We start from the raw sequence: 272,299 nt of genomic DNA, 5'->3' as shown, positions 1-272,299 counted from the left end.
ACTAATATTCAAGTCATGCCGAGTAAAAATTGAGTATTCTCAACACATAAATGTCAAATTTGTACTCTTACTTACGGTAATGTTTTAATGTAGGTATAATTAGCAGTAAATTAGTGGCTCACATACGATATTTGGGTGCCGAATTCTGCACCACTAAAAGTCAGTCTACTCTGAAGTACAAAGTACCGACGCCGACGCACACATTGTGCCGACTTTAAAGGCACGCATACCTGCAGCAAAGACGCAGCACTGCGCACTGTTAACGCTTAGCTGTATACATGTGCGTTGTCACTTTGTACTTCAGAGTAGACAAACTGTGACAATGATTGACTGTACATGTACACAACATAGTCAAATCGTGTGATCGTAATTTTCAGAACTGAGCAGTTTTAAGGGTTTGAATTATTTTAGTTTTAAAGTCAGGGTTAGAGTTTGGTTAACATGATTGTAGGGGTTTAGGAGGAGAAAGCTGGAGTTGGGTTTAGGTCAGGACTAGGTTTTTGGTAAGGGGTGTTCTCACTGTTCTGGCAATAAAAGTTCCTAAAACATGATTGCAAATAAAAAGCCCCTGGTTTTGGTTTGCGCCCCCATGTTTTGGATTTTCTGGGGGAGTTCAGGGTTTTCAGAACCCTGGTTTTAAAACCTAGTGCTACCCCTGGACTTACCTCAAGAATGCAAGTGCCTGTTTCAAGTTGGTAGCAGACAAGAACTGTAGTGAGATTGTGGCAACAACTTGGTAGCAAGTATTGGTTCTTACCATTAAGAAGTAAGTTGGTACTGGGATCTTTTCTTGGTAGTGTCTAAAACAGCCAAATTCTGACCAAATCTAGTCAAATACATAACACATTCAAATATTAGCAAGGAAGCATTGTGTATGTGTGCATAAATTCTGGCAAGTTTTACACAAGTGAGAGTGATATTGTGATTAAAATAAAGACATATATATTCAATGTTTGATTTTGGATTGTATTACTGTATTAGCAATGATAATATACCCCAAGCAGAGCCCTATATCATGCATGGAATGGGATGGGACCAAACTACAAAGGTTGGGAGTGACACTTTAACTGAAGTCCCCCAGATAAAGATCCATGTTAAACTGCCAAAATAGCCTGTGGGGTTACTTTGTCTTGTTATTTTGGCTTAAATGGACAGAAACCTTTCCTGACAGTTATAGCTAATATTAATTATTTCAACCTTTTCAGGACAGAATAACACAATTAAAATTTAAACCTGGGGAAAAGCATAATGTACTCTTGGCATACTTGAGCTTAACCAAACTTTTTGGATGGGCAGTTAATAGATTCATATTCTGTAAGTTGAAAAATAATGGGTGGGCACTTAAGGTGGTATTGGAGGCATTATGGAAGTGCTCTAAGCATGTTTTAAACAGATTAATTGAGTAGCGCAAATCACAACTATCAATATGCCTTTTGTTTGAAGCAAATTAGACATACGGTTTTCAAAATATGTCAATTTATATTTTCTTTGTATCTTATTGTTTTTATCAATAATCAATAAAGGTAATGAGCTAAAATGGCTGGAGAAGCTCATTAACATATATAATTTTTGCCAATATTTTGCTAAAAATCCATGCATAAATGTTCAGGGTACTTTTATTTTTTGCATACTTTTGCCTTGAAACTTGGTCAAAGTGTTCCTTATATTTCTAATGTATTATATAGTAGTAAACACGCCCTAATTTGCATATTTGCATAATTAATTACCATTTATGCAAATTAGCTCATTAATTATGCAAATATGCTAATTAGTGGCTTCACTATATAATACATTAGAGAACATATTAGAAACACTTTGACCAAGTTTCAGGGCAAAAGTATGCAAAATAAAAAGTACTATGAACATTTATGCATGGATTTTAGCAAAATATTGGCAAAATTACATATTAATGAGCCTTTACAGTCATATTAGCTCATTAACTACATTGATTATTGATAAAAACAATAAGATACAAAGAAAATATAAATTGATGTTTTATGAAAACTGTATGTCCGATTTGCTTCAAACAAAAGGCATACTGATCAGTGTAGGCCCTACTCAATTAGTCTATTGAAAACATGCTCAGAGCATTTCTTGATTTCAAATTCCAGAAATATCATCCAAAACCACCTTAATTTGGGCATTGGTGCTTAATGGAACAAATATAGTACACATACATTTACTGCCAATAACACTGATGGTAAGTAATTTATTCTCATATTAAGCAGGAAGTTTGTGAACAGAGTTTACCTTGAAAGTAATCTTTGCTGAGTGTCACTCTGATAGCAGAACATGAAACTCTGCAGTTTTGCTGGTTCCACCATATCTTTGGCATAATGATGCTCTGTTTCCTACAACACACAAACATGTTGCATACTATATTACTGTATTTATGGAATAATATTCCAGACTTGCGCATTCACAGGACCAATTTATACCTCTCCTGAAAAGCTCACCCAAATTCCTTAGGAATGATTGTACTCCCTAAAGTTGCTAAATATAATCAGGAGAGTAATTTATAGCTCATCTGCAATTTGTAAAACTTGAACACTGAATGCTAGTCCTTGCTTCACAACAACTGAACAACATATCAATGTTTTAGTGATTTTTTCTGATCAATGTTTTCTTGATCATTTTCTTGATCAATATCAAGTGGCACAGACCAGAATAAGATTTTTCATTGACATTTTTGATTACTTGAAATTGGCAGTTTGCTACATGAATTTTCACAAAAATAAAGGAAAATGGTAGATTATTGATCAGCAAGGAAAGGGAAGAGAATATAGACAATAGAGGCCGCCAGCCTTTCGCCATCTTGTGGGTACAAATGATCTGTGTGTTCATGCGTCGGACACTACGCGCAGGGCGCAGCTTGCCACGCAGCTGTTATCGCACATCAACGCGGTGATTTTGCTGTTCACGCATGGAGATCGAACGACCATCACAGCGAGTACCCACAAGATGGCGGCATATGACGTCACGCTCACGGCTCTATACAGGAAGAAACAAAGAAGCAAAATATCCCAATTCAGAAGGAGAATATTATATGTGATGTGATCAAGCAAAATGAGTTGGATGTCGGGTATATTGATTTTGAGAAATAGCCAATAATAGCTTTCAACTTCTTTTTGTATTTCATTGTTCTGAACAACAACTAAAATGATCGTAATTCTAGAACAGTAAGTCTAATTATGATGGGGTTTTCAGCAAAATAAAGCTCTGAGAATGGCCCATGTAATAAAATTAAAAACTGAATTTTGATTTTGATCAATATCAGACTAATTTTGCCTGATCAATCACATATGTAAAAAGTTGTAACAATATCTGATATGACCTGTTTTTCAACAAGCATCACACAATCGTAAGTGAGCTATCTTCTGAAGATAGCAACATTGGCATAACATGCAGAACTATCTTTAATGACCCAGCAACATCAGCAGTTTAATTTTAAATGAATTATCTTCAGTAATTTTACCCTTTAGCTTAATTGTTGCTTCTATCTAACACATGTGTTTACTATAACTAAGATAAAACATACTTGTTGTTCAATTTTGCTCTTCTCCTTGATATATGCTTGGTAGTAAAAGCTGTGGGTAGGATACAGATCTCTCCATTCTTCTACCACCTTGTTGAACAACTTTGTATCTATGTGAATCAGTTGTTCTGTACATCTGGCATTGTTGATGTGGTATTGGATTGCTACTTTACCTGGGTAGAGTCCAGGATATATACCCTTTGGTGGAGCATCACCTGAAATAAAGATACAGTAAAAGTTATAAATTGTGCACAATCAAAACGTACTTAATTTCTTGGTCATGCAATTATATTCAGCCTGTTTTAGAAATTAGAAGTTAAGGCAATGGCCATTTGATTTGATCCTATTGAACCCGGAGTAACAAATCAACCCAACATTACAGATATGGGATTTTTTAAACTATTCCTTTTTTTTAATCCATTATAAGGGGTTAAGCTAGATAAACAATTTACTTTAAATTTAACAAAACATTGAGCAATTTCAACTCTCCTGTCCCCAAGAACAACTTGTAAACAGACCCCTGAACTTGTTTTTGTCTCCTTTATATTCTTACAATCCCTTGGGCTTTGGACCACATAATTTGATCAACCTATGCAACAATTGCAGAGGGGAATTTTGAGGTCATAAACTCAAAATACAACTTCTGAAATAGTAAATTTAAATTCACCACACCAATTTAGTAAAACTATGTTGATTCCTGACTCCTACTTAAAAATGCTTCAACTATCTTATAGAAGCATATATCCGATATTTTCCTTCAGTCTACAGATTATTTGCACCCACGTAAGCTCTTTTTGCATTATAATTCAAGCCCATGGTTTTATCATTATCTACAGAAGATGGATATTGTTTTGCCTTCATTATTTTTTATTCTATTTTGTCAAGAGTGTCCACAGTAAACCTTTTCCATGTTAACCTGCAATTTTATCAAACTATTTTAATAGTGAATATTCTTCCCAATTTAATTGTACCATTCCTATATCCCAAAGCCAGTAACTCATCATCATATTATTAGAGATAAAAGATAGGATTTTGTCTTTTGCCTATCAATATCGTGTCGCAATGGATGGGCTGGCCAATATTTTGAGTAGTGGATGCCAGCGCAGCCGGTACCCACTACGATAAAAATATTGGCCAGCCCATCCATTATGACACGATATTGGATAGGCAAAAGACAAAATCCTATCTTTTATTCTCATTCTTATTCAGTTTTAATGTAATTTTTACGAGAAAAACTGCCTTTTTCAGAAAAAATAAAGTTACTTTTGTGAGGACATCCCGTTGTTTTAAATGAACGAAACCATCACGAACATCTAAGCCGCCCGGTCGCGTTCTTAGTTCTCGCCGACGTATTACGAGAACGCATTATCGCCTAGCGATCGTTGAGGAGCAACAAGCGTGCCATCGTTATATGTGGCGGCGCGCTACCCTGACTAATATCACTATCAACTATTGTGAGATATTATACACCAGAAAACCAATCAAATTACGCGAATTCTTTACAAGACGACTCATTGAATAAGAATGATAAATAATACCTACCACTAGGATATAAAGTCTCCTCAACATACTCTGAAAGTGCAGTCTCCATTTCACTAAGTCTGTTAATACCTTGATGATGAAGATAACAAAGATGACGAACAAGACGGTAATCCATGCTGTCACGATGGGTCTCCTCAATCTATAAGAAGAAGTAGTGGTATCAATGAAACAACTACATTCCTGTCAAATAAATCATGGCCACTGTGGAACACTTGGTACACATGTAGCTCAACAACAACAGCAACACACAGGCGCACAGCTGTGTCATTACAGTGTACAAAAATAATGTATGCTTAGTTCACTACATGTACACGACAGTTATATTATGCGATGGCCACGATTTATTGCAATTACTGCAAGTCAAGTTTATTATAGTACCCCAATGATTTTGATGCTGTAATTTTTGTCATTGTAATGGTCATAATCATCAAAACAAGTCAATAGTATCTGGTGATGATGTTGATGAATGATGATGGTTGCTGTCATCACTGTTTCCCTTTAATTGTCATCATTTTAGTGTATACAAATGGTAAGAGCACAAAATACAAATTATTGTATTGGGGTTTTGTTTTGATGCACTTTTGTAAACTAATACAGGCTGCAATATCAACTCTACCAAATGATTGGTATCCAGCCCATCAGTTTTCATTGATTATCAACTAGACTATCCATCTCATCAAAATGCAAAATAAGATCCACAATTTGTAGTAGGCCTGGCATTTTCGGGTAATTTTGTACCATCATGTACCTAGTGTTTAGTATCTTCAAAAGGGTGTAGATAAATAACTAAGTCGTCACCTCAAAATATCACCTGATCTGACTCTATTAACCCTAACGCTCCTGAATACTACAAAATACTACTTGATATCGTGCATGCATCCCACGTGGTGTGATGACGCAATCGCCCCAAGTGATATATAGGCACGGTTTCGCTGGCCAGCGAAGCCCAAGACCCGTGGCAAAGTGTCGCCGACCGAGTGCTGGCATGCGAGGGGTCTCAGGTTCAATCCCACCCAGAGCAAACAACTTCTTTCCTTCTTTTCTCTCTTTATTCTTTCCTTCTTTCCCTTCCGTCGCTAAAGCCCCTAGGCGGTTAGGGTTAGGTTACCACTATCGAAACTCAGTATAGGCTTCCTTAACCCTAACGCTCCTGAATACTACAAAATACTACTTGATATATACGCTGTTCGTGCATGCATCCCACGTGGTGTGATGACACAATACGCTCTAAGTGATATATAGGCACGGGTTTCGCTGGTGCGGGTTAAGACCCGTGGCAAAGTGTCGCCGACCGAGTGCTTGGCATGCGAGGGGTCTCGGTTCGAATCCCACCCAGAGCAAACAACTTTTTTCCTTCTTTTCTCTTTATTCTTTCCTTCTTTCCCTTCCCGTCAGCCAAAAAGCCCCTAGGCGGTTAGGGTTAATATAATGTTTAAAATTTGAGTTATTTATATTTGTCCAAAAGTAAACTTTCAAATAATAGAAACATTGATGCACATATATGTGACGTAACTCACGTAGCATACCTGGTTGCAAAATTATGAACAGTTGGGTGAACAATAAAGGAAATGCAATACTATGTCACTCATGACAGGGTCATCCTTATTTATATAAAATTGTGTCTTCCATAAGGTACCACAAGAGAATTCATGATAATACAATAAAACAGGTGATAGGTATGAATGGCTGTGGAATCGATCTAGAGACCTGTCCCTCCGTTACCTTAAGCTATCTTAGAAATGACCTCCAACATGGCTGCCATTTCAATTGTTATAGCCTTCTGGTGTGTTTATTGCATAGGGTCTATTATTTAATGTTTTCTATAATTTTGTCCATCTTTTGTCAGCATGTACCTCCATTTCATTCTTGGTGGCATTAGACTGATTGGATCAATTTCAAACAAATTTGTAGATGACTCCTCTGCTATTATAAGCAATAAATCACATACAATTGCCACACTCTGTCTGTACTCATTTACTGATACTTGTCTGTAGTCATTATCACTTGCCTGAAAATGAACCATAGTATGTGAATGATCTTCTGGTCTGCTGAATTTGATGTAATATCTCACTTCAAATTTCAGGGCTGTTGGATCTTTGTTTACATCCTGGTGAAGTTTTTTGAAGATTTGCCTGCGCTGCACTTCACTCTCTACTTGCTCTACCTGCTGGAGCAAAAGGGAAAGTACTCAAGATGAAATTTCACAAAATCTATTTTGTTCTCATTACAACAAATTTTATTTTCTGTTTTACATGCAAAGTTGACTGTAACTTGACTATAAGCCTGTAGGACCTCAAAATAAAACTTGTATTAGTGAGGAAACAATAAAATAACTCTGCACTTTTTATAACATAAAGATGGGCAGTATTTCCTAAACTTTTGGTACTGAACAAAGTACGGAAAATATTGGTTATCAGTTACACAAGTTTATAGCAGCATAAATCAATGAATTCCCAAGAAAGATACTTTTTCTACAAAATTGAATGTTTTATTCTCAATTCACAATTGTTTGAATTAAAATTTTACAGAGCCATAACTTCTGACCTTTTTGTTCATATCTGTTTAATTTTTTAATTCTAAGCTTCTTTGGATATTTGCTCCACATCCATTTATCCCCAAAACACTCCTTAAAAAGATGAATCAGCCATGAAGTAGCGTGTTTCTACTGAGCAGACGGTTGCGGGTTAATTCGAGTGAATTCAGGGTGATGCGAGGAATACGCGGTAACGGCCCCAGCAGAAACAGATCGGGTGAAGGTTAATGCGCGTAATGCGAGTGAATCCGCCAACCACCTATTGAGGTGGTTAATAGTGGTTTTTTTGAATGATCCGGCGCCCTACGAAAACTACAGTCTTCCCCTACGCGGCGCTCTTCCGGAAGTTAGCCTATCACAATACAGTGTGAGCATTCAAAATTTGACCTTGAAAGGTCACAAAACTATTTGCTGGACTTCCGCCTTCCCCACTAAATATGTGGGTAGTGAATTGTTACCCTGCATTAACAGCGCAGTAGAAACGACCCAGTGAATGCGAGAGGATTGAAATGCGGTGAAGGTGAATTCATGTAATGCGAGGTGCTCAGTATAAACACGCTGAAGGTCATCTTAGGAAGACTGAAAGTTGAGTTACACTTTCTCTATGCCCAAAACTGATAGAATTGAGCAGAGAATTTAAAATTACAATGCAATTAAGATGTTTCTCTCTCTCTCTCCCTTTGTTTTTCCCAACTATATACTTTGATTTAACACTCTTGCGCACATCTCATAAATAGGAATATTCCCTTCCTGCACATCCAAGATGGCCGCCATGGCAAGCGGCCATCTTGGAACTCTCGACACTAGTCCAAAGGTTCCCAAGTCCGAAGGCTCCTTAGTCTGAAGGCTCCTTAGTCTGAAGGTTCGCTAGCCCGAACACATGATTTACCATTTGCTAGTCCGAAAATACTGAAAAAGGTTTGCTAGTCCAAATATCGGGTTCTCTAGTCCGAGGGTTCGCTAGTCCAAATAATAAATAAGGTTCTCTGGTCCGAATATAGAATAAGACTCGCTAACCATAACCCTAATGCTTATTCTATATTTGGACTAAAATTCGGACTAAAATTTGGATTTAAAGTAGAGATATTGTTTGACTTTGGTAGTGCAGGCACCCATATGCATATCACACCATTTTACAGTGGTATACCGCTAAATTTCTGTGCCTCTTTACGTTCTATGCATGTAACCATTATCACTGATTATGATCGCATTCCTCCGTGCTGGGGAGCACCTCCAGCTGGTCGTTTAAACAGCAGAAAATAGACAGGATTGAATTTATAAACATGGAAAATACTGAAACACCAAAAAAGCAAAACTCCATTGAAATGCTGACATTTTCATGCCATGGATTATGAAGTAATTACATGTTTTTTCCTCACTGCATATCAGAGATGGCCACCAAGGAGTACAATTTTGTTGTTGGCAAATTTATGCAGCCATGAGCACATTCTATGGGGCCAAAATCATTTAGTTAATTTGCCCTGGTAAATCTATTAATCTGACCTTGTACTCTGGAAATTTAATAATCTGCACCATGCTGATCTTTGCAGGACATCCAAGTTTCTTAGTTGCACGTAAGGGTGCCTTAGGTGGTTCTTGGCTCTGTAAATAGTAATAATAATAATAATAATATGACAAAACAAGAATTTCAAGAACAATAACATGATAAATGTATGCAACATATTGCAAAATCCACAATTTCAGAAAACAATATCAACAAAATAATGCCCTAAGGGAGAACTACTTTCAGTGACTTGCAAATTATTAGTACCATATTTGATATCTGGATAGAGTTACTCACCTCTGTAACTTCCTTAATCCTTAAGGAAAACAAAAGCTTAATTTATTCTATTTGAAATATTAATATGCTGTAAAAGGCTGAAGTAATTATGCATTATATTGTTAGTTTTACCAAAATCTTGGTTATTGTCCTGCAATTTACCATCGTTTTATCTCTGCTTTCCCTCAGTTTTAGCTTGGCTCCATAATCCTTATCTTTGCCCAAGTGGCAACCATATATCTTCCTTCCCAGTATAATAAATGGAATGCCATCAAATTCTGGCCACACAGACATTGGATTAGCTTGTCGGTCCTCTGTTGCCCTGAAGAAGATTCTGCTCTTATTCAAGTTAAACCCTAAACACAAAATAGAGATATATATGCAAGATTTCAGTTTGACGTACACATATTTAGAAATAAACACTCAAGAAAACATGTTTGGCATATTGTAAGTCTTGCTTGGTAGATGAACATCATGATATGGGAGATTATGAGATGGAGAGCAAATTTAAGCATGGTGGTCAGATTACTAATTAATGTTACTTCATCACATGGGTATCATGGAGTCTCTATTTGACTGGAAGCAAATCTACATTGCATTTTTCTTTACTTGTCATTATAACTTCCAAAAAATACTTCCAAAGGCTTTTAATTCAATGGACGGTTTGGAAGTTAATTCTGAACTTAAAAAGCATTAAAAAAAAAAAATTGATGAAATATTCAGTCTGCTATTACTTCATAGAGAAAGTACAATGTGCAGCTGTTCACTATTTAAATCCACTGACTTGCTGATCTTTGATAAACTCAAATTGGCCTGCATACATTTAGAAACAAGCTACAAAACAATTAATCCTCACCTGTTGCACCAAATGTTTTCTCCTTCTGGTAAACAACAAATCTTGATTTTGTTGCATCTTCAAAGTTTTTGAGAACTGTCTCAGTTTCCTCCAGAGAATGAACATACCCAAAATGGGAATTTGACCACTGTCCAACAGTTGTCCATCTTTTACTTCCTCTGTGTCAATATTGCCCTTCGATGATGATGCCATGTCAGCCTGTTGGTTCAAAGCACTTCAGAACTTTGGCCCTAATTGAAAACATGTGAAAATGGGTATTCGTAATATTAAGGTACCGTATACATATCTTTATTTTAAAATACAATTTTTTGTATGCTACGCATGCACATTATGATCATTATCCTAACAAATCCCTCTTTGGCAGCTCAAAGATTTTACATGTAGTCTCTCTAAAAAAATGGTATATGTATCCCACCGATAATACCTATGGTTAACTCCACAGAAATGGTACATCTGTATGAATTTTAAAAGTTCATTCAATGCTTCCAAGTTATTGTTTCATGCAAAGTAGCCTAACAAAGCTTTCAGAAACCATTCTTGTTTTTTTGCCTGACATAATTTTATACATTTTTATGACAATATTTGAAGTTTGGGGAATTGGAACAGGTTTGTGTTTCCTAATCCTAATTTTGCAGGAAATTGATCTTATGAGTACAGAGTATTGCTGATCCTAGTGTACATGCCCAAAAGATGTATTAGTGGTTTAATATCAGCTTCGATATCTTTACTGCAATTCCAGAACAAAATTAAAACTCATCAGAAACATTATAAATACATGTATACTATGACTTTCAAATATGGGTACCCGTATTTAAACATTTGAAAAGTCCCAGTAAGTCACACAAAAACATGAAAAAGTTGCATATTTTCTGTCATAACATAAATTGTTGGTTTCATGTTTTAAATCTATCCTCTATCTGACTGGCCTCATACAATTAATGTATGAAAGGAGGGCAGGGCTTTGAATAATGAGGGAAATAATATGGGGTAAAAAACAAGGTTAAAATAAATTTTTGAAAACAGGTGAAAACAGCTATTCTGCTAGGAAGTTTTTGTCTCAAAAATTGATTAAAAAATACCAGTAATTGAAAAAGCAAACAACATACCTTCATAAAATCAGCATCACTTACGTAACATAAAAAGATGATCAGATGAGTGAAAAGTGGCAAAGAATTCATGAAATGGAAGAATTTCTTAGAAAAATACATTGTACGTTTTTCGAGAAATTTGCCATCTTGAATAAATGCAGAATTGCGTCAGGCAGTTAAAAACTGTCAACACGCTTTAAAATGCACGATATGCTAGCGTAAATTGCTGTCAAAACGAGCGTACATCAAGCGCTTGTGTTACACGAACGCCCGGAGATGGCATCACCGATTTTGCAACTAGCTCTTTTTTGTCCCAAATAGCGATAAAAACATGGATTTTGGAACAAAATAAAGCTTGTTCTATGAAATAAAAGGTACGTTTGTGTAGATAAAATCATGTTTAACCTTGATGCAAAAGTTTAATTTGATAAATTAGTAATTTTGACCTATTATAGCCGGGGTGGTCTAAAAGAATTTAAGATCCCCCTTCTGTGGTCCGAGCTGTGTGCAAGCCAGCCCTCGAATTAACCCACGGCATAATGCCGTGGGTGCCCAAATGCCCTCAAAATATGTCCTTTACCGACGGCAGTCACTTGTCGTGCCCTCAAATGAAGTTGCAGTCGGTGCCCCAGCCCTGCCCCTTCATTATAAAATCATCTATCAGACTGTTTGTGTGTGTTTTCTTCACTTTTAAGAAATTGCCTTGGTGCCCTTCTCAAATTTTCAACAGTTCCCATGATGCCCTCTTGAAATATTTCAAACTGACGTGCTGCCTTGAAATTATCAAGTTGCCCTAAAAAAGTTGCCGTGCCTTCAGATCCTTAATTCGAGGGCTGGTGCAAGCGTATACACAAGCTGCAGTCACAGAAAAGATAAACAATCACACTGATTGGCTGATCAATGCACTTGACAACAAGAACAAGTCGTTTGACCCATTGGTTGTCGGCGCCATGCATAGACTAGTTCAATTTCATGATTGTAGTAGGCGACCTTGTCAGTCAAGGCTTAATAGCGATCGCAATTCACCAGCGCATACCAGGACCACCGTCCATGACCACACAATCATGAATTAAGGACTCCCAAGATTTTCTGTCTCGATGGCCCAGCGCAGTGCAGTGCCAGTGGACCAGTTGCATGGACATGACCATGGACATGATCGAGATTTGGCCAAAATCATGACATGATGATTGATGAAGTGGCATTGCTGGCATGCATAATTTATGAATTAATGTCAATGACTAGCCCAACACATCATGGCCCTATTCAGTTCGGGGCACTCGTAATTCACGGACGCCTCTGATTTCAAAGACGGTCAGTGATGTCACATACGGGGGGCTGTGATATCACATACGTCGAGCTGTGTTGACAGCTGGGCACTCGATGCAGCACATCGAACGAAGCTGAGTATATTAGAATAAGCTTTCCTATGTTTAGCAAATATCTACCTGTGCAAAAAATCTATAGTGCAAATTCTGACAAATGGTCCCAGAACATTAGATTGCAATGGTAGGGACAGGCATAAAGATTTCAAATTGATTCTATTAATTGTTGTTTATTGGAAGAGAGAACTTTTCAGAAACAATTTGACACCAAAACCAATCTTCTACTTTATTGCTAAGTGAAGTTATGATGAAATTACTGTCGGAACATTAGGCCATATTTTCTGATAAGACTTACGGTACCATAGGAGTGCATGGGGACTTGATAATTTTTGTGCCCCACTGTCAATTTTTTTGTTTTCATTGTAATTTAACCTAATTTTTGTTGAATATTATGTATATCATCATTTTCAACAAATCTGTGAAATTTTGTATTCACATTTTAAAGTGGTAAAAATGTTTTTTGGCCATTTTGAGCCCATTTTAGCCCCCGGGGATTTTTACCAAAGTGCATTATCCCAGGAAATAAGTAAACTGGAATTGTTATGTGAAAACTGAAAAGGGTGAAAGTTTTTGTCAAACAATGTTTCCCTTTTGTCAGAAGATGAATTTTGGTTCAAAATTGACTTTTTTCCCAAAAATGCCCCTTTTTGACCCATTTTTTGACCAATTTTTTGACCAAAACGATGATTTTTCCGAGGGCATCTAATATCTTATCATGGAAAAAAATACTAAAAAGTGAAGCCAATGTTGCATTCTGGTTCCTAAAGCACTGAATCTGTTGTCAATGCAAACTAGAGCATCTGAAGAAGATTAATTTTGGTTTTACTTTTATTCATCATTTTCTCCAAAATGGTGTTTTCAGAGGCACAGATTTAGGACCTTTTTATTATCAAGTAAATAAATAACACCCTCGCTCAGATGTGCCTGTTTCTAGCAATGGCCAAAATCAAATGTTTTTGAAAAAAAACAAGAGTACCGGTACCTGAGCTTGCGCTGTAAATCATGAATTGGATAGTAAAATAAGCAGGCACTCAACTTGGCCTTGGGCTAGCTACAACCCAAGGCTTACTCACAAAATTATTCCCACTGCGCTGGCACGTTCAGCAAAATTACTAGTAGTAGTACTATCGTTTGCGACTGGGTTTTGAAACATGGAAACTAGGGAGTATGTGATTTATGAGACGTCTCTGAAATATGATACTGTTAGTGTTATGTGACATCACATGACGCTTCAAGAGTATTTGATATCAGAGACGTCCGTGAATTATGAGTGCCCCCGAACTGTATTGGTTCCTTTTTCTACGGAGAAGGCCAGTGCAGTGGAAATCGTCCTCGTAGTGACACTCACTGACAGAGCGGTACTGTGAGTACCTCTAGCTCTCGGACTGGTCTAGTGACATGTTATAGCCAAAATATTAAATTCTCGATCATGAGAGCCAACTTGGGTACGCACAGTTATTTGCGTCAAGCGTACTACGCAAAGACCGGCGCTTACGGCGCAAACACAGCTTTTGTTCATGTGTTTGAGAATTGACCAATCACACGGTCGTTGCTAGGCAAGGTCAAGGTTCGGTCATGCAGGTCGCGCGGTCGTGTTATTCTATGAAAAGTACGCTGACGCAGAAGGTACATATGCTCTCATGATCGAGAATTTCAATTTGTTATTTTGGCTATAGAATAATCAATACAAGTTACAATACAACAAATCTGGGCCAGTGGATTTGCCCTTGGGAAGGTCCTGGGGCCAGCTGATTATTGCTCCTTATGTCTACTCCTGAGTAATAAAAATTAACATATTAAATTAATTATAACACAATATCAATCATGTCAATATTATAATATACATATTTTTAAGCTTACTGAACAAACGTGCCTGTCGAATTCGGCAGCCTTGCCCTTGCCTTGGTCTTTCTGAGTTGATTTTTAACACGAATATTTATCTAGATCTTACATAATCATGACATTATCATCCTTATTATATTTCAATCAACTTACTTCATATAACAACGAAATTTAAAACATACATTCCGCTATTTCAGCCAGGTTTTTCGCGTATATATCCCGTCACACGAAAAAAGCAGACGGCAAAAATAGATCTGGGCGATATGCTCGTAGTGATGGGCAGCATTTGCAGGTATTTTAGAATACCCCCCCCGCTTTTTTTTTTTTTTTTTTTTTTAATACCATTTTGGAAATATGACAACCGTAGGCCTACCATACATCACTCACTATCTACTGAAGATAGCGAAATTTATGAATAGAGTTTTGATGACATTTTTGATCGCTTTTCTTTTTTATTCACCTCTCTTCACTTTTACATGTCTGAGACTGTTTTATTCATTTTATTGACCTTTTCTGATCCCTACTTTTGATTTGTTAACTTTTTGAAACCTATTTCTGTTTTAGTGACCCTTTTAACCATATTTGCACCAAAATACACGTGTTCATACCATTTTTGGAAATCTGACAATTACATTAATCGCTATAGGCCCTACTGAAGATGGCAAAATTTGTGAAAAAGAGTTTCGTTGAATTTTTTTTTATCCATTTTCTTGTCTTATTCACTTTTCACCCATACGTTTGTTTTATTGACCTTTTTTACCCGTCCCCACTTTAGTTTCATTAGTTTTGATCCCTATTTTTTTATTTAGTGACCTTTTGTTCTCTATTCTTGTTATTGGTATCATTTTCTCAGAAAATTACAACAAATATTTGCTGAAATAAGAGAGGTTGAAAGTTTCCATGCACATTATTTTTATGGCATGTAGAAACATCGATTTATTTCGTTATAGGAAATAACAAAATGCATTACATTTGAGTTATATTTAGTCTAGTAGGCCTAGATAGCAAAAGAGCAAAATATTGATTGAAATAAACGAAATGCTGTCGTACACAATTTATATTTAATAATATTCTGACTTAGGATTGTGAACAAAAGTTTTTCAGTAGGCCTATTGTCATTTTAGAAATTGAGAAAGGGTGAATAGGGCCTATATTTTGTTAGGCCTATCTACTGATGATAGCATTTTTAAACCTAATGAAATAATACAAAAAAGAAGGAAATCATAAGACTTAGCATGAGACGAGTCAGATAGCCTAGATCATTTGGTATATTTTTTATATTTCATGTTTGTTTGTCTGTCTGTTTGTTTGTTTGATTTTATCTACCCAATATACCATTTACAGTGCGATTTGCAAATCAGCCGTTGCGACATGCCTCATCTTCTGTGAACGCGCGAGCAAACTTACGGCCTGCATCATTTACGATCTGCATCATTTTCTCGGAACGCGCGCGCAAACATATATAAAATATTCCAAAAAAAAAGAGGAAAAAACATTGCCTAACACGCATTGTAGATGATGACTCCGTTCCCATTATTTACTAAATCTGTTCTTTCTTACATTTCCCTTTTAGCTTTTTTTTATTTGCTGCTTGTGATTTCCCGTTTCCATGTTTTTTATTTAATTCTGTTCTCATTATTTGAGCTTCTTTTTTTCCTTACATTTCCTGATTAGTTTCTTTCCTTCTTTATTTCGTTCCCGTTTCATTTAGTTACCATATTTTTACTGTTTTTGCAGCCAATTCTTGACCGATTTCAACCAAATAAAGTCCAGGCAATTTCCCGTATATTCCTCGATCTCCCGTATGAATTTGGTGACATTTGGATCGAAACTGACGGAGCCTTTTACATAAACCACATACATACACACACACAACATTAGCCTATTTGTAGTAAGACTAGCGGGATACCCGCGCTTCGCGCGGGTCCCCGCCAGGTGAGTAAATGCCAGCGTTCACTATAACAGGAAGAATTACTGAACAGGTAGAATTGAATCATTGAAAAGGTACGGTACATTTTATTTATATAAATCTGTCTCTTACTCTATCTCTTACATTTCCTTTCTTTTCAGTTTCTTCTGCATGGGGCTATTTTGTGTATGCGGACGTGTTCATCCGTTATCATAATCCCGTGACCCGTCCATGTACCTTTTTGTCCTTTATTTTCTATTTATTTGTCCTTCTTTCTATATTATCATGTCCACTGGTCTCTGGCACGCAAGTCGCGTGGCTCTGCGCCGTTTTCGCGCGCTTTGGCGTTGTGCTCATTACGCACGCGGCGCTGACGCGCTGCCTGTCAGCTGCAGTTTTTCATAACAAAAACCCTGTTTTTACCCATATTTTCACTGTTTTTGCAGCCAATTCTTGACCGATTTTAACCAAATAAAGTCCAGGCAATTTCCCGTATATTCCTCGATCTCCCGTATGAATTTGGCGACATTTGGATCGAAACTGACGGAGCCTTTTACATAAACCACATACATACACACAACATTAGCCTATTTATAGTAAGACTAGCGGGATACCCGCAGGGGCGTAGCCAGCTTTCTTGGTCAGGGGGGGCAAAATAAAATTTCGGGGCACAGACGAAAAAATTGCAGTTGCATCATACAATACATAGAGACTGTATGTCTTCGAGCTTCCCGAAAAGGGCCTTATTGGGATGATGTGCGCGCGTAGCACCAAAAAGATGGTATTTTACACTATTTTCGGCCATTATCCGGCTAAAAAGGGGCTTTATTGTTACCATGTGCGAAAATTTTTGTATTTTATACTATTTTGGCCCTGAATTTTGCTAGAAAAGGGGCTCCTTGCCCTTTTTCTTTTCCTTTGCCCTTCTGATTTTCTCTTTCATTTTTTTGTCAGAGGGGCACTTTTTCTTTCATTTTTTTGTCAGGGGGGGCACTCTGCCCCCCCTGCCCCCCCCTGCTGGCTACGCTACTGGATACCCGCGCTTCGCGCGGGTCCCCGCTAGATGAGTAAATGGGAGCGTACATTTTATTTATATAAATCTGTCTCTTCTTACATTTCCTTTTTTCCTTTCTTTTCAGTTTCTTCTACATATTTTGTTCCCATTAAAAAAAAATGCTGCTTAGCTTGTGATTTTCCGTTTCCATGTTATTTATTTATTTATTCCCGTTCCCATTTTTTTTTCTAAATCTGTTATTTGTTACATTTCCCTTTTAGCTTCATTTTTTATTTGCTGCTTGTGATGTATTTGCTGCCCGTTTCCATGTTTTTTATTTAATTCTGTTATCATTATTATACCCAGTGGGCACAACTGACGTTGAAATCACGTTGAAATCACGTTGAAATTTCGACGTCAAAATCAATTTCGACGTTGAAATCAGGTTGAAATCACGTTGTATTTGCAAATGGACCTCAACCTGATGGACTTCAACCTGATTTCAACCCGATTTCAACCTAGAGGTTAGTTGAAATCAGGTGGAAATTTCAACGTTGTATCAACGTTGAAATTTCAACCCGATTTCAACTAACGTCTAGGTTGAAATCAGGTTGAAATCAGGTTAGGTTGAAACTTCGACGTTGTATCAACGTTGATTCAACGTCGAAATCCTAATCTGTGCCCACTGGGATAGCTTCTTTTTTTCTTACATTTCCTGATTAGTTTCTTTCCTTCTTTGTTTCGTTCCCGTTTCATTTAGTTAATTTAACCCGTTGGCCTAATTACTCGTACCTCTTTTGTCATTTTAATTTCATTTTTCTTTATAGTATAGGTCAACCGCTTCATTTTGTTTATACAACACACATATTTTTCCCGTATACGTCCTCTCATAGCGTATATGCGGACGTGTTCATCTTTATCATAATCCCGTGACCCGTCCATGTACCTTTTTGTCCTTTAATTTTTATTTATTTTCCCTTCTTTCTGTATTATCATGTCCACTGGTCTCTGGCTCGCAAGTCGCGTGGCTCTGCGCCGTTTACGCGAGCATTGGCGTAGTGCGCATTACGCTCGCGCGCCGACGCGCTGCCTGCCAGCTGCAGTGACGCGCAGGCTGGTAACTGATTTTCATAACAAAAACCCCGTTTTTACCCATATTTTCACTGTTTTTGCAGCCAATTCTTGACCGATTTCAACCAAATAAAGTCGAGGCAATTTCCCGTATATTCCTCGATCTCCCGTATGAATTTGGCGACATGTGGATCGAAACTGACGGAGCCTTTTACATAACCACATACATACACACATACATACATACAACATTAGCCTATTTATAGTAAGACTAGCGGGATACACGCGCTTCGCGCGGGTCCCCGCTAGATGAGTAAATGTGAGCGTTCACTATAACAGGAAGAATTTACTGAACAGGTAGAATCATTGAAAAGGTACATTTTATTTATATAAATCTGTCTCTTCTTACATTTCCCTTTTTCTTTTCAGTTTCTTCTACATGGGTCTATTTTGTTCCCAATTAAAAAAAAATTGCTGCTTAGCTTGTGATTTTCTGTTTCCATCTACCGTTGGCCTATTACTCGTACCTCTTTTGTCATTTTAATTTCATTTTTCTTTATACCGCTTCATGTTGTTTATACAATACACATTTTCCCCCGTATTCATTACGTCCTCTCATAGCGTGTCATGCGGACGTGTTCATCCGTTATCATAATCCCGTGACCCGTCCATGTACCTTTTTGTCCTTTATTTTCTATTTATTTTTCCTTCTTTCTATAATATTATCATGTCCACTGGTCAGTGGCTCGCAAGTCGGTAGGCTCTGCGCCGTTTACTCGCGCATTGGCGTAGTGCGCATTACGCACGCGACGCTGACGCGCTGTATGCCAGCTGCAGTTTTCATAACAAAACCCCGTTTTTACCCATATTTTCACTGTTTTTGCAGCCAATTCTTGACCGATTTCAACCAAAAAAAATCCAGGCAATTTCCCGTATATTCCTCGATCTCCCGTATGACTTTGGCGACATTTGGATCGAAACTGACGGAGCCTTTTACATAAACCACATACACACATACAACATTAGCCTATTTATAGTAAGACTAGCGGGATACCCGCGCTTCGCGCTGGTCCCCGCTAGATGAGTAAATGTGAGCGTTCACTATAACAGGAAGAATTACTGAACAGGTAGAATCATTTGAAAAGGTACATTTTATTTATCTCAATCTGTCTCTTCTTACATTTTCTTTTTTAGTTTCTTCTGCTTAGCTTGTGATTTTCCGTTTCCATGTTATTTATTTATTTATTTAACATCTTTTCCCCGTATTTATTACGTCCTCTCATAGCGTGCCTGTGGACGTGTTCACCCGTTATCATAATCCCGTGACCCGTCGATGTACCTTTATTTTTCCTTCTTTCCGTATAATCATGTCCAGTCAGTCGTGAGCACGCTCAAACGCTGCTCTGTGTGAAAGTAAAATATGCATAACAACCAGTGCGCGTAATGCTCCGTGGCCAATTATGCATACTAATTAGCTCATGACATTTCCCTGTTTGAAGAGCTCTCATTTCTTTGTTTTAACACGAAAAATTACGAAACTTTCAAATTATCATCCCAACCCAATGAACTTGCACGTTGCAAAAAAAGAAGTAGATCCAAGTTTATTTGGATGAATAAATAGCGTGTGTTTTGAACTAGCACATTTCATTACAAAAGTCGGAAAAAACATAGTATTAAATTCCATTTTTCTGCGGTAATTGAAATAACACATTCGAATAATTCAAAAATATGACCGATACAAAGGTTTTGAATACAAATACCTCGAAAAATCCGTACGAATTGGCGTAAATCGACCAGGAGGTAGACACTTCTTTGGGAAGGTAAAATGAGGTTCGAGAACAATCAGCCCAAGACATTTCCCTGTTTGAAGAGCTCTAATATCTTTATTTTAACACGAAAAATTATCACTCTCTCAAATTGCCATTCCAAACTAGTGAACTTGCATCTCACAAAAAAAGAAGGAAATCAAAGATTATTTAGATGAAAAATAAACGTGTGTTTTGAACTAAACAACTTCAGTAGAAAGTTGGGGAAAAAAGCATCATACTTAAACTTAATTTTGTATTTGTAATTAAAATAACACAATCGTAAAAATCACAAATATGAAAGATAAAACGGTTTTGTACACAAATGCCACGAAAATGTTGTACAAATTGACGTAAATCACCCGGGAGGTAGACAGTTATCGGCGAAGATGAAATGAGCTTTGAAAATATTCAGGTTTTTAAAACTTTTGTTTACTTATTTATGCTGTGGCGAACTTAAACGCGTATCACACTGTACACCACTTGCATAGCGCGAGCGTCACGCAAAGTTAACCGCGCGCCGGCGCGGTATTTGTGTTAGGGCGCGTACAACCCGAATGTTGATTAATAGGTGACGCAAAAAGTACCACGAGAAAGGCCTGCAATTCGGTAAAATTTGCATTTTTCCATCATTTTTGAAGAACATTTTAGACACTTAATCTAAATAACACATACCTATAAATATACCAAAGGAAGCGTAGTTATGTGAACTACGTGAAAATGAAGTCAAAAAAGTTCATGATTTGGTAAATCGGAGGGGAGGTAGACGAATGTCGCCTAAGGTTTTCAATTTGGAGAAATTGAACAAAAAGTTAGTGTCATTTAAATGATCAAAAACAACAAAAATAAAGCAAACTTGGTCTCGTTTTTTCTCACAGAATTAAATGTACATGCCTCCTTAGCAATTTGCAAGCAATTTTGAAATGTTTTTCAGAAAACAGATGACAGTATATACCTTATCTTTCAGGTCAGCCAGTGCTGAGCGTGTTTTTGTCTAAATTATTGTACACGGATTGCGAGCGAGAAACCAAGAGATTCTTCGAGATCCTCATTTCACAACTAGCCGATTCATAGACTGCTGCCCTCAGTCGTCAACCGTCTGGATTGACGACTGAGAAAACTACGTGGAAAAAAAGTAGACTTGATCCACCAGTCCTTCAACTGCTTACGCACGGTCATCGGGTTGTGCTTGCGAACGAGAAACGGCCATTTTATTCCGCCATTTTGAATTGTTTCGAGGTCGGGGCCAAGGGACTCAGGCTAGAAAAAAAGTGACGGATTTTGCAACAGGATTCCTGTGGCATAGAGCATGCGCAGTTGTGTCCAAATTGACCTTTTGACCGAGTTTGTTGTTTTTAGAAGTTCAGAGCGCGATCTTGTCACAGCGGCGCGGTACAACGACGCGGTACACGGGCGCCGCTAGTCAGTCACGCTATAGACCTTTTTCCCTCTATCCCACAATGCACTATTCCAGGGGGGTATGACGTTGCCAGGCCGTTGCAATTATTTTGTCTTAATATGGGCATACTGATTCCATATATGCGGATTATCGTAAAGACCATCGATGTTACTAATTATGCAATTATTGAATACACGAGTGCTGCAGTTACGGAGCGATGCAGAACATCTGTGTAAGAGATTTTGTGTTCGTTTTATTTTCAACTCCGAAAAAAAGTGAAACGGACGCCGGTAAAATACCACTGCGTGTCCCGTCATCAGTTTTTCACCATTAGGTCTATAAAATGTATACAAAGTTAGGTTTCAATAACGGGAAACTTTTTTGGGTGAATACACCATGTCCATAAGGCATAGAAATGTTGTTTTTTGCCCCCGAAAGGTATCAGCAATGACGTAGAAAAACATAGATCGCTGAGCTCGAACTGGTACGTTGCCGTTTCATTAACAATCACACACTGAATACGGCATTATGAAATGAAGGGACCTAACAAAATCAGCATCAAATGCAACTAAAATGGGAACTAAATTTACTCTAGCATGTATGGATTAATAAAATTAAATAAATTACTTGTTTTAGCATATTCAACTTGACTGTGTACCATTTTTTTATCAAAAAATTGCTGAATAATAAAGGCAGGCACGCTCCTAAATCTAGTTCATTCGCCCGTTGCCATGCGGACCCTAAACAACTCTACTACCATGACCACTGAAGGCGAAATTTCGTAAAGTAGTAGAGTTGTTTAGCGTGGCAACACTGGTGATATACCAGATTCAGGCGTGCTTGCCTTTATAATTCAGCAATTTTTGATAAAAACAATGGTATACTGGGAAATTTAATGCGTTTTAATACATGATTTGTTCAACTTTGTGTATTTATACAGCACCCAAACCGGGACCCAAACCTGCTTCACAGATTCGGCGAGCAGGGCACTCTATCCTTTCTACCTCATTGGGTATCAGTGATCGTGGCGCCATTATCATCATTATCGGGGATTCCTTTTTTGTGATGAAGGCACCAGTCGAAATGTCCGTATTCCAGACTGTAATGAACATAACTCTGTACTCCCCCGGGGAGATGATGTATTTTGCGACACTCATACCCCCCTGGAATAGTGCATGATGGGAAAGAGGGAAAAAGGTCTATGGCGCACAAGCAAAGTCGCATTGAATAGTTTTCAGAAGTCCGTCATGATATTGGCTGTAAGATAATCAGTCGTCACTACGAAGCATACACAGTACATGCTAGACTAAATCCGTCAGTCTCCTAACCTATGCGCACGGCCGCTTCTCTGTGCCGGTTCGGAGACTGACAAAAATATAGCGCATAGAGTGTAGCAGTAAAATTTGACCCTACGTCATGAAACGTCACCTCATGAATATGGATTTTTCAAGCATATAAGATCGAAATTCACTTCGGCGATGCGCTGGCTCAGTTTATTTTGTCTGTCGCTTAGATGTAAATTTCGAATGTATTTCACCTAAAAAAATAACTTTGTCTAATGTTTCTTGACTTTAAATGAAGCATGTAGAAACTTTGAGTAAGTGTGTACACCTGGACACCACACGGGCATATGCAGTGCTCAATTTTACGTATATTTGATAAGGACAAATATCGTAACCGGGGATGGCACCATGCAATGCATGCATGCTATACACACATGCACATAAATGTGTATTGAAAACTGCAGGTGCTCCTGAAAATGTGAAATGACATGAGCCTGATCGTAATACTTCTCCACCGCCCTGCACATTAATGGCATCTGCAACCTGACATACCAGAGATGAATGGGTGAATACTGAGTCTGAGATTTGTGCCGTTTGTGGTAAGTTTACTCGGACAGAAGTCTGAACTGTCACAACTTCAACTGTTGTCTGTTGAGCGTTGTATGGTTGTACTGCTGGTTTGTTTAATACTGGCATCATAATACTAATCATGGCGTGTCCATCCGTCCGTCCCTCTGTCCGCACGCTATCGCATGCGCGTGGCTCGCTAACGCGTGCTCGCGGCGCGTATCGCGTGCGAGCTATCGCGTAGTGCGCGGAGTATACCCACGAGCGTCATGGGCGTAGTGCGAGCATCGGAAAGCATTTTAATACAGTGTGGTTAATCGTGCAGGTGCATCTCATCGGATTCCAAAACGGCACACGTGCAGAGGCCTATTAGTAGTTTAAAAGGTCAGGGCAAGTAGGCCTATATGGGTAACGGGTGTTGGGTAATGAAAGATAGTCACAAGAACCACCCAACTCGAGAACCGCGAAATCTAGTTATATATAAGGCGGAAATTATTCGGGTTTTGTTACTACGTGCTTCAATAAAGTCCCAACTCACGCTTGCGTAAATTTTTATTTAATATTAAGCGTGCGCCAGTCACGCATTGCATTTACGCAACAACTAGCGTAAGCACGGCACCCAACAGGATGCTAGCTAGATGATTATTTTTTCCGCCGCTCAGCGGCATGACGCTTCACCGTGCCATTTGTACTTGTCTGCAAGCCGAGTGGCACACCACTGAGCGGCAGTGGCATGACTCTGAATGGCACTCTTTCCGCGCAGCACCACTCCAACAATTGTATTTTAATTGTTCTCATGTACGCCAGAGCGACACCGCTCTGAATTGATTTGGAACTCTTTGAAACCAGGTCACCAAACTCAAGGTGTAGGGTCTTAATAGTGTGCGCATTTTGGTGATTGCAACAAATTATCAAATCACAGGTACCGTATTCGTTCCCTTGCCCAGGGCGCTTAACAAAATCATTTAAAATCATTTTGGGTGGGCGCTGATTTTTTACATTTCTTAGGCCAAGAAGATGTAAATAAAGGCCCAAAATATTCATCTATCATCGTGGTGTGTCATATGTTTCAGATTTGCATGGGCAGAACTAATAATGTAATATTATCAGTTTGCTTGATGTAAAGTCACTACAAATTATGTAGGTGGGCGGTTAATGGAACAAATACGTGCGATGCAGTGCACGCCAACCTAATCCTTCAGCCGCAGAGCGTACACATACAATGGTGGTCTGTTGGAGGTGGCACACTGAAAGTAGGCCCAACTGATGTTAACTATCAAACTTGAAGCAAGTAAAAAAAATACTATGGTCAATGTTTATGAATTCTAAAAATAGGCCTAAATGTAAATAAACCAAGACTACTAAATGTTTTGTATTGTTTGTTTTTTCAGTACGGTACACAACATGACTGTATAGTGTTCAGCAACTGGAAGTTTCACAACTCAGATGACAATCGATTATCAGGTATGTACAAATTAAACAACAAAAAACATTGTGAGAGAAAGATATGATCACTTCCATATTGAATTTTGAACTGGAAGTCATGCATACAGGTCATAAGTTTTGTGTTATTTAGACCAAAATGTTTTGTGTTTATTAAGACAAAAATGTAAACCAAATAACCAATGTAGGCCGAGTATGCCCAAGAGGGGGCAGAGTGCCCGGGCTTTTCCCCTGACAAAAATGGAAGAAAAACTACCTTTCTGACAAAAAATGAAAGAAAAAACTGCCCCTCTGACAAAAAATGAAAGAGAAAATCTGGAGGGCAAAGGAAAGGAAAAAGAAAAGGGGCAAGGAGCTCCTTTCCACCAATATCCACCCTGATCATGGGCAAAAATAGTGTAAAATGCATGAATGGTGTTGTTACATGTGCAAAAACAACAACATTTTAACTGTTCAAATGAGGGGCCTTCATGAGGCCTCATCGTACCACTTCCGCATGAGGCCTAAAAAAAATGTTTGATCGGCATAGCCCAACCGACCCCCAAAAGAGTCCCGACCCTGACTTTTTTTTTTTTTTTTGCAAAATGAAAAATAAATGAATTAAATGTTTTTAAAGAAGAAAAGTTCAGCTAAATGGGTCATCTGGTTACGCCAATCAAGCAATTTTTTATTCCTATTTCAACAACTTTTGAAATTGGAATGTGTTACGATTTTGAAAGCCAACATGCTGTAATACCGTACATGATTGCATATCAATATTCTTTACTTTTATTGATTTAGCGTTATTTTTTTGTTGTTATTTTGCAGATCAAGAAGATGGATTTCAACTATAACAAGTTTTGCCTACAGCAACAATAGATGAATGATCAGCAAGCAATGGGTGCTGGCATTTTGCTGAACTGAAAATATGAAAAAAGACCAATTGTAACATTCACAATCATTGTTTAAGAAAGCGATTTTGTAACTCTTAATTCACATTCCTCCAGGAGTGAAATTCATACCGTAGTTTTCCTTACTGATGTTAACAGTAACAGTATGCTGCAGGGTTCATCAAAAATAAATGAAATAAAAGATTGGGTCAGATTTTTATCCAAGTCCACCTCATCTCAGTCATCTGAGTCAGAGCGATTCCATTTGTATCCAGGTCAGTCAGCCACTTCCGAATTCATTTGTGTCTGAGTCTAGACTCAATCCAAGTCCAACAAGACTATGGCAGATTTCATGCTCATAATTGGAAGTTACAGATTTTATATTAAAGATTCCAAAAAATTGCCACCAATCCCATTGTAGATGTTCAGTCACAAAAACAGGTGTTATATTTCTTGTAACTCTACATCCATACATTGTGAATCGCAAATTAAAACACCTTGGGCGGGTGTTGTTGTCTTATGAATAATGATTACTCTTCATGATTTTGTTGTTTATTATGTAGGGTGTCATTTTTGGGTAATTTACTGCCCGGAACCGGGTACCCAAAATTGCAAAAAAAAGTTATTTATTTTTTCGGTTTTGTAGTGTCCCTGGACCTAGACCTAAATGCTAGGATCATTCATGGTTGACCTAAAAAAAAAATTTTTTTGCACGATGTTTTGTGTTTTTAATATGAAAATTGATACTTTGTTTTCATGTCATACTCTATTAATGATATCAAAATGCATTGAATTTGAAAAATGCACAAAACATTGTGCATTTTTTTTTTTTTGGTCAACCTTGAATGATCCTAGCATTTAGGTCTAGGTCCAGGGACACTACAAAACCAAAAAAAAAAATAATAAATAAATAAATTTCGGGTACCCGGGCAGCGAAATCTCAAGCAGGTACCCGTGAGCCTGCCCAAAAATGCCAGCCTTATTATTATGTCAATGCAACTATTGGGTTGATCTGTGTTTGTCATTTCCCAGCTTTTTGGCTGTCCGTGCTTCTTGCCATGTGCATTCACTTTCTTCTGGACACAGATCATCTCCATGTACCGGTATTTAATTTAAAAATAACTTTCATAATGTGTGATTTGATTGTATGAGCAGTAGTTGATTAAGAGCAGGGGGCTGGTGGTTATTCACTTTGTACCAGAGATGTAAGTTTTCGGAAATTTCCTGGGTTTGTTTTGGTTTGGTTCTTCGGGGCATTTTCATGCCTTTCACAGGAGTTTTTTTGTGGCTTACATCTCTGTCATGTGTCTTTCCCTCCCACTAGTCCCAAGTACAGGGAATAAAAAAAGAAAAAAGAATTAAAACACCTGTTGTTATCTTTTTCTAAGTTTTTATGATTATTAAGAAATAAACAATAAAAAAGTGTACACTTCACAACCGGATCAAACTTCACCACTAATGATAACAAAGAAAAAGTAGCATTTATTATTAAAAACATGCAAGAAATCATTAATGTTGTGACCAGATTGACTCTTCTCTTACAATATATATCACCACTTCCCTGATCATACAAAGTGACAAAAACAACAACACTCCAACCCCTTCAGATGCTCCTCTTTCAGGGCAACGCTTTAGTAACTTCGGGGCCCGCCTTAGTCACTCGGGCACAACTTAGTAACTCGGGGCCTTGACTCTGTAACTTCGGGGTCCGAGATAGTAAGTCAGGGCCCTGAGTTACTATCTCGACCCCGGTTACTAAGTCGGGCGGCGGCCCCAAGTAAGTAACTCGGGGCCCCGACGTAGTAACTCGGGTCCGCGATAGTAACTCAGGGCTCCGACCCAGTAACTTGGGGCCCGACTTACTAACTTCGGGGCCCGTTTAGTAACCCAGGGTCCAGAGATAGTAATTGGGGCCCCGACTTACTAACTTCGGGGTCTGAGATTTTCTTTCATGTCACTTCGGGGGCTCCGTAGACATATGAGTATGACCATCCATCAGGCACGTAAAAAGGATAGAAGACGGAACCTAAGCCACTATGGGTGGAATTGCACCACCACCAACTTATGCAAGTTGACCACTAGTGCATAGTGAAGTGCTAGAAGTTCCATTTTAAACCCTTAAAACACATACCGTATCTTGTGCAATTGACATATTAAAGGTCTGTGACCCGATTGACAGCCTCATCCCCAAGTTGAGATTTGTATACCATCAGAAACCTAAATTACCTGATACTACATCACATGATTGCGTGCTCTTCAGCTTTCTTGCAGATTTGTTTGACAAAGCTCACGATATTGTCCAATTTTGCATTTTCGCAGTACGTAGCTTATTGGTAACTGTAATTTACTACGTAAACTCACATATCAATTTCAGCTGAAATTTTGGAAATAAGCTTTATTCGTGGATATTTATTGAACTATGTACGCCCGTTACTCTAGAATTAAGGTTCGTTCATACTACCACTGCATTTGCGATATCGATATATCGATTACTTTTTGCCGCAACTCGTCGCATTTCCAAGTTAAAATGTATTTAACTTCATTGCGATATCGCAATGCAGTAGTTTGCAGTACGATGTGCAGTGCGGCACCGCACTGCATCGTGCAAACTACTGCATCGTACTGCAACTACTGCATTGCGATCGCAATGAAGTTAAATACATTTTAACTTGGAAATGCGACGAGTTGCGGCAAAAAGTAATCGATATATATCGGCATCGCAAAGCAACGCATCGCAAATGCGGTGGTAGTATGAACGGACCTTAAGATCATGATGTACCGTACCATAAAAAGGTGTGACATAGGCCTAGCCCTAGCTGAGGCTAGCTCTAGTATTAGACTTTAGAGCGCTTGCTTTTTGGGTATTAGTTCCAAGGGCAACGAGGAAGTTCTTGTGACCAGATCCACAGTACCCACACCTTAAGGTTCGTTCATACTACCACCGCATTTGCGATGCGCTGCTTTGCGATGCGGTGCGTTGCCGCACTGCAAACTACTGGATTGCGATATCGCAATGAAGTTAAATACATTTTAACTTGGAAATGCGACGAGTTGCGTTGAGTTGCAGCAAAAAGTAATCGATATATCGGCATCGCAAAACAACCGCAAATGCGGTGGTAGTTCATCGTAGTACCACCGCATTTGCGATGCCGATATATCGATTACTTTTTGCCGCAACTCGTCACACTTTATTGCAATATCGCAATGCAGTAGTTTGCAGTACGATGCAGTGCGGCACCACACCGCATCGCAAAGCAACGCATCGCAAATGCGGTGGAAGTATGAACGGACCTTTTAAAGTATGTTATGAACACTGGCTTCGCTAGCCTGCTGCCTAGGGGCTACAAATTTAATTGTTTGTGCATTGATGATCGATGATCATGACACAAGTTTCACTTTCATTTTAGGGCATACATGTGAACTACAAGAACTCCAAAAATCATTTGAATTTCAGTAGCCTTCGACGCAGGCCTACATGTCGGGCCTAGCTGTGCAGTCGTACATCACATATCATAGACAGTTTTAACAATATCAATAAATCATGTATATAGGCCTACTAGGCCTAGGCCATTAGTAGTCACAGACACTATAGTATAAAGAGTCCTGTCCTAGGCTATATTTTTCACCCATGTGTCAGTGATGTCAACGCATTGAGCAGGCTATTTTAACTTACATCAGCAATCTATGTGGTGTCCTTACTCGTGTGCAGGTGTACACCAGCAATTTCATGGTACGCTAGCTATTTGAACTTGAAGCTGCGCCCAAATGCAATGAAATGCGCAGTCATGTCACTGACATCTACTCACTGCCACATCACAGGTTGCAAAATGGTAGAACTATGGACACCAATAATATTTTTTGTTGAAAACAAGTCGGTCTAGACAAACACATAACATCCGGGATGACATCATATTCATAGGCCCTAACCCTTCCCCTTTTAAAGTAATTTATTATAAGCTGAAGCTTATACTCAGTTTTGTGAATTAAAGATTTTTTTTTACACCGTGCGGCCTCGGCATGATCAGTCTAAACATTCATGACAGTCAGCATGCTCAGGGCCAGGCATCGGAAACCGGCGATAATATTGCAATATTGCATGCTTGTGCATAAGCTTTCTTGCAGATCAGGCATGCATAACTATGGAAGTCGTTTTCATCCATAATTAATACCTGACTATAAAGTTGACGGTAGATGAAAACTTGCATTCGGCCTACAATCTGACAATAGTATGCCCATGATGCCCGGGCCTACATGTACATGCATGACATGATCATGTCCGAGTCTGAAAACACAAGCCCTTACCCGGCCGGTTCTGCATGCCTTTTACTGATGATGAAGCTATTCGGAACAAATAAATGTCACGATTCCTCCAAGATAATGCATGAAATACATCGATTAAATTGTTAAATTACGATGACCAACGACACAGTTTATGTAAACAACTTCACGTGTGTCAGTGTGTGATGACCCGATCCCGGCACAATAAACCTGTACCGCTGATATTTATGACAAAACAGGACACTACTGCGCACGCTCAAATGGCAGGAATCCTGCCAGAAAGTGCTACACTTTTTAACATACAAGTTTTGTCAGGCCCTATTTAGCCTGAATCCTTCCAGACCCAGAATTGCGGCGCCTTTTATTACCCACAATCCTTCACGTTGCCTTATTCAGCACAACCCGATGACCGTGCGTAGATGTTGAAGGACTTGGAGGATTTAGTCTAGGCCCTATTCGCGGCCGAACAGGATTATGGGTAAAAACGAACAGGATTGTGGGTAAAGTAGGACGCCGCCGCGATAGGGCCTGACGGAGATAGGCTAAGTACATGCGAAGTGTAGACGGCTGATTGGAATTAGTCTAGCCGATTCAGCTCATTAGCGACCGTGCTCACGACCCCAGACAAACAAGAACCTAGACCTATGACTTTGGTTCGCGTAGTGAAGCCGACACTGCTTAGCAACGAATTTGACAAGGACGCAAACCCGGACGCAAACAAGCAGACATGTTCGCGTCTATGGAACATGTTGCATTTGACGCGGCGATAACGGCGCAGTAATCACGCAAATGAGCGCGTCAAACATGTATGCGATATTTCTCCGCGCCTAGTAACCCCGTCAATCCGTCAATATCACCTTGGATACGGGGCTTCACCTCCCGCTGTGGTAAAGGATGGGCAGTAATAGGTCTAGGTGGTATGTCTATGCTCACGACTGACTGTGTCCACTGGTCTCTGACTCCCAGACAAACAAGAACCTAGACCTATGACTTTGGTTCGCGTAGTGAAGTCAACACTGCATAGCAACAATTTTGACAAGGACGCAACTCGGACGCAAACAAGCTGACACAATCGCGTCTACGGAACATGTTGCATTTGACGCGGGCGATAACGGCGCAGTAAACACGCAAACGAGCGCGTCAGAATGTAAGCGATATTTCTCCTCGCCTAGTAACCCCGTCAATCCGTCAATATCACCTTGGATACGGGGCTTCACCTCCCGCTGTGTTAAGGGATGGGCAGTTATAGGTCTAGGTGGTATGTCTATGCTCTGACTCGCAAGTCGCGTGGCTCTGCGCCGTTTACGCGCGCATTGGCGTAGTGCGCACTACGCACGCGGCGCCGACGCGATGCCGGCCAGCTGCAGTGACGCGTAGGCTGTCAACCGATTTTCATAACAAAAACCCCGTTTTTACCCATATTTTCACTGTTTTTGCAGCCAATTCTTAACCGTTTTCAACCAAATAAAGACCAGTCCATTTCTCATATATTCCTCGATCTCCCGTATGAATTTGGCGTCATTTGGATCCAAACTGACGTAGCCTTTCGATCTTCATACATAGATACAACATTAGCCTATTTATAGTAAGATGATGATCGGCGCGCAACGGCAAAACTGCATTGACCGGTGCTGTGCGCTTAGAGAAAAATCGGCATTAGGCCGAATTCAAAGCTATAAAGAAATGTTAAAATGGCGAAGCAGACCAAAATTGCTATATTCAGAAGATAGCAAGCAAAATACATAAAAAATAATAATATTAAAAAAACCCATTGCCTAACACGCGTTATAGATGATGATTCAGTACGGCGCGAAACAGCAAAATTGCATTGACCGGGGCTGTGCGCATAGAGAAAAATCGGCATTAGGCCGAATTCAAAGCTATAAAGAAATGTTAAAATGACGAAGCAGACAAAATTGCTATATTTATAAGAGCTTATAAGATAGCAAGCAAAAAACATAAAAAATAATAATATTCCAAAAAAAAAAGGAAAAAACATTGCCTAACACGCGTTGTAGATGATGATTCAGGGAGAGCGGGAGTGTTCACCCTATTTTTTTCTGACCAGCCTAGCGATGTCAATTTTAAGGTTAGGGATGACCTGATTAGCCCATGTGAAAGCCCTATGTCTTAGCTATATAAACTTATATACGGCCACAATCCCAGAACTATAGGGCTTACAATAGCAACAGGATAGAGCAAACAAAAAGTTTTGCAAAGTGGCGAACTTGCCCCATATTGGGGCAGGTTCGCCCATATGGTGGGGTAAGTTCACCCTAATCCCAAAAAAGGTTTAAACATTGCATAACAATAACATATTCAATGCAAACAATTTCAATATATTCAATGCAAGGGTATACAGTGCATTCATTCTCTTCTGGGGAGTCACTAAATTTGTTGCAGGGGTCGGATCAGGGTAAAATGTAAGGGTCCAAAGTGAGTTTAAACGTATCATGTTTACAACTTCGGGGATTTTATGGATTAGGAAATAAACGGTGGTATGAGCAATACTGATACCACATAACTTTAAAAAACATGCTTTTCAGTTGTTTTACCTTGTTTAATGGTATAATTATAAATATTTTGCATAATACGCGGATGGGGCAGGTCCGCCCTCTAGTTTGGGGTAAGTCCGCCCGGGGAAGATATAGGGCGAACATGCCCCATCCTCAAAAGGGCGAACGTGCCCCTTGTGCACATTTTTGTATTTTCTTAAGGGTATGCAAAATACAAATCGAATAAGGAGTTTATAACTGCATTTAATCTTTGACAAATCCCAAATGTTCCCAATACAGATTTCCATTAAAACCATCGGTATTTATGTATCAATGATAATACAACATTATTAATGCAAGAAAAAGTTACGTTTTGGTGTAAATTTTTTGTTTTGGCTGCAGTTCGATGGGTTACGGTTCGCTATCTCTAAGGTTCGCTATCTCTAAGGTTCGCTATCTCTAAGGTTCGCTATCTCTAAGGTTCGTTATCACTAATTACGAAAAAGGTTCGCTATACCTAAGGTTCGATATCACTAATTTTGAAAAAGGTTCGGTATTTCTAAGGTTCGATATCACTAATTTTAAATAAGGTTCGCTATCTCTAATTTTAAATAAGGTCCGCTATCACTAATTTATTGAAGGTTCGCTATCTCTAAGGTTCGCTATCACTAATTTAAAATAAGGTCCGCTATCTCTAATTTTAACAATCCCGGTATCCCTAAGGTTCGCTATCTCTAATTTTAAATAAGGTCCGCTATCTATAAGGTTCGCTATCTCTAAGGTTCGCTATCTCTAAGGTTCGCTATCACTAATTTCAAATAAGGTTCGCTATCTCTAATTTTAAATAAGGTTCGCTATCTCTAATTGTAAATAAGGTTCGCTATCTCTAATTTCAAATAAGGTTCGCTACAGCGGTCCTTATTTAAAATTAGAGATAGCGGACCTTATTTGAAATTAGAGATAGCGGAACTTATTTAAAATTAGAGATAGTGGACCTTATTTAAGATTAGTGATAACGAACCTTAGGTATAGCGAACCTTAATCGAAATTAGTGATAACGAACCTTAGAGATAGCGAACCTTAATTAATTAGGGATATCGAACCTGAAACAAAATTAGTGATAGCGAACCTTAGGTATAGCGGACCTTTATTGGAATTAGTGATAACGAACCTTAGAGATAGCGAACCTTCAATAAATTAGTGATAGCGGACCTTATTCAAAATTAGTGATAGCGAACCTTATTTATAATTAGTGATAGCGAACCTTATCTATAATTAGTGATATCGAACCTTAGAACTAGCGAACCTTATTCTAAATTAGTGATATCGAACCTTAGAAGTAGCGGACCCTTTTTTAGGTATAGGGAACCCTAGTCTCTATTAGAGATAGCGGGATTCTGATCTCCATAGACTTTACACGTTAGTGATAGCGAACCTTAGAGATAGCGGACCTTAGAGATAGCGGGATGTCACCGTTCGATGAACACGTCCCTATATGTCACGTAGCTAATATGAGAAGTTTATAATGACCTTTGTCACCTAATTTTGCCATCACCAAATTCCCCGATAGCCGTAGTGCTGAGAAACAAGGGGTGGGCGAACCTACCCCTAGGGCGAACACTCCCCGCTCTCCCCTACGACACAAAACGGCATTATAAGATGTTGCAATCAAAAAGTGCAACCCGTAAAATAGTCCCCGTAATACGTAGAAATTGAGCTTATTTGTTTCATTTTTCAGCCAATGTGTGTCTGAGATACGTTTCTTTGATGCTATATTAAACCTGAAATGGTTTTTATGAAATTATGTGCAGAAAAAAAATCTGTTCTGGCGGACTAATCGCGCAAATCATGTATCGATGTAAAATTTCAAATTAAGTTTTCAACAGCTTAGAAATCACGGGATGCGGTAAAAATGTCACAAGATTACATCAAATAAAATGATGTTTTCATTTTGTCTGCTCAGCACAGAATTCCATAGAACAGTAGGAACATCGATTTATTTCGTTATAGGAAATAACAAAATGCATTAAATTTGAGTTATATTTAGTAGATAGCAAAAGAGCAAAATATTGATTGAAATAAACGAAATGCTGTCGTACACAATTTATATTTAATAATATTCTGACTTAAGATTGTGAACAAAAGTTTTTCAGTATTGTCATTTTAGAAATTGAGAAAGGGTGAATATATTTTGTTAGGCCTATCTACTGATGATAGCATTTTTAAACCTAATGAAATAATACAAAAAAGAAGGAAATCATAAGACTTAGCATGAGACGAGTCAGATAGATCATTTGGTATATTTTTTATATTTCATGTTTGTTTGTCTGTCTGTTTGTTTGTTTGATTTTATCTACCCAATATACCATTTACGGTGCGATTTGCAAATCAGCCGTTGCGACATGCATCATCTTCTGTGAACACGCGCGAGCAAACTTACGGCCTGCATCATTTACGATCTGCATCATTTTCTCGGAACGCGCGCGCAAACGGTTATCTTCTGAAGATAGCATTGTGGGCATAATAAAACAACAGAAATATTTCACAAATTTAGAAAACATCTGTTAGGAAAGTTTGATTTTGATGTGTTTTGTTTGTTTTTTCCGCTATCTACTCCAGATAGTGTTTTTTTTATAAAATACAAAAAAGAGTAAGAAAGTTTGATAATAGAGGATAGTAAAAACAAAAATTCCTATCGTTTTACTCTAATTGACCGGGGCTGCGCGCTTAGAGAAAAATCGGCAGTAGGCCTAATGCAAAGCTATAAAGAAATGTTAAAATGACGAAGCTGACCAAAATTGCTATCTTCAGAAGATAGCAAGCAAAAAACATAAAAATAATAATATTAAAAAAAACATTGCCTAACACGCGTTATATATGATTCAGTACGGCGCGAAACGGCAAAATTGCATTGACCGGGGATGTGCGCTTAGAGAAAAATCGGCATTAGGCCGAATGCAAAGCTACAAAGAAATGTTAAAATGACGAAGCTGACAAAATTGCTATATTTAGAAGATAGCAAGCAAAAAACATAAAAAATAATAATATTCCAAAAAAAAAGGAAAAAACATTGCCTAACACGCGTTGTAGATGATGATTCAGTACGACACAAAACGGCATTATAAGATGTTGCAATCAAAAAGTGCAACCCGTAAAATAGTCCCCGTAATACGTAGAAATTGAGCTTATTTGTTTCATTTTTTCAGCCAATGTGTGTCTGAGATACGTTTCTTTGATGCTATATTAAACCTGGGATGTTTTTTATGAAATTATGTGCAGAAAAAAATCTGTTCTGGCGCAAATCATGTATCGATTTAAATTTCAGATTAAGTTTTCAACAGCTTAGAAATCACGGGATGCGGTAAAATGTCACAAGATTACATCAAATAAAATGATGTTTTCATTTTTGTCTGCTCAGCACAGAATTCCATAGAACAGTAGGAACATCGATTTATTTCGTTTTAGGAAATAACAAAATGCATTAAATTTGAGTTATATTTAGTAGATAGCAAAAGAGCAAAATATTGATTGAAATAAACGAAATGCTGTCGTACACAATTTATATTTAATAATATTCTGACTTAGGATTGTGAACAAAAAATTTTCAGTATTGTCATTTTAGAAATTGAGAAAGGGTGAATTTATTTTGTTAGGCCTATCTACTGATGATAGCATTTTTAAACCTAATGAAATAATACAAAAAAGAAGGAAATCGTAAGACTTACCATGAGACGAGTCAGATAGATCATTTGGTATATTTTTTATATTTCATGTTTGTTTGTCGGTCTGTTTGTTTGTTTGATTTTATCTACCCAAGATACCATTTACGGTGCGATTTGCAAATCACCCGTTGCGACATGCATCATCTTCTGTAAACACGCGCGAGCAAACTTATGGCCTGTATCATTTACGATCTGCATCATTTTCTCGGAACGCGCGCGCAAACGGCTATCTTCTGAAGATAGCATTGCGGGCCTAATAAAACAACAGAAAATATTTCACAAATTTAGAAAACATCTGTTAGGAAAGTTTGTTTTTGATGTGTTTTGTTTTTTTTCCGCTATCTACTCAAGATAGTATTTTTTTTTATAAAATACAAAAAGAGTAAGAAAGTTTGATAATAGAGGATAGTTGAAACAAAAATTCCTATCGTTTTACTCTAATTGACCGGGGCTGCGCGCTTAGAGAAAAATTGGCACTAGGCCGAATGCAAAGCTATAAAGAAATGTTAAAATGACGAAGCTGACCAAAATTGCTATCTTCAGAAGATAGCAAGCAAAAAACATAAAAAATAATAATATTAAAAAAAAAAACATTGCCTAACACGCGTTATAGATGATGATTCAGTACGGCGCAAAACGGCAAAATTGCATTGACCGGGGCGCGGTATTAGAGAAAAATCGGCATTAGGCCGAATTCAAAGCTATCAAGAAATGTTAAAATGACGAAGCAGACCAAAATTGCTATATTCAGAAGATAGCAAGCAAAATACATAAAAAAATAATAATATTTAAAAAAAACATTGCCTAACACGCGTTATAGATGATGATTCAGTACGGCGCGAAACGGCAAAATTGCATTGACCGGGGCTGTGCGCTTAGAGAAAAATTGGCACTAGGCCGAATGCAAAGCTATAAAGAAATGTTAAAATGACGAAGCTGACCAAAATTGCTATCTTCAGAAGATAGCAAGCAAAAAACATAAAAAATAATAATATTTAAAAAAAAACATTGCCTAACACGCGTTATAGATGATGATTCAGTACGGCGCGAAACGGCAAAATTGCATTGACCGGGGCGCGCGCTTAGAGAAAAATCGGCATTAGGCCGAATTCAAAGCTATAAAGAAATGTTAAAATGACGAAGCAGACCAAAATTGCTATATTCAGAAGATAGCAAGCAAAATACATAAAAAATAATAATATTAAAAAAAAACCATTGCCTAACACGCGTTATAGATGATGATTCAGTACGGCGCGAAACGGCAAAATTGCATTGACCGGGGCTGTGCGCTTAGAGAAAAATCGGCATTAGGCCGAATTCAAAACTAGGCCCTATAAAGAAATGTTAAAATGACGAAGGAGACCAAAATTGCTATATTCAGAAGATAGCAAGCAAAATACATAAAACAATAATAACATCTAAAAAAAACCATTGCCTAACACGCGTTATAGATGATGATTCAGTACGGCGCGAAACGGCAAAATTGCATTGACCGGGGCTGTGCGCTTAGAGAAAAATCGGCCTTAGGCCGAAGCAGAGCGAAGCAGACCAAAATTGCTATATTCAGAAGATAGCAAGCAAAATACATAAAAAATAATAATATTCAAAAAAAAAAAAAAGAGGAAAAACATTGCCTAACACGCGTTGTAGATGATGATTCAGTATGGCACGAAACAGCAAAACTGCCTTGACCGGGGATGTGCGCTTAGAGAAAAATCGGCATTAGGCTGAATGCAAAGCTATAAAGAAATGTTAAAATGACGAAGCAGACCAATAGGCCTATTGCTATCTTCAGAAGATAGCAAATCAAATCCCCCGTCGGATCTGATGGCAATAGCCCTATAGACGAATCCAATTTCACGCATTCCTGCTCCTCAATGGCAGCCATTAGCCGCGACGGGTACCCAACTATCCCACCTGAAATGTGGGATGATGCGGCCTTGAAGGGTAAATCCACCCAATTGGGTACTCACAACACCTGTTTGGTGCATGCGGGTACCCAAATATGGCCGACCAAATCCTGACCATGACTTGGCTCGTTGGATTCGTCTATACTATAATAAATATACTGCGCCAATTAAGTTTCCTTATACTTGGAAAAACAATCACAATTTCAAAACTGAGCAATATTGGGGTAAATGTCTTTTTGATGCACTAGCTAATCCTGCACATTATGACACCACATTAAATCCAATGTGACCTCAAAAAGTAAAGTTACAAGCAATTGAATAGACGAAGGTCCAGTTTTAAAAAGTGACAAACTGCCCTATATACAAGGCGCAAACAGATTCCAACAGGCGCAACAAAGAGACAACACAGTTTCTACAATGAAGCATTATTTCAAGCAGTTTTATTTCAGTTTTTACTTCTCTGTACTTTTCATAACTTTCATTTTATTTGTCAGTTCTTTTCTTTCAGTTGATTCCGTATATAGGGTATAGTATAACTTTAAAGCCATTAGGTACGGTATGTCACACAACCCAGTCGACAGATCTCACATGCATTCGACCTGAATTCAAGTGTGGAAAAAATGATGCCTCTCATACTATTATTAGATAGGCCTATAGGCCTACATAAATTAAAATGCAGCTTATAAAAGCTTAAAGTACAATTTATTTACAAAGCGTGTAATAACTCTTGCATTTAAATTAACCTTTATGTATAGCAATTGTGGCCTTTGTAAACCGCCGGACATTTCGGACTATTTAAATATTTACAACTGAACATTATCTGATTACGGTAAATATTTGAGTTATAGTATTATTATACAAGTACAAAGGTCAATAACTTTGGCACTTTCAAACTTCAGTATTAATATGCAAGTTGTATTTATTAACAAAACACCACATAACAGAGGATTATACATTATACAAGTTAGATAATAGTATACTTTTTAAACTTTTTCCCGTTTTATTTTAACAGCAGCATACACTAATATATGTCTACAGTTGACTTGAAAGCAATAATCATTCAAAATTATAATAATACATCAGCTTGCAAATCTGATGAACGCTTTTGATTAATTGAGTCAATTTGATTGGATCTCTAGTACGTCGAGACGGACCACGCAATCGTTAATACGATGATCCACGTATTCTGACGGACTAGAGATTAACGGGTATATATCATTCAGATCTAATTTCTGTTCTGTCTCGTCTCTCATGCACTGTAAAAGTGTTATCACTCGAGTTTCAACTGCCACTTTACTTTTCAAATCCCATTGAATTCTGTGAAAAGATGTTGTTTTAGAATTGTGGGTGTGTCATTATTACTTGGTCGATTTCAGAATAAAAGTGATGTATGCATAAAGGCTAATTCACACCTTCTGTAGATAACATAAAATGTGAAATCGACCAGCATTTTGAATGTGTTTTTATTGTAAATTATATGTCTATCCAAATTCAAATTTAACCATGCGCGTCTATGCAGTGGGCGAGAAGTGGTGTCATGTTCACTCACACAGCTATGCTAACCGCAAGTGGAATGTTGGCTAGTACTTTTAAAAATCATCCTCTGCTCGTCTCTCGTGCATTGAATTTTGTATATATATATGGGCTTATATGGAACATTATCAATGTAAGGACGGATATGAACAAAGATCATGAATGGTATGTATAAAACAAAAATACAAAAGCAGACATAATAATACCAACTAAGCAATAAGTTGTGTGAAGTCGACGTTCTGGACATTTCAAGAGGATCAAATGTTGCATTTGAAAGAGGGAGACTTTTAAATAAACATCAAAATTGATGGGTAGGCTACCAATCATTTTGATACAACCTGTACGCCAGGGGGTGGGAGTTTTGACAAAAAATCGACAAAAGAATCCGAGTTCCCCCTCGCGTCCGCTCAAAATTGTTGGTTTCCCCATTTGTTTCCCCTTTTTCTTCATTTAAAACTTAACATTCCCCATTATGGTTTAAGTAAAACAACTCAGAGTCCCCTCATTACCCTTAAGAGTCACACTCCCACCTTGCGTATAAACATCCCAAGTCAAACCTTTATACCATTATAGTTTATACAAAGTCAAACCTTTGTAAACAAAGTCAAACCTTTGAATCTTGAAACACACTTTTTATTCGACGATGCAACAAGTATACTCTTTATGCAATACCGGTATGAGTTTCAAGTCATTGTTGACGAAAAAAAGTATTTGTATTCGAAATTGAATTTTCGAATAAGACTCGAATACTATCGACACCAAATATTCCACGTCGAATACTTTTTTTCGTCAAAAATATTCGTTAGAAGAAAAAAGTGACTTGAAGTTGAAAAAAAATGGAAGCACGAATACTTGTTCCATTGAATTTTCGACGTCCACAAACCGTCCTTACAGTAAACCTCAGGCTATGACATATCAGCCACCTTAATGGTTGAAAGCTGTATACCGGTATCTAATTTTAAACATGTTAAATAGGGCAGACACTCAATTTAAGGGTCCATTCAGTGATCCCATGAAAGTGTAAAAAAAAATTGTTCTTAAATTGCCTAAAAGTTAATGCTAAATCATTCGAATTGTCGTGAAGTATTTTTGAAATGAGCAATTTGGCAAACAACGAAGAAAACAGCATTATTGACAAATTTTTCTTATGAAAACTTTTTAGAAGTACAAAAGAAACAAAGTCGGGTTGCATTCGGTGAGAGAATATAATTATCGTAATCATGGTAATTATCTTGTTCATTGGGAAAGTGAGTCCGATGACAGCAAAATGAAAAACGGAATAGTGGCGTCATCCCATGAGTGACCAATTATTGCATTTCGAATATCATCCCATTATTTCTCTGGATTAAAGTGTTTCATATTAAAGGCTAGCAATTAACTATTTTAAACTGTTGTGATTTGGTATACAGCATCTTGCGAATGGCATGGTAGTGAGCTTTCATATAGCGAGTGTGATTTCAAATATCACGGACATTGTTTTGTAGGTTCTGTGGTTCTTGAGTTATGTTATATAAAGAGGGCTGAAACAACAACCCCTAGTGTGAAACGTATACATAACTCATTAACAACAATAAATCAAGCAAGTTTACATCAAGCAAGTTTACAATCATACCCTTAAGCAGGCCAGTATGTTCGTGTATATAAGGGCATTACCGGCCTACTAAAAAAGTAGTGCTCATACAGGGTGTCCCAGAAAAAATTACCGAGCAAATAAAATTGAACGTAAGTCGAGAAATAGACATCAGAATCAAAAAAATTTAAAATGTACCGCATAACCTATTTTATTGCGCATCACATACGAACATTTTATGTGATTCGGTTGACTAGTGCGCATCAATGCAGTTCATTCCAAGTTTGACCAACAGGCGCTTTTTTTTTTACTCGCTCATCGCTTCCTAAAGTTTGTGTATCTCATTAAATTTAGTCCACATTATCATAATCCGACGGTGTTATATTATTCATGCTTTCACTGAAGATGAATAACAGTTTGTCCGAAAAAAACTTTGATATCTGCAATTGGAAGTTTTCCAACTTTAATTCTTTAGGTTGTGCAAATACGTTCTTTAGGTTGTGCAAAAAAATTTAACTTTCCAAAGAACATGAGCCAAGAATGACAATGATGAAGTGCTTACAGCTTTACGTGTGATTTTGATACCATGCAACATTGATGTTGAAGTTTTAAAAGATTTAAACTTTGCATTACAATTTCTTGGAAATATTCCAAAACATTAATGTGTGTGAGAAATTTTTTAAGACAGCTGGAATTCTTTATGCAATAATTCTTTATGCAACGTTTTTGAACGTTTATATCAACATTAACGAAAAAAGATATTTACCAGTACCTATAGCATCATCTTACATGCAAGCTTTCATTTGCAATATCGTGCAGGTTGTCAAATGTGAACAAAACCTAATTAAATGTTTTGCCAGAAACAGATTGTTTAAAAAGAACGAAAGGGATTTCAACGAACAAAATATGAAGCTCTTTGACCACTGGTGCGCATTGTGTTGAACGATCTTTCTTTCAAACTTGGAATGAAGTGAATTGACGCATACGTTATGTAATCGCTCATTTCTTCGCAATCAGTCAACCGATTCCAACACAATTAGCATATAAGATGCAGAATAAGATGGGCTACACGCCGATTATTAGATTTTGTGATTCTAATGTCTATTTCTCGACTTACGTCCAAATTCATTCGCTCGGTAATTTTTTCTGGGACACCCTGTATAATAAAAATGGCCTAAAAGTAATGTCGATACGAGTAAATGTATATACCAATGCCGATTAATTTCAATTGAATTTTGGTTCCAACTTCATTTTGAAATCGTAATGCAGGCATGGTAACAGCTCCAAATTGCTGTTTCCATGATGTTCAAGGTTATATATCTGTATAAGACTTCAAATTATAATAGCCCTACACGTGTTTCCCCATATCCATATAAGTTTAAGTTCGATAAATTCATTCGGAGGTGGTTTCAGAGGTATTTACAATAACCACCGAATTTGTATCAACGATATAAAGTGAGCCACTGTGACACACGTAAGACCTCGCGGATGCAGCAGACCTGTCTTGATGCATCGTTCAAGCTTTCCATCGCAAGTATATTGGTGAACATGTCCAGTTTCATAGTAGACATTCCTTTTTCCGTATCGTCCGTTCGGGACATGGCTATGTAAATATTGTTATCCTCATCACACGCCACTCCCTTAGGAAGCCCTGGCTTACCATCTATTGAGAAGCTATCTAACTTGAAGATTACATTCTCTGAACTATCTTCAAGCGATAAATCAATGGCATTGACTTCGCCTAATTTCCAGTCGCTGATAATGGCTTGGCGGCGGCCATCAGATTTATTGGTCGCAAGGAAGTGCGGCTCAATATTCAGGTTGATCCTCTTCTCAAATTCCGATTTCGCGTCTAATTCTTTGAAGGCAATGATGCATTTTCTGCGTATATCTCCTACTAAGATTTCCTCATCGAAAGCCACATCCAGTGAATAGCCTTTCGGCTTCACGTCAGGATCTTCATCACCACCCTTTATATTGAACCTATGGAGAAAATCGCCATCTAGGTTGAAAATCTTGACATATCTGGTTTGATCAGTGACGGCGACATGCCCGAGTGGGGTAAACACAATATCGGTTGGATATCTCAATTTGCCTTCGCGATGTTCATCTTTCGAAGACGCGATAGTCTGTTTGTAAATGCCATTCTTGCCAAACAGATACACTCTTTCGTTAACATGCTCAATAACCACAATGTCACCATATAAGAAAACGGCGACAGCTTTGGCCATTTTGAATTCGCCTTGAGATTCACCTTCTACTCCAAATTCAGTGAGTGGGCCATCATGTTCACCTTCGTCGTCACCGCTCTTCTGCTCCTGCTGGGGCTCCGTCTCTTCTTTAATATCGTTCAGATCTCCTACACCGATACTGATATCATTGTGATCGGCGTGGTCTTGCTGAATGTTGGCGTTAGCATCGCCCTATATATTTCAAAAGAGAAAAAATAAACATGTAAAAATAAATTGTATGCTATACATAATTCACCCATATGCATTGATAAACCCCATAAACATATAAAGATCCTGTCCACATCATGCGCGTACGCAGGAATTTCTAAAGGGGGGTGTGATGATAAAAAATAAAGCGACGCAGGGGGGTGTCTGAGGGGGGATGTGCCCCCCTCAGAATTTTGAAACTTTTGCAAAATGAAGACCTAATTGAAGCGATTTGGTGGACAATTTTGGCACTATTAGTGTGTAAAATTTTAATTTGAAAAAAGCCAACAATTTGTGAAATGACGGTCCATGAAGCCTTTTATGAACAAGTTTTCCCTACAGTTGTAGGCCTCTTTAGTGTTAAACACAAATTGGTAAATGTCAAAAGCAGAAGCCAAAATGGCTACTTGTTTATCCACTACACAGAATGCCCTACCCCCTTCAGAATTAAGAAACTTTGCAAAATGAAGACCTAATTGATGCGATTTGGCGGACCATTTTGGCACCGTAGTGTGTAAAATTTTAGTTTGAAAAAGCCGAAAATTGGTGAAATAACGGTCCATGAAGCCTTTCGTGAACAAGAGTTTTCCCTCCTGCAGAAGTTGGAAAATTTTGCAAAATGAAGGTCCGATTGAAGCCATTTGGTGCATAATTTTTACACTATTTAAAATCATTGCTTCAAACAGAAAAAAGGGCCCGAACTCAATTTGCACAATTAAAACCTTTACGTACGTACGTTGCCGGGGTAGGGGTGTGACGATATGGAGAGGTGTTGGTGTTAACATGTAGGCCCTATATCCATGTTAATTAACAATTAAATGGGGGTGGGGGTGTGTGTGGGAGGGGTGTTAACATTAATCGACATATTTACGTACGTTGCCGGTCAGTCAATACCGGGTATAGGGGAGAGAAAAATTTGAGTGGGGGTAGTTAAGATATCTATAGGCCTATGATAATTTGATATTATGTCCCCTATGCCATGCTCATTTCCCTCCTCTCCTCCCCCCCCCCCCTCCCTCTCTCTCTCTCTCTCTCTCTCTCTCTCTCTCTCTTTCTTTTGCCTTTTCTCCTCCATTTTTATTTTTGGACAAACCCAAAGGGGTGTTTCACACACGTAACACCCCCCCTGCGTACGCCAATGGTCCACATATGGTAGCGTTCCTGTCATTTTAAAGAGATATTCTTGTTGACCACATTATCACACTGGATCACATGGATGCACATACCGTGTTTAAAGCCGATTAAACATGCTATTCTTAGATAAAATAATATTTATGTAAATAACTAAAGGGTTTCTATCCCATTTAATCCTAATTTTGAATTCACACCTTCGCTCTTTAACGACGCTGTACAGCTCAACTTACCGTACTTTTCCTGACCAGACAGTCCATGCCAAAATTGTTACTACACCTTTACATTTCATCGAATCTCTTTTTGATGTCTGTCATTTTGAACATCACACTCACTTTATTTTGCAATTTCATAATTTGCATATTATTAGCATATTTGCAAGAAAAAACATGAAAATCAATAAATACCAAAATTTTTCACAATTTCAATATCTGATTAGAAATTATTGCATGTAGGCCGTTTGTTATGACTTGATGAATGAAGCTGTTAAACAGATTTTTGATATTTTTGCTTATTTTTCCTTTTTTACCCCAAAATGTGTAAAAATCACAATTTTTGGATGACCTATATTTTCTTTGAATATTTATAAAAATTCTTAATTTAGGTATAATACAGTGCAGAAAAAGATATGTTTTCCAATAAATTGTTCCATTTTCCATTTTGGGTTAAATACTCAATTTTCATATTTGAAACATAAAATGAAAACATGTCCATTGCACTTTTTCCTCAAGATATACTATAATATCAAGGTTACGGATATATTATAATCCCTTCTTATCTTCACTGATCCATCAGATTGTTATGAATGATCAATGTAAAGGTTCAAAACTGGGCTACTAATGGTCTGTCAAGTATCTATAGTTATTTTCATGATATGACTGTCAACTCAAAAATCATGAAAGGTCGAATGTAGGAAAAGTATGATCAGTTGAGCTGTACCACTATTTTTAATAGGGACCGTCAATATTTTCACGGAGGAGCTCATTCGTGGGCAGGTCTTTCTCCCAAAATTGAGTTATTGTCAACATATAATGCTCCTGATCACTGACGTTAAAGTACTCGTGGAGCACTATGTTTTGACGATATCTCAATTAATCGGCCTTTTTGATTTCTGTTAGCTGCAACTGCATGAACACACCAGAAGTGCAGGATCCATTGACATTTATTAAGTAACTTGTAATCATGGTAGGCTACATCACCATGGAATTGCTTATAAAACGTTTCTAAAACATTTGAAAAGGTTATATTTTGGGTTTTAGTTAAAATGTTTTAATAACATTAAATGACAAGTTTTATAAAGTTTATGTCAACTTTTTGTATGAAAACATAATGTTAAAAGTATTGACATGACGAAATGTTCTTGTATAAAACGTTTTCAAAATATGTTTTTGAATGTTATAAAAACGTTTTATACCATTTACATACCCTTCACATGAACCCGACATTAAAAGGTTTTCTGACAACCTTTTCTAACCTTTTACGAATAATGTTGAAAACATTTTGCGTTTTTTTATTTATTTTTCATTATTTATTTATTTATTTATTTATTTATTTATTTATTTATTTATGTATTTATTTATTTATTTATTTATTTATTTATTTATTTATTTGTTTATTTTATTTTATTTTATTTTATTTTATTTTTTATTTTTTGCTCATATGAATAAACTCCGGTGCGATAAGTCGTAGATAGGTCAAACTATACATTTTGTTGGTTGTACAGAGGACTGAGTTGACAGGATTGAGCAGGTTTCAATTTGACTTGGTCTATACAATGGAGTGCAAATTCTCGAATTATCGGTACATGGGTGATAATTTTACACCGACTGGAATCGTATTTTACCATCCAAAGTGAAAGTGCAAACAAAAAAGTAATCAGCAAATAAACTTTTACTTGCAAAACTATTATTGCCGTTTCATTATTTCTTACCACGCTTGCTTTTGGTTGCGACGGTCGGTGTCCATTTTCGTCCTTCTTCTTCAACTCTGAGTATGGTTCCTTGACGCTTTGTGCGGACTTCTTTTTGCCGCCAGATTCTTTAGGACTACTGCAACACGTCCCCATGGCTTTTTTACGGATATGCCTGTCGAAAAAAGAAAATACCGAAACACAATGATGAATTTGATAGTTACGAAACAGGATCTTATAAAGGCCTTTAAAATAATGTTTCGTTTTAAATAATGATGAAGTGAATTAAATGATGAACGTGATGAATAGCTATGTCATCTTACGTGACTTGGTGAAATTAAGAAGCTTCGTTTGGGTATAAATTTGACCATGACGCTGTATACAAGCATGTCTACCTTTAAATTATAGGCACATACTATTTGAAACAAATTGTTGAGAAAGAGACAAACCTAAACGGTACTTTTTGCCATAAAGCAAAGTTAACCAGCGACATTTTTCTCCCATACAAATGAAAACAAAACCATCCAGAACAATTGCAGTATTTTGGAAAAGTATTTAAATTATTCTTAACTCCAGAAAAGTTGGATATTTCAAAATGAACTATCCCATTGAATAAACATAAATTGGTTAATTAATAACAAATGAGTTAGTCAATCAGAAGTTCGTGCTTGATGAAGATGGCAAACCCCATCTCTATTGATAATATTAACTTAGTGTGACTATTCAAACAAAACTCTCAACACGAATATACTGAGCATATCAATCTGTAAATATAAAGACATTATTTAAATTTGAATTTCTCTCTGTAATTGTATGTTTGATATTAACATGGCTCGGATATTACTTCACAAAGTTCGAACCGATATTATTTTCTAACACTACACAGTAATAATACATTAATTAAAAACATTTCTCGACTACTGATCATAGTCGTAACCGTAAATAAAATAATAAATAATTCTAACTTGCTCCATTTTGTCCAATTTTTAATCCAAGATAAAAAGTCGGTTAATAAAATAGCAACATAGATCAATTCAAACAATATTTAGTAGGATATGCATGACATGGCTCTGATCATGCAGAGACATGGATAATATAGTTTGGCTTGCATGTAGGCCTATATGTACCTATACATAAATCGATATGAAATGATCTAAAATATGGGAAATCCACACTAATCGAAATGTCCCATATGTCCGATGGTGACCCCACCAAAAAAGTCAACCAAATTAAGGCGAGTGGGATGGACTTTTTTACGGTAGGCCTATATAGCAGGAAATGAGTCAAGGAAACATCAATAATCGCATTTATATTGCGGTCTTGTGGTTCTTGAATATATAAAAATTAAAAATTTTGGCGTTTTCAACCTCCCGAGAGAAATCATGCACACGAGGAGGAAATTATATAGGCCTACACCTTATATATCAAACATTGTGATCCCCCTTTTTTATGTCAAGCATATAGGCCTAAGCATTAACAGTTAGCTGAAATCTTTAGGAATAACGCTGACGAAAACTTCGGACAGGCAAGGACCTGGTGAAGGGGTCGCGTCAATAGCTGGTCGGGCATTTTTACACGGACGGGACAGGTAGCCAACAAACCCTGATCGGAACCGACATGTCGGCTGTGGTCATCTGACCCGCCTTTATACCAGATGAGCCACGGGGAGAGCGGATATTTTTTTTTTGGTCCTGCGGGGAATTGAACCAGGGACCTCTCGCACCAAAGGCAAATATCTTTAAAAACCAGTGTGCTCATACTCATTCTCTTGCGTGTCAGCTGTAGTTTGTTTCAATATATCAAACACTGTGGTCATGCTCCCCTCCAACCCGCCTTGCGACAAGTTCCTAACGTGTTATCTTTTTCTTTCTTTTTTGACATAAATACTTCAATTTTGGGTTCTATACATGAAAAATAAACATTATTATCGACTATCAGTAATGTTTAAAAAAAGATGAAACTTTACGCCCTCAGATAGCGTCGGAAGTCAATCAGGAAACAAGATGTAATGCGATCATGCAATGTTATGTTTTATAATATAGGCATAATAATAATATGAATGGACGTACCAATTAGTACATGCCTGTACCATAGGCCCTATCATAGGCATATACGGAAATGAAAAGGAATATACTTTCCATCACATAATAAAGTATAATTTCAGTTTAAGCAAGTAATTTAAATAAAATAATACAGACCTGAAAATAACAGTTGACCGCTAGGCATATATGTCAATGACAAAAAATACAGACGCACATTGCAGGACAAAAGATGCGGAGGATGACACAACTTGCATCACACCCAACAGAAGTGTTTATTGCATTGTCTTGTATAAAATATCAATTTGTCAAAAAACATCGACATTGATCGATGTACCGTAAACGTTCGCCTAATGGCGCTATGTGCTCCCTTGACATAACTGTAATTTTAGACACAAACTAAAAGTGGTCTCTTGTAAAAAGCCCACCAGCAAAATATAGGCACATACTCTTAATTCTTGTTGGGATTTTTAGAGGAGGGAGCTCTCTATTTGTACATGAAATCTTCCCCAAGGCAAAGGAGCCCAGGTGCGCCATTGGGCGAACGTTTACGGTATTGTCATTGTATTTGGGCTCATCTTGCACATGCACATTGAGCTATACATTGTAAATATTATGGCTTGGTATTTGTCAGAGAAGATGCAAGGAAGCCTTAGGGGTGGTGCAATAATTATGTGTACCCCCGGGGGGGTGAATTCTCAAAATGGTCTGCCAAAAATCGCTTGCCCCCCCTTTGGCCGTGCCAAAAACCTTTGCCCCCCTTTCGACGTGCCAAAAACCTTTGCCCCCCTTTTGACGTGCCAAAAAATCTTTGCCCCCCTTACACATGCAAGATTTTGGGGAACCCGAATTTAAAACCTTAAATTGTCTTAACATATAATGCGAGCGCAGCGAGCAGGAAATTTTGCATATTTGAACGTGTTCGTAACGTTTTCCTACGCCTTTTTAGGGCGTAATATAGAAACAGTGCCCAAAATATCTGTGCCAAAATTGCTTGCCCCCCCTTTCGACCTGCCAAAATCGCTTGACCCCCCTTTCGACCTGCCAAAAATGCTTGCCCCCCCTTTGGCCTGCCAAAAATCTTTGCCCCCCTATAATTCACCCCGGGGTACACATAATTATTGCACCACCCCTTACATCTCCTGGTATTATAAGCCTACTTGTTTTGAAGAAAAAAAATCCACTTTCAAAGAAAGAAAATTGGGAAAGGGTATAAAACATGCATGGGTATTTTAATATTTGGTACAGCCACAAAAAAGTTATTGAAGAATTTAAACATTCTGCAGATTCTTTGTTACCCCGTAGGTTAAAATAACATTTCTGGAATTTTACGTGACTACACATGTGTAACTAAGTTTAATTCTACTAATAATCTACAGTGATCATAATTTTCCTTCACACATTTACAATGCAATGGTACACACTGGTGTGTATAATCTGCATCAAATACTTGACCTACATTTTGCACCATAAATACTAAACAATACTGGAATTTCAAAGTGTATTTTGTTTAATTATTGGACCCTATTTAAATTCCAGATATTTGAAGTCACTAAGTTTGAAAACTGCTGAATAGATTTGTATTGTATTTGGGATTTCTTTGAGTATAATAGTGACTTTTTAACTTTTTGTTGAACTATTGGACTATTTCATTTGATATTGATAGTATTATAAATGGTTTTATTATTATTATTATTATTATTATTATTATTATTATTATTATTATTAGTAGTAGTAGTAGTAGTAGTAGTAGTAGTAGTAGTAGTAGTAGTAGTAGTAGTAGTAGTAGTAGTAGTAGTAGTAGTAGTAGTAGTAGTAGTAGTAGTAGTAGTAGTAGTAGTAGTAGTAGTAGTAGTAGTAGTAGTAGTAGTAGTAGTAGTAGTAGTAGTTGTAGTAGTAGTAGTAGTAGTAGTAGTAGTAGTAGTTGTAGTAGTAGTATAGTAGTAGTAGTAGTAGTAGTAGTAGTAGTAGTAGTAGTAGTAGTAGTAGTAGTAGTAGTAGTAGTAGTAGTAGTAGAGTAGTAGTAGTAGTAGTAGTAGTAGTAGTAGTAGTAGTAGTAGTAGTAGTAGTAGTAGTAGTAGTAGTAGTAGTAGTAGTAGTAGTAGTAGTAGTAGTAGTAGTAGTAGTAGTAGTAGTAGTAGTAGTAGTAGTAGTAGTAGTAGTAGTAGTAGTAGTAGTAGTAGTAGTAGTAGTAGTAGTAGTAGTAGTAGTAGTAGTAGTAGTAGTATAGTAGTAGTAGTAGTAGTAGTAGTAGTGGTAAAATATCATCAAAATTGTATTTTTTGATATTTTGTAGGATATAGCACCTGTTTATCACTGACAAAAAATTTAACCTGAAAATATGTTGCGTTTTTGTTACAACAGCCAATTAACATGTCGTTAATACACAGACCTCTATGTAAATGTATACTTTAAAATGCATTTTTCTCAAATTGGACCCTGATCATGTAAGTTTCAAATTTAAGCTTGTAATGTGGTTTTGTTACAAATTTTGGCATCAGAACATGTTCTCTATACTATAGTTCATTAACCTAGGTCATTAAACAAATTTTTGAAAACCCATATCTGATTTATACAGGGTGCGCAAAAAACAACCTAATTTTCAAGTAGTCATTTTGCAAAAGTGACAATACTTATTTTATATTAGCTCCAACAAGTTTTTAAATGCAGTATTTAGATTCCTCATGCAATTTCTGTTCAGAAAATGTATACATTTTTCAAGATTGGATTATTATTTAGCGTGTTATGATATATTGAAATTTGCGGTAAAAAAACAATGAAATACATAAGAAAATGGGTACAACTTGAACCAAAACGTGTGATAATTTTACAAATGGCAATGATGGAAACAATTTTATGTTCCTAAACTATACTACAGATTCACTACTCATGATATGATAAATGAATTAGCCCTATATCATAATATTTGATGAAGATATACTCAAGAAAAGTTGCCAAAAGCTTCAAAAATTGAATGTTTCCTATACTTTAACATTGCCCCGCATCCACCTGCTCCGCATCCACCTGCTCCGCCACCCCTTGAGGTTCAATTATAAACGGTTGTCAATTTTTAACAAAATGTTGCTTTGTTTTCAAATTTTGCACACCTAAAGACTGGTTTCTTAGCTTTACAATGACACCTAAAATTAATTTGTATGATAAGGGGTTCAGGAGATAGAGACTTTTTTCAACAGTGATGTGCAGAAAAATGTTCCACCGCCACCCTTTTTGCATGCCCACCTTGTGACATGCGACCATTTATGAATCTAAATTCCAAAATGCTGTACCGTTTGTCTTAAAGCTTCTAAACCACCATGATCACGTCGAACACACACAAAATTAATAATAAAACCATAATTTTGAGTGACCATTTATGTCAAGCCCTGCCTTGCCCTGTACTTCCAGATCAAACACTTCTTTCATTTATCATGTTTATTGCTTCTAGTTCTGAGTCTGAAACCACATTGCTCAGGAAAAGGGAAATTGTCATACTTGTAAAAAATGGAAGTTAGATATTATTAGGTTGCACATTTAGGCCTACATTGAGAATGTAAATTTACACATGATGTATACAATATGTTTATTGTTTCATTCATATAATAGCTATGCACATGTTGTATAACTAGTATTGTGTTGTAATTTAATTGCGGACATAATTTGTTTTGTAATATTTGGACTATAGGTATTAGAATTAGATGTGCTTGTGTTTGTATGCATGTCACTGTTTTGTTATACATTGTACATTGAAGCTTGTTATACATGTTTAATGTAATTATGTTGATGATTTTAAAAATCATAACCAAACAAACCCGCATTCACAAACATAATTATTTTGATTCAGTAGTAGACTAGTGCTAATTTACACATAATACTGGGAAATATGCATATGAGAATAATAAAAACTAAACAGATGTGACACAAATGGCGTAAAATGGAGCAAACCGGTGGAGCAAACATGTTTTATGTAAAAATATTAGTGGTGGGACACGCCTTTGACATTGGACCTATTAAAATGAAAACATACACCCGTTTATTTGTTAGTACAATATATTACTGAAATGTCAAAAAGTACCATGCAAAGTTTAAAGCAAGTAACCCATTGAAACTTAAAAGTAACTCAAGCGCAACATTTAATACTATTGATATTGTATAAACATGTACAAATATGTTTACGCAAGTATTAAAAATATTATCCAGCAATATTTTAGATATTGTAGAACGTCCTATGTTATCGATTTGAAAAATACTGATTATCTTGTAACTTCGAAATGTTCAAAATGAAACACTTACCGTTATAATTTGTCCAATTATAGAAATAAAATTAATTCCAAGAGTGAGCAGAAAATAGCGTTTTGTTGATCATGTTCCCAGGCTGTGAAATATGAATGATGATGAACTCAGCTCAGAGCACGCTTGACTCCGAAGTCAGATTGATTGCAAATCATCACGTACTGAATAGCGGTCTACCAAATCGCTAACTATTGACGAATATTTCAGAGTTGAATATTTTGAGAGTAATTATGATGAGAGTATGCCTACACTATAATGTTTGATTTTATAGCTAATGGTGGTGCAATAATAATGTGTACCCCGGGTGGTCACGACAAAGATTTTAAGGGGAATCATTTTGGCGGGATATTTTGGCGGGTCAAATGGGGGGGGGGGTAGTGATTTGGGGCAGGTCGAAAAGGGGGGAACAAGCGATTGGCTCTTGATGCCCTAAAAAGATGTAGGAAAATGTTAAGAACACGTTCAAATATGCAAAATTTCCTGCTCGCGGTGCTCGCAATGGCAGACAAGGTTTTTTTTGCAGACCATTGAGAATTCACATATTTCACAGCATGATGATAATTCGCATGATAATACAGGGTGTCCCAGAATGATTTATACCGGGAATGATGGAATTTTTTAGGTATGAAAGGCATTTCTTGTTGGTCATATTGTTTTGCATTTTAAGTTCTACATATATTTAGCTTTCTCTGATTTTTTAGATTTAAAAAATTTGACGTTTCTAGTAGAAGTTAGAGAGGATTGCGTAAAAATGGTGAATTCCAAGTTTTGACAAAGCAACCTACGAGTATTTTGAAAATCTGTAAAATTACTAACCGTTCAGCAAAAAGTTATTTGGAAAATATTATGTAGTAGGCCTATTTTTGCTGTGTCCTGTTCTTACTTCTACTAAATAGTCGATAACTATCGTTTATTTATGATGTTACGAAGCAATCCTTATATATGGAATGAAGGATTTGCTACGCTTGCGTGACCTTAAACTATTCTTTCTTTGGCGGCAGTTTTGATGACAATTATTGCGGGGTGTCATCATTTGAAATGACGGCAGAGATGGATTTTTCATAAAAGTATAGAGAAGGTTCGTCCTTAGTGTCACCGCATGCTTTTTTGGACTTCGCAACTGGCGAAAGACACCAAAATAGAGCTCCGAAAGACGCTCGGATTTTGATCATTTCAGCTCTAAAATTGCTCATTCCTCATATTTCTGGTTTTTTTTCCCCAGGCGATTTTCAACCAAAAAGCCGAGAAAAAAAAGCCCTTGATTTTGACTGTTCGCAGCTCCAAAAGCCCCCCTTTTGCGGTACGCTATCAGCTCCCAAAGACCCACCACCTCAAAATTCCGGGGGAACATACCCACTAAATTTTTTTATGTGCCCCCTCCCCCGGGTGTCCCTCTTACTATCCCCCAATTGTTCGTTCCGGTTTATTGCATACACTCTATAGTCCACATTATACATATAACAGTGCATGCGAGGTTGCGACCCTGGGTTGCGACATAACTTGGCTAACTTTAAAGGGAAGGCAAGTTCAGTGGGGAATCGAAAATGTGCCAGACCATTAATGTTTGCAAGTTAGCTTCTATCAAATATTTGGCACGTGCAATGCCGAGAGGGATAGGGAGAAACTTTTGGGTGGGCCATTTTGGAATTCGCCCACCGGGGGACACAGATAATTATTTCACATCCCCTCATGGTTTTGCCACAAAATTTTAACTCATATTTGACTGGGGGTGTGCCGCCAGTAGCGTAGCCAGTGGGGTGGCAAGGGGAAGAGTGCCCCCCCTGACAAAAAAATGAGAGAAAAAATTGCCCCTCTGACAAAAAATGACAGATAAAATCTGGAGGGCAAAGGAAAAGAGGCAAGGAGCGCCCTTTTCCACCAAAATTCACCCCGATCATGGCCAACATAGTGCAAAATATAAAATTCAGCGCACATTGTCACAATAAAACTCTTTTTATCCCAATTATGGGCGAAAATAGTGCAAAATACAAAATTTTTGCGCGCTACACACGCATGTCGTCCCAATAAAGCCTCTCTAAAAACCAAACCGGTATGTATTGTATGATGCAACTGCAATTTTTTTTGTCTGTGCCCCCGAAATTTTATTTTGCCCCTCCTGACCAAGAAAGCTGCCTACGCCACTGAGTGCCGCAAAACCCAGTGGATGTGGAGAGCAAATGATACACACGTCCGAACGATGAAGAAATACAAACTAACAAGCAAACATACTGCAGTTACTGTCCGTTTTCCTATACACATCAATACACAGTGCTCTCACCATTGACGCGCGACCTTTACAAATAGTGTATGTTAGAAGTATATTGCATTTGCCTAGTTAACATCACTGTGTGAAAAATAACCGGCCAATATTTAAACTATTCTCCAAACTTCTAGCAAATATATTTCTCTAACATGACCTAAAATTACAGCTAGGTTAGATGTTCAGAAATAGTCGCACTTTCGTAGAATATGAGTGAGGGCAAAGCATAGCTAGCTCATAGCTAGCCAACCCGTGTTAATTGAATGGAGATTTGACCGAAAATATTGAGCTATATTGGTAACGGACCGCTCCGTTCTGAAGGATGCCACAAAAAAACGGTACAAGCTACATTTAAACTATTCTATGAAATTCTAGAAAATATAGTTTTGTAACATGTCCTAAATTTTTAGCTAATTTAGGTGTTTGGAAATAGTCGCACTTTTGTGTTTTAGGAAGGATATGTAAACGACAGATAACACCAAAAATATGAAGAAATTATTTTCAAACCGTGTTAAGTCAACAATCATTATGTTGCTCATTTTCAAGAATGCTGGTTAACAAAAAGCAGGCCATTGTCTCATTTCGTGAACAAAGGTCCACATACCATTGTTTCCTTGCGTTTCCTTTATAATCGGTTACCCAACTGAAGCTGTATTATAGCAGCTCATTGCGAAAACAGACACATGTGCACAGCCAGAGAAGATCCGATTTAATCAGTTGAGCTGTTTCAATGAGTGTTATCTTGGTTTAATAGCTTTTAATGGGGTTTAAGTCCTGCAAAGGTCGAGATGAATTCTACTGTATACATGACTGCATCATGACTTCTAATTCAAGTCTGAGCAGAATGCAGGACAGAAACCAACGGACCAAATCATAGGCCCACACGGTACTTCATTATAGCATTCGTTAACTCGCACATTATAAACTCTCAAATTTGATTGGGTCGTTTATGAAAAAAAAAAATCATGCTTGGTTGATTTAGTGTTTGGGTTAAAGTTGTATGGTTTCCATGGTTACATGGAATTGAATTCACTATGCCCAAAAATGCGAATAAGTTGTGAATAATAACCCATAGTTCATTGTCGATTTGAGAAGCACACATTCATTGTTATTTACCTGTAGGTTTACATTGATGATGGTAATAGTGACTTTGCCGCCTACAACAATTAAACGCCCACAAGAGTCAACGTAATTTACTTCGAAGCTTCGTGAACTTTAGCTAACTTTATGATCAAAACGTACAGGTACGAGGGTCGTTCAAAAAGTTCTGCCTCATACCTCAAAATTTCAAAATAATTATACAGGGGCAGGCTGCTTCTCCGCTCAAAACTATAATTAGCTGTCTTCGGCACTAGCTTTATGCCTATCAGCAAATTCTCTGCGATATTATGTAGACACTCACCCTGTCCCACACACCCACCCCACCTCACATAGCTTCACATGCCAGTCCCCAAACCCTCGTCCCCGGCCACACACACAGAACAACAACCTATATTCAATCATTACACAATTAATATCGGGATTAATATATTTTTTTAGAGCAGCCTGATTTTAAATTTGGGGTTTTCCTATTATAAGTTAAGCTAATTTAGTGATTTGTGAAGTGATATACACCAGACTGGAACAAGTATGCGGCCTTTTTATATTCAAAACTTGAAAATATGATCGTTCCCCATTGTGTTATCATGTTCTTGTTCAGCACGCGTGACTCCATTATAAATACATATGCAAGAATAATCATAATTCAGATATTTTATCAATTTTAGGGACCGCTCATTATTAATGTGGGGGGGGGGCGGGAAAAATGTAGGGGGGGTTATGTGATTTTCACTTTGACAAACAGGGGGGTTATGTGATTTTATTTTTCCTGATAGGGGGGGTCATGTGAAATTTAATAGTCATTCACTATAATTTATAATACCAAGTATCCTGGAAGGTCTTGCATATAGTAACAATATCAATCATACCATAATTGTCTAATGACTTATTCGCACAAATTTGTTCCCTTTTTGCACCATATTTCACCATTTTAGCTTCAATAGGGCAAAAAATATACATAAACATAGTCAACGGCCAAATTGTGCAGGATTCACTATACTTCAAGAATTTTTTTTCTTTTTCATACCCCATCCCCCAATGTCAAAAAAGAAATCTACGCCACTGCCACATGCTACACACACAAACCACTAGCTCCGACACTCCTCACCATATAACCACCCCACCTGCAAGCACACACCTATAAATTTTCTCACCAATAGTAGATCTATTGACATAGGCCTAGATCCCAGGGGTGTGGGCAGTAAACCCCCCCCAATATTTTGCCAAGGCCGGGGGTGGTCCAAACAATCACCCCATCCCACCCCCCAATGCTGAGGCCTGTTTAGGCCTATGTGGGTTTCTGTCTGACCAAATTAACCTTATATTTGGCCATTTTAGTCAAAAAATTGCAAACTTTTGTGCACTTCGCATGATTTTATTCCACTTTTGCTCCTTATTTCATCAGTTTAGCTTCAAAATGACAAAAATTTTCGCGCACTTCGCGTGCATCTCTACAATTAACTTATTTTGTTGCCAAAATGAGCTGTATTCACTATGATTTCAAGAAATATTTTCAAACCCCATCCACCCAATGTCAAAATCCCAATCTCTGTGACTGAATTAATATTGAAGTTTGCTTGAAGGGGGGGGGGGGGTTATGTGATTTTGTTTGATTCAATAGGGGGGGGGTACGTAAAATTGATTCATCGCAATAGGGGGGGTTAGGTATTTTTCACCCATAAAGCTCAATATTTTCCGGCCCCCCCCTCCCGCGTTAATAATGAACGGTCCCTTAGTATGAGTACTAAAATTTAAAAGGTTTTAAATCAATACTTAACATTTTCAGGGCTGCATGGCGGGTAGTTTTATTCAATTGACGAACATCAGTGAATTAGTCCAGAAAACAGATGCACCCCATATAGAAGTTTATAATAGTTCGGATTTCCGGATTTTTTGACCATAATATATATACTTGCTGGAAATCCAGACTTTTAAAATGTCTTAATACAAACAAATCCAGCAAAAATAGTTCTCAATCGAAAATCCTAAATTTCAAGGGCTCATTCGGACAATTTCGAGATTTGTTTTTATAAATCTTTTTCATTTCATTTCCAAACTTTATCCAGTAACATTTGCACCTAGTAAACCTGGAAATCCTTTTTTCTTTTATGAAACATTTATTCTTCTATAATGGTGTGCTGTGCACTTTAGGGCTGTGCAATATGAGCCCGTGGGGAGGGTAAAATTGGGGGTGAAAGAATTTTTTTGGGATGTGGGGGGGCAAGCAATTTTGGAAAGCCGGGTGGGTGGCGATTTTTGGCACACAAGTTATGGGGCTTAAGAGCCTTTTTTGTCGAGCTTTTACCCCTGGGATTATTGCACAGCCCCTTATTTTCTGGACTAGCCAATTTCTAGCAAGGTCTTCCAGCCAGATTCTGCCAGAATACTTAGGTTATATATACATTACCCGATCCGTTTGCATGCCACATTGTGTTAGCGATCAGTCTGGCAAGCCTGTATCATTTTTCTTACAATTTTTCACATTATATACCTGTATGATTACAGTTAAAAGAATGTCAACTATTGTTAAAAGTTATAGTTTATATCATCAGGGTCATTCAAAAGGTTCTGCCTCATATGTTCCTTCATGAAGGACTAACCCTCATTTGTATACGTGATATGCTATATGACCTTGATCAAAATAAAATAAAGAATTCATTGTAGAAAAATGTTTATTTATTTATTTATTTATTTATTTATTTATTTATTTATTTATTTATTTATTTATTTATTTATTTATTTATTTATTTATTTATTTATTTATTTATTTATTTATTTATCCCTTCGCACACGAAGGAAGATGGTTCGATCAAAATATTAATATTTTTATGCTTATTATGACTATTTTGGAGAGTGATTTGTAAAAAACTATAAAAAAATAATTACCTCATCAATTATGCAAATTAGGGCCTGTGTACAATTGTACACATTGTGGCTATAAGTGGAAATTATCTTCTGGGCAGAGAACATTTCATTATAGAGCTGCGCCACTTCATGGAACAGGAATATAGACTTCTTTTTAATCTCTGCACCAATTGGATTCACTAAGCATGCTAAGCTTGAATGAGTTAGTTCAAGACCCAAGAAACACAAAACGTTTTCGGCATCATTCACAAAAGGTTATAAAAGGTTGCCAAAAAACGTTTAAATGTCGGGTTGTATACAAAGGGTATATAAAGGGCATAAAACGTTTTTATAACATTAAAAAAATTGTTGATAACCTACTGCAAATATTTCATGGGGGGGGGGTCTATGTTATTTAAGTGTTGGCAAAAAATGTTTGCAAACAATAGTTTACAATAACATTTGTAAAACATTTTAAAAATATTGTTGTAGTGTGTTTTCATACAACACGTTTTAAAACGTTTTCATGACCATTTTATACCTGACACTGTCTTAATGTTATCAAAAACGTTTTTACCTAAACCCACCCCCAAAATATAACGTGTTTAAAACGTTTTTAAAACGTTTTTGTGTTTGCTGGGACTATAAGAGCAAAGAACTTGCATCAAAACGAGCAGCCAAGTCGGCAAAGAGAGCCGCAAAGAAAGCTGCAAAGAAGGCTAAGAAGCCCAAGAAGAAAGCTACCAAGAAGTCGGCCAAGCCAAAGAAGAGCAGCACCAAAAAAGAAAGGCTGCGTCCAAGAACGCGACGACAAAGCCAAACAGTTCCTTCACGTTAAAGAAGAAGCCGGGAGAAGAAGGCAGCAAAGAGATCATCAAAGAAGTAGGCACGTGTCCTTCAGCATGCACTAAACCCATGCAATAAAAGAGCAACGACCCACTGTCCTGATTCCCAACCAACTTTGAGAAATTTGCACCAAAAATGTGCAAAAATGATCAATTTTCAGAGAAATCATAAAAATGCCCGATTTTTGCCCATATTTCAAATAATGTTCGTGAAGTTGGTCAAAATTCAAAAGAATAAAAAAGGTGTTCCTAGATATTTTGATATAGTTTTTAAAAAATTAATCATAAAAAAAATTTGGCCCAAGAATTTTTTTGTTTATATGTTGGCCGAAAAATTTTGGGCCCCAAAAAAACCCGGTTTTGTGGTGTTTTTCTTGAGCATTTTGGCCCAATTTTGACCTCACAGATGAATTCATCAAGTCTTTGCCATTCTAAAATGAAAATGAATACCGGTACCTTATTTTCCTTAGACCAACAATTTAGCAGGTTTTATGAGGCCCAAACAAAAGTTTCCATAATTCCAGGGTTTAGTCCACCCTCAGGGGCGTCGCTAGACCAATATGATTCGAGGGGTGTACAGTATGGTTTGCCGACGGAAATTTTTTGTAATTTGTTGACCCAAATTTTTTTTTTTTTTTTTTGGCGGCGCTCAGAAATCTAACAAGTGGGTGTGTGTGTGTGGGTGGGGGTGTGTGTGTGTGGGGGGGGGGGGTAGGAGTCAAAAAATTTCAACATTTTTTTTTAACTTACTAGTAACTACTATAAAAAAAAAAAAAAAGCGCAATGATTTATAGTGCGCTACGCACAGGCACAACGCCTAGACGTTGATCCACAAGCCTCAGCACACTTTACAGGTTGTCGCTGACCACTACTGCCCCACATCATTCCATAAACCATTTAACAACTATTCAGGGACTTTGCTGCTTCAAGAGCGCACACCCTAGACATTCCACAAATAACCATCGCAACCAGGATCAGCTCCCCGAGTTTCGTAGGGGTTACAACGAGACAATTAGCAGTAAGTTCCTTGTCCAAGGGAATTTTAAGCTACTATAGGCCCCTACCATTCACAGTATGTATTAGGCTACGTTACAACAACACAATTTCGTAACACATTAATCTGTTATATGGCTCTCACAATTTGCCGACAATCACACATACCTTTGACTACATTTGCCGACAGTCACATGGTTTTGCCGACGGCACACACCGACACCGCCTGGCTAATAATTATTTGGTGCAGAAGGACACTTAAATGAATACACGGGATCGATACACGTGAATTGCTATGCACGATTTTGATATCAGACGAAAATCTTCTGATACCGGGTTAGAAAATGATGAATATCTCCCGTCATGATTTTTTTCTCAAGAAACCAGATTTGGTCTCATAAACTTGGAAATACGTGTTGAACAGATATGATAGTCGCTAGAATGCGCTTTGAAAATTGGCCGTGCGCTTTGAACTCAAAATTTGACCATTTTATATTGCGTTGGTCCTGTTATGGACTACAGCGTGCAGCGTGTAGTACAGCTGCACTCACTGTAGGCAGTATAAAAGTCGATGACCATTGACCTCAATGGGGTATACAAGCTTAATCACGCACAACCAAGATCGATTACCCGGCTATTGTGAGTAGCCTTAGTTATGTCCCTCGACTAATTATTAGTTTAAAAGAGCTTTAAAGGTTTGAACCAAATGGCTAATCGTGGCTGTGGATTTAACCTACCATGGCGATTCCTGCCATGAAGATATAGGGTCGAAGACACTGTGCGGCAGTCAAATTTTGCCGACAAAAATTGTGTACTGGGGGGTCACACCCCATACCCCCCCCTCTAGCGACGGCCATGTCCACCCTTAAGCTTTTCTTTTGCAGTTTCCCGCAGTTTTTTACCCTTGAGTAAAAACAGGATTTGTCCTTTTCTCTTTTTTTTGGTTGTAAATGGAATAAACAAATTCAAAATTCCCGCCTCCGGCCGGTACAAGATATTGTGGGTGACGGGCTTTGTGTAAAATAACAAAGCTTCGAAAACACCGAAACAGCTATAAAACAAACTCGTGAATTTGATTTGTAAATTTGATAATTTTCCAGTGTATCATATGCTCGCCTGAATGAACGTAGTGGAACAGCAAAATTACACTTCACTTTCAACGGAGTGGCAGTAGATTCAGAGAAAGAACAAAGCCAAGGTCAGGACAAGGTAAAAAAAAATTATCAAATTTATGTCATGAGCAATTTTTAAGCTTACCAACAATCATTAAACAATTGGCAACATGACCAACATTGAAAGCCATGCTTACCGTCACATGTTAATGCTAAGTCCTGCAAGCAAGACTTCAGTCTTTATCATAAACATTTTTTGATTTCCACAGATGGTTCTGCGACACCAAACACCTAAGGCAAATGTTGTCGCACCCGTCGTTGACACAACAACGGTTAACCATGGTCATGATCGTCATGTTGATGGTGGTCATGATCATGATGGTTGTCAGACTTCACATAGAATTTGGACAACGACTCATTGCAAAGTCGACGACAGCATTTGCGGTTTGGTGTTTTACCGTCGCAGAACCATTCGTCATGGAAATCAGAAACTCCCTAATAAATGACATAGATCTACGGAACTGAAGTCTTGGCACTTGCAGTGGTACATACATGTATAATGTAGCCTCATAGTCTAGACTATTATTTGCAGACTATTTTCCAACAGCCACTCCCTGAGCGAAAACTGAAAACCGTATTGTCATAGCAATTTCCATATTAACAAAGTTACATCTTGTCAAAGATTGACTTTCAACATTGAAAGGTCAAGCATCAAGAAAATATAAATCTGTTGCAAGGTTCCATTTATACTAAACATCATGTTACATGTATACGTGCGTGTCGTTAAGCATGTGCATAGGACCTTGTTGAAAATAATATGCGCTGGACGATTACCAGTACGCTGCCTTAATTGTAAGCATACGCTTAATTGTAAGCTACATTGATACCGATGCCACCAATTAGAACAAGAAGATTTGTCCCTTCATCTTGCATACCACTTTGTCCAATTTTTTTTCTCATTTCTTCACAAAAGGCAAAAAAAAGACACACTAAAAATGCAATGGGTGTAGTACCCCCTTAAAAGGCTATGACCCCTATTGTGAGCTACTTTGCAAGAGCCCAATTAAAATAGTATTTTTACTGGGTTTATAGCTAGCATATGGGCCAAATTATTGCCACATGGATCCAGGAATTTTCAATAGGGTGCTGAGCCGCTGCCGTGGCGGCTCGGCGGTCACACAAAGTCGGACTCAGGCGCCGCTCTGCAAAAATACATAAAGTCGGGCGCTGCTCTGCAAAAATTAGAGGGGCGTGCCGGGTATGTCCCTTCTAAATCTGCCCCTGCAAAAGATGTTTTAAATTTAATTATGCCTCCACCTGAGGTAATATGTTTACTAGTTTTCTGTCCATCTTTCCATCCATCCATCCGAGTTTGCGAGTGCAATTTCCGGAACAGGTAAGGTGTAATAGTGCTGTGATTTGGTGGAGGGGTGGCAATTAGCGGTCTTCAAATTCTTATCAGGTTTTGTCGCAAAATATGCCAATTTGGTAGCTCATTTGCCTAAATTAAAACTTGTGAGCAGTTTGAGTACGATTTCTCATTCCAAGCTTGCTAGTGCAATTTCTCGGAACTGGTACTGTGTATATAGTGATGTGACTTTTGGTGGAGGGGTGGCAACTGGGACTTTCCACTAGGTTTTCGTATCAAAATATGCTAATTTGTTCATTTGCATGAATCAAAATCTGGTGACAGTTTCGAAGTTGTCACTACTCCAGCAGTCCCTCCCAGGGTCCTCTCTCTTATTCACCATACAGCTATATGGTGATTCTCTATCTCTCAATCATTTTTTTGTTTCAATTTTTTTTCGCCCCTGGTAAAATGACTAATTGACTATGGAAGTGAAACCTCCTGTAACAAAGTATACATGTATATGGACCTCTAGAAAACCTAATTTTTTAACATTTTCTACAGCTCCTAGTGAAATTTCCCTGGTTAAAATGATGCACAGCAAGGTGAAAGCTTTGCATCAAGAACCACGCAAGCCAAGATATTTTTTTCATTTAAAGTTTCTTGTTTCACTATTTCTTCTCCAGCTATTGCAAAGCAGTTTTACAATCCATTTAATTGTGGCAATGGCTGCAAGCAGCAACAAAGTTATTGATGATGCCGATCCTTCTAAAGGTGGTTTAAGGGAAATAGGCAGTCAAGCTGTGTGGTCCTTATCTTCATGTAAACCTGGGTTTGGAGTGGATCAACTAAGAGATGATTCTATTGGTAGGTATCTAGTTTCATTATGGCTTCCAAACATTCTGTTTGCATTTTTGTATTCTGTTTTTGCCCATTTATACACACTACATACATAATTCTACAATTGGTATGGGGTAAAATAAAGTAAATTATTACACTGTTCATCTGGACTATCATGTCTCATCCAAGATGCATATTCAGGCTTGATGGGCTGGCACTGAATTGTTGACCCATGACTCGATTGGAGTGACGTTACGGGAGAGTCTTCAAGGAACCTTTTTGATAGCTGCGTCATGGGCCCTTGACAGGTTGTGGCATAGTCCTCCTCGGTTGAGCGAAGGCTCCTCAGGCCAGACATATATGGCCTCCTTGACCCCTCATTCAAACCACTTTATGTTCTTTGTTGAGCATGTAAACTTCCCTGATCTCAAAAGTATGATTTGTAAACTTGAGGTGGGAATACACTGCTGAGTATGGTCCAGGGGATTTCATATTATGCGTGCCCCTAAAAAATCATGCTGAATGATTGCTTTCTCCTTTTTTGTATTGTGCTACAAACCGATCAAAGAATTAATGTTGGCATTTATCAGAATTATTTATTGGAAGTGACAACTATCTATGTGCCTCCTTTGTCATTTTTAATCACTCCCTTTTCAATGCACATGTTCAACTAAACTAAAATTACCATCTTTAACTTTCCAGCTTGCTATTATGATGACTTTTTACTTCAGATATTAAGAACACTGAACTTATGATACTGATTATTTGCAAAATTTCCAAATTTTGAGTTGCTTTTCATTATTTCAGTAAGTCTCTCCAAAAGCGACAGATGCTGATTTATACAATAACAAAAAATTTACAAAACAGTAATTGATTGTTTTAAATAACATATTTTCTCTCCTGTTATTTCCTCATACATGTAGATACATATTGGCAGTCAGATGGAAGTCAACCTCATCTTGTAAACATCCAGTTTCGCAGAAAAACAACTGTTCACAGCATCGGCATATATGCAGATTACAAGTCAGATGAGAGCTATACACCAAATAAGATTTCTATTCGTGCTGGAAATAACTTTCACGATCTCCAAGAAATAGAACTACTTGAGCTGGGTGAGCCCAGTGGCTGGATGAGAATCCCTCTCACAGACTCGGATGGACGTCCAATCAGAACATTTATGATACAGATTGCAGCTCTGTCTAATCATCAGAATGGTCGTGATACACATATGAGGCAGATCAAAGTCTATGCACCTATGCAAGAAAATGTTTTTCACAGGACACCCAATTTTTCCACAGTGGACTGCTTGATGTACAGCACAATAAGATAGCTTGAATGAGATCATTTCATTTATATGAGTAGAGTTTAATCTTTCCCTAGAGAAGTCCTTTTCATGTCAATCATATTGACATCGCCTCTTGTTACTTCCAGTCAATCACTTTGACATTTCCCCTATAAGGCACATCACATCATCTTGTTTATTTAGTTGCTTTGAAGATGGCTCTCAATAGATGAGTTGACATGTGTTTACATTTGATACGCCCTATGTTGGTCTGAGATCAAAACTGCCAGGCAAAAAACACTATAGTTTACATGGAAGAAGGCTATATACATAATATCACACAAAGCTTCAAAAGTTTTCAAAAGTTAAGTTTTGAAAAGATTTATGTGGTCTGCCATAGACACTCCTGTGTTATTTTGCCTGGCTTGAAACAACAGAGGGCGTTCTGAATGTAAACATGTGACATCATAGGTCAACTCATCTATAGAGCTCTGCCCTTTAAAAAGGACTTTTCTAGGGACAGATGAAACCCTACTCATGTTTACTGACCTAGAAAGAGAGTACCAAGTAATTTCAAATAATTTCATCTACATGTTGTAATGATGTTTGGTTGGGATTGTGTCATTGAAATTAGATAAGTAAGATTGGAAATAAACAGCAAAGTTGCGTGTTCATTGCCTGCCAGCAGACAATTTAAGTCTGTCAACTGCCGTAAAACCTAAATAGGCTATACAAATGTGTACCAAAATAGATCATGTATTCATAAAACAATTAAAAACTATATTTGTACCTAAAGCAAATGTGTTTGAATCCAGGTGAGAGAACAAAATATAAACTATGCCCTGGTTTATATGGTTTCTATGAAGTATTCCTTGGTTCAAGGGTGAAAACATGCAGCAATTGACCGAATCATTGATAGAGTACTATATTCAAATAATGTTATGACAGTGACACCCCATATAATGTACCTGTAAATCTCTACCTGTAAAGCACCCTTTTTAAAACAAGAAACGAAACTACTGAATTAGCCCCTCATAATGATAGCCTCTATGAGTTCTTCTCATGGTAATACATTGCAGGAGTGAATCCAGGATTTGAAAATTATGAGGAGCTGAGATGATGAAGAAATAGGCTGATTTTATATACATGCATATGCAGGGCATAATATAACCGGTATCGCAACACATTTTGCTACACATAATTATTGCTATACAAATGAAACTTTGTCATAATTTTGCTATGCAAAATTCTGACACTAAATTATGCCCTGTGTATATGCCAGGGATCCGGTATCTCTATGATTCACTCCTGCATTGTACATTTAAGATTTAGATTTTCTTCATACCTTTTTCATATTTTTGTAGATTACATCATAATTAAAGGCATGTGATTTTCTAAATCGGAAAATCTAAAAGAATCAAGATTCTTGCATTTCTGTAAAGAGTGTATGTACAAATATGAATTTTCAGTATAAACACATTACATAAAGTAATTATCCCCTTCATTAGGAGATAAACTCAAAATCTATGCATCAATTATTAAAACTGGAATAGCAAAAGAAACACCAATTTTGTTCTGCAAATGTTGATGACTAATTTGTCTTACTAGCTCAAAATATGTTGCCATGGTGACCCTCTGAATGAAAAAGATGCAGATTGAATAGTTGCAGATAAACTCATTGATAATGTCATCGCTGGTCAGTGGTCACCATGGGTCATCCATACCAATACTATACTGATTTGAGTAGGTTTTTAGGGAAAACGTAACTTTTGAATTTACATCTCTTTTTGTTATTCAATGAATCGCCATGGTATTAAGGTGGTACTACACCCCTGGCCAATTTTGTGCCTATTTTTGCATTTTTCTCAGCACATTGGTGACAAGTAAGATATGTATATTATAGGGGTAAAGACTACAATTACTGCACTGGAAATTTTATTTCAGCACAGACAACAGTTGTTGAGTTACTGTCAAAAATGAGGGAAAACCAATATTTGATCAATAAATCAATAACTTCTTGTCTTGAGTCACTGAAATTCCAGTGTAGTAACTGGATTCCTTGCCCTTAAGTATAATATACATAACTTTTGTTACCAGTGTTTTATTAGTTTTTGAGAAAAATGCAAAAATTTATCATGGGGTGTAGTACCACCTTAATTTTGAGATATCCAGACAAATGAGGTACCAATATTTGCATAATGAAAATTTGTTTTTTTTAGCTATTTCAGTTTTCAAATTTACAACATGTAGATTTTGAGTTCAAATTAAAACAATACAAAAGTTGAGTACTACTCAAAAACATATTGATCTAATGATCTTTAATGTTGTTCCTTTGTGTTTGAAAAACTAAATGATTGGCATGTTTCACCAGCGTGGGAGAGATTCAGTACATGTTTGTAAACTATAAAATCACAAAATGTGCATTGAAGTATTTGTAAGATAGTTTACTTTTAAATTATTATGCAAGTCCTACAATTAAAACCTATTACAAATATTTCTCCTAAAACTTTCACTGTTACTTCATGTAATGCTTTCTTGTTTGTTAATGCCATATTTGTAATATTTGTTGAGAAGGATGGCCTCAGTTTTTTTGCTTAAAAACTCTGATTTTTACATGATTGTGATGTACGAACATACCCAATAAAAATCAAGGTTTTAGGTGCTGTAGTTGTGACAAAATCCAAAGATTTTGAATAAAACAATGGAGTCCATCATTCAATTATTATGATCAAAAGATTAGTTGAATGCGTACACCAGAGATGCCAACCCTCCCTATTTTAGAGGGAGGCTCCATATTTTTGGAAACATTTTTGTCCATTTTGACACCAAAATTTGGTAAGCTCCCTACTATTTCTGGCAAGTTATGTGCCAATGATGTTGCATGTAAAACCTCCCTATTTTTTGTTTGAATCCTCCCTATTTTCTGGATGTTAATGTTGGCATCTCTGGTACACAATGATCATAGCACTGTACGTACGTGGCATGCGGGAAGGTCATAACACATCAAAAGGACTGACCGCAGTCATGGTTGACATTAGCGACATGCGGGGTATGCGCTGGTATTAAATTGCTATTTTCTTTGTTTTGCGTCATCTGTTCTGGTCAGAATTAAAAAGGACACTAAAAACTACCATTTGTAGAAAAGTTGTACAATTCTATTTCTTACGGAAATGATACAATAAGCGGTGCTTGTTCCCAGAAGAGAAAGCCATCAAAGAAGCGATTTCTCATCCATAATAGACTTGGCTAGGCCAAATGGCTAATTGCAACGAAGTTGTACGTCTAAGAGAATGTATATTTTGTGTTACTTTTATGGCAGACTCATTTTGTTTTTTGGCTGTTGCACAGTGTCTTCATATAAACAAGTATCCTAAAAGATGTGATTTGCTTCATCAAGAAGTGAAACATTATTTCAAGAAGTGTCTAAATTCTTTATATGCAAATGGTGCATATGTATGTAGCTTAGCAAATTTCTTGATCTGAGTGTATACCAAGATGCAAATGCACATACTCAAATAACTAGTTTGAGTCCTGAAGTCTTGAGTCCGAGTCCTTGACTGTATAGAGTCTTGATTCCTCCCACAAATATAGCTATTTGTAAAGCTTGCTGTAATTGTCTATAGGGCAACCTGCCATCTGGAAGTCATCTCTTTCAAACCTTGAATCTTTGCTGCAACAATGGAGTTGGTGCTGCTTTATGGATGTGAAGTGTGGACCATCACCTAAACTAGCAAAGGAGGTGGATGGCTAAATACCCCCATGCTAAGAACTGTTCCGAATGTGAACTGGAAGGAACATCATAGGTGTCACATAAAAAGGTTTAGGATGGTACAGTACAAAAAAACAAGTATTTATTCATCCTTCTTGTAAGTGTCTGCTAAATGTCAACTAAGTATCTTGAAAGCAACTTAACTTGACAGGGGTGTCGAGACCACCTGCCCTGTACTTCTTTTAAGCTGTGACCAGCAAATTGTAATCTTCTTTTCATGATTTTATCATGATTTGACATGATGATAGTAAAATGGTGCTGTAATTCAGGATACATGTGTGTTTGTTGCTTATGAATATATGTACAAGGATCTGAAATTCTGAATTAAAAGTAAATTAGGAAATAAATGCGAATAGTTTGCTTTTTTGGTAAATATATGACATTTAAAATAAAGCATTAAATTACACGTGGACAAAATGGATTTTACTTTCACAATAAGGTGTGTTTGTTTGTTTCTCTTTTGGGGGGGGGGTATAAAAAATTGTTAAAATATAGACCTCTATTAAACAAAACCTTGGATAATTCCCTATTATGATCAAATGAATAAGGGTTCGTGCAGTTTAGCCGCGCACCCAAAACTAATTCAAAATCCCCGTACTCTAAGCTTTAGGATAAAGGAGTGTGACCGTTATAATTGCTTTATTATTAGTGACTTTTGGCTCCTTTGCAGAATTTTCCATCTCAGCCTGTGGTCTCAACCCCCCCCCCCCCGACCCGGGCCCGACCTTCAAGGTTTACATGATTTAGGGCAAGATTCGCTCTCTTTCATTTCTTTTACCCTTTATATTGTTTTGTGATGAAAATCCTGATGATTCAATTCCGAAAATTCGATTTCTTCTGTAGGCCTTGTTTTGTGATGAAAATCGTGACGGTTTTATCATTACTTCATCAGTTTCGAACATTGTTTTGTGCTATTATCGTGATGTTTCATTTCATGACTTTGAAAAAAAGTCTAATGTATTGTTTTTGGAAAGGCAAAATTGAAAAGTGAGGAAATTGAATATCACGGAAAACATGCCTGAAACAACCGGTCGTTGGCCACAATAAGGGATGGTAGATATACTTTCATTTTTTTTAGGTATTTATTGTTTTGTGGTAAAAATTGTGATGTTTCATATTTGAGTTTCTTATGTATTGCATTGTTTTGTGATGAAAATTGTGATGTTTCATTTTATCACTTTCGAAAAATTGATTTCTTAGAATGTTTTGTTTCTCGTCCCCTCCCTCCTCAATTTCTGGGATTTATCAGAATTTTTTTAATTTTTTTAATTTTTCTATTGAATTTGTCTAAGTTTAGACTTTGGAATACTTCAGGAAAATTTTATACATATAAATAAGTTTATTAGAGAACATGGATCACTTCAAATACTTTTTGTGGTAGGCTACTCTAGGGGATTTATCCCTCAGAATTTCACATTAAAAAAACGACATCTTTTCCTCGAGCACTGTTATGTTGGAAAAGACAGGGGGGCAAAATAAAATTTGGGGGGGCACAGACAAAAAAAGTTAGTTGCATCATACAAAATATAACCGGGATATAAATAAGCGAAACGGGGAATCAGTTGTAGAAGTAATATTTAATATCTAGTAGGCTAACCATAAATACGATGTTAACTCGTCAAATCTCCAATCATAACTAACTACTGGTTGATACAACATAATACAATTAGAATATGTGTGGGAGTAGCAGATGAACTCACTCTGATTGGCCCAAAGTTATGGTATGTGAGCAGGAACATATAGCTTCCTGTCTACTGATAAGACAAAGGACACCAAACATGGCATAAGAATGTAGATGTCACTGATGCAAGGTTATACATTGTCCTGATGTTTCAGGGAAATCACTCATGTCTTGGAATCAAACAATTATAATGCAATTGTAACAACATATTCAACTTTAACCTAATCTTATAAGCAAAGTATTCTATAAGGGTGTGGAGGACAACATTAATAAAAGCTTTAACAATATTCTAATAAATCATATTTGCCGTCATCAGAGTAAATCATACACCTACTAAATGACCCTTGTTATAAATATACAGAGACTGTATGTCTTCGAGCTTCAAAAAAGGCTTTAGACGATGATGTGCGTGCGTAGCGCGCAAAAATATGGTATCTCACACTATTTTTGCCGATGGATGGAAATGGATTTATTTTGGCCCATGATCGGGCTGAATTTTGGTAGAAAAGGGGCTCCATGTCCCTTTTCTTTTCCTTTGCCCTCCGACCTGATTTTCTCTTTCATTTTTTTTTTCAGAGGGGCACTTTTTTCTTTCATTTTTTGTTAGGGGGCACTCTCAACCCCCCCCCACACCACCACCCGCTGGCTACGCTACTGAGTGATATACTAGTATTTATATGCCGCCTATTCAGTATAGGCCTAAATCTTCCCGTTAGTGATAGCTCCCATTAATACATCTTTGAAAATACCCTGGGAAAATACAGGTGGTGGTCGCCGTGCATTCTCTAAATTCAGTAAATTTTCATCGTCAACCGTGTATAAATTGAATGGGATTATTTTGAAATTTTAAAAAGCTTGAAATATCACAAACAAATAGGCCTAGGCCTATATGTTAATAAATAATATAAATACAAGCTAAAACCGACTTAAACCGTTGGGGTTCGATAATGAACCCCACAAACTAACCGAGTCGAGTATAGACTCGAGCCCGGGACTCGAGTAGGCCTATATGGAAAATGCCACACGGCCGAGCGGTTTTGCCGGCTCTCTCCGACCACCATGCCACCCGCCGCCTGGGAAAATACATGTACACTGAAACCTTGATAACATGTAGGCCTATTGTATTGAAAAGTACTAAACCAGATAATCACTTCTACTCATTTCCAGGAAATATTGATCCCACTGCTGAAGGTCGCCATTGAAGGATGGGAAATCAACCTTGTTCTTCTCCCAGAAAAGCTCAGAAATGCCCTGGTTCATTTTTATCTTGCCTCATTATAGGCCTATGAGGCCAAATAAAAAAAAAAGTCGTTTCACGTTCGTCTTTACGTCTGTCTCCCCACTTTCTAGGATTATTCCATTTTTTTCTTCAATTTTCATATTAAATTTTAAAGTTTTTAATAGACCTAGGCCTATATAAAAAGTATAAAATTGGTAACGCTGATAAACAAGTTTGAAATTAATCAACGTGAATCACTTGCAAGTGTGAATTCTATAAAGAAGGGCGCTTCGTCGGTTTCAGATGTTGTAACATTTTACGAGAACTCTGCGCTTTGTATCAATTTAGTAAAAAAAATCCCCCCTCCCTTCTCACTTTTCCAAAAAGGTGGGGACGTAAACGAATTTTTAATTTATGGGACCTAAACAATAATTATGAAATAATTTTTTAAAGTGAAATTTGCTTTAGGCCTATCCCGTGTTAAATTATGAAAAACGGAAAAAAAATAAATAAAAATTTTCAAAAATGATGTAGCCTATTAAGCCTAGCATACGAAAAAATATCGCCCGGCCCTTCAGGACTGCCTTTAATATTCTTGTGGCTATGTCTTTAGATTCACTTCATTTTTTATGCTAGGGCTCGGACAGCAACGTTTTCACGTGTTTTTTTTTTTTTTTTTTTTTTTTTGACCTAGCTGAGAGCACATCAGGCATATTCGAATCTCATTTTGATTACGAGGAATGTCCTGATATCAATTTTTAAAATTTTAATTCGCGATATAATACCCGGTAATTAAAAATTGATATTTTTGAAATTTAACAGTCCTCGAAGTAGGCCTAAATTGTATAAATCAGATATGCGCTTAAAGTTTTTCCCAAAAACACTGACGTAGGTCAAATAGGCTGACAAATGAGCTAACATGAAAGGTCAAACTTTTTAATCACGCTTTATGATAGCTGCATAGGCCTACACTTTAAGTAGGCTTACATCATCATGTCATATTTAGGCCTATAGGCCTACTTTGAGGACTTCTGTGTAACAGTGCAAATTTGCAAAGGCTTTGTCAACACATCATAAAACCAGGGAGGCCCCTAATATTTTTGTTATTTACCCAAAGCATATTATTTACCCCCTAGGCCTAGGCCTATAGCTTGAAGAAAGTGTTTGCATTTAGGGGGCTGGCATTTTCTTTGGAAGTGGGGGGTCACAAAAAAATACTGGGGGGTCATAGAATTTTCAGACCAAAAATAGGGGGTTATAATTTTTTAACACCCAAAATAGGGGGGGGGTTATAGAATTATTAAGGGCTGGTGACTCAAAATTTTCGCGCGCTGCGCGCGCATTGTTTAACTTCACAATCGAAGTGTAAATTTTTACACGCTCCGCACGCCTTCTTTACACTTACAATAAAAATTTTAACGCGCGCCTTCTTTACACTTACAATAAAAATTTTAACGCGCTACACACACTTTCTTCACTATTAAGTTTTGACGCGCTCCGCGCCTTAGTTCTGGCGATGAATAATTTTCTTGAGTCTGTGTAGTTGGAAGGGGGGGGGGTCATAAAATTTTTCGATCCGCGATAGGGGGGGTCGTAAAAAACATTTGCCCGCGATAGGGGGGGTCATAAAAAATTGACTCCGGTCACCGACATATTTGGGACCCCCCCCCTTCCGAAGAAAATGCCAGCCCCCTTAGGGCCCTATTGCAAATGTGTTTAGCCTGTAAATGAATCAAGACTGACTTATCTTTTCATAAGGTACCGTTCACACACATTTATTAGGGGGTCTGATGCAAAAAAATTTCATCACGGAAATTTTTCGGGGCTCCCCCCCCTTTTTGAGATCTCAATAATTTCAGCCCCCCCTTTTTTTTGACATGAAAATTATGGGCCAACCCCATCCATAGAAAAGCATATAAACTCAATTTTCCCAGGAGGCTTTGTGGTCATTATTTTCAGGGCTCCTCCTTAGGAGGGTCAACAAATTTCAGCCCCCCCATTTTTGCATCAGGCCCCTAAGAAGTGTTTGTGAACGGTACTCCCTAACAACTGTTTTAGAAACAAAGAAAGAGGACTAACAAGATAAACAAAAATAGTTGAAAATCTCCAAAAATCGGTGAAGATGGACGGTATACATGTTATTTATTTTACTTTGCCTTTATTACATGCATGGCAGGTTTAAAAGTCTGAAGGTCAGTGTACTATTCTCAGTGTTCATTGTCTTCTGCTCGATACAATAATTGATTGATTGCTGTACATAGTCTTTATCAATGCTGCTGCTTGGTTAAAATATTGACGATATCAATGTGCACATGGGATAAAGACTAGCAAATCGATGGTACCCCAAATGAATGGCTCTTTTGAACAAGTGTACCTTTATGATAACAGATACAGCTTGATATCAACTAAATAATAAATTTGTCGATAATGATCCAGATCGCTTGACAAGATCAGCTGTTTTTACGGTGATGTTTTAAACAATTACAACGGATTCTACATACAGAAGCTGAAATCGTGCAAAAGGTAAGATATGAACAGTCTTTTTTAAGGCCTTCCTAAGCATGTGTAAGCACGCTGTCATACCTCACTGTGCGTGTTTTTGTCAAAATTGGTTTTAGTTTCGCAACACGTACACGTCAATACTATGAATGATAGTATGAATTAGAATTAGACTAGTCCTACCCCCGGCACTTGATGACTGAGTTGACAGTCAATTATTGAACCCCCGATTGAACCATCTGACCATCGACCATGTCATGTCATATGGACAATCAGAGCTTCTTGGAAGAGGCAATCCATCGTCTCAGACTGCATTCATGGTAACATAACATAATGCATGAGGAATGGTTCATTTTAAATAACAATGCAGTTCTGGAATTTACTATACCTGATCTCATGTACCAATACCTTGTGTATTGGTACATGATTCGGCGGGTATACTTCAGCAATAGCGAATAAGTGGTCGTTTTTTACTCTTTTCAAAACGTCACATGTACACCAAATACAGCCCCCGCAATGGTCTACTTTTAGCGTGCCTTAACTCCGAAACAGTTTAGTCAAAGTTAAAAATGCGATCCCCAACCCTTTGCTTACCTTGGACGAATTTGCAGTATTTTCCGCTAGCTCCGTGTTGAAAAATGTCCGGTACTTGCCCGGTACAAACATAGAAATGGCCACATTTGCTTCAGTCCTGGTATGAATATTTCTTCCGTAATCCAATGGTTCCAACGTGGGCATCACGATGATAGTCTCCTACACAACCAGATTGTGTCGGCCTGACGCTCGTCGATCCTAAAAGTGAGGACAGCGTGAGCTCTTACCTGCGTAAAAGTCTGTTCGACAAAGGCAATAAGGATGATTGACAGCGCCGTTCATTGGGCGTAGCCATTATATTACGTCATGACAGCAGACAGGTTGCGCTGTTCTCTGACCTTGACTGTTCGTCACGTAGACATACCGTGACCTGGGTACACGTACAAAGCTGGGGGGATGCGACTGCGGCCGCCATTTTGACACGCGGTATCTACTCTTCAGATAAATTACTTTTGGTGACGTTTTATATCAAACAATTTTCGATAACGGATTTCTACTAGGATTTCAATTTTTTATTAATGAAGGTGCATGTAGTTTTGAGGAATAACACGGGATGTTTCGAGTTTTATTTCAACTGGTGGTGTAGGAAGGTGAGTGAATTCGTGAATGAGGCCGGGGATTGAGGTTTCGTTGTTTCAACGATCCGATAGTAGGATACGAAACGTAGGCTAAAAATGTCTAATGACGCCATGTTTACATGAAAACATTAGCTGTTGCGAGGTCAGTGTCGTTGAATTCGTTACCTAAATTCCTTTCAGGATATTCTGATTTCACTTATTTATGATGTGTACGAAAATTCACCATATAAACTCAAAAGTGTGAATGCAAGCTGTTATTGCTGACAATAGAAACATTGTTGCAAAGTCATTAAAAACAGGTATGTATTACAGACGTACTTTGGCCGAAACGAGATACAGGCCAGTTAGGCAGTCTAGGAATTTACTGCCTTGCTGAATTTATACTCGATCCCCGCGACGTGCGATTGCGACAGCAGGGTCAGAAATTCGGCGAGAATCCGAGAATCCACTCTCGCAAAGATTCTCGTCAACAAAATTGCAAGAATCTAAATGGATTCTCGTAAATATTTAAATTTATCATACAAAGTTATATGGCGAATTGGTTGCGAATTTCTGACCCTGGACAGGGGTCAAATTCACAGGGGCAAAGGGCGATTCTCCCCCAATTTTCCCAAAATAGCCCCCATGGAAAAAAATTGTCAATGGCAAAATACACACATGAGGGCTATTTCTCATAAAATCTGTCAAAAATAGCCCTATTCAAAAAAAGTATTTTGAATTTGAGGCCTGGGAGTGGGATTGCGATGCACCGCTTTTGCCAGTTTTTGAAAGAGATGTGCAATCGCCGACTTTTACTTGTCGCTTGCATATTAAGCTGAATTTATACTCGATCACTGAGCGATTACGATATACTGGTTATTGGAAAGCGATGTGCAATCGCCAAATTTTGCGATGCATTGCTTGTCGCTTTTGCATAAAGCTGAATTTATACTTGATCGCCGAGTTATGCTGTTGTCACACCATTCGACTTTGCATTTGACTTTGCATTTGACTTTGCATTTGACTTTCATTTTGACAGAAATCAGATGAACTTGAATACTTGACTGTGTGATTCTGTTAAGGGACACTCTTTCCTTTTCTCTTTTCAAAATTGCAAACAAATTGGGAAATTATTAAATTCCAAGATTAAACTAGTCATATTACATGTTATATTGAAAACACAAATGTAATTGTTTTAGAAAATCATGGGATATAATTCCATTTCATCATCTGTGTGAGTGTGTTGAGAAATGTAATATTGAGTATTAATTTGGTCTCTCTAGACCTAAAATACCCCTTTGTCTTTATGCTACTTTATATCCACTCCATATTATCTCCTCTTCCCTATAAAAATCTATAAAATATGAAGTTCTTTTCATCATTTTGGAGCATTATGCCTGTGATAAAAAGTGTTTATGTTTAGTTGAAGACCAGTTTACAAATAACAGAAATTTGCCATTCCATGCAGTCCCTGCCAACATTCCATATTTCCCCACAGGCTGTGGTATTCTGGTATCTGATTGGGCAGTTAATAGAAAAGTCAAACAACTTTTGGCTCAGAATAGGACAGTGCTCTATTCTGGCACAACTTTTGGATTCCCAGATGGGAATAAAAGTCGAAGAAACAATACCAGTCACACGCACCATTTTGCTTCCAACTTGAGTTTTTGCAAGGGGCTCTCATTTATCATTCTAACTCTCAATGGGTTAAAAGCTCAAGTTGGCTCTGAAAGTCGAATCGTCTGACATATGCTTTATTGCGATTTGCCGCTTTTGGAAAGCGATGGGCAATCGCTGAATTTTGCGATGCATTGCTCGTAGCTAGGGATGTTCATAAAATTTTGAAGTTCAATATTTTTAGCTGAAAGTTCTTTCATTTGAAAGAGAATCAAATTACCTAAACAATAAGGGGCCAATCATGTTTCTAGTGCACATACTTTTGAAGTTACAGACAAAAATAGTGTCACCAAATTGCCCAAAAGTTTGTGTGTGAAATTGTGACAGCAGGCACATGTACAATGTACACTACTGTATGTGACCCCAGATGACCTCCTATTCTTTACTGTATAAAGAAAGCTGTTTTGGATGGTCTTGATTTACACACAAATTGCTTTTGCGCTTTGAGTGTCGACTTGGTGGAACATAGATTGCACTATGTGATAGTTTATGAATCCAGTGTTATGCCAGTACCAACGAAAGTCAACATCACTTAGGTTTTGGTTGTCAAAATTAATTTTTAGAGATTTTTTCCATTTTTTCCATTGAGCCCCACAGTAAAGCCATTTTTGGACCGTACATGCACATTCCATGCACTTCCCTATGGACGAATAGCGCCACCTATAGTGTGTGATGTGAGCCTGCCTATCGTAGCCTTTGCATTTATACTTTTCACGGCGATATCAATTGCTCACTAAATAAATTCATCAGGTTTGTTGATAAACATTATAGAAGATTTCATTGAAACAAAACCAAAAATAAACTCACTGTTTGACGGTTTCGCCTATCATGGTCGATAGGCATCATCAGAATGATGGTTGCAGATCCATACTTCCGGTTGGACGTATCCCGACTGAAGAGAGTGTTTTATCAGCCAGGAGAGGATCATACACGTGACTAAGGAAGTGGGCCCCCTCGTCTCTGTTCATGACGTTCGGACCTCGTCTCCTGATCCAAATGGATTCTTTAATTCTTCTTGTATTGGCATCATCTTCCTTACAAAGAATTTTGTAAGTCACGTGTATGATCCTCTCCTGGCTGATAAAACACCCTCTTCAGTCGGGATACGTCCCAACCGAAGTATGGATCTGCAACCATCATTCTGATGATGCCTATCGACCATGATAGGCGAAACCGTCAAACAGTGAGTTTATTTTTGGTTTTGTTTCAATGAAATCTTCTATGATATCAATTGCTGACGACAATTAAAATATTCAAATACCACAAAATACATTTTTAGAACACCCATTGTATTATTGCTGTCAATAGAATTGTTTTAAATTATTTCATCACCCAAATTTAATAATAGAGAAAGGTAAAATTAATTAGCAAAATAAAAAAATCCAGTTGGTTGTAATTTAGTTGATGCATTCACCTGTCAAGCGATATCGCTCGACATCGTTTTTGCCTCAGCGATTGGTATTGATTTAAAATCAGCGATTGGTATTGATTTAAAATCGGCTTGACGTTCTGAAAATGGAAGTTAACACTGAGAATGTGTGAGAACACTGAGAATGTGTGAGAATCACTGAAAATTCTGCAAAGGTTGGCAAGTATGCGCCGTTACTGTGAGCCCGCACCCTGTATAGATTTTTTATTTTTACAATGTTGGCAGGTATGCAATAGCTGGAGAAAGCTTATAGTCACCTGCTCCGCAGCCGACTGATGATGATGACTGGCCCTCCGAGTCTGGCCCTGGGTCATGGTCAGCGAGTTCTTAATTCCAGGCTGCCGTCGCAAATTTATGCAAAAATGAACTTTTTTCCCTGTGTTTCCCCAGCAATAAATTTACTGGCCCAGCTTTCTCACAATGCCAGTGGCAGCACCAGAAATCTTTTTTTTTTGGGGGGGGGGGCATTGAGAGGGCAAAGTGAATTTCAGTGGGGGGGGGGGGCAAAATCAACAAAGTGTGCATAAAATTGCAGCAAAAAGTGGAAATGTTTGTAATTTTGGGTTTTTACTGGGGGAAATGGGGGGGGGAGCAAGAGTTCTGGCTGGGGGAATTTCCCCCTCATGCCCCCTGTGGAGTGTGGAGCTGCCACTGCACAATGCTCAATATATTCTATTGCAAAATCAAGCAACTGACAACCAAGTAAATTCCATCTCAGGACTATCTTTGGCTAATTGCGAGGCATTTTAATCATGACTTGCTTGGTCACATCGACGTTGTTCATCTTCTTCTAAACTGAGGCTGAGCTGACTGGCAAAACAGTGCAAGACCGTGGCCAAAATGGGCATGGATAAATGTCCCAGCTATACAGGTTTGTGCTGTGGTGGGCTGGGGACAACCCTCTTTTTCAGCGCCAACAACTGTTTCCTACCCACAGATTTCGGCCTTTCTTTCTTATCTGATTCTGAATTTGAAATCAACAAGCCACTGCCTATTAAAGTTTCTCACTCTTCGTTTCTCATAGTCAGTGTCGGTATTTTATTTATGTTCCGTAGTTACGGGCGTACATTTCAGAGACTTTGAGGACCCAGACCTAAATTATTGAGCTTTAGATTTTAAATGCTAGATATTTGAAGTATCTCTGATCTATAGAATTATAAAACCTGAAAATATAATGCCAATCTCATTCTTTTAAAAGTCACAGAACACCTCCATTGGGGATGAATCATCACAAAAAGTATGATTTGTGAGTTAAATGTGTTTCAGCTAGACAATCAGTCACAATTGCTCTGAAGTGTACAGATCTTTGATGGAAACTGTACAGTTTGGAAGAGGGACCAAGGTGAAGAAAATCAGCTAGAAAAGAATAAGAACCTAATCTTTTGGATAAATATCAATGTTATCGTTGCGGACATACAATTTTTTGATGCAGATACACTTGTGAAAATTTCATTTTATTTTGTATGTCTGCAACAATGAAATGGCATCAGTTCTTAATACTGAACAGGGATGCAAAATCAAGACACGTTATGCTGAGAAAGCCTGTTATAGGCTGTTATCGTCTTTGAAAATATGCAAACTTTATTGGTTTGAAATAAAATGATGAACTTTAAAGCAACATATAGTTAAAGGTGGCAGTTTTAGGAGCCAATGTCCGCAACAGAAGTCAGTTTTAAGATTGTACTAGCAGGATAAAAAAATAAACTTGGTCTGATTGTCTTAAAACTGGCATCAAATTGTCCATCTACCCCAAAAAAATAGTTTGCACTATCTACAATGTCAAATTCATGAGATAAATTTTACAATTTTCAAATTTTGACCGTTTGGTTGACATATTATGTAATTGCCTGAGCAAACTATAGGCCGACAGTCATCCGGCACTGCATCCTCTGAAGGTCAGGCTGGCCCAGCATTTAATGAGAACTTTAGCTTCAAATTTGCACAGGATCGATAGTTGGCTCAAAATATGCTAAGGTGTCATATTATAGCCATATATTTTGACATCTTTTTTAAAAATAATAATTATAGAAATGGAATATTTGCTAGTTTAGTGGCAAGTTTAGGTAGTAAAGACATAGCATACACAATTTAAGTAAAATCCTTTCACTCTAAATAATAAAAAAAAAAAAATAGCTGTAAAAATGCCTATTTTTACACTTTTGTTTGTAACATGCCAAGAGACGCCTTTTTTTCAACAGCTTTTAATTTTTTTATGGATCCTTATAGAAATTCATGTGACCTGTTTCCCAAAATGGTGCAGTAAACCAATCAAAAAAACAGAAAGAGGCATTATGAATTATAAGTTAACAGATCAAGAAAAGGATTTAAAAGTTTGCCTTGCGTATGTTACTATTGTCTGTCAAACTTTTGATTGATTTTGAAGTCCCTCAGTTTTTTATAACCAAAGACTTGAAGCATAAACTAAAGGGTAAATCTATTGTAAATAACTTCATTTATCCATATTATAATCAATTTGTAAGTGGCTGCCATCTTTTTGAACATATAACAATTTTAAAATTTTTCTTGAAATGTCTGTCAAAATATAACATACGCAAGACGGTGCTGTAATTCCTGCTAAACTAGGGTGATACAGCTAATTATGCTACATGACATAGCATTTAGCTCCACCTAGCTTTGTGGCACTATCACTTTGTGAGGAGAAGCTTTTTTGATGACACAATCCATTGTTAAGTGTTGTCTGTCAAACATTTGTACGCAAGTAACATACACAAGATTTGTATGTGTCTGTCAAAAATAACATACATAATTTGTTTAAAAAATTAAAAATCACTTGATGTTCACATTATGATGATAGTTTAGAGTTTATAAAAGTGTTTTAAAACATGTGATTTATAAACTGCATGTGATCTTTATTCAATTTCCCATCTTGAACTACTGTTTTTGCCAAATTATTATTCTGTATGTTACATTTGACAGACATCTTATGCGTATGTTATGGCTTGACAGACACACATATTTTATTTATAACAATTTATCCTCCTTATTGTAATATTTGGACACATTTTTTACCACAATCAGTTGCTGTAGGTCCTACACCTAAATAACCACAAAATACCTTATGTAATACTTTATAAATTTTTATTTGATTGCAGAAAATCATCAAAATTGTGTCTGTAAAATATAACGTACGCACGGGCTAGAAAATTAAATTTGTGAAGTAAATGGTCTATAACTTATCTTTCTTTTAGTGTATTATGAACGATATATGTGCATACTATAATTTAAACCTGGTTGGAGACCAAAAGAAAAGAGCTGGAAAAATAATTGTGTGTTACACTTTTATGACACCTTAGCTTATTTTGAGCCAGTTATGTATTCTAGGCTAGAGTCCATTGCACTATCATTTTTCGGTGGATCAGCATTACATGTTTTGCAATGCAAGGTATATATTCTGTTAAATGTTTAAATTTGGAGGATAGTAATAGTTTTGATGAGTCCAAAATTGCATCTTTAGAGCATATGTTGCCAAGTTTGAACAGTCTAAAATTGAATTAATTTAGAATTTGAACAACATATTTGATGCAATCGCTCATTGTGATCAGCAGTCAAGTTAGCTCAGCCTCAGTTGATAAGGCATTCGACTTTGGAGCGAGGCTGTGGGTTCCACCCCTTGCAGTGGTTTACATGTAGTACGCTCATGTGGAAAAATTGAGTTAGTTTTAAATTTCCCTGGACAAGGAACTTACCTTACTATTAATTGTCTCATTGTATAAACCTGTATGAAACTAGGGGAGCAGACCTATAAATCCTGGCTGTGAAGGTCAATTGTGGAATGTCTAGGGTACATGCGCTTCTCTGCAAGTCCCTGAGTTGATGGTTTATGGTTCAGATTTTTTTCTCCAGATTTTGGTGAAAGCGTAATTTTAGCCTCCAGGAAAAAAACCCCCAAAATGAAAATAAACAAAAACAACTCCTGACCGACCCTACTTGAAAGGTCAGTCCCCCTGTAGAACAGAGTTTTTTTGTTGCCTAACGTGTGTACATTTAAGCAGTGCTGAGCCAGTTAAACTGGTCGGCCCTGAATTGGCAAAACGATCCAACTTGAAATTTGGACATTGAGATTCATCCATATCTTTGGTAATATGTGTGGGCGCTCTTTCTAATTTCTATTGGTGATATCCTCAAATCACCACCATGTTTGTTTCATTTTGAAAATACCAGAACCTATCTTGACACTTTTTTGTCACTTCCCGTGTATATGGTAAAATTCAAAAAGAAAAACGTCAAGTGTTCAAACAAGCAAAGGTACTTGTCTGATTGTTTGTTTAAATTGAAAATTGTCACTCCACGTGGAGACACGCTTGGGTCCTGATGGGACCAGCCAGGCTCATGGGTAGTGTTAACTTGCACCATGGGGTCATAAGCACATTCTTTTAGCTTTTGGCACACAAAGTTACCATTTAGTGGTTGCTACATTGTAAAAGATCATTTGAACCCCTTATTTCTATTGTTTGGATGATAGTTAAAAAAAATTAAAATTTTGACTCCTTGTTTTAAAAAAAAACTTATCACTATCCCTGCAGGCACTTAGCACTATCCCTGCAGGCTCCAAATGGCCCAATCCAGGCTAAAAGGCCTTTATACGCATATTGGCCTGTATTTATAGGGAAGAAGGGTGAGAAACAAATTTGAAGACATTGACAAAGAACATGGAATGACTGGCTCATTGCTACTCCCAACAAATTATAATGTGGTGGTTTATTTTTAAGGGAATACCAACTTGATTAGCAAGTGCTGCCGAAAAGATAGAGCCATCTTCATGGCATGTGACACCCATCTATAGATTTGATATCCATCCTTGGAAGTCCTATCATTTCCTTTGGCCAAGCAGCCATATATCAGGTTCAAATTAGTTTGGCAATGTGAAAGCATACGTCTAGTGACGTAAGGTTGTGGGTTCGAATCCCACACCAGCACATTCCCTTGCATATTTTTTCCAAGTTGGGTTGTATGCCAGTCAGAATTTGTGTTTATTTGTTGTCCTGTTTAATGGTAACATATTGGGTTGGTTAACTGTTCTTTCTTTCTTATTATAAATTATATAATTTAGTTTCCTCTTGTAGTGAGCAATCGTTCCCCATTGTTGTGTGTATGTTCTTATGCAGGATGCTGAGCCCCATTACCTACTTAAATTTGTGGCAATTAATAAACTTCAATCATTAAAAATCATTCAATAATATTGAAATGAATAACTTCCTCCCACTGTTCCCACCATGAATTACATATAACCAGCTCGGCAGCTCCTAATCCATCACAATAGACATGGAGCCAAGTATGAACTATGATGTTATCATAACTGACCAAGATGTAGTGGTTTTTATATAAGAATGGAAATATTAAGGTCAATGTAAGGACATGGCCCATGTGACAGACACTTATTATGCATGATCAATAGAGAAGAATCATTTTGTATACTCCAGTTGCATTGTACCTGGCACAACTTGTTAGTGATCTGTATTTACCTCACTAGGATACATTATATGGAATTAGATAGAATTAAGAGTTCAATCTTCGAAAATTTTGTGAGTACAGTTATTCTTCTTTGTTTGGTCATTAAGTTTTTTGAGGCTCAATTGCATGATTTGAGCAATGTCAAATGGATTGATTATTGAATGTTATTATTTGATAATCATGATAATAATATAATACATATTGTTGGGTAATATAATGTGAAACAGAATTGACTTTTGCCAATTTTCCCAGATGTAATGTTTTAATAATAAAATAAATCGTTGAATATAGCAAGTCACACGTTTATTTTCCTTTTGAATGTGTTCTGGTTAATCTGGTGCCTTTAAGGAGTATTTTGTGATCCTACAATGTAGCATCAGGGGTGGAATTTCGTAAAGTGCCACAGGAGTCCAAGTGGATTCTCGCAAGAGAGTTTTGCGAGAGTCCATGGATTCCCGTAAATGGATTCTCGTTGTACAATCTTGCATGCGAGTCCAAAAGGTATTATATGTAGGCCTACGTAAAATGCATTCAAACAAACAAACTAACAAATAAACTAACAAAGTTAAGTTTTTAATATATGTGTCATCATACTCTCACTTCCATATGTGACTCCTCGCCACAACTGAGCCCGGATGTCGCCAGTGCCACTATTGAGATATGCTCCATCGAACTTAACAATAAACAATAGGAAAGAAAGGATTTATTGACTGTTTTATTGATTTTTCACTACTTAAATGTCAAGTACTATAGACATGATATACATCATTTTAAAGCTAATTTCAAGCAGAATATTTTGGTTGAATATCTCAAAAATGATGATTGGCGACATCCGGGCTCAGTTGTGGCGAGGAGTCACATATGTCATTGCATCTTTGGCGACTTTTCCTTTATATTTTGCAAGCTTTGAGTTTTAAGGCGTGTTGAACTTAAACGTAAGTTCACTGATCCGATCATTTCCAGCGAGAGTCCACATGGACTCTCGCAATAAGATTTTACGGAGTCTCTGCAGAGTCGACTCTCAGACTCCCGCGAAATTCCACCCCTGTAGCATGGTCATTTCCATAGATATCCAAGAAAAAAAAAGCTTATTCCCAAAATTTCAGGGCTTTGATTCTGATTTTGGGTTTGCAAGTTATGCATGATTATGTGTATTGCACTGGCCACTGTGTTGTAATTTTGTTTGTAATCCAAATTTGACGATATTTTTGCAAAATGAATTAATCTGTACATGGGCAATTCCACGGTAACTCGTGCTACACTTTATGGCGTCCTTTTACATACTTTGTGCTCCAGCTTTTAAATTGATTTGATTGGAATCTGTATTTTTTGTATTTTAATACCCAACATTCAAGGCTAGATCCTCATAGTATTGCTAATTCAGGATATCAACTTTTTTATGTATGGGACAGCTGTAAACAACGGTAACTCGTGCTACGAGCAGAGGACATGCTTAAAAATCACTCATTTTTATTTTGATGGTGTGCTAAAACAAAAAACACTAAAGCCTTATTGATTATATGATAAGTAATTGCTATAATAAGGTTTGTTTTGGTATACCTTAAAAAGTTGTGCCCCTCATAGTTTTACATTGACTGGCAAAAAACATGGTAACTTTCGTACTACGGTTACTCGTGCTACAGTTTGTCCGGCCATATATAAAATGGTATTGTTCATCTAAATGTCTTTTTTTTGATAACAATTCCTCAACAACTGGTGTAATGATCAAATAACTCAATCTATGTACAAATAACCCCCCAAATAACCCATCTATGTACAAATAACACTATTCAGTGTATGTACCAGCATACAATGTACCACACACATTACATACAAACATCCCAGCGTTACATACCGCCTTGCTTGATCCTGTTTGGATTTTTATTCTAGGGCTTAAATTTAAACAGTTAAATTGAACAGTCAGCAATTGATAAAACTTTTACTTGCATGTTATTTGACTCTAAATTCCCTCACAAAACTTGTAATGTTCATGGTTATTTGCTCTGTAAGTTTTTTTTTTTAAATTGCTTTCTGAGTTATAGAATGTTTGGTCATCTTTTGGTTGAGACCATTTCCTGCTTGGTGCAAATACTCTAGTTTGCCCGATTTCAATCACTTCACTAAGCTGGAAAATGAGCCTCATTACACTCAACAACAAACCAATTTCCAATACAAATCTTAGAACTATACCAATCTCAGTATCAACAATGTCACTGTGGCTGTTAATCTCTGGATTTCCAGTATCTATTTTGTTTTATTTCTTCTTTTGCCTCGGTTACTCATTCAGTGGATGTTTTAAGGTATCCTCTGTTCTTCCATGAGGCCCACTATTAATTAATATGATATTAATTGATTGGTTCTTAGGCTAGATCCTAAGGGGTGGAGGGCTAAAAATTTTGGTTGCATCATTTTGACCAGGTATTGATAGTGGGATATATGCTAAATAGCATGTTTTTTTAGAGAGACTGTAGGCCTACAATGTAAAGTCTTTGAGCTTAAAAAAAAATTTGGTATAAATTTGGTATAAATAAATTTACACTATTTTGGCACATGATCGGGGTGGAAACTGGCTCCTTGAATCTTATCTCTATCTTTGCCTTCCATATTTTTACTTTAAATTTCCTGCGACAGGAGGTCACTTTTCTCTTTAATTTTTGGCCCCTACACATGTGTGGTTGCCTGGTTGTTTGTTTCTTTCTTTCTTTGTTTGGCTGTCCGGGCAGAAGCAAATTCATTAATCCACTGTACAGCTCCAACACAATAACTACAAACTTGGTACCGGTATGGTGATAGAATAATGGTGGCTTGATGTGCTGTGTAGTTTTGTGTTATGTTATTTGCATATTTATGAATATTAATGAGCTTATTTGCAAATTTTGCCTACATTTTCATTAATCCACTTTGCAGCATTATAAACACAATAACCAATTAACTTCAAACTTGGTTTGGTCGGATATGGTGGCCTGATGTGCTGTATAATTTTGTGTCATGTTATTTGCATATTTATGAATATTAATGAGCTTATTTGCATATTGCATATTATTTTTTATTTACAAACCTTTGTTATTTACACACTTTTGTGTGTGTGTGTATGGGCACCTTAATTACGAACTGCATAATTCTAGTTTGTCATGGGGCAGGCTGCCCCTCCCCCACACTGGCTACACTGCTGCTAGAAAGCTGTTACCAATATCATGGTCACATATAAATGCATATTCATGTAGTTGGGAGATCCTCTATTGCTGCCAAGTGGTAGATTTTGCATTACCTTTGCTGGTACAGGGGGAAGTGGGCTATGGTAACTCGTGCTACATCGGTAACTCGTGCTACTGGTAACTCGTGCTACAGTTTTTAATGGGTCATTATTATGTGATGGATAGTGTTTTGTATATTAATTTCTTATTTTTACTCAAGGCACTACTAGTAGAAGGAAAATAATAAGTGGCATCAATTACATTGCCAACATTTTGAAAATATATAAAAAAATGCATCTTTCGGTAACTAGGGCTACGCCATATTTAGTGCTATGAAAAACGCAATGAAAGAAAAAAAAAAATTAGTGGGGATTATTTAAAATGTGATGGATGTTTCTTGAAGACCATATTTCAGAGATATAAAATGTATCAAATTTAAAAGAAAAGTGCCCATGTTTAATAAAATAGGCCCACTTGGAAAATATATAAGTTGAACAGGAATTTTTCACTTAAAATACACTCCCCAAAGAAACTTTAAAAAAACCACCAAAATGTTAGAAAAATGCCGAAAAAAGTTTATAACTTGAACCTTACATCTGTTTGGAATAATATAAAAGTTAAAAGAAATATATATTGGCAATTTCATTTTTTTGAGTCATGTCCACTTTTGCTTGGAATTGCCCACATGTAAACATAATTTAAGAGCTCTGTTTCAAAAGCCCTTACATCCACTTCTGGCTGAAATTTAGTTATTGACATGATATTATAGTGTTGGTAAAAATACACATTTTGGTGGTTGTTTGACCTTCATACCACCTTCCCTGCCGGAGATATCGTATATATTTCCCGTTTGGGAAATCTTAGGGAATTTCCGGAAATATGAACATAAAATGAATATAGAATTGGTTTGTGTTAATTTTTTTTGATGTATACTAGTAGCCTGGAATGTTCTTTACCTATTAAACCCAAAGGGAACTGTTTTGGGGTCACTATTTTTGAAAAAATCATTTTAATTAACAAAAGGTATAGCTGGGCAATTCCATGTTAAAATGACATTTTTTCAAAAATATGAACTTTGCAATTGGCAATGATTGATGATATATTTTGATTATACACCCTTTAAAGTTGACAAAAAAGAAATGTTCAAATGAATATCAGCTGCAGTATTTTTTTTCATTGATATGAAGGATTTAATGTATTTTCCTACATCTTGTTAATAGCAGATAGTCAAAAGTAATTAATTTTTTTTCTCATTAATATATATGGAACAAAAACAATTCTTTTTTGTGATAGTGTTGTTTGGTACATAATTTGTCAAAATAAAAAATAAAAAATTAGGAACCTGTGTTGGTAATGGTCAGGATGGCACGGCAAATTGTATAATGTTAAGCATGTAACGCGAGTCACAAAAAGAACAACTTTTTAATGCAGTAAAAAATCTAAAGGGTTATAAATGTTCCCTTTCATTTTCCTCCTGGTTTGGGTCATAACTCATAATTATTTCATAAGGTTTTTGGTTTGCTACAATTGTACCACCAAAGGCAGACTATTCAAAATGGTAACGCGAGTCACAATGTAACGCGAGTCACGATATTGTAACGCGAGTCACACATATTATACAGCTTTCTATACAGTAGGGCTAGAAAATAATCCATAAATAATCACTAAAACTTCTCCCTCCCACTTTTACCCTCCCCAGGACTCATAATTATTGTACATCACTTAACAAATTGCACGACTGGAAATTGTTTTTGTCCACATCTGTGAATTCAAATTTACAATTTGACTTTCCATTATAAACACCCATTATAAACACCCACTGCCACCATTCCACCCCAGTTTCTCCACCTAACCCCAGAACAGAAGGTCATGTTTAAAGTTGAATTCCACAATATAAATTAAATAGAGCATGTTTAGAGCTTTCAAATTGAGCTGTGTTATCAAATAGTGAGTGTAACAGTCACGTAACGCGAGTCACGCACTAAGTTGGCCATTTTAAAAATACCAAACTCAAATGTACTCAATGTTTGCTTCTGTAGTATAGCTGCAGTAAAAGGTAAACTGTGTGCAGCTTCTTGTTTGAGGAGAAATATTGAAAAAGTAAAAGCTCAATTTGGAAGGGGTAATTTTAGTAACAAAAGTCACAACCACATTTTTGCCAATAAATGTTACATCGTTACATAGAGTTATTCACAAATTACAAGTTTATGTGATTTGATACATGTAAAGAGAAGATGAATAAATCAAGTCTGAGGAATGTGTTCCACATTGATCAGCGACAGCCTTTTATATTTTGCTAACTAGGGGCTCTGCAATGAGCTGACCTCCCCTCAGCCTGCCATCAATTGCTTGATCCTCTTCTCAGCCTGCCAAAAAATCCTTACCCCTCTTTGCACATAAATATGGAAAATTTTTAGGAACCCATTTTGCAAACCATAAATGGTCTATATCAGTTTTGCATATATACACCAGGCACAAAAAGAAACTCGTCAGTTATAGTCACCCTTGCTGTTCAACAACTTGATAATTTTGCATTATTTTGAAATATACATTTTGTTAGTTGGATTTTGCTTTCTCGTTTGACATCCTGTTCATGAAAATCAAAAATTGACCAAGATATATGTGCCTCCAAATCCCAAAATCGAAAGTTGCAATTTTAACAATTCAATTGTGCCTGTTACACTGTGTGCTTTATTGATCGGCCTGTGGTGCTTGTGTACAACACAACGATGCATCCCATCGAAAATCGTTGAAATTGCAACTTTTAATTTTGGGGTTTGAGAGTTTGGAGGCGTATGTCGTGGTCAATTCTTGTTCAATTTTTACGAACAGGGTGTCAAGTGAGAAAGCAAAGTCCAATTAACAAAATGTATATTTCAGAATAATCCAAAATGATCAGGTTGTTAAAAGCAAGGATGACTATAACTGACAAGTTTCTTTTTGTGCCTGGTGTATATGAATGTTTCCATACAGTTTTTCAATGCATTTTATGTAATAAATGTATATGAAAATTGTATTCTTATTCAAATTGCCAGTTTTTTTTAATTTCCATCATTAGCCCCCGTACCACCCCACCACACCACACCACCACCCTACCCCAGAGGAGAGGGGCCTTTTTAATGCTGAATTACAGTATTTTTATAGTGCTAAAGTAAAACTGACCACAATGGAAATGAAAGTGAGCGTGTTTAAAGCTTTCAAAGTGGGACCATGTAATCAAAATAGTGAGCGTAACGCGAGTCACGTAACGCGAGTCACGCACCAATTTAGCGAAAGTTGGCCATTTTAAAAATACTAATCTCAAATAAACTTGGTGTTTGTTTCTGTAATACAGCTGAGATATAAGGTAATTACTTAGTGGTATAAACTTTTGTATGCAGCTGTTTGTTTGAGGAGAAATATTGAACAAGTAAAAGCCTAATTTTGAAGGTGTAATTTTTCGTAACGCGAGTCACAATCACATTTTTTGCTATAAATGTTTCATCTAGTTATTTACAAAATTAAAGTTTACATGATTTGATACATTGGGTCAGTAAGTACATGTGGAGAGAAGATGAATAAACCAACTCCTTGTTCAATTGTATTTATATGACATTGAATGTGCTAATTTTATCAAAAATGTAACGCGAGTAACATGGAATTGCCCAGCTTCGGAAATACTAAAAAATGCCATTTTCCTGAATTTAATTAAAAATTCATAATTAAAAAAGTAAATGAGATATTTCAATTTTTCTTTTTGATTTTGAAAGCATATATTAGTTAGTCAAGTTACATAAAGTAGTGCAAAGAAATGGGCTCAAATATGAATGCAAAGGTGGTTTCTAGAAAAGGGGTAAATTTATTTTGTTGCAAAAGCCCTTACATCCACAAAAGGCGCGATTTAATATAATAAAAGAAATAGGAAGGCTTGAAAATTGTACCAAACCTATTCTTTTAGTTTATATTCATCAACACTTTATCCTTGCATCAATCGTTCACCATAGACCTTAGCAAGAACACTGGGGCTACTATTAGGCATTAATACCAAGAAAGTCATTCAGGTGTAGGGCCCTGGTATTTTGATGGCTGGCCAGACATAGAGCTAAAAATGGAATTTCCAAAAATGAAGTTAGTCAGTTATTGTTCAACTCATTTCAAATGGGTTATACTTTTGTCATGATAAATTTGTGTGACCAACATTTTGTGGAATAAGTGCAATGAAGTGTAGTGAAGGTAAAATCAGCCAATAATATCAGGAAGAAATTGTGTGTACTAGGTGGATGGGCAAATTATGTACACATGTATTAAAAAAAAAATCAAATCAATTTTCACCATGGCAAGGTGAAGACATGTTATTGTGTTTTACGTTAATTTATATAGCTAGTTGTATTGATCAAATTTGAGCTTTCCATCCATTGTGTGCTCTTTTTAATTAAATTTCATTAATAATTAATAGTGCTACTGCTAAGGCTCCCCTAATAAGTGCCCCACATAATTTGTTAGTGACAACTGTCTTAGGCCAAAAACCTCCCAATATTTTTTTGATTTGATTTGATCCTTTACAAGCTGCATAAAGGATGTATAAATTATGTATTTCATTTGCTATTGTTCAAATATTGCTGAAAACAATAATTATTGATTTCTTATCACTGAGTAATTAACTGACTGCTTGATTGGTAATTTCACTTATCATGTGTCATAATGCAGCAATCTCAAATATTTCCACCTGCCTTTTCTAAAAAATGTACCGGTACTTAAACTTCGAGAATGGTTAAATAGAATGTAATATATGCAAAGATGAGTCTAGATAACCAAATGAAGACCTTCATTTTTCCAAGAAATAAAAAGGTGATTGATTGTGTGTGGCCTTTCCACATGAGAAGGAAAGGCCTAGAGGGGAAATGGGAGAAAATATCACACATTGTTGCTTACAAGTATGATGATGATAGCATTTCAAATACCATTTAAAAGTCAACACACTGGATGAGTTAACAGTTTACAAGTTGCATCTATTGCCAGCTGTCTTAAATTTTGATGATCTGAAAATAAAGTTAACCTGGATAATTATAGCCACTAGATGACAACACTCATTTGTACCATGACACCATAGTGATATCTTACACATTGGGTGCAGCTTTGCACAGGTGTAGCTGTAAGCATATCATAGAAGCACTGATAACACTTGACAGGGTAATGTAGTTAAGTGTATGTTCTTGTAATCATCCTGTAAATCACTTCCAGTTGCTACTACTACGCCAATTGTGCTGCATGTAAGTAAAGCTGCTCCTAAACAACAGAGATGTTTGGTGTACAGCTCACATTGTCTTCATATGTACTGTTAGGGTGCCACTGACACTCCCTAACATCATTCTAGGGCATATGACGCTGGAGATACACTGATGTCCCATGCCCTCAGCTTGTAATCTCACCTACATGTAGAATCAATACAACATCAGCTTGTCAATTTTTCTGCAATATTCAACTTTATACAGGTTAGAGACTAGCTCTCATAGTCCAGGTCTGTTCTGTAATGAGTATAGCAATATAAGTAATGTTTTATATCTTTGATGTTTTCTGCACCCAGGCAATAACAAGTAACAATGAATTCTGATCACCCACACAACTCCGGGGATACCCTCTTGGTTCCTCCTGCTGCAACAGGCTACAAGGCTCTTAAGAAGTATCGTCGTCATGCACACAAACGGGTGTTTGTTAATCGCAGTCTTATGTTGGAAAAGATCAAATATTTTGGATTTGATATGGATTATACATTAGCAGGTAAGTGGGCAAGACTGTGACAATACCTTCATTCAATGTAGATGTCAAATCAGCTTCTTGATTTACCGTATTCATTCCAATATGCACCCAGGGCGCTTAACAAAGTCATTTTGGATCTAGGCGCTTATTTTTTACCTGGTTTACCTAATTTTTTCATAAGGGATTATTAGAGATGAATTTACGTATGTCATAAAAGGGTCCTGAGTCGTTCTAGTAGCTTTTCTGATGTAGAAAATGTATTGCAAGTTGACACAGGACTTGCAGTCCTCCAGCTATTTCACTGTATCACGTCTATCTGTCACTTCAACATTAATGGTACTCTTTAGCAAATTGAAAATACCCTGGGTGGGCGCTTATTGGGGTATGGGCGCTTATTGGAAGGAATACGGTACAATATTTAAGGGCAATGGTTTGTATGTGTATATTAATTAAACAGAAAGGAAAGCTCAGGTTAATTGAAATAAGAATTGAGAGGTGATAGAGGCCAGAACCAGTAGGGATTGAACCAGCGCACTCCAGGTTTCTAGTCTAGAGCTTATAAGTATCCCACACAGAACTACAGAGGATTGCTGTACAATCTTGATCACTTCCTTCTCTCAAATGTCTCATTGGCCAAATACAGTAGTTTTATTAAATGTATTAAATTAATTAGTAATATCATTGCCAAGATGTGGAGGATGTTTAGTTAGTGCTGTAATCGATTGTCGTAAGTATCGATAGTCGGAAAATACATAGACTTCCGACATGTCGAAACACTCAATGTCAGTATCGATACACAAACGACATGGCACACATGCTTAGATTATCTCAAATTGCGGATTTGCAATACCACTTTCGTTTGTTTGATGCATGATCCATGTAGTTTTAGCTGTTAGGCTTCAATACACTTGTTGTTAACTTGTTTCTGGAACTTACTGATAATAAAATTGGTAAACTCAAATCCGTGTTTCAAACTGCGTGAGTATCGATAATAGTATCGACATGTCGGATGTTTGCCTCCCGACATATCGATACCCAGAAAGCTTATCGATTACAGCACTTTGTTTAGTTGATAGTCACACAGTGCTATTCACATCTATAATCAATATTGTCACAGATGATTGCATGGAAACATACTTTTTCATTTTTTTCCCTTCAGTTTTATTCCATTGAACACAGAGACAAAATGAACTTGAGAAATTGAATTTCACTTTCCTTGGAAAAATTATTAAATAGGTGGTATTCTCAAAAGGTATTAAAGTTAAATGCACATTTATTTCCGCTGGAAGTTAAGGTTTTTATGTTTCAGCAACTACAAAAAGTCTGTATGATTTTTTTTCTGCAGATAGTTTCTAAAAATATAGTCATTAGATTAAGAGGGTCTGAATGTGACAAGTTAAATGAGATGCTTACTAATTTTTGTTTATATTGTGTATTTCTTATGCAGTATATAAATCTCCTCAATATGAAACAATGGGCTTCAACTTGACTGTAGAAAGACTAGTGGCTATTGGTTATCCTCAGGTAAGCTCAAATCTGTTAGTATGGTAGTTTTAATATGCTTAGTTCTTGGCTGTACATTTATAGAAAATCAGTGCACAGAAGGACTTCAATTCACTAGTTTTCAAGTTGAATACATGTTGTTTAAATCAATCTTAAACTTCAGTAATCTGATGTACATAGCACCAATCATATTTTTTCATTCATCCATATCTTGCAGGAGTTGTACAACAATGAGTATGACCCATCTTTCCCAGTCAGAGGAATGTTGTTTGATAAACATCTCGGTAATCTTATCAAGGTAAGCAGAATAATGATGGTAAATCTATGTAGCATTAGCCTCTTTGTACTGAAGCCATGGCTATCTTATGATATTGATGATGACTATGAAGATGACAACGACAGCAACATGAACGATAAGGCAAAAAATATAAAGGTTTGTCTAAAAGCTAACGAGTGTTTTTTTTAATTCCCGACTTGGTATTTTTATGGTATTTTGATTTTCGCAGAATTTTTCCGGAAAAAATTGCGCGATTTTACAAATGCGCGTGCGAGCTTTGAGACAAACTTTTTTTTTTGCCTAATAATGATGATGATGAGATAACAATGATGAAGGCAATGTTGATTTCACAATAGTAAATCTTACATCATCATCATCAAATGTTATCAAACTTTTCTTAAAGTCTTAGACCTGCAGCAGTAATATTTATGTATTAGTTATGGTTTGATTAATCTATTTTTGGACTTAGTTATGGTTTGGTTTGTCAGTCTTAGATGAAGCACTTAAATCCATTGCATGTTGTTTAAGCTTCTTACTATAATATTCCTCATGCTCAGTTGTTGAATTAGTTTTGTTTTGTGTTAAATGGTCCTTGCAAAGGAACTCAGCAACAACCTTATGTGGATAGGGTATTGCATGCTCAGTAGCTAGTGCACGATATTATTAAAATGATAAACTTGTGTACCAATTGATTTGACCCACTTGTTAATTTTGGATGAGTGAAGTGACACACAGACACACCATGAGTCTCAGTATTTTTCAAGGCTGTTGAGGTCATTTTACTGCTATTGATCCATATTAAAACTTGACACACTAAATTACACAAAACAGCAAAATATAAATAAATTTAAAACAAATCATCTTCTTAAATTAGATATGTCAAACAAAACGGGTGAATTTTTAATTCTACAACAATTTTTGCCAATATGCTGTCCCTGTTCCATTAGTGCTGTATATAAGATGTGGAATTGGATGTGCTTTTGTTTAGCAACTTTAAATAAGTGGGTGCAACAATGAGGCTGGTTTTTTTTAATGTTTTTATGTTTTTAAATGTTTTAATGATGAATATCATGATGGGAATAATATTATGAATATGAACTTTCTATTACAGTAATATTAGATCTCATATGTTTACATGAAATTTACAATTTTCATTATTGTTTCTATATCATGTTTAATCTTTGTTCCTCAATTGAGCAATTTGTATGTTCACTTGTGAATAACTTTGCCATTTTTTACCATTCTTTATTCTCAAAGGTTGACACATTTGGAAACATTTTAGTATGCGTTCATGGCTTCCGCTTCCTTAATTCAAAAGAAATTGCAGAACTCTATCCCAACAAATTTATCACACTCAAGAGTGACAGACTCTATGTACTCAACACTTTGTTTAATTTACCAGGTAAGTGATTCAATTTAGTGACTGGAAGAGACTGATATTTTCATCATATATGAAAAATGGAATGTCTTTTGATTAACTTTATATTCTCTCCAGTTGGTAACATGGTGCATGTTACCAGTAAGATAACTTACAGGTAAAAAAACCCGGTTGTGATAGGGTATACAGAATACAGTAGATGTACCAGATGATTGAATAGTAGTATAGAAAAGTGACATTTATTTTGATTATGGCTTGAGGAATTGTGTACAGGGTTAAATTTTTAGGGGAGGGGGCAAAACATTTCAAAGTCAACCTGCTGCTGCTGACCCAATTACAAAATACCCCCATTTCATATTAGCAAGGTGCATTTTGGTCTTAAACTAACCTAAAAGAAGATGCACCAAGGCCATTCTTTCATTTGAGCCAGAATGCCTCCTCCTGGTTTTGAGCTCAGAGTCAAACGTGCTGATGGAAAAAGAAAACATTTTCAGTGCATGTAATGTGCAAGTTGAGGAGTAAGAATTAGCTGTATACAGTTCAAAGTTTGAGTTCAGTTTTATTTGTACTTCCCGTACACCAATGTTGTCAAGGTAAAGAAGTGAACAAAACTATGCATGTTTTGTTGTTAAAGATTGGGTGGAAAAATCCACTTGTATTGCAGATGTCACAGTAGAATGACCACATTACAATGTACTTTAGCTTATAGCCCTAATTGCATAATGATCAGTAGTTAGCAGGAAATTGGCTAGTGAACAGTGATATGATAGAGTGACAAATGATTAGACTAATTGAGGATATGCAATTATGTCATGTGTCATCACTCTTGTTTTGCCAGGGTGGCTAGACTTTGTTTATGGTTCATTTAAGGGCTGGGGTATGAACGTTTGGACAGTATTTATTTTGGGACATTAGAGCACATCAGACATATCGAATTGCATTCTGAATATGAAGAATGTCATTCTGATATCAAATAATTTTGATTTTTGAAATTAGCAATTTAATACATATTTTATGGCAAATCATTAAAAATTGATATTTTTGATATTTAACAGTACTTGAAGTAAACTTTATAAATCTGATGATTATACTTAAAGTGTATGTAGGGGGGATTAAAAAACCGACGATCAATTAAAAATTTTGACCATTCGTATTGAAGAAAAGAATTTTTTTACAAAAACACAAAAAAAAATTAGGTCTTTTTGGGAAAAAAATCCATATCTTCAATATGAAAGGTCAAAATTTTCAATTGACCGTCGGCTTTTCCTCCCTGCTACATACACTTTAAGAATATATCATTAGATTTATATAATTTACTTCGAGGACTGTTATATATATATCAAAAATTTGAAAAATATCAAATTTTTATAATTTGTCATAAAATTTGTATTATATTGTGATTTAAAAAAAATAAAAATTATTTGATATCAGAAAGACAGGCTTCAGATTCAGAATGCAATTCGATAGGTCTGAGGTGCTCTCATGTCCCACAAAAAATACTGTCGAAAAACGCAATAAACGCCATCATTTTGGATCCTTTAAGGTCTTGACAAACTTGTAATAGTACAGTTGGCCAAGTGGAGATGGTTATAAAGACAAGAGGTAGCCAGGGTTCACATGCACTTCACATTGTGGCTTAAATTTTTAGTCAAGGAAATTGCTTGAATACAATGGCAATTATCTGGTGTAAATAATTTACATAGTTAAACCTGCTTCTGGCCATTGTAATTCTTCTTTAATGCCATAATGTACAATTTCCGTCAAATTTTGATGTTCTTATTTTTTAATTATGAAATAATATTTAGTAATAACTTTCAGGAAGGGTTTCTATTCATTTGAGTAAAAATAATAAGGTAAAATAAAAAAATCACAGTGACCATCTTGTACATTTATTGTGGAGTTCTTGGGTTGTAATTACAGCATCAATTCAAAATTGCTGTTGTTACTTTGAAGATCATAGACAAGATTGTACATACCATAGGGACACTTGGCCCATGGAAGATTATGATATATGCTAACACTTTAAAATGTTTATTAGTGTTGAGAATGTCATGAGAAGCAAAATATGAGCCATCTTTTTGGTACAAATTGTAAGTGTCCATCTATTTAGATTGAAGTATTATTTCCCCATCATTGGATGTTTAAGAAGTAGAATTGGAGTCTTAAATGTTGTAGAGTTAATCTGATGTCAGTGCCTTGATTTGTGACTGCTCAGTAACATCTTGCAAGGAAGAACACCTTATAATAATAATAGCAGTGTCAGGCAAGATCAAAATGTCTGTGTAAAGGAAAGAATATTGCAACTCCATTCTCCATGACTAACAATTTTATTGATGTTGTTTCTACAGAGACATACCTTTTGGCATGCTGTGTGAATTACTTCTCAACATCGTCTGAATATACTGCAGTTTCATCCAGTGTTGGTGTGAAGAAAGGTGACCTCATGCTGTCATGGGAAAGCATCTTTGAAGATGTCAGGAATGCAGTAGACTGGGTGCATATGAAGGTATGACCATGACTAATAATATACAGGGGTGTGTTTGTGTGTGTGTGTGCTTTTGTAAACACCAGCAAATGAGGACATAATAAAAAAATCTCTGTGTAGCTGGAGAAACAGGAACTGTCAGTGCTATAGTCAGGTTTTCGGAAGGGGGGGGGGCACAACTTGTAAATGTACTGATGGAATTTTTTTTTTTTGCCAATTGAAGTAGTGAATTGTTGACCCATATTTTGCCCAGTGCGTTCAAGAATCCAAGAAAGTGGGGGAGGGGAACAGCATAAGAATTACGTGTATAACTATTGACAGTCCGTTGCCAGTGTAGGGTCAGTCTGCACATGATAGTGAAAACTTGACCATGTCCATAATAAGGCCAAAAAACTTGAAATGTGTGTCAGCTGTTGAATAGTAAAACTTGTAAAAAGAAGTTGGCAGTGTTTCCAAAACTTAACATGTATGTGGGAAAAAGTGTGTTTGTTTTCTAATATATATGCAAATTGATGCTAATATTTACCAAATAAAGCTAAATGTGTCAATTTATTCTGAAAGAAATTAATTTGTCAAACATTGTGTGATAGCAGTGAAGTGATATTTAAACTGATGATTTCTTTGTAGGGAGCATTAAAGCAGACAACAGTAGATCAGCCAGATGAGTATGTCATCAAAGACCCTAGGCTTCCTGTACTCTTACAAAGGTAAAACTTATACTAGATATAACAGTATAGTAAAAGAATATCATGTTGGTAAATTTATTTATACTTTTAACTTTGTTCAAAACACAGATTGCTCACTGGATATCTGTGCGTATTTTATCCATATTTTACCTATAACAATTTGTATTTGTGTTCTAGTAGGTTGTGCAATCTTACGGTAGTTTTCCCTGTTTCTTCCTCCGAATTGCAAAATGATCAGCCAGAATTGCAATTTGTTGCCCACTGTAGCTATTGGTTGCACATTCTGTCAATAAACCCAGGATGTGGCTCACTTTCTCTAAAATGTTTTCAAATGCTTAATAGTTTTTGTGTGTGTAAGGTTTACTTCTTACCCCATTAATCTATTGTCTTTACCCAGAATGCGAGACCATGGGAGGAAAGTGTTCTTGGTTACAAACAGTGATTATAACTATACAAAGGTATGTGTATATTGTATTTCTTGACTCCGTACATTTTCTTACCAAAAACTGAGTTATATATACCATTGTTTACTCATCTGAACTTAAAATTCATGTTAATCTTGAAGTGTGCTTGCTAATTGCATTGTTTTTGCAATTGTTCTTAAAGCGTTGTAGAAACATGAATAATGTTCAATGTTTTGTTGGATTGTTGTTGTTTTTTTCCAGAAAATTATGACATACCTGTTTGATTTTCCTAATGGACCAGCAGTAAGTTACACAAAATTTGTTTTTCTCACTTAAAATTAATAAAAGTAAACCTAATCCTCATGTATTTTTGTAGTTTCCAGTAACTGAAGATAAAGTTGTCGAAATGTGCAAAAGACATATGCTTAACTTTAATACCCAGTAAAGGTTCTATGTTGTTATTGAGTCAAATTATTAAGAGTACCTAAATGCAATGTAAGGGGCAGTTACGTTAAGAGAATTTGTTACAACGTTTTCACAGTTATTGTGAAGATAGTATCAATTGACTTGAAGCTTAAGTTTAATTAAGCTATAGTGAAACTTGATTGTGGTATAGTCATGGAATTTGTTAAATATTTCTTTTCTTTTTATGTTTGCTTTCACTGCAGATGAAAAAATGTACTTTTTACTGATTCATGCACATCAAAAGATGTGGTTAATGTGGTCAAATATCACTTAAAATGTTGGTTTCATACTTTCATTTGTTTTCAGCCTGACATGCCCCACAAGCCATGGTATCAATACTTTGATGTATGCATAGTGTCTGCAAATAAACCCAAATTCTTTGGAACAGGCAGTGTACTACGACAAGTAGATCTGGTAAGACTAAAATAGAAACACAATTGCTGCTGATCCACATATGCAATTGTGTAGTGAAGAAATGTAAACAGTGTTATCAAAATCAGCAATTTGGAATATTATTTGGTTAATATTCCAATATGGCATTTACAACCTTTCATACACAATATATAACCATTGCTACTGTTAAAGGCGAGTCAGAGGGGACCATGACCTAGCAGTGTTTGCACTCAAATATTGAGCCAAATAAAGCTTACATGCAAGTGGAATTGTATGGGTTCTATAAAGGAGATCCCAAGGCTTGATATAAGGGGTACCATTTTTGCCCCCATGTGGCTCCTGTGATTCCACTCACCTTATCTTCAACAATTACAGGTGAATTGAAAGTACAGTAATAGATATTATTATATAATATGAAGCTTCCATCTATACCACTCATTTTTAGTACTGAATGACGTTTTAATCAAACTGTTCAGTATTTTTACAAAACTGTTCAATATATCTTGATACCCGCACGCTCATCACAATCCCCAGAAGGCACGCATCACATAAACGCAGTATTCACGTGGAGCGTTCACAAACAGTGATTGAGACTAATTTTGGTACTGCACGACTCCTCTGATGTGCAGCAAGTCATTTGTCCTCATGGCTTCACAAGCAGCACAAAACTGCAGCTAAAATACGGCGATTTCATCGGGTATAATCTGAGTTAATCAGCTCAGTATCTTAATATTGACGGTGCACAGAGAACATGGTTACTCGTTTCACGGCGCTATTATTGCAGTAGTTAGGCCTACAACATTTTCACGGTAAGCTTACTCAATTGTCTGCGTGGTGCGTGCGTGTGCATTCAATCAACACAATAACTAGGCCTAGCCTATGTGTATGCCTAGGCCTGTGTCTATAAACAGCCTCGTGTTTCTGATGCATGAATGTTTTCATTTATGAGTTTCAGTCAGCTTCATATTATATAATAATAATAATATTGGATGGCTTTATTTGGGTTGTATGAGAATACTGCACTTGCCATGAATGATATTCAACTCGCCGTACCGGCTCGTTGAATATCATTCATGGCGCGTGCAGTATATTCTCATACAACCCTCAATGCCATCCAATATTATATAATTATAGATCAGGACTTTTTAACGTTGCTCCAACATGCCAAACACAAACAAAAATGTTGGCACATAATTTGGGGGACTCTGCTAAAGATAAAGAGTTGAAGAACATAGTATGATTTTATTTTATTTTATTAATTCAGCATGTCAACAGTATAATAAATTTACAATCTACACATAAAAAGTCGCATATAAAATTAATTAAATTAGGTAAAAAATATATTGTGTGAAATGCAAAATACTATATTACAATACAACATGTAAAATACACCAAAGAATAGTGATAGTATTGCGTGTAGTTAGTGGGTATGCATTTGAAATTATTCTGATCATTTGTGTCTTGGTACTTAACAGGAAACAGGGGCTCTCAAGATTGGCACCCATGTAGGTCCTTTCCAAAGAGGACAGGTCTACTCAGGAGGATCATGTGACACTTTCTGTGAGCTTATGGGATGCAGGGGTAATGATGTCTTGTACATTGGTGATCACATCTTTGGTGACATCCTCAAGTCAAAGAAGGAAAGAGGATGGAGGACATTCCTAGTGGTACCTGAGGTTGCTCAAGATCTTCTAGTTTGGACAGAGAAACAATGTAAGTGGAAAATGGTGTTTAATTAAAATGGGAATTAATGAAATGAACAGCAATGCTGTTTTTTGCCTTGTATGTGTGTGGGGGTGAGTGTACATGACCTTTTGATGACCTAAAATATATGCATTTTGTTTTTTATCATTAGCTTTGTTTGAGAAGTTAGAAGATCTAGATGCTGCACTGGCTGACAAGTACAAGTAAGTGTTTTTGTAAAAAGTGGGTTTTTGAACAATGATATAACACTCTAATTATTGCAGTTTCTTTGTATAATTTCACATCACTTACATTGTAACGAATGCTGTTCTTTGAATGAGGTAAGATTTGAAACTGCTTTAATATCTAACTGCTACTATCCAGGACCCAGTTCACGAAATCAGCTCGTAAACCTATGACAGTCGTATGTCCTATCAGGCAATGTACTATTAAAATAAGATTACTAGTCTATTTAATGTATAACATATGATTGTCGTAAGTTTAGGATCGAGTTTCGTTAGCCAGGCCATGCTTATTTGAAATCTAAGCTTTAATTTTGTTATAGGTTTGTGGCAGACTTAACTGTTTTTGTATACATTGTACCTTTTTCTATAATCTCATAAAATTTATCTTCATTGTTATAGCTTCATATTATTATAAAATTATTATAGGACATCAGCAAAATTTCACCAATAGATCATTTGCAATGAAGTTTTTGATTCCTTATATTTGTTAAAGTAAGTTTTATAATTTAGTATAAGACTAAAATAAAAGGAAAACAATAAAATTGCAGATACCATGTGACAGTGAGGAACAATAAAAGGGTTTGCATAGACTCTAGGGCAGCCAGGGAAAAACACCAATGTAATGAGAGCTGTAAAACCATGTAAGTGTCGGAGACTAGTTGTGATTGAGTTGCATGGCTCTGTTACTATGTTTTTCTTGTTGCATGTGAAATGGATCAATCACAATCCTGCATGTTTTATTGTTATTTTCTAATCAGTGGTCTGAATTGAAATGTTGCTGATGTCATTGTATTTAAGTTATCAGTTACATGCATGATATGGTTACTAATATAACCTAGTATATATGTTCAAATCTGTTGCATACATCAATTTGCTTTGTCCTGTGTTTTAAGCAGGAGGTAAGGTTTGTCAGCAAGTTTATCCACAAAAGTAAACATATATTATTCATACGGATGGGCGATACTCACTTTTGGTATTGGTTGTCAATTTGTCGATATCGGTACCGAAACCCAAAAAGTATTGGAGATACACCAATACTATTGTGACTTCAGTGCATAAAAATGAATATGTGTTTCACTATTATACAGGTGTATAGGTCTATGTAGGGGTGTATTTACACCTAAATCATGCAAAGAAATAACAAATTCACCCAATGGATAAGTTCAATCACACTTTTTGTGCAAATGCTAATGCATAAACACTTTCATGTTGTCATTCAGATTGTTAACACAAGTTCAATACGCTTTAAACTTTTCAGCTACATGTACATTTCAAAGACAAAGATTTTTAAGAGGTAACTCTATTAGTTTCAAATCGGTTTTTGGACGATACCAAGTTTTAATCACCACCCAACAACAGGCTAACAATATATCTTTATCTTATTCTTTAGATTTTTTTTGGTTTCTAATAACAGGCTCATTTAACACAACACATTTCGTATCTTTAACTATAATCATGTAAACATGATAATTTTCAATCATACTAAACTCTTACTAGACCTAAACATTGGCTATATCATGTGTGATTTTGAACTTGAATCATGAATAGAGTAGGCTAACTCTATATACCTGCATTAGTTCTAGTAACTGAAACTCAACATCAACATTGTGTTGTTATCGGGATATTGAAGTCCCGATAATGACACAATGATAATGCTGAGTTGACTGGAACTATCCCTACATAATGCTAAACCTTTCAGTTTGTTTAGAAACTTGTATTTACTCTTTTTTAGGCTAATTTTTCTTTGAACTTCGGTTTGTTTCATCATAATTTACTACCTGTTTAAAATGCATTCTATCACAAGTATCGTATCGGCAAATGACTGATACCAAATAGTATCAACCACCCAATACTGTAACTACTGGTGTTGGCAGTATCAAATATCTGGTGTCACCTGGCGCTATTATGCATATGATATCACAGGTATTGGTTAGTGAATACCTACTTTTCGATTGACAGTAAGTGTATGCATTGCAGAACTAATATTGCACAGACCAGCATATGACAATGTTTACTTTAAGTGACATAGTTAAAGTGACTGCATGCATACAGTTGTACCTGCTGATGTCATATGTGTAAATAGTTGTTGACAGAACTTATTAATGCTCTCAGTGGTGTTGATAGTGAAAACTAATGACATAACAGATAGTGGCAGCATTCACACCAATGGCTATGGGTTTTATATGGATACAAATAACAAACACATGATTAACTAATTATTACAACAGGTATTCAATCAAACAAGCAGATAACTCCGTAGTTGACATGTAAGTCCCTTCTGTCTGAGAATTGTATTCTTGAGGTCTGCTAATGAAAAAATGCATGGCAAGTTGGAAGTTGAAGCAGCACACAAAGGCTAGACCACAGAAGAATAGATCATTTTCTTTTTCATGATTTTGTGCCTCCACCACTAAAATGGTACAACAATATCTTGCCAATTATCTTCTGAGCCTCAGCATATGATGCCGATCCATTTCCCAATTTGGCAACTTTGTTCACATACCAATATGTTAATTGGTCAAACCCGGGACCTCCAGAATACACTCCAGATATTTTTCATGCAGTGATAAGTGAACAATTTGAAACTCACTCAAATTAAACATGACACATATCACTCAGCAACTGAAACCAAACTGCATTTCATCAACAAATGCCAATCCTCATTTTCTTTACACAATGATCTGATTGCAATGTATAATCTCTGCGCACTGCACAAAGCTTTATTTGATGGAAATTAAGTTATCTTATCTTTTCTTGCCTTAAGGGCTCAGATACCGATGTTTGAACAGTTTTTTGGTGGGATCTGAGAGCACATTGGACACATCAAATTGCACTCTGAATACAAGGAATATCCTTCTGATATCAAATAATTTAGATTTCTTGAAATTTGTGATATAATAAACTTTATAAATCTAATGATATATACTTAACAGTCACTGTCACTAAGATTGTACCATATTTAGGGTGTGTGTGATACAAGTAGGTCATGGATTTTTGAAATAAAATATATGTTGATAGCATGGTACCTCAAGATACTATAGCCAAATTTGTAGCATTATGACTATTATGTCATATAAAATTTGGGATCTTGGTGGTGCCATTTTTGTGGTCTTAATGCACCATTAAGATCACATGAAAATAACAAGTCCACATGAAAGAACACCAAGCCCTGAAGCATTATCATGCAACTGGGAAAATGAAACAAGATGGTAGAGAGAGTTACTATCTAATAAAAATTAAAACAAAAATTTGGGTTCTCAGTGATTAGCATTTTTAATTGTTTTTTGAAGATTCTCTGAAGGCCAGTATTTGGTATAAAAAGGCTGTCGCATGGAGTAACATGCACTTTTCAAGTTCTTGTAGATTTATACGCCAACAAGATCCCAACAAAATTACTTCATGGTTAGTTTATTTAGATTGCTCCCAAACAATTATCACTTGGAAAATATAATTGGGATCATGTTGTTGCATGAATTTGAGAAAGGTCAAAGTTCAATTTGAGTCTTAAAAAGGCATAGCAAAATACACGTTTTGAGTCCTTGTAGATCTATGCGCCAACAAGATCTCAACAAAGTAACTTCATGTTTTGTTTATTTGGATGCTTCCAAACAATTATCATTTGAAAAAAATTTAGGATCATGTTGGCTCATGAATTTGAAAGGTCAAAGTTCAATGTGAGTCTTAAAAAGGCTGTTGGACAGTGCAAAATGCACTTTTTGAGTCCTTGTAGATCTATGCACCAACAAGATCCCAACAAAGTTACTTAATGTTTAGTTTATTTGGATGCTCTCAAACAAATATCAGTTGAAAAATAATTGGGATTATGTTGGCGCGTGAATGTGAGAAAGATCAAAGTTCAAAAGGTGTTTTTTTTAGGTGTTTTGTGGAAAAAATGTATATTTTCAATATGAAAAGTCAAACTTTTGATATGATGGACAGCTTTTCCGCCCAGCTACATACACTCTAAGTACATATCATAGATTTATAAAGTTTACTTCAAGGACTTTTAAATATCAAAAATATAAATTAATAATTTCAAAAAGTTAAAATTATTTGATATCAGAAGGACATTCCTCATATTCAGAATGCAATTTGGTGTGTTTGGTGTGCTCTCAGGTCCACAAAAAATACTGTGCAAAGGTGGGTGACGGATTCCTTAAAGCATATGTATTCCAACTTTCCAGGCACATAACTTCTCTAAACATTATTTGAACACATTTCATGCAGTTTGAATTGATTACTGCAGTTTGAAGTGAATATCATAATTCAGTACACATCCTCCAAAACAGGTACCTTGACATTAAACACTGATCAGCCAAAGATAAACCATGACAGCCTACATCAGCTGTAAATGAAACATTGGGTACAGTCATCATCATCACACAACCAAAAAATAAATCATGACAGCCAGCATCAGCTGTAGATGAAACAGTGGGTAGAGTCGTCATAATCACACATTCTGCAAGTGCTAGTTATTTTTTCTGCAAATACAACTGTGTGATAGGGTGACTATAGCTGAAATAATAGTTTCTCGATCCTGAGAGCTCAATCGGTACACAATGACAATTGCGTCAAGCGTACAATGCCTACCACACACGCTTTGGGTAGTGCTGCATTTTCTGTGCATGCACAATCGATCGCGCTATCGTGTCATTCCACAAAATTTACGACATTATGCAGTGCATGCAGTACAATCATACTCTCAGGATCGAGAAATTTATATTTTCGGTATAGCTAAGTCTGATTGTAAAAATCCATTGTTTCATATCATTGGTGAAGTTCTGTAATATTGTCCAGCTCTGTAATTTTGTCCAGTAAAGCATCCCTAATATTTTGGTTTTGAAAAATGTCAACTTAATGAAAGGGTAATTTAATGTTTTGCTTCAACAATGATGTAAACTGCATTCATAGCATCCTATCCTGTCTAAGCTGTTTATGTTGTACATACAAGGCTTTTGAAATAAGAGACCAGGAACCAAGGGCAACTTTTTTTTGAAAATTGCCCCTTGTTCATGGGGTTTTGCTAAGAATCAGGTCATTTCTCATGAACCAGGGGTAATTTGGTTTTCAATCGTAGTAGTGTTTATAAATTTGCATCATCACTTGCATAAAGTACAAGAAGCATTAGAATGCAATATTCTTATTTCCAGGAATTTACTGACCCTTGAATTGGTTTTAGATACTACAGAAAGGTTTTCCTCTAGGAGGATCATACACTTTAATATATTTTAATGTTTAATTAATGTTATAATATTTTCATATCCATGTCAATTCATTAAAGATAATGGGAAGAGCAGCTGTTAGAGCCTTAGATTAAATAAATCTCAACTCAATTTTGTCTGTGCTATTTCGCCATCCAGATGACTTGCGAAGCATGTGGCATCTTTGTGAGTGCAAATCGCCCTCTGCGCTTGCTTAATTTGATTGCTGCATATTGGCCTCACAAAGTCATATTGCTCACTTGTGTGGTATTTTGTAAGCTGTGTGTTGTACATTTAGCTTGTAAAAGTGTGCTGAGGCTTGTGGATCAACGTCTAGGCGTTGTGCCTGTGTGTAGCGCACTATAAATCACTGCGCTTTTGTTAATATTTTGTCATTCTGTGTGAGTGGATAATTGAAGTATCACCTTTGTGTCATTGTACCCATGGTTGAAGTCTTCAGTTTCAGACATGTTGTAGATGAAGTCTGTATTACTAGTTCATAGCTGTAACAAAATATTGGTACAAAATCAATAACTTCCAAAGAGCTATTTTTTTCAATTTTCAAACACTGGAATATTTAATTGTTTATTTAAACCAGTTGATAGAAATTTGATCAGTCAGTATCAGATGATGTTTTCAACACAATATCCATCAATGTTGATTGTATTCATAACATTTTACATGATTAACACAGTCAAAGCTGTTGTGTGTATTAGTACCTGATGGTTTCATGTTGTGTGAAATCTTTTTTCTTTTATCCAGGTATCTAGACAGTAGCACAGATGTGATCCCTGATATTAGCAAAGTCAGGAAAGCCATTCAGGTATGTCATCTCCTCAAAGCATGGCCATGTATTCTTATCAGTAAATCTTGATGCTACCATAATAAGGATAAACATATACACTGCATATACTTGATTTGAAGGAGAAAATGAATCCTGAGTAGGGAAAACACATACATCTACCTCCAAACTCAAGATAAATGCATTTGTGTTTTCTTTGTTAAACAAGCAATTAGTTGGGTAGAACTTGAATGACAGTGTAAATTTATGTATGGCTAACATATTTTGCTTTTGTTGATGTCTCAGTTGTATGGAATAAGAATCTAGTATGTGCCCAGTTATCCAGGGTCAAAGTTTACACAAAAACTTTGACCCTGGATATCTCAAATGCTCAAGAGTGACTAGTAATCAAGAGTGCCCACTGGTCACTCATAAAATTCTGCATCTACATGTACACACCTGAAACTATCATTAAAGCTAATCCTACCCAAGGTTACTCTTAGGGTGAAATTTTAGGTTTAGCTAAAAGATGAAAATTAATAAGAAAAGTTATAAAAATCAAGTAACTGTCAGTTCTATTTGATTTGACCAACTTCTTTACCTTTTCATACCTATGTATAGTAAGAGTTCAATTACATAATGAAATTTACTAATCATGATTCAATTTTTGCATCATTTATAGCAAGTGACTCATGAGATGGACATGTGCCATGGTAAACTAGGAAGTCTGTTCAGAAGTGGTAAGTCAAGTGTCAATGCACTTTAGCATGAAAAATGTGAACCGTTATTAAAAAATCAGATGGAACTGGGCACCGACATGTTGCTTATTTATAAATTTGATCTGATATTCTTGTTTGGCTCTGAATCAAGGAATTTGACAGGTTTCTTATACCTTATTATTGCAGTCCTTACAATTTGTAGAATCTTATTTGCTGTGGTACATGACACATGTTGTTATGCTGATGTTTGAAGTAAGCATGAAGTAGGCAGAAACTCTGTAACCAGTAACATGTAGGTGTGCAGTTCCGTCTGACTTTGACAGAACGGGTCACAAATGGTAAAAGAGACATCAATCATCTTGGCATAGAGTTGATTGGAACTGTGTTCTATGAGTAGTATTTGAATTTTCTTGGAAATATAAATGAACATAATAATTAATGGCTTCCATCAAATGACTTACTAAGGCACCCTTGACTAGAAGATGTAAACCAAGCCCAGTTATAGGATACTTGCAATCATTATTGTAATGCACTGGGCATGCATTAGGCCGGCCATAAAATCTGAAAGTGTTGTTGTTGTTTCATATTTGAATTTTCTTATATTTGGTATAAAATTTGCAAAATGTTTTGCCCGATTGTAATTCATACTGCACAATTGTAATATATTAAAAGCATGAGCCTCACAAACCTTATAAATCGATGTTTACCATCATATTTTGAGGTGAACTTTTTTTCATATTGTATGTGGCAAAATATTAAAAATATATATATGAATAGATTACCGACCGACATACTCTGTGTTAGGAGCTTTAAGGACAATACAAACTTTTTTAGGCCTAAATTAGATTAATCTCTAATGAACTGATACAATTACAATAATGGCAATACCTCTGTAGATATACTGACTTGACTTCACACTACATCTTAATTGATTTATACATTCTAAATTAGTAAAAGAAAAAATAATTGAAAATACCTGGAATCATTGTAACTGATGGTAAACATAAAAGAATTTGACCTCAAGGACTCGCACAAATGCCACAATTTATTGTTGTATACATATTGCCAATCTATAGATCTTATATTTTTTTTGCTGTGTGTGTGTTTAGGTTCTAGACAGACTTTCTTTGCTAGTCAAGTTCTACGCTATGCTGATCTCTACTCTTCCACCTTCCTCAACCTTCTGCACTACCCATTTAGCTACCTGTTTAGGGCTCCTCATCAATTGGTAAGTTATCTGACATCGTATACATCGTCTTTTGATTTCTATGAACTTTGCCTACAATAGATCAAAAAAGAAATGTCATGTTGTGATTTTTGCTTACTCGCAAATACCAAGTTACTAGAAACCATATTAAAAAAGACCTTGAAGTGCTTCATGATTATTAAAGCAGGAGTAGCAATGGCAAAAACATTTCTGCACTGCAAAAAATTCAATAACACAGTCCTGTAGAATGAGTATAATATGAAGGGATGGTTTGTAAGTATCTGGGATACACCAGTAGGAGAAAACCACAACAATATGAAGGGCAGATATAACATAGGGAAGGTGAACCAAAGGCTTGCCGTAAGGGACCAGAGAGTGGTCACCACCCTTGCCTCAGTGAGTCATTTATCATTCAATCAGTAAATAACAATAGTGATAATTAAAAAAAGCCAAGATGCCTTCAAATACCATCAAGCATATCTACTAAATAGTTGGCTTAGGAAATCCCCTTCACATTGCCATTCTGCTGTGGATCTAACACAGGCGCAGTCTTTTCTTAGCCACTTTGCTAGGAAAGATTTAAACACAAGGCCCAAGAATTGTAGTCAAGGCAATAAGGTCACAGGTCATTAGGTGTTGGGATCTTTAGAACAGGTTTGTTTTTAAAGATTTTGGAGAGAGGGATGGCAATCTGAAATGCAAATTCTTTGATAACCTTGATTGGCAGATCATTTGAGTGCCCTGACTTAGAAACATTGAGGTCGCAGTGCGATGCGAAAAAGTGGAACAAAATTCAATTCTTATCGCAGACAAAATTTCCACTGCGCGATGAGAATTTTCATCGCCAAGCTCGTTTCAGTTTTAAAAGCATCGCATCACGCTGCGATGTGGAGTCTGAATCCGACATTGATTTGATATGTTTATGCCATTTTAAGTCTTTATGGAAAAAAAACACTTTAGAAAGTGTCCAATTAAAGGCATGAAAGGGAACAAAATAAAAGGAAAATTAAAAGTGATAATGGATTCAAATGCTAATGATAATTATCTTCTTACTCTTTTCACAGATGCCTCATGAGTTCACTGTTGATCATCAAGACACATTCCAAGAAGAAGACACAATGGCAGACACTATGATGTCACCAGCTCTACGACGGAAGAGACCTGGTAATTCATCAAACAGCGCAGATGTTTTTGAGTCACCTAGCGAGGCACAGAAGAAGAGCCTTCATATGACACTCCCTTCATCCGTACAGGTACAACCGTCAGCACCACTGGAAATAACACATGTCCATGATGATGATGATTAGAATATGTATACGTATTAGGTGTACTTCCTTGAGCTATGTGGTATGTGATACCTACATGGTGGCCTTACATTTTCCTCATGATCCCAACATAATTCCCACGTGTGCTGTTTCATGTACGAGATTTCTAGGGCCTGGTTGATCTATATAGTATATGCAAAGGCATGGGAATTTGTTTTTAAATTATTTTTAAAAAGTTGATGGAATGATATGTAATTTCAGTTAAATGATAAGGATTGAGCTGTGTTTTATCTGGCAAAACAATTTTTTTAGTGGCATATTTTTTGATTTGGAAAAGTAACTATATCAACTGTATACCATAAACATTCACCTAATGGTACTATGGGCTCCCTTGACATAACTGTAATTTTAGACACAAACTAAAAGTGCCCTTCCATAAAAATTCCACCAGCAAATAAGGGCACATACCCTTAATTCTTGTTGGGATTTTCAGAGGAGGGAGCTCTCTATTTGTACATGAAATTCACCCCAAGGCAAAAGAGCCCATGTACGCCATTAGGCGAACCTTTACGGTTGTTGTGTGTTGTATTGTGACAGCCCTTCCATTTCATGCTAATATTGCTTATTTTGCTCTTTTGACTTATTGTTTGTGTAATGCGGCCTATACATGATCAATTTGATTGATCAACATTTAAGACCCTAGATACAAGAGTGGATACAAAATCTGCCATTGTGCACTGTACACACGAACATCAATAAGTGATTTTATTGTCCAACCCTCAATAAAACCAAACTAAATTAGATCTCTTCAATAATTTTGAAGAGAATTATTATTTTGTATCCAATCCTGCATCTTGGGTCCCCAATATTGATCAATGAAGTTGATTGTGCATGAGCTGCATAAAAGAGGTATTTTTTATTATGTTTAAATTTTGTACTGAAATAATAATAATTATTCTTTAAATCATTAAGTTCAGAATTCTTAAAGCAAATCCAATTTTGATGTTACATACCTCGATCAATGACAGTTTCGTGCTAACACTTAGCACTTTCTCAAATTGAATGACCAATCCCTGCACCTCGACGGCTGCTACCTGCTGGAGCTGACGTTGGTGGCGCTGTTGGTTTTAGGACTTGGTCATATATGTTTTAGGACTTGGTCATATAGAATTCTGAACTTAATATTTCATTGACAATCCTGATGAACTTATTTGCGGATTCTTTAAATCACTTTCAAGAAGTGTTGCCTTCATGATATCACCTAGCAATAATTAAACTTGTTCTTAGTATAGAAACAGTTTTTTAGTATAGCATTTTGGCAATTCAATTCTGAATCATTCCCAAGCTTTTTATTGTTTTAAAGGAGTATGTTATGATTCTAGCATCAACTTTTATGACATTTTTTATGACATATCCACGAAAAAAACTTCTTCCTGAAATGTCAGTTGATTCCGATTTTGCGTTTGCGAGTTATACATGATTATGGGTATTACACTGCTACATACGCCACTTGGTGTAATTTTGTTCTGTTAACAAATACAAATTTGATGATAATTTTTACCAAGTGGATGAATCTGCAAAAATTTTTTTGCACATAAGCAATATATACAGCTGTAGGCATAGGGTTTCCGGTGGTATAAAAACTCTACTTTTTTGCGAAAAGTGAGGAATGAGGCTATGGATCACAAAATGCCCTTTAAGAAGTAAATAATGAATTTCAGATCAAACACAAGTTCCATGCTTGACTTGTAAACTGCCTCTGTATTATCAGTCACCAACCAATTTAGATTATGAGAAATGGTTTATTTTTAATGATGGATCACATTTGATCTGTTAAACATTTTGGTGCTTTATGATCTTCCTAAAACTCACTACCTTTGAAGTAGAATTGTTACACGGATTATCAGAAAACAGCAGTTTTTGCCAATATAGTTATTATTTGCTAAACAAGCCGCATAGTATTGCTTGACCCTGGTGTGGCTCGGTTCTTTATGCAATAAACAGAGCACACATTGACAAGTGGTAAAGTTTTCTGGTAGACAGTGTGATAGGTAACAAAGAACTTTAACTTTATATTGTACCAAAGTGCACTGCCAAAACATATTTTGTATACAAGATGGTGTTTATGGTGCTAAATTATATTGCATAACTTGTTCAAGTTAACAAGTTAAATTTTAAACTGCTCACAGTTTGCTTTGGTTCTGTTCACCCAAACTACCTTTTTAAGAATAAAAACCTTTAGTAATCTAAAAGACAGAATGTGAAAGTACTTTGTTATGTATACTGTATGTTTACTTTCTATGATATTGTTTTTCTGAAATACCATCCCATCTAGATAAGATAACATGTGTTTTCAATTATATGTGCAAAGACAATAATAGACAACAATTAACAAGTATCTGAACATTTGATATGCCAGCATCAGTGTGGCTTCATTTTACTGTGGTTGCATTGGCCAGATTTATTGTTTCTGTATTATGTGTAAGTGACATCAAGTGATATTGTATTAAAGCATTTATCAGTTAGCACGACTAGAACAATTTTACTATAATAGTAAGAACAAAACAATCAAGTACATTGTGGAATTACCAATGTTAAACTCAAGCTGCTTGCATGAATACCATCTTCATTTGAAGTTGACTGCACTGATGACAAAGTGGGAAAATATGAGGAATGCACTAAGTGTTACTGGTCACAACAAAATGTGCAAAAAAGTTGCAATGTGTATTAATGATAAACTGACATGTAGGTACTGCATAACAGATTAAAAGTGCTTTGTTCTTCACAGCATCAATAAGTGTCTAATCAAATGGATGTATATATTGACCTTTGAACATGTATATATATAATATGTGTATAGCAAATGATTGACCCTGTGATGAACACACTATGCATTATATATATGTACTCAGTAACATGTTACATAAACTATGAAAGACATTCAAAATAACAGGCATGCAGTTTTGTACAGTCTTGAATATGCATCATTTTTTTTGTATAAATATGACCAACTTCAAACCAATTACCGAATTGTCTGTAACAAATGCCCTGGGATATTGCATTTTTCTAAAAGGGGGGGGTGTTTATTGAAGGTGAATTGTCAGTGAAAAAAACTTTAAAATCAGGTTAAATTTCCCGATGGTACTGTTCCTGTAGAAAGGAGGGATTTACAACTATACTAATACTACTACCATGGCGGCGCTCACAGAAATTGAGTGGAAAATGATATTTTTGTGGTAAATACAACAAAATTAGACCCGTAAGTGCATCATTAAGCAAGAACCTGGTGAAATTCTACCATAATTAGGCAATGAAATGGATGGAAGTTTGAATCATAATAGGCTTTGTCCATGCAATTTAGCGATCGTCACTGACAAGACCGGCATGACTGATGCAAGTTTAAGCGCACTCACATGACATAGCATGGAAATGTTTGCATTTTTGTCAAGTTTTCACAGAAAAATTGAGGGGCGCTTATTAGAGGGGGAGCGTTTATTACAGACAATACGGTATATGAATGGTGGCTCCTATCCTCCAGGCGTGATGGGCACAACAGTAGTTATTTGCAGCACAGGAAATGAAATTAACAGATGTGAGTTCCAATTGAGATCACTCACTGTCATTATGATGACTAGAATTTCATGTATTTAATGATATTGCTGTGATTTCCACACATTGATGAATCCCAACTCAGAACTGTCATGTTGTATTAGATTGACTGTAGAGAGTAACATTGTTTGCAGTGCAGAGTCGTTTTTGGCCATGTACCTGTACTTGGAAAATCATGCAAGGTATGTTACAGGTTATACAGAGATAGAGAGATGAATTACAGTAATTCAGGAATTCACAGCTTGTGGAAATCACAAAGATATTGTACAAGTTGCAATATTTAGTACTTTGAACAAACTCAAGATGTTACTTAAATTAATTGTGTGCTAATTGAAAACTGTAAACTATGTGCAAAAACAAAAATCAGGTCTTTGTGGGAAACTCATAATTATGAGTACATATTCTTAACAAGCTACATTGTTCATTTGTTTTTCAGAGAAGAGTTTTAGTTCAGGTTTGGTTCTTTCATTAAGGTTAAGGGTTTCAATGGGTTCACATTATGAAACTGTCAAGTGTAATTAGCTCTGACTTCTTCAGAACAAACTATTAGGAGTTCATCATGTAGACTGCCCCATGCCTACAGAATATGAGAGTAGGCTGCCCCTTGACTAATGATATATCAAGTCTTAGAGACGATGGCTTTCAAAAGAGTTGTTCTACTATTAACTGGTGATAATCAGGTACAACTGTTATAAACTGGTGATAATCTGGTACAAACTTTTGAATGGAAGTCTGCTGCATTTCTAAGAGAAAAATGTACTTAGTGTATATTATTTTGTAATCTTTTAAAGGAAAGTTATATTGTATAATCGGTAAATAATACATGTAGATGTTTTTTTGTGTAGGTGTCTGTATATGGTGTCTGTGTATGTAGTCCGCTCCAGCGATGTAAACCATTTAGTGGTAATGTTTTGTTTTACCCTTCAAATGGCTTACAATTCTGGCGCACCACTGGAAAGTGAGACAATCTTTTAAAGTTTATTTTCAAAGATTAAACAGGTTTTGGCTTGGTTAATATTTTTGAAATTCATGGGCTAACTTCTATGCACTTCCTTGAAAGCAAAGAGTAAAGGGACTGAAGTTCTGAACATAAGACCTGTAGATAAATCTCCAAGGTGGAAAGCTAAAATTGTTTGATATGGCCTGGGACATTTCAAACAAACAAAATCAAAACACTGCTCCATATCAGGATGTGTTTTTAAAACTACACTCTCTAAAAGTATATTGAAGAATCCGCCTTCAATAAAGTGGTATTTCATTGCATTATCTCTTTGCAATCTCTCACAATTTAACTTCCTATCTCTAGTGTATACTATGTTTTATCTCACACTCCAATTAGAATTTTGTAACTTGCACTCCAAGTAGAATTTTATAATCATTTCATATATTTTACATTCTATATCCTGAGGATAAAGTACTGAACAGATTTCAAGTGTAGTGCATGATTAGTATGGTATTAACTAAGGTATGGTGAAATGGCACAAAATGAAAACACAAGAAACCATATAGTGTAGATTTGGGATCTGGAACATGTCTACACAACTAATTTATCTTGGGACTTATACTCATTAGGCCTTTACCTTGCAATACAAGGAAAACATGTCCTCCTGGTGTAATCGAATGTACAAATATTACTTGCCAATGTTTTAGTTGTCTTAGGACAGTATGATACATGTTAATGACATTCATGTACAGCTGAATTCCAAAGCAGTTTTTTATGTGGATATGTGCCACATTTTTAAACCGAAAGTTTTACATGCGATGTTAAAATATTGGAAATTTGACCTTTACAATGTTATTTCATTTTGCAAACATCACAAGGAGATCAAATTAGGTGCAAAATGCTGGTCATTAGTAATTTATGGAATAAAAGGATTTGGAAGTCTGATTATGACATGTGGAATTAGTGTGGTCCCAAAGTTTGTAATGTCTATGTACCTCTTGTTATACCTAATATTTATACTCTATTTGAAATGTAAATTTTTAGATCTTAAAGTAGGTCTATTTGGTGTTCATTCTGGGTTAGTTTGATGGTTATGTAAAAGTAATAATAGTAAATACTTTGCTTGTTTTCTGACATTCCCTTAGCATATTTGATGTTGTATTAATCTATTTGATTTTTTTTTTTTTTCTGAGTAATCCTGAGTAATTCAATTTCATATCAGAATCAGGGAGAAAATGTTGTCATTGCAAAGAATAAGAACACTTAGAACAATAATGCGTAATGACAACAAAATATATTTTTTGCATTCACAAAATAAAAATACATTGGCAAACTATGGTATGATTCCTTTAAATGAAATTGTTAACAATGAAGCTTAAATACACTGTATGCTTAAAATGCTAAAGTGGGCATCAAAAGCAGAGAGGATATACTATTAGTTTCTATTGTCTATTTGCCCTCCTCAAGCCAGTAGCATCTGCGTATGATACACGGACAATCAAAGACGCCATATATGTAGGGTGCAATTATGCACCTACAGATGCACAGCCTTTGATCACATGCAGTGCATCTAATAAACGCAGACAATCAAAGACGCCATATATGTAGGGTGCAATTATGCACCTACAGATGCACAGCCTTTGATCACATGCAGTGCATCTAATAAACGCAGATGATATAGGAAGCCAAATAGACTGTATTTATAGTTATCAACCATTTATATCCATGCCTGATGAATGTTGAATGTCATTTTATACATCGTGGATTGACATTCTCTCTCATTTCATTTATAAAATTTTATATTCTACATGATTTTATCCTTTTATAGTTTAAATTTACTGTTTGATTATAGTTCTTATAATTCTCATGGTTTTGAGGTTTTGAATCAAAATGAACACACTAATTCATGGTTAGATGTGACTAGGAACAACATTTGCACAACTTTCTATGTACATCGATCAAGTTCTTCTTTTAGTGCCAAAGTTTTCAAATTGGACTTATTATAAAGTATTATAATAAATGCAATAGTGTGAGTTAAGTATACAAATATTGAATGTTTATGAGAATATTTTAATGAGGTGAAATATGGGCTGTTCCATTCAATGAGGTTTTGCCAAGTTGAATGGAACAATTCATTCATATTAATTTCACCAATGAAAATATTTGTTCCATTGTACAAATAAAAACATTCAATAATTGTTATATATAACTCATAATGTAGATTCAATTTCTTCTACTTATTTTCATAATTCACCAGTTCAGCAAACACATAATCCTATATGTAAAATATGTTTATTTCAGCAATGCTTAATACCTTTAATTGTAGAGTCCCCACCATACTCTAAGTTAACACTATATGTGCGTTTAGTAGCAGTGCATTCGTGTCATTCCTCCTGATGATAGATAGCTGAATGCAACGCATTCAACACTCTGGGATCAATGCATGCAGAGGAATATAGAAAATGCACTTTAAAGTGAATGCAATAGTGTTGTTTCACCTGATGCTAAAAATAATCAATAGTAATTGACCAATCATATGACAAGAATTTTGTATGAGTTATATAATAGTATTTAATATCGCTCATGAAAATAGTATTTAATATCTTAATAATGATAATATTTTTTGGTTATGGGTATTTGTAAATCTGTAAATTCAAAAGCATTAATAATTTTAACTAGTTTTATTCTTAAATTGTTGATAGAAACATAAGATGTGTTTGTATTGGATATTGTACTAATTAAGTACTCCTATTGAGAATAAAGCAACACAAACTTGTGGAATTGTTATCATGTGTTTACACTGGCTGATGCATGTGTCATAAAATATGTTCGTAGAACAACACAAATGGTCATAAGGATTTGGAGAAAGTATAGTTTGACCTATCTATGATATACGGTTATGGGCAAATAGAGAAATTGTGAAGTCATAGGTGTTTGGTCCTATGGGGGCTAATATGTAAGTTGATCAGGTATTGTTGCAAATGTCTCAAAATTTTGATCTTGCCATTATAAATCAGAAAAAGAAAAGTTTGCACTATCTAGGATCTTTGTTACCTTGGTAACAGCAAAATAGGTCAATACCTGTTGAGTCGTATTGAGTTCTACTGAGTTCCTTTGACCTTGAAAATTGTTATATACCTTCAAGTTGGGGAATGAATGCTTTCATATGTGTTGGTAGTAAACATATAAAAGTTCAAAACAAGTCTTCAACACTCACTTTTTTGTTTAGTATATGTTGGAGAAACCGTTCTCTGTCATCAACAGTTGGTAGCTGAATGTTGACTGGTTACTTAATTTGGACATTGGTGGAGTTTGTAGATAGTTCAAACCTAAAAGATAGTTCAAACTATTCTTTTTCTGATTTCTTGCAACAAGATAAATTTGAGACCAGTTTTCAACAAAATCAGATTAAATTTTAATTTTTGCCTCAGCGGACCCAAAATTTTACCTGTGATGTTACAATGATACTCTTTTGCCCGTAATTCCATAACCGTATGTTATATATAGGTCGCACTGTTCTTTTTCTGAATCCTTATGGCCAGAGGATCATGACAGTGTGTCTGAAACACATTTGAATCAAAGTTAAATGACCATTTCCCAATAAATGGTTGTGCTGTCGAAATGATATGTACTCCTCACACCACCCTATACTTTACATCAATTCGCCACACTATAGCCTTTGAAATCTCTTTTCCAAACAACACATGATAGAAGCTGCATCTATTAAATTAGGTAGTGTGACGAATTTGTAAGGCTAAAACTTTTATGGTCAACATTATTTCAGGAAAAAGTTTTGTGCGATGTGAAGAATAGGGTTGTCCGCACCCCAATAAAACATCAAATTTTGTTTTGTTTACGTTAAGGGGGTCAAATTAAGTTAATTAGTTTCAAGAGCATTGAAGGCATCCTTCGAACTAATTTACCTCCAATAAGGTTGCCATATTTATCACCCATGGCAACCTTATTGGAGGTAAATTTACCTGCCACATATTAGGAGGACCTGCTATTTAGGTTGAATACATCTGTTTCCAAATTTTTTAAGTTACATTGCTCCATTGGCTTTGATGAAAAGCAAAAACCTTTTTCAAATTTATGCCCCATAGGATAGTACATGATCACCACTTTCTACCATGTTTTTGTTCACACCACTAAACAACATATCTTGGGTGTTAAATTTTATTGGGGTAATGGGAAAATAGCAGCTTTACTTCGATACCAAAATCTCAGTTTTAATGAGAAAAATTGGGAGGGGGGTAAGGCTATCATTTCACTCCTAGACAGAACACAGAAGTAAAAACAATTCACTACATTTACAACTTCTGTATAATTTCTGTTTTTTATTCAAAATTAACATTAAACCTTGGCACAGAATGTCTTTTAACACACGCTTGAATAAACATACCAATTTAGTTTAATGTTATTTTATTTAATGTGTCGACATCAGCAATAATGATTACAGTACACTATATTAGAAATATTGCATTTACCAGAGAAGCTGTTCCACATCAATTGGTTGTCTTCATGGAGCTTAATAAAACGTTTATAATAGGGCTCTGTGGTTGTCTTACACTGTCCATGAGTCTCTTATTACTCTGCACAGAAATATAATTATAATTAACTTTGCTAGATTTCCATTTTAATTGAACATACAACAAGGACATGTGTACCCTCTATACAGTTCAGAGGAGTTCCTTTCATTGTGCAGGATGTGCCCACTGGACTTTGGAATGCTGACTTTCTTTATCTTTATACCTATTATATATATTACCAGTAACATTTATGACCCATCAATGCAAATATTTTTCACAGAAAGCTTATGAGAAACACTGCCTAAATGTGCACAATTGCTGTCATTTGGACACACACCAAAATTGCTCGAATGCACCCCAAAATACCTGTATACCACTGAACAGTCAGAGATCCCTCCCCTCCCTGGAAACCACAGCCATTCTTTCTCTGAGCCAGTCTTGCCCTGACCAGCTCAGCTACATGGTCAATGGACTTGAATGTGAACTAGGGTTAAATTACCAGTGCCTATGCTTATGCAGAATTCTGTCATTCATATTGAAAATATTCATGAAGAAATATGTCTACTGTCTCTATTTACACAAATTTCTTTATGCAGTTTGTGGTACATGGGTAATTGATCTGAATAGAGGCTACTCAATTGTGGTACAACTTCTCTGGTAAATACTCTCATGTGGAATCCATGTTGTACATCACATAGATACCAAGTTGCCATGCATGGTACATGGGAATCCTATGGATATCCCATGGACACTCAATTAGTATCATATGGACACCACATGATCATCAAAAATCACCAAAACATTCATTACATGCATGGACTTCCATGGATAATCCATGATTTTACCCTGGGTAGAATGGAATGACCTCAATACACAGAATTTGTACTAATATGTAACCTGTAATATTACCTTAATGTCAGGAACCATCATGCATGGACTGGCAACGGTGGTGATTTGGCAATCCCACATGGGCCACACCCTGCTAAAGGCAGGTCTGCGGTCCAGGGCTGCCGCAAAAAAAAATTGCCCCGTTTCGATTTTCGGCGCTGGGGTCAACAATTTCACACATTTCAGGATAAAGGGCTGCTTGAGTACAATTTGCCATGGCCATTACAAAGGCCAGTCTGCTCTGCCCCAGGTAACTATTAGTACAATAGCAGATGGTCACTGAACTGTGCCTGAGGGTTGAGGTTATCTGGATAAAAAAATCCCATAAACATTTAAATACAACTATATGTAAAATTAAAAATAACAAATTTCTATGATAATAATAATTTTAGAATCATCTAATAAATAATAATACGTAGAATCAACACATCTGTACAATAATATTTTCAGTTTGTTAAAAATTGCAGCGCTGCAAAATACTGCAGGCACTTAACAATGGCTAACCATATTTATATATCTCATAAAGTTTGAACCTTGGAAAGCCAAGTCTTAAATTAACAGTGCTTATAATAGTATTGAGAACTTATGATAATTTACCCAATGAATTGAATTGAAATTGATCATTTTAAGGCAACAATTAACTTCCGAGTTGAATGTACCTAAATTTAAGTATTTTCATCTCAGGTTAAGTAAACTATCCATACATACTTCATTTCAAGTTGGATCACACAATAATTATGGATACATTCTTTCACTTTAACTGAAGTATATCACAAACCGATTCTGGATTCTTCTAAGAAATGGTGCCACTGGGGTATATGAGCAGTTATACTGGTAGTAATTAAGATATCAATTACAGTATACAAACAAAGTAAAACCATTCGCACATATATCCCACAAGGTGCTCAAGTTGTCAATATCATATATTTTAATATTATATTACCCCATTGGTGATGTAGCACACATTTATTCAATCAACTTTGCACATCAGTGGACTTTATACCCTGTTAAGGGAATAACATGGAATGGTCAACACACAGGCAGATAACGCAAACACTTAATTTGCAAAGGGTCTCTTATACCTGTACTCATATTTTATACTTTGTGTTATAAATGATTGGTGATGCATATCATCAGCCTAATCAGATATTCACCATTCTTGATATGAATTGCAGATGCACATGATGATAATCAGGGTTTACTTAGTAAAGAAACCCTACTTAGCCGAAACATAAATACGCAATTATCATAATTAGGATGACGAAATATGCATAAAAACATGTGAGCATTCATACGGGCATGACGAAAATCACATAAGCAACATAACTGATCTCTTAGAATTATATGTGGAAATCTCTATGATCTACCTATGTCCACATGAATATATCATATGATCTTCTAGCCATGTAATATAGTCACATTCATCACAAGAAGAACATACACTAGTGTTACATGTAAAGAAATAAATGCTGTATACTTCTGCATAGATTATGTAATTCAAGATATCATCCAAGTTTCCTCCCAATCGTAATCTGTCCCTTTTCCCAATATATCAAATACACTAATATCAAAAAGCATTTTGCACATAGAAAGTTTGCCTCGACTTAGCTTGCATAAAACTTTATCCAAGACTTAAATAAGATGGCGAGACTACATACAATGTGACTTGGGAATGCTACTACAGGTTGCTGAGCATCACACACAATGCAGAGTGGATGACGGTCCTATATATCCAAGTCAGAGTCAAATAGTTCTTTCTTGTCAATGACTTCACATTATTTGAGCTTTTACTGATGTACAAAAGACCCATACCCATTACATCCCTGAATAAACAGTAGGATGTAACCAACCAAGTATATTGAAGTAATACAGTCATGTATAACAATTTACCATGTCATCTTTTCTTGAGTGTCTGCTTTCAGTCTCAAGTCTATGAAAAATATCCTTATTAGCAAAATAACTATATTGCATTTTTCTGCATTTAAAAACAAATGACGCATTAAGCCAAGTTTAAAATTATTTCAATTAATACAAGCTACGAAAAGTAAAGATATGTTGTTACATTTACTTTGATGATATCTGAAATGTCAAGGAATTCAACTGAATGTTTTATAGCAAAGATAACTATGTTATATATTAGACATATAGATTTGACAAATTGGCAATTCTTTACATTTTAGATCCACTGTGTATCATTTGCATCTCTCTTTCTGTCCTTCACACACACACTCACTCACTTTCTAATCTCTTTGTCAGTTTATGTACCTTTCATTCTCTTTTTGCTTCTCTTCCCCTAACCCCCCCACCACGCATTTACCCACTCACTCACTTTCTTCCTCTTTGTCCCTTTATATAATCGTAATCTTTCTGTATTCATAAGCAAACTACCCACAGGCATTCTTGCATTATTTTACATAGCACATTGACTATATTGAGACAAAACATTTTCCAAACTTTTAGCAATCTATAAAGTGTTATGTATTGTAATATGTGTCATGTAAAACATTCAATACTTGTGGTGGAGTGATAGAAAAAAATGACCAATGTAATGAGAATTCCTTTAAATACTGTGATATCATGCATGAATGAAGTTTTAGTATGGAGAAGCACACATGTATTAAATTATTAATTATCTGGTGCTGTTAATCAGGGACTGCCTTTTGAAAATGAGAAAAGAGCTGTAGAATGCTCTTCTGGTCTCTTCAAGAAGAGCTTTTAGAAGAGCTGTTTGCACCTGTGGCCATTAAAGCATAAAGAATTTAACTAGTCATCAAGAGGAGCTACAAATCGCTCTTGCAAATGCAACTTATGAAGAGCTGTAGAGGAGTGATTGCTCTCACTCTTCTCAAAAGGCAGTCCCTGGTTAATTAGAATGTCTTACACTGAAGTAAATATAGATTATATAAGACAAAGAGACTAAAGAGAGGAGAGAAGGAAACATGGAGAGAGGAAGTGAAGCTGACAAGTAATATGTGGGAGAAGAGACAAATTGAAAAAAAAATGGCTAAGATTAAAATTGGGACGTAAACGATCACAAAAGAGAGTAGAGGACACAAGAGAGGGGATAACGAGTGGGCGAGTAAGATGGACAGATAGGGGCTTGAAAAACAAGGTGAACAAGACAGGTGTGGGAAGATGTTATGTCCACTGAAGATGGGATGGATGCAGAAGCAGAGCAGTGGAAAGAACAAGAAAATAACATTAAATCAAATAGCATTATTATACTATTACTACTAGAGCTGCATATTTCTTTGTAATTGGCTGGTATGAATAATTCATATCCCATATACAAGGAATCTACCTACTCTAGATAACAAAAATACACGAGGCAGTAAACCACCTATGTGTGGTCTGTCCTATGTTGAAAGGCAGATAGGAAGGCAGCAAAGAAGGACAAAGACATAAACATGAAGGAAGGAAGGAAGGAAGGAAGGAAGGAAGGAAGGAAGGAAGGAAGGAAGGAAGGAAGGAAGGAAGGAAGGAAGGAAGGAAGATGGGGTAAAGAAAGGAACATGTGAGATTGTCATGATTAACATATTGCAGTATGGGTGTATTGATTCATTCATGTTGCTATCACAATACCTAGGAAATGCATGGATTCTACATGGATATCCCATATACACACCACATGGATATTACATGTACACCACATGGATATAACATGTACACACCAAATAGATATCACATGTACACAACGTGGATATCACATGTACACCACGTGGATATCACATATACACCACATGGATATCACATGTACACCACATATACGCATTACAAAGACCCTGTAATTGTAAATGTTTTACATTTTAGTCCTAGTCATCTTCTATGAATAATTATATAGAACAATTAACTAAAATACAATTAAATATAAATGAAAGTAATAAACAAAATATATGTTTAACAAATAATACAATCGGACATTTCCTCTTACTGAAGTAAGTGGTTTGCACATCTTATTTGCAGTACTCTATTTCCTCACAGGAAAAGTTGCATGGTCTACAAAGGTGTTTGCCATTGCTTATAAAAGTAAAAATGGTCAAATTAAACCTTTACCTAATTACCCTCAAATTTAAAACCAATAATGCGAAACCATCAAATGCTTGGCCGTGCAACTAATAATATAATTTAACAAAACTTTGAACAGACAACATAATTTTATGCAGCATATCATTGTCCGTCAAGTTTTTAGACAAGCTATAGGCAACAGAAGGCAAACTCAAATGAAACAATATTACAGCAAGCAAAAAAATTAAGATACCAGTTATGTTAACCCCTGTACATCCTAAACAAAAACAAATATGTCAAAATTAAAACAAGCAGCCAAAACCTGTACTCTATAGCTCCGATTTAAGACCTTATTTGTTGGAATTCAATTGGTTGAAAATTGAAACGGTGATCTAAAAGGAAAAAAAACAAAATTAAAAGTTGCACTTTTGTGTTCTAATCAATGAAAGCACAACGCTAGTTTTAACGTGCTAATCAATGGAAGCATGGCACTACATGTAGTTCTCTTGTTCAAGAACCCTTTGTGTCCAATCAATAGGGCATGCAAAGGAGCAAACTGCAACTTTTGTACTTGTATCTTCCTGGTTTTTTTGGATTGTTGTGTCTTTATTTCTTGAACGATTTCAACGAATGAGGTCTTAAATTCAAGCTAAAAGATGCAGCTATTGTCTGCTGGTTCCAATTATGACATATATGTCTTTGTTTAGGATATAAAGGGGGTGAACATAACTGGTACCTTAATTCTTTTGCTCAGTAAATGTGACACATTGACTGGTACGTGTGACACTCAGTCTGTGACACTCATATCGTTACGGTATCATGATCTACATACAATGAATCATATCACCTTGAAAACCCTCACTAGTTCTACAAATGTCACGGGGCATTGTTTGTCTGCTTCCTCAGATCAATCTGTCAGTTTTCACACCTCGCATACATCATTCACAGGCAAGTAGTGTAAAAGTTGTACACAACTGATAATGATGATACTTCCCACAATTGAATACATGATAGTCACAATATATAAATCACTTGTCATGGAATCAAACAATCTGCTTCATTCATAAATCACATGATGTCACATGTACAATCAATTTGTCATGTGTTTTCAAAAATGGATACTAAACAACAGAATTAAATAAATAGGAAGTTGCATAAACATTATCAAGTCCTTTTTTCTAGTTTTGCTGCTTGTACAAAATTTGGCTGAATAACAAATATTATGTACACAGAAATACATCTGAGGTCACATAAAAATCTGTGCAAAACGATTCACCCAGATGAAACATGTTGTGGGTATATACAATGATTTTATGTGATCAATATTTTAAGAGATCAACAACACCACAAGGGTCAAAATAAATGTTAACATGGTTATATAACAAATATCTTATGCTATGACCTTGCTCCAAAACACTTGTTCTTGTTGTTACAAATATCTGGAAGAGGTAGACTCAAATAAACTGTTACCTAAGGCTCAAGCCCACAAATATGGGCCTCTTTCAAGGATGAGATTTTCATATTACACAGATATTTTGCAACTTAAAATCATTATGAACATGATTTGAACTTGATAAAAAACAGGCACTTTGGCACCTGAAACTCACAATATACCCTACAACAAGTGGCACATGTTTGCTTCATTACTGTAGAGAACTAAAGGGATGACTGACATGGATCCGGGTAGATTTGATTGACGCATGAAAACCATCTCACAATAAGCGTAAATTCACTGCAATTTTACAAGTCCATGCATTCAGAACAGCGGTTCGAAATGTTTTGTATTTGCATCCAAAGACTAGGAAATAATTTCACATAACAAGAGGTTACTTCTTTTTACTGCAGACTGTTCCTGCCATCCATTTGTCGTGAGTTACGTTGACTCTCTGGGCCTTTATTGTAAACCTTTCTTGTTCTGACAGCTCACGAGCAAACTTTTCTTCCAATTCCTACAGGATAAAACAAGACCAATAAATTACAGTATTACAGAGAATCATCTTGAAAAAGTTAAGCGGTAATACATGAAATAAAATACATTTTTCTAACACAAGTTGCATCTTTATTCAAATATCCGAAGTATAGTCCGTCAACTCAGAAGTACAAAGTAAATAGTCCTCAGAAACTGGAGGTATGAGAATAATTATTTCAGTGCAATGCGTATGCGTAAATGCTTTATTGGCGCCAACTGCTGCACGATTTGTATGCGTTTTGGCGCACCACGCTCGTTATCGCGGCGACCCCCCTCGATGCCACAGATTTGGTTTGTACTTCTATTTTGAAGCAGTATAGTTCTGTTATGTTAAGATACTAACTATACTGCAGTCTATCTCAAACATATTAACACACCAAAAATATAAAACCCTTTACAAGAAACTGCAAAACTGCTAAGAACAGTTAAAATCATGAAAAATTAATGCCATAAAATATCCTGCCATACAGTTGATGTACTTCTTTAAATCATTCTAGTTGATATCTTGAACGTCAGTAATGGCAAGATAGAATTGGTCATCGTCCACCACGTATCAGGAGTAAGGTCAGAAGAATTTAAAAAACCTTCGAAATAGAGAGACATAAATGGAGAGATTGTGCCACCCACCTTCTTCCTAGGTCTGAGATTTTCCTTCCATCTTTTCACCTCTATTGCATGGTCATCCTCTTTCTCTTTCAATTTCAGTGTTTCTTGCTCCATCAGTTGTTTCCTTTTCTCATTCTGAATAACATAACACAACAACACATTGCAGTCTTTAACACATAACCTTTTAAATAAATTCCTTTAATAATACCTTATAATATCCAAAAATCATTGTACTCTGAAAACTGAAAAAAATATATACCAATTGCAAGCTACCAAGTGCTCAAGATGAAGACTTATTCATTGGTAAACTTAACAATAATAGTAGGTGATGTGATCAAACAAAATGCTGGCAGTCTATTGGTGTGAAGGTATTTGACCAAAGAGGATTAACTTCTTTGTATCATATTGCTTTCAGCTGCATGAAAATCATCATTGCACTGGACCCTTACTCTTGCAAAAACTTGCAAGCATATATTCAATAGAAAAAAATGCCCAACACTCGAATTTACTTGATTGTTACCGATTTATGTCATCCACAGAATATATTCCTTAGCTGGTAAGCCAGATGGCTGTTTGCAACTATATATCATTTTATATGTGTCTCACAAATGTATACTAAGTCCCTGTAGAGTTTAAGTAGCAGCACATTGTATATGCACTGCAACAACAGGATTCTATATTCTCAACTTCAAATTTGGGTGTAATTTGCCTACTTACTTGACATACTTATTATTTTATTGGTAGATATATAACTGAGCACTGAAACATTTGCCTTCAACCTGAAATCAGTTCCTCACCCTGTAATAAAACCCTTGTCAAAAAACAAAATAAGATTCCCTGATGTTGTCAAACAATTTATTGTACACTTATGCAAGTGAGATGATTATATGTCTAGTCTACTTACATGAATAGATAGTAGTTCCTGCATAACTGAGGCATTATTTTGGGCTAAATTATTTTCTGATTTCTGGTGCTTCTTTTCCTGCTTCTGCAAGTCGGATTTGTAACGATGATTCTCCTTTTCTTGGAACTGTGTAGAGATGAAATGGAAGAAAATCAATGAATACAATGGACTTTATGTTGACACTTCGTCTCACTTTACCGCCTACTGACCCAAGAATCCAGCAAATTCAAATTTGTCTAAAACATACTACACCTTTCTGGCCAAGACCCTAATGCATCTCAAATGGATATAAACATTTTGAGCTAGACTAAAACTATGGACCTCTCCATGAGACAGCAGACTCTGACATCCAATATATAATAATGCAGGAGTGAACAACTACACAATCACATCAATACACCACATATTAAACACAGTTGTCGGTACAAACAAAAAATTGGTAAATATGTGGTATGAACATTGACATTTCAGCCCAATTACTATTCAGGTACCCTTGAGTTTGACTAAATAGATATGAGCAATGATATCTTACTGTTCTCAGGAGGTCTTTTTCTTCATCTACCGTCAGTTTTTGATTCTTGATGTGAATACTCTTTCTGTACATTTGTACGCGAGTCTTGGAGTCACCACGTAGTCTCCTAGGCAACCGTTTCTTCTCTTGCGAATGTTTTAACTTCAGATCTTCTTCATCTTTCTCTTGTGCTGATTTTAGTTGTTGTCTTTCCTACCAAGTTGCAAAACACAAACATTTGTTATCGATTAGTGGCATGAACTGAACATGAACATGAGAAAGAGAAAAAGAGAACAATGGGAGCAACCTCTTCATTTCATCACTTGTCACCAGTCATTTTTATTCCAATATGAAGCTAATAAACCTACTTATTATGTTGTAACAATGGTAGGAACTAAAACAACATTAATATAAAGAAGTTGCTAACAATAAAGTTGCTCATCAATGGTCTGAACCAATTGTTCATTAATATACACTGAATTACAAAACATGTATGCACTTTTATATACCATATTCTCTGTTATTAAATCCCCCTCTAATAAACACCCTCTTTTTTTCCAACCAAACTGTTCCATAAATGCTGTCAACATACCATACAGTATCCATATTTTTGAACATCGATTGCCAATTAATACCAATGTCACAGATGCCCACACCTACCTTTTCTTGTCTTCTTAATAAATGATGCCTTTGTAAGAAGAACATATCTTTGAGCTGTCCTTTGGCTATTTGGTGCTTCTCCTTCAAGTGTCTCTCTTCCAATTCCCAGATTGCTGATTCACGAGCTGCAATGATAAGATGAGAAATTGTGTTACGAGTTGAAATCCATACACCCCTATGGAAGACATGACTTTAACCCTAACCAAACTGAAACTCACTGAAGCTCACTATGAAAAGCACTGTCCATGCATGGATTCCATGTGATGTGATGATGCAACCAGCCTGTCATATATAGCCAGGGAATTGCTGGCCGGGCTAGCGAAACCCCCGTGGGTACAGGCCGGTGATCTTGTGCATGGCAAGCGAGGGGTAGAAGGGTCGAATCCTGGGGTGCCAAGAGACTTCTTTGTTCATCTTCTCTCCTTTTTCGTTCGTTCTTTCCCTTACGATAGGCGATAGCAAAAAACTATTGGTTCGGTTAGGGTTAAACTTCCATGCAGAGAGCATGAATTTCAAATGGGGTTACCTAAACGGGTGACTCCATTTGAAATCTACACATTTTGTGTAAAATTTTGTCTAAAATAGCCCATTGAATCTGGTCATGACAAATCAATTATCTCAACAGTTGATCCATCAACATTCCATCTCATTTTATCTCCAACTTTATTCCACAATCAGAGCACCCCAGCATTGATGAGTTCAATACATGACATATGCTAAAATGAGTCTTACCTCTCATTTTCTGATGCTTGTCTAATAAGAACCTTCTTTCTAATTTTGACACCTGTAATTTATGTTGCTCAAGTATTTTGTTTACTTGCGACTCCATTTTGTTAGATTGCTTAGATAGGAAAGTTCTTTCTTCCTGAAAAATAAACAAGAAAATTGAAACATGATAAATATGAGTTGAAGACATGCAACAGGTAATATACAAATCTTTAGCAATGTATATACTAACAAATTTGGAAAATACATGCATTTTACTTAAACTTATATTTATATCTCTGCCATTGCATATATCATGTGACCTGCTACCACGAAATGAGTGTAAAGTCATAAGTTGGTAGTTTCAAGACATCCTGTACGTACCTGTACAAGCCAGTAGTATGTCCTTCGTGAATGGTCCTCTGTGCCCCCATCCACAAAGGATATACAGACATACTATTGGCTTGAACACCAATGCAGCAGCCAGGACATTTCAAAACTACCAACTTGCAGCTTTTTGCTCATTTTATGGTAGCAGGTCACAAATCATTACACATTTCTGATCGTGTCATTGTCTAGGCATACTATATTGTGCCCAAATCTATCAGACTTCAGCAGGCACTGCACTCTGATGACATGTGATCAACATTTGTTTGCAAAGATGGGGAAATTCTTTACATGATCTTCATCCCATGATAATGATACATAGGCATATGCCTGCTATGATCTTCAATGTTTGAAATTTGACAAGTTGACTTTGTTTGGACACTTTTGGATTGGATTTACCATATTGAACTGAAGTTGCAATGTGTTTCCATTGCTATTTCATGGAACTTAACCCTAGCATGCTGTATGCAGAAGAAATGTTACTCGTTCCCCTGTCTAAACATGCAAGGTAAAATGTCAAATGACAAGGATCTATTCTAGGGACCATATAAAACAAATAATGATTTTTTTTCCATTTGTGCAATGGAAAGAATATTAAGAATATTTTCATTCAGTGAAAGATGGAATGTTCCATTCAACTCAGCTGACACTCTCTTGAATGGAACATTCCATCTTTATCCTCATGAAAATATTCTTACCATTGCACTCATTAACATTTATGATTTGTATACTATTCAATAGTTATATTAGGCTGCTATGGAGAGATTAATACTACTTTCCTAGTCTGCTCACATGGTCATGGCCCAAAGCCAGTTACTTTTTTTCCAAACCTTCAAGATTTGTAATCTATTACAATAGTTCTACAAAGGCTTCCCACAATCTTACTGTCGCTCCAAATCAATTCAATTATATTGCATCCCTCTTCTCCCTCCACAGAAAAAATAAGTACTGTATTTTACCTGCTGCTGTTTCACTTCAAATTCTTCCTTCTTTCGTCGTAAATCTTCTTTGTTTGCTGCCTTCACTGTTTTCATCTCTTTTGCCTCTCTCTTCTGTCGTTCTTTGAACGTCTTCAAATCTTTATCCTATAAAACACCCAATAAATGTTTTTGTTTTACATACTATCACATAAATTATTTGCGAGTCAAGACGAACAAAATCACTAGCATTTTACTATAATATCAAGAACATAACTTAGTCACAGAATCGTTGACTTGGTACATGTATATTAAAATATTAGAATTTCTGCATTGTATTTCATCAAAATTACCTGTTTGGTCTTACAGAATTACGTAATTTGAATTTATGAAAAAAAAAATCTTGTTTAGACTTGAATAATTTTTTCAATCTTACTTTGACTCTCAATCTTGGAAATAAAATTCAAGAACAGGACTTTGATATTTAATGAACCAAGGTTACAGCAATAATAATCGGATTAGGATTTCATTAAAATATATAAAATAATAAATATATAAATAAATAAATGGCTATTTCCTGGAATAAATTAGTCTGTGGCGACTAGATTTTACATGGAAACCAGTGGCTTTTCCTGATTCTATAGGAGCTTAATAGTCCCTGGCTCCTGCTTATTTCAAAGCATGGTCCTCTGGATCTATATTTAGAGATGAAACTTAGGCCGAAACAAATCTTGATAATGAAGATCAAGATGTAAATTATATTACTGTAATAATAAGGAGACACTAACCTGTTCCATTTTGAGTTTCTTGACAGCTCCTTTGAGTTCAGCATTCTGACCCAACTCAAGTTTTTCTACTTCATGTTTCTGTTGTCTGTTCAACATATCTACGTCATTGTCACATTTCTTGATTAACGCCTGTGAAAGGAATTGATTTATGTTAGTTCAGAAATTTCAAACAGGAGAAAGACCCCTGACGGAAGATTTCACACATTAAAATTTATGTTAACTTAACACTGGGAAACATGAATAATATTATAATCATGGGAGTGGTCCCACAAGTATTTTCAGCTTGGGTCAATTCGGTAAATTATCTCAAAATAAGCACAATGAGCCACAAAATTCATACTTATTGTTATTATTTTCTCTATTTTTTCTTTAAAATGTCTGGCCAAATTTTCTCAGCTTACTGAGCCAATTGAGTGCCATAGCCATGCCATATGGCACTCAATAGAGTACCATAGCCATAATGTAACCCATTATTCATGCTGTCATATCAAGCACAGAGTAGATACTATAGGCCTATATGTTATGGGATTTGAATAAATACATTGCCACAAATATCACTTCCCAATAGTTTGATAGTAAATATAACATGTCACAATGGAAGATTATCCCATCATGGTCATTACTTCGCAGGAAACTTATATGTCATAATACTAACCAAACAAGTAACAAACCTGTTTTTCGTTGTCATGTGTCCTCTCCAGCTGATCCATTTGCTGCAAGATCTTTGAGGCTAGTTTATTGGCTTCTTTCAGTTCACCTTTGTGTATTCTTCTCAACTCTCTCATCTCAATTTTCCTGTGATTCAAAACAATTACACACATCATAACATAAACCATTATCAACTTATAAAAAACATTTGAAATGATAAAATCAATTGAAGTTAATTTTATTTTATGTGATTTAAAGATGGGTGGTCAGCTATTTTCATATTGCGTTTTGTACCACACATTGAGGCCTGTACCAAAATAATCTGATTCCCATGCTTTGAGTTCAATTGCACAAACAGCTTTGATATTCATAACATCTCTACAGAACATTCCAGGCCTAAAATTTCATTTTTGATACAATAAAGAGGGGGATGAGACTGTCTATCTGGTCACGCCCTTTTAATTCTATTCATTTCATTCTTTTCTGTTTCATAATACAAATCCATATGATCAAAGATCTCAGTTGGTTGGAAGATTTTTCTCTCAGAATTGACATTAAAATATTCAGAATAGCTTTAGAGCCAGCTATGCTAATGAAACAAACAATTTCTATGCCTTATCATGGCTTCTGTTGTTTTACATTCATAATAGCTGCCTATGCTTGCCTATAAACAGCATAAATTTATGACTGTTCAAAGCTCATCTGAGATAGCAAATTAACACTTGGTCAGACAAGAACATACTTCTAATAGAAACTACCAACCTTTCAAGATGTTGTTTCTTGACCTGATCTTCAACTCCTTCCTGGACCACCTTCTTTGTTGTGATCTTGACCTCCTTGCCATCCAATAAAAACCTCCTTGTTTTCTTTAATGTCTTATAATGTGGTTTCTCCTGTGATAAGATTAAGATGGATACCATTATTATACTGGTTGGGATTCATAACTTCAGTATCTAACTCATCCCAATAACTTCACACTCATTATCTAATGGACACTGTCCATTTTGTGTTTGAAGACTGTACCAAAATTCTTCAGCATAATGCAGTCATTACACCACTTGAGGGCTGATGTAATTAGGCTTTATGACAGAGGAGTGTATTATACTAGGCTCACCAAGCTAAGACAAACCACAATACAGCTCTTTCAGTATACTATTATTTGTCAAGCCACTGGAATAACTGAAGAAGTTTGACACAGGCAATTAGTAAGTGTCTGTTTACAAACTAGTTGCTGGTCTTACCTAAGTACTCTGGAAAGATTATGCAGACATTTTGAAATAAAACACACTATATACCACAAGTAATATAATGAATGATCATTTGCCTGTCTTTGTCATGTTTTATAACAAGTTTTACTAAATATTTTTGGCAGTATTTTAATCCATCAAAAACATACTACTTGTTTTGAAAAAAAAATGTGCATCTGCGGCAACGTTTTTGTAAAGCAAGCATGTGCAAATATGAATTTATGTTATTCAGCCAAAAGTGCAGGATTATGCTTGCTTGATTTACCCCATTCAACTACTTGGGTGAGAAACTAATAATTTGGCAAGCTGCCAAGTGGCCCACTAAAAACCTCATATTTGTCTTTAAATTAGTAAGGTACCAATTTTTTGCATCTTTAAAAAAAATTCCTGTAGTTTACAATATAGGCATCTTGTGAATGAATGCAACAGCAAATGTACTAGTACTAGGCATAACCTTTGGTATGGATGAATATCACATTAATTTTTGTCAATAACTCTGTCATCACAAATTCCTCAATCTGACATTACCTGTCACATGACCATTATCACATATCATACTTTCATTTGCTGAGCCTATTCTAAACTCGATTGTATTTTACTTGTAGTTGATAGTTAAAATCAGTTTGTTTGATCAGTAGTTCCTTACCAAGTCAACTGACATTACCAAATGATTTAAACTAATCCACAATTTCATTTCTTTAGCAAAATTCAAAGGCAACTGTCACTTATTCATACAGATTTACTGGGTAATGGGTTCTAATCACAGATTTAAATAAATGGAGGTAGGATCCTGTACATTATGCTTTCCTCAATACCATCACATCAAGTCTGTCTGTCCTTACTGCTTGGAATCAAGCACAGTGTAAAGGAGTAATGGAATCAACACAATATCACTTGTACCAATGGAAACATACGCAGGTAAAAAGTAGTTATAGTAAATTGCTGTATTCCTTTTACAGGAGCAAACTTTTATGTTGTATAGCCAATGTGTTAAACGCATAGCCACTGTGTTAAATGCACTTGTCTCTGATTGGCTGCTGATGCTATCTGCAGTTGTCGAGTCAATCCTACATGGTGTTATAGTGCATAGTAATGCAACAAGAGTACAATGAGTATGCTTAATCTGTAAAAGGAACTAGTTTATATGCAAAATATCATAACTGTATTTTGATTGATTTTCAGATCTCATCACCTTCAATCCATTTTTGTTGTTGAGGGGAAGATGGTATGTAAAGGGTTTCCTATACTCATTATTTAAATCTGTGATATAATCATATTCATTCATGCTAGTAGGGCTATGTCAAGGAAAATGAAAATGTGACAATGTGTAGCAAATCAAATCAAAACAGATGACAAGGAGGATATGAACAAACAAAAAATGTGCATAGTTCATTCAGCAAACTCAAATCTATCTATATAACAATAAATTAAGAAAATAAAGAAAAGAAATTATAGGAAACTTGGAAGATCAAAAAAGAAAAAAAACTAACAACATGCAGCTGAGTGGTGAAAAAGTATCCAAGCAAATTCATGAACATCACATGGGAAAGATCAAATTAACATGGAACATGCTACTGAGTAAAAGGAAATCAAGGCAGCAGGCAGTAGGCATTCAGGCAAGATGGTGCAGGCTATAACAACAGTCAACCTAACCTCATGATCACTCTTTCTCTTCCGGTCACTTTCTGATGACATACTAGTATCTAAGCTCTCCAAGCTGTCCACCGTTCTTACACTGCCCGTCTCTGAAAACTGATCTGTGGTGGAGCCTCTACTCGCTACACTTCCTCCTTTGCTGCTTGCATCTAAGAGCACTGGAATGTGAACGTCGCTAGGTGGCGCTGATCTTCGTTCAGCAACCATGCCGTTGGCTGGTTTATCAGTTGCTTGCTTATCATGACCTGAAATCTGTTGTTGATTAGTAGTTGTTTGATTATTGGAAGCGGAAGAAGCATTTGATACTTCATTGGATTTATCAGTCTCTACAGACTCCCCAGTTGGGGTTGATACTGTTTGCTCCTCATTGGACAATTCCTGAGTACCTACAGGGGTTTCTGAATCTTCCCTTTGTGAGGAATCAGATGTGTCCTCGTTTGTGACACGTACCGTGATTTCTTCTGGTTTCAGCCGGTTGTTAGATGGCGTTGACAAGCTGCTGATATTTAGATCTGAGATATCACTTCCATTGAGGCTGGCCTCAGATGGTTTTCTTAGCTGTGAATATAAGCAAACAAAGGCATCATTATCGTCATTAAGAGCAACACAAAATGGTAGACTCACCCACCACTATGTTAAAAGCGAGACCCAAGACAGGTGAATAGAAACAGTAATACAAGCAATGAAGATAATGAAATCTCACATTCATTCCAAAATAAATGATTCTTGAATTTAAGCACGTAAGCAAATAACTATTTGCAGCTCATCATTGATTGTACTTACTTTACAGGGATAGGTTGCTGGATGTACATTCAGTCTATAATCATTGAATATCCACTATTACAGTCAGTATAAAATTATTGAATATCCACTATAAATCAATTTTATCAAAACTTCATAAGCTCAAATACCAGCTAGAAAAGCTGGTAAAAGTAAATAGAGTATCCAAATAGAATACAGCTATCATACAGGCACTATAAATGTAGGATATTCACTACATGGTCATACCTTATCTTGATGAGGTGTGTGATTATGTGTGATAGTTGGAAGCAGTTCTGTTGGTGTTGAGGGTGTAGTCACTGATGACATAGAATCCTCACCATCATGGCTATCAGTACTTTGTTGGTCAACCTGAAGGCAAACAAAACAAAACAAAGATGTTCTGACCTTATCACACAAAAATCAAATCCAGTTCTCTGAAGGAAACCTGGCACAGAATATTCAATATATAACAAAACACAATTTGTAACTATTCAATTTGTAACTTCCTCTTTTTATGACATTTATCAATAGATATCACCGAAAAAAAACCAAAATTCCAGTTCATTCAGATTTTGCGTTAGTGAGTTATGCATGATTATGTGTATTATACTGCTCCATAGGCCACTGTTGTAATTTCGCTTCTGGTACACAGAACGAAATTCAAATATGATGATATTTTTGCTAAACAAATTAATCTGCAAAAAATATTTTTGGTACATAAACATAATGTAGCCCGAGGTTTCCAGTGGTATAAAAATCTCAACTTTTTTAGAGAAAAGTGGGGGTATGAGGCTGTGGATCACGAAATGCCATTTTAAATATTGTGGCTAATATCGTGGCTAACAAAATGTTGTTTTTGAGAAAAAAAATAAACAAAAGCTTCAAATTAGGTTCAACAATACATTTTATACACCACATTTACTGCATGAATTGAAGTTGTGTTTTGTATGAGGCTAATGAAAGTCGATGTTAAGTTTATCATAACATTTTTTTCAAACCATAATGAGGCAACTATTTCATTATTTTCCAGCATTTCATTATTTACAAAATAGCTGCCATTTCATCAAAACTTAGTGTACCATATACCCTCCAATATTCTGTTAAAACACAACCCTAATCAACGTAATAGATGGGCCTGTACAAGTTTGTATTAAAATATTTTCATCCAGGTATTTAGGCCTACAGGCTATACCAGCTCTCTTACAAGTAAAAAGGCCATAAATTGTTAAATGACTAACCACAAATTGGTCCCAAAGCAACCCTCTTTGGGGTAATAGCAAATTATAGTTCAACTCGACGACAGAATCTTGTTTTTAGTTCTATTTTATATTGAATAGGTTGATTTATCATTGGCATTTGTGTCCATTAGAAACTAATTTTGTACAAATTACAAAATGAATTGTTTGGGGATTTTGACATCACAAACACGGCCGAAAAATCTATCGCGGGCGGGTTACGATAAACATAACATTAACTTTCATTAACCTTAGACTTGGTCTTTACACATTACACACCACCTGTAACAACTCAGATGCATTTTGTCAGTCCAACGGATTCAATACAAATGCGTAATTAACCTTTTTGAATCATTTTACAGCCATAATTCAACAAAAATACTTTCAAGTTGGACTTATCCCTTTGATAAACACATGTTTTCTGATATTGTTGTCATTACTAGACAAAATGAAACAATCCTTTTATGAAACATCTCTCAAAAATAAATTTCTGTGTTACTATTACATTAATATCACATGATAGGATAACTTACTGGGATTTCATCTGGTAGTGCATCTTCAAGTTCTTCAAACACCTCAGCTTTGGCTTCTGATACTAAGTCTTTCACTGGTTTGTTGTTAATTTCACCAGTCATCCATGGATGCTGTGTGAAGAAAGTTAAGCAGAAACAATCAGTTTGTCTTTTGCTTTTGTTTGCTTGCTTTTAAAAGTTGATGATGAGTCAAGTGACTCTGATTTGATCTGCCGCAGGCAATTAAGATCTCCATGCAGCAGAATATTGGCTGAAGTGTGCTGGTACTTAGGTGTAGCGCACATTAAATCACCGACATTTAAGACTAGACTTAAGGGGCATGATGGTATGATGGGTGTCGGTGATCATTTTGGTACTTGATGGAAGGAATGATGTTGCCAATCTATAAGTGCTCCTTTGAACTGCTACAAAAACAGTTGCAAATATTGAATACCACATTACAGATTTTTATATTTTGCAAACAACAAGAAGTTTATCAGCAACAAAAGGAAATAAATAATACAGGACATGGTCTCACTTGGCATTTGATAAATGCATCAATTCTTGGCACCATAGCATTCAAATATTATATAATACTTCATGTGTATATAATTTTCAGTTGAAAAAAAATCAAGTTTTTCTAAAACTACATAATCTGGTTAGAAAGAGTGCACTGAAACCAGATTTGATTTCACTTCCTACTCAACTGAATATATTAATTGATCTAAAAGACACATGCTGTTTCTTTTTTAAATTTTTTTAATTGGAGTGTTTACTAGGTTTGTAAGCAATTCATACAGGCTAAATCAAAATAATTGGTATTCATCAGTGTTTGATGTTTATTAATAAGACTACCTCTTCAATATGCAACATTGGATCCTCTTGAAATGCCTACGATTCAGTTTTATGACCTTTTATAACATTCATCTAAATAAGTTGTATTTTGACGTGACAGTCTTATCCATAGTCACTGGAAACTGATGGGTACCAATCATTTTGATACAGCCTGTATACATGTGTGTGCTTGTAAACACCATCAATTGAGGATACACACATATGAGAAATCTATACACATGAACCGCAGAAGTTCATGCTTCCTACTAGATTGAAAGTAAAAACAACACATTATAAACAACATTCACAGTTGGAGGTAAAGGGAAAGTACTAACTCTTGTTGTGAATAAAATTCACATGTGTGTGTCTACGGCAAGACGATTAAGTGAGTATTACATGTACTGTCTGTGCTTGCCAGAGATTACACCTATACTTGTGCAAATGTCTGGGGTGTGTATATGTGTGGGCTTGTAAACATCACCAATCAGGGACATTTTCTGTTCTATGACAGATAACCGTGGACAACTGTCAACCAGGGACATCCCCTATAGTAGAGGATACTACATACACCCTACCCATAGAAAAGCTCAAAATGTGATAAAAACAACTGGGACATTAACCCCCCTTATGGGCTCAATAACGCCAACCCCTCATGGGATTAGTACCCATTTGGATAGGAAAAAAAAGAAGTGTGTGTATAAAATGTTTGCGGTTATACAGACAATAAAATGTGTGTGTCCGTGATTGTCATTTGTATGTCCTCGATTGTAGCACAAAACAAGTGGGGTGTTTGTGCATGTGATCCTAAAACAATTTCACCTTAGCAGTGCACATAAAAATGTAAAAATAAACAAATTTGAACACATTCTATTTTAGGTATGTGTGATTGACAAGACAGGTAACTATGATGTACATTGAACATCCCCATTACACATGCCAATGTCAGGTGGGCTATACTGGTTACACCACTAACGTAATTAAGACAATAATGCCTGCTACTACAGTTACCGCCCATGCACTATTTTCTCTAGGGGAAGTTAAACATTAATACAGATCACACACAGATTACTAATTAAGTGCTTCCATTCATTATATGATATGAAATAATATGGACATTTGGCCATGGAATAGTTGACAATATGGTTTGTGTTTTGGACCACATGAATTACTTAAGGACAAAGCAGGACAAAGCTGCAAATTGTTCAATGTGGCCATTTTGACATGCTATTTATAATAATTTTATGGGAAAAGATTGATCTGGATTGACAAAAAATCACCAGTATTACCTAGAATTAGCCAGATATACCTAGGAATGTTAGTACTTACTTGCAGTAAATCTGCTGCACTGGGTCTTGTCTCTGGATTCTTGTCAAGGCACAATTTTAAGAATGAGTTGAAATCACTTGACCTGAATAGAAAATAAAAATAAACAAACAAAATTTGTTAAAAAGGGTATAAATTGACAATAACAATCCTAAACAATGTGTTTCATTATGATGATTTCACCTTAACATATGGTTGAGAAATATCTAACTCAGGAGTATCAGGAGTATGTGTACCCCAAAACTATCATATTTTTAAAATGTAAATCCAAATTTAAACTTTAAATTGAGGAAGAGCAGCATGACACACTGGTTAGTTTTCAAATGCCTCTGGTGTGAGAGGTCCCTGGTTTAATATCTCTGCTGGTAAAAAAAAATCATATCTTAATCCACTCTCTCTGTGGCTCATCTGGAAAAGGTGGGGCATATATGACCCATGAATTCATGATAAAGACCTTGTTACAGCCAGTTCCGATCAGGGTAGAGCCCAATTGTTGGCTAAACTTGTCTGTCCTGTAAAAATGCTCTGCCCATTATCTACGGTGGCCCCCCTTCACCAGGTCACTTAGTGTGAGTGAAGTTTTCTCAGTGTCACTTCCCCAATTTCAGCTGTTAATAATGCACAGATGTTTGTCGCTAACAAAAACACAATTCATGATTTACAGAATTTTGTTTTTCTTCTTGCTCTTCTATAACTCACAGTAGCTATACATTGTAGTTTGATGTTTTTTCTTACTCTTCCATAAAACAAGACGCTGACTGATCCATTATGTTATTATCCTAATGTTATCTCAAATAGTAGTCCAATGGGATTGGTACTGGTCAAATTTGGTTCCAAAGACAAATATGATGTCCGCTAGACCGTATCACAAACATTCACATCACTAGCATTTCAGCTACAAATATTGTAAGCCTGAGAGATTTGCACCAGAGGCAAGCCTCACTCACATTAGCTGCTAGACCATATCATTCACACCATTTAGCTGCATATGGTTCAAATACATCACACAGACAGAATGTTCACAGTCTGATCAAGGGTATTACCATTTCTTTATGCACACACTTGCCTAAGGTATCCTATCATCAGGCATTTTCCAGTTGGTTACAATTCTCAGTCTGACTATGAGGAAGCTATTACCACTCTGCAGGCTATATTCTGCTCTCCAGGGCTGCAAGCCTGCACAATGCAACATTACTTGCCTGGCTCACTGGCTCTAATTCACTCTTATCATGATGTATATTTATTGATGACTCTCTAAGTTAACTACAGGCAGCTAGTGCTAGTCTACACGCACAGTCTGGGATGACATCCCTGGTTTACCATTATGTCTTAGCGCTTCTCCAGGAGGGCCACAACAATCCAGATGAACCGGATCTTAATCAGTTTTGAGGGCCCCATATCACAGATTCCAGACATTGCAATAACTATGTAAAAGGCAATCAATACTTCAGTCACATTCATATGATAAAAAGTTACATCATATATATTTGCTTGTTCACTCTTTTTTGTGGTTGAGGCAGTATTAAAATATCAATCTATCAAAATACTTTAATGTGTGTAATTGTAACAATTGCCAGCTTTGTTTGCTTGTACATGTACACACATTGTGCTACTCATTTATATTGTAATAAATTGCATTTATCTGCCATAGCAACATGTCTCTGAAGCCTCTTTGTAATCAGCAGAGGTAATTTATGATATGCCACAGGAATTTTCATAATTGTTATTTTTCATTCATCCCGTGTAACATGCTTTTGTATGATTATCATTTGACTATATTGCACATACATCAGTTTCAAATTTCTAAAGTATCATGTTGTTCATGAATGCAACATATCGACAAACTATGACAAATTCTCTAAAATCATAATGACGATTGGCTTTTAGGCATGAAACTCAGAGTAACAACTACCTATTATGGAAGGTCTGTTCTTTGAATTTTTAATGCTAATGATCTCTATTAGAACTTGAACCCATGACTTCTCTGATCCTTCTTATATTAGTTATGGTAATTGTTGAAAGTATAAATTGGTTTTCCAAGGCATACTCTTGAGATGATAGAAGCAGGGTACCGGTAGCACTAGACTCTACTACTTAGTGGTTTAAGAAGGGGTCTCTTTACTACATGAGAAGTTAAATTTTAGGGGTTCAAGTGGTAAAACCTGTGAATCCTAAACCCTCAAAAGCAGGTTAGCACCAATCCCAGCTAGAAACCCACAATTTCTTTTCATAATAATCTCACCTTTCTATCAGGCACACTTGCAAATCAATCTTCGATATGATATCACTTTTGAATCCAACTGCTTTGCCTTTGCAAGCCAATCCCATTCCAAGAAATACACCACCGGCATACAACTGGACAATCATGTTTAATTCCTTTTAATATTTCTCCCAGTGGAATCACCGGGATGACAATGACATTGAATAAACCCACCATTGTCTAAGAATCCATATCACATTCACCTGGTCCCATGCTGCTACTAACAGACAGTTATCCAACTAACTTGTGTTGTGGTTTTATATACTACACCTATATATGTCCCCAGTGGCTGATCACGACTTTGAAGTTAATTTTGTGAACAGCACAACCTAACATGGCATAGTTCAGTATACATGCATCTATATTTAACAGAAGACATGATGTTTAAGTACTCTATGTTGGGTAACACTTTAATAGCTTCTACCTGAGATTAGTTAGTCTTTGTTGTAGTAAATGAGTCAATGAATTTTGCCCTATGAGGTGAGATTGCAGTCGTTAATGATGTCATTTTGATGAAGATCACCTGTTAGTTAAAGGGCTCATGTGCGAGGGATTTTTTCTGGTTATTTATAGTAATTTGAAATTCATTAGCTCTCTAGATGGGCAGTAAGCACATTATAAGAATTAGACTCTGATTTTAGACATGGTATTCTACAAACTGTCCAAACAGTAACTTCTGACCGATTTATACTGTGTACTGTTTGATAGCTCTACTTGGTACAAGTTACTTTATTTGTTTGAGGAGGTACCACAATATTTAAGTGTGATGATAGGGTCAAAATTTATCCCATGCATTTTAAATGAGTCTATTTTCTTTCCCCTGACTTCCATGGTGTATAGGCCTACACAGTGTCCGAAATAAGGAAAATATGGAGGTTGTCCTGAGGACAACTAAAGCATGAATTCTGCTTGTCCTCAAAACATTTTGGTTTTCCCCAAAATATATGTCATGTTTTTGAGTGCAAATAATCCAACTTAGTGGTTATCCAGGGGATAAGTACATAGCTCAATATGGTTGTCCCCAGTGATTTTTGGATAAGAGGACAAGAGGATAAGTGCTTATTTCGAACACTGGGCCTACACACAATCTACTTCTGCTCTACTCTCTCAGTATTGAGTAAATTAAGTCATTCTGATCCAAGCATACTGTTTTAGCATACACTTACAATCATAGTTGCTGGCAAAGACAAACTTGGAATGTTGCATAGATCTGACATCACATGTCCCCTATGATTGGCTGTTTTGCTGCTTGCCTAATTCATTGCTGAATCTAGGTCACTATAGGTGTGGCATCCTTTGAGTGCAGAAACTTGCCAAGCCCCTCAAGGATAATGTTCGATGCAACATTCCGAGTTAATCTCTGTAGCGACTATAGCTGAATCCTAATCCTAAACACAATGCTAGCATTAAAATCTCTGAATCCTGAACTTAACCTTCACCCTGATCCTAATTCTAATCTTAATCTCAATGTTAACTCTAACCCTAATTTCTAGGGACAGTGTACCTTATCATTTTAGTCTTGCCCTTTTTAACTGTGCCATCACACAATTTTTATCAACAAAATCTTCTCAAATTTTCAAAACTACACTCTGACAAAGACCTTGCCACCCTTGTCCTTTATATGAGATACCCCGAGTGCAAATAATGACTTAATTCCATCAGGAAGAGTTTTAATTTGTAAGTAGCTGTAGGTGCGGTTCTAGGTGCATGACAGGTGAACATTATCAACAGGAGGTATGATATATAATGGCATCATTAGGCAATGTAGTTAATATGATGAGATTGCTAATGATTCATCTAATCTATGCATAAATAAACATCATATGCAAGTTTTCTTTTTTTAATTTTTTCCTTCCCAAATACATCTCTAGACTTCCTTAGCAAATCCATGTTAAAATTTAATTTGATTCAAGTAATAACTAGTTGCTCACCATTTGAAGCCCTAAATATTAAATTTGAACCTAACAACAAAACTAATGAGTGGGTGTCTTGTCCACTTTGCAATACACTTGAGTGTATGCCACCATGATGCCACCAAGTTGGCTTTAGCAAATAACAAGAAATAATTAGAATTACACGGTTCGCAATTAAGATGACCGTGACCCACAACAAAGGTGTGTAAGTAACAAGGTTTGTAATACAAAAAATATTCAATTTAAATCATGAAATATTCATAAATGTCCAAAAAGCATGACACAAACTGTACAATACGAGGTGATCATAATCTATCACCCTACCAAGTTAAAAGTTCATTGGTAATAGCATTTTAGGTAAAATATGAAAATATGGTCATTAATAATAATATTCAGATATATACAAAGCACCTGACAAAGACCTATACAGCACATGAGGCTACCATACCCTGTCACCATACCAAGTTTGAAGCTGATCAGTTGTTGCTTTTAAGCTGCAGAGTGAGATAATTGAATATTTGGCAAAATATGCAAATAAGCTCATTAATATTCATAAATGCAAATGCAATACGCATGACACAAAACTATACAGCACATCAGGCCACCATATCTCATCACCATACCAAGTTGATCGGTTATTGCATTGGAGTTGCACATTGAATGAATAATTATTGCTTCTGTCCAGCGAAATTACGAATGAACCAGTGAAAGAACGAACCGGACAGCCAACCACCTGTGCCATGATAACATAAGCCTGCACATTGTGGGGGCCGAAAATGTTGACATATTAGGTTCACACACTATTCCTGCAAAGCCTGAGAAAACTACTTAAATGTCAATTACATGGAAATGATGATGGTCACCATATCTTAGTTTTGATTGATATGGTTTCAGGATACTGTAGTAGCATGTGAGGTATACAGGCAAGTAGACTGAATGAATGAATGAAAATAGACATCATTCAACGGGTGACTCACTTGCTTTACCACAATACAGTATATATTTATATATCTTGGCCTATTCTTATTTCTTGCTCACTTTCTTAAATTTCTTGCTTTACCACAATGCAGTATATATTTATATATCTTGGCCTATTCTTATTTCTTGCTCACTTTCTTAAATTTCTTGCTTTACCACAATGCAGTATATATTATATATTTATATATCTTGGCCTATTCTTATTTCTTGCTCACTTTCTTAACTTTCTTGCTTTACCACAATGCAGTATATATTTATATATCTTGGCCTATTCTGTCGGTCCGTGTCACGTCACTTCCGGTTGATGATGTTCGAGTGAAAACAAGTCCCTGATTCGATTTTTGTTGATGATTTCTGTCATTGGTGTTATGTAAATTTCGATCGCAAATAGTCAGTAGAATCAAACAACCGTTTCTAAGTCTTCAGAGTGAAAGAAACTTACTTGATTTACCGTTTGTATACTGACAAACTTAAAATTAAATTCCATGGTCGGGTGTCGTTTTTTACGAAATTGAATGCCACTCCAGCAGCATCGCTATGTAACCTCCTTCACAGCCGGTTTCTGTTGTTCACAACAAACCGTGAGCCACATGCAGTTTGGGCCAGAGACTAGAGATAGCCCGGATGTTCGACCGACAGAATTCTTATTTCTTGCTCACTTTCTTAAATTTCTTGCTTTACCACAATGCAGTATATATTTATATATCTTGGCCTATTCTTATTTCTTGCTCACTTTCTTAAATTTCTTGCTTTACCACAATGCAGTATATATTTATATATCTTGGCCTATTCTTATTTCTTGCTCACTTTCTTAAATTTCTTGCTTTACCACAATGCAGTATATATTTATATATCTTGGCCTATTCTTATTTCTTGCTCACTTTCTTAAATTTCTTGCTTTACCACAATGCAGTATATATTATATATATCTTGGCCTATTCTTATTTCTTGCTCACTTTCTTAAATTTCTTGCTTTACCACAATGCAGTATATATTTATATATCTTGGCCTATTTTTATTTCTTGCTCACTTTCTTAAATTTCTTGCTTTACCACAATGCAGTATATATTTATATATCTTGGCCTATTCTTATTTCTTGCTCACTTTCTTAAATTTCTTGCTTTACCACAATGCAGTATATATTTATACATCTTGGCCTATTCTTATTTCTTGCTCACTTTCTTAAATTTCTTGCTTTACCACAATGCATTATATTTTTATACATCTTGGCCTATTCTTATTTCTTGCTCACTTTCTTAAATTTCAAGTTAAAAAGATCAGTTAATGTGATCAAGTATAATGAGTCACATAAGTGGGGTCGAAATTGTCAATTGGTAGGGTCGAGCATTTGAATTTAAAAAAATGTCCTTGTAGAGGGGGTGGGTGGGGTTGGAGTTTCATTTGATGAAGTCAAAGGCAATTTTTCTCTTATTTGTGGGTGTTGCCCCCCCCCCCCCACCAAAAAAAAAGACCATGTAAACTTTCATCTCAGAATAAAATGATTCAATTTTGATGGCAGTTTCTAGAATGTAGCATCTATAAAGTGTAACTTTATCAAGACATAATTGTAATGTGCAGTGAACATGCAACTCATTTTGCTTATCACATGCCATATTCAGCTGTAAGGAACTTGGCTTTCTATTTACTTCACATCCAAACAATTACAATGGTCTAGTGCTTCAGGAATGCCTCAATACAAATTAAACTGGTGTTGGGTTTATGCTGTTAAAACCTAATATCTAGTAAACTGTATAACCACAGAGGGTACCAAAGAGAGAGAAAAGGAAATGAGAATGATGTCAGAATGAACCCCAAACAATCTAATAATAGACTATCATAATAAGTACTGATGTCACACATTGAATCCATTGACAAATTGGGTTTTTATAATATACTTTCTGATTCTGGTAATCACTTCCTCTTTTCCTAGTCTTTTCATCATCTTGTTTTTGTATCTATAATTATACAGTCATATGCCTCATACAGGTATTGCAATGCCCCATACTTTATTGTTATTGTGATTGTGAATATATTCGTCATTATTATTAATTTGGATTAATTACAACAAATAGTGAAGGATACAACTGACATATTTTTGGCAAGTGCTTGAAATTTAATTTCCCATATTTCACGCACAAATTACTAGACTAAAATCCTGTACTCAACTAGCTGTGAGACAACCGAGTAATGAGTCTGAGGATTGCAATGTGCTCGTTTTAGGATGAAAAAATATGAACTTCTCTTCGACAAGCTGCAAACGTTGTTACAAGAAACACTATAATGATCAGCTTAACAATTCATAAAGACACTCTTATTGCAAATACATGTGCCTCTATGGCATTCACGCTTCAATTGTTTTGTATAGAGAATGATCACCAATGCGTTCAGTTTATGCACCTACTTGCAACTGACCTGTTGGTGACTCATGCCTGCTTTGACTCTGTGGGTAAACATAATCCCAAAGTGCACTCCATACAATGTATATTGGATTGCTGTGCACTGTTTGAGTATGTACATTAAGTTGTTACAAGACATTCATACTTAGTTATCCGCTTCATATCCTTCAAAATATGTCATGTAACAGCCAAGTGAAAAACAATTACCTTTACTTTACTTCAACATCATTATATATTTTGAGGAAGTTCTCTTCACCGGAATTGAATGCATATTAACTTGGCAGAAATTTATGATTTAATTTCCAGGAAGGAAAATGACAAAACTGAGTGAAAATGATGCAAGAAATAAAGCCAGGATTAAACTTGGAAAAACATGCAAAACTATCTGACATGTAAACTAGTCCCTAAAAATCAAGAGACAAAAACATTAACATAAACAGATTATTGAAATTGCACAATAATGACAATATTCCTAAACAGGGTTTCTCTCCAATGCTAATAGTACAAATCTGTTTCACATTTGCATACATATTACATCATTCCAAAAGTCAGTACCTCATACCCAGCAGCAGCCTAGTCAGCAAGTTGTTATCACAACATTGGTATAAAAACCAATTAAGAATGAACAGTCTGGATGACTTGATTTCAATGTTATTTCATAGGTACTTCTATTATCACAAAACCCACAGGGCTGCCCTACATATAATTGACAAACATAGAAACACACCCAATGACCAATTTGTGAGAATACCTGTAAAGACCCTCCTACACAGATATACCTGTAAAATTCAGTGATTTATAAATTTATACCCAAATTTTATAATCACAGATCTGATCATGTGAATATCCTTGGAATGGATGTATTTTTCTCATACTTCTGAAATAATTTTGACACAAATAAAACAATGACCTTTAACTAACTTTGGCATATTTCAAACTCACAGAACCTGTGACAATTGTATTGTATTATTTGTATTGTACACTCTTCCCACACAGTGATGCCCAGTATTGCATATCCACATTGTCATTCAATGATTTGATAAGTAGTCAGGGCTATCTCATTTGTGTATACTGTCATTTAGCATGCAAATGTATTAGAATTATCTAACAGCCCACAGACAGACAACAGTATGTGTCTGCAGCAAGTTAGTTTTTTGATCTCATACCATAAAGCAAGGTGATATAATCAAATCCTAGTTAGATTAAAAAGCACTGCCACACACCTATCATAATTAATTAAAAATTAATTATGGGAAGGCTTTAATTTGGATATGATATTGTGTTAATTGCTAATGCTTTAATTTTATCTTATCTGTCAATCAGAACATGATGTCAGCAATGTACTCATGCCCTACAGTGACAAAGTAGAGGTGACGCAATGTAATTGCAATTAAGTTTATTACAAATCAACAGCCATTGACAGCAACAACCACTTCAGGTTCTGTCCAGCTTGTACACAAAACTAACTGTTGACTGTAAGAATTGAGGTTTATGTACAGTAAAAACATTAATTAGCTACCTAGATATTGGTATCATAAACCACAGTATAGCACATGTCAAATACTGTCATATCTCTTCCATGTCATTGACCTGTAATACACTAAACACCCGCCACCTGAAATTGAATGACCTGACATCATCATCTAGGATCGAAAATAATATCAAAATGTACATATCTGACCACTATTTCCTCAATTTAACTACCAGGACAATGACTTTTGAAAAATATTCACAGAGAGTAATAAAATGCCATGGCTTCGTAATTTGGACTTCCTCATATACTTGGTAATATAGGCTATATATCAACAAATTATATAGTCTACTTTAGTAGACCATTTTAATTTATCATCCCTCTAACCCCTCTGACCAACGGATAGGCCACCTATACTGTTCTGATCGAACAGCTATCCATGAAAAAATGCCTTTTTCTCTGGGCAGAGCGGTCACCGGGATGTGTCACTGAGGATGTGTTATGTTTTATGCATGGAATGGTATGAATTTTTTATCAAAAAGGGAATGCAAAGCAGTCTACAAATGATACTAGTCTCCCTTTCTGTTTGGAATAGCTTTGTTGTTCACTAAAACAAAATAGCTTTTAGGTCTATATATATATTTTGTAATGGAGCAGTGCCTTCTATAATAAGGAATACCTGCATACAGGAATCATCAAAGGCTCAAACAGGATGCAGTCCTTTCTTCATGATTATTGTGTTTACTTTCACCTACCAATATTAACTTGTCACTGTTACGTTGGTCAGACTAAGGTCCACTTATTTTGGCAAAACTTTGATAACTTGAAAATTTGGCAACTAAAAATAACTCCCATTTTATGAACATTGATGAGCCCAAAAGACCGACCACACTTGAAAAGTATGTCTGCCTGTTTTTTTTTCCTTTCCATCGCATTAAAGGAGGATGGTCTGATTTCCTGACATGCTGTTTTCATTGATACTGAACCCCAATCCTGCATTTGTATTTGGTTTTGCTGGTGTTTCAATCCATTCCCATATTGAGTAGCAATACTACATTTCAAGCCCACACAGGATACTGTTTGAATAATAAATGGGTTATCATACTTCACACTCATTTTGCCTTACAACAAGGTCAATGACCCGGGCTTACCACTGATACCAACAAGTCAATTTACACAGATACAAAGTGGGGATGGTAATTGATGATCATACCATCCTCCTTTAAAACCAGTATGCGTAACAATGGTTGCAATACTTACCACCGTGATGGTGCCATCAAGGTTGGTGGATTGGCTTTTGGAATCTTCACCAAGACTCTCATGGGGTGTAAGTCATGATAAGGTGGTTCTGTTTGAGCCAGTTCTATTGCAGTAATTCCTAGTGACCATATATCTGCCTTGTAGTCATATGGATTATCCTTTAATGTCTCACAGATAACTACCTCTGGTGCCATCCTATAATGTTAAGCAAAATTATTATATATGTGTGGGATTTTCCCCTTGCCTTTACATTTAACCCCCTGTCTATGCCATTTTTCACCCGGATGTGGCAGTGACTTCAGTGCGAATTCATTGGGCACAGCCTCTAATCGCTAGTGTTTGACCAAAGCGCTGGTGTACCCACACTTTAAGACGCCGCATAGATGCACAAATGAAATAGCTGCTTCAACACATTGACGTCACTGCCACATCAGCGTGAAAAAATGGTATATAACTGAGGACATACCCCTCTCAGTTAACCATCCAACACCACACTGAAATACTCAACAAACTTGAGTTAATAATGGACAGTCCTTTGCACTTATTTTTAAGGGAATAAAGTCAGCTATCATATCTCTAGGGTAAGAGGCTGAGGATGGGGTAGTAAAACTCTTGCACAATCCTTTGTTTAACTATGTTTATCTGCAACTTTTGCTAGGATGACTCTCACCTACATACCAATAGATTCAAACCACTTATTAAACTTACTTCAAGAGCAGTTTCCAATAAGGTCACTGGGTTATTATTGTAGCAAACCCTATTTTGACCTAAATTTCAATTAACCATCGATTCCATATTCCTAATATGTTTATATGATCAAAAATAAAAATCATTGGACTACATTCTACTCCTCATATGCGATGGTCAGCATTACCCAGAGGAGAGAAAGGTAGTTGGAATGAGTGCAAATGATTGCCCTACTTGTAGATGAGGGTTATGTAAAGCAACCAGCTAAAGAATGCTAAAGTGATTGGTTGCATGAACCAAACTTATCTATGCTCTACTCTGTTTCACCTTACAAGTGTTTGGTCGTGATGTAGGTGCATATCACATCATGCACACAGAGTGTATACACACACATACAAGGGCAGTTTGTTGACACTTGGTGGTGCAACTGGTCAAAAGCATGGTTGTTGCTTCCTACCTTGAGTCAAAACAAAGTGAAGATAATTCTCTCTTGAGTGAGTAATAAGAGTTTTAGATAAACACTTACCAATATGGAGTGCCTATGAAGGAGTCTCTTTTCTGTTTTGTTCTTGTATTTTTGCAGAAACACCAAAATCAGCTGAGAAAATAGATACAAATTATATACTTAAGTGGAAAATTATCTTAAATAGTACTTCCTACAAATTAAACCTAGAATTATGTGGTTCGTAATGCAGTTGGCCCCCACACAAAGGTGTGTAAATAACAAGGTCTGTAAATTTATACAAATAATACAAACATATGCAAATAACATGACACAAAACTATACAGCGTATCAGGCCACCATATACTATCACCATAGCTTTGACAGTTATGTAGGACTTGCTGCATGCCATGCTAGTATACTCCATCTTTGATCTGACCATGCTCTTATAAATTATGGCTCTCTGAGTATGTATACACATTTTTTAGTCATTACCAAAATAAAAATAAACACACTTACCTAATTTAACGTCACCACGAATTGTTAATAGTATATTGCCAGCTTTTAAATCCCTATGTATAACCCAGTATACTGTGTAAGTATTCTAATGCTAACAGTGACTGATATACAACAACCTGCAAGAAAAAATACATGAAACAAATTAACTGTAAAATAATAATATAATTTCATTTACATACTATGCACTTTAACTAGGGTCCAAAGTTTTCTGTTTTACGGAAAACAGAAAAAAATCACGGAATCGGAGGTACAACACGGAAAATTATATTTTTGTATAAATGTTAAAACCAATCATGAGTTGTGTGTGTCAATTTTATGATAATACTGTTCAATAATATCGAAATAAAGGCATGCAAGGCATGAACCCCTATATCCTCCAAACAAAGTAACAGTCAGATTATTATGGTAAGAATATTCCAATCAGAGCATAATGATCGCGATATTGAACAATTCATTGTGACATTAATATCATTGTTTTTACATTTTAAGTTTCTTCATGAAACACAGATTTACAAATTTTACAACACGGATTACAACACGGATTACAACACGGAAAATGGATTTTAGAAAACGGTTAACTTCGTTTTGTGAGTTTCGACAGTATTTTTTCAGGGACATGAGAGCACATTAGACATATCGAATTGCATTCTGAATACAAAGAATGTCTTTCTGATATCAAATAATTTTCATTTTTTGAAATTCACGATATAATACAAATTTTATGACAAATTATTAAAATTCGATATTTTTCACATTTTTGATATATAACAGTCCTCAAAGTAAATTTTATAAATCTAATGATATATTCTTAAAGTGTATGTAGCTGGGAGGAAAAGCCGACGATCAATTGAAAATTTTGACCTTTCATATTGAAGATATGGATTTTTTTCCCCAAAAGACCTAATTTTTTTTGGTGTTTTGGGAAAAAATCCATATTTTCAAAACGAAAGGTCAAAATTTTCAATTGATCGCTGGCTTTTCATCCCACCTACATACACTTTAAGTATAAATCATCAGATTTATAAAGTTTACTTCGAGTAGTGTTAAATATCAAAAATATCAATTTTTAATCATTTGCCATAAAATGTGTATTACATTGCGAATTTCAAAAAATCAAAATTATTTGATATCATCAGGACATTCTTCGTATTCAGAATGCAATTCGATATGTCTGATGTGCTCTTATGTCCCACAATAAATACCGTCCAAACGTTCATACCCCAGCCCTTAACTACTTTCAATTTAATGTTCTCAACAACTTTTAGATATTAGCATACAATACATGTAGTAAAGATATTCATTTTGCCTATCCTACAATTTTAAGTCATTGTTCAACAATCAATAGTCAATTAGTCATGAAAACATCTATTTTCTCTACTTTCATATTGAAAGCATTTACTTTTATAATTTAGTAAACTATGGACACTAACCAAAAAAGAAAAGAAAAAAGCATCTATGTATTTCAGCGATCAACAGGGTTGCTAATTTTTGTTATTTTTTTTTTCTCCCCAACCATGTAACATCCACTCTAAAGTGGCACCAAAGTGGCTCAACACAATGCCTAAGAGTTGGGAATTCCAATTACGAAATAAAATCAAACAAATTGGTACTCAAATACAAAATATTATTAATGTAAAACCTTGACCAAATCATGTGAAATTTTGAGATAAATCAAGGTGATTTCCATTTAAAAAAATCATAACTGGTAATTTACATACAAATGGTTCTGATTAAAATTACAAAGAACATCAAAAATGACTATTGTAAATAATTGATGCAATTCACAAAATTTGATTAAATCAGTTAGTAAAAAAAATTGCAGATGACAACAACATTGAACTTTTGACCTCTGCCCGAACTGCCCGGAAAGCTGTCATTGGTGGATGCGCTAAGTTGATGTCAACGTAGAGCGTAACTGATGATGATCTTCAACACATTCATACTTTTCTGTTCCCAATTATTTTGCCTAAAATGGATGTCCAAAAGGGTACATTTTGATCCCTTAACGAGTGGTATGGTATAAGTAATTCTAACTTATTAAAATTTATATATTTTTTTAATAATTTCTCATATTTAACAGTCCTCAAAGTGAAATTTATGAATCTAATGATATTTACTTAAAGTATATGAAGCTGAGAGGAAAAGCTGACGATTATTTGAAAATTTCGACCTTTCATATTGAAGATACACATTTTTTCCAAGAAAAAAAAATGTATACAAATAAAAAAAAAAATCAAAATTATTTGATATCAGAAGGACATTATTCATATTCAGAATGCAATTCCATATATATGTCTGATGTGCTCTCAGGCCCCACAAAAAATTGTGCAAAGGTAGGTGACCGACCCCTTAAGTCCCATAAATTGCAGTATTTACCTTTATTTGATCTTCTTTGAGAGGTTTCTCTAGGTCCAGCATGATATCATCAAGGGCACCACCTTCACAAAATTCTATTAGCATCTGAGGAAGTAAAACAAAGATAATACACACATCTTTAGAAAAAGGAATTGCTCAATTACACCTGTGCATCTCTATTTTCGTAAATGGTAGCCTTCTTTTAATTTTTACAATTAATATACACTGGGTTCATGACTATAAGTTTGGGATATAATTTGGTAAACTAAGCAATGTAAGTTTATTTCAGCATAAATCTAAATTATTACAGATCTAGTTCTTGGCTAAGTATGTTAAGAAATAGACAACAAATATTCAATTTGTAAAATGGCAGTGCCAGCAAACTAATATCAAGTGACTTGAGAAGACCTTCTTTCATTCATATCATAATTCATATTACTACATTTACTTTGCAGGTGACACTACAATGCATAATCCTGTAGAGTATCAAGAGGTTGCTATAGAAGATCCTTTACAGATGCCTACACCAGTACTTCACTGTCAGTGTTTAAAATGTTATACACACAAGAATTCTATGGAGCGTTAGATTTAACTTACCCATAATTTATTAGTGAAAAGATATGTCTCCAATAGACCTACTATATGCTCATGTGAACATGCTGATAAGATTTCTATTTCTACCATAAAATCCTCTAATTCTTCATCATTTGCAATATCAATAATCTTGGCTGCTGCTAATACATTGGTTGTTTTGTTTCTTGCCTGCAAAAACAAAAAGATTTAATTGTATGAGGAGTTAAACATTACACAATAGTGTGCCTCTGTAGCTACATTGTATCATTCAAGGAATATGTTATTAATATTAATATATAGCTTTTGGTAGCAAATGCAGCATCAAATTGGAGCTAACAACTTAACAAGATGCTGGACATGATTTTGTCAATCAAACTGTCATAACATTAAAGCAAGTTTACATGTATATTTATGACAGGTTACAGGCAAGTAAGGACTTTCTTTTTGTGTTGTGTTGATTTTTAAAGAATTTCTTTTAGTATGAGAGGAATAATTGTGCATTTGATGGGAACGAATACTGTGTGAATAGTAAATTATACCCAACTAGACATACATGTACGTACAATCGTACATTTTTACTGATAGCCAGTTAAAAAGAAATTAAGCATTTTCAGGGGCCATTTGTAGGTCTAAAAATTTACTGGCCACCATCAATTTTTATGCAGAAGTTGGGCGATGACACTTCATTGTTTAAAAGAAACAACAAGATTGCACTTGAAACAATTTATTTCTGCCACAATTTTACTTTTGATTACATTGTAAACATGTTTCCTCCAAGTAAATAAATTTAAATGTACTCAGCGGTGTGCATAATATGACGTTCAAAGGATGGGAGGTGGAGACTGTGAGTGCAATTAAAGAAATTCTCTTTAATATCTTCATGTTATATCTAAAGATACTCTCATGTCATGAAAAGAAGAGACGCCCCAGAATGAGATCTGCTTTGTTTTGTCAAATAATCAACCAGCCTGTTGAAAAGTGACTTGGCTTTTATGAGAGCTGTTTGATTGCAACAAATATCAAGGTGAATTGCTTTCCTGAATGCTTACACGCATAAACAATCACTGAATGACTAATACCAACATCAATGAACTTTCAGTCAGCTACCAAGTACTTTTTTGTTTGAGAAACATGTCAATATGACCCAATTACTCTTGAAATTTGAACCACACAATTGAGTAGGCCCACACCTTCACTGACCAATTTTGGTAATATTATTTTAAAAGTAAAGAAACTTGCAGTGATTTCTAATGTTTCTAGTCTCTCCGAACACACATACATAGGTAATTGTTACCAACTGGAGAATATAAAATGCAAATTCACATTATTATTAAATGCTACACATACACACTTTACAGATCTGCCACTATCTGTAAACAGCATATAAGTAACAATACAGTATTGAGTAGAAACATTGGACTGGGCAAAAGTACAATACAGGTCATTGAAAATTGGGTTAGTTTTGGATTGAATCATCTGAAGATGACATTTTTCAGTTAATTTTAAAATTGATTTTTTATTGACTGGCAGTTACTCTAACAGCAATGAAAACAATAATCAAATGAAATAGTGATCTATAAATCAGTTGAAACAAACAAGGGGACTTTCAATTAATTTGAATAAATTGCCTACCAACTAACCTACATGTAATACAATATACAGGGGAAATACACTAGCTGTACATGTACTAAATACCAAGTTCATTCCAAACCTGTGCTGCAACTCCATATTTCAGAGCCAGGCTGTGTCATTTTGGTATACACCAAGAAGAAACCTGAGCCTATGTGTAATGCTTTATTGAATTAAAATAAGTGCCATTACAAATGGGATCTCATTTACATTCAGATTTGATTTCCCACATATAAAATAAAACAGCCAAGGAACTGGTAATAAAATAACTTTCAATAACAATCAAAAGAAATTCAATACCATAAATCATTTCAAAATGTGCTTTCTGTTACACTTCCAAAAGTGAACTGCACTGTGGCTGTATTTAGCTAGACGGGGCAGTCCATCTCAAATCACCTAATGGGTTGGCTGGTCACCCCCTCAGATTTTGTTTAAAATCACTTATATCATAGCCCTATGTGCCAAATGAACACATTTCAAACGGTAGGTCTCTACTCCTTGTCATTTCCGAGAACCGGCCTATTGAAAATTGGGTCAGACCCCCCCCTTTTTGGGCATGTGTGTCGCGACGTTAATTTTCTTCCGAGTTTAGACATCCATATCTTACCCTAGGGGTAAGCTACAGGGCTACAAATTGGAATCTAGGGTGTCTTTGACCCAAATAACCACATTCTGGACTCATAAACAATGTATCTCACCTCGATTTGCTGATATAGACATATAAAAATGCATGTTCATGTTGACGCACATGACATATTCCTGTTTTTGACCCCCCTCCTCTTCATACCAGATGTGAGACATCATCTATTTTGCCTTTAGTAGGCAATATAGGTTCAAGTGTGACCCCCTATAGCAGGGTAGACCACTCATTGGCTTAATAAAAATTTCACAGGGGCTCAAAGATGACGCCTCAGCCAAAAGTCCCCACGCTGTGACCCCATTTGACCTTGTGGAAATAATTCACCATAACCAAACTCACACAAATTCAAAATACTTGCATGATGTTCCTCTGTACCAAAATCTTATAGTGGTGTCAAGCCATCTTCATGGTTAAAATAGTGTTTGAATCTCTCATTAATATACACAGTAAATTGATGAACTTTGCATTCTGGGAATTAGAACATTACTGTGTATTTCAATGCGATCTCCAAACAGTCATTTAACCATGAAGATGGCTTGACACCACTTTTGATTTCTGGTACAGAGGAACATCATAGAAGTATTTTGAATATGTGTGAGTTTGATTATGGTGGCTCATTTCCCACATAATAAAATTTGGGTTGGTATTTAGGACAATTTTGTGTGTATTTCAATGAGAAGTGGACAAATTGCGTCAAAAAACATCAAATTTTCAACGAGCCATAACTCAGAAACGACAAGGAGTTGAGACCTAATATTTGTAATGTGTTCATTTGACCCAAAGGGCTATGATATAAGTGATTTTAAAGAAAATCTGAGAGGGTGACCAGCCAACCTTTTCTGAAAATTAGGTGAATTGATATGGAATGACTCAGACGTGAGTGTTATTAAAATGCACTGTGTAAACATACATACTGTACTTGACATTGCGAATATAAGTTTGCAAATTGATCTGCGGTTAAATTTGGACTAAGGGTGTGACACTTTTGTTCAAACATAAGACAACTTCCATATTCTTGCTACTATAACATTAACTTAACTTTTTATATTAACTTAGGGGCGCACCATTTGATTCCGGGGGGGGGGGCATGGGAGTTTGAGTCAGGTGGATTTTTTCCACTGCCTTTAACAGCAACCGTGTATGTATTGTACATGACTGTATACTGTACATCATAATCTGTTCTGTCCAAACCAGTGAATTCTGGACAACTGGTCAAAGATGTTCACTTAAGGTGGTATGAAAGGCAAAATCAAGTTGCTCTGATTGAGATTAAAATAGACTTGCTGCAGAGAGATATGCAAAATAATCTTAATTCTAAAATTTGAGCCAAATCGGACAAACGGTTTTTGAGATATTGCTGTTGAAAGATTCTTTGTATTCTATTGTTTTTGCCAATATATTGATGAAGAAAATTGGCAAAATGTGCTCATTAATATTAATTTTTGCCAATATTTTCCCAATATTTTATGAATAAACCTTCATACTACTTTTACCTTTAAATTTTGACCTGAAACTTTGCCAATGTGTCTCTATGACCTAAACCTTTAACATGTGATTTTCCATAAATCTAATTTGCATATTTGCATAATTAATTAGCCTTAAGTATAATGCTAATTAATTATGCAAATATGCAAATTAGATGGGCGGGAAAATCACATGGTAATGTTTAAGGCCATAGAAACACATTGGCAAAGTTTCATGTCAAAATCATATAAAATAAAAGTAGTATGAAGGTTTATTCATAAGATATTGGTATAATATTGGCAAACATGAATATTCATGAGCACATTATGCCAATTTTCCTCATTAACTTCATCAATATATTGGCAAAAACAATAGAATACAAAGAAACTTAAAACATGCATATCTGACAACCGTATGTCCGATTTCCTTCAAACAAAAACTATTTTGCTCAGTGTATTTAGCTTAACTTATTCAATCTATTCAAATGGTTCTAAATTCAGTTTCTGTTTTCCAGAAACATCGTTTCGAACCCCCTTAACTTGAACACCTTAATTTAATTTTTAATCCTTGCAATGATGGTTTTTACTTAAAATGACTAGAAAGTAGGTTAATTACAGGCAATGACCTTATTTTATAGAGTTTGTCAGTACTGTAAATATTTAGGTAACTACTAGGGTCCATAGGTTATAAAATATAAATAGTTAGTGTGATTGGACCTACACTAGGCCTAGTCAAACTGTTTAACTGTCCAGATAATGAACTGTGATGTTTACATACAGGAAGCTTAGTTATCGAGATGAGGTTCATTTGTCTTAGATTTGTGCATGCTTGCTGTCTTTCGTTTACATTTTGGTTTGGTTTCTATTTCATAACTCAGGGTTTACTTCCTTGTGATTATGAAAATTCTCAATTCTCTATTACAATTGATTTCAAACGACAATACATGTGTAAATATCATGTGACACTGGTACTGGTGGGCCTCATTAAACTATTTTAAAGAGTTTTAATTTGACCTCACACTGAACTGGAAAGAGGAAATAGATCAATAACAAACAAACAATTTCTAAATTATTAATTATTATTATTACTATTTTTTTTACATTTGAAGGTGATCTGCAAGCTGTAAATTGCAATGTACATTCAATAGTGCTTTTAAGAAAATCAAATTACCATCCTGTCATTTTAGGCCCATGAAAGTCAATTCTGAGTTTATCGTCCCTTTTTTTCCCAGGTTGGTGAGGTGACTTTTCATTTTTCATCAGATTTCATTATTGACCTAAAGTGCGTGTTGATTTAAAGCCACACTCATACATGTTATTTATAAACATGTTTTTATATGGGTAGGGACTAGAAAAGTTAGAAAAGAGCCTTGTTTTGGTTCCAAGTTATAAATTTATATGTTTTACAAACAAAAATATATGTTTCCAATTGCTAAAACTGGTGAAAACACTGATACTTTGAAAATAATGAATTATTTTGGCATTTTTGAAAATTTGACGCGGGTGTTTTTGGTGTCCAAAAAGTGACGCGGGCGGGGGACGATAAACTCGGAATCGACTTTCACGCGCCTTAAGTAATTTTTTTAACTTCTTTGTTTGTTATTTACAAGTTTACAAGTGTATCTATAGGCCACTTGGCTTTTTCGAGACAGCAGCATCCACATTCAATACAAGCATTCAAAGGTGGTGCATCTGTAGTGTGTGATGCGGCACCGTGTAAAGTGACTGCGCCTGTACATGTACTATTATAGATATACACATGCACCTTTTTGGTTGCATGTGTATCACATGTGGATGCTACTGTCTTCGAGGAAGCCAGATTTGGGCTATTTTGTTTTTTCTTTTTTATTCAGATTTTTATAATTACCTGTAATACAGTGTGTCACTCTAACTGTACTCAATATTATTATAATTGAACAATCATATAAAGCCTGTTTTCTAAACAGGCAATTTATGGCGGATGTATATTCCAAAATGGAGGAGCGGTAGTAGAGGCTATTTTTAGATCCTGGGTTCTCAATTTTATTTGCAATGGAGGGTCAAACTTATTTTAAACTATTCAAAGATAAGTGTTTGAGGGCCAATATATGCATTGCCCTGTAGTTACTGTACATTTCTGAGCTGTTCAAGGGTCAGTCACAATTGGTCAGCAGGCCAATGTACCCATGTGCATGTGGTTGCACTTATTACATGTAACTGGAAAAGTACTACCATTTCCATTTCCGATCTTTGGTGGAATTTTGCTTCACCTGGTCTAACAATATTTTACAAGAAATTTTTAAATCTCTTTTAGGGTGTAGGCTCAAAAGAATCTCTTTCGATACACCCAGGCTCAAAATATGAGAATTTCTATAGATTCGGCCAAATCAGTGTAATCTCTCTGGGAATGGATTCTCTCCTAATTTCTGGGCCCGATTTCTATACATGGCAAAATCATAACCCCCATTCAATCAATTATCAATACCGGTTAAGTTAATTAAGTAGTGACCAGCCTGAGCGGAGCCTGAGCCAGCCTGCCTTGATGGGTATGTTTTGCGCCGACTCGTTTGGACGTCGCAATCGGAGGAACTGGGCTAGTTGTACATGTATGATTTCTATATAGTTGTTGTCTTAATAAATCTCAGTTTTATTGTTTTACTGCCTTACCTTATAAACTTTTCCAAAGGCACCATCACCTAATTCCCCAACAATCTCCCACTCAGTTTCTGGATCTTTGTCTCGTATCACATTTTGCAGTCTGTCTTCTTTCTTCTTTTTGTTATCACCACCCCCAAACAATCTCCTAAATATAGACATCTTGAGTGGCTAGAATATTTTCATATCTGAAACAAAGAAATACGTACAATGGTTACGGTACCAACTTTTGTGTTGAGTGGGGTGACCGGGCCACTACCCAAAACTATGCTGCTTTTATGTTGCTTTTACAATGTAGTATACTATCCAGAGAGGTTGCATCAGCAGCTTGTGCTACGCCTTCGATTGAACGCCCTCACGCCACGCGCACAGCTGCTTGTGCTCGCTAAGTCTCGCGAGGGCCACAAACTGCGCGCTAGTCGGCTACCATCTACTTGCATTGCAACATTGCATCTCTACATGTACATGGAGTGGACATAGCAATCCTCTAAATTGCCATGTTACTGAGACTCCTTTAGAACTGGCATGGAAATAACTCGGGCGCGCTTTAACTATCATTGGTCGGCCGTCAGCAAAAAAATCCCTTGATCAATCACCACTATTTTGTCACATGGTGATTCTATTTTTTTAAAATCCAATTTGATTTGAATGAACATAGCTCTGTGCGTGATTCGATCTTGGATATTTAAAATGAAAGTACTAACTACTAACCAATCACAGTGAATTACGAGTGAGTTGGTAGATGGTTGAATTAATTTCCATGTCACGGAAACGCGGTCGTTCATCACACAGTGTACGTACGTGGACAATCTTCACACTGTTGGCTGCTCACTGTGTTCATTCAAATGAAATTTCTACTGTAGTGTTTCTAGAGTAACTCAAAATCAAATGGCGGCGTAGATTGAAGCGTTGAATGACGTGCAAAGCACACATTATGCTTCCGAGGCACTGTGTTAACATCATGGAAGTATGTATGTATGTCTGTCTCATAAGTCATAAAGGTTTACAACAATTACATACATGTATGCGGGTATTTCTCTGAAAAGGTGTACTATTTGAAGATAGGCAAATATGAATTTGAAAATGATTATAACTAGAGCGGTTCTCGGCTTTCGCGGTTCTCAGCATTCGCGGTTCTCGGTGGGTGTTTTCGACGCAAGGCGTCGAATGGGATGCCTCCACCATGGGGCGATTTAAATGTGTACAAATCTTATAACGCTAAAAGTCAACTAAGTGGTAAACAAACAAACATAAAAAATATGGGCAAAAATAAGAGTCACATAAATGAGGTTGAAATAGTGTATAGGGAATTATACGATAGTCTTTACTAATTTGACTTCAGATGAACCCTAGGTGACCCCAGCTGACCCGAAATGACATTCCAAAATTCAGCCCTCAATGTTGATGGTACCCACCCAGTTTCATGCCCATATGGCAGTTTTTACTAATATGACCTCAGATGACCCTGGGTGACCCCAGATGACCCCAAAATAACCTTCCATAAATTTGGCTCCAAATGTTGACTATACCCACCAAGTGCCATGTCCATACGACAGTTTTTACTAATTTGACCTCAGATGACCCCTGGGTGACCCCAGATGACTCCAAAATAACCTTCCAAAAAATGGGCTCCAAATGTTGACTATACTCACCAAGTGTCATGCCCATACAACAGTTTTTACTAATTTGACCTCAGATGACCCCTGGGTAACCCCAGATGACCCCAAAATAACCTTCCAAAAATTTGGCTCCAAATGTTGACTATACCCACCAAGTGTCATGCCCATAGGATTTGAACTGTTCATATGAGACCAAATTTACAAGTTGACCTCAAATGACCTTTGACCTCAGTATATGACATTCAACCCCACCCAAAAAAAAAAAAGTATCCAGGGTTTTTGACCATGACCCTCCTATCCTGTAAATGTGAAGTCAATCCGCCCATCCATGCCCGGATACAGCATCCGGACGGACGGAAGGACGGAAGCACGGAAGGACGGACAGTGCAAAAACAGTATGCCTCGCGGTGGAGGCATAAAAATGTTTCCTTTACATATCTGTAAGGATGTAAGTCTCTAGTGCATGAAAACAATATTTGGCGCGACCTTTAGGGGTGCCCTCTATATTATAGAGGGCGTAATCTGCAGGTTGTGCCAGGTGAGCATCATCTCCGTCACATTTAGGCCAAAAAGGAAAAAAGGACAAAACTAGAGCGGTTCTCGACTTGCGCGGTTCTCGACGCAAAGCGTCGGCCGCAATGCCTCCACCTTGACGCGTATCATTTTAACTGGTGCAATTTCACTAGGAACTGGCCATCTCTAGATGACAGTGTAGGTTTTTAGAAAAAGTGTAACAAATGAAAGATCCTTGACCCATTTTGTCTCATGCCCATATGACAGTTTTAAGTTATTTGACCTCAGATGACCCCTGGGTGACCCCTGATGACCCCGAAAAGACCGTCCAAAATTTGACTCTAAATGTTGATTGTACCCACCAAGTTTCATGCCCATATGACAGTTTTAAGTTATTTGACCTCCGATGACCCCTGTGTGACCCGGATGACCCCAAAATGTGCCTCCAAAAATTTGACTCTAAATGTTGACTGTACCCACCCAGTTTCATGCCCATATGACAGTTTTAAGTTATTTGACCTCAGATGACCCCTGGGTGACCCCGGATGACCCCAAAATGACCCGCAAAAATTTTGGTTCTAAATGTTTACAGTACCCACCAAGGTTCATGCCCATACGACAGTTTTAAGTTATTTGACCTCAGATGACCCCTGGGTGACCCCGGATGACCCCAAAATGACCCTCAAAAAATTTGGTTCTAAATGTTTACAGTACCCACCAAGTTTCATGCCCATACGACGTTTTTTGCCAATTTGACCTCAGATGACCCCTAGATGACCTTGGGTGACCTTGACCCACTAACCAAACCTACTGGAATTTGAAGACCGCCAATGACCATCCCTCCACCCAATTGCATCACTGTACATCTTATCAGTTCCGAGATATTGCACCCGCACGGACGGACGGACGGACGGACAGATGGACGGACGGACAGATGGACGGACGGACGGACAACCAGGAAACATAATACCTCCGGTGGAGGCATAAAAATTGTTAAAACTCTTAATTATGAGTTTTATGGATAACTTGTAAGTTGCTTGATTCATGTTTGCTTTTTCATTAAAAAAAAATATGATTTTGTACTTTCGTCATTTAGTTGGGACAATGAGAGGCAGGCTGTACGGAAAATGTCATGTCGGTTAGTATTTTTTTTATACAAACTTAAGTATATTCATAATTTTGCTTGAAATAACTAAATAAATTTCTATTGACATAGTAAACACATACAATATCAATTACATTTCCAAATAGTAAATTCCATGTTGTCTGGGTCAAAGGTCAAATAAAGGTCAACAACAATTGTGATGGAGATGACACTGCTGTGATGGAGATGATAGTGATGTGACGGAGATGATATTTCTACACAAATTCCTATAGAGAATCATCTCCGTCACAGACATTTGATTTCAGTAATGATTTTACACTACTTGAAAATGAAATTCATACAGATGAGAAGGTTTAGAATTGGTAAGCATTTTCTGATAAACTAAACTGGACTTCGCTGTATCTCAAGATCCGGTGATGTGATGGAGATGATGGTGATGTGACGGAGATGATATTTCTACACGAATTCCTATAGAGAATCATCTCCGCCACGGCAAATTGTGACGCCAACTGATGTAGCGGAGATGATGGTTCAGACATTGCTTACGATTAATAGCAGGGTTAAGGTTACCCACGTGTTACATATCACCACAACAGCTTGTGGGACATATTCAACCATCATTATTTTGCGGAAAAATTCAACAATAAGACTTATATCAAATTGATCAGAAACGTTTGGAGATGATGTTGAATAAAGGTACGCGCGTGTATACTTGAAGATACCCTCAAAATTGGCAGGAAAAGAGTGCCAATGTGCACCTATTCCGGGTTGATATTTTTCGTCGTCTGTAAAAGGCAGCGTACAGGGTCAAATTATTGACCTCTGATATTTGGTCTTCACCTCCAGCCGTTTTGATGCCAATGTGACGGCAATGATGCAAAACCAAGGGACAGCAATTTTTGACACAAATTTTGAATTATTCCATAAAATTGACTTTAGAAGTGGTTTTAAGCATTTAAACCTTCTTAGACATGATATTTACCCCAGTCAGTGGTAATTTTCACTTCCCACACTTGCTCACAAAAATACTACAAAATCACTAAAATTCGATTAGCGTGACATCGGGACATGGGGTTTTCAGGGGGCGCAGATATTGAAGAATTTTTGACTCCAAGAAATTAATTTTTCCCCACTTGGATGTTCTTAACTATTTTTATACATACAAAAGTCCATGACTAAGCCAAAAATAAAAAATAAATCCGCTTTTAAAACTTTTATGAGCGCCGAAAGTCGCGGGACTTAAAAGTTCCCCTTTTCAGAGAATCACCCATGCACGGTTTATAAGGACTGAATTCCTGATATTGATATCGTTAATAATCAATAAAACGACTATCTAATATAAATATATCGCCGATATCTCTTTCTGAAGACAATCGATATATCCAAGTTAGGCATGTCCACATTGCTTATTATAGGGGGCGACGTTCAACTCAAAAAAGTTGCGACCACACACAGTAAATGGCTTCTGTGTAATCCCTATAGGGAAACACACAATTTTGAAATTTGGACACCAGAAACTTGGAGACGACATACATGTAGTCTAAAAAGTGCAAACAAACAAAAACAAAAAACAAAGCTAGAGACCATTGCATGCAAAATCTGGTCGGATTCGCTGAAGCATGACACCGTGTAAAGCAATGGCAGTTCAGAAGTAAACACAGCCGATCACGACAGGCGATTGCATCAAAAATGTTGCTAAACTTACACTTGAGCAAAATTTTATCTTGTCCAAAATAGGCAAATCTTGCTCAAAAGATATAGTTGACTCATTGAATTTAACTTGCAGTGGTGCAAGAAATTGCACCACTGCCCGACCGAAATACCATAGCAAAGCACTCCAGGCTAGCATCGAATGCGTAAACTACATGTACATGTATCGTGCAAATTCAAGCTTCATTTTTAAGTTAAATAATCACCTTTTTAAACAAAATAAGTTCCATGTGAAATATCCTTACTTGAAAATTTTGTGATCATGCCTAGATCCAAATTGCCGATAATGAAAAAGAGTATCAAAAAATCAGGAAAAAGGAATGAATTTGGGCACATTGTGCTACATGTAGGTCACGTGTGGGAGAAAAATTGACTATCAAAATATCGTACAAGGAGAAAGGCTTTCCATTCCATGCCAGCAACATTGAACAAATGGAAAAACTGGGGGATGAACCATTGCAGATGGTTATCATGTACGGGTGAATATATAGAATGTCATGAATGTAGAGTCCGAAGTTTGCCGTTTTCTAACATCCATTTTCCGTGTTGTAATCCGTGTTGTAAAATTTGTAAATCCTTGTTTTATGAATAAAGCTTAAAATGTATAAACAATGATTATGAATGATATTAATGTCACAATAAAGTATTCAATATCGCGATCAATATAAAAATATTTTATAAAAATTGACACACAAGGTTGTTTTTAACGCGGCTGTGTACTCTAGACATTGTTTCTTTCGCGAAATTGAGTTTTTTTGATATACAATGTATTTGTACTTTGTTATGTTTTTTATAAATACAAGGAATGAAAATCCAGATTTGTAAACTCCAACTGCAATATTTTAAGGATTTTATTTCACTATTCCACTCGTGTTTGAAATTGAAAAGGAAAGAAAATATTTGTTGTACCAGCAGGGTACACGCGCGCAACAACGCATCGCGTTGGGTATCGCGCAATTTGTTAACACACAAATACGCTACGCATACGCTACGCTTATCTGCATGCGCGGCGCATCTTATGGAAACACCACGGAAGCACAAAAACCTAGTGGTCAAATGGCTCCGTTTTAGCTGATAAAATGTGGGTTTTTCAAGTTCTTTCCCCGATTTAAATATCAAGTTATGAATGGATTTCGCTCAAACTTCTCAAGGGCCGTGGGTTTACCCGATGTTTATGTAATGTAAGGTAGAAAAATAAAAACGCGGCCGCATTCTCCTGCGAGATTCGATGAAAGTGCAAAATGTGACCACTTTAAACTTCAACGGCCATTATTTCAATGTTCATTTTCTCGGTAAAATGACGATTTAGGTACACGATAACTCAATAAATACAGCATCTATAGGTAAGCAAATATGATCATCGTAAAAAGCATGATCGATTCAAGAAACGGTTTTCTAATTTTTTTATATTTTGGTCTATTTCCGATTTTAGGCATCATTTTGTGCAAATAGGAGTTTGTGAATTTTAAAAAAGTTCAATTTGATGCCTTATATGGTCAATATCTCAAAAATCAAGGCCAATATCAAAAAATAAAAAAAAACATTTTGGAATGGAGCCTCAAGATGTACCTAACAAATATTGCCAAAAACTCACTTTTTTGTAATTTTCTTCATAAGGCCGTGTAAAATTAATATTTTGGTTCTCGTCCCTCCCTCCTCAATTTCTGGGATTTGTCAGATTTTTTTTTTTTTTAGATTTTCAATTTTTTAGACTTTGGAATGATTTATGAAATCTTCATACATATAAATAAGTTTATTAGAGAACAAGCATCACTTCCAAGTCTTTTTGTGGTACCGTACAGCCCTCGAATTAACCCACAGCACCCATGGCATTTTGCCGTGGGTGCCCACCCCTACTGCCGTAATGCCCTCAAAATATGTCCTTTACCCAAGGCAGTCACTTGCCGTGCCCTCTAATGAAGTTGCCGTCGGTGCCCCAGCCCTGCGCCTTCATTATAAAATCATCTATCTATGTTTGTGTGTTTTTTCTTCACTTTTGAGAAATTGCCTTGGTGCCCTTCTCAAATTTTCAACAGTTGCCATGATGCCCTCTTGAAATATTACAAACTGCCGTGCTGTCTTGCCTTTTCAGTGAAAATCCAAGGCAATTTTCAAATTTCCCCTAAAAAGTTGCCGTGCCCCTTCAGATCCTTAATTCGAGGGCTGGTACCGTACTCTAGGGGTTTATCCCTCAGAATCTCACATTTGAAAAAAAAAAAAAAAAAAGGGCCTCATCGTTTCCTCGAGCACTGTTGGAGGAGACCGAAAACTACTGACAATGCTAATTTTATATTGAAAAAAAAACCACACCTCCCTCCCTCATCAATTCATGAAAATCCTCTGGACGAGAACCAAAACATTAATTTTATACGGCCTAATTGTTGTTTTTACCCCAAATCTGTATTTATATTCAGATTTATTGATGTCTTGCCTTTATAAAAATGTATACTTTTATATGTCTTGCGCGAATAATTGCAAAGTTATTGCACTTTTACTACATGCATGTCTGAGAGTACACAGCCTCCTTAACATTTATATTTCTTATCTTTTAACTATTTTTGTCACGTCATACAAAAATGTCATTTTCCGTGTTGTACCTCCGATTCCGTGATTTTTTTTTCCGTAATACTGGAAGACTTCGGACTCTAGAATGTTGTAAAATTGGGAAGAAAATTGATTTATCGATCAATGAGTGGCCAATTTATATATCAACTGTTTTAAATCCTACCAAAAACAATAAATATGTTCAGTTTTACATGTACATTATTGTTTTTAATAATATCATGATAAGACCATTATATGGTCAGCAGAATAATTATTCATATGGCATAGCATTCACATTGTGTTTTGTGCTATTAAAAGTTGATTACATCATACATTTCATGATTTAAAAATGTAAACAAATAAATAGTACAATATGAATCTATTTAGTATTTTATATTTTTAAAGTAAAATTTCAAACTGGTCTATATGATTGAACAATTTTAGTTTATTCACAGGTTATTTTGTTTATGATCATACCATTGCACCTCCTGCATACAGAGTAGATGTTGGTTTCGGTTCGAATTGACAGTAGGCCTACCGACATCGACAGTATTGTGTGTAATCCAATTACAATATTATTGTGCAGCGATCACTAACAGGTGATTGAAGTTCAGAAACACCGGCCCAAAACACTGCCTCAAATCATCATCAAATGCCTCATAAATCAACTTGGAATGGTCTCAAATGATGAATGGAAATGGCTTCATCGATTGAAAAATACGATTTTAGATAATAGATCAAAGTAGATGTACACAGAGCCTGCGTAATTCGAGATGACCTTATCCCGGAATACCACCAAAGTCATTGAATAGCGGCCATATTTGATATTACCACGCCTGTCGAATGACGTCATCGGTAAGGGTCAATTTATTGGTGGAAATGGAGCGATTCACTTGATTGGCGAACCTATGTGTACCAAAAGTTTGGTGCGAATGTCTTTTTTTTTTTTAAAACTTGCATCTTGCATGCGGATGGAAATTCCCGGGGGGAAATTCAGGGTGAGAAAAAGGAAAAGTTTCGATTCTTAAAATCTCAATATTTTTAGGGGGCTGGCATTTTCTTCGGGAGGGGGTGGGTCCCAAATATATTGGGGGGTAAATTTTTAGACCAAAAATAAGGGGTTTCATTTTTAACACCAAAAATAGGGGGGTTATAGAATTATTAAGGGCTGCTGACTCAAAATTTTCATGCTCAGCTGCGCCCGCATTCTTTAATTTCACAATCAAAGCAGCCAAAGTGTGCATACAATCTATAGCTATATAAGGCCAAATAAAAAAATAAACATGTTTCACGTCCCCTCCCGATACCTTTTTTTGAGGTTTCTTCAATTTTATTTTTATTTTTTGAAATTCAGTTATAACTTTTCAAAAAATATGTCTAGGAAGTAGAGATCTTTCTATAGCCTTGCTAATATAGGCTCCTAGTCCTACAAGGAACACTTTTATAAGGTTTTGTGATAGTTAGAACAACAAATAAAAAGAGCCTCCTCCTTTTTCCAGGAATTATTGTGTACGCTATTCAGCTTAAATATGGGTATTTACACCGATTTTGCGATAAAAATAAAAGGCCCTTTTCCTCCTTTTTTTTTCAAAAACCCGGACGTGAAACATGTTTTTTATTTTACTTGGCCTAATGCAAAATTTGTACGCGCTTCGCGCACCTTTACACATACAATAATAATTTTAACTCGCTCTGTGCACTTTCTTCATTAGCTTTTGCGCACTGCCCGCCTTAGTTGCGGCAATGAATAATTTGTCTTGAGTCTGTGTAGGTGGAAGTGATGGGGGGGGGGGGGTCATAAAATAGGGGAGTCGTAACAAATTTTGGCTGCGATAGGGGGGTCATAAAAAAATTGACTCCGGTCACCGACCCCCTTCCGAAGAAAATGTCAGCCCCCTTACTCACTGCCCGGGGGGCACGACTTTGAAGTGAAGGGGCCTGGCGGACGAAACTATACTAGGGGTCTTTCGGCACAGTGCAGAGCCTAGACACCGAAAAAGGGGGTATTTCTGTGAGAAGACCTCTAAAAATGGGGTCTTTAGGCCTACATGATACTGGGGAAAATTTTACCAAAAGTCTTTCTGTGAGTCTGGAAACATTTTAGGTCAAAATATAATACAAAAGTTTCAAAAAGTCATCAAAATTAGACATTAAAAAAAAAATTGAAGAGAAATGGAGGTTCATTGGCACAGCAGCCTAATTTGGATCCGTGGCTATTATGATAGTAGGCCTACAAATATGCGTGAACCACATGAAAAAAAAATTGAAACTTGAATGGTCAAATATTGTTAAAATTGGAAACTAATTTATGCAAAAAGCTAAAATGGCCAAATATGAGATTAATTTGGTCAAAATCACACACGTAGGCCTACGTCCCACAGGCATCAGTTTTGCCCCCCCCCCCCAGACCATTAGGGGCTGTGCAATAATTATGAGCCCTGGGGGGAGGGTAAAATTGGGGGGAGGGCAAGAAATTTTGGCGAGCCGAAAGGGGGGCAAGCAATTTTTGGCAAGCCGAGAGGGGGGGGCAAGCGATTTTTGGCAGACATTCTTGGGGTGCCTTTTTAATAAAACGCTCTAAAAAGGCTTAGGAAAACAGTACGGAAACGCTTAAATATGCAAATTTTCCTGCTCGCTGCGCTCGCAACATACATCTAGACCATTTAAGGTTTGCAAATTGGGATCCCAAAAATTTGGCATGTTCAAGGGGGGGCAAAGAATTTTTGGCAGGCCGAGAGGGGGGACAAGCAATTTTTGGCGGGCCGAGAGGGGGGCAAGCGATTTTGGCGAGCCGTTTGAAATTTTACCCCCGGGGGTAAATAATTATTGCACAGCCCTTATAGCACCTGGGCCTGTGGCCACTCTGCCCAATGGTAAATCTACCCATGGGCGATGGGCCTTTAATGAACAAAATAATTTCGCAATGGGCCTATGTGAACAAAAATAATTCCGCAATGAGATTCCTTCACCATGGCAGCAAAATTACAGCACTTTGAATCCTACAAGATCTAGCTGTAAAAAAGCGCTATATAAATCAGAAATTTATTACATTATTTATTTAAATAGTATAAACTGAAGTGTGCAGTTTACGTGCAAAGAAATCCAATTTATTTGCAATAGGGCCTAGTTGTATTTTTCCCTGTAGCCTACTTTGTAGAGATAATTATAAAATTCTATGATAAAAATGTCAGTATTTCGGATTCCTAGACCGACCCAGATGTTGCATGTTGCTGATCATTAATAATGTTAAGTACCATCATTTTGTCAAACAAAAGCATATGTTAAAATTGATATAGGCCTAGAGAGTCTCAATGCTAACGAAGCGCACGCAAATTTTTTTGCCCCCCCCCCCCCTTTCAAAATACCTAAAACTTTTTGGTCCCCCCTCTAGTAAGGTCCAAAAATTTTTGGTCCCCCTCCCTTTTTACCAGCCTCCCCCTACCAAAGTATTAATGAACACTCCCTTAGCTAGCCCATTACCCAGATTTTGTATCATGAAACTTCTCAATGTGGCTCACATTAATTAGTCTGGATCTGTACAAGTATAATTTATCTGGACCAGTTTTCTACTAGGGTGTGCCAAAATAGAGGGCGTATCATGAAATCACAAAATCTCTTACTCTAACACTAAAAGTGACACTCATGTACGTACGATTTGTATGAGATTCTAATAGAGTAGTGTAGGCTCAGAGACTAAGAGGCGTCCTTAGTTATAACTTCCGGTTTACATTCGGTTTATTTTGATTTTGACACGACATTCCTGCTCAGTATGCAATCAAGAAAAAGTAAGTGAAAAACAGGTTTTGTCACGGATTCGAAACAGTGCAAAGGTTAGCTTATCTCTTCGAAGATAGGGGTGAAAATAATAACCACAGACAGTCCCAGCTGAGTCTGATTTTAATGTAATGTAAACGTGGAGCTTTCAATTTAAAAAGTCATGATTGCACTTTGCAGGCTAAGTAAGCTTAATTTTAATATTCAAAAGGCAAGGGCTAGCAAAGTAAGCTTAAGCCTTTTACAAATAAGCAATACATGCATTGAATAAACAAAAACATGTGCATGTCCAAAATAGACTTTTGCAAAGAACTTTCGCATTGCTGCTCACCGATCATGTAAAAAGAACTAAAAAAGTTAATTTTTTATTACTTACAAATTACATGGTCTGGGTACGCGCTGGTGAATTGCGATCGCGTAGAAGTGACAAGGTCACCTACTACGCGCCGCGCCGACGACCAATGGGTCAACCGGCTTGTTGTCAAGTCCGTTGATCAGCCAATCAGCGTGATTGTTTATTTCTTATTTCAACCGGCTTGTTGTCAAGTCCGTTGATTGATCAGCCAATCAGCGTGATTGTTTATTTCTTCTGTGTGTACGCTTGGCGCACGCGCACAGCTCGGACCAAGGAAGTAATAAAAAATTAACTTTAGGTCATGCCTGCAGCATTCATGCTAATGATTGTGTATGTAGGTATGACTATGTCTGAGAGGCAAACTTTAGTTAATTAACATAACACATTTGATTTCCTATTACCGTAACCACCCGGGTATAAGCCCACCTTCAGGTATAAGCCCACCCCCTATTTTTCAAAACATTCTGGGAACAAGGGTGCACTCGGCTATATAAAGCCCAGTACTAAATTTTGGCCAAGTTCTTAAATCAAATCAATGCTTTTCTCTCACATTTAAGAACAAAGAAAAAAAATTATCAGCTGATAATTAACATTCCACACTTAATAGAATGTTAAGAATTTGACATAGATGATAGAAATTACTGGTACATTGGGCATATATATACAAATGGGGATGATTCCCGGGGAAGATTTTTCTTATTTCTAAATTCAAGTACTAGCCCCTCCCCGGGTATAAGCCCACCCCCATTTTGAAGTGAAATCTGCCATCTAGGGGAGTGGGCTTATACCCGAGTACGGTAATGCTAATGCTAGTCAGCCAAATTGGCCTAGACCGGAGCCCAAACACAATACATATTATTTACATAGAAATTTAAAAGAAAAGATTGGTCAAGGAAACCTACATTAAATATGTTGTTCACTTGACCCAAATATATGATTTTTGTTGTTGTTGAATCGCACATGGAATTTTAGAGGGATCATTTTGATAGCAGTTCCACATAGAAAAGCTGCTATCATCATCATGAGACTATCACTGTTTTAAGATCTAGAAACACCACCAAAATGCTGTTTTGTCATGGACGAATAATAGAGCATGTAGTGCGATGGACTTGCTTGCAACTCCATTCACCGACGTGAGGACAGTGACAAAAAACAAGTCCTTATTAGGCTTATATAAATACGCGATTTACGTAGCCTATATCGCTAGCTATCGTTGGTGGCAGCAGCATTTTTCTGTAATTATATATTCATATATTCATAATGTATCAAGATGGAGGTCGAGTCCCGGTTCTCGGTCTCTAATTCTGTGGTGGCAGCAGCATTTTTCTTCAGTCACATGATAATGGCACCGGCGGATAATACACAGGGCAAGCCGACGGTGTCCCAACTTTTTGCATTAACGCGCTGGTATATGAGTTACAACGGCCTGGTTTTTTAGCTGAATCTTTTTGATGAAAGTCAATCAGGGTCAGAAATTCGGCAAGAATCCATTCTCGCAAAGATTCTCGTCAACAAAATTGCAAGAATCTAAATGGATTCTTGTAAATATTTCCGCTTTTATCATACAAGTTACATGGCGAGAATCAATGATTCTGGCAAAATTCCACTGGGAGAATCCAAAAGGATTCTCGCACTTGGTTGCGAATTTTTGACCCTGTCAATCTTTGAAAAGATGTGGTCATTTTTTTCAGCCCCCCCTTAGGAGGGTCAAAATTTTTTTTTCAGGGCCCCCTTTTTGCATCAGGCCCCCCTAACAAGTGTTTGTGAACGGTTCCTTACTTTGAAGTTGGTAATGGGTAAATTACACTGTGGGCTGATCAAAATGACCATTTATTATTTCAGTCATAACTTCACCCTCCCCAAAATCAATGTTTTAGATTGGTCCCAGATGAACTCCTATGATAGATTCCAGCTTGGTGCTAAAGCTCCTTGTTCAAACAAGACCATGTCAGTACACACAACAGGAGTTGCAGGGATTTGTAAAAACGACTAAGTCCATATTAGTATTATAGATGTGTGGTCTTGTTAACTGAGAAGAGGCTTTCGCACCAAGCTGGAACCTTTCATAGGAGTTCATCTGGGACATTGTTTTTTGTTCTAATACAGGGCTTGCAATGGCAACATAACTGGTTACAGTACACAATATATTTTTGCACGTAATATGACTGCATTGGAGTCTTAAAATGGACAATGAGAGCAACATAGATGACATCCCGGTTAGAGACCCTGGAGCAGGACCTGGTGGTGTAGTACATAAAGGTATTAGGTGTAATCAAATAATAATGAATAGATGACATCCTAGTTAAAGCCTTTTGACGTCCAGTGTGTTCTATGTTAGCTTTGCGTTACTTGGTGCGTGTACAATACTTTCACGATCAAAGTTGCACGTATTTGCACATAAGAAACAACGCTAACTCGTTAAGCTAATGCAGCACACACTGAACTAGTGCCGCTGACTGGAGGTAGAGCAGGACCTAGCGGTTTAGCACATAGAGCAGAAATTAACCAATTTTTGGAGTTTTAGTTGAAAATGAACATTATAACTAGCCGACTATTATAGATTGTACATAAATACATGCACGGTATTCAACTTCACAAATCTATGATTTTATCAATTAGCATCATTTTGAGAGTCATTGTTTCTCTTAAAATTGTGTAATAAATCAATATTCATACATGCTCTTTTTCAGGGTAGTAATTGGAGGAAAGTCTTTAGAGAAATTATTCACTCCAGGATTTGAAGATTCATTTTAAATTTGAAGCAGTTGTGATTTCAAATTCTACTTCTTTCATAAAACATCTAGCTTAATTGCCTTACAAATTTGAAAAAATAAATATAATGTAGATTACGAGGGATTGTATTTATATTATAGGTATGTTATATAAATGTCCTCTGTGGAGGATACTAAATGAAAATCACAAATTTGAAATCAAAGTGCCCCATCTGGCTGGTGTTTCCATTCATCCTAATTATATGCAAATTACTGTCAAATCACTTGTTGTCATGGTTATTTGATTGATTCAACTGAGATTGTTTTTTACTTATAGACAACTCACATAAGCAGGCACAGCAGAGACGGGCAGTAGCCAAGATTGGCCGTGAAGAGTTAGAAGACAGATACCTAAGACTCCATGATGAGAATCTTATTCTCAAGAAACATGCTCGCAAACAGGAAGAAAAAATTAAAAAGTAAGTAAATATGATGCTCAACATAAATTGGTTATGGTCAGGTGTAGATGAGAAGTTAAAATTAATTTTAAGTAGATTTTACTTTAAAATATGAATAATGCAAAAATGTAAGTAGCAGTTTTGTGCCTGGCCTTTGACAGTGCTCTTTTACAAGCTCCCTGTGTATTCAGTGAAATAAGGGAATACATTACTAATTTTGAAGAATCACATTTTGAGTTACTATTACAAATGTAAACCAAGAGAACACTGCTGCATAGTTTGCATCAAAAATGGTACACTGGAAACATTACCTGAATACATACTTCAAATTATTCTGAACTTTGCACTGCCCACAGAATGGCCACCAAACTTCTGCGTTTGGTAAATGACCGCAAACGACATGACCAAGATGGTGGTGTCAGAAAGGTACGGGATGTTGAGACAGAAGAGATGTTGGAAGAATTACAGGGAAAAGTCAGAGACTATGAGAAACAAAATGATGCCCTCCGAAATAAGGTATAGTCTAGCAGTTAATATACCAATTTGGCAGAAGTTGGTGTAAGATGTACAATAAAAGCCTCAATTAAAGTGTTTTATCGTTGTTAATTTAGCAGAGCATAAGGATCACAATGAGATTGTATGAATTTCTCACATGGTCTGTTTTTAAAGGATTCAAAAACAGAAATGAATTATAAACCTTATATCGCTATGTGTTTGGTTGTGACATTTTAGATTGCATATACTTGAAACCTGTGCACCATTTTCAGAATCACTGCATAATATACTTCCGTGTAAAGGTGGTACAATCGGAACGCTATCCCGTACAAAAACACATTTTAACATCACTACCAAACTCAAGCCATCACAGGGTATAGTTATCATGTGTATGATGATCAGTTTACAACCACAGGTGGATATTATTATTTTGTGTTATTCATTATATTTCTTTCAAATCAGTGCTCAGGCATACTTTCACTACTGCTTGGTGTCAGCAGGTTGGGAGTTCATGTTTAAGTTGAAATGGGGGTTATGTATGTTTTATTTGGTGATAGGATACCATTTTTGATATATGATACTAAAAGGTTTTTAATTCTTCCTTTCCAGCTGATCGTTGCCAAAACAGCTAGCTACACAGTCAAAACGTCCAACTAATTACCCACATGTGCAATCCAGAATAGATACAGTAAGTATTGGAGTCCGATTGGAATACTTGTCAGTGTTAGATAGTACACACATATCATCATATAGGGAAATATTTGATATGTACTAGTAAAATGTGCTCAATGCACTGGTTATGAATACGTAATTACGTAATACGTATTGACAACATTCAATCCATAGCAGATTTATGGCCAGTGGAATGTATTGTCATTCATCTGCAATTTGATTGTCATTTAATAGCCAAGAATTAAAGGCATGGACTGATATCTTATCCCATTTGTGAAGTCAAGTCATTTGTGAAGTGAAGTCATTACTTCAAGTCTAGATTCACTGTGAGGAAAAGTCAAACATTTGAGTAATCATGAAGTTGAATCACAAGTCATAACTTGTTACAAATCTGGCATATATACAATGTAAACTTGTTAACGCAAAACCTGTTAACACAAAATTTCTGATAACACAAAATAGTTGAAGTCCTTAGCATATAGACAAATCCGATTCCGATGGCAGCCATTGAAGGGGGCCATCCCACCTGAAATATGAAATGATGCAGGCTTGCAACACCATTTTGGTGTGGCTAGCCCCCAGTAATTGCGGAATGAATTCTGACCATCACTTGGCTCATCGGATTAGTGTATACATTGTACCTTTATACATCATAATATGACCCAATAACACAAAATCTTGTTAACACAAACTAAAATCAAAAGGCCCTAACAATTTTGTGTTACCAAGATTCAGCTGTACAATTTGCTCATACTTTTCAAATTGTGTATTATGATATTTTGGTGAATGTGTGTAGTATTCATTGTACTGTCATCCTTTCACATTTTTCTTGTTTAGGGCATGGCCAGACCAGCCCCACCAGATCACATCAAGAGAGGACTACGTGTTCAAGGAGGATCAAGGTATAGTGTCAATTAAGAACATCAACATTGTTTAATGTGACACCTCAAAATAGTTTTGAGCTAACATGAAATACATTGTGCTAGCTATAACAGAAAATTCTGGACCTGCACAAAAAGCCCAATGTGAAGCCTTTGATGAGCAAAAATGAATGTAAAAATTGCCTCTTTTTAAAACTCAGTAGTACTAGTAGGGGGTTTTGTATCTCTACCAAAGTACTGTAATACAATAACTGATATAGCTTCAGACACATGTTTTCAAATCCTGAAGATTCTTTATTCCTACTTTTTAATGTAGACCCTTGACCCCAACTTCCTCTCTGCAAGTTGAGATTTTAGCGTCATCAGTACATGGGATCTTCTCATAATATTACGTGTTTTGGAGATCTATGGTATTGGCAGGGCCGTTCCTAGGGATTTTGCCGCCCTAGGCAAAGCCTCTTCCTGCCGCCCCACCAGAACATACCAAAAAAAGTGTTAAAGGGGCCCCTTGAAAACTCACCTTTTTTTTCCTGTGCCGGAGCTATAAGGTTTGTGGTGCTCAGGGCTATAAGGATATATAATGACAATCCCCGGACTCGGCCCTGATTTGGTAAAATGATCTAACTTGAAATTAAAATCGCCGTTTCGAGAAAAAGAGCTTTAAAGTTTGAACACTTGCCGTTTTTCTTTTTGAATAAAATAAATTATTAAACAGATCTAATGACTCTAATTATTTGCTGGCATGATGGTGATTTGAGGATGTCACCAATGGAAAGAGCGCCCTCACATTACCCATGATATGGATTTATCTCAAAATTTCCAAATTTCAAGTTAGATCGTTTTACCAAATCAGGGCCGCGGTGACAACCCCCACCCCAATTCTTGAAACAATTGTGCGCGGAGCGAGCAAAAATGTGCACAAATAGGGCTTTCCACTGATTAATTTTGGTTACAATGATATTGAATATCGGTCTTAAATTGATATTGTAAATGATTTTGGACGAAATGCGCGCAAAGCGCCCGAAAATTTTGACTTTCATCACTTGGAGGGGCGCAGAATCGATCCTGAATTGGTCAATTCTGCGCCCCTCACGGAAGCGCTGTCATTTTTTCTTCCTTTTCTTTCTCCATTCCCGTTTTTTTTCTTTTTCGCCCTTTTTTTTTGCGTCCCTCTACGTTTTTACCGCCCTAGGCGACCGCTTTACCTGGCCTAATGGTCGGAACGGCCCTGGGTATTGGGATTTTTGTCCTTTTCTTGGTATGCAAAAAGAAATTGCACCACAGTAACCCATGTCAATCGGTTACACACAAATATTAGCATCTATCCCACAATACTTCACCAGACTCAGCTGAGCCTTTTATCTCCCTGTTTGCTTGTAGGTCTGGTACACCTCGTGCCTTGAGGACAGATGTCTTGCCGAGATATGGGCATAGTTTACTAGAAGAAGCTAGAGGTGAAAACCAAAGATTGTAAGTATCTTTTAAAACCTGTGTCATGTTAAACTGATTGACAGGAGGTGATGTACCATTATGTATATTTAATACATAAGATTTTTAATTAAATTTACTTTTCCACAGTTTGTATCATGCAGCTGTAAACCTCAAGAAAAGTTAAGTTAACACTATCACCAGTAACAAGCAATGCAACACAATGAAGCCTGTGCAAAAAGTTATCTGAATAATGAGCTCAGTACACTACAAAGTACTGCATTGTTATTGGTTGATATAGCGAAGGTGGAAACATCTCCTCCAACCCACCCCTACATAAGTTACTTTCTCATTGGATACTGGTCAATACATTGTCACACTACTTGTAATACAGGTGTGGTATGTTTATATTTTGTCCTCATTTTATTTTAACAGAGAAGAGGTTATTCAGGACTTGCAGGATCAGATCATGGCCCATGAGCAGGACAAAGAAATCTTAAGGGAACAGGTAAGAGCATGCTTGACTCACACTACAATATATAAATAAATCGGAAGATAGTCAGAGCAGGTATTGTAGATTGCCTCCTATAACTTTATTTAATTGAAGAGTAATTAATTACAAACCATTGTTGTGTGTAGGGCAACAATTCTGCCTCTCAGTAACAAATGTAGTATCTACTACATGATTCCTTTGGAGGGTTTTACTTTGACAGGAAAAGTGGTCCATTTGCTAACATCTAGCAGTTGTAGTGCATAAAGCTTTGGTGCATATCTATGTTGCATAATATTGTAATGATTTTTCCCCATTTTACAAAATATTAGCTGCTAGAAGATTTACAATTATATCAAAATATGCTCTTTAGGTAGCAATGTTTCTTTTCATGATCCTTTTGTTAACCTGCTTGTAGATGAGAACCAGACAGCTAGAACATGAGGAAGCACAGCTGATACTCAAAGAACAGATGTCAGTTGGTCAAAGGTAGGTGTCAATGAGTAGTACATGGTAGTCAAATAATGCAAGAAAAGTAAGACAAAGAAATGCTTTTGTACTATGGAAAGATGACACAACTACTTACCATGGAACATATTAGGATAAATAGAAGACTTGATCTTTTTCATCTGTTTATTTCATGTTTGAAAAACAAATTCACAATCATAATAATTCATATCATGATCATATGAAATTCATGAATCAATGGTAGATTACATCATCTAATCTGTAGTATGAAGAGAATACAAGTTGCTGCAGATCAACATCTTTTAAATACTGTTGCGGGAAAATGTAGTTATGATGAGTCACAAACTCACAACCACAACAAAGGATGCAGAATATTCAACCAAAATTGCTGCATCAAAATGGAGTAGAATTCCTTCATACTTTCAGCTGGATAGATTTGTTTCCATTAAAATAGCTCATTCATATGAATAGTTTAAACTTAAGCATGTAATAAGACAAACCAGTCACTAATTCCCAACATAGTTTTGTTCATATTTCATGAATGTTATCATATTTAATAACAATAAAACAATATTCAGTAATCATTGAATTAGTACAAACAGGCCTAGTAGCAGATCCCATCAGTTTACTTAAACCATGTGAACATGGACAGTCACCGATAAAACATATTCATTAGAAATGTCACTAAATCTCTGTTTGCTTTATTACTTCACAGCAGTGTTTTGTTTGTTTGTTTGTTAATTTCTCTTGTGATGTTTAATTGTGTGCATTGTTTCATATTCAATATTCTTCTTTCTTGAGAAATACAAGCATGTGCGTTTAAAAGAATCACAAGATATATTTAAAGAATCTTTCCATGGAAGGAAAAGTGATTGAATTTGTGATTATAGTAACATACAAAGGCATGGATGAACATCTAAAACACATGCTATATAGTGCATTGCTCTATTGAATAAAACAAAAATTAAAATTGGAACAAAATGTGGTGAGGTGTTTTAGATATTTGATTAAAATTGTGACGCAAATGCTTGTACATTTTCTGTAAATTTCTAGTAGATGCCATGTAATAATATTGTCATTATCACCTGCATTACTCTCATATTTTCTCTCTGCTGCTGCTGTTGCTGCTACTTGCTGATGTTGCCAGAACTTCTGCCAAGTAAGTGTTTCTATATTGTATGCAGTGATTACATATTGGGAAATTAGTAAGGATGAAGTGTGATGTTTGTTTACTGCATTGCATTGTTTTGCTTACATCTCAACCTATGCAAAGGTGTTTTTGTGTTATGTTTGAATACATTTTCTTTCTTTATCCATTTGTCGGATAAATGATATGTTGGATCCTTATGTATGTGGTTATAATCATTATACACACAAATGACACACACACACACGCCCCCACTAGTAAATGCAGTCAATATTTTGGAAACGCAACCAAGGAACACAGCTCCTGTGCATCAATTACATAGATTTCTCAGGTGTGTGTCCTCATTTGCTGGTGTTTACAAAACGACAAACACATAGAGGAGGGTACTTACGACAAATGATCATACAGGTATGTTCCCCTGGAAATACCCCTGATAGTGGACCGCACAGCTACGAAAGACTCTTGAATTTTACCAAAATAGAGCACTGAAAAGCCCATGATTTTGATAATTCCAGGTCTAAAAGGCCCTTAAATTGCTCATTCCTCATCTTTCTGGTTTTTTCTTAGGTAATTTTCAACCAGAAAGCCAAATATGGGCATGCTTCTAAACTAATGTTATCAAGTCTGTGCTTGAAACTTGTTGTGAATATTTCTTGGGCTTGTGTTCAAGGCTTACCCTATCAGTATAATTCAACCATTGAATTGACACTGTTATTATGCATGTACATCAGAGCATTTTGGATGGTATTCTATAAAGGGCTGGTGTCTATTTTAGTTTTGTTTAATACCACTCAACTTGCTCCTCAACCAGTGTCTTAGCTAGCCACCTGTTTCCCCGTCATTTCAGAGGGAAATTAGCTTCTGGGACAAAAAAAACTTAATGTCTTTGACAGATGTACATTATAATTGTAGGTGTTGAGAAAGGCTATTGACCTAAGGCAATAGCAATACATATTGAAACTCTTTGAACCCCCAATGGGCTGCAGAAGTCTGGTAAATGTTTTAAAGGTCAAATTAGGACAGGCAATTTTATTCAAATGATGGGACAAACCTCAATTCCTAGCTAAGACCCTGTCCTCAACTGTGAAAAGATTAGATGTTACTGCATGTAACATGTCTGTTCAAATTAAGCTTGACCTGCATGGTTTTTATCTACTTTTTCCTTCTGTTTGTTTCTTGTTATTTTTTAATTGAATATAATTGGGGATGAAGCTTTTGTTGCCCCACTATTTATGCTCATCGGCAAAGCACACTGATTGTCTTTCTAATAGGCTTATTCTAACTTCTGCAGGAGTAATATCCAGGAAAATGTTGAAATGATTCGTCTGCAGCGAGAGGTGAAAGAGAAGTCCACCAAACTGACAGCACTTAAAGTCCAATATGCAAATTTGGAAGAGGTAGGCAGATCAAAACTAATTCCCATTCATTCAGCACATATATAATAATTTGAGAATGGAATTGAATCATCAGGGTAATTTTCAAATTTAATTATTTAATTGTAAGGATTGGGAAAGAAAGGAAGTAAGAAAATGTGGGAATGAATCTTTTGCTCTCTCTTTATTGGTCGGATTTTGCCTGTGTGTAAGTGGAAGACATTCACGCTCATGAATAATAAGATCATGTGTATATTGATGCTGCGTATGTTAAATGAATAAATAAATATGGGATTTATCTCACATTATAAATTAAAACTGGATGAAAATCTGTGGTAAGTTTGTTCAGTTTTCCTGTCCAGCTGTGTTTTCGCATGTAGCAATGTTTAGCGATGCATTTTGAATGAAGTCTTGTATAAGGTAAAATGTTATATTAAGACATGTTTGAATTTCTTGTGTGTACAGAATCTGAAAGCAGTGAAACTGAGTCATGATGCAGTGCTGGGTGAGATGGAGAATCTTAACAAGCAACTGCAGACTGAGCAGAGTAGAGGATTATCATTACAAACAGAGCTGAAGTCAACTAGTTCATCTTCAAGGACAATACTAGAGGTAAATTAACTTCGTATAGTTGTATTGCAAATATGATTATGATAATGTGTTCAATGCAAGATAAAATATTTTGTTTGGCTTTTGATTTTTGAGCAATGTTTATAGAATACTAGATAATTATGAAGATCTACAAGATCAAGTGTGTCTAGAAGATCACAGTTGAATTTTGGATAGAGATGGGACTAAACAAATATGCTGGCCATTCCATATTGTTTGATGGTGATGATTGATAAGCGATTCTTGTACCAGAATCTACTGAATCAGTTTTGATACATTTTTGTGTATGCAATGTGCAAACTATTATTCAGAAAAGTCAGATGGACCCATGTTGCTTAATCTCATCACATATGTGTGTGTCACAAATCCAATGTACCAGCTTTGTGATCAGAAAAGAGGATAGAAAACAGATATCTCTCTTAATTTCATTGTCTTTTCTGATTACTCATTTTATATGTAATTTTGTTTGTCATTGTAAAGATTTTCTGCTTCAATGATTCTACGAAAAAGACATATTATAGAGATGGACAGTTAGTATTACATTAACCATTACATTACACCCGTCACCTAACGATGATTACTATTTTGCATATTCAATTGCAGCTTCAAGAACGGATTGTTGACATAGAGAGGGAAAAGGAAATCCTAAATGAAGCCAATGAGAAATTACTCAACAGGTAATGATTAGTTACTTCACAAATAGGTGCATTCAACATGGTTAGGGTGATGCTGGTTTCATGCTTGCCGCTGAGCGATGTGATGCTTCATCACACCACATGTACTTTTCTGAAACCGGATCGGCACGTCACTGAGCGGCAGCTGAGCGATGTGACGCTTCATCACGCCACATGTACTTTTCTGAAACCGGATCGGCACGTCACTGCGTGATGCTGGTTTCATGCTTGCCACTGAGCGGCAGCGGCATGACTATGCAAGCAAATGTTATCGTTCAGCACCGCCAAAAATTGTTTCCTGATCTCATATGTCAGAGCGGCACCGCTCCCGAGTTGACTTGAATTCAAGTCCTAGTGATCTACCGCTCGTGCACAGCGGTGGTGTGATCGCTAGCATTTCACCGCTAGCATTTCTGGTGCGACTGCTCAGTGAAACAAAATTGTCGTTAGGTAGGCAAAGCGGCAAGTGGCAGGAAAGTATGAAACCAGCATAAGCCTAATTGTGGCGTATCCTTTGTTTTGAACAAACATAGGCATGGTAAGACATGTTATGCTCATATAGTTCCAATCTTGTGTCAGCAAAAAGTGATGCTCAGATTTAATTAAACAGGTCTGATTTCACCAAAATCAAATATATTACCGCAGAAGATTTTAGTGGCTTTGATCATTTATTATTATGTCTGCTAGCTTGATCCGCTATTGGTCATCAATTTGATGACCAAAAATATTCCTGATTTGTTCTTCACCTTTATTTTTTGTTTGTTTGATTTTCAGTGCATTTGATGCTGAGCGTGAAAGGCAGTACCGAGCCAATGAGAAGCAATTAAAACTTCAGATCGCACAGCTTGAAGCTACACTCAAAGGAGACTTAAATGATAAGAATACACTACTTGATAAGCTCAATGAGGAGAGAGGTAAGATATTGAACAATGTTTGTGTTTTATTCAGAGTTGTACATTTTCAAGTCCATGGGCACCTTTGTCTTCCCTTTTGTCTTCTGCTTTTTTCATTAAATACACTAGCAACAAAATGGTAAAGTTGCAGAAAGAAGAACAATCTGTATTCTAAATAAGTTTAAATCCCTTTTTGATATGTTGGTACCAGATTGTATGACCATACATTTGAATAGAATCTGGTTGCTATAACCCCAAATCATTAAGATTTATCAACATCAACATGACCAGAGATTCTTATTGAAATTCCATGTCCAGCTCATCAGAAATATTTTTAACTTGCCAAATAGGAACACCCTAAATATGATGTAAGGGTGGTGCATGTCACTTTCATATCTGTACCTCAACCCTTACAAATGCAACATAATTGTGTCAGGACCTGTATTTTTAGCAAACCTACAAGTAAACACAAGACTGAGAAGATGGCAACTACTTGAGTTAATATATGCTGTTTTGTTGTATTATATGTCCACAGAACAATATGAGAAGTTACAGAAAGAAAGTCGTGAATCACAAATCAATTATTTCCAAGTGAGACAGCAACTTGAGGAGCTTCAGGAGAAGATGAAATTTTTTACCAAAGAAAGTGCCGTAGACTTCCAAGAATTGGAGGAAGCATTGATTATTGTGAAGGTAAAAATTAAGTCTTTGATGAGGGTGCAGTTGGGCAGGAAATTATTATTTAATGTGTACCTTGTAAACACATGAAATGTAGACAGTTCATAATCTAAGGTCATTTCAGTGTAGGGTACTTCCCACTTCTGAATAAAGCTCATTTACAGATATTTCTTCCAATTGTGAAGTATCCCTACAAGGTCAAAAATGTCATTTTATTGAAGTATCTAAAACCAAACCATGGTTAGCTTAGGTTAACACTTGTGAACAGACAGTAGTCTATAGGACCTTATAATATATAAATGTTGCCTTGCACTCTAAAAGTTATTTAAAAGTGATGAATGTCAACACCAAGTGACAACAGCATATGTGAAGAAGTAGACCAGTCTCTTTTATTGCAATTAAATATTGATGACTCTGGGTTTTTGTTGTCACAGAAATTAAAGCAAAGATAAGAACTAACCAGATTCCTTCTGAACCTTCTGAATGTTTAGTCAGCAGGGCGGTTTTCCGCAAGTCGCTAACTTGTGTGGGTTGCGCGCATTTAAATTGCAGGTGTGCCATCGCTTTTGTTTTAAGTCTGCGTCAGTGTCATCATTCTGCTTGAAGTCTATAGTGTCTTTTTGCTTGAAGTCTACAGTGTCTTTGTGTTTGAAGTCTACAGTGTCTTTCTGCTTGAAGTCCACAGTGTCTTTCTGTTTGAAGTCAGTGTCTTTCTGCTTGAAATCTGCAGTTGCTTTCTGCTTGAAATCCCCGGTGTCTTTCTGCTTGAAATCCACGGTGTCTTTCTGCTTGAAATCCACGGTGTCTTTCTGCTTGAAATCCACGGTGTCTTTCTGCTTGAAAACCACAGTGTCTTTCTGCTTGAAATCCACTGTGTCTTTCTGCTTGAAATCCACGGTGTCTTTCTGCTTGAAATCTACAGTGTCTTTCTGCTTGAAAACCACAGTGTCTTTCTGCTTGAAAACCACTGTGTCTCTCTGCTTGAAGTCTACGGTGTCTTTCTGCTTGAAGCCCACAGTGTCTTTCTGCTTGAAATCTACAGTGTCTTTCTGCTTGAAAACCACAGTGTTTTTCTGCTTGAAGTCTACAGTGTCTTTCTGCTTGAAGTCCACAGTGTCTTTCTGCTTGAAGTCTACAGTGTCTTTCTGCTTGAAGTCCACAGTGTCTTTCTGTTTGAAGTCAGTGTCTTTCTGCTTGAAATCTGCAGTTGCTTTCTGCTTGAAATCCACGGTGTCTTTCTGCTTGAAATCCACGGTGTCTTTCTGCTTGAAATCTACAGTGTCTTTCTGCTTGAAAACCAGTGTCTTTCTGCTTGAAAACCACAGTGTCTTTCTGCTTGAAGTCTATGGTGTCTTTCTGCTTGAAGCCCACGGTGTCTTTCTGCTTGAAATCTACAGTGTCTTTCTGCTTGAAAACCACAGTGTCTTTCTGCTTGAAGTCTACAGTGTCTTTCTGCTTGAAGTCCACAGTGTCTTTCTGCTTGAAGTCTACAGTGTCTTTCTGCTTGAAGTCCACAGTGTCTTTCTGTTTGAAGTCAGTGTCTTTCTGCTTGAAATCTGCAGTTGCTTTCTGCTTGAAATCCACGGTGTCTTTCTGCTTGAAATCCACGGTGTCTTTCTGCTTGAAATCTACAGTGTCTTTCTGCTTGAAAACCACAGTGTCTTTCTGCTTGAAAACCACAGTGTCTTTCTGCTTGAAGTCTATGGTGTCTTTCTGCTTGAAGCCCACGGTGTCTTTCTGCTTGAAATCTACAGTGTCTTTCTGCTTGAAAACCACAGTGTCTTTCTGCTTGAAGTCTACAGTGTCTTTCTGCTTGAAGTCCACAGTGTCTTTCTGCTTGAAGTCTACAGTGACTTTCTGCTTGAAGTCCACAGTGTCCCCATTTTGCTGGAAGTTTACAGTGTCATCATTTTGCTTTAAATTTACAGTGTCATCATTCTGCTTTAAGTTTACAGTGTCTTCTCCCATGGAGTTCCATTTCTTCAATGTTCTTGGAAAAAATGGATATTTAAAAACATCTTTTCTTGCAAACGGCACTTCTGCTTTCTGCTTCCTAGTCTTTCTGCTTCCCAGTCCTAGTGCTTCCATGACAATGTAGATGATGCAATTACGAGGGGGTATCCAAAAGTTTTTGACATCAAGCAGAAGTGAAAGAGCTATACCGATGAAATTTTGTCAGTGTAATCACTGGTCCTTATGTACATTATGGTCCAAAAATGGTCTCATAAGTATGTTTACTTTCTTCACAGGTGGCGCTGGATGGGAAGTAGGCGCACAACCTTTTCATGATAAGATCCTCCACTTTCTTGAGTTTTTTCACTGTGGCCGCATGATCCGTAAGTGATGGACGTCCACTTCTTGGCTCAACTGTGAGGGACATGTCGCCAGTTTTGAAATTCTTTTTAAAAAAAGCAATAGTGCCATATGATGGGCAATCATCACCGTAGATTGCTTTCATTTCATCATAGATTTTCTGAGCATTGTAGGCCTAACCCTTCAAATGCCGGAACTTAATCACGCTGCGTGCCTCAATTTTGCAGGTTATGCACCTACTGCCCATCTAGCGCCACCTGTAAAGAAAGTAAACATACTTATGAGACTATTTTTGGACCATAGTGTACATAAGGACCAGTGATTACACTGACAAAATTTCATCGGTATAGCTCTTTCACTTCTGGATGATGTCAAAAACTTTTGGATACCCCCTCGTAAATGTTAATCACTCTGTTTTTGTTTGTTTTTTGTTACAGAAAAGAAAAGAAAGAGGCACACAAGAACTAGAGTTCCTTGAGAAAGTGGATGATGAAATGAATAAAGGTGAGAAAGAATTGGTTTGTCAGCTAACAAGCTCATAGTAAAGCCAAAGTATGGTACTATCATGTACTATTATATGTTATTTTTAAGCATGGGAAATGAAACTTGATATTGTTGATGATAGAATGTAAATTTATCTATAACTAGCGGGATACCCGCACTTCGCGCGGGTATCCCGCTAGTGAGTAGGCCTAAATGGGAGCGTTCGCTATAACAGGAAGAATTACTGAACAGGTAGAATCATTGAAAAGGTACATTTTATTTATATAAATCTGTCTCTTCTTACATTTCCTTTCTTTTTTTACATGTTATTTATTTATTTAACCCCATTCCCATTATTTTCTAAATCTGTTATTTCTTACATTTCCCTTTTAGCTTCTCTTTCTTTTATTTGCTGCTTGCGATTTCCCGTTTCCATGTTTTTTATTTAATTCTGTTCTCATTATTTTAGCTTCTTTTTTCTTACATTTCCTGAATGGTTTCTTTCCTTCTTTGTTTCGCTTCCGTTTCATTTAGTTACTTTAACCCGTTGGCCTATTACTCGTACCTCTTTTGTCATTTTAATTTCCATTTTCTTTATAGTACCGCTTCATGTTATTTATACAACACACATTTTTTCCCAGTTTTATTACGTCCTCTCATAGCGTGTATGCGGACCCGTCCATGTACCTTTTTGTCTTTTATTTTCTATTTATTTTTCCTTCTTTCTATATTATCATGTCCACTTTCTATATTATTATCATGTCCACTGGTCTCTGGCTCGCAAGTCGCTGGTTTCTGTGCCGCTTCTGCCGATTTATGTAGTCGCGCATGATTACGCACGCTGGCGCTGACGCCGCTGCCTACCAGCTGCAGTTTTTCATAACAAAACCCTGTTTTTACCCATATTTTCACTGTTTTGGCAGCCAATTCTTGACCGATTTCAACCAAATAAAGTCCAGGCAATTTCCCGTATATTCCTCGATCTCCCGTATGAATTTGGCGACATTTGGATCGAAACTGACGGAGCCTTTTACATAAACCACACACATACACACACACCCCCATACAACATTAGCCTATTTATAGTAAGATAATTTCAATAACATTGCCATGTAAAGTTCACAATATGACAATAAGCAGTTGATATCCTTACATAGGATCATGATCATCGATTCAAGTCAGTTGTTTGGCACCACCAAACCTCCCTGAATATTGTTTATAGACCACTAAAATCTGAAGTAGAATCTCTTTTCCAAAATTTGTGTACCGGTACTACTAGCATTTATTATTTTGAACATGGTTGAATGGTATACATGTAGGTTTGACACTGTGCATACTACACAAGGGATACGCTTTATAGGAAATTGGCATTGTACTTCAAGTACACGATTTTGGTACATATTATGATATTATGGCTTATGTGGGACTGTTACCTATCATAAATCAGAAATAGAAAATTGGCCAGTAATTTCAATATTGTGTCTGCCGTGTGTTTTCATATGACAGATCTTAAACAGCAGGTGGCCCTGCTACAAGCAGAGCATGCTGAAACTGCAAGTGAACTGGAGAAAACCCGCAACATGTTGATACTCCAACATAAAATCAATAGAGACTATCAGATGGAGGTAGAGAGCACCACTCATAGGCTGGAAGACTACAAACAAGAATATGAAACAAAGTTGGATGAATCTGCCCAGTTGCTGGATATGAGAGCTGCAAGAATCAAGGTATCTTATTTGGATAATGTTATAAAAAGCCACAGCATATCTAAAGTACTAGTAAATTTATTGTATATTTGGCTTAAACAATGATATACAGTCTGGTTTTACATGTATAATAAAAGATACTTTTACATGGTCAACATGTGTCTTAAAAGATATATCTCACAAATCTGTTGATTGATAAACAATTCTGTAGTAGATACGTTTTGATTTCTACTAATGATCTTGATTTGTTTTGTTAATTCCTGAAATATATGAATGAGGTATGTCAAAGAAACAGAAGCATTGATATCAGCTTTTTTTTTCCAGTAGTAAATTCAAACTGAAGAAAAGTGTGTGACATTTGTTTGAAGTGTTGTCATTTTTGAATTGTTTGTATTGGTAGAAATTGGAGCGACAACTGAGAGATATTGCCTATGGAACCAAGCAATACAAAGTGACTGATGTTGCAGATGTAAGTATATTCCAGGAAGTTATCAGATAGGCATCAATTATGGTGTATAATGACTCTGAATAACTTGATTGGTTGCTTTGCAATCAGCTGGCCTTTTGCAGGAACACTATTGTAGCAGGAGAGTATTTATGTCATATAACTCCCAGCCCTTACTCAACATGTTACTTTGACAGAATTAAAAGTGTTGCTTTTCTGCTGTGTTCTGCCAGCAGCCAAATTTTGCTCAAGTATATTTTGTAAAATGGACGGAATGTAATACTCAAGTGAATATTTTCAGCACTTAATTACAGAAATGCTGCCATTCTTTGCAAGTGTATACATACACAAAATCCATAGAGGATTCAAGTTGTATTGGGGCATACAGGCCATCAAAATAAACATTATCCTGCAATTATTCTCACTCTTCTTATTGCACCTTACTCTCATGCAGAAAGAAGAAGAGTATGAGGAAGTGGATGAATCCATTCATCTGGAGAGGGGTGAGAACCTTATAGAGATTCATATACAGAAGGTAAGAATCCATAGATGGCGCTGTTTAGCTGATGCCAACACAATGATTTTGTTCTCTGTTTTTACAAGCCGACGACGAATGTCGGCTTGTTCTGTCTCTTCTCAATTCTTACAAGCCGACGACGAATGTCGGCTTGTTCTGTCTCTTCTCAATTCTTCTTCTTTCTTCTTTCTTTCTTTCTTCTGGCAACCGCAATCAACTGCATGTAGCTCCGCAAGGGATTGACAGATTTCAACCAAAGTTGACCCAAATGACCATTGGGCTAGGCCAAACCTTCCATTTGACTTTGACCTCGCTGTGACCTTTGACCTAGCTATAAAGGTCAAAAATGTGATTTCACAAAAAAGCTACTCCTTCCACAAATTTCATGCAATGATCATGTGACTCATGCATATGAATCAACATGTGGCAGTGCTTAAAACTTCCTAAAAAGAATTGAGGTCAAAGGTCATTAAGGGGGGCATTTCCGGTCTGAAAGCTAAAAATATTCAAAAAATCACTGTCTTTACAAATTATATAGCAGAGAGTCGCCATTAGCACACATGCATTGCTACTAGCCAGGGTCTTTAGGATGCCTACAGTTTTGGGGTCAAAGGTCATTAAGGGGTTACTTCCGGTCAAAAACCAAAAAGTTAAAAAAAATTTTATCTCAAAATGTAAACAGACCAGAGTAATATAACCATCATACATGAATCAGTGTTACCTGATGTATGCATAGTATTTTTATTTTGGGGGTCAAAGGTCATTAAGGGGTCACTTTCTGTTTTTAACTAAATAACTTCAAGAATTTTTATCTCGACAACTGAACATAATAGAATTTTTTTATTAAAACTGGAACAATGCATTTTGTCGGTGTACATAAGGTTTTTTTTCCATTGAGGTCAAAGGTCATTAAAGGGGTCAAAAGGTCAATCAAAAATTTAAAAAAAATCAAAATCCATGTGTAAGTTCCGATTAAGCTGAAATTCACCAGGAATATTTCTTATGACATCCTAAGCACAATGCAAGAGCAGTTGACCCCATCCGTAACCCAGGGGTCAAGCTATAGGGGTCAAATTGCGGCTTGTACTCAGCGTCTGTTGACTCTAGTTTCCTTCTTACACAGCCGTGACGTTAGTCACGGCTGTGTCTTTTTTCTTACAGGTTCTTTCTTCTTTCTTCTTTCTTTCTTCTTTACACAGCCGTGACGTTAGTCACGGCTGTGTCTTTTTTCTTACAGGTTCTTTCTTCTTTCTTCTTTCTTTCTTCTTCTTTCTGCCGACCACTACATTTGCTCTAGCACTTACATGCTTACGCCGATTTTGACCTAACTTGGTCACAACCATCATTGACCATGCCCCTACATGTCATATGAAACTCGTGGGGTCAAAGGTCACGCAGGGGTCATAGGGGTCAAAAACGTGATTTCAACTCAAAATGCTTCTTCTCCTACAGATTACGTATGACGGTGACCCCACTTGCACACATGCATTACTATTACCCAGTGTCTATGGGGTCCTCACAGATTTGGGGTCAAAGGTCATTAAGGGGTCACTTTCGGTATAAAACGAAAAACCTTCAAAAATTTTTATTTGCTAACAAAAACATAGGACAGTAACGGTATGTTCACACATAAATTGTAATTACCCTGTGTATATGTGGTATTTTTGTATTTAGGGTCAAAGGTCATAGGGTTCTCATAGATTTTGGGTCAAAGGTCATTAAGGGGCCTCTTCCGGTACAAAACTGAATACCTTTAAAATGCTTCTTCTCCCACAAATTACGTGGGACAGTAACACCACTTGCATACATGCATTGTTATTATCCAGTGTCTATGGGGTCCTCACAGATTTGGGGTCAAAGGTCATTAAGGGGTCACTTCCGGTATAAAACGAAAAACCGTCAAAATTTTTATTTGCTAAGAAAAACATAGGACAGTAACGGTATGTTCACACATGAATTGTGGATACCCAATTCATATGTGGTATTTTTTATTTGGGGTCAAACGTCATTAAGGGGTCAATTCCGGTATAAAACGAAAAACCGTCAAAATTTTTTATTTGCTAAGAAAAACATAGGACAGTAACGGTATATTCACACATGAATTGTGGGTACTCAATTCATATGTGGTATTTTTTATTTGGGGTCAAATGTCATTAAGGGGTCACTTCCGGTCTGAGACGAAAAACCATCAAAATGCCCTTCTGCCACAAGTAACATAGCAAAGTGGTGCCACATGCACCCATGCATTGACATTAGCCAATGTCTATGGCCGTTTTCATATATTTTGGGGTCAAAGGTCATTAGGGGTAACAACACGGCTGTGTTCGTGGGTTAGACCACAGCTTAGTCTAGTTCTTCTTTCTGCCGACCACTACATTTGCTCTAGCACTTACATGCTTACACCGATTTTGACCTAGCTTGGTCACAACCATCATTGACCATGCCCCTACATGTCATATGAAACTTCGTGGGGTCAAAGGTCACAGAGGGGTCATAGGGGTCAAAAACGTGATTTCAACTCAAAATGCTTCTTCTCTCACAGATTACGTGAGGACAGTGACACCACTTGCACACATGCATTGTAATTATCCAGTGTCTATGGGGTCCTCACAGATTTGGGGTCAAAGGTCATTAAGGGGTCACTTCCGGTATAAAACGAAAAACCTTCAATTTTTTTTATTTGCTAAGAAAAACATAGGACAGTAACGGTATGTTCACACATAAATTGTAGTTACCCTGTGTATATGTGGTATTTTTTTATTTAGGGTCAAAGGTCATTAAGGGGCCACATCCGGTACAAAACGAAATACCTTTAAAATGCTTCTTCTCCCACAAATTACGTGGACAGTAACGCCACTTGCATAAATGCATTGTTATTACGCAGTGTCTATGGGGTCCTCACAGATTTGGGGTCAAAGGTCATTAAGGGGTCACTTCCGGTATAAAAACGAAAAACCTTCAATTTTTTTTATTTGCTAAGAAAAACATAGGACAGTAACGGTATGCTCACAAATGAATTGTGGGTACCCAATTCATATGTGGTAATTTTTTATTTGGGGTCAAATGTCATTAAGGGGTCACTTCCGGTGTAAAACGAAAAACCGTCAAAATGCCCCTTCTGCCACCAGTAACATAGCAAAGTGGTTCCACATGCACCCATGCATTGACATTAGCCAATGTCTATGTCCGGTTTCATATATTTTGGGGTCAAAGGTCATTAGGGGTAACAACACGGCTGTGTTCGTGGGTTAGACCACAGCTTAGTCTAGTTCTTCTTCTTTCTTCTGGCAACCGCAATCAACTGCATGTAGCTCCGCAAGGGATTGACAGATTTCAACGAAAGTTGACCCAAATGACCACTGGGCTAGGCCAAACCTTCCATTTGACTTTGACCTCGCTGTGACCTTTGACCTAGCTATAATGGTCAAAAATGTGATTTCACAAAAAATGCTACTCCTTCCACAAATTACATGCAATGATCATGTGACTCATGCATATGAATCAACATGTGGCAGTGCTTAAAACTTCCTAAAAAGATTGAGGTCAAAGGTCATTAAGGGGTCATTTCCGGTGAAAGTCTGAAAAATTTGTAAAAATATTCAAAAAATCACTGTCTTTACAAATTATATAGCAGAGAGTCGCCATTAGCACACATGCATTGCTACTAGCCAGGGTCTTTAGGATGCCTACAGTTTTGGGCTCAAAGGTCATTAAGGGGTTACTTCGGTCAAAAGCGAAAATTATCAAAAATGTTTAAAAAATTTTATCTCAAAATGTAAACAGACCAGAATAATATAACCAACATACTTGAATAAGTGTTCCCTGATGTATGCATGGTATTTTTTATTTTGGGGGTCAAAGGTCATTAAGGGGTCACTTCCTGTTTTTAGCTGAATAACTTCAAGAATTTTTATCTCGAGAACTAAACATGTTAGAATTTTTTAATTAAAATTGGAACAATGCATTTTGTCGGTGTACACAAGGTTTTTTTTTTTTTTGAGGTCAAAGGTCATTAAGGGGGTCAAAAGGTCAATCAAAATTTTCAAAAATCAAAATCCATGTATAAGTTCCGATTAAGCTGAAATTCACCAGGAATATTTCTTATGACCTCCTAAGCACAATGCAAGAGCAGTTGACCCCATCCGTAACCCAGGGGTCAAGTTATAGGGGTCAAATTGCGGCTTGTATCAGCGTCTGTTGACTCTAGTTCCTCATTTTGTGTCTTTTGTGCTGTTTACCAGTCTTATTTACCTGTACCAAGTTGACTTCTATCATAAGATATGTGAGTACTTGAATGAGCACTATGCTGAAAATGCTCCAGTTTTTGACACCAATGCTGGATTTGAGACAGCCAACTTACGGTGCAGAATTTTGCAGCCTTGCAACAACATTGATATAAGCTTACTGTATAATGAATGGGGAATACCACTGGTGCAATAACTAACATCCAACATTGCTCCAATGCCTTTCTTCATCAAAATGAGAACTACATACCCGATCATGAACATGATAGCTTGATAACGTACAGTCGCAAGCAACTTTTAGAGCTTAAACCCAGTAAGAAAGGCAGGGTTTCCAATCAGACTTTAATATGAAACTATTAAATCATTAGGCATTCAACACCGTGACCGTGGACGTAGAGGTGGTGCTCATATAAAGAGAAAAATTCCTGTGTTGTACAGCAATCGTACTCAGTTTGAACATAATGCCACTGTTGATTGCCGGCCACAAATATTGAATCCTGTGCCAACAGTATGCAATCAACCACAACACAATCCTGACAATGTATCTCAGTCTACGCAATCATCTCCGGTTGAGTTACCAAACATTTTTCTCAGTAATACACAATCTTTGATGAACAAATTTGATGAAGCAAAAATCATCTTTGAACAGCAAAGTGTTGATGTGGGCGTGATAACAGAATCATGGTTCAAATCCAGCTTTCATGAACACCAGTTAAACATCTCTGGTTATGAACTGTTTACTAAAAGTAGAGACAACATGCGTGGAGGTGGGGTTGCGGTGTACGTACGAGACTCTTTGCCTGCGACCGCCATGGATTGCATCGAGGTCCCTAAAGATTTAGAATGTATGTGGGTGAAAATTCGACCAATAAGACTCCCACGAGGTATCTCTGCAATTGCTGTATGCGCAGTATACATCACCACTGATTCACCATATCAAAATCTGCTGGAGGAACATTTGATCCAAAGCATCGATCTACTGCGAACCAAATATCCTGAAATTGGGATAGTAATTCTTGGCGATTTTAATCGAATGAACATATATCCTGTTACTAGGGGTAATGACTTGAGCCAACTTATTGATTTTCCTACTGTGGTGATGCCACACTTGATTTAATTCTCACTAACCATGCACTTAAATCTCGGTATAATAAACCCGTTCCAATGTCACCCTTAGGGTTTAGTGATCATGTTTGTGTTTTGTGGAAATCCAAGTTTCAGGCCAAAACAAAAAACACTTTTAAGGGCAGTGTAATGGGAGAGAACACTGACCTTTTCGAGCATCATTATTTTTGAATTGTATGTCCAAAGTATATAAAACTATACATTTTGGAAAGGAAATGAGTCAAGGAATCCCATGGTGACGTCAGATTTGTTCAAAAGTCTCGAGTTTTGAAAAAATCACAAAATGCACTTTTACCCCAATTTTTTGTGACAACTTTAAAAAAAATCCGTTCGAGTAAAAAAAATTAGTTAGTTTTTCATGGAGAAGAGACATGAACTTAGGGAAGATTTTTTTATTTTTTTTGAAATTAAGTCTTATTTTTCGAAATATTGCAAAAAACATGTGAAAAAAAGCAATTTTGTCACTCTATTAAGCTAAAAATTGCACATAATGGTGTAAATTTTTGTTCAAAACAAATATTTTGAAAAAATGAGAAAACCGTCCCTAGACTTTGATGTGCTCTAAGCGATAGTGCAAAAGGTTTACCTTTTGCTTGCATATTTTTCGAGTTATCTTGTCACAAAAATCGTATAATATTGTTAAAATGAACTCTGAGAAATCGACGTTTTAGTAAAAAAATGTCAAAATTTTGCACAAAACGTCCTTATATTTTAAAACGGCAAGAATTTCACGCTTGTAAAAGCTGTATCTGGTGCATGGTCTAAATATGCATCTTTTTGCACCAATGAATCTATAATGTCTGTTTTTAGTGCGCCTAAATCAAAAATAATAAAAAAATCTAAGTGGCTTTTTCACTGCAAATTTTTGTTTTGTTTACATCACATTTGCTGGCATTAACAACATACCGAATGCGCCTTGACTGCGTTGGACATACGCATGAGAGTTGCGCCACGTCACACGACGCTGAATCGCAGCGTGTAATCACAATATTTCACATTCGCGCATTGCCGACTCATTATTTCCGCCAATTTACTAAGCTGTCTTGAGCCATGTGACTTTTTAGAGTTGAAAAGAGTGAAATAAATCAAGCAAAAATACAAGTAAATATTAGGAAGTTGTATTTTATCAGTTTCAAGTGAAAGAATACATCTTAGTGTTGATAAATATCAAGAAATCTCAAATTCGGGTGTGGACGAATGTGTCTCCCCTTACTCTGGCCTTAAGATCAACAAGTCACGCCCTTTGAAGAAATCTGGCATAAGTGCTTTTGGTCAGTGGGTTCAGGATCAAGATTGGCATGAGGTTCTTGAGTGTGGTGACACACAAAATAAAGCAGATGTGTTCTATTCAATGCTAGATATCGCCATTGATTCCTGTTTTCCTGTTAAGAAAACAAAAATGCACAATAATGATAAACCGTGGCTTACAACACATATTAAAAAGCTTATTCAGGAGCGTCAAGTTGCATTTGCAAATAAAGACCAGCAGCAGTGGCGCAAACTTAGAAATTTAGTAAAACATGAAATTGAAAAAGCTAAACTTCACTACCATGCCACCAGAATTAGGAACTTACAAACAACAGAACCTAGGAAATGGCATCAACAAATTAGAACTGTTACAAACTCTAGTAAACCTGATCTCAAGATAAACATCCAGGGTATTGAGGACAAAGATTTGAAAGGCATTGCCAATGCTATAAATTCCAAGTTCGCTCATGTGTCTGATTGTTTAGATCCTCTTGACTGTAGCAGGTTACCATCTTATCTTCCTGCTGAAGAGCCAGTTCCTCAGTTATACCCATGGGAAGTTTATGCTGAGTTAAGCAAACTTAAATCTGCCAAATCTTGTGGCCCTGATCAAGTTCCGCCCAAACTGGCCAAAGAGTTTGCATATGAGTTAAGTGTGCCTCTTACCGATATTTTGAATACTTCATATCGTGAGGGTTATGTTCCCGAGCAGTGGAAGAAGGCAATTGTCATCCCTATTCCTAAACAGTACCCACCAAGTATTGACAAGTTGAGACCTGTTTCGCTCACATCAATTTTTGCCAAAATAGCTGAAGGTTTCGTTACTGATTGGGTTCTAAATGATATTCAAAATGATATTGACATCCGCCAATATGGTAATGTAAAAGGAGTGTCAACTTCTCATTATTTAGTTTCTCTTGTTCATTATCTTTTCCAGGGAGCAGAGAGGAGTCGCAATATAGGGACAGTGGTACTTACGGATTTCTCGAAAGCGTTCGACCTTGTCGACCACACGCTTCTTATTGGTAAGATCGTCGATATGGGAGTCCGTAGGTCCATTGTTCCTTGGATTTGCGATTTCCTCCGCAACCGTCAACAGTGTGTCAGATACAACAGTGTACTTTCAGATTATTCAACTCTTCATGGTGGTGTACCCCAGGGTACAAAATTTGGCCCAATTGGGTTTCAAATTCTTATAAATGAAGCTGCCCAAGAAGCTGGTAGTCGCTGTTGGAAATATGTTGATGACTTGACATTTGCTGAGAATTTTTCCGGTGGTTGTGCTAGTTCACTTCAGGATGATCTTGATCAGTTCTCAGAGTGGGCTAGTGACAGCCACCTGAAATTGAATCCCAGCAAGTGTCAAGCCATGCAAATTGCTTTTTCTAATCCATTGCCACCGCATCGCGACTTAAGAATTGGTACTGAACCACTATCATACGTCACCGAAGCCAAAGTTCTTGGTTTGTGGCTACAGAACAACCTTAAATGGAATGTCCAGATGGACGCGATGATAAAAAAGGCTAATTCCTGGTTGTTCATGCTACGAACCTTGAAACGCTTTGGTTTCTCCACTCAAGAGCTTGGTGTCGTATGTAGTGGATATGTCAGGCCAATTCTTGAGTACTCTGATGTGGTGTGGCATTCTGGTATCTCAGCTAAACAGTGCAATGAAATAGAAGCCATTCAAAAACGTGCATGCAGAACAATCCTGGGTCGGCACTATTTATCCTATAGTGATGCGCTTAAAGTTTGCAAGCTGGACACCCATTCTGATAGGAGGGAGGAGCACTGTCTTAGGTTCGCCGAAGGGCTTGCCAAATCTGATCGAACAAGTTCTCTCCTCCCTCCTACCAGAAAGGAGTGTCATGGCCGTTCTTTGCGTAACAGTAATAATTTTTCTCAGTTTAGGACTAGGACTAATCGTTTCAGAAATAGTCCTCTTCCCTTTTTTGTTGATATTCTTAATAAATAAGTTTTGCTTTTTCTTTGCCACCCAGAGTTGTTCTGCATGCTATACTGCTATACTTTTATATGATAATCTTTTCATGTCATTTTATAATGTTAAAAAGTGCAATATTATGATAAATGTTTTACTGTGACTTTTATATATGCAATTTTCTTAAATAATGTAATTCAAATTGTATTTTTTTGTGTGTGTCTTATCGGGTGCAATTTTTTGCTTAAATATTTAATTCTGATTGTTTTATATGTGTATTTTTATATTGTAATTTATTGTATGTAATTTGGCCCAAGGGCCACGAATTTGCAATAAAATAATAATATCAATCAATCAAGACTCAAGACAGGTACAATATTCCACCTAGCAAACCATCCACCGGTCATTTTACCTATCTACTCCTAGGAAAGTTCACATTTCACAGATATTAAGCTATAATTTGGTTCATCTCAAGTGTGGTAGTGACGTATGTATGTATTTCGCTCGCCGCAGTATCAAATCGCGCGAGTAAAATTAAACCCAAGTGAACATGCACACGTACATGGGCGGTTTGTTGGCACGCTTGCAGCGCAACCACGAAGTAGCATTGACGTCACTACCAAACTTGAGGTGAATCAAATTATATATTGTAATTGAACTCAATCATCCTATGATTATAGATGTTCAAAAAGATTTTACTAACTCAGAAGTAGATCAATTCATACAAAAGGCTATGTTTACTGCTGCTCATCAGCCATTGGTCCACAAGCCGGATCTGGCTTAAGAGATTGACGTAACTGTGTTTGTTTCTGTGTTTTCCTTTTTCAGATTGAATATACAAGAGAAGGTCTGAAGCTTTTAGGTGATGATGATCCAGCCACATTTGTAACATACGAATTCTTTGAGTTTGAGTTGCAATCCACACCTGTGGTTAAAGGAGCCAAGTAAGTATATCATGTGATCACCATGCATGTGTCATGTGCCTTTTACATGTTATCTCATGATAGGGAGTTTTTAATGTTTGCATCTAAGAAATGATGTTAAGAGTGACAAGTATTTTTTTAGACACATTGACAAAACTTACATTATTATGTGAACAAAGGCTTATCTATGACAATTTTGAAAAAAGGAAATATGGACTCCTTGTGTTGATTAAAAAAACTGTTCATCAAGAATTGCACATACATGTTGAACCAAGTCAAATGAAATGTTATGATTTTGTTTTGACAGTTGCAGCTCTCCAAAGGCACCCATTGAAAAAAAAATCATGTCAGATTGTGTGGGCTTATCATAATCTATACCTATCAAGCTGCACCCCAATCAAATGTCCTGTTTACCAAAAAATAAGGTATTACACTCCTCAATATAAATAATCCGGAATTGTAGCTCCAATATTAAACTCTTGTGTATATTCTTGTTTGTAGGCCTATATTTGATTTTACATCTCAATACAAAGTTCGTGTGGATGATTTCTTTCTTCAACATCTAATGAAAGGAAGTACCACATTAGAGATGCACCAGGCAGTTGGCACAGATTACCACACTGTAGCTGCATGTCAACTCAAATTTAGAGATTTGTTAGATAAACCTCACGGAAGGGTGCATGGTACATCTCAGCTAGTAGGTAAGTGATTGATTAAAAGGTTGGTTGGATTGGATTGATTGACTGATTGATAAACTTTAGTTGATTAATTTATGGGTTGACCACTTGGTTGATTAAGCAATCAACCAATTGATCAATCTGTGATAGATTAATCCATTGATCAGAGTTAGAAGCAATTGACAACATTTTTGTTTTAGGTATCAGCTATACCATTGAATTCCATCTACAAGCATATACCTCAAAATGATTGTTGTTTTGTTTTTGTTTTCCAAAAGAGATGAAAGTCAGACACTCTCTACAAAAACATTTTGAGTTAAGGTATATTACTGATTCAGGCAGCTGTACAAACATGTATTATTGCAAGATCAATCTTTTTTTTTTTTTGTGGAGGGTGTTTTCCTTTTGTCTCTTTCATCAAAAAACACTCATTTAGAGGCATATTATATGCTTATAGATGAAATTCTACGCCATACATGTCAAATTTAATCAACAAGAAGCACATTTCCTGTCCTGGAGGATTATGAATTATGCCATGGTTAATTGTTTACATAAGCTATTGGAAATCATGTAAAGCTGTACCTCAGAAATTCATCTGTTTAAAAGCTTTAGGTAAAAGATATTATATGTGTGTCTTGAAATAAATAAGGTTACTAATGTTGTTGATGGAAAAGTGGTTTAAGGCCAGAGTAATGGGAGAGAACATGGACCTTTTCAAGCATCATTATTTCGGAATTGTATATCCAAAGTATATAAAACTATACATTTTTGGAAAGGATATGAGTCAAGGAATCTCATGGTGACGTCAGTTTTTTTCACTTTTTTACCCCAATTTTTTTGTGACAACCTAGAAAAAAATTCAGTTAGCTTTTCATGAAGAAAAGACATGAACTTAGGGAAATCACAGCATAATCACAATATTTCAGCATTTCACTTATTATTCCGCCTATTTGAGCCATGTGACTTTTTAGAGTTGAAAAGAGTGAAATAAATCAAGCAAAAATACGAGTAAATATTAGCAAGTTGTATTTTATCAGTTTCAAGTGAAAGAATACATCTTATTGATAAATATCAAGAAATCTCAAATTCGGGTGTGGACAAATGTGTCTTCCATTACTCTGGCCTTAAATTTACTTTTACAAAGGATATTCACATTACAAGGTTAGGGTTTTGATGGGTTTGCTATTGGACAAGATCAAATATGGCCACATTGCTTTATAGTTTAGTTCTGAAGAAGTCGGATCTAGTCAAGATGAAAGCATGACATTCTGTAAAAAAGAAATGTCATTTTGAGAGGTGATTGCAAAACTAATATTTGTGTCAATATTTTCTTGTAGGTATAAGGTCAAGTCACACAGGTGCTAATGTAGGTACTGTGGACTTCTGGGTAAGGTTACGAGTACCAATGGAACGAGCACTCAGGCTATTCAGGGTAAGACTTTCAGGAAAATTAAGAACCAAATGGATTTATTTTCTATTTTTTAGTTCAATTATGCTTGTTTTCACATCTGTATTATTTGTATGTAAAAAAGTTTCAATACTGTATTATTTTTTACCACTATTATTTAAAAACTATTTTGTGTTTTTAACATTTGGAAAATTGCAATATTGCAATATGTGAACTAATTAAGGCTTACATTCTAAATATGGACAACAGTGTATATATCTGGATGTATAAAAGTGCAATGTTGTTCTTATGTGATTTGATAGTAAAGCACACCAGGCAATGTTCATTAAATTCTTTTTCTTTTCCATTTACGTCTTGTTCATTGCTGTATTTAGGAACGTGTTAAAGCCATGGGATACATGTCATCTAATCAACGAGCTACACAAGAAGCAATAAGTACATTAGAACAAGCACAAATGAATCAATCTAAGAGAGAGAATAGAGATGAAAATATCAATGAAATTACCATCAAGATTGTCAGGTGTAATGATCTCAAACCCAGGAGAGAAGGTAATCATTAATGCATTCTTATGTAACAGTTGTGTTATTGTTCAAAATTTTAATTTTTAATTGCCAGCTCAATTTTAGGAAATCAATCAACTTTCTTTTATACATTTTTGAAATAAGCTTGACTCATTTCCAAAGGAGCGTATTCCTTTTAAATCTATACATCATTTGCGCAGTAATTATCTCTCAAAGGAGCTAATCTTTTGCACAGTTAACTTCTTTTCCTCAAAATATTACATTTTCAAGTTAGTCTGCTGACATTTTGAGTCAAATTCAGAGAAAATTTGTATTATTTTTCATCAGTGAAATCATAGTAAGCTACTCTTCCTGTAAGAAGAGCATTTTATTAACCTTTTGGATCCTTGTCTTAGTTTTTTGTTGTCTGTGTTGCTGCAACTTGCAGAGTAATTAATCCTAGTATTTGCAATTTGTATTTTTACAGGTGTACAACCTAATCCATATGGGGTTTACAGATTTTTTGTTTTTAATGATCATGATACTACTATAATCACTAGTAGTAATGCACCAGAATTCAACGATACCCACACATACCCAGTACAAATGGATGCAGACTTGGACAAGTATCTCAGAACAGATGTAAGTGGCTGCTTTACCTACATTAAATGGCTTCAGTTGTCAATATATAATATTTTAGTTTAGGAATGTATGAACATATTTCCCAACCACTGAAAAGAATGACAGATTAAAACTATAAGCCTAATTCAGGGGTCTGTAATAGTGAGGCATTAAAATATACAGTGCAAAAAAATAATTAAGGTACCAGTTATGTTCACCTGTATATCCTAAACAAAGACAAATATGTCAAAATTAAAACAAGTGGCCAATACCTGTACTCTTAAAAGCCCTGATGATTTAAGACCTTGTTTGTTGAAATTGGTTGAGAATTAAAGAAAGGTGATCTAAAACCTAAGGAAAACAAAATCAGAAGTTGTATTTTTGTGTTCTAATCAATGAAAACAAGATGCTAGTTTTAGCCAGCTCCCTGTTTGAGAATGCTTTGTGTACAAATCAATAAGGCATGCAATGGAGCAAACTTTTGAATTGACATCTTCCTTGGGGTTTTGGATCGTTATGTCTTTATTTCTTGACTGATTTCAACGAATGAGGTCTTAAATTCGAGCTAAAAGATGCAGCTATTGGCTGCTGGTTCCAATTATGACATATTTGTCTTTGTTTAGGATATACGGGGTGAACATAACTAGTACCTTAATTATTTTATGACTATATATTAAAACAGTGGTTTCTTGAGTCTAAACAACATCAAAGATCCCAATTTAACTTTGCAAACAAGCATGTTTGAAATTAGTCCTCCTTTTGAAGGGACAACTTTGATGTCGTAAAATTGAACAAATGCACTATGGGCTCAAGCCATGATGAATATTGATAAACATTTTATAATAAAGCACAAATAAGTGACATTTGAGGTGAATTGCTGCAAAGTCATAATAAAGTTTGTAAAATAGTGTTAACCCTATTCTTATTAACCCCCATCAATTTCGTGCCATATGGCACGAAATGGCTTAATAATAATGCATGTAAAAAATATTTATACAAATAAGGTCTTATCTTTTGAACAGTTTTGATAATTAGTCACTTCTCTATCAACAAAAAACTTTTTTCCTAATATAACTACCATTTACACATCATAAAATGGTTTAAAATGTTGGAAACTTTTTAAATATAGTCCAAATTAACTTGAATTTCTTTTTATTATATGTAGAAACACGGCAGTGTATTTAAAACTGCATGGAAATGCCACATTGATGTACTCATATACTTCAAAAATGTAAATCAAAATATTTTTTTCATCATATTTGGCTATGAGCTCATTAATTATTCATGAGCTAATTTGCATAAAATTGACACAATTAATTATTGAACTTGTTTTTCTAAAAGATTAAAGTCCAAGCTTGCCAATGGTATGCCACCTATTGGTTTTTACCCAACCGATAACACTGCAACGCAGTAGTTAACATGATACCACCACACCACTCAAATATACCATTTTTGTGGGGGTAATAGAATAGGGTTATTCACTAATTGTTATTCAAATGCAGGCATACTTTAAGCATGGTATTTTAAGAACACAAAATGTTCATGATTTGAAAAGACCCATCATTATTACAGCAAGTAATTTGTCCCAAAAGTTAAACATTTTCTAAAAGGCTTACAGGAAATAGAAATATTTGCGAGCATTAAAATATTGCAAATCCATGTCACTCGCGAAATTCACAACATTTTCATGAACATTTCATGCTTTACAGTCTATCTTTCAGAATTATTTGCTGCCCTGCCCTGCACATGTGTACTGAATGGTATGGTTAGCAAACATGACAATAAGGTAGACTGACAATATTATTTATAAGGTTTCCTGCAGTAGAACGGACCCGCCGCATATCGCGAATCCATTGTTTTATTTATACCGCAGGCCGCCGACCCAATTAGACGCTATCAGCTAATCTGCTTTATCACGAGAGTGTGAGACTGATCAATAAACACCATCGCATCAACTCAATACGAAGCCTACCGCGGTAAGCCGCAAGCACAGATCTATTTACATACCTAATTGGCAACAAGGAAGAACAAACATTGTCACCGTCTACTCGATCGATCGGGAGTATTTACCCACTTGTGTTGTCACCGATTTGAAACTCATGTCCACTTAATATCTTAAATCATGATTATATTGTGAAGTTGATAGTTTACATATAACTGTATGATGTTGTGGAGTTGATAATATATAATTAAGATATAACTGTATTGTATGTTTATATTTTGCTGGCGATCACAAAGTGTACTGTGTTGTCCGGGTAGCTCCGGTACGGGTGTATATATGCAGAGAAGATATGAGACAATTTGTCAAAAAGGATGAACTGTTATCGTGGTCGTAGGCCTATAGGCCTTCTGATACTATCAAATAAATTTAAGGGGCAATGACAACGCCCCCGAAACTTTTGAATTAGACCTATAGCTTTTTAAGAGCTAATTAGAATTAAGAAGACATTCTGGGCTACTGATGTCTAATATGACAAACCCTGAAAATAGACCTAGGCCTACTCATTTTAAAATCGCCGGTAAAAATTGTTTTAACCATAGTTTAACCCGGGAGTTTAACCTAGTCCTAGAAAGCTTATCTTTTTGATATCAACTCACCAACTTAGGCCTAAATGCGCCTAATATTCCTCATTGTTGTAATATTACATGGGCTATCGCGAGAACCTCAGATATACACGACTGACCACGACCGTCATGCAATCCCCTTTTCCGCATTGATAAATCTGCACAATCGCCTCGTGTTTATTTTTTTAAACGCTACAAATATCAGAATCATAAGTTATGAATATTAAATGAAAAGTATAATCCATGCAGGGTTCGAATTCGCCGGTTTCGCATCGCGGAATGCGATGCAAAACTTGCCAATTGCTATACACTTCCCTGCTATCATACATCGCAACATCGAACAGTAGATGATCGCAACATGTGTGATGCATAATTTTTCCCTATAAATTTGGCTCCATTTTGACTGATTCAGCATCATCCAGCATGTTCAGTGCTCAGAAAATGGCCTAGTAAAATTGTGTCTTCAACAGATCGCCAGTAAAATGTTGGCTAGTTTCATATCCAATCCATGTTTATTTACATTATGACTCGATTCCCCATGAATCATGCATGTCCGTAGAACTAAAACAGAACCTTTAATTATTCATCCCCGTAATATTATTCATTCTTCATAAAATATGTAACGAAAATAGTACTGATGACCGTATTCGGAAAACGTAATTTAAAAAAACCACGTGCGATTCGCTGATAACCGCGGTGTTTCCATGCCGTAGGTTTCTAAGTCTAAATGAAAACTGAAGCTCCATTGCGCATGGTACCAACGCACACATCAAACCCGGAAGAGATCAGATGATTGGCACTTGTTTGCGGCAAATTTTGACGACTTTCTAGTGAGTTTGGAAGTGGCGATTTCAAACAAATTTTTCGGAAACTACTCTCCAAATATCTAACTACGGTAAATAAATGTAGTTTTTGTACATAAAATGTTTGGTTAGATGAGATTGGATGGGTGCCTTGCGCAAGAAAGTGAATGAACTGGGCACTTTGTGTAGTACAAATAAATTCATAGACTTGGGAAGATTTTCAACATGGGAGGGGGGGGGGCTTAAACTTTAAAAATATTTTGTGGGACCACACTGGGGTGCGCGAGGCCTCGCAGTCAGAAAATTTTGCAAAATATAGGTCACAAAGACCCATTTTCCCAGATCGGTATTCAGAGCGAACGATGTCATACAGTTCTTGGAGTAGGCCTATTTATTTTTGACATTTTGTCAAAATGATCGCCAATTGTTTGTGCCGAAAATGTAATTTTTCTTGGAAACTACGATGATCATTAAAAAAAAAAATGCACTAAAAATGTTTATCTCATTTTAAAAGCTATTCGCGCGGGGTCCTGAGACAAACCTTTTTTGTTTTGGCCTTATAAAGTTACGCTCATGCGTACGTCTGTCGGCATTTCTAAGAGATCACGAGTCTCAAAGGATGCCGCAGTTCGCCGCAAAGTATACCGCCGTCCGCCGCACATTGGATTTAACAGGTTTGTGTACAATATCATCGATTATATAGGGACTACTTGACATTGTCTATGCATTGTTTACAGATTACATTGCTTTTGACAGATTCAGAGAAGATTACATTGCTTTTGCCAGATTACATTGGTTTTGCCAGATTACATTGGTTTTGCCAGATTACATTAGATTACGTTATCACCCATAAAATACCTGCTATGCATACATCAATTAACGAATTGGTATAGGATGTGTCAATAAAATTCTCATGATTTTTTAAGGACGTGCTATTATATTTTATAGGCCTACTGGGGATGAATGTTGAGATCGGGCAAGTTTTTGTTTCTGTTTGTTTGCTTGTTGTTTTGTTTTTTTAGGTAGGCCTATTTAGGGGCTGTGCAATAACTATGAGCCCTGGGGGGAGGGAGAAATTGGGGGGGGGGGGCAAGAAATTTATGGCGAGCCGAAAGGGGGGGGCAAGCGATTTTTGGCCAGCCGAGAGGGGGGGGGCGAGCGATTTTGGCACACATTCATGGGGCGCCTTTTCAATATAACGCTCTAAAAAGGGTTAGGAAAACAGTACGAAAACGCTTTAATATGCAAATTTTCCTGCTCGCTGCGCTCGCAACATATATCTAGACCTTTTAAAGTTTGAAAATTGGGATCCCAAAAATTTGGCATGTGTAAAAGGGGGGGGGGGTGCAAAGATTTTTTGGCGGGCCGAGAGGGGGGGCAAGCGATTTTTGGCAGGCCGAGGGGGGGGGGCAAGCGAATTTTGGCGGGCCGTTCGGAAATTTTACCCCCCCGGGGGGCTTATAATTATTGCACAGCCCCTTATTGCATGAGCTATTTTTCTGTTTCTTGCTTTTTCAATATACATTTTCAGTGGCGTACCGTGGCCGCTCCTACCCCGGGGGGCTGAAGCAAAGGATTTTCGGCGCTAGCGCCCTAAAAGCAACACATTTTGATGTGTAGTACCTTTTTTCAAAAATTGTTAGACTTTTTCACATTTTTCCGCCCTTTTTTCTTTCCCAATTCTTTTTGCCGCCCCTTCGTTTTTTGCCGCCCCTGTTTTGCCCCCCCCCCCCTTCTTCCCCCGCCGCTCCTTCTTTTTGGCCGCCCCCTGCTTTTACCTCGGGGGCTGGCGCCCCCAAAGCCCCCCCCCCCCAAATACGCGCATGCATTTAACACTGCAGTGATGTATGGATTCGGACTCAAATCCACTTTTTGCTGGACCCCCCCTTTTCTATAAAAAAAAAAAGGTTGAGATTTTTATACATTTTAATAGCATACACTGACGGTAAAATACCCGTCAATTAAAGTTGCCAGCATTGTACCGCAAAAACGATGATGTTTACAAGTACCGTATAATTAGCATAATAGCATATATACGGTATTCTGTAAAAGTACGGTAGAATGTCCATAAAATACGGTAGAAAGCACGTGTTGCCAACATTCAACCATGATTTGTTGATGTAACTAGTCACCACAAAAGTTAGGCCGTATAAAATTAATGTTTTGGTTCTCGTCCTGAGGATTTTCATGAATTGATGAGGGAGGGAGGTGTTTTTTTTGTTTTTTTTTTTTTTCTCAATGTAAAATTAGCATTGTCAGTAGTTTTCGGTCTTCTCCAACAGTGCTCGAGGAAACGATGAGGCCCTTTTTTTTTTTTTTAAAATGTGAGATTCTTAGGGATAAACCCTATAAAAAAAAAAAAAAAGACTTGGAAGTGATGCTTGTTCTCTAATAAACTTATTTATATGTATGAAGATTTCATAAATCATTCCAAAGTCTTAAAAAATTGAAAAATCTAAAAAAAAAATAAAATCTGACAAATCCCAGAAATTGAGGAGGGAGGGGACGAGAACCAAAATATTAATTTTACACGGCCTTATACGAACTTAGCATTTAAACACAATCTGCCAGGACAATACGGCTATTTATTATTTAAAAATATTGGAAGATGTAACACTTTACACGCAAAAAAATATAAACAAATACAGCCTGATGTGAAATCGCTTCTCACACACTTGTCCCGAACGGCTGTACACATTGACCACAAAGACCACCGCCCAGCGTTACCATAGTTACAACTAGATGCATGGTACCAGGGATGTGAGAGTATAGCCTCACATCCCTGATGTAAATAACATACTTGACCCGTTGATGACCTATTATCATGATCATTATTATTGGGGAGCGGTTGGGGACCATGTGTATGTAACCATGGTAACCAGACGGAATGGCAACAACATATGTGTGCGTGTAACCCTGGTGTAAACATAATTTTGATATTGACTTTTAAAATTCAATATCAAAATGTTTATCCGCATGCCGCAGTGACGGTATCGGGAATTATGGGAGGGGGAGCAGCGAGAGGGAGGGGAAACAGATATTGGTATATAAGGGGGCTGGCATTTTCTTCGGAAGAGGGTAGGTCCCAAATATATTGGGGCTCATAAACTTTTGGAAAAAAAAAGGGGGTCATAAAATATTTGATGACCAAAAATGTATAGGGAGTCACAAGATGACCACAGATAGTGTGTTTTAAGCATATATAGGGGTAAGGTGGGGGAGGGGTCATTAAATATTTGTTGTCAAAATAGGGGGTCGCAATTTTATTGGCGCCGACTTTTTATAAATTTGGACCCCCCCCCCCCCCCGCCCCTTCCGAAGAAAATGCCAGCCCCATAAACGTGCGGTGAAAAATTGTTGGAAAAGTTTCCTCTGCACCTCAATCTCTCTCCCTTTTTAGTTAGATTCTTGAGCTCTGGGCTCCCCCCCCCAAAAAAAAATCGGGTTCTGTTGGCAAAAAATATAGCAAGTCTGTGGCCATCCCCCCTCCGTCCGTTCTGAAAAACTGGCTACACACCAAAATGTGTAGGACAACGATATTTTAATATTTAAAAATATTGGCCAGCATTATTGTAGGGAAACAACGCGCCCTGCCTCCTCCCTCCCCGTCATTAATTATAGCTACTCCAATAATAATTTGACAAATTAGAGCGCAGTGAGTATGAATTGAGTAGGCCTATAAAGCATGGAAGGGCTAGTACTTCCATGGTATAACATGCAGTGGCATAGATTTCTTTTTTGACATGGGGGGTGGGGTTGGAAAAAAGTATAGTAAATCAGGCACCTTTTGGCAAGAGAATAAGTTTATGGTACAAATGAAAAATTGTGCCTTATTAAAGCTAAACTGGTGTAAATATGGTGCAAAAGTGGAATAATTTCGCAAAAAATTGGCACCAATCGGACCCAACCGGGTCTGATTGGGGGGGCAAGCCGTTTTGGGGGCATTTTCCTATGGCATTTTCTAAATTTTGCAATCAATTGGGGGGGGCACGTGCCCTTTGACGCGACGCCACTGGGAGGATGAATGTATTGAAAATCCCCCATGGCAAAATATTGGGAGGATATATCCCCACCTCGGGATGGTGTCAGGACGTTTCGCCCCACACCAGTACATACCACTACCAGTTCGCCCCAATACACGTACATACCACTACCACTTCGCCCCAATACACGTACATACCGCGACCAGTTCGCCCCAATACACGTACATACCGCGACCAGTTCGCCCCAATTGACTCACTGTGTAAACTGTAAAGTGCCGTGAATGCAGTGCATGCGGTCATATGGCCAATCAATACAACTTCCAATTGTTTGCATTTATATTCATGTATTTATGGAATAATCAATACGACCTATTCATATACCGGGAAATAATAATTAATACGGTATTATAGTAAAAATTATAGTATTATTATTATTTTCTTCTTATGATAACAATAAAAATAACTATCATTATTATTAATAGTACTATAAGTATATATTAATCATATCTTAATTATTATTATATTATTGAATCACTTTACATTGTGTTGTTTAATTTGTTTATTTACTGTATAGGCCTATATCTTTAAGCTTTGTAAACAAATTTGACGGTGTTCTATGAATGTTATGCCATTAAAATGTATTTATGTATTTTATGAATTTGTCATGTTTTACAATCCATTGTTCGTAACTAATACAATTTGTATTTTCGGTAGACAGTATGCAGTGCTGTTTTTAAATAAATGTTGAGTATTTGTAACAATTTGGCTGGTGCTATATATAAACGTGTAATGCTATGAATTTGTTTAGAAACCCATGTGATTCAGCCCCGAGATTCAGTTGAGCTGACTATGTTTATGTTATGAAAACATTTTTTTTTTGATCATGTACTCTTCCATCCATATGGGTTTTTTTTACTTACCTATTTTATCGAGTATGTTTTACGACCCCAAGAATTACGGGCCGTGTTTTGAAATTGTGACGTAGGCCTATATCGGGAGGCACGCGAAGAAGAAAAAGTTGGGATTTTGTTTGCAAAACTGATTAAAGCCCAGTAGGCCTATTAATACGATGTCGGTCAAATTTTAATTTGGTTATCCTTTGGCAAAATACCGGGGCAAAATATTATTAGTAACGCGCTCCTTTACCCACATCCAAAGACCCGTCCTTCTTTTTTTCACGCAAAAGGCAAATGTTTGCTCCCAAGACAATTTTGTGGGAAAAGTCCTATATGTTCAGATCTGCAGGCAGCCAAAAGATTTTTGGTGTCTTGCAGTGCATGCAGCATGCGTTTGAACGTACATACATTATTATATCATCATGCATGCGGCAGGGTCGGATCCAGGAATTTTTGATAAAGGGGGCGCCTTTTGGTCGACGACGAAAAAATGTGTTAAAGGGGTTACCCCTCGAAAACTCAACGGTTTTGGCCCATTGTTTGCTGTTCATGGCCGAATTTGTTCCTTTTTTAAATTTCTTACAATTTTGTATTTTTAAGTTACCGGCGCCCTTCGCTAGTCAAAAAATAGAGGGGGCGCGCGCCGGCTGCGCCCCCCCCTAAATCCGCCCCTGCATGGTACTGTATACTTTTAATGTAGGAGTGTGATTTTTGACGCCCTAGGCCTATAAACGTTTAACAATAACACCCCTCCACACCCCGCCCCGCCCACACGCACCCCCACATACTGAAGCTCACCTTCATTCAGCAGTATAAACACACATACTAGAAGAATTGAGCGCGGAAATGGAAAATGACACTTTTGCGCACATGAATCTGAATTTGAGTTTTCTTTCTCCAATAATTCGAAATGGAAAATCTTTCCCAAATAATTTTGTTTCTTTGCTTGGTTAGTTATTCTCTATACAACCACACCCGGTATACCCCCACACCCCCCCCCCACACACACAATGGCACAACACACATCGTCATGCTCGGTCACCCATATACTCAAACTTGAAATTTGGCGCAGAAATGGAAAATCACTTTGACACTATGCATATATAAATGTTATTGAAATCTAAAACCAAAGAAAACAACAAGATATTTATTTTAATTTAAGACCAGAGGAAAAAGCTGAACTTCTGGTATGGAAGAATGGAGTTTCCAACATTAGGCCTACTCATGATAATGGTGTCTTCCATGCATGCAGCATGTATTATAGACATTATTATATCTTCATGCATGGTAATGTATCCGGTAATGTATACTTTTCATGCAAGAATGGGATTTCTGACGTTGTAGGCATACTAAACCTTTTAAAAACAACTATTTTTTACACCCCTATGAACAGTATTGAACAGAATAAAAGAATTGAGCGCGGAATTGGAAAATGTTACTTTTGCGCGCATAAATCCGAATTTGTGTTTTCTTTCCGCTATAATTCTAAATGGAAAATATTTCCCATTTAATTCTTTTACAACATAATATAGGCTAAAGCCACGATTTCTCCGTGTTACGAAATTAAAATTAAGTGTTACAAATTGGACGATTTCCGTGATTTTCCGTTTTCCAATCATTATAAAGCACTGAAAATTGAAAACAAACATGTTTTATAAGTGTATTTTGTATTACCCTTTACTGTAGTAGGCCTAGAATTAATGCTAAAATGGGTTGTTTAATGGTTGATTACTGCCAAATAATCACGTTTCTTTGTTTTATTTTGCAAATCAACACAACAGTTAGACAGTTTACCACAGTTTTTTACTATTTTGTGGCATTTTCAAATTTCCGTGGGCAAACCCCGAATTCCGTGATTTTTTCCGTTTTTCCGTATCACGGAGAAATCGTGGCTTTAATATAGGCCTAATACAATATTTCACACGAGAGATATTCAATTTATTTATTCTCTGAGAACAAACTTTTTCTTCTTCAATTTTGTTTTTACTTTAAAAATGTAAAAAAAAAAGGGCGATAGCCTATATAATGTTTAAAAATGTCAAAATGTTTAATCTGTCGTTTACATATCCTTCCTAAAACACAAAAGTGCGACTATTTCCAAACACCTAAATTAGCTAAAAATTTAGGACATGTTACAAAACTATATTTTCTAGAATTTCATAGAATAATTTAAATGTAGCTTGTACCGTTTTTTTGTGGCATCCTTCAGAACTGAGCGGTCCGTTACCAATATAGCTCAATATTTTCGGTCAAATCTCCATTCAATTAACACGGGGAGTTGGCTAGCTATGAGCTAGCTATGCCTTGCCCTCACTCATATTTTACGAAAGTGCGACTATTTCTGAACATCTAACCTAGCTGTAATTTTAGGTCATGTTAGAGAAATATATTTGCTAGAAGTTTGGAGAATAGTTAAAATATTGGCTGGTTATTTTTCACACAGTGATGTTAACTAGTCAAGTGCCCATTCTTCCAACATACATACATCATTTGTAGAGGTCACGCGTCAATGGTGAGAGCACTGTGTATTGTGTATAGGAAAACGGACAGTAACTGCAGTATGAAAGTGTCAGGAAAGAGTATCATGGAGAGTCTTTGTGACCCTTTATAATCCTCATGATCGGAAAAAGTAACAATCAGGGTCAGGATTTCTCCTTTTTGGTGTCCATATAACTCCTTCGAAGAGTCACTTTTATATGACTATTAAAAAGAGTCGGGAAAAAGTATCATATAGAGTCTCTGTGACCCTCTATAATCCTCATGTTTTGAAAAAGTAACAATCAGAGTCGGTATTTCTCCTTTTTTGGTATCCCAATAACTCTTTCGAAGAGTCACTTTTATATGACCATTGAAAAGATTCAGGAACGAGATATAATATTAAATAATATTAAATAATAATAACAATAATAATAATAATAATAATAATAATAATAATAATAATAATAATAATAATAATAATAATAATAATAATAATAACACTAATAATAATAATAATAATAATAATAATAATAATAATAATAATAATAATAATAATAATAATAGGCCTAATAAATAATAATGATAATGATAATAATAATGATGATGATAATAATGATAATGCTTATAACCCTACTAGCTATGTAATTATAATAATAACAATATTGCTTTGGAATTAAATCATCAATATATTTTTATATTACTTTTTTTAATCAACATTTATAGTAAATGTTATCAATATTTACAGTAAATTTGATCAATATTCCTAAAAAGATGCACTTTGGCAGGTTTAGACATGAAAGTATAGGTTATATTAACTTAAACACTTGTTCAGCTATATAATCCCAGTTAGCTCAATTGGTAGAGCATCAGGCTTTCAATCAAATTATCAATCAAATTTATTTTATCAATCAATATCATACATAGCATAGCATATATAATAATAACATTGAGTACAATAGACATAGTTTAATAAATATAATAACAATTAATAATAAGAGTAAATTGCAATAATATTAACAACAAGATATATTGATAATAATATGTGATGGTTAATATAACTTGAATACATAGTCTATGTAATATATAATATTACTGTTCATGACGTTAATATACAATATATAATAATATGTTTATATGTGGATATAGGCAATTTACAAATCAGATAATTTATCATATATAATAATATATGTAAGCATAAGGTTCCTGGTTCGAATCCCGGTAGGTACTAAGGTAAGTGACTTGTGTAAAATTAAGGTAGTTTGTCTTCGTTGTAAAATAGAGAACCAGGTAATTTAAGACATAAAGTAAGCACAGTATACACAAGTAAATAATCTTTTTTGTTTTGTTTTTCTCATTGGTATGGTTTCCTCTATACTCCTTTGGGGGGGTTGAGCATTTGTCCGAGATGACTCCCAATGAGAGGCATGCATGTTAAGACTCCTGGAGGCAGGGCGGATTTAGAGGGGGCCGCACCCGGCGCGCGCCCCTCTAATTTTTGCAGAGCGGCGCTTGACTTTGTGTATTTTTGCAGAGCGAAGTCTGACTTTGTGTGAGCGCCGAGCCGCCGCGGCATCGGCGCTGGCTCGGCGCCCCCTTTATTAAAAATTCCTGGATCCGCCCCTGGGAGGGGTCAAGTGGGTAGACTCCAATGAGGTGTCATCTAAACTCCCTATGCTAGACTCCTGTATAGGGGTCAAGTAAGCAAGACTCCAATGAGGTGTCGTCTAAACTCTGGTTTAGGGGGGTCGAACGTTTGTCCCTGAGATGACACTCAAGAGAGTCTAGCATGTTTGACTCTAGTCGGAGTCAAGAAGGTAGACTCCAATAAGGTGTAAGTTATACTCAAATTAAAGAGTCTGCTTTAACTAATTTAAGTGTCATCTCAGGTACAGAGCTGGACTCTTGTAAAAGGGTCACTTGGACACTTATGCTCGTCGAGTCACCGGCACTATAGCTTTGAAGTTCAGCGTGTTCTGCATTAGCTTAGCGTTAGGGCCTACTTATAATTTTTTTTTTGAAAGTTATTTCATCATGCCGATAGATTATGCTACTGTGCAGCAGTGCGCTGCAATGCGCCGGTGCTCCTTTGTTAAAAGGGAAATCCCTGATTGGACACAGTCAAAGAGCTTTTAAAATCCATTGAGTAACAACCGGAGGGGACCTTAAATCAAATTTAAATAATCAAATTTAAATACCGTAATAAGTAATGTGCACACCCGTCTTCCAAATCTAGGTATATCAAACACCCAGATTTGGAAGTTAGGCCTATACGAAGTGGTCCTTTGTTACCAAAAATAAATAGATGTTTGAATTGGTGAATTGGCGCAAGGTATGGTACCTTCGTTGTCTGTGTCATGTGTTTTCTCATATTTTAGTATGAATTCAATACAATAAGTAACCACTCGATGAACAATTATTACGGGTATACTCGACTGACAAATTACATTATTTGATTAACAGTTTGAGCAAGTTTGAATGGGATGAAACTGAGTTTGTCTTACTTTCAGAAAATTAATCTAGAAAATTAGATTAGAGGAATCAATTATTTGCGGTCATGGATATTTCGGGGACAAAATTGTGATATAAAGTGAAATAAGTATTAAAATATTGGTATAGCGAGAGCAATAAATATTTTGCGTAAAGCATCCAATTTTATCATTATTATGTTTTGGATCCAATATTTTCACACATCAAGCACCCAGATTTGGAAGTTATACGAAGTGGTCCTTTGTTACCAAAAATAAATAGATGTTTGAATTGGTGCCTTCGTTGCATATTTTAGTATGAATTCAATAAAATAAATACCGTAATCACTCGATGAACAATTAAGACAGGTATACTCGACTGACAAATTACATTGATTTTAATTTTAAGCAAGTTTGAATGGGGTGAAACTGAGTTCGTCTTACTTTCAGAAAATCTAGAAAATTAAATTAGAGGAATTAATTATTTGCGGTTATGGGTATTTCGGGGGCAAAATTGTGATATAAAATTGGATCGATTGAGCCCATTGGTCGAGCATGGTACCAAGATTTTCAAACGCCGTGGCGTTTACTCAGAACAGCAATTTTGCGTATTCGCCACTCTGCCGTATTCATAACGATATGTGACTCCTCGCCACAACTGAGCCCGGATGTCGCCAGTGCCACTATTGAGATATGCTCCATCGAACTTAACAATAAACAATAGGAAAGAAAGGATTTATTGACTGTTTTATTGATTTTTCACTACTTAAATGTCAAGTACTATAGACATGATATACATCATTTTAAAGCTAATTTCAAGCAGAATATTTTGGTTGAATATCTCAAAAATGATGATTGGCGACATCCGGGAATAATTATGCCAGCTTATGTATTAGCGTATGATATAAATCAATAAATATAGGCCGACATTTGTATTAACATCATCGCCTTAAAATTGTTGGCATATTGAGAGGATTAGGACACATCGTACAATGTAAGATGTGCCGTGGTGTTTAAATCAATCATAATTAGTCCGTGATTGACAGGCAAGTTGCAGAAATTAAGAACACAATGAATCATGATAACTGTCAATTACAATGTACAATATATCTGAAACATTATAAAATTATGATTATATAATTAAAATAATAGCATTTCAATTAAAGATATATATCTAATAAGTTATTGTAGAGAGTTGTAACGCGCATATCAAGCTATATGAGGATGAATATATAATTATATGAGACTAATATTTAAAAATTGTTATATCTTTGATTATTTTAGAACATCACAGTTTAGAATGACCAGAAAACTTTCCTGACAGTTGTTACTATAATAATATTTGGCAAAGAATAACCAAATTAAAATTTGACAGAAATCGTATTAATACTGGACTTTAACTAGTTTTGCAAACAAATTATTGCATTTTTCTTCTTCGCGGCACTACCTCCGGGTCTTAATCAAATTGAGAGCATACTAGGCCTACTTGTCAAGCAATCGATCGTACATCAGTGTGTAAGGCACACGGCCGCGGGCCCGGGGACTTGTCAAGCAAGGTACGCCGTCGGTGTGTTCTGGCACTTTTGCGTGCTTTGGTCATGGTACCATTGATTGAACCAGGATTGAACACATATCACACCCGGCGTTTTCGTGGAAGTGGCAGCAAATATCCGCCGCTTGTAACACGCGGTGCAAAAAGCGGGCAAAAGTCAGTGCACAGCACGGAACCCACAAAACATCTCAAGCTGCTGCTGGCGTTTGTTTTGCTAGTTGTGCACAAAATTGCCAAATATATTTTTTTTTTTTCCTTTTAATAGTTTCATTATGTCAAAGAAGATCTTCTCTGATTTAATATGTTTATAGGACTGCAAGTTTTGAAAGTTTTGAACATCAAACTTATTTTAACTGAGTCTGAGTCGGTAAAATAAAAATACACAAAACTCGCAAGAGTAAGAGTTTTTTGTTGTTTTTATTTTCTTTTATATAATGTTTTGTTTTGCCATATATTATATAAATTATTACATAGCTATACTGGCGATTTATAAGTAATTTACATCATGTTTAACACTACTAGTACTATGCACGCTACGGCAACGTTATACACGGTGAGTCAATTGGGGCGAAGTGGTCGTGGTATGTACGTGTATTGGGGCGAACTGGTCGTGGTATGTAATGTGTATTGGGTGAACTTTTTTGGGGCGAATAGGTTTCGGGGTGAGACGTCTCGCATTCCTCGGGATCTACGCCTATGGTGGCATACATTTCTAATGGGGTTGGAAAAAATTCTTGGAAGTAAAGTGAATCCGAAAAATTCTTATCCCCACCCCCTCCCAGGGCTGTCAACTTTTTGGAATTGCTTGGCGTGAGACAGAGGCGTACTTATACCGGGATTTGCCGACTACAATGTTCATTTTGATCCATGATTATTTGAGCCACGGGGCTCGAGAATGTGAAAAAAAGGGGGAGGGGAGGGACAACAAAAAATTTTGACGATGCGTGAGATTTTACTCGTTTTCCAGCTTTTTGCGTGAGATTTACTACTAGGCGTGATATTATACTACCTTGGCGTGAGACCGTGAGAAAGTGACCCAATGCGTTGACAGCCCTGCCCCCGCCCCGGCTCATAACTATTGCACAGCCCCTGAACTCGTTTCCCACACTGTGATTGGTTGTACATCCAGGTTGTAATGTATATACGCATGATATACCAGATATCGACCACAAAGACCACCGCCCGGCGTTACCATGTTTACAACTCGATGCATATGGTATTAATGTACCAATGGTATGGGCTTGTTGACAATATTCCAGAGAAAATCAGCTGTTGCCATGCCATGGTGCTAAATACTAAATTGACTTTTGTACTCGTTCCTGGGGTATATTTCAAAATTTCAAGCCATTTTTGCGATGGATGTTAAATCCGATGATGTACATGTACCTGAATCAGATAGTGAACTGGGATTCCATGGCGGGCCCGCCGCGCTGAGCGCTGGCGGGATCTATGTCAAGGCTGTGTTCATTGAATTGAATTTTCTAGTGAGGTCAGCCAGAATATTAGAGATGCGAACTTTTGGAACAATACCAGCCCCCCGAAGGCGAAAAGCTGCCTTCACCATGATTTTCACTGGTATCTCCGATAGGCTTCGTGGGAGGTTTAATAGCAACAAGAAAGATGATGTTTCGGCTCACGGTAGGCATCAGGCAGGCGAGCTGCAGTGCAGGGCAATGTCCATGGATCGCGCAAGGGATCACTGATCCTTGAGCATGGTCCATCATAGACTTTACGGGTCCATTTTTTGGACAGAATATAATACCAAAGATAAAACGATGACTAGCCTACGTTTTAAAATGGAAATACGATGCAACATTCACTCTAGGGTCTATGGAAAATGGAAAAGATAAATTAATGACCCTATATACCATCGGTGCGCATGTGTTGTCATGATGAGATGGAGAACAAGCATGACAAGTAGGTCTATCTGAAAAGAAAAATGCCGTCATCGGACGATTGTAAAAATAAAAAATTGTAGTGGGAACATGTGCCAAAAGTACGAAAAACACTGCTGAAACGTACAAAATTATGTCTTGAAATGATTATAGCAATACAAGCAATATAAATCAGGTAAGAAATGTGCAAGATACACGTCTTGTGATAATATCTTGCACATGAAGTATGTCGATAATATCAAAATCAATTTAACTTCAACTTGATTCCCCGGTCCCCGCACTCCGTGCATCCGCGGGTATTCATGCTTGTCGGTGAACTTTAAAACACCCCTTTTGCACCTCATTTCGCGAAGTTTTTAGGGAAAAAGACCCTTTTTAGCGATTTCGCGAATTATTTGCCCTTCGACAATACCCCTATTTTAGCTAAAACGCGAACGATATTTCTAATATACCCTTTTCTGGCAGAAACGCGTAGGCTGCTGGATGAAAATGCCCTTTTTTTTAAATTTCGCGAACACGTGCTTTGAAAAACCCCCCTTTTTTGTGTGTTTCGCGAATCGCGTTTCTTCATCTGAAAACACCCCTTATTTCGCAAAATTTTCGACAAGCATGAATACCCGCGGATGCACGGAGTGCGGGGACCGGGCTTCATTCCCAGTGATGTTTCAAGTTGAACTTCTTGTTGATTTTTAAAGCGGGTAGACCTACACGATGTGTCGATCGAATACAATTAATTCAACCTTCAAGGATCGAATCATCAATAGGACCTTTTAAGAAACTTTCATTTTATTTAATTTTAGCATTCCTAGAGTGCAACGAGTGGAGATTCAACACGGCGAAAACCCAGGGCGAAAATGTATCTAACGAGCTGAAGAGTTTGGCTACCTGGCCCGCTAGCATCGGGCCGCTATCTAGGCTTGCTACAGCTGTAGATCGGGGTTTCGCGGCTGGCCTCCATCTATACATAGATGCTTCCACGAGTCCCTGGTTGAGAATGCCTCGATGCCTGGGTACACGCAAACTTTAGTATTGAGATGAAAACCACATAACAACAAACCGTAAATTAGAGCCAAGAATTTTTTTCTTTTTTCCCCCATTAATAGGCGAGGTTCAAAGAAAATAACTAATAATAATTATAGGCCTATCATGAATTTTTAATTATCTTGATCGCTATGTGTGTTTTGAATTGATGTTGTTTAGTTTTCTGTTTTGTTTCAGAAGGAGTCGCTGGGATGTAATAAAATTGAATATTAAATAATTCACATATCGCAAATATATCATAAATTGCATAGTTTCACTAAAATAGATGATAATATCCACAACCATAGGATGGTGATAGCAATAACTAAATAATTATCACGACATGGCATGGGTTCACATTTTACTTGGCTATTTATATGATTGATATATAATTCTTACACCGATCTGGAGAATGCAATATTAAAACCTGGCAATAAAGTCGCTGGTTACTGTAACAGTAAACAGTTATATTCATCCATTTATCACACATTTACACCTTCCTAGAATCTTTTAACAGTTATATTGACCCATGATTTAAGCCAGAGTAATCACTGCCAATTGTTTATTCAATGTGCACGGTGCAGAGGTCCGTCGTACTGCAGCGTACCGCGACTGGTGCCACTACTATTATTGACCATTGATTTTATCGGAACACCTACGAGGTGCTAATTGCCACAATCAGACATGTGAAAAAATGGGACGAGGTACGCCCCACTTTGCGGGATCCCGCTAAAAGCCTTAACGAGACTGGGTAGGACGTATAAATAATATTGTCAGTCTACCTAAGACCAGTTGACCTTCTGCATTCATGTCTAGATTTCCAATGTGCATATACTGTCATGTTTAAATGTACACCACACACATTCACAAGCAGTGGCATATCTTGCAATGGGGGCATTTGGACCCCTCCTGGTGGTAGACCCCCCCCCCCCCCAGCTGCCCTTCTAGTGTGAAAGTCTAGTTATGCCACTTTAATGTTTTCTTGTTTCTTCAGAGTTTAGAAGTGTACGTATTTGATGATGCTGATCCAGAGGATACATCTTACATTGGTGTAGCAAAGATACCACTCATTAGTTTAGCTCATAATAAACCTATTAGAGGAACATTTGAACTCAAACAGGTGAGTCATTATACTATACCGATTTTCACTCTGATGTGGCAGTGACGCCAATGCGATGAAGCAGCTGTTTTGGTCACGCATGTATATGATATCTTTAAGCGTGGGTGTGTTTACGCCAGCGCTTTGAGCGAATACTAGCTGTGTCTAATTAAATGCGCACTGACCTCACTGCCACATCGGGGTGAAAAATGGTGTAAGTGAGTTACATCATACATTTAGCATGCTGCAAAACCATATAAAGAAACATTTGAATTCAGCAAATGAAATAACTAGTTGGCATAATTTGTTGACATGTAGATCTGCATACAATGTAGCACAAGAGTCTAGTATTGTACATGCTCTATTATATGGATTTATTGTGGTTTGTTGCTAATATTTTATTTATGTAATTTTGTTTTCAGGGAAATGATAAAACTACAGGTACATTAGATGTTTTGTTGAAATGGCATTATACTTACATGGCACCCAAGATGACATCAGATAAGGTTTGTACATTGCTCAATGTATGCTTAACTATGTATATTGATATGTACATTGTACATTGTTCATAGGGTTTGCTAGCCAAGGAGGTTGTGGGAGGAAGGCAAGGGATAGAAGAATTAGGGACATAACCCAGCACAGACTGATGTGGCACAGTCTTGAAACAAAATTCCTGTCAAACAGACCTTGAAGTAACTTTTCTAACTTGTGTTGCAAAATTTCTCTTTATATTTGAAGTTTAGAGTGTAATGATTATTTAGAGGGAGTATAGGTACAAGAGAATGCTTAATCATCCAGAAAGATGTAACCACATATACCAAACCAAATAGGATAAAAGGAAATTGAGGGCTAATCGTTTGATGAAGTGTGTGAGATAAACTTGATATGCTCAATCTGCTTATGTCACTGCATAATCTGCAAAGCACAATGATAGTAACCATTGCTTAAAGAAAGGGAAATGCTACACCATGTGTAATTTGTTAGACATGAACAATACACCCGCATGCATACGCACACTTCATAGGTCCATATGAACTGCAGAAACTTTGCAAATGCTGAGGGTGTATGTAGTTTATAGATCTAGCATACTGCAATTTTAGAGTTGTATCCCAACAGGTAAAACTAGAGTACACATTACACTAGGATACAGCATAATTAAAAGTCTGATATAGAAAATTGTTGAAGTCAACTTTTGGGTATGTAGTGCAGCATTTGATAAAGAACATCATAAAGAATTGACATGATTAGGCTGTGCACATGCCTTTGCATGTAGTAGGACTTATTTGTCTGTAGACTCTCCATGTAGTAAAATTGTTTGATTGATAAGATAAAGTTTCAGTAAACCATAAAACTAAATAAACAAATTAAACAAATTATTTAGAACAATCAAACTCACTTCGTATTAGTACATGACACCTACTCTGAAAGAATACTTCAAGGACCATTTGTGCCACAAACAGTGACACATCCAAATAACATATCTGTTTTGACCTATTTTCTTGTTCAGCCAACACCTAAACCAGGTTCTGTGAAGAAGCCAATGAGTCATTTAGCTCAAGGTGCACCAGCATTAGTCTCCAAGAAAGTCTCACCATCTCCCATTAAACCAGCACCAAGATCAGTGAATATTACAGCAAGTCCATTAGCTACATCTACGCCATCTGGAGTGAAGACCGAGGCTAAGCGAGACATGTCAGCAGAGCGTGTAGGTCAGGATGATGATGAGTCAATTGTTATGAAGCCAATACCTCCAAAGGTAAGAGAAAGTGGACCTGCTTAAGTTTGTAATTTACAATGAAGTAGATGTTAATTTGTTTAATTATGACAATTGTGATAGACTTATGATAAAATGCTGTAATGCCTAATTTGGCAGGGAATGGAAATAATAAATTCAACTAGTTTTGTGTTTCCTTCAGAGATCAAAGTTGATTCCTCATAAATCATCAGTTGTAATTTTCTATTGTGTACTATTCTATACTTTGTTCAACTCCTACAAGCTGATTTAAAAAGAAGTAAACTCATGTTTGAGGGGCTGTAACTACAGATCTATAAGGAATCCGTCGTAAATGTCACACCCATTTGAATAAAAACATTTATTTTAGTAGCTGCACACAACTGATTGATTTTTATCCATTTCTATTTTGCTGAATCAATAAAACTTTACAGGATTTATTGTTGAAATGACAACTTTTGCTCTTAATTAATATTCAACAAATAATGCAAATAGTAAACTTCTAAAACATAAGTATTGACATCATTAAATGAATAAAATTGCAAGTAAATATTGGGTATCTTGTGCCTCTTGGACTGTTACATTTTTGGTACACATGGTTACCTTAAGTTCTCTTTATAAAAACTTTTACTTGATGCATGCAAGTATGATTCACGATGCAGTTCTTGTGCAAACATCACTGCAAAATAGTTCATAACAATTATATAAAAATAATGTTGCACTGTTTGATATAAATTCATACAAATAAATATATTGCATGATAATCTGGGAAAGCTAGTTTTACCATATTGGTAAGGTTCAAAAATAATTGTACACATTCGTCCGTTTGTCACATGTTAAAAATGTGCCTTACCAATCAATACACTAGGTACATGGTGTGCCTCAAGAACTTTTGCAAAGTGATGAGTACATAATAACTGTGGGCTTTCTTGACGTGCGCAGTAACAACAACCAAAGAAGTGGGTTTTTTTTGTGCATATTATCAGTTGAACAAAGTATAGTCCAGTCTTGTGTTTGTCATTCACAAAATGGTGCAAATTGTTTACTTGTTCTTTCTATTTACAGGAGCCACGTAGGGCAGTCATTCAGTCTCAACCAATGATATCAGTTACACCACCTCCAGTAAGTAATAAAATATCAATATCAGATGAGGTTATGAATTACTATTTGCATAAGGTCATGATACAATTGCATTACATGTGCTGTAGTTGCCATATCTTGATGGCCAGCACAAAGTATTTGAACAGCTAGTTTTAATCGTTTGAAGAGGATTTCATGTCAGAGTAAGTAGAAGGTGATCATTGGATTATGAATGTTTCTAATCCTTTTTACTTGAGATGTCAAGTTTGTATAACAAGAATAACAGCATCATTTTTGTATCAGGTTTAACAGTGAGTGTTTGGGCCCTTGTGTAAGAAGACATAGTGATCATTTGAATCTTCACTTGACAGTGTAATAGTGATTAAAGGACATTTTTTCAACCTTGCATTTGATAGGATGAGATTCCTAGTGTAGAGAATGATGATGTAAGTGAGGAGAAACCAGCATCCACTGTGAATGGGGACCAGCAAGATACAACACCATTTGATAGTGAAGAGGAACTAGGTATGAATGAATGTTACAACAGACAATTGAACATTTTGCCTCAGTGATACTGATTAATTTAACGAGTTTGCAGGCATGTTTCAATAAAAATGTATGTAGTAACACTTAATGAACTCATTATTGATGTGGACTTGTTTATAGTCAGATTAAGGAGTAGTCAGTGAATAGATCAAAGATAGTCAGGAGTGATGACAAATAAACACCAGGGGCTGGCCCTCTGCCATGTTTGAATATTGTTAAAGAAAACATAGTGTACCTAATTTGATTCATAGTGCATATGTCTGCGATCTCAATAAACACTGCACAATGCTCATGCCTCAAAAGTTCTCATTGATTTTTTGCCTTTGCTGGTAAATGCCATACAATATATTAATCTTGATACATGATAATCAAATATGGTGAATTTTTTCATAGCATTAAGCACAGTGTATTATAGCATCAGGAATACCCCAATATAACCTCTATGGTTTACTATGAAACTAATAATTGAGTTAGATGGTGTGAATTTACCTATTTTAACCTCTGCCACAGAACCTGTCAACCAAACTCCAGCTCCAGTCACTGAACCATCTGGTGATGATGAAGACAAGATGTTTGAGGAAGAGATGATGAGGGGTGAGGAAACAAAAGATGACAAGGCAGTGGAAGAGGAGATGGAGGAAGATGAGGAGGAGGAGGGGGAAGATGAGGATCTTATTGCCAAGGAGATGGAAAATCAGTTCGGGGAGAAAACATCACAGGTTAGTTAGATGATTACTGTACCATTGTCTTATGGTACACTATGTATTATATACCATATTCATAGATTCTTGTTGTTTGATTGGTTAAAACTGTGTCACATGGCATGAAATAGTTTTAACTATTCTTGAGTTGAAAGGTTGTTGCCATGGCAGCGGGAAATAGTTGTACTATTCGCCGGGCAATAGTAGTACTATTTCCTGCTATCATGGCAACAACCTAACTGTCTCACTGTGCTCACTGCTTTACACAGAGATGACATACGCCATAAACATGCCAACTCATTTGTGGCTTGTGTGTGACATTTCCAAAAATAGTGGTTCCTTGTGTAAATATTTAGTAAAAAAAGTCTATGTGTGAGGTATATAAAACAAATATTGATTGCCCTTTAGTCAGCCAATGGTCAAAAATATTGCTCATGATCTCAAAACAGTACTATTTTCCCTTAACTTCGCTTTGTGAAAAAAGTACCGTTTTGAGATCACTCGGAGCAATAGTTTTGACCATTCACAGCAAGGGCAGCCAATATTTCTGAAAAAGCTGTAATGGATATGATACACATAACATACGCATGAAGTAATTTATGCACTTTGTTCTCTCTATCAATCAGGTATACATATTCATTATAATAAGATATCAAGAAAGAATATAAAGAAATAACTTTGTGACATGGAAATTAAATATTTAGGACTCATTAGTAAGGACTCGGTGATCTGGAAATCTCATTCATGAAAATAATTTCAGTAGGTGCCATTGGAATACATTTTGTCATGCATCTCCAGGTTTACCAAGAGCTCAACATTTGCACTTTGAATACCAGCAAATTCAGCAACAAGTATGTTTTGTTTTAAGAAAGTGTGCACAGGGAAAAGACTAAGAAAGTTTGACCTTGTTGGCATCACAAAAAGGAAACACTTCAATAATGAATTGTCTTTCCTGTTTTCTTTCTTTCCTTTGTTTTTCCCAGCTGAATGAGAAAACAGGAAAATATGATGATACAATGTTTGGAGATGAGCCAGAACCAGACCAGGAAGGTAATTATGTCTTATATTTGACACCATCAAGTTAGCCCAGTAATTTTTAAAATGTTACCTGCCCACTCACAACATTTAACCACCTAACATTGGGACTTCTTAGATTCCTCTACTCACTTGAATGCAATGATATGTGCTACTGGCATGCAGGTATGTGTCAGAGTAGGACTGATTACTCTTAAGCATGTTGTAACAAGTCTGATTTCCACTTGGAATTAGGAAGAATGGAATAAGTTTGAAATACCCTTCACACTTATATTTTACGGAATAAAGTGCTTTATAACATATGGTGTGAAGGGTATTCTGGTATTATGTGTGATACCGTAAACGTTTGCCTAATGGCGCACCTGGCCTCCTTTGCCTTGGGGTAAATTTCATGTACAAATAGAAAGCTCCCTCTAAAAATCCCAACAAGAATTAAGGGTATGTGCCCTAATTTGCTGGTGGGATTTTATGGGAGGGCACTTTTAGTTTGTGTCTAAAATTCCAGTTATGTCAAGGGAGTTTATAGCGCCATTAGGCGAACATTTATGGTAGAATAGTTTCAGCATAAATGACACAAAAGTGATGTTTCTTTCCCCTTTGTCAATTAGATGATGACTCATCCATTGGGGAGGAGGTTGATATTCCAGTAGCTTCCGAGGATGAGCAAGAGAGCGGTGATGAAGTAAAAACAGATGATGAGATGTCAGCTGATAGTGATGCTGTTGTCATGACACCAGCCATGCATAGACCACCATCAACACAAGCAGTATGTTGCTGTAAAACACTCCATTCTCACCCCACTAAAAATGTTCACAAATAAGTACTAAATCACAAACAAAATTATCTAATGTATCCCCTTTTTTGCCAACTGACATAGGTCATCCACTACAATAATTCAACAGCCAATTGGTGAAAATCAAATATCCACTTTTTATTGATATTGACTAAATGTCACCTGGACTTCTTGCTTTAAATGCTTTAGTGTCTTGTTGAGTTTAACCATTGGTTTTATCTATGCACATTTTGAACTTCATTTAGCAGAAAAGATCTAGTCTTTTGTTTTTCATTCAAAAATATGAATGTTGATTACAGCTTGTTGTTCTTTATATTGGCAAGCATTCTTGACCATCACACTGGTGAGACTTGTAATACAAGTTGTATTATTTTCAAATTCTGTTCCAGTTTACTGATTCATGCTATACACCCTCAAACCAACTCATTTGTGGTTATTTGCCTTATATCTTAAAAGTGTGTGACCAGATCAACAGCCCCCAGTTTCTTCATACTAAGATATTTGGTATGAGAATAAATTTAATTTTTTTCTCATTACCTCAGTACAATTTAATGCCAAAGTTATGTTTTGTTTAGATGGTGTGAACAAAAATGTGGTACATAGAGGTGAACACCAACGGATATGTACTATCCTATGGGGCATTGTTTTTCATGTGATTACTTCTCATATCATAACAACTGGAGCAAATATACAACTTAAAATTAGGAAATAGATTGTTTTAATGGTGTGTCTCCATATAAAAAGAATATGGAATATAAAAAAGCTAACCACCACCCACCTTTAATATGCTTCCTCTTTGGCTTGACAGAACAATGACATAGTTACAGTTACAGTATCCCACCTGAGCCTTGAACCAGACACCCCTATTATGGACAGTGACATGGTACAGAGACTTTATGTGGAGTACAGATTCCTAGGAATAGCACCGGAAGAATTGGAGACACCATTCTCTCTGCCCAAACCAAAACCATATCATCACCTTGTATATAACTTCAAAAAAGGTAAACATTTAATATTAAAAGTTAAATTATGGCATTTTGATCCATTCTTGTCACCAATGTTTCTGCAAGTACTATACATATCAGTCCATTTAAAGTGTAAAGTTTCCAATTTGCACAAGAATTTAGATAATCAGTAACCTAAAGTATAATCAGTACCAAATAGATAGGTAAATCAGGATTAACAAGAGCGACCTCAACAGGGATGCGGGAGGTACTACCTGCCCGCATTGTGTACAACTCTCTTCTGAGCCGGCTGACACCGTCTGGTGTCAGTGGCTCAGAATAGCCAACAGCGCCCCCACTTGCCAAATATTGGGGCTGAAGACGTCCAAGAGAATACTGGATGAAAGCTTCCTCTCGGTAAGCAATTTCAAGTTTGTGAGAAATAAGAAAAGTTAAACACAGATAGGTAAATTACTTATCAGAAGAGAGAGCGACTTTTATCCAACTTAGATTTTATCTAACACTAAGGTTTATCTTTTGCATTGAGATTTATCTTTTGTATATTTTCAAGTTATACAATCAATGAATTTGCTTGCTTTGATTTTACAATTTTCTAGTCTTTCATGTTGATGTTGAACATAACAAATTACGGCGAGATTACTTGGCTAGCATGCTACTTCCTCAGGACCCATCAGATGGAAAGTAAGTACAGGTGTCACGGTTATCTATTTTTGTCAGCACTTATATGTGGCATTAGCCAGATAGAGAGTCATAAAGAACACAAGTAACTGCCCAATGTGCAAAAGAATTGAAAATCACACTATTCTTTAAACAGGCAAGAATTATTCGGTTTTTGTTATTGTGCATCCCAACTTACGCCCACTTAAATTGACAAATGTGCGTCAGACACCCAATTATACGTAAAGTGCTGTTCGCATAGGTGCTGCACCCAGCTGTGTATATGTCATTTACGATGTTATGAGTCCTGCCTATTACAACTGATCAGAGTATAGACTAAATGTAAAGATGAATCAATAATATTATAAATTGATTGTGATTGGATAATTGACACATGTGGTCAATAATCCAGGGCATAAGGTAATCAATAGCGAGGGATCTTAAATTATGACAATGTGTGGCAGAAACAGGTTTTATTAGGAGGCTCTCTGATATAAAGATACACTAAACTGGTTTACAGCAAGGATGCTTTTTCAGATTCTTTTTTCAAAGTGTGCCAAATAATCTTGAAAATGTGCCAATTATTTATAATTATTTTATATCAAAGTTTGAGAAAATATCTGCAAAAGAAACAGTTTTGCATTGATTGTTTAAATTTAGAGCCTGTTCAAAATGGGGTTACTTTTTTTCTTGGGGGGGCTCTGTTTTCACAATCCAATCCCAGCTGCATATTGACCTTGCACCTTTGGTGTCAAAACGTTTGGTCATAATGACTTTCATTAATTTTGTTCTTTTCTTGCTAGGATTCGGTTTACAGTTGTCAGTGAGCCACCTGAGGATCAACAGGATTTGGAATGCGAAGATGTTGGCTATGCATATGTGGATATACGAGATATGTTAAAAGAGGGCAAAGATGTGATGGAACAAGATATTGATAGTAAGTGAAGATGAAAAGCAATTAGTCTCTGATTGAACCATGATTATTTCCATCTTTCATCAATTTCAATTTTGATGAAAATCACATTTGTAATAGCTACAGAATTGATGATGATATCAAGCTAAAGCTATTGTATGTAGCACCCCTCCTCTCCACAAACACCCCACACCCCCACATCCAACCATTTTATTGGGTGTTACAGTTCGTAAGTTATGTGTCAAAAATTATTTTTATTAATAACCTGAAAACCATAACTTTTTTTGTAACAGAGATTTGGCCAAATACCCTTTGCATTAGAATTAAGCTTTGTAATTAGAAACAAGTCCACCATGTGTAACCATTAACTTACATCATTTTGAAATGAATATCCATTCAATTTTTTGTCCCAGCTTTCCCATTTTGTCAAATACACATTAAAGTTTGAAATTGAAAGTTAATCATCAATATATGATAATTGTTTGTTTGATTTCCTTGCAGTATATGATGTGAATGATGAATCTATGATGGTTGGTACTATGAATGTTTCAGTGGAATGTGTATCAGCATTGAAGGCAGTAGAGCAAGAACTAGAGGAATATGATGAAGATTAGTCCACTTACAGAGACTTCATTCTAAAAATGAGTGCTATGTGATATGGACAAGACTTTATATGTCATATGGATTCCACATGTCATGAACATGGACATCACATGACAAGAAGCATCCATGTCATGGTAGAATATGTGATGCAATATGATCTACTCAGGCCAGAAGTTTTGAAATTGATTCAAATATAAGTAGAGAAGAAGATAATTATCAGAATATTTAAAAAATTGCAATATGGAAGATCTTAACTTTGCAAGCAAGTATGCTAGAGATGATAAAATTTCATATGGATATTGGACAAAATTGATTATAATAATAATTCTATTTTCAAAATGTCTTCCTTTGGCTGGATTGGATCAGATTATATCGCATATTATATGAGGCATCTTTGAAGACAGACTTGGACTGTGGAGCAAGGAAGTACAATGTACAAATTGTCATTATTATTTATTAGCAGACCCCTTTGTGCAATAGTAGCATTTAATTGTGCTTGTAGTTAATTTCAAGCATTTACTTTTTAGCAGTAAAGTTAGCTCAATCGGTAAGGTGTTAAGCTGAATTTACACTCGATCCCTTTTGCAGAAAAGCGATTTTCACGCATGCTCAATGTTTACTTACATTTCCAGAGCGTCAAGCCCATCAATCGATTCAAATCGCCGAGGCAAAAACGACGTCGCTTTTGCAAGTTGAAGAAATCTCAACTTCCCAGCGATATCGCTTGACACGTGAATGCATCAACCAATCACATATAACCATCTGGATGTATTATTTTGCTAATTAATTTACCTTTCTCGATTATTAATTTTTGGTGATGAATTAATTCAAAGCAATAATTATTGACAGCAACTGATGTTTTAAAAATGTATTTTGTGGCATTTAGAATATTTTAATTGTCGTCTGCAATCGCTATCCCGTGATAAGTATAAATGCAAAAGCGACGAGCGATGCATCGCAAAATTCGGCGATTGCCCATCGCTTTTCAAAAGCGTTTAAAAAGTATAAATTCAGCTTTAGACAGGTGCATTTAGTTGGTGCGTGGCAAAGTGAGTTGGAACCCTGGCAAAATCCATTTGTTCTAACTAATTGAGCTAACTTGCAATTTCCCTTTGTAATGCTTATTGCCTAGCTTACTTTCCTGCATATTGTCTTGGTTACCCCTACAAGAGCTGACCTGGCTGCAAAGGTTTATTGTGGTTTGTATAGGGTGTGCGCTTCTTAGCTGCAAGTACAGTCCATGATTATTACTAAATGGTTTATATGGTGTATCTTGGGCTACAGTTGTCAGCGCACTATAAATCACTTTGCTGTTTTTATTTTACCACAGCAAACAAGGTAAAATTGCCTCTTGAAGGATATAATGCCTGCAACTCACCTCAAACCCTCATGTTGAAGTACCAATTCAGTAGCTTATCTTACTATGATGCAGTTAAAGGAGATGTGTCAGATATCAAAAATATTACATGAGAGAACATTGCCTCATTAGCCTTTTTGATATGGTGGGTACAAAAGGAGAGGGGTACTTTGATTTGAGTAATCTTTTGTATGTTGAAAAGATTACTCAATTCTAAGTACACCCTCTCCTTTTGTGCCCACCATACTTCAAAAAGGCTAATCTTGATGGCCGTGACATTCAAAGAGCCTACCAAATGGTAATTCACAGAAAAGGGGAAAGAAAAATGAAAATAAGACATTGTGAGTGCTTGGTTGCTTGCAATAGGACCATTTTGGAGAATTTGGCTCTGAATCCTGTCATCATATTTACACAAAGGAAACCAATTTATGCTTAACTTTTTCGGCTGTTGCTAAGTACTAGTATATGGAATAGTATGACATAAAAAAATTGATGTCAAAAGTGAAATCTAAGACAGCTCCTTTAACCAACGAGGTGGCTCATTCCTATCTTGTCTATTTCTGCAATCAGGTTATATTATTTGCCAAATATTGATTGCTTATTTTGAATGTGGTTGACTAAAAACCTAAAGTAACTAAGATTCTGACAGATCTCAATTGTAATGAAATATCGCTCTTATCACATGCGCAATATTCTAGTCGTCGGGTTTTGTACATGTATGTGTGACAAGGTCTGATGCACATAGATCAAAGTTGACAATTTTGAAACTTGTATTATGACCAGTACCATTACTAACTTGCTCAGTTCCTATGCTTACTGGTGTTGAAGTCCATGGGACCTCACCCGTTTTACAAAGATTTGCCTTCAATCTTGCAATTGTTTTAATAGGGGAGTACATGTGGTAAATCAATCGTAGGATTAATCGTAAGGTTTGGTGAAACAGGGCCCTGGTATAATTGGTTGCAAAATTACAAACTTTTTATATTGTCATTTTGCTCCTTATTTTTGCCTATATATCTCAATTTCATTGTTGCCAACTTTGGTCTGATCTGATCAGATCGTGTCACATGTGATATTTGCAGAATATAAATGAGAAATACGATATTGAACATAATTGCTACGAAATGTTCATCTGGTCCTAAGGATTAGAAATATGTATAGTTTGACCTACAACTTATCATTATACGAGTTATAAGCCAAAAAGTCCAAAGGTTAAATTTGAAGATACATAGTGGCAAAAACAGAACAAATGCTCCAATTTTGATGAAAATGCGAAGCAAGGGTGTCTCGCTAGTGTATTATAAAATACAAAGTTGTGTCTCTTTTTGGTATGAAATATACATTGTAGATGGTGATTTATGCATTGGCTGGCAGTGTTTGCTCTTCAGGGTAGGTGCACGATCCATTAAGTGTCATTTAGGAAAGAATTATAATAGGTACATATCATTAACATACATGTATAGCCAGTCCTTTGGCTTTTATTTATCTCCATACAAAAATATTATGATGGTAAACCAGGAATGTGCATAAAACAGGGATGAGTTGGGGTTGGTAATTCATCCCTGCCTGGACACTGACTAGTGGTCATACTATAATAGGTAATGCACACAAAGATTAGGGGAGCTGATACAAAATCCATTTTATTTTCAGTTTGGACACCTAACTATCTAGGGAAGCATTTGGGATTCTGAAGGAAGACATAATCACCAATTACCGTAACCACCCGGGTATAAGCCCACCTTCAGTATAAGCCCACCCCCTATTTTTCAAAACATTCTAGGAACAAGGGTGCACTCGGCTATAAGCCCAGTACTAAATTTTGGCCAAGTTCTTAAATCAAATCAATGCTTTTCTCTCACATTTAAGAACAAATAAAAAAAATATATCAGCTGATAATTAACATTCCACACTTAGAATGTTAAGAAATTGACATAGATGATAGAAATTACTGGTACATTGGGCATACAAATGGGGATGATTCCCGGGGATGATTTTTCTTATTTCTAAATTCAAGTACTAGCCCCTCCCGGGTATAAGCCCACCCCATTTTGAAGTGAAATCTGCTATCTAGGGGGTGGGCTTATACCCGAGTGGTTACGGTACATTGTAGCTAACTTAACAGCTCTATGAATATAAACATGTCCAAGTTTGTCTTCCCTTTAAACCTCGGCCTCAGATCCAAATCCCTGGTTATCTTTCCCTAAAGTGCAACTTAGTTCAGTGCCAATGCCACCTGTGTCATGAGACTACCATTTACAGAAGAATTTGAATTTTAAGGCTGACTTACCAGCTACAAAAAACAGGGGTGTGAGTCAGCACACATAAAAGATATGAAAAAAAAAGCATGAAAAAAGGTAGCAAAAAGCTGTAATTTGGGAATATCCTATCCTATCGTAGCACAGAGCTAGTGCACAAAAAAGCTAAAACCAAAAAGTGGCCAGGGCAATAACTTCGTGTTCTTCTTCAATAACAGTGCACAGCAAAGCAGTATAAGCGCCACAACACATACGCAAAGCATTATGCTTGGTTGCGCATACAATGTTTCCACACTGTTACTTGCACTTTGGATAAGTGCATGCGCTCCACCTTGAAGTAAATGACCAAACAATATTTGGGAAAAAAGTGATATTTTCTCTTTAAATTGCACAAGTTTGTAGTAATAGAATTGCAAGTAAAGGGTGCAGCATTATCCTTTACACCCAAATAATCTGTCCTAGGCAGTAAAAACGTTTGGGTTCAGTTTGGGTGTAAATGATAATGCATTACCCTTTATAAATATATACCTGAACAACTTGTTGCCTAGTTAACCCTTCAGGGAAAATTCATCAATAAGACTTGACAATGACCTATTCGCTGTCGTAGTGCACGTTAGAATATGTTCATTGCTAGGTCAACTGGATCACGCTTTCTTTGTTATGAACCACTGATCGAAATGATCACAACACAAAGCCTATAGCATATCAAAATTGCTGTGTAACCTACGTAACAAGTCATTTAGTGGTCCAAACTATTCTTTATTAGAGTTGGTATCACAGAAAGAACAAGTTGACACCATTTTCATCAAAATTGGAGCCTTTTTCTGTTTTAACCCGTACACTCCTCAGAACCTTATTTCGTACCACCTGAAGAACAATAATCAACAAAGAAAAACACTTAAATACAACCTACTTTGCGCTGAAGAAATAACAATACATGGGAGTATGGTCCCATGTTATTGGAGAGCATGATTTTAAGAGCTAGAAATGTTCTTGAACGTAAAAGACAAATTGTAATATTACTATAGCTGAAGCTCTGGAAAACAAAATATTTAGAGTAGGCAGTTAGGCCTACTGTATCTCAAGACCAGCTCATCCAAATGATGTAAATTTTAAAGGAACAAAATAAAACTTTCATTCAAAATGATACCTCTTTTTTTTCTCTTGTTTTATTTTATACTAAACACTATATTATTTGAAATTCAGTGTTGGAGGACTCGGACCCCAAGAACTTGAGGACTTGGCTTCGAGTCCTCCTTGAGCAGGGTCTTAGCTAGCCACCCGTCTGGCCGTCATTTTAGGTGTTTGCTCCTGGGACGGACAAAATTAATGCCTTTGACAGATGCTATATGATAAATTGTATGGTTTGCGACGCTAATTGCCCTTTTAGTAGACCCAATTTGTAGAACAAGGCCATATCAGCACATATTTGAACTCTTTGAACCCCCAATGGGCTATAGATGTCTAGTAAATGTTTTAAAGGTCAAATTATGACGGGCAATTTGATTCAAATGACGGGCAACCAATTTCTAGCTAAGACCCTGTCCTTGAGTCCAGCAAAATTGGGTCTTTTTTTGGTCATTTTAAGCCTATCATCTTAGAACAGTGAAAAATACACAACAAAAGTTTAAATTCTATGGTGAACATAAAGTCATAATTATGACTTTATGTCAAAATTGCTCTGTTGACCTTCAAACACAACTTTGGCTGATTCCATTTCGGTGTAAGGGGGCTGGCATTTTCTTCGGAAGGGGGGGGGTCACAAATATACTGGGGGGGTCATAGAATTTTCAGACCAAAAATAGGGGGTTATAATTTTTTAACACCCAAAATAGGGGGTTATAGAATTATTTAGGGCTGGTGACTTAAAATTTTCAGCTGCTTTCTTGCTGCATTGTTTAACTTTCGCAGTCGAAATATGCGTTACAATCTATGCAAAATTTTTACACGCTCATGCGCCTTCTTTACACTTACAATAAAAATTTTACCGCGCTCCACACACTTTTAAGTTTTGACGCGCTCCGCGCCTTAGTTCCGCAATGAATAATTTTTCTTGAGTCTGTGTAGTTGGAAGGGGGGTCATAAAATTTTCGACCAGCGATAGGGGGGTCATAAAAATTTTGCCCGCGATAGGGGGGGTCATAAAAAAATTGACTCTGGTCACCGACATATTTGTGACCCCCCCCACTTGCGAAGAAAATGCCAGCCCCCTAAGTTGGGACCCCGGGTTGGGACATGTGTAAACATTTACAAATAGGCCTATGCCAAAAAAAATCAGGTTTGAAAAAATATCATATTATAAGATCGTACAGTAGCTTTAAGTAATTTTGCATACAAGTAAATTCAGTTTGAATAAATAAGGTCCCAGAAAAAAAAAAAATTCCGCATTTGTTTTTTGTCAAATCGTGGGATTTTACAAACTCGCGCGCAAGCTTTGAGACGAACCTTTTTTTTTTTTTGGCCTTACATTATCAATTCTCAGTGGGCCGGCGGGCGCACCACCAAATCACTCCACGATTTATGTACCAGTGAAATTCGGTTAAAATAGTCCACCGCTAATTTGAGCTTGTTGCGGCTTTATTTTCTAAATATATAGTCAAACTTTGCCCGTTTTCTACTCATTTGCTTCCGACAAGTGTCTACATGAAGAAATCTGAGATAAGGTCCCATTTTTTATTTGTTTCATAATTGAAGTTTTAGCGCGAATTTGAACAACGTGACATGTCAATGTGAAGATGTAAATGTCGAGATTCACGGAGATTGGTTGAAAGATTTATTCTTTTGACCAATCCACGTCAATCTTTTAATTCTTTAACGTTTCAGGATCCTTTTTTGAGATCCTGAAACAAATTCGGGGCATGGTATAAAATGAATTTTTCATCGGTCGATTAATTACGTTTGCATCATTTACAGCAGTGTTTTGATCAAGTTTTCAAAATGTCTGGTCGTGGTAAAGGAAAAGCAAAGAGCAAGGCCAGGAGCCGATCAGGCAGAGCTGGGTTGCAATTCCCAGTGGGCCGTGTTCACCGTTTCTTGCGAAAAGGTAACTACGCAGCGCGGGTGGGTGCTGGTGCTCCTGTTTATCTGGCTGCCGTGATGGAATATTTGACGGCAGAAATTCTGGAATTGGCAGGTAACGCAAAGACAACAAGAGGAGCAAATCAACCCACGTCATTTGCAATTACTTTCGCAACCAAAACGAACAGCTGCTTTTTGCCCAGAGCCACCACATAAATCAGCTTAAAAAACCAAACGGCTCTTTTCAGAGCCACCACATGACTTAAATGTCAAAGACATGTAAATACGAAAATTGTATTTTAATTATTCAATGTTGAATGATTCTCCTACTACACACATAATTAAGGGCCGAAATTTGCCTGATCACGAAAACTTTATACTTGGCATATGAAAATTACTGATGATACTAGCAATCGATAGACCTATTGAAATTGCATGAACTTGTCGAGATCAACCTATTTTTATTTAGCCAGCAATCTTGTGTTGTCTTTTGAAAATGCTAATTGTTATTTCGTTTCGTTTTGTTCCTTTCAGTTCAATTAATTGATCATTAATTTTAGTCTAAAAAAATCTAAGGTCCTATGAGAATGCGGTAACCCAGGCTCAATTGCAATTTTAAAATCAATTAAAATTTATCTAGTTGCAAGTGTTAATATTACAAACTATCAAATTATAAGTTGAAAATACGTAAAACTTTCACCTCTTGCCCTCTCTTGAAAAATGTAGGCCTATTATTATAGGCCAACGTCATTATCCTGTGATTTAAATTGGAACAACATCAGATAAAATGGATAGGTAATTTTATATAGACAGTGGGTCATTGCTCTTTTAGAAGAATTGGTGGCTCTGAAAAGAGCCGTTGGGTTTTAGGCCTGGTGTAGGACTGGTGCCTACTTCTTTGACGATCTCTTTGCTGCCTTCTTCTTAGGTGCAGATTTCCTCTTTGGCTTCCTCGCTTTCTTGGGCGCAGCCTTCTTCTTTAGTGCTGCTCTCTTCTTTGGCTTAGCGGACTTCTTGGTAGCTTTCTTCTTCGGCTTCTTAGCCTTCTTCTTCTTTGCTCTCTTTGCCGCCTTGGCTGCTCGTTTTGCCTTCTTTGCTGCAGTTTTCTTCGCTCTTGTTGCCGCTCTCTTGGCCTTTCTCTTTTGGACAGCTGCCTTTTTGCGTTGTGCTGCCTTTGCTCGCTTGGCTTTAGCTTGTGCAGCATCCGGACTCCTTTTACCCAGACGGAATGAACCGCTCGCTCCTTTTCCCTTGACCTGCACTAGCGTACCCTTGGCTACACCGTTGCGAATGGCGGCCTTGATGTAGGTGTTCAATTTGGCTACATCGCATTTGTAGTTGGCAGCGATGTATTTCTTGATTGCTGGAAGAGAAGAACCACCTCTTTCCTTTAAACCAGCGATTGCAGCTTGCACCATGGCAGCACATGTTGGGTGTGAGCTAACTGCCTTTCTTGCCCTTTTCCTGGGCGACTTCTTTGGAGATTTTCTCGGCGAACCCATTTTGCTCTCAATGTCAGTATGACTCGGTGCCAGAAAGTAAAGAGCAACTTGTTTTATATTTCATACGGGATCGTAAATAGGATCCTAGCAAGTATCATGACGTGATTGGTTGATTATTTACCACCGATTGACCAATGACATAATTACTGCGGTTTCATTGGTTGGAAGTTGTGAAATACAGTATGCACAAAGAGCTGTTGGTTACACGCATGGCTGTGATAGTTGTGGCGTTGATGCAAAAATACAGAAAAAAAAAAAATCAAATTTATATAGGCCTATCTATTTATTCATTCATTTATCTAAAAAATATTTGCTCTTTATACTTGTTTTAAACTGAGTTATTTGCTTGTTTTGCGTGGCTTTTTTAAATATATTTTTTAAAAACGTATCATGACTTGGGCTAATTCAAGATAGCTATTAAATATGTGTGACAACATAAATCATTCTCTTTTAGGATTTCTTGGTGGCTCTGAAAAGAGCCGTTTGGTTTTAATAGATGTCCGTCAAATTTTACCTGGAAGTAGTGTATTTAGTGACAGCTTTGGTGCCTTCACTGACCGCGTGCTTGGCCAGTTCTCCAGGCAGGAGAAGGCGGACAGCAGTTTGCACTTCACGGCTGCTGATGGTGCGGCGTCTGTTGTACTGTGCAAGGCGAGATGCTTCACCAGCAATACGCTCAAAGACATCGTTCACAAAGCTGTTCATGATGCTCATGGCACGGCTGGAAATACCAGTGTCGGGATGAACTTGCTTCAATACCTTGTAGATGTAGATTCCGTAGCTTTCTCGTCTACGGCGACGACGCCTGGCAGCACGCTTTCCCTTGCGACGTGGGCTGCCAGCTCTCTTGGCTCCTTTTCCACTTCTTGTCGGACTTTTGGGAGGCATTTTGATTCTCACAAAAGGCCAAACTTTCAGAATTCTACTCAAAAATTAAATCAGCAATCGCCGGCAACGCGCGTATTCTCGTTTTTATATGCCAACACAGGGATCATGCGTTTGATAACTTTCAACCAATCAGAGGGTCGCTCGGTTCAACTAATTTTTGATTGGATGATACCTTTATGATTACCCGTAGGTCAAATCCATCAAAGTATCCAGGCTTTCTTCGTATATTTGGCGCGTTGTTTGCGAACCAATCAAAAAATTAAATACTCAAATAATTCTTCTATTGGTTGAAAGATTTATTCTTTTGACCAATCCACGTCAATCTTTTAATTCTTTAACGTTTCAGGATCCTTTTTTGAGATCCTGAAACAAATTCGGGGCATGGTATAAAATGAATTTTTTCATCGGTCGATTAATTACGTTTGCATCATTTACAGCAGTGTTTTGATCAAGTTTTCAAAATGTCTGGTCGTGGTAAAGGAAAAGCAAAGAGCAAGGCCAGGAGCCGATCAGGCAGAGCTGGGTTGCAATTCCCAGTGGGCCGTGTTCACCGTTTCTTGCGAAAAGGTAACTACGCAGCGCGGGTGGGTGCTGGTGCTCCTGTTTATCTGGCTGCCGTGATGGAATATTTGACGGCAGAAATTCTGGAATTGGCAGGTAACGCAGCTCGAGACAACAAGAGGAGCAGAATCAACCCACGTCATTTGCAGCTAGCCGTTCGCAACGACGAAGAACTGAACAGGCTGCTAGGTGGAGTGACCATTGCCCAAGGAGGTGTACTACCCAACATTCAGGCTGTACTCCTTCCAAAGCAAAAGTAAATCAGCTTAATTACTTTAAACCAAACGGATATTATCAGAGCCACCACATACGAAAAAAGAGATGACTTAAATGTCAAAGACATGTAAATACGAAAATTGTATTTTAATTATTCAATGTTGAATGATTCTCCTACTACACACATAATTAAGGGCCGAAATTTGCCTGATCACGAAAACTTTATACTTGGCATATGAAAATTACTGATGATACTAGCAATCGATAGACCTATTGAAATTGCATGAACTTGTCGAGATCAACCTATTTTTATTTAGCCAGCAATCTTGTGTTGTCTTTTGAAAATGCTAATTGTTATTTCGTTTCGTTTTGTTCCTTTCAGTTCAATTAATTGATCATTAATTTTAGTCTAAAAAATCTAAGGTCCTATGAGAATGCGGTAACCCAGGCTCAATTGCAATTTTAAAATCAATTAAAATTTATCTAATTGCAAGTGTTAATATTAAAAACTATCAAATTATAAGTTGAAAATACGTAAAAACTTTCACCTCTTGCCCTCTCTTGAAAAATGTAGGCCTATTATTATAGGCCAACGTCATTATCCTGTGATTTAAATTGGAACAACATCAGATAAAATGGATAGGTAATTTTATATAGACAGTGGGTCATTGCTCTTTTAGAAGAATTGGGGCTCTGAAAAGAGCCGTTGGGTTTTAGGCCTGGTGTAGGACTGGTGCCTACTTCTTTGACGATCTCTTTGCTGCCTTCTTCTTAGGTGCAGATTTCCTCTTTGGCTTCCTCGCTTTCTTGGGCGCAGCCTTCTTCTTTAGTGCTGCTCTCTTCTTTGGCTTAGCGGACTTCTTGGTAGCTTTCTTCTTCGGCTTCTTAGCCTTCTTCTTCTTCTTTGCCGCCTTGGCTGCTCGTTTTGCCTTCTTTGCTGCAGTTTTCTTCGCTCTTGTTGCCGCTCTCTTGGCCTTTCTCTTTTGGACAGCTGCCTTTTTTGCGTTTGCTGCCTTTGCTCGCTTGGCTTTAGCTTGTGCAGCATCCGGACTCCTTTTACCCAGACGGAATGAACCGCTCGCTCCTTTTCCCTTGACCTGCACTAGCGTACCCTTGGCTACACCGTTGCGAATGGCGGCCTTGATGTAGGTGTTCAATTTGGCTACATCGCATTTGTAGTTGGCAGCGATGTATTTCTTGATTGCTGGAAGAGAAGAACCACCTCTTTCCTTTAAACCAGCGATTGCAGCTTGCACCATGGCAGCACATGTTGGGTGTGAGCTAACTGCCTTTCTTGCCCTTTTCCTGGGCGACTTCTTTGGAGATTTTCTCGGCGAACCCATTTTGCTCTCAATGTCAGTATGACTCGGTGCCAGAAAGTAAAGAGCAACTTGTTTTATATTTCATACGGGATCGTAAATAGGATCCTAGCAAGTATCATGACGTGATTGGTTGATTATTTACCACCGATTGACCAATGACATAATTACTGCGGTTTCATTGGTTGGAAGTTGTGAAATACAGTATGCACAAAGAGCTGTTGGTTACACGCATGGCTGTGATAGTTGTGGCGTTGATGCAAAAATACAGAAAAAAAAATCAAATTTATATAGGCCTATCTATTTATTCATTCATTTATTTAAAAATTTTGCTCTTTATACTTGTTTTAAACTGAGTTATTTGCTTGTTTTGCGTGGCTTTTTTAAATATATTTTTTAAAAACGTATCATGACTTGGGCTAATTCAAGATAGCTATTAAATATGTGTGACAACATAAATCATTCTCTTTTAGGATTTCTTGGTGGCTCTGAAAAGAGCCGTTTGGTTTTAATAGATGTCCGTCAAATTTTACCTGGAAGTAGTGTATTTAGTGACAGCTTTGGTGCCTTCACTGACCGCGTGCTTGGCCAGTTCTCCAGGCAGGAGAAGGCGGACAGCAGTTTGCACTTCACGGCTGCTGATGGTGCGGCGTCTGTTGTACTGTGCAAGGCGAGATGCTTCACCAGCAATACGCTCAAAGACATCGTTCACAAAGCTGTTCATGATGCTCATGGCACGGCTGGAAATACCAGTGTCGGGATGAACTTGCTTCAATACCTTGTAGATGTAGATTCCGTAGCTTTCTCGTCTACGGCGACGACGCCTGGCAGCACGCTTTCCCTTGCGACGTGGGCTGCCAGCTCTCTTGGCTCCTTTTCCACTTCTTGTCGGACTTTTGGGAGGCATTTTGATTCTCACAAAAGGCCAAACTTTCAGAATTCTACTCAAAAATTAAATCAGCAATCGCCGGCAACGCGCGTATTCTCGTTTTTATATGCCAACACAGGGATCATGCGTTTGATAACTTTCAACCAATCAGAGGGTCGCTCGGTTCAACTAATTTTTTGATTGGATGATACCTTTATGATTACCCGTAGGTCAAATCCATCAAAGTATCCAGGCTTTCTTCGTATATTTGGCGCGTTGTTTGCGAACCAATCAAAAAATTAAATACTCAAATAATTCTTCTATTGGTTGAAAGATTTATTCTTTTGACCAATCCACGTCAATCTTTTAATTCTTTAACGTTTCAGGATCCTTTTTTGAGATCCTGAAACAAATTCGGGGCATGGTATAAAATGAATTTTTTCATCGGTCGATTAATTACGTTTGCATCATTTACAGCAGTGTTTTGATCAAGTTTTCAAAATGTCTGGTCGTGGTAAAGGAAAAGCAAAGAGCAAGGCCAGGAGCCGATCAGGCAGAGCTGGGTTGCAATTCCCAGTGGGCCGTGTTCACCGTTTCTTGCGAAAAGGTAACTACGCAGCGCGGGTGGGTGCTGGTGCTCCTGTTTATCTGGCTGCCGTGATGGAATATTTGACGGCAGAAATTCTGGAATTGGCAGGTAACGCAGCTCGAGACAACAAGAGGAGCAGAATCAACCCACGTCATTTGCAGCTAGCCGTTCGCAACGACGAAGAACTGAACAGGCTGCTAGGTGGAGTGACCATTGCCCAAGGAGGTGTACTACCCAACATTCAGGCTGTACTCCTTCCAAAGAAAAAAGTAAATCAGCTTAATTACTTTAAACCAAACGGCTCTTTTCAGAGCCACCACATACGAAAAAAGAGAGATGACTTAAATGTCAAAGACATGTAAATACGAAAATTGTATTTTAATTATTCAATGTTGAATGATTCTCCTACTACACACATAATTAAGGGCCGAAATTTGCCTGATCACGAAAACTTTATACTTGGCATATGAAAATTACTGATGATACTAGCAATCGATAGACCTATTGAAATTGCATGAACTTGTCGAGATCAACCTATTTTTATTTAGCCAGCAATCTTGTGTTGTCTTTTGAAAATGCTAATTGTTATTTCGTTTCGTTTTGTTCCTTTCAGTTCAATTAATTGATCATTAATTTTAGTCTAAAAAATCTAAGGTCCTATGAGAATGCGGTAACCCAGGCTCAATTGCAATTTTAAAATCAATTAAAATTTATCTAATTGCAAGTGTTAATATTAAAACCTATCAAATTATAAGTTGAAAATACGTAAAAACTTTCACCTCTTGCCCTCTCTTGAAAAATGTAGGCCTATTATTATAGGCCAACGTCATTATCCTGTGATTTAAATTGGAACAACATCAGATAAAATGGATAGGTAATTTTATATAGACAGTGGGTCATTGCTCTTTTAGAAGAATTGGTGGCTCTGAAAAGAGCCGTTGGGTTTTTAGGCCTGGTGTAGGACTGGTGCCTACTTCTTTGACGATCTCTTTGCTGCCTTCTTCTTAGGTGCAGATTTCCTCTTTGGCTTCCTCGCTTTCTTGGGCGCAGCCTTCTTCTTTAGGTGCTGCTCTCTTCTTTGGCTTAGCGGACTTCTTGGTAGCTTTCTTCTTCGGCTTCTTAGCCTTCTTCTTCTTTGCCGCCTTGGCTGCTCGTTTTGCCTTCTTTGCTGCAGTTTTCTTCGCTCTTGTTGCCGCTCTCTTGGCCTTTCTCTTTTGGACAGCTGCCTTTTTGCGTTGTGCTGCCTTTGCTCGCTTGGCTTTAGCTTGTGCAGCATCCGGACTCCTTTTACCCAGACGGAATGAACCGCTCGCTCCTTTTCCCTTGACCTGCACTAGCGTACCCTTGGCTACACCGTTGCGAATGGCGGCCTTGATGTAGGTGTTCAATTTGGCTACATCGCATTTGTAGTTGGCAGCGATGTATTTCTTGATTGCTGGAAGAGAAGAACCACCTCTTTCCTTTAAACCAGCGATTGCAGCTTGCACCATGGCAGCACATGTTGGGTGTGAGCTAACTGCCTTTCTTGCCCTTTTCCTGGGCGACTTCTTTGGAGATTTTCTCGGCGAACCCATTTTGCTCTCAATGTCAGTATGACTCGGTGCCAGAAAGTAAAGAGCAACTTGTTTTATATTTCATACGGGATCGTAAATAGGATCCTAGCAAGTATCATGACGTGATTGGTTGATTATTTACCACCGATTGACCAATGACATAATTACTGCGGTTTCATTGGTTGGAAGTTGTGAAATACAGTATGCACAAAGAGCTGTTGGTTACACGCATGGCTGTGATAGTTGTGGCGTTGATGCAAAAATACAGAAAAAAAAAAAAAATCAAATTTATATAGGCCTATCTATTTATTCATTCATTTGCTCTTTATACTTGTTTTAAACTGAGTTATTTGCTTGTTTTGCGTGGCTTTTTTAAATATATTTTTAAAAACGTATCATGACTTGGGCTAATTCAAGATAGCTATTAAATATGTGTGACAACATAAATCATTCTCTTTTAGGATTTCTTGGTGGCTCTGAAAAGAGCCGTTTGGTTTTAATAGATGTCCGTCAAATTTTACCTGGAAGTAGTGTATTTAGTGACAGCTTTGGTGCCTTCACTGACCGCGTGCTTGGCCAGTTCTCCAGGCAGGAGAAGGCGGACAGCAGTTTGCACTTCACGGCTGCTGATGGTGCGGCGTCTGTTGTACTGTGCAAGGCGAGATGCTTCACCAGCAATACGCTCAAAGACATCGTTCACAAAGCTGTTCATGATGCTCATGGCACGGCTGGAAATACCAGTGTCGGGATGAACTTGCTTCAATACCTTGTAGATGTAGATTCCGTAGCTTTCTCGTCTACGGCGACGACGCCTGGCAGCACGCTTTCCCTTGCGACGTGGGCTGCCAGCTCTTGGCTCCTTTTCCACTTCTTGTCGGACTTTTGGGAGGCATTTTGATTCTCACAAAAGGCCAAACTTTCAGAATTCTACTCAAAAATTAAATCAGCAATCGCCGGCAACGCGCGTATTCTCGTTTTTATATGCCAACACAGGGATCATGCGTTTGATAACTTTCAACCAATCAGAGGGTCGCTCGGTTCAACTAATTTTTTGATTGGATGATACCTTTATGATTACCCGTAGGTCAAATCCATCAAAGTATCCAGGCTTTCTTCGTATATTTGGCGCGTTGTTTGCGAACCAATCAAAAAATTAAATACTCAAATAATTCTTCTATTGGTTGAAAGATTTATTCTTTTGACCAATCCACGTCAATCTTTTAATTCTTTAACGTTTCAGGATCCTTTTTTGAGATCCTGAAACAAATTCGGGGCATGGTATAAAATGAATTTTTCATCGGTCGATTAATTACGTTTGCATCATTTACAGCAGTGTTTTGATCAAGTTTTCAAAATGTCTGGTCGTGGTAAAGGAAAAGCAAAGAGCAAGGCCAGGAGCCGATCAGGCAGAGCTGGGTTGCAATTCCCAGTGGGCCGTGTTCACCGTTTCTTGCGAAAAGGTAACTACGCAGCGCGGGTGGGTGCTGGTGCTCCTGTTTATCTGGCTGCCGTGATGGAATATTTGACGGCAGAAATTCTGGAATTGGCAGGTAACGCAGCTCGAGACAACAAGAGGAGCAGAATCAACCCACGTCATTTGCAGCTAGCCGTTCGCAACGACGAAGAACTGAACAGGCTGCTAGGTGGAGTGACCATTGCCCAAGGAGGTGTACTACCCAACATTCAGGCTGTACTCCTTCCAAAGAAAAAGTAAATCAGCTTAATTACTTTAAACCAAACGGCTCTTTTCAGAGCCACCACATACGAAAAAAGAGATGACTTAAATGTCAAAGACATGTAAATACGAAAATTGTATTTTAATTATTCAATGTTGAATGATTCTCCTACTACACACATAATTAAGGGCCGAAATTTGCCTGATCACGAAAACTTTATACTTGGCATATGAAAATTACTGATGATACTAGCAATCGATAGACCTATTGAAATTGCATGAACTTGTCGAGATCAACCTATTTTTATTTAGCCAGCAATCTTGTGTTGTCTTTTGAAAATGCTAATTGTTATTTCGTTTCGTTTTGTTCCTTTCAGTTCAATTAATTGATCATTAATTTTAGTCTAAAATAATCTAAGGTCCTATGAGAATGCGGTAACCCAGGCTCAATTGCAATTTTAAAATCAATTAAAATTTATCTAATTGCAAGTGTTAATATTTAAAACTATCAAATTATAAGTTGAAAATACGTAAAAACTTTCACCTCTTGCCCTCTCTTGAAAAATGTAGGCCTATTATTATAGGCCAACGTCATTATCCTGTGATTTAAATTGGAACAACATCAGATAAAATGGATAGGTAATTTTATATAGACAGTGGGTCATTGCTCTTTTAGAAGAATTGGTGGCTCTGAAAAGAGCCGTTGGGTTTTTAGGCCTGGTGTAGGACTGGTGCCTACTTCTTTGACGATCTCTTTGCTGCCTTCTTCTTAGGTGCAGATTTCCTCTTTGGCTTCCTCGCTTTCTTGGGCGCAGCCTTCTTCTTTGGTGCTGCTCTCTTCTTTGGCTTAGCGGACTTCTTGGTAGCTTTCTTCTTCGGCTTCTTAGCCTTCTTCTTCTTTGCGGCTCTTTGCCGCCTTGGCTGCTCGTTTTGCCTTCTTTGCTGCAGTTTTCTTCGCTCTTGTTGCCGCTCTCTTGGCCTTTCTCTTTTGGACAGCTGCCTTTTTGCGTTGTGCTGCCTTTGCTCGCTTGGCTTTAGCTTGTGCAGCATCCGGACTCCATTTACCCAGACGGAATGAACCGCTCGCTCCTTTTCCCTTGACCTGCACTAGCGTACCCTTGGCTACACCGTTGCGAATGGCGGCCTTGATGTAGGTGTTCAATTTGGCTACATCGCATTTGTAGTTGGCAGCGATGTATTTCTTGATTGCTGGAAGAGAAGAACCACCTCTTTCCTTTAAACCAGCGATTGCAGCTTGCACCATGGCAGCACATGTTGGGTGTGAGCTAACTGCCTTTCTTGCCCTTTTCCTGGGCGACTTCTTTGGAGATTTTCTCGGCGAACCCATTTTGCTCTCAATGTCAGTATGACTCGGTGCCAGAAAGTAAAGAGCAACTTGTTTTATATTTCATACGGGATCGTAAATAGGATCCTAGCAAGTATCATGACGTGATTGGTTGATTATTTACCACCGATTGACCAATGACATAATTACTGCGGTTTCATTGGTTGGAAGTTGTGAAATACAGTATGCACAAAGAGCTGTTGGTTACACGCATGGCTGTGATAGTTGTGGCGTTGATGCAAAAATACAGAAAAAAAAAATCAAATTTATATAGGCCTATCTATTTATTCATTCATTTTTAAAAATATTTGCTTTATACTTGTTTTAAACTGAGTTAGTTTGCTTGTTTTGCGTGGCTTTTTTAAATATATTTTTTAAAAACGTATCATGACTTGGGCTAATTCAAGATAGCTATTAAATATGTGTGACAACATAAATCATTCTCTTTTAGGATTTCTTGGTGGCTCTGAAAAGAGCCGTTTGGTTTTAATAGATGTCCGTCAAATTTTACCTGGAAGTAGTGTATTTAGTGACAGCTTTGGTGCCTTCACTGACCGCGTGCTTGGCCAGTTCTCCAGGCAGGAGAAGGCGGACAGCAGTTTGCACTTCACGGCTGCTGATGGTGCGGCGTCTGTTGTACTGTGCAAGGCGAGATGCTTCACCAGCAATACGCTCAAAGACATCGTTCACAAAGCTGTTCATGATGCTCATGGCACGGCTGGAAATACCAGTGTCGGGATGAACTTGCTTCAATACCTTGTAGATGTAGATTCCGTAGCTTTCTCGTCTACGGCGACGACGCCTGGCAGCACGCTTTCCCTTGCGACGTGGGCTGCCAGCTCTCTTGGCTCCTTTTCCACTTCTTGTCGGACTTTTGGGAGGCATTTTGATTCTCACAAAAGGCCAAACTTTCAGAATTCTACTCAAAAATTAAATCAGCAATCGCCGGCAACGCGCGTATTCTCGTTTTTATATGCCAACACAGGGATCATGCGTTTGATAACTTTCAACCAATCAGAGGGTCGCTCGGTTCAACTAATTTTTGATTGGATGATACCTTTATGATTACCCGTAGGTCAAATCCATCAAAGTATCCAGGCTTTCTTCGTATATTTGGCGCGTTGTTTGCGAACCAATCAAAAAATTAAATACTCAAATAATTCTTCTATTGGTTGAAAGATTTATTCTTTTGACCAATCCACGTCAATCTTTTAATTCTTTAACGTTTCAGGATCCTTTTTTGAGATCCTGAAACAAATTCGGGGCATGGTATAAAATGAATTTTTTCATCGGTCGATTAATTACGTTTGCATCATTTACAGCAGTGTTTTGATCAAGTTTTCAAAATGTCTGGTCGTGGTAAAGGAAAAGCAAAGAGCAAGGCCAGGAGCCGATCAGGCAGAGCTGGGTTGCAATTCCCAGTGGGCCGTGTTCACCGTTTCTTGCGAAAAGGTAACTACGCAGCGCGGGTGGGTGCTGGTGCTCCTGTTTATCTGGCTGCCGTGATGGAATATTTGACGGCAGAAATTCTGGAATTGGCAGGTAACGCAGCTCGAGACAACAAGAGGAGCAGAATCAACCCACGTCATTTGCAGCTAGCCGTTCGCAACGACGAAGAACTGAACAGGCTGCTAGGTGGAGTGACCATTGCCCAAGGAGGTGTACTACCCAACATTCAGGCTGTACTCCTTCCAAAGAAAAAGTAAATCAGCTTAATTACTTTAAACCAAACGGCTCTTTTCAGAGCCACCACATACGAAAAAAGAGAGATGACTTAAATGTCAAAGACATGTAAATACGAAAATTGTATTTTAATTATTCAATGTTGAATGATTCTCCTACTACACACATAATTAAGGGCCGAAATTTGCCTGATCACGAAAACTTTATACTTGGCATATGAAAATTACTGATGATACTAGCAATCGATAGACCTATTGAAATTGCATGAACTTGTCGAGATCAACCTATTTTTATTTAGCCAGCAATCTTGTGTTGTCTTTTGAAAATGCTAATTGTTATTTCGTTTCGTTTTGTTCCTTTCAGTTCAATTAATTGATCATTAATTTTAGTCTAAAAAATCTAAGGTCCTATGAGAATGCGGTAACCCAGGCTCAATTGCAATTTTAAAATCAATTAAAATTTATCTAATTGCAAGTGTTAATATTAAAACTATCAAATTATAAGTTGAAAATACGTAAAAACTTTCACCTCTTGCCCTCTCTTGAAAAATGTAGGCCTATTATTATAGGCCAACGTCATTATCCTGTGATTTAAATTGGAACAACATCAGATAAAATGGATAGGTAATTTTATATAGACAGTGGGTCATTGCTCTTTTAGAAGAATTGGTGGCTCTGAAAAGAGCCGTTGGGTTTTAGGCCTGGTGTAGGACTGGTGCCTACTTCTTTGACGATCTCTTTGCTGCCTTCTTCTTAGGTGCAGATTTCCTCTTTGGCTTCCGCTTTCTTGGGCGCAGCCTTCTTCTTTGGTGCTGCTGTATTCTTTGGCTTAGCGGACTTCTTGGTAGCTTTCTTCTTCGGCTTCTTAGCCTTCTTCTTCTTTGCGGCTCTTTTGCCGCCTTGGCTGCTCGTTTTGCCTTCTTTGCTGCAGTTTTCTTCGCTCTTGTTGCCGCTCTCTTGGCCTTTCTCTTTTGGACAGCTGCCTTTTTGCGTTGTGCTGCCTTTGCTCGCTTGGCTTTAGCTTGTGCAGCATCCGGACTCCTTTTACCCAGACGGAATGAACCGCTCGCTCCTTTTCCCTTGACCTGCACTAGCGTACCCTTGGCTACACCGTTGCGAATGGCGGCCTTGATGTAGGTGTTCAATTTGGCTACATCGCATTTGTAGTTGGCGGCGCTGTATTTCTTGATTGCTGGAAGAGAAGAACCACCTCTTTCCTTTAAACCAGCGATTGCAGCTTGCACCATGGCAGCACATGTTGGGTGTGAGCTAACTGCCTTTCTTGCCCTTTTCCTGGGCGACTTCTTTGGAGATTTTCTCGGCGAACCCATTTTGCTCTCAATGTCAGTATGACTCGGTGCCAGAAAGTAAAGAGCAACTTGTTTTATATTTCATACGGGATCGTAAATAGGATCCTAGCAAGTATCATGACGTGATTGGTTGATTATTTACCACCGATTGACCAATGACATAATTACTGCGGTTTCATTGGTTGGAAGTTGTGAAATACAGTATGCACAAAGAGCTGTTGGTTACACGCATGGCTGTGATAGTTGTGGCGTTGATGCAAAAATACAGAAAAAAAAATCAAATTTATATAGGCCTATCTATTTATTCATTCATTTATTTAAAAATATTTGCTCTTTTATACTTGTTTTAAACTGAGTTATTTGCTTGTTTTGCGTGGCTTTTTTAAATATATTTTTTAAAAAACGTATCATGACTTGGGCTAATTCAAGATAGCTATTAAATATGTGTGACAACATAAATCATTCTCTTTTAGGATTTCTTGGTGGCTCTGAAAAGAGCCGTTTGGTTTTAATAGATGTCCGTCAAATTTTACCTGGAAGTAGTGTATTTAGTGACAGCTTTGGTGCCTTCACTGACCGCGTGCTTGGCCAGTTCTCCAGGCAGGAGAAGGCGGACAGCAGTTTGCACTTCACGGCTGCTGATGGTGCGGCGTCTGTTGTACTGTGCAAGGCGAGATGCTTCACCAGCAATACGCTCAAAGACATCGTTCACAAAGCTGTTCATGATGCTCATGGCACGGCTGGAAATACCAGTGTCGGGATGAACTTGCTTCAATACCTTGTAGATGTAGATTCCGTAGCTTTCTCGTCTACGGCGACGACGCCTGGCAGCACGCTTTCCCTTGCGACGTGGGCTGCCAGCTCTCTTGGCTCCTTTTCCACTTCTTGTCGGACTTTTGGGAGGCATTTTGATTCTCACAAAAGGCCAAACTTTCAGAATTCTACTCAAAAATTAAATCAGCAATCGCCGGCAACGCGCGTATTCTCGTTTTTATATGCCAACACAGGGATCATGCGCTTGATAACTTTCAACCAATCAGAGGGTCGCTCGGTTCAACTAATTTTTTGATTGGATGATACCTTTATGATTACCCGTAGGTCAAATCCATCAAAGTATCCAGGCTTTCTTCGTATATTTGGCGCGTTGTTTGCGAACCAATCAAAAAATTAAATACTCAAATAATTCTTCTATTGGTTGAAAGATTTATTCTTTTGACCAATCCACGTCAATCTTTTAATTCTTTAACGTTTCAGGATCCTTTTTTGAGATCCTGAAACAAATTCGGGGCATGGTATAAAATGAATTTTTTCATCGGTCGATTAATTACGTTTGCATCATTTACAGCAGTGTTTTGATCAAGTTTTCAAAATGTCTGGTCGTGGTAAAGGAAAAGCAAAGAGCAAGGCCAGGAGCCGATCAGGCAGAGCTGGGTTGCAATTCCCAGTGGGCCGTGTTCACCGTTTCTTGCGAAAAGGTAACTACGCAGCGCGGGTGGGTGCTGGTGCTCCTGTTTATCTGGCTGCCGTGATGGAATATTTGACGGCAGAAATTCTGGAATTGGCAGGTAACGCAGCTCGAGACAACAAGAGGAGCAGAATCAACCCACGTCATTTGCAGCTAGCCGTTCGCAACGACGAAGAACTGAACAGGCTGCTAGGTGGAGTGACCATTGCCCAAGGAGGTGTACTACCCAACATTCAGGCTGTACTCCTTCCAAAGAAAAAGTAAATCAGCTTAATTACTTTAAACCAAACGGCTCTTTTCAGAGCCACCACATACGAAAAAAGAGAGATGACTTAAATGTCAAAGACATGTAAATACGAAAATTGTATTTTAATTATTCAATGTTGAATGATTCTCCTACTACACACATAATTAAGGGCCGAAATTTGCCTGATCACGAAAACTTTATACTTGGCATATGAAAATTACTGATGATACTAGCAATCGATAGACCTATTGAAATTGCATGAACTTGTCGAGATCAACCTATTTTTATTTAGCCAGCAATCTTGTGTTGTCTTTTGAAAATGCTAATTGTTATTTCGTTTCGTTTTGTTCCTTTCAGTTCAATTAATTGATCATTAATTTTAGTCTAAAACAATCTAAGGTCCTATGAGAATGCGGTAACCCAGGCTCAATTGCAATTTTAAAATCAATTAAAATTTATCTAATTGCAAGTGTTAATATTAAAAACTATCAAATTATAAGTTGAAAATACGTAAAAACTTTCACCTCTTGCCCTCTCTTGAAAAATGTAGGCCTATTATTATAGGCCAACGTCATTATCCTGTGATTTAAATTGGAACAACATCAGATAAAATGGATAGGTAATTTTATATAGACAGTGGGTCATTGCTCTTTTAGAAGAATTGGTGGCTCTGAAAAGAGCCGTTGGGTTTTTAGGCCTGGTGTAGGACTGGTGCCTACTTCTTTGACGATCTCTTTGCTGCCTTCTTCTTAGGTGCAGATTTCCTCTTTGGCTTCCTCGCTTTCTTGGGCGCAGCCTTCTTCTTTGGTGCTGCTCTCTTCTTTGGCTTAGCGGACTTCTTGGTAGCTTTCTTCTTCGGCTTCTTAGCCTTCTTCTTCTTTGCCGCCTTGGCTGCTCGTTTTGCCTTCTTTGCTGCAGTTTTCTTCGCTCTTGTTGCCGCTCTCTTGGCCTTTCTCTTTTGGACAGCTGCCTTTTTGCGTTGTGCTGCCTTTGCTCGCTTGGCTTTAGCTTGTGCAGCATCCGGACTCCTTTTACCCAGACGGAATGAACCGCTCGCTCCTTTTCCCTTGACCTGCACTAGCGTACCCTTGGCTACACCGTTGCGAATGGCGGCCTTGATGTAGGTGTTCAATTTGGCTACATCGCATTTGTAGTTGGCAGCGATGTATTTCTTGATTGCTGGAAGAGAAGAACCACCTCTTTCCTTTAAACCAGCGATTGCAGCTTGCACCATGGCAGCACATGTTGGGTGTGAGCTAACTGCCTTTCTTGCCCTTTTCCTGGGCGACTTCTTTGGAGATTTTCTCGGCGAACCCATTTTGCTCTCAATGTCAGTATGACTCGGTGCCAGAAAGTAAAGAGCAACTTGTTTTATATTTCATACGTGGATCGTAAATAGGATCCTAGCAAGTATCATGACGTGATTGGTTGATTATTTACCACCGATTGACCAATGACATAATTACTGCGGTTTCATTGGTTGGAAGTTGTGAAATACAGTATGCACAAAGAGCTGTTGGTTACACGCATGGCTGTGATAGTTGTGGCGTTGATGCAAAAATACAGAAAAAAAAAAAAATCAAATTTATATAGGCCTATCTATTTATTCATTCATTTATTTAAAAATATTTGCTCTTTATACTTGTTTTAAACCTGAGTTATTTGCTTGTTTTGCGTGGCTTTTTTAAATATATTTTTTAAAAACGTATCATGACTTGGGCTAATTCAAGATAGCTATTAAATATGTGTGACAACATAAATCATTCTCTTTTAGGATTTCTTGGTGGCTCTGAAAAGAGCCGTTTGGTTTTAATAGATGTCCGTCAAATTTTACCTGGAAGTAGTGTATTTAGTGACAGCTTTGGTGCCTTCACTGACCGCGTGCTTGGCCAGTTCTCCAGGCAGGAGAAGGCGGACAGCAGTTTGCACTTCACGGCTGCTGATGGTGCGGCGTCTGTTGTACTGTGCAAGGCGAGATGCTTCACCAGCAATACGCTCAAAGACATCGTTCACAAAGCTGTTCATGATGCTCATGGCACGGCTGGAAATACCAGTGTCGGGATGAACTTGCTTCAATACCTTGTAGATGTAGATTCCGTAGCTTTCTCGTCTACGGCGACGACGCCTGGCAGCACGCTTTCCCTTGCGACGTGGGCTGCCAGCTCTCTTGGCTCCTTTTCCACTTCTTGTCGGACTTTTGGGAGGCATTTTGATTCTCACAAAAGGCCAAACTTTCAGAATTCTACTCAAAAATTAAATCAGCAATCGCCGGCAACGCGCGTATTCTCGTTTTTATATGCCAACACAGGGATCATGCGCTTGATAACTTTCAACCAATCAGAGGGTCGCTCGGTTCAACTAATTTTTTGATTGGATGATACCTTTATGATTACCCGTAGGTCAAATCCATCAAAGTATCCAGGCTTTCTTCGTATATTTGGCGCGTTGTTTGCGAACCAATCAAAAAATTAAATACTCAAATAATTCTTCTATTGGTTGAAAGATTTATTCTTTTGACCAATCCACGTCAATCTTTTAATTCTTTAACGTTTCAGGATCCTTTTTTGAGATCCTGAAACAAATTCGGGGCATGGTATAAAATGAATTTTTTCATCGGTCGATTAATTACGTTTGCATCATTTACAGCAGTGTTTTGATCAAGTTTTCAAAATGTCTGGTCGTGGTAAAGGAAAAGCAAAGAGCAAGGCCAGGAGCCGATCAGGCAGAGCTGGGTTGCAATTCCCAGTGGGCCGTGTTCACCGTTTCTTGCGAAAAGGTAACTACGCAGCGCGGGTGGGTGCTGGTGCTCCTGTTTATCTGGCTGCCGTGATGGAATATTTGACGGCAGAAATTCTGGAATTGGCAGGTAACGCAGCTCGAGACAACAAGAGGAGCAGAATCAACCCACGTCATTTGCAGCTAGCCGTTCGCAACGACGAAGAACTGAACAGGCTGCTAGGTGGAGTGACCATTGCCCAAGGAGGTGTACTACCCAACATTCAGGCTGTACTCCTTCCAAAGAAAAAGTAAATCAGCTTAATTACTTTAAACCAAACGGCTCTTTTCAGAGCCACCACATACGAAAAAAGAGAGATGACTTAAATGTCAAAGACATGTAAATACGAAAATTGTATTTTAATTATTCAATGTTGAATGATTCTCCTACTACACACATAATTAAGGGCCGAAATTTGCCTGATCACGAAAACTTTATACTTGGCATATGAAAATTACTGATGATACTAGCAATCGATAGACCTATTGAAATTGCATGAACTTGTCGAGATCAACCTATTTTTATTTAGCCAGCAATCTTGTGTTGTCTTTTGAAAATGCTAATTGTTATTTCGTTTCGTTTTGTTCCTTTCAGTTCAATTAATTGATCATTAATTTTAATCAAAAAAAATCTAAGGTCCTATGAGAATGCGGTAACCCAGGCTCAATTGCAATTTTAAAATCAATTAAAATTTATCTAATTGCAAGTGTTAATATTAAAAACTATCAAATTATAAGTTGAAAATACGTAAAACTTTCACCTCTTGCCCTCTCTTGAAAAATGTAGGCCTATTATTATAGGCCAACGTCATTATCCTGTGATTTAAATTGGAACAACATCAGATAAAATGGATAGGTAATTTTATATAGACAGTGGGTCATTGCTCTTTTAGAAGAATTGGTGGCTCTGAAAAGAGCCGTTGGGTTTTAGGCCTGGTGTAGGACTGGTGCCTACTTCTTTGACGATCTCTTTGCTGCCTTCTTCTTAGGTGCAGATTTCCTCTTTGGCTTCCTCGCTTTCTTGGGCGCAGCCTTCTTCTTTGGTGCTGCTCTCTTCTTTGGCTTAGCGGACTTCTTGGTAGCTTTCTTCTTCGGCTTCTTAGCCTTCTTCTTCTTTGCGGCTCTCTTTGCCGCCTTGGCTGCTCGTTTTGCCTTCTTTGCTGCAGTTTTCTTCGCTCTTGTTGCCGCTCTCTTGGCCTTTCTCTTTTGGACAGCTGCCTTTTTGCGTTGTGCTGCCTTTGCTCGCTTGGCTTTAGCTTGTGCAGCATCCGGACTCCTTTTACCCAGACGGAATGAACCGCTCGCTCCTTTTCCCTTGACCTGCACTAGCGTACCCTTGGCTACACCGTTGCGAATGGCGGCCTTGATGTAGGTGTTCAATTGGCTACATCGCATTTGTAGTTGGCAGCGATGTATTTCTTGATTGCTGGAAGAGAAGAACCACCTCTTTCCTTTAAACCAGCGATTGCAGCTTGCACCATGGCAGCACATGTTGGGTGTGAGCTAACTGCCTTTCTTGCCCTTTTCCTGGGCGACTTCTTTGGAGATTTTCTCGGCGAACCCATTTTGCTCTCAATGTCAGTATGACTCGGTGCCAGAAAGTAAAGAGCAACTTGTTTTATATTTCATACGGGATCGTAAATAGGATCCTAGCAAGTATCATGACGTGATTGGTTGATTATTTACCACCGATTGACCAATGACATAATTACTGCGGTTTCATTGGTTGGAAGTTGTGAAATACAGTATGCACAAAGAGCTGTTGGTTACACGCATGGCTGTGATAGTTGTGGCGTTGATGCAAAAATACAGAAAAAAAAATCAAATTTATATAGGCCTATCTATTTATTCATTCATTTATTTAAAAAATATTGGCTCTTTATACTTTTTTTAAACTGAGTTATTTGCTTGTTTTGCGTGGCTTTTTTAAATATATTTTTTAAAAATGTATCATGACTTGGGCTAATTCAAGATAGCTATTAAATATGTGTGACAACATAAATCATTCTCTTTTAGGATTTCTTGGTGGCTCTGAAAAGAGCCGTTTGGTTTTAATAGATGTCCGTCAAATTTTACCTGGAAGTAGTGTATTTAGTGACAGCTTTGGTGCCTTCACTGACCGCGTGCTTGGCCAGTTCTCCAGGCAGGAGAAGGCGGACAGCAGTTTGCACTTCACGGCTGCTGATGGTGCGGCGTCTGTTGTACTGTGCAAGGCGAGATGCTTCACCAGCAATACGCTCAAAGACATCGTTCACAAAGCTGTTCATGATGCTCATGGCACGGCTGGAAATACCAGTGTCGGGATGAACTTGCTTCAATACCTTGTAGATGTAGATTCCGTAGCTTTCTCGTCTACGGCGACGACGCCTGGCAGCACGCTTTCTTCCTTGCGACGTGGGCTGCCAGCTCTCTTGGCTCCTTTTCCACTTCTTGTCGGACTTTTGGGAGGCATTTTGATTCTCACAAAAGGCCAAACTTTCAGAATTCTACTCAAAAATTAAATCAGCAATCGCCGGCAACGCGCGTATTCTCGTTTTTATATGCCAACACAGGGATCATGCGCTTGATAACTTTCAACCAATCAGAGGGTCGCTCGGTTCAACTAATTTTTTGATTGGATGATACCTTTATGATTACCCGTAGGTCAAATCCATCAAAGTATCCAGGCTTTCTTCGTATATTTGGCGCGTTGTTTGCGAACCAATCAAAAAATTAAATACTCAAATAATTCTTCTATTGGTTGAAAGATTTATTCTTTTGACCAATCCACGTCAATCTTTTAATTCTTTAACGTTTCAGGATCCTTTTTTGAGATCCTGAAACAAATTCGGGGCATGGTATAAAATGAATTTTTTCATCGGTCGATTAATTACGTTTGCATCATTTACAGCAGTGTTTTGATCAAGTTTTCAAAATGTCTGGTCGTGGTAAAGGAAAAGCAAAGAGCAAGGCCAGGAGCCGATCAGGCAGAGCTGGGTTGCAATTCCCAGTGGGCCGTGTTCACCGTTTCTTGCGAAAAGGTAACTACGCAGCGCGGGTGGGTGCTGGTGCTCCTGTTTATCTGGCTGCCGTGATGGAATATTTGACGGCAGAAATTTGGAATTGGCAGGTAACGCAGCTCTGGTCACGTTTCACCACAACGGCGAGGCCGAGCAGACCAACAATTTTAATTTTGATTTCAACCAACGTAGAATAAAAAACATTTAATGTTTAAAAACAATTTTGCAATTGAAATCGTGTTTTTTGGGTCTAATATTTGACAGCAGAAATTCTTTGAAAGCCCTTTATCAAAAATGTGGCTGAGGTAAAATTGCATCGATTGAAACAAGGAGGTTCAAATCAACCCAACATTCAGGCTCAATTCGTAGGCATATGTACATCAGAAGAAACATCATCATCGATACATGTAGTATTTTTCGTGAAATAAGTAATTTTAGAGTTAATAACTCGCTTTGAAACTCGCCGTTCGGTCGTGGTGCTCGCTGTTCGGCGTGGTGATCTTCAGGCGCCGAAAACTGCCGTTCAACGTGGTGAATCCCAGTGGGCGTGTGCTCGACTTTCTTGCGAAAAGGTAACTACTAGCGCGGGTGACTTGTGCTGGTGCTCCTGTTTATCTGGCTGCCGTGATGGAATATTTGACGGCAGAAATTCTGGAATTGGCAGGTAACGCAGCTCGAGACAACAAGAGGAGCAGAATCAACCCACGTCATTTGCAGCTAGCCGTTCGCAACGACGAAGAACTGAACAGGCTGCTAGGTGGAGTGACCATTGCCCAAGGAGGTGTACTACCCAACATTCAGTGCTGTACTCCTTCCAAAGAAAAAAGTAAATCAGCTTAATTACTTTAAACCAAACGGCTCTTTTCAGAGCCACCACAAAAAAAAAAGAGAGATGACTTAAATGTCAAAGACATGTAAATACGAAAATTGTATTTTAATTATTCAATGTTGAATGATTCTCCTACTACACACATAATTAAGGGCCGAAATTTGCCTGATCACGAAAACTTTATACTTGGCATATGAAAATTACTGATGATACTAGCAATCGATAGACCTATTGAAATTGCATGAACTTGTCGAGATCAACCTATTTTTATTTAGCCAGCAATCTTGTGTTGTCTTTTGAAAATGCTAATTGTTATTTCGTTTCGTTTTGTTCCTTTCAGTTCAATTAATTGATCATTAATTTTAGTCTAAAAAATCTAAGGTCCTATGAGAATGCGGTAACCCAGGCTCAATTGCAATTTTAAAATCAATTAAAATTTATCTAATTGCAAGTGTTAATATTAAAAACTATCAAATTATAAGTTGAAAATACGTAAAACTTTCACCTCTTGCCCTCTCTTGAAAAATGTAGGCCTATTATTATAGGCCAACGTCATTATCCTGTGATTTAAATTGGAACAACATCAGATAAAATGGATAGGTAATTTTATATAGACAGTGGGTCATTGCTCTTTTAGAAGAATTGGTGGCTCTGAAAAGAGCCGTTGGGTTTTAGGCCTGGTGTAGGACTGGTGCCTACTTCTTTGACGATCTCTTTGCTGCCTTCTTCTTAGGTGCAGATTTCCTCTTTGGCTTCCTCGCTTTCTTGGGCGCAGCCTTCTTCTTTGGTGCTGCTCTCTTCTTTGGCTTAGCGGACTTCTTGGTAGCTTTCTTCTTCGGCTTCTTAGCCTTCTTCTTCTTTGCGGCTCTCTTTGCCGCCTTGGCTGCTCGTTTTGCCTTCTTTGCTGCAGTTTTCTTCGCTCTTGTTGCCGCTCTCTTGGCCTTTCTCTTTTGGACAGCTGCCTTTTTGCGTTGTGCTGCCTTTGCTCGCTTGGCTTTAGCTTGTGCAGCATCCGGACTCCTTTTACCCAGACGGAATGAACCGCTCGCTCCTTTTCCCTTGACCTGCACTAGCGTACCCTTGGCTACACCGTTGCGAATGGCGGCCTTGATGTAGGTGTTCAATTTGGCTACATCGCATTTGTAGTTGGCAGCGATGTATTTCTTGATTGCTGGAAGAGAAGAACCACCTCTTTCCTTTAAACCAGCGATTGCAGCTTGCACCATGGCAGCACATGTTGGGTGTGAGCTAACTGCCTTTCTTGCCCTTTTCCTGGGCGACTTCTTTGGAGATTTTCTCGGCGAACCCATTTTGCTCTCAATGTCAGTATGACTCGGTGCCAGAAAGTAAAGAGCAACTTGTTTTATATTTCATACGGGATCGTAAATAGGATCCTAGCAAGTATCATGACGTGATTGGTTGATTATTTACCACCGATTGACCAATGACATAATTACTGCGGTTTCATTGGTTGTTGTGAAATACAGTATGCACAAAGAGCTGTTGGTTACACGCATGGCTGTGATAGTTGTGGCGTTGATGCAAAAATACAGAAAAAAAAAATCAAATTTATATAGGCCTATCTATTTATTCATTCATTTATTTAAAAAATATTTGCTCTTTATACTTGTTTTAAACTGAGTTATTTGCTTGTTTTGCGTGGCTTTTTTAAATATATTTTTTAAAAACGTATCATGACTTGGGCTAATTCAAGATAGCTATTAAATATGTGTGACAACATAAATCATTCTCTTTTAGGATTTCTTGGTGGCTCTGAAAAGAGCCGTTTGGTTTTAATAGATGTCCGTCAAATTTTACCTGGAAGTAGTGTATTTAGTGACAGCTTTGGTGCCTTCACTGACCGCGTGCTTGGCCAGTTCTCCAGGCAGGAGAAGGCGGACAGCAGTTTGCACTTCACGGCTGCTGATGGTGCGGCGTCTGTTGTACTGTGCAAGGCGAGATGCTTCACCAGCAATACGCTCAAAGACATCGTTCACAAAGCTGTTCATGATGCTCATGGCACGGCTGGAAATACCAGTGTCGGGATGAACTTGCTTCAATACCTTGTAGATGTAGATTCCGTAGCTTTCTCGTCTACGGCGACGACGCCTGGCAGCACGCTTTCCCTTGCGACGTGGGCTGCCAGCTCTCTTGGCTCCTTTTCCACTTCTTGTCGGACTTTTGGGAGGCATTTTGATTCTCACAAAAGGCCAAACTTTCAGAATTCTACTCAAAAATTAAATCAGCAATCGCCGGCAACGCGCGTATTCTCGTTTTTATATGCCAACACAGGGATCATGCGCTTGATAACTTTCAACCAATCAGAGGGTCGCTCGGTTCAACTAATTTTTTGATTGGATGATACCTTTATGATTACCCGTAGGTCAAATCCATCAAAGTATCCAGGCTTTCTTCGTATATTTGGCGCGTTGTTTGCGAACCAATCAAAAAATTAAATACTCAAATAATTCTTCTATTGGTTGAAAGATTTATTCTTTTGACCAATCCACGTCAATCTTTTAATTCTTTAACGTTTCAGGATCCTTTTTTGAGATCCTGAAACAAATTCGGGGCATGGTATAAAATGAATGTTTTCATCGGTCGATTAATTACGTTTGCATCATTTACAGCAGTGTTTTGATCAAGTTTTCAAAATGTCTGGTCGTGGTAAAGGAAAAGCAAAGAGCAAGGCCAGGAGCCGATCAGGCAGAGCTGGGTTGCAATTCCCAGTGGGCCGTGTTCACCGTTTCTTGCGAAAAGGTAACTACGCAGCGCGGGTGGGTGCTGGTGCTCCTGTTTATCTGGCTGCCGTGATGGAATATTTGACGGCAGAAATTCTGGAATTGGCAGGAACCCAGCTCTGAGACAACGAGGAGCCCGCTATCAACCGAGGTCATTTGCTATACTGTTCGAGGAGCACGCTATACTGGTCGAGCGGCAATACTGGTCGAGCCGCTATTGTGTTGTCTTTTGAAAATGCTAATTGTTATTTCGTTTCGTTTTGTTCCTTTCAGTCTTCATTAATTTTAGTTGGCAAGAAGAATTGGTGCTGCTACTGGTCGAGTTTCACCACGCCGAACGGCGAGTTTCACAACGCCGAACGGCGAGTTTCACTACGCCGAACGAACAACAAGCAGTATAATCAAATGGCCCAAATTTTATTTGCAGCAATATGAAACGGCAATATCGTTTTTACATGCAACACGACGAAGAACTGAACTTTGGAATGTTGGAGGTGTTGCCCTTTGAAAATGTTTTGAAGTTCTGTTTAATGGCTGGAAAATAAATTGATAATTCATATGAAATTAAAACTAGGAAATTGTATTGTGTTGCATTTTAAAGAAATCAGCAGTTTGTTACCGGAAAAGGCAGCTGTGATTTTTATTTATCTAAGGCCCTTTGAGTAATTTTTTTTAAGCTGTATTTGGGTAAGATCAAATTATTTTAAATCGACGTGGTTCGGCGTATAAACTGCCGTTCTTGAAAAAAAAGTGGAAAACTACGCTCGTTCTCATTCCGATCAGGCAGAGCTAAAATGCGGCTGTAATTCCCAGTGGGTCATTGCTGTTCACCGTTTTGCGAAAAGGTAACTACGCAGCGCATGGGTGCAATATGGTGCTCCTGTTTATCTGGCTGCCGTGATGGAATATTTGACGAGAAATTCTGGAATTGGCAGGTAACGCAGCTCGAGACAACAAGAGGAGCAGAATCAACCCACGTCATTTGCAGCTAGCCGTTCGCAACGACGAAGAACTGAACAGGCTGCTAGGTGGAGTGACCATTGCCCAAGGAGGTGTACTACCCAACATTCAGGCTGTACTCCTTCCAAAGAAAAAGTAAATCAGCTTAATTACTTTAAACCAAACGGCTCTTTTCAGAGCCACCACATACGAAAAAAGAGAGATGACTTAAATGTCAAAGACATGTAAATACGAAAATTGTATTTTAATTATTCAATGTTGAATGATTCTCCTACTACACACATAATTAAGGGCCGAAATTTGCCTGATCACGAAAACTTTATACTTGGCATATGAAAATTACTGATGATACTAGCAATCGATAGACCTATTGAAATTGCATGAACTTGTCGAGATCAACCTATTTTTATTTAGCCAGCAATCTTGTGTTGTCTTTTGAAAATGCTAATTGTTATTTCGTTTCGTTTTGTTCCTTTCAGTTCAATTAATTGATCATTAATTTTAGTCTAAAAAATCTAAGGTCCTATGAGAATGCGGTAACCCAGGCTCAATTGCAATTTTAAAATCAATTAAAATTTATCTAATTGCAAGTGTTAATATTAAAAACTATCAAATTATAAGTTGAAAATACGTAAAAACTTTCACCTCTTGCCCTCTCTTGAAAAATGTAGGCCTATTATTATAGGCCAACGTCATTATCCTGTGATTTAAATTGGAACAACATCAGATAAAATGGATAGGTAATTTTATATAGACAGTGGGTCATTGCTCTTTTAGAAGAATTGGTGGCTCTGAAAAGAGCCGTTGGGTTTTTAGGCCTGGTGTAGGACTGGTGCCTACTTCTTTGACGATCTCTTTGCTGCCTTCTTCTTAGGTGCAGATTTCCTCTTTGGCTTCCTCGCTTTCTTGGGCGCAGCCTTCTTCTTTGGTGCTGCTCTCTTCTTTGGCTTAGCGGACTTCTTGGTAGCTTTCTTCTTCGGCTTCTTAGCCTTCTTCTTCTTTGCGCTCTTTTGCCGCCTTGGCTGCTCGTTTTGCCTTCTTTGCTGCAGTTTTCTTCGCTCTTGTTGCCGCTCTCTTGGCCTTTCTCTTTTGGACAGCTGCCTTTTTGCGTTGTGCTGCCTTTGCTCGCTTGGCTTTAGCTTGTGCAGCATCCGGACTCCTTTTACCCAGACGGAATGAACCGCTCGCTCCTTTTCCCTTGACCTGCACTAGCGTACCCTTGGCTACACCGTTGCGAATGGCGGCCTTGATGTAGGTGTTCAATTTGGCTACATCGCATTTGTAGTTGGCAGCGATGTATTTCTTGATTGCTGGAAGAGAAGAACCACCTCTTTCCTTTAAACCAGCGATTGCAGCTTGCACCATGGCAGCACATGTTGGGTGTGAGCTAACTGCCTTTCTTGCCCTTTTCCTGGGCGACTTCTTTGGAGATTTTCTCGGCGAACCCATTTTGCTCTCAATGTCAGTATGACTCGGTGCCAGAAAGTAAAGAGCAACTTGTTTTATATTTCATACGGGATCGTAAATAGGATCCTAGCAAGTATCATGACGTGATTGGTTGATTATTTACCACCGATTGACCAATGACATAATTACTGCGGTTTCATTGGTTGGAAGTTGTGAAATACAGTATGCACAAAGAGCTGTTGGTTACACGCATGGCTGTGATAGTTGTGGCGTTGATGCAAAAATACAGAAAAAAAAAAAAAATCAAATTTATATAGGCCTATCTATTTATTCATTCATTTATTTAAAAAATATTTGCTCTTTATACTTGTTTTAAACTGAGTTATTTGCTTGTTTTGCGTGGCTTTTTTAAATATATTTTTTAAAAACGTATCATGACTTGGGCTAATTCAAGATAGCTATTAAATATGTGTGACAACATAAATCATTCTCTTTTAGGATTTCTTGGTGGCTCTGAAAAGAGCCGTTTGGTTTTAATAGATGTCCGTCAAATTTACCTGGAAGTAGTGTATTTAGTGACAGCTTTGGTGCCTTCACTGACCGCGTGCTTGGCCAGTTCTCCAGGCAGGAGAAGGCGGACAGCAGTTTGCACTTCACGGCTGCTGATGGTGCGGCGTCTGTTGTACTGTGCAAGGCGAGATGCTTCACCAGCAATACGCTCAAAGACATCGTTCACAAAGCTGTTCATGATGCTCATGGCACGGCTGGAAATACCAGTGTCGGGATGAACTTGCTTCAATACCTTGTAGATGTAGATTCCGTAGCTTTCTCGTCTACGGCGACGACGCCTGGCAGCACGCTTTCCCTTGCGACGTGGGCTGCCAGCTCTCTTGGCTCCTTTTCCACTTCTTGTCGGACTTTTGGGAGGCATTTTGATTCTCACAAAAGGCCAAACTTTCAGAATTCTACTCAAAAATTAAATCAGCAATCGCCGGCAACGCGCGTATTCTCGTTTTTATATGCCAACACAGGGATCATGCGCTTGATAACTTTCAACCAATCAGAGGGTCGCTCGGTTCAACTAATTTTTTGATTGGATGATACCTTTATGATTACCCGTAGGTCAAATCCATCAAAGTATCCAGGCTTTCTTCGTATATTTGGCGCGTTGTTTGCGAACCAATCAAAAAATTAAATACTCAAATAATTCTTCTATTGGTTGAAAGATTTATTCTTTTGACCAATCCACGTCAATCTTTTAATTCTTTAACGTTTCAGGATCCTTTTTTGAGATCCTGAAACAAATTCGGGGCATGGTATAAAATGAATTTTTTCATCGGTCGATTAATTACGTTTGCATCATTTACAGCAGTGTTTTGATCAAGTTTTCAAAATGTCTGGTCGTGGTAAAGGAAAAGCAAAGAGCAAGGCCAGGAGCCGATCAGGCAGAGCTGGGTTGCAATTCCCAGTGGGCCGTGTTCACCGTTTCTTGCGAAAAGGTAACTACGCAGCGCGGGTGGGTGCTGGTGCTCCTGTTTATCTGGCTGCCGTGATGGAATATTTGACGGCAGAAATTCTGGAATTGGCAGGTAACGCAGCTCGAGACAACAAGAGGAGCAGAATCAACCCACGTCATTTGCAGCTAGCCGTTCGCAACGACGAAGAACTGAACAGGCTGCTAGGTGGAGTGACCATTGCCCAAGGAGGTGTACTACCCAACATTCAGGCTGTACTCCTTCCAAAGAAAAAGTAAATCAGCTTAATTACTTTAAACCAAACGGCTCTTTTCAGAGCCACCACATACGAAAAAAGAGAGATGACTTAAATGTCAAAGACATGTAAATACGAAAATTGTATTTTAATTATTCAATGTTGAATGATTCTCCTACTACACACATAATTAAGGGCCGAAATTTGCCTGATCACGAAAACTTTATACTTGGCATATGAAAATTACTGATGATACTAGCAATCGATAGACCTATTGAAATTGCATGAACTTGTCGAGATCAACCTATTTTTATTTAGCCAGCAATCTTGTGTTGTCTTTTGAAAATGCTAATTGTTATTTCGTTTCGTTTTGTTCCTTTCAGTTCAATTAATTGATCATTAATTTTAGTCTAAAAAAGTCTAAGGTCCTATGAGAATGCGGTAACCCAGGCTCAATTGCAATTTTAAAATCAATTAAAATTTATCTAATTGCAAGTGTTAATATTAAAAACTATCAAATTATAAGTTGAAAATACGTAAAAACTTTCACCTCTTGCCCTCTCTTGAAAAATGTAGGCCTATTATTATAGGCCAACGTCATTATCCTGTGATTTAAATTGGAACAACATCAGATAAAATGGATAGGTAATTTTATATAGACAGTGGGTCATTGCTCTTTTAGAAGAATTGGTGGCTCTGAAAAGAGCCGTTGGGTTTTAGGCCTGGTGTAGGACTGGTGCCTACTTCTTTGACGATCTCTTTGCTGCCTTCTTCTTAGGTGCAGATTTCCTCTTTGGCTTCCTCGCTTTCTTGGGCGCAGCCTTCTTCTTTAGTGCTGCTCTCTTTCTTTGGCTTAGCGGACTTCTTGGTAGCTTTCTTCTTCGGCTTCTTAGCCTTCTTCTTCTTTGCGGCTCTCTTTGCCGCCTTGGCTGCTCGTTTTGCCTTCTTTGCTGCAGTTTTCTTCGCTCTTGTTGCCGCTCTCTTGGCCTTTCTCTTTTGGACAGCTGCCTTTTTGCGTTGTGCTGCCTTTGCTCGCTTGGCTTTAGCTTGTGCAGCATCCGGACTCCTTTTACCCAGACGGAATGAACCGCTCGCTCCTTTTCCCTTGACCTGCACTAGCGTACCCTTGGCTACACCGTTGCGAATGGCGGCCTTGATGTAGGTGTTCAATTTGGCTACATCGCATTTGTAGTTGGCAGCGATGTATTTCTTGATTGCTGGAAGAGAAGAACCACCTCTTTCCTTTAAACCAGCGATTGCAGCTTGCACCATGGCAGCACATGTTGGGTGTGAGCTAACTGCCTTTCTTGCCCTTTTCCTGGGCGACTTCTTTGGAGATTTTCTCGGCGAACCCATTTTGCTCTCAATGTCAGTATGACTCGGTGCCAGAAAGTAAAGAGCAACTTGTTTTATATTTCATACGGGATCGTAAATAGGATCCTAGCAAGTATCATGACGTGATTGGTTGATTATTTACCACCGATTGACCAATGACATAATTACTGCGGTTTCATTGGTTGGAAGTTGTGAAATACAGTATGCACAAAGAGCTGTTGGTTACACGCATGGCTGTGATAGTTGTGGCGTTGATGCAAAAATACAGAAAAAAAAATCAAATTTATATAGGCCTATCTATTTATTCATTCATTTATTTAAAAAATATTTGCTCTTTATACTTGTTTTAAACTGAGTTATTTGCTTGTTTTGCGTGGCTTTTTTAAATATATTTTTAAAAACGTATCATGACTTGGGCTAATTCAAGATAGCTATTAAATATGTGTGACAACATAAATCATTCTCTTTTAGGATTTCTTGGTGGCTCTGAAAAGAGCCGTTTGGTTTTAATAGATGTCCGTCAAATTTTACCTGGAAGTAGTGTATTTAGTGACAGCTTTGGTGCCTTCACTGACCGCGTGCTTGGCCAGTTCTCCAGGCAGGAGAAGGCGGACAGCAGTTTGCACTTCACGGCTGCTGATGGTGCGGCGTCTGTTGTACTGTGCAAGGCGAGATGCTTCACCAGCAATACGCTCAAAGACATCGTTCACAAAGCTGTTCATGATGCTCATGGCACGGCTGGAAATACCAGTGTCGGGATGAACTTGCTTCAATACCTTGTAGATGTAGATTCCGTAGCTTTCTCGTCTACGGCGACGACGCCTGGCAGCACGCTTTCCCTTGCGACGTGGGCTGCCAGCTCTCTTGGCTCCTTTTCCACTTCTTGTCGGACTTTTGGGAGGCATTTTGATTCTCACAAAAGGCCAAACTTTCAGAATTCTACTCAAAAATTAAATCAGCAATCGCCGGCAACGCGCGTATTCTCGTTTTTATATGCCAACACAGGGATCATGCGTTTGATAACTTTCAACCAATCAGAGGGTCGCTCGGTTCAACTAATTTTTTTATTGGATGATACCTTTATGATTACCCGTAGGTCAAATCCATCAAAGTATCCAGGCTTTCTTCGTATATTTGGCGCGTTGTTTGCGAACCAATCAAAAAATTAAATACTCAAATAATTCTTCTATTGGTTGAAAGATTTATTCTTTTGACCAATCCACGTCAATCTTTTAATTCTTTAACGTTTCAGGATCCTTTTTTGAGATCCTGAAACAAATTCGGGGCATGGTATAAAATGAATTTTTTCATCGGTCGATTAATTACGTTTGCATCATTTACAGCAGTGTTTTGATCAAGTTTTCAAAATGTCTGGTCGTGGTAAAGGAAAAGCAAAGAGCAAGGCCAGGAGCCGATCAGGCAGAGCTGGGTTGCAATTCCCAGTGGGCCGTGTTCACCGTTTCTTGCGAAAAGGTAACTACGCAGCGCAGGTGGGTGCTGGTGCTCCTGTTTATCTGGCTGCCGTGATGGAATATTTGACGGCAGAAATTCTGGAATTGGCAGGTAACGCAGCTCGAGACAACAAGAGGAGCAGAATCAACCCACGTCATTTGCAGCTAGCCGTTCGCAACGACGAAGAACTGAACAGGCTGCTAGGTGGAGTGACCATTGCCCAAGGAGGTGTACTACCCAACATTCAGGCTGTACTCCTTCCAAAGAAAAAGTAAATCAGCTTAATTACTTTAAACCAAACGGCTCTTTTCAGAGCCACCACATACGAAAAAAAGAGAGATGACTTAAATGTCAAAGACATGTAAATACGAAAATTGTATTTTAATTATTCAATGTTGAATGATTCTCCTACTACACACATAATTAAGGGCCGAAATTTGCCTGATCACGAAAACTTTATACTTGGCATATGAAAATTACTGATGATACTAGCAATCGATA

At 37.0% G+C, this 272,299-nt stretch overlaps 28 protein-coding genes and 1 long non-coding RNA gene across 36 annotated transcripts in view; 12 read left to right on the top strand and 17 right to left on the bottom strand.

Annotated features, from left to right (window-relative positions):
* Positions 1-14,802, bottom strand: part of LOC140148919 (uncharacterized) — a 24,126-nt gene extending 9,324 nt beyond the window's left edge. The window contains exons 1-9 of one of the 4 annotated variants that reach the window (XM_072171024.1): positions 14,712-14,802; positions 10,247-10,476; positions 9,553-9,746; positions 9,114-9,212; positions 7,086-7,244; positions 5,078-5,216; positions 3,539-3,750; positions 2,251-2,351; positions 666-826 (exon numbers count right to left, since the gene is read on the bottom strand). In XM_072171024.1, coding sequence (XP_072027125.1) covers positions 760-826; positions 2,251-2,351; positions 3,539-3,750; positions 5,078-5,216; positions 7,086-7,244; positions 9,114-9,212; positions 9,553-9,684 — 909 coding nt within the window. In that variant the 5' untranslated portion in view covers positions 9,685-9,746; positions 10,247-10,476; positions 14,712-14,802 and the 3' untranslated portion in view covers positions 666-759. Of the gene's footprint in view, positions 1-665; positions 827-2,250; positions 2,352-3,538; positions 3,751-5,077; positions 5,217-7,085; positions 7,245-9,113; positions 9,213-9,552; positions 9,747-10,246; positions 10,477-14,711 lie in introns of those variants that run through there. The other 3 variants (XM_072171026.1, XM_072171025.1, XM_072171023.1) reach the window with 3 other exon arrangements.
* Positions 14,803-23,043: 8,241 nt separating this feature from the next.
* On the top strand, positions 23,044-27,512 carry LOC140148918 (uncharacterized). Its single transcript, XR_011858537.1, has 3 exons — positions 23,044-23,618; positions 24,978-25,050; positions 25,837-27,512. It is a non-coding gene; the product is annotated as an uncharacterized lncRNA (long non-coding RNA).
* Positions 27,513-38,726: 11,214 nt separating this feature from the next.
* LOC140148917 (uncharacterized) lies at positions 38,727-53,373 on the bottom strand. Its single transcript, XM_072171022.1, has 3 exons — positions 53,214-53,373; positions 46,906-47,059; positions 38,727-43,829 (listed from the first exon to the last, which is right to left on the bottom strand). Exons 2-3 carry the CDS (start codon positions 47,038-47,040, stop codon positions 42,849-42,851), a joined length of 1,116 nt encoding a protein of 371 aa, XP_072027123.1. The 5' UTR covers positions 47,041-47,059; positions 53,214-53,373; the 3' UTR covers positions 38,727-42,848.
* An 8,893-nt stretch (positions 53,374-62,266) lies between these two features.
* LOC140148916 (anaphase-promoting complex subunit 10-like) lies at positions 62,267-70,019 on the top strand. 2 transcript variants are annotated; one of them, XM_072171021.1, is made up of 3 exons: positions 62,267-62,451; positions 64,400-64,580; positions 65,477-70,019. In XM_072171021.1, the coding sequence occupies exons 2-3, from the start codon at positions 64,439-64,441 to the stop codon at positions 65,881-65,883; spliced, it is 549 nt and encodes a 182-aa protein (XP_072027122.1). In that variant the 5' UTR covers positions 62,267-62,451; positions 64,400-64,438; the 3' UTR covers positions 65,884-70,019. The 2 variants fall into 2 exon arrangements, with proteins under 2 accessions (XP_072027122.1, XP_072027121.1); XM_072171020.1 differs by having other exon boundaries at positions 62,267-62,462.
* A 4,891-nt stretch (positions 70,020-74,910) lies between these two features.
* Positions 74,911-119,702, top strand: LOC140148915 (cytosolic purine 5'-nucleotidase-like). Of its 4 annotated transcripts, none has more exons than XM_072171015.1 (17): positions 74,911-75,027; positions 93,490-93,683; positions 95,110-95,186; positions 95,383-95,463; positions 96,700-96,844; positions 99,169-99,326; positions 99,933-100,012; positions 100,389-100,449; positions 100,657-100,698; positions 101,167-101,274; positions 102,729-102,966; positions 103,109-103,160; positions 103,730-103,822; positions 109,145-109,205; positions 109,846-109,903; positions 110,992-111,110; positions 112,154-119,702. In XM_072171015.1, exons 2-17 carry the CDS (start codon positions 93,506-93,508, stop codon positions 112,394-112,396), a joined length of 1,794 nt encoding a protein of 597 aa, XP_072027116.1. In that variant the 5' UTR covers positions 74,911-75,027; positions 93,490-93,505; the 3' UTR covers positions 112,397-119,702. The 4 variants fall into 4 exon arrangements, with proteins under 4 accessions (XP_072027116.1, XP_072027120.1, XP_072027118.1 ...); XM_072171017.1 differs by lacking the exon at positions 74,911-75,027 and adding an exon at positions 84,580-84,803; XM_072171018.1 differs by lacking the exon at positions 74,911-75,027 and adding an exon at positions 93,154-93,175.
* A 4,935-nt stretch (positions 119,703-124,637) lies between these two features.
* LOC140148914 (serine/threonine-protein kinase 10-like) lies at positions 124,638-171,546 on the bottom strand. Its single transcript, XM_072171014.1, is given in 23 exon segments — positions 124,638-128,277; positions 128,925-129,038; positions 129,808-129,933; positions 130,340-130,531; positions 130,979-131,103; positions 131,711-131,843; positions 133,030-133,155; positions 133,776-133,904; positions 134,447-134,570; positions 135,186-135,316; positions 137,324-137,884; positions 138,335-138,457; positions 139,857-139,967; positions 141,996-142,077; positions 152,271-152,465; positions 153,484-153,535; positions 153,538-153,555; positions 153,919-153,988; positions 153,990-154,034; positions 156,295-156,378; positions 156,871-157,035; positions 163,225-163,400; positions 171,181-171,546. Coding segments are annotated over 22 exon segments (2,979 nt in total). The 5' UTR covers positions 163,375-163,400; positions 171,181-171,546; the 3' UTR covers positions 124,638-128,154.
* Positions 171,547-174,396: 2,850 nt separating this feature from the next.
* LOC140148913 (protein fantom-like) lies at positions 174,397-238,499 on the top strand. Its single transcript, XM_072171013.1, is given in 37 exon segments — positions 174,397-174,488; positions 176,939-177,091; positions 177,881-178,022; positions 178,358-178,517; positions 179,106-179,119; positions 179,121-179,184; positions 180,006-180,070; positions 181,430-181,519; positions 181,913-181,985; positions 182,386-182,456; positions 183,583-183,594; positions 184,874-184,979; positions 185,421-185,567; positions 186,168-186,241; positions 187,013-187,152; positions 187,667-187,824; positions 190,560-190,626; positions 192,112-192,332; positions 192,712-192,780; positions 193,211-193,291; positions 202,658-202,773; positions 203,254-203,453; positions 204,767-204,861; positions 205,212-205,386; positions 205,826-205,980; positions 224,611-224,736; positions 225,138-225,221; positions 226,223-226,471; positions 227,513-227,569; positions 227,944-228,052; positions 228,584-228,792; positions 229,758-229,824; positions 230,418-230,575; positions 231,411-231,603; positions 232,164-232,248; positions 233,028-233,161; positions 233,639-238,499. Coding segments are annotated over 36 exon segments (4,155 nt in total). The 5' UTR covers positions 174,397-174,488; positions 176,939-177,015; the 3' UTR covers positions 233,752-238,499.
* A 2,761-nt stretch (positions 238,500-241,260) lies between these two features.
* Positions 241,261-241,995, bottom strand: LOC140147746 (uncharacterized). The gene has a single exon (XM_072169505.1). The coding sequence runs from the start codon at positions 241,870-241,872 to the stop codon at positions 241,261-241,263; it is 612 nt and encodes a 203-aa protein (XP_072025606.1). The 5' UTR covers positions 241,873-241,995.
* A 387-nt stretch (positions 241,996-242,382) lies between these two features.
* LOC140147745 (histone H2B.1, sperm-like) lies at positions 242,383-242,760 on the bottom strand. The gene has a single exon (XM_072169503.1). The coding sequence runs from the start codon at positions 242,758-242,760 to the stop codon at positions 242,383-242,385; it is 378 nt and encodes a 125-aa protein (XP_072025604.1).
* A 461-nt stretch (positions 242,761-243,221) lies between these two features.
* Positions 243,222-243,581, top strand: LOC140147407 (late histone H2A.1-like). The gene has a single exon (XM_072169185.1). It carries the CDS (start codon positions 243,222-243,224, stop codon positions 243,579-243,581), a length of 360 nt encoding a protein of 119 aa, XP_072025286.1.
* A 1,804-nt stretch (positions 243,582-245,385) lies between these two features.
* Positions 245,386-245,763, bottom strand: LOC140147744 (histone H2B.1, sperm-like). The gene has a single exon (XM_072169502.1). It carries the CDS (start codon positions 245,761-245,763, stop codon positions 245,386-245,388), a length of 378 nt encoding a protein of 125 aa, XP_072025603.1.
* A 462-nt stretch (positions 245,764-246,225) lies between these two features.
* On the top strand, positions 246,226-246,935 carry LOC140147406 (late histone H2A.2.2-like). The gene is made up of 2 exons (XM_072169183.1): positions 246,226-246,582; positions 246,927-246,935. The coding sequence occupies exons 1-2, from the start codon at positions 246,226-246,228 to the stop codon at positions 246,933-246,935; spliced, it is 366 nt and encodes a 121-aa protein (XP_072025284.1).
* Positions 246,936-247,283: 348 nt separating this feature from the next.
* LOC140147405 (histone H1-like) lies at positions 247,284-247,887 on the bottom strand. The gene is given in 2 exon segments (XM_072169182.1): positions 247,284-247,364; positions 247,366-247,887. Coding segments are annotated over 2 exon segments (603 nt in total).
* Positions 247,888-249,220: 1,333 nt separating this feature from the next.
* Positions 249,221-249,580, top strand: LOC140147404 (late histone H2A.1-like). The gene has a single exon (XM_072169181.1). The coding sequence runs from the start codon at positions 249,221-249,223 to the stop codon at positions 249,578-249,580; it is 360 nt and encodes a 119-aa protein (XP_072025282.1).
* A 1,813-nt stretch (positions 249,581-251,393) lies between these two features.
* LOC140147743 (histone H2B.1, sperm-like) lies at positions 251,394-251,771 on the bottom strand. The gene has a single exon (XM_072169501.1). The coding sequence runs from the start codon at positions 251,769-251,771 to the stop codon at positions 251,394-251,396; it is 378 nt and encodes a 125-aa protein (XP_072025602.1).
* A 461-nt stretch (positions 251,772-252,232) lies between these two features.
* LOC140147402 (late histone H2A.1-like) lies at positions 252,233-252,592 on the top strand. The gene has a single exon (XM_072169180.1). The coding sequence runs from the start codon at positions 252,233-252,235 to the stop codon at positions 252,590-252,592; it is 360 nt and encodes a 119-aa protein (XP_072025281.1).
* Positions 252,593-254,407: 1,815 nt separating this feature from the next.
* Positions 254,408-254,785, bottom strand: LOC140147741 (histone H2B.1, sperm-like). Its single transcript, XM_072169500.1, has one exon. It carries the CDS (start codon positions 254,783-254,785, stop codon positions 254,408-254,410), a length of 378 nt encoding a protein of 125 aa, XP_072025601.1.
* A 462-nt stretch (positions 254,786-255,247) lies between these two features.
* Positions 255,248-255,607, top strand: LOC140147401 (late histone H2A.1-like). The gene has a single exon (XM_072169179.1). It carries the CDS (start codon positions 255,248-255,250, stop codon positions 255,605-255,607), a length of 360 nt encoding a protein of 119 aa, XP_072025280.1.
* Positions 255,608-256,305: 698 nt separating this feature from the next.
* On the bottom strand, positions 256,306-256,908 carry LOC140147400 (histone H1-like). Its single transcript, XM_072169178.1, has one exon. The coding sequence runs from the start codon at positions 256,906-256,908 to the stop codon at positions 256,306-256,308; it is 603 nt and encodes a 200-aa protein (XP_072025279.1).
* A 512-nt stretch (positions 256,909-257,420) lies between these two features.
* LOC140147740 (histone H2B.1, sperm-like) lies at positions 257,421-257,798 on the bottom strand. The gene has a single exon (XM_072169499.1). The coding sequence runs from the start codon at positions 257,796-257,798 to the stop codon at positions 257,421-257,423; it is 378 nt and encodes a 125-aa protein (XP_072025600.1).
* A 462-nt stretch (positions 257,799-258,260) lies between these two features.
* Positions 258,261-258,620, top strand: LOC140147399 (late histone H2A.1-like). Its single transcript, XM_072169177.1, has one exon. It carries the CDS (start codon positions 258,261-258,263, stop codon positions 258,618-258,620), a length of 360 nt encoding a protein of 119 aa, XP_072025278.1.
* A 696-nt stretch (positions 258,621-259,316) lies between these two features.
* LOC140147398 (uncharacterized) lies at positions 259,317-259,930 on the bottom strand. Its single transcript, XM_072169176.1, is given in 2 exon segments — positions 259,317-259,751; positions 259,754-259,930. Coding segments are annotated over 2 exon segments (612 nt in total).
* Positions 259,931-260,437: 507 nt separating this feature from the next.
* Positions 260,438-260,817, bottom strand: LOC140147397 (histone H2B.2, sperm-like). Its single transcript, XM_072169175.1, has 2 exons — positions 260,687-260,817; positions 260,438-260,648 (listed from the first exon to the last, which is right to left on the bottom strand). Exons 1-2 carry the CDS (start codon positions 260,815-260,817, stop codon positions 260,438-260,440), a joined length of 342 nt encoding a protein of 113 aa, XP_072025276.1.
* Positions 260,818-262,888: 2,071 nt separating this feature from the next.
* On the bottom strand, positions 262,889-263,503 carry LOC140147396 (uncharacterized). The gene has a single exon (XM_072169174.1). It carries the CDS (start codon positions 263,501-263,503, stop codon positions 262,889-262,891), a length of 615 nt encoding a protein of 204 aa, XP_072025275.1.
* A 504-nt stretch (positions 263,504-264,007) lies between these two features.
* On the bottom strand, positions 264,008-264,385 carry LOC140147739 (histone H2B.1, sperm-like). Its single transcript, XM_072169498.1, has one exon. It carries the CDS (start codon positions 264,383-264,385, stop codon positions 264,008-264,010), a length of 378 nt encoding a protein of 125 aa, XP_072025599.1.
* Positions 264,386-267,854: 3,469 nt separating this feature from the next.
* LOC140147738 (histone H2B.1, sperm-like) lies at positions 267,855-268,232 on the bottom strand. Its single transcript, XM_072169497.1, has one exon. It carries the CDS (start codon positions 268,230-268,232, stop codon positions 267,855-267,857), a length of 378 nt encoding a protein of 125 aa, XP_072025598.1.
* A 462-nt stretch (positions 268,233-268,694) lies between these two features.
* LOC140147395 (late histone H2A.1-like) lies at positions 268,695-269,054 on the top strand. Its single transcript, XM_072169172.1, has one exon. The coding sequence runs from the start codon at positions 268,695-268,697 to the stop codon at positions 269,052-269,054; it is 360 nt and encodes a 119-aa protein (XP_072025273.1).
* Positions 269,055-270,873: 1,819 nt separating this feature from the next.
* LOC140147737 (histone H2B.1, sperm-like) lies at positions 270,874-271,251 on the bottom strand. The gene has a single exon (XM_072169496.1). The coding sequence runs from the start codon at positions 271,249-271,251 to the stop codon at positions 270,874-270,876; it is 378 nt and encodes a 125-aa protein (XP_072025597.1).
* Positions 271,252-271,713: 462 nt separating this feature from the next.
* LOC140147394 (late histone H2A.1-like) lies at positions 271,714-272,073 on the top strand. Its single transcript, XM_072169171.1, has one exon. It carries the CDS (start codon positions 271,714-271,716, stop codon positions 272,071-272,073), a length of 360 nt encoding a protein of 119 aa, XP_072025272.1.
* Positions 272,074-272,299: the final 226 nt, after the last annotated feature.

This window comes from Amphiura filiformis, chromosome 3 (genome assembly GCF_039555335.1).
Source record: "Amphiura filiformis chromosome 3, Afil_fr2py, whole genome shotgun sequence".
In the NCBI taxonomy this organism is placed as follows: Eukaryota; Metazoa; Echinodermata; class Ophiuroidea; order Amphilepidida; family Amphiuridae; genus Amphiura; species Amphiura filiformis.
Note: the sequence above shows the minus strand (reverse complement) of the source record. Positions and strands in the feature narration are given on the sequence as shown.

What these genes read in the sequence shown, in the direction of transcription:
- LOC140147396 (XM_072169174.1), bottom strand. Translation starts at nt 263,503, where the DNA reads ATGGGTTCGCCGAGAAAATCTCCAAAGAAGTCGCCCAGGAAAAGGGCA.
- LOC140147738 (XM_072169497.1), bottom strand. Translation starts at nt 268,232, where the DNA reads ATGCCTCCCAAAAGTCCGACAAGAAGTGGAAAAGGAGCCAAGAGAGCT.
- LOC140147397 (XM_072169175.1), bottom strand. Translation starts at nt 260,817, where the DNA reads ATGCCTCCCAAAAGTCCGACAAGAAGTGGAAAAGGAGCCAAGAGAGCT. An exon ending in ACGGAATCTACATCTACAAG is followed by an intron (nt 260,649 to 260,686) that starts GTATTGAAGCAA and finishes TGGTATTTCCAG; the next exon opens with CCGTGCCATGAGCATCATGA.
- LOC140147406 (XM_072169183.1), top strand. Translation starts at nt 246,226, where the DNA reads ATGTCTGGTCGTGGTAAAGGAAAAGCAAAGAGCAAGGCCAGGAGCCGA.
- LOC140147737 (XM_072169496.1), bottom strand. Translation starts at nt 271,251, where the DNA reads ATGCCTCCCAAAAGTCCGACAAGAAGTGGAAAAGGAGCCAAGAGAGCT.
- LOC140147394 (XM_072169171.1), top strand. Translation starts at nt 271,714, where the DNA reads ATGTCTGGTCGTGGTAAAGGAAAAGCAAAGAGCAAGGCCAGGAGCCGA.
- LOC140147746 (XM_072169505.1), bottom strand. Translation starts at nt 241,872, where the DNA reads ATGGGTTCGCCGAGAAAATCTCCAAAGAAGTCGCCCAGGAAAAGGGCA.
- LOC140148915 (XM_072171015.1), top strand. Translation starts at nt 93,506, where the DNA reads ATGAATTCTGATCACCCACACAACTCCGGGGATACCCTCTTGGTTCCT. An exon ending in GCACTGGCTGACAAGTACAA is followed by an intron (nt 103,161 to 103,729) that starts GTAAGTGTTTTT and finishes ATAAAATTGCAG; the next exon opens with ATACCATGTGACAGTGAGGA. An exon ending in AAGTCAGGAAAGCCATTCAG is followed by an intron (nt 109,206 to 109,845) that starts GTATGTCATCTC and finishes CATCATTTATAG; the next exon opens with CAAGTGACTCATGAGATGGA.
- LOC140147407 (XM_072169185.1), top strand. Translation starts at nt 243,222, where the DNA reads ATGTCTGGTCGTGGTAAAGGAAAAGCAAAGAGCAAGGCCAGGAGCCGA.
- LOC140147743 (XM_072169501.1), bottom strand. Translation starts at nt 251,771, where the DNA reads ATGCCTCCCAAAAGTCCGACAAGAAGTGGAAAAGGAGCCAAGAGAGCT.
- LOC140147402 (XM_072169180.1), top strand. Translation starts at nt 252,233, where the DNA reads ATGTCTGGTCGTGGTAAAGGAAAAGCAAAGAGCAAGGCCAGGAGCCGA.
- LOC140147399 (XM_072169177.1), top strand. Translation starts at nt 258,261, where the DNA reads ATGTCTGGTCGTGGTAAAGGAAAAGCAAAGAGCAAGGCCAGGAGCCGA.
- LOC140147744 (XM_072169502.1), bottom strand. Translation starts at nt 245,763, where the DNA reads ATGCCTCCCAAAAGTCCGACAAGAAGTGGAAAAGGAGCCAAGAGAGCT.
- LOC140147400 (XM_072169178.1), bottom strand. Translation starts at nt 256,908, where the DNA reads ATGGGTTCGCCGAGAAAATCTCCAAAGAAGTCGCCCAGGAAAAGGGCA.
- LOC140147739 (XM_072169498.1), bottom strand. Translation starts at nt 264,385, where the DNA reads ATGCCTCCCAAAAGTCCGACAAGAAGTGGAAAAGGAGCCAAGAGAGCT.
- LOC140147401 (XM_072169179.1), top strand. Translation starts at nt 255,248, where the DNA reads ATGTCTGGTCGTGGTAAAGGAAAAGCAAAGAGCAAGGCCAGGAGCCGA.
- LOC140147741 (XM_072169500.1), bottom strand. Translation starts at nt 254,785, where the DNA reads ATGCCTCCCAAAAGTCCGACAAGAAGTGGAAAAGGAGCCAAGAGAGCT.
- LOC140147395 (XM_072169172.1), top strand. Translation starts at nt 268,695, where the DNA reads ATGTCTGGTCGTGGTAAAGGAAAAGCAAAGAGCAAGGCCAGGAGCCGA.
- LOC140147404 (XM_072169181.1), top strand. Translation starts at nt 249,221, where the DNA reads ATGTCTGGTCGTGGTAAAGGAAAAGCAAAGAGCAAGGCCAGGAGCCGA.
- LOC140147740 (XM_072169499.1), bottom strand. Translation starts at nt 257,798, where the DNA reads ATGCCTCCCAAAAGTCCGACAAGAAGTGGAAAAGGAGCCAAGAGAGCT.
- LOC140148917 (XM_072171022.1), bottom strand. Translation starts at nt 47,040, where the DNA reads ATGGGGACGTGTTGCAGTAGTCCTAAAGAATCTGGCGGCAAAAAGAAG. An exon ending in CGCAACCAAAAGCAAGCGTG is followed by an intron (nt 43,830 to 46,905) that starts GTAAGAAATAAT and finishes TGAAATATATAG; the next exon opens with GGCGATGCTAACGCCAACAT.
- LOC140147745 (XM_072169503.1), bottom strand. Translation starts at nt 242,760, where the DNA reads ATGCCTCCCAAAAGTCCGACAAGAAGTGGAAAAGGAGCCAAGAGAGCT.
- LOC140148916 (XM_072171021.1), top strand. Translation starts at nt 64,439, where the DNA reads ATGGCTGCAAGCAGCAACAAAGTTATTGATGATGCCGATCCTTCTAAA. An exon ending in ACTAAGAGATGATTCTATTG is followed by an intron (nt 64,581 to 65,476) that starts GTAGGTATCTAG and finishes TCATACATGTAG; the next exon opens with ATACATATTGGCAGTCAGAT.